The sequence below is a fragment of the Furipterus horrens genome, unplaced genomic scaffold (genome assembly GCF_987537825.1).
Source record: "Furipterus horrens unplaced genomic scaffold, mFurHor1.1.pri manual_scaffold_1, whole genome shotgun sequence".
In the NCBI taxonomy this organism is placed as follows: Eukaryota; Metazoa; Chordata; class Mammalia; order Chiroptera; family Furipteridae; genus Furipterus; species Furipterus horrens.
Window position 1 is genome coordinate 73,643,869 of NW_028327171.1, and position 288,358 is coordinate 73,932,226.

At 33.5% G+C, this 288,358-nt stretch overlaps 2 pseudogenes; one reads left to right on the forward strand and one right to left on the reverse strand.

The window, feature by feature from the left end:
• Positions 1–136,379: 136,379 nt before the first annotated feature.
• Positions 136,380–137,012, reverse strand: LOC150021288 (high mobility group protein B1 pseudogene; annotated as a pseudogene).
• A 14,769-nt stretch (positions 137,013–151,781) lies between these two features.
• LOC150021289 (keratin, type I cytoskeletal 18 pseudogene) lies at positions 151,782–153,072 on the forward strand (annotated as a pseudogene).
• The last annotated feature ends 135,286 nt before the right edge of the window (positions 153,073–288,358 follow it).

Genomic DNA, 288,358 nt, shown 5'->3' on the forward strand with positions numbered 1-288,358 from the left:
AGCAATTTGGAAGACTGACTAAAAGGTGGTTAAAACTGATGTCTGGGAAAAGGAAGATAATTTGATGAGTTAGTATGTCCAACTGAAAATGAAATATGGGCAGTTGAGTGCTCTGGTCTGAAGCTCAGAAAATGTGTCAGTCTAACGTCATGAGAAACAAAGTTCTGTATCAGTGGTAAGTTTATAGCCCCTAGAATAAATATTTGGGCTACTTTTATTTCCAGTGCCCTTGGTTATTAGAGATAGCAGAACTTCTGATTTGAGACCACTCTCTCAGATTCCAATATTCTGAAGAAGCAGGTGGCAAACATTTTCTTAAGGGATCTTTTAGTAAATATTTTAAGCTTCCTGGCCTTACTGTTTCTGTGGAAACTACTCAACATTGCTGCTGTAACCAGAAAGCAACCACTGACAAATATAAACAAATGGCTGTGGCTGTGTTCCAATAAAACTTTATTTACAAAAAAAAGGCAGCTGTGTTTCTGGCTGTAGTTTGTCTCATGGATCATGGCTAATGCAATTAAAACCACAATACCTTAGCTTCACTGCATTTAGTGGACAGGGTAGTCTTTTTATTTCACTACATACACTGCTTATTAAGATTTTTTCTTCTTAGTTCTCTTTTTTTGTATCATTAGTTTATACCACAGGTCACAGACAAAATGACTCAAGCATAGGGAAATAAATCAGGACAAGTTCACTAGCCAATTAGAATAACAGCATTTTATACATTCATGATATTGTCTGAGCAGCCTTGTCTGAGAATATGTAGTCCAGAGATGGCATAACAGAAGCTGTTTTGCCAAGAATCAGAATCAGATGATTCTAAGATCTAATAAAAACATGTCGGCTTTTGTTTTATATATAAATGGTACCCAGACATGTCATATGAAAAAGAGAGATATTTACTGAAGAAGATACAAGATACAAGAAACATTGTACATGGGACAATGATGCCTCAGCCCCCTTCAAAGTAGGCACCCTAGGTCTGCATACAGTTCTCCCAATCGCTATTAGCTGCCCCATCATATTTTTCCTGAATCTCATTGGTGGTCTGAAATCTCTTCCCTTTCCAAGGTGATTTTCATTTTGGGAAAAGACAGAAGTCACAGGGTACCAAATCTGGGCTGTAGGAGAGCTGACTCACCTGGATGGTTTGATATTTCTCCAAAAAACTCTGCTTGAGACATGATTCCTGAGCATGTGCATTGTTGTGATGAAGCTGCCCATCACCAGTTGCCCATAGATAGCTGCAGCCTTCTGAGTCATCTGAATAGTTTCTGTGAAGGAATGTTAAAGTTTATGCAAAATGTGATGCAGTTTCATTGCTCTACTTGCTCAGTCATTTTGAATGTGATGGCCACACAGTACACATGGTCACTCAATGTCATCTGCCACTGCTACTGACTAGTTCAGTGAAGTTGCCATTGTTCACGTATGCACATTCCAGTCCACTATCCTTGGCCACCATGTTACATTACTTTGATGTCATGCAAACTGTTCTCTGTATTAACAATGACTGAACTTTTTCTGGACAGACCTCATATAATCTCATCTTTTGCTATATTTCAAGGTCAGTGTTGAGGTTAGTATTGAAGTTTTATTTTTTAAAGGTCTGTTATAACAAGAAAATAAAAAGATAAATATATAAGCGAAATCACTCATGCTGATATTTTTATTTGCCTTCTTTGTTTAAATATGTATTTTCTCCATGTTTTTTAAAATTGGCAATCTATTTTGTCTTCATTTTGACATCACGCATCCCTGCATTGAATATTGAATATCTCTTAAGGTATTTTCCATCTGCCACTAGTCTAATGATTTTTTCTTAGATTTGAATGCTTAAACAACTTTATTGTTTTTACATACTTATTGTGTACATATTTATTGCTGACTGGAATTTTCAATGATAGTCTTTTCTATAGGTGAGAGGGGCAGATATAACATACTAAGAAATACAGGTAAAGCTCAAGAAAAATTCATTCATTCAATAACTATTTTTATTCCCGACTCAAATAGTTTGCAAGCTTATGGATACACAAAGGTGAATGAAACATAGTGTATCTTATTTATGAATTTCCAGTCTAGTGTAGAGGTCAACAGGCTCTTCTTATACAGGGACTATTTTTGGATTGTGGGCCATATATTCTCTGTAGCAGCTATTCATATTTTTCCATTGTGGCACAAAAGTAGCCACTAACAATTAGTAAACAAATGAATGTGACTGTGTTAATATAAAACTTTACAAAAACAGAGGGCCCATGCCCAAAGCTTCTCAACCTGGTAGAGGGGGCAATAGGGACACATGAAAAAACCATTACATTTAAATGTGATAGTACTAGAATAGAGATAGTCAAAGGATGTAGAGTATAAATATATCTGAGAAAATTCTTTACACAGAATTTGGTATTTTAAACAATCTAAAACAATGTGTAGAAAACAGAGAATAGCAAATGAAAACAGAATAGCAATGAAAAGTTCTGAACACAAACACAAAAAGGACCATTATGTGTTTGAACGGCTTTTAGGTATGTCATTGGAACATAGCATGTGTGCCTGTAGGTGAGGCTGGCAATATTGTTGGTGCCTCTCTGTGAAATCCCAATAAATTTGATGTTTACTGAGTAGCCATTAATGATCTTAGCACCAAGGGGATGAAATGGCATTTCTACGTTAGGACAGCACTCCGGTAAGGACTGGAAGTGGAAGGGCTTGGAGTCAGTCACTGGTCTAGCTAGTTGTGTCAGAAGAGCTGATGAAATGCAGAATATCTGAAAATTTGAGACTGAGGTTAAGTATTCCAGGAGATTTCAGAATGGCTGAATAATTCTGTATACCTGTCTAATAGGAGTAACTGACCCTGGCAATAATCCATGCCTCTGGGGTCAGCTGGTTCAGCTCCCTAAGATGCTGCCATTGTGCATATGAACTTTTTTCCTCAAAAATGCCAAGGAAAGTGGGCTTGGTACTTGGGGCTTGGGGTTCATGTTTTCTATCTCTGTATTTTTAGAATAGAGATGAGCCTGAATGAGGTATAACCAATGAAACCTTTAGTCTTCATTTTAGAAACAGGGTAATAGGAAAGAGAACAACAAAGGTAGTATAAGAAGGATCAGGGGGAAAATATAAAATTGGCAAAATTTGTTGTTGGAATACCCATGGTTCTGTTTTTCATTGCCTGAATAGCTGTTCCTAGACAATGAGCCTAGATGGCAGGAACATTTTAGGGCAGGGTTTTCAGATCTTTCTTACAAGCTTGCTGACACTTCTTTTCCCTTCCACCTGGGAGAGTTTGAGAAAGTGGGCCTAATTTTCCTCTCCCAACGTTTGGTGTTTCTTCCACTATATAAGGTTTCTCTTGTCTGATATTTTTATTCCCTCCCTACAGACTCAGACACCTAGAGATGGTAGTGGTTTCAATTGATTATTAGAGAACAATATATAAGAATTATCCATGAGTGATATGATCTGAGTGAAAGATAGGTTTCATTTGAATGGTGGACCTACTTAAGTCACAGCTCAAGAGTAATCAGAAGCCCTGGGTTTTAATTTCAGAACTTGCGATTACTTAAGTCTGTAGCTTTGATTAATTCACTGAAACTCTCTGATCTTCATGTGTAAAATAAGAGGATTGGACTAGATGATATTGATTTGAATCACTTTATTTCACTTTTGGTAATACCTGTATTTGGGCCTTAACAACAGCTAATTTTAATTTTGAAAATACAAAATATTAATTACTTCATACCGCCCCCCAAAAGTCATAGAGTGAGTAACCTGTTGACCATTAGTAAAAGAAAACTAACTTAGAATTACAGTGATCCCTCACTTATTGTGGGTATTACATTCTAGACCCCCCGCCCCCGCAATAGGTGAAAATCCACGACATAGGAACCTTACATTTATTTTAGTACTTATATATATTTTAAGGCTTTATAAACCCTTCCTTCACACTTATAAACCATTTCCAATCCCTTGTTCACCTTTCCCACTCCCTTATTAACCTTCTCCACACCTTTATAAACACTACTTATGTTCTTAAACATATTCTACACTCTGAAACCTACGTAGCTTTAACAACATACATATACAATACCACAAAATCCCATGATATAGCAAAAATCCATGATAAATAATTAAATATAATATTTTTAAAAATTCCATGATACAATGAGGCCATGATAAGTGAACCATGATATAGAGAGGGACTATTGTATAATTTTTTTTACAAGAACCCCTCATTATGTTGGTATACTGAAATGGTCTCACCAGGGGTTTTGAAGAAAGTAATGGAAAACTCTCTTTAAAATAAAATCTCTAAAGAATATTTAGATGTTTGGAAAAGTTGACTAAAGAGAGGGACTTTTATTAAAACAACCAAAAGTCCCAATATTTGACCACATTAGAGCTGTAATGATAACCCCTTCCCCCAAGAAAAAGAACCTAAGTTATAAAACTTATGAAAATAGCACAAAAACCAAGGTTAAACCAACCCAGTAAAATAACACAAGAGACTGAAAGAAAAAAGTTTTCAGTCAAGGAATATCAAAGGCCTGTATTTTATTTTACAGAGGTGCCAGCACTATAAAATGAATAAAATAATCACATTCAAACCTAAGAGTTCTACCTTTAATATTCTGTGATTCCATTACTGAAACTGAAGGTGAAATAAAATAATCCAGTAACTCCTGATTCCAATCACTTAGAACTCTATTAATTCTTGGCATTAAATATGCCCTTAGGATGAAAAGAAAGGGTTAAAAAAAAAAAAAAAAAACTTTACTATACCTGAAAGTCTCTTTGTCTTGGCTAACTAGACTGTGACCTGTCTTTGTTTCTCTCTTCCTATGGTAGATATTTAAAGATTGTCATATGTCTTAAACAGTTGATTATTTTTACTCCCTAAATATACTAGCTAATTAATATTATAATAGACATTTCAAAAACCTTTTTTCTTCCTCAATTTTCCAAAAACACTGTTTACATAACTTTGGCACTCATAGTCTGACCTGAAGTACAACTACTAATCTACATTATTTATCTCTCATTGTGGTTTATAAGGTGTATGCACCTACTTACCTCTCTGTTCCTTTACCATTTAGTAGCAGGGTGTTTTATTCAAATATATATAGTACACATTTTTAGGTAGCGTTTTCTGCTATAATTTGCTTATAGGTAGAAAATATTTACTGCACAAACTCCAGAATTATGACATAAGATTAAGCTTCTTGAATGTGAAATCATATATAGCATCTTAGAAATAATTGTCACCTTAAAAAATAATGAAAATGTGAATTCCATGTAGCCTGTTGTAGAATATGGTGATTTATTTCTGAAGCAATATATGCAACAAACAAACAAAAACAACCATTTTGTTTGCTTTCTAACAATTGATTAGAATTTAGGAATCTATCAAAAGTAGAGCACAGAGAATTTTAAATATATGGAAGTGTGATATATACTTGTTTTGAGTGGAAATACTATTTACACATAGAATATATTCAGCTATAATAGGTTAAAATCAATTCAACTCTTGATTTAAACTCTACTAAAGAGAAGAGTTTAGCCATTGAGATATAATGGCAAAGATCTGTTTCTTGATATTTTAAAGGGAGGAATAGAAAATTTTGCAGTCATGATTTAATTTTGCATGGTTTGAATGTAAAGCATGGAAACATTGTGATGCCAATCTTTGTTACAGTCAGCTTTCAAAAATGATGGTAAACAGTGGGTACTCTGGCTCCTACCACATCGGTGATATACCTCGTGTCGTAAACTTAGAGGCTTTTCCAGTTTTTCCATAGTGTTAATATCTTTGAAAAATAATTTTTCTTCCCTGATGGCCTAACATTTTTTCTAAAATGTTTACTTTATTATCATCAATTTATATTTTTAGCTCCCTGGCTGGTTTGGCTCAGTGGATTGAGCGTCGGCCTGCGAACTAAGTGTCGCTGGTTCGATCTTCCAGTCAGGGCACATCAGAGAAGGAAAACTCTGACTCCAAAAAACCTCCGCTGCCTTGCGGCATACCTCTTCAGGGGAAAGGCTAAGGGAGTAAACCCCGACAGAAAATCCGGAGCCGGAGTCCCTAAGGCAGTTTGACGTTGTAGTCAACACCGGCAACTCCTGCGGCACACCTGAAGCCAAGCTGTATTGACTCCGTCTTTCCCTTGGATCCTTCAGCTGCGAAGAGAGGGGGGGTCTGCCGCATGGGCAACAGCAGACCCTCCATATCACCCTGCCCAGGCTCTGTAGCTTCAGCTTCACTAGAGAGGACACTCCAGCGTCATCGCAAGATGTCGATTCAACATGGGAGGAGACAGATACCGTGTCACTCCGGAGTCGGACTGCACAACCATTCTCGTCGGTGCAGATAGACTCTTAAGAAGCTACACCATCGTCTCTCGAGACGGACGGCTGCCGACGACGACGATATTTTTAGCTGCTTAAGACACTAATTTCTTACAATACAAAATAGCATTTATGAAGTTAAATATATGTATTTCTTTCTAGTATTTTTATATTTACAACATGAAAGAGATTCTTGTTTAATTATTTCAAATAAATGTGCTGAAAATGTGAAACATTCTATAATATTTAAATAGTTTATTTTCTTCTTATTTTCAGTAGTAAGAAAATATACAACCATTTGAGTGTTTTATATGCATTTACATAAAATATAAAAATAATTTAAAAAGCCCAGCTTTCTTCTAATGGAGATATTATATATTTAAAAAATAAATAATATATAATGAATTCAGTTAAAATGTATTTCTATATTATACATATTGTAAATCATCTAATATTGACCTTGTTAATAAAATTCTAGTACCATAATATCATTTAGATTGATGGAGCCAATTATCAGCATTGCTGCAGGACAAAAAACTACCAAGATTTATTTCTTTGATATGTAATGTACATTTTTTTTCTGTTTTCCATTGGTTTTATAGCAAGAATATTTTAGAGATATCCAAAAAGTCAATATTAAAATTAAATTAAAGGTGAGTTTTATGTTTCTAAGCAATTTTTTAAAGGCTAAGCCTGGGTATAATGATGAATATATAATAATATTAATTATATATCTAATTTATTAATAACTCTTTTTTTTGCACTCCATGATCTAACCCACTCAGAATTTCTGAAACAGAAGTGGAAAATAAATAATAAGATTCATAGAATCATGAAGAAGAAAAACCTACAGTCTGTCTTTGGCCTGTAGCAAATTTAAAAACTGGGTTCAAGCAAACACAAGAAGAATATCTGGAAAAAGAATCTATTTTATCTTTTTGTCTGACCTGTGGCTCTCTCCTGCTACACCCAAGCTACTGTTGAAAATTCTTTATTTCTGATCTTCACCTAGACATTGAAACTTACCTGGAATCCTTATTTTGAGAACCACTAGAGCAAATAGATCCAAATCCCCAAAACATTTCATTTTAAAAGAAAAGTAAAATAACCCACAGTTGTTATGGTTGTATGAGACCTAAGAAGTCGAATCTTTAGAAGGGGTTGTAATTGCTTTTACTAAATAGAATCTAAATTCTTATAAAATAAATATTTTCATTAATGTCAATAAAAATGTAGTTAACAAAACTACCTAAAGATTACATTAGTAATTTCATTATAATTGGGCTTAATGGAAAAGTTTCTGTGTATCTGCATATTGTGTAGTTACATAACAAAGTATCCCAAAATATAACAGCGTAAAACAACCCCTTTCTTTTCTCAGTTTCTGAAGGTTAGTGTGGTGGGGGCAGGATTGCTGGCTGGCTTTGGATCAGTCTCTCACTAGGTTACAGAGAATACGGTTATCTCAAGGCTCCAGCAGCGCTTCCAAGCTCATTCACATGGATGATGGCAGGTTTCAGTTTGTCACGGGCCTCAGTTCCTCACTGGCTTTTGGCCAGAAGTTTAAATTCCTAGCCATGAAGCTTTTGCCCAAGACTGCTTACAACTAGCAGCTTGCTTCCCCCAGAATGAGAGGGGCAGAGAGAATGAGAGTGTCTAAGATGGAAGCCATCATCTTTTATAACTTAAGAAATGACACCTCATCACTTCTGCTATATGCTATTGGTCACATGGAGCAACTCAGTACAGTTTGGACAGGGGTGAATACCAGAGGGTGGGAAGCACTGGGGGTCGTTGTGGAGCCTGCCTAGGGTGCTGTTTCTTATGTTTATTTCTTAGAAACACAAAATAAACCATCATCTCACATAGTTCATAAAGAAAGGTTTACAATTTGAAAATATAATACTTTTTTTTTGAAAAGTCAAAACTGCCAACATGTTATCAGAGCATTACATTTTTTCTGTTTCATATACATATATAAATATACAGAGAGAACTATATGCAGTGTTATGTAGCTTTATATTATCTTAAATCAGAAAAAAATATTGAGTAGTTTCTATTGTTGTACTGTGCATTGGAAATCCATGGCACTGTTGAAATCCAATGTAATAAGTTATCGATCGATCGGCAGCCGTCCGTCTCGAGAGACGATGGTGTAGCTTCTTAAGAGTCTATCTGCACCGACGAGAATGGTTGTGCAGTCCGACTCCGGAGTGACACAATATCTGTCTCCTCCCGTGTTGAATCGACATCTTGCGATGATGCTGGAGTGTCCTCTCCAGTGAAGCTGAAGCTACAGAGCCTGGGCAGGGTGATATGGAGGGTCTGCTGTTGCCCATGCAGCAGACCCCACCCCCTCTCTTCACAGCTGAAGGGTCCAAGGGAAAGACGGAGTCAATACAGCTTGGCTTCAGGTGTGCCGCAGGAGTTGCCGGTGTTGACTACAACGTCAAACTGCCTTAGGGACTCCGGCTCCGGATTTTCTGTCGGGGTTTACTCCCTTAGCCTTTCCCCTGAAGAGGTATGCCGCAAGGCAGCGGAGGTTTTTTGGAGTCAGAGTTTTCCTTCTCTGATGTGCCCTGACTGGAAGATCGAACCAGCGACACTTAGCTCGCAGGCCGACGCTCAATCCACTGAGCCAAACCAGCCAGGAATAATAAGTTATAATTTACTGAAATTTATTTTCTTTCTTTTTTTTTTTTTCAGTAAATAAAAACTTACCATCGTATGCTACTTCCTCAGAAGGGATCTGCCTCATGATTATCTAGCTCTGTTTAAGTTCTACTGCATTCCAATCAACACTCCCCCCATAGACTTTGGCTTTTTAATTGTTTCTAAAAATAATACCTTACAATGAATGTTTTTCTGCATAAATGAACATTTTTTGAGAAAGTGCTATGTATAAGATATTATGTTAAGCACTTGTTAAACACAGAGATGGTTATTATAATGCCTGCCCACAAGAAACCTAGAAACTTCTCTGAGCAAAGTGCATTCACAGATTTTATTATTTGATTGAGGTAAGATACATACCGAGTAAAGTAAAAAGAAAACATTTTGAGGGTTCAGGGAAGAAGATTATCAAATGTACTTTGACAAGAGAGAGAGAAATCATTTTATGGAGTTAAGCTCCTCTGAGCTAGGTCTTAAATGATGATTAAGGTTTCCAAAGGGGTGGGCTGGAATGGAATTTCCCAGGTGGAAACAATAGAACTAGCATGAGTGGGGGTCTGCAGCATATGTATTTGGGGAATGTACAGTTGTCTTGGTTGGCTGAGACTTAATGAATAGTTGTGATATGGTTATAAAGGCATCTCTGAGGAGTATTAAGAATGCTTTTAAATGCTCATTTGAGGAGTGAATACTTAATTTAGGAGAAATGGAGCTCCATTTTGAGCAAGAGAGGAGCCATTTTGTGATTAAATTAATATAAGAACATATATCTGAATGAATTACAATTGAAAAGGTGTGTGAAAATTCATTAGGCAAAGAGAGACATCCCTATTGATACAAAGTAACTGTTAAACAGACCACATTTAGCCCTATACTGTAAGTCCAGTACCATGAGGGCCTAACTTTGAGTGTTCACAGTGAGAATAGGAAGAAGGAAGCTGAAGTGAGAAACATGTAAAAACACAAATTATATGAATAAATGTTTTTTAAAATAACAAAAAAATAATCCAAATAATTGGGACAATCAAAATAAAAGGGAATGAGGAGATAAGATGGTTTATGGGTTGTACAACATCTATGAGTCTGAATTTTAGTCCAAGAGATGTAGCATTCAACACACACACTCTTTTGCTCACTTTAAACACAAGTAAATACCTGTCAATCTGTATTTCATGAAAATCTAAGAGCTAGAGTTGAAGAGCACAGTATTGAAGGACGTAAAATGACGATAAGTAGGAATGGAAATGGTATACCTGAGTGAAACAACAGCCTCAGGGCTTTTTATATCATGAGGATGGTGGTCATAAAGAGACCCACCAAAGAGTGAAGTGGAGCATTTGGAGAAATAGGTTCTTTATGATATACCTAAGACTCAAAGCATTTGAAGGAGAAGGTAATCAGCAATTTGAGATGCTACAGACAATTTTAGAAGGTGGATAACAAAGAAGAAATAGCTAATTATTTGAAGCAGGGGGGAAGAAGTAATGGAAGGATAGCACGTATGGATTTAGGAGTGAACGGCAAATAAATGAAATTCCTGGAAATATACAATTATTTTTCAAGAAGTATAGGTGAAAGGAAGAGAGAATGTGATATTGTGGGGAGATATTAAAGTTGAAATTACTTTGGACTTCTTTTGAGGTTAATAACAGATTAAGTGTTAGAGGGAAAATAGAATATTTGAAAACATTTCCAGTGCCAGGTACTTTAGTATGAAGCTGAAACTGAGATTTGACCTAACAGTATATTGTAATGTTGTGTCTCTCTCACTTTTATCATCATGTGAAAGTAAATGTTTCCCCAGTTAAATTCTCATTTTAGCCATAGAAAAAAATTAATACTTATCCTGATGTAATTTTGCTAAATATTAATTTTTAAACTCTAGATTTAATTATATATATATCTATCTCCCTTTATTTCAACAAAACCCTACCAACCAAGTTTTCATATAGCTTTTCTCACTTTTCTGGACTTTAAGGTCTGTTATTGCTTCTATGGCTACTTTTTTTAAAGTTAAGAGTGTAAATAAATCTCTGTAAAATAAACTCTTAATGTCAAACACAATATTATTGTGTTTAAATTTCAGTCTTGTTTCCATGATTAGGAGAAAAATAATTTTTAGGTTATTTAACTGCAGGTTTTTATTTTGTTACAATTAGCTGAGTTAAATATTATTGAAATATAGAGGACTATCAAAACAACATAAAAACAAAACAAGACACCTCAATGTGTGGTCAATTCCCAGAATGGCCATATTTGAGTACATAAAAGACTTGTCAGAATCTGTTAGTTTTTGCAATTCCTCACAGTCTTCTATTCAGACAGTAATAGATATCTGTACTTGAAAAAAACACGTACATGTTTAAATTATAGTTACTGCCTTTCAGTGTGTGTTTGCTCATGTGTGTATATGTATTAAGTGTAATCAAAGAAACAGCTTAATGGAAGAACATGGAATTTGGTATCAGAAGTAAATTAGAAGAAAATAAGTCATGACTCGTAAGTCCCTATTTCAATCCTTTAAAATGGAAGAAATGATACTGCTTGCCCAATACGGCTACTGAAAGCAGTAAATAAACCCGTGGTTAATTTGAAGTTTCTAGGGGAACTTCGTTGAACAACATATTGTTAATAAACAATGGCTGGTTTGTAGCTGCTATGCGTGCCATTTCTTATGTCAAGAACAACTAACAAGTCACATTCACTTCTGATATTATTTAAAAATAAGTTATTTTAAAGGAGGATAAATGGTGATGGAAGAGATTTGATTTCGGGTGGTAAACACACAGTATAATATACAGGTGATGGATTACAGAACTATATATCAGAATCCTATATAATTTTTATTAACCAATGCCGTTCCAATAAATACAATCAAAATAATAAAAATAAGTTATTTCAATAGGGATGTGCTAACTGATGTAACAAACAACTCCAAAATAATAATGATTTAACACAATGAAGTTAATTTCTTACTCTCTTCACAGTTTGATGAGATTTGGGAAATCTTCTTTCACATTGTAACTCAAGATGCCAGATTGTCTTCATCTTGTTTTTTAGAGCGGTTTTAGGATCACCACGCTTTTGCCATCTGCCAGCAATAAAAAGAAAAGAGTTCTGGGAAGTTACATTTGTACTTTGATTAATACCTGGCTCAGAAGTGTACACTGGCTGAGACTAGTCACATGGACTAACTTAGATACAAGGTACTAGGAGATGTTGTCTTGGCTAAAATATATTGGGTTGGCCAAAAAGTCCATGTTTTTTTTTTTTTTTTTCCTGTAAAATAAAACACATTTTTCATCTTCACTGATAACTTTATTGATTTGATTATTTTGAATATATCAGCTATTTCTTACTTGGTATAACATTGATTATTCTCCATTAATGTCTGGATTTGATTGCTATCATCTTCAAATGATCTACCCAACCATGGAGCATGGTCCAATGAGAAATCTCCAGCACAAAACTTCGCAAACTACTTTGACATGTTCCATCAGTCAGAGAACGTTCTCCCTCACAACACAAATCTGTGTGTGTGTGTGTGTGTGTGTGTGTGTGTTTCAGTTGCATTTTTACCTTTATTGAAATAGTAAAAAGCATAATATGCCAAAAATGTTGTGGTGTATTTTCTTCCACCTTCAATACTAAAATGGCTACATAAAATTCACCAATTTTGGTAAGTTTTTAAAATGCATGCTGATATGACAGCTGTCACAATACAACCTAACAAAATTGTTTCAAATGAAATTAAAGACAACTAAGCACTACTAGAGCCATCGTACACAAGAAGAAAACAAACAAACGGATTTTCGGGCCAACCCATAGTTAAGAACAAGGAGGAGGACACTTAGGCGGTAACTGCAGTGTGACCAACCATTATAGTGTGCCAACGACTTTACCAGTTTCAGCATTGAAAGCTCTGCATCCTGGAAATCTTTTTAGTCCCTAGCAAAACAACACAGTTGGCTACTCTAGCATTGCCAACCATTCATACCACAGATTTGAATGAAAAGATTGTGAGTATATGTTTTACAAGAATAGCAATAAGAATTCCAAGATAATATCTATCCGGGCATTGCAATATAAACCTGAAACTAGCCCAGAATATAATCAGAGAATCCACTATTACCATAATATTTATTAATCTATAGCCTAAAATGTGCCAAGCAAATTGTGTTATCACTAGGAGAACAGACCTGTAAAGTAAATAAAATACTCCATTTACATTTATGGAACGTGAGGTTCAGAGGCATTAAATGGCCAGTCCAAAATCACACTCTATCTAGTAAGAGGTAGTCAGCATTTTAAAGAGCTGCAAATGCCATGTTCTTTTCTTCAGGTCACTGCTCTCAGCTGACAGCAACACACACACACACACACACACACACACACACACATTTAAAATGACATAAACTCTTAACTAACAATACTGTTTTAAGTGTGTAAAAATGTAATCATCTTCCACATAGAGCTACAATGATTGATTAACCATTGAGCTTTGAAATACAATTCCTTTTCTGGGACAGTTCATTTTTCTTCTCTTAATCATGGATTGGAATAGGGTGTATTATAAAGTAAAACCTGATACATCTAGGACTACTCCTAAACTAAGTAATTTAAATTTTAAAATATCAAGATTGTTATGGCAATAAGACACTACTTATGTTGCGTGGTGGTTTCAGTGAGAAACAGTTTGAATTCATATTGAAAGTATCAGAAGGGATGCTAACAGTATAGCTCTTTAAGGAAGTTAAGTATTTTTACTGGCACTTGCTATATAGGATTAAATAAGAAGTGCTTTGGCTGCTTAAATCAGAGTTTTTCAAGCCCATTGATCATGGAACAATTAAAAAATTAAGATAAGCATTCAATATCAGTGATAAGTCATGAGATGTAGTGAACACATCAAATCTGAAGTAAAAATGGTATTATGCATACATTCATATCTGTAATAACTTTATTTTATTCCTGATTTATATGTTACAAGTGAATGAAAAAGATACATAAATAACATCTGATTAAGATTGAAGAGTACAAAGTAGTCATGATAAATATAGTTTTTCATTTTACATTTTGGTTATATTCATTTTAAAATGAGAACACTTCTATGTCTCTCACATATCAGCTAAATCTTAGATATGAAAGAGGTAAATCAGATACAGCATCATACACATGCATGTTAAATATGTGCGCATATAATATATTCAAATACATTTTATCATCATTGCAATATAACATAAATATAATTTTCTGTAGTTATTTTGTAACAGAAAGAAAATTAAAGCTGTACATTTTTGACATTTCTCAAATAATTCAGGGATTCATTTTATATAGTTTTTTCTTCTTCAGAAACAAACCTGCTTAATCATCTTCACAGTAAAATAGTCCAAATTTTTGTCTTCTCTGTTTCTATCATAATTTGAAACTCACAGGATCCTCCTGGTTTTCATTTTCAACATACATTGCCCAATTTTTGAATGCTTCTGATACATCAATGAACAAAAGTAACACATTAGTGTATTAGGTGATTTTGCAGACAACATCTTGGAATTTATCAAGAATAAGAACCATTTCTGAAAGGGATAAACATTATGGTATAAGCCTTGCTATAAAAATATGCCTAGGCTTTTTTCATTTTCATACTTAAAAATAAACTAAATAGAAAAACAGTGCCAACATCGATTGGTGTCATGTTTGTGAAACACCCATTGTGATCTCACAGCCCTCAGTTTGGAAATTGCTAATGGGATTATGTTGTTCCAACAGAGGCAGAACACACCCGTCTCTCACCCCTTGTCTTCCCATACAGACACTGATGCACCCAAACATGCACACGGTTCGTTCCTCTAAACACAGTGTGTTTCCGTCAATGTCGCTAAATTAACAGACAGAACAAAAATGACATTAAGACAAAATGGCCAAAGAACCAGGGATGTATAGAATTTTCAGAACAGAAAGGAGAGGCAGGCTTGCGTAAGAGTCTCAGGACCAGCACCAGCGTGACACTGTCGTCTTCCTAATTTGTTCATAGCAATTCCCTCAACAACACCCTGTTTCCTGAATTATCATATGCAAATGTTCTTCATCACATATTTTTACCTTGATTATTTAGGTTTATACCCACAGCTTGGGTTCACTTTGTCCTTGTAACCTCAGGGCCTAGAGTGACAAAATAATCTTTCTTTATGAAGCAGCAGCATGGGAAATGGTCCTCTTTGGGTCTTTCTTATTTTCTCAGTAGTCTTGATTAAAGAGCAATGGTAGAGATTCTGCTCCCCAAGAGAAGTTTTTCAGTTAGTTATTTGGTTCTGAAACTCCACCATAAATTGTTTTTACTTGTCATCTGTACTAGATCCTTTGCCTAAAATGTTTTCCCTCCTTCTCCACTAGGAGAGCCTCCAAGTCACTCTCCTGTGTCCTATCATTGCATGATGTATGTACTACAATTATAACACATGCCACACAGCATTAAAACGTACTAATGTCCTCTGTCTCACTGTTCTTTGAACTCTCTTAAGGTAACCAGCATGTCTTATTCATCTATATATGTTCACTTGTGTCTACACCATTAAATAACCACTCAGTAAATAACTATAGAAAAAATGAGTATGCAAAGAAAATAATTCACTCCATCTACATTTATCTTAATTATAAACACCATGCATTCATTAAGACTCCTGAAGTGTTATATTAGACCCTCTGATTTCATCATATTCTATAGACCCTATTTGAACTTACAATTTTTTCAAACATCTGTTACAGAAATCATACTTGCAGTTATGTTTTAAACTTTCAATTGTTGAAATATTTTCAGATGAATTTAGAACAAAAGCAAAGTGAATATTCATAGTAAAAAAAAAAGTTTTAAATGCCATGAGAATGGAAGAGAATTGCAGAACTGTTTGATTTTTGAAGTGGAATTAGCTTGGATTCTAGAAAGAGACATACCTAAAATTTTAGTTAGCTTTTTGTTATTGCTGTTGTTATTTTGTTTGTTGGTGTTCCATGGGATTGGGTTGTGGGGCATTTTTTTTTTCCTTTTAATATGTCTTCTGTCTTCTCAAACATACTTTTCATTTGTGATTTTTTTAGGCATTTATCTCTTTCTTCTCTTCCTAACATGGGGTTGTATAGATTGCACCAATTTTATGTTTTCCTCCACCTTCCCTGTCAGTTTTCCTAGTAGGTTTATTAATAGTTATCTAGGTTGGACTCTTTCTTTCCCAAGTGTAGAGGAAAATGGTCTCAACTTCTCTCTGTTTACTTGAGTTAGAATATTTTTATCAATTCAGACCACCATTAGATTCAAACTGAGATATAATATATTCCTTACTATTAATGCAATAACTGTTTACAGCTTTAAACAATTAGTCAAAAGTTGTATAAATTGTTTTAACATGAAATAACCACCAGTCCCTTCTAAATAAAATACATATATGAATATTCCATGCCACTATAATTACCTATTTTTATTAGGCTTTTTTAAATTTAGTGTTCTATTTAAAAAAAAAACAAAACAAGATTTTTGAAATAGTGCTCTCTCTGTTTTATTATACTTATTTTTCTATATGCTTAAGAATATCATTATTATCCAGAACTGATAATTCATTATTAGTAGTTATAAGAGTTTGGGATTTGCTCCTCTGTCTTTGTAATACACATACAACATTTTCAGAAAATTTTCATACCATTTCCAAATAAAAAATTAACTTATATTTTGAGTATGTGGGCTAACTGCAAAGTTACCCAATATATATCCATTTTTACCAGTTATATTACTTTTAAACTTCAATGACTTGAAAGTGTAGAACTGGAGTGCTCTACTGACGCAGTGTGTAAAACCCATTTTTCTCTCTTCTGATATGGGAGTTACAAATAGCTTACAAATTACGTCATCAAAGGAATAATACAGATAACAGTAACTGCCATTTAATAGTGTACACTGAGAGTCCAACAATGTCTTGTCTTCTCTCCTTTCATCTTCAGGTAGATTCTTTGAGATGGATTGTATTAGTTTTCTAATTTTATAGGCAGCAAAGAGAAGCTTAGGGTATTTAAACTCAGTTGTTCAATATTACATAACTATTTAATGTAGAAGTCAGAATTCAAAATACAGATTTCTCTAATCCCAGAGCCTGTCTCTTTAACTGTTATCCTATATGGCAGATGCAATAATCATTACTAAATTATTAAAACTTCTGATTATGAATAGGATGATCACAGCTTTTATTAAAGCAGTCCACTTTACTATTTTATCAAAAATAAATTGATATGATACCCTTATTCACATAAAAACAAATTAACCAAATTATAAAACCACTTATGATATATATATGTAGATAGATAGATTTGTAGTTGGTTGTATTAAAGGGCATTGTGTTAGAGTATTATAGTTTTTTTTTCCCCTTGTTTAACTGTTTCTAATATATGGAGTTGCTAATGGGAAATAAAAAAATTGACTATTTAATCCATCATTTAAAAAAAAAACCTAAACACATTAAGTAAAACAAGTAAAGGAAGCAATTTCTGATATGAATGTACATACATTTATTTCATTCAGAAGGGAAATATTGGTTAATGTGCAATATGCAATAGACCTATTCAAAGCTCACATAAATATTCAAGGAAATATGAAATCCAGTAATTAGTTTAAGGCATGCATATGTTTTAGTTGAAGTTTTATTATTCTTATTTGTTTCATTAAGTAAAACCCTGTATAAATGTCATTCAAAATAAAAAAAACACAGTATTTAAGCCAGGTTTTACTATAGCTAATTAAAACTAACTTATTCTTTGTCAGCTGAGACTAAAAAAATAATTACTTAACTTTTTTATTCAGTTCATTATTTTCAAAGTACAGAAATTCAGTGATCTGTAAAACCATGAGGTAATTTTTGTTTAAGTGAAACAAGGTTTTTTCATTTCCAGTTGAATAAGTTAAAGTTATTTTCGGTTTATGTTTTTGGACTATAACTGCTGACTATATTCTTAAGGTTCTTGTCAGTTTAACTGAGGCAAAGTGGAAGTAGTTACAGTCAAGAAATTTGTTGATTCAAATGCTGAAATCTTGGAAAGTTTGGGCACACACTTTATTTAATTATGGTTTAGTACAAGTTCAAAGATGTCATATTCTTTACTCTCTGGAGTCATTTGTTCATTTTCCATGAATAAACTTTAGAAAATATTATTCTTATTTAACAAAATATAGCTGACAATTTGGCCTTCATAGATTTTGCCATAGTCTTTGACAGTTTGTACATCCTCTCCTGCTTGACAGTAAATGGTTATAAATATTAAATAGTGGATTAACAATATCTAAATTGTTGTAGTGCCATTGAGTTTATTAAGTATTATTACACATGTCAGTTCTCCTGGTTCTCAAAATATCCCTGTGGAGTAATCATTGTAGGTTCTTTCTCCTATGTTAGATGAATTGGTGAGATGGAGTTATTATTAAACCAGGTTACTGTTTCTTAATGTTTTCACTATGTCTTGTTTGTAAAATACATTACTTCTAGAATTTCAGAGATAGCAGAGAGCTTTTGGGTCATTGATCTAAACTTTTCTTAATGGATGAGAAAAATTAGGCCCATAACGGTGTAGTGACTTGCTCAAAGATATTAATGATTTCTGGCTTTCAACCTCATTTACCTTTTTCTCAACTTGCCAGCACATTATTCAAAGGTAAAGCTCAAGAACTTTATGGTCTCAGACTTGTAAAAATAAGTTTAGAATAAACGTTTTCTTTCAGAAGAATTTACATTATTGTCAAGTGTAAGTTTTCATAGCAAATTAATATTTCTTTGTGAATTTTTATTGATTTCCAAAAATGTTTATTATTTTAATATACTATTCATTATATTAGGTGAAGATCACATTTTGCTTCCCTTATAAGAACACATTGGTTACTTAGTCTAAGTGTAAGCCAGTTGCTAAATGAAACATAGAATAATGATTGTTCTAGTAAAAAAATTACTATGTTTTGCAAATATATTTATATGCAAATAATTGCAGTTTCCAATCTGATTCAGAAGTATTTCTTATAAAGCTGAATAAAGGATTTCTAATTATTTTATTTGATATTTAACTTTATAGGTTATGAAACATTGAGATTAATTCTTCTTGTAGTTTTGTATTTCTCCAAATTATGGTAATTTTCCTTTGTGTATGTACTCCCAATACTCATGATTTATTACACTAAATTGAATTATAAGAGAAACTGAAAACAAAATGCATCGGTGAAGCATATCTTCTATGTGTACCCCAAAAGGCAATGTAACAAAAATTGCAGCAGTTCTTGAAAATGTACTTAATTGAATAGAGAAGTTGCCTAGGGGGAACTGAGCAACAAGTCCCTTATTGTCACAGCTGGCAACACTTTTTTTAGAGAGCATTTTTTTTAATGTTCAGTTGGAATCATGATAAGAATACAAGTATATGTTCTGCATTAATATGCTTTTATATGAAATGGAAATACTTGGCTTTATTTTAAAGATGCTAGTATGAAAAGTCTATAATAAATTTATTGTAAGCAACTATTTTATGCTCTTTCCTAACTTATGGCAATGAGAGACTGAGGAAATTTGGACAGGATATCTGTCAATTTTTTTTTGCAGGATGTCTTTTTGCAGGATATCTTTCTCTTAGTTTAGCTTTTTCTGTTTCATGTTCTTGATATTTATTCATGTGATTTTTAGGACACTATCCTTAACCCTTTAAAAACTAAGAAGTTTCATTTGAGTAAATGTTTATGCTACAAATATGCAATTGTGTTTTAAAAATTAGGCTTTATACCTGACTTGTTTTTTTCTGTATTTCAGAGTATATTTTGTTTTTAGTATTTCTAAATTTTAAAATAAGCAAAAATATTTTTACAAAGTCATTTATTTGAATTTCAAAATCATAATGTCAGAATAATAAAGTCGTATGTTTTCAGACAACTTTACCTTAAGCTAGGCATTGTATAAAGAGCTCTACATTAAATGTTTTATTGAGTTCTCTAATTAAACTTTTGAGGTAGGAGTATTGTAGACATCAAATCAGAGAGATTAATGATATTTCCCATGATTGCCCAGTATGTTAGTAGCAAAGAGGTTTTGAGTCCAGGTCAGCTAACATGTTTTCCCAAACCAGTCTTAACTTTACCATCAATCTGTGTTTTAAAATTAGTTTCCTATAGTTTTATTAAAAATGCTGTTTTTAAATATGAACATATAGAATCCTTTCTTTTTTTCCATTCAAATAATTTTGCTATTGCATTATTAAATTATACAATTTTTAAAAAGAGACAGAGATGGAAAAAAAAAAAAGAGAAACCAAATACTTTGAATTCCTGGTATACGACTGTCACTACATTAGTTCTTTACAGATATTTTTCACTTAATGTACTGTAGGATATCAGTAGCTTTAAATACAAATTTATCTGATTTTAAGATCTCTATAGCCTTGATTTTGGGGTTCTTCTTAAATATAAAATAAGCAAATATATTTCAGTATATTCAAGGAAGAGAGTAGAAACTGGGGGTGTTTGGTTTCAGTGAACATGAGACTGATACACTTGGCTGTGTAAGAATTAAGAAGCCCATCTTTCTGTTAGAGACATCTGAGTTTTTCTAACAGAGTGAAAGGTCATGAAATCAGGAAGCAAGGTCAAGTGACTCTCCTGTCACCAATTTCTACATCAAGACTGTCATAAATTTGCCCTCTCGACCTAAAAAAAATTCAAAATTGTTCATATTCCTAGAAAATGTGTAGCTTATAATTGGATATTCAAATTTATTCTCATAGTTTTATTGAAACATAGTAATTTATATAGGTTTAAATAAGTTTCATAGCATTTATTTTCTTTCTCACAGACTTTAGACTAATACTTGGCTACTTATCAGCTATAGTTATTAAGTAGAGCTATACTCTAGAATTCTATTTCTGTTTTAAGAACTGCAATTATCTTAAAAGTGTTTTTAAAACATGGAAGAATAAATTGTGCTTTTGCTTTTTTGGTTTTAATTAAATTTGGTATTGAAAGGTTTTTCATTTTATGGGTGTTCTGTACATATAATAGAAATAAATTCACCACATTTTATTTAGGTATTATGGCCATTTATTAACTGAATTATTTATTAGGCTTGGCATTTCATCAATTCAAATAAAATGGTAAGTGTAACTGAGACACTGACTTTTTCTAGAGTTTTGTAGTAATTTCTTCAGGTAGGATAAGAGTCTCTTCTTGAGGCTCTGTCTCATAAATGATGTCCACTTGATAAATGTGGATGCTAATTGATTTCCATCAGTTGATTTACTTTGCCAAATTTCATGAAGCAAGAAAGGGTATATCCTGGGCATTAGGGATCCTGAAAGGAAAAGATATCAGCAGTGGCCACAGGCACTTTCTAGGGAGTCTGACTGTTAATATAGTGCACAGAGGATCCCTGTGATCTACTATTATTAATATAGTGCACAGTGATCTTCAAGTGGAAGATTCATTGCATGCTAAAATTTAGTGGGCTTTTATCTTCAGGACTGTCGTTCGCAGTCACTTCAGCCCTCACTTTTTAGTTCTGTTGTAAACCTGTTCATCTCCCTTTCATACTTTTGGTACTCTGCTCTCTGAAAACCTTCTAACTGAATCCTCACCTGGAATTTGACAAGTGACACCTGTCCTCTCTCATTCAAGACTTTCAACAGGACATTACCCATGTGCCTTCAAACTTAACATTTTATAAAGGTGGCAGAGGTGATGTTCTAATAGCACTTATCCATCTTACTCTCATCCTTCTAAATTCAAAACTGACCTCGTGCTGAAGTATTTCAGTCTTCTGCAGATGTCAAATTCTTACCTTTCACATGTTGGTTTTGTTGTCACTTCCTCTGCTCCAGTCTGCTTCAGTAACCCATTCTTTTGGTCCCAAGAAATTATCCTTCCCAGAGCTATATGATTTTACATGTAATATCTTAAATTCCAAAATCCACTCTCTGACTGTTTCTCTCTACCTTATTTTACCTCTTAAAACTTAGACCATTAACTGCTTCCTAGTATCCTAGTCATTCAACTTTAATTTCTTTTTTTTTATGTTACCAGAATTACATGGTGAAACAATTCAACTGCTCTCTCATCAGGGCTTTCCATTCCTTTGCTCTCTTGTTCTCATCTCTTAGCCAATCTCAGTGGATGGACCCTAACGTCACGTGTGAGACACTGCTGGAAAAGCTGGCAGGGTTCCACACACACCTGCACATTTACTCAGGGATGATTTCCAACCTCAGTTCATTATTATTCTTCATCATTGTCATTAATTGACTCCCTTTCTCACTGCTAATCAAAATCATTCTTATTCGTTTTAACTTCAGAACCTATCACCTGCTGCCTCAGTATGTAAGAAATTGCCATACCATCTACTTAAGAGAACAAATAAAACTTTTCAAACATGATGTTCCGTGATTTCCTGTGACCTTCCATTATATGCTTGTACAGAGTGGGGCAAAAGTAGATTTCCAGTTGTGAGTATGCAAAACAGAATTTAGTCTTGCATAATATTATTATTTATTAATTACTGTGTTATTTTCTATATGAACAACTGGAAACCTACTTTTGCCCCACCCTGTATATAGTATAGATATGAGATCTGTCTGGAAAAAGTCTAACCATTGTTAATAAAACGAGGACGGATTTCATGACATTGATGTAACCTGGCAGCCAAGGAGAGTGGGCTGGAATGCATGAAAAAATGTACTATTCAGTGGGGGCCGTAGACACCATTGAGTGAGCATTTGTACTGTGTGGTAATCGCATTCAAAATGACTGAGTAGAGCAATGAATCTGCATCACATTTTGCATTAAGCTTGAACATTCCTCCGTGGAAACTATTTGTATGATTCAGAAGGCTGCACCTGTGGGCAACTGGTGACTGGCAGCTTCAACATGACAATGCACCCACTCATCCATCACGTCTGGTGCAGAGTTTTTTGGTGAAACATCAAATCACCCAGGTGACTCAGCCCTGCTACAGACCAGATTTGGGGCCCTGTGATTTCTGTCTTTTCCCAAAACTAAAATCACCTTTGGAAGGGAAGAGATTCCAGACCATCAATGAAATCCAGGAAAATATGACAGGGCAGTGATGACGTTTGGGGGAACTGTGTGAGGTCCCAAGGTGCCTACTTGGAAGGGGACTGAAGAGTCATTGTCCTATGTACAATGTTTCTTGTATCTTGTATCTTCTTCAATAAACACCTCTATTTTTCCACATTCCATGGCTAGATACCTTCTGGACAGACCTCATATATTTCTTCTGGTCTCAGAGGAAGAGAACTCCATTTATAGCCCATACCGTTCTTTCCTGTCTTTAATCCTAGCTTGCTGACTCCTCCATAATCTTGGTTTGTCAGTTAATTACTCTTTTCTGAAAGTCTTTCTGTTACTCCCTATGACACTCCCACTCAAAAAAATCTAAATCTCTTCATCTTGTTTATCGGCCTGCATTGCACAGAAAATAGGTGGTATAATAAAACTAATTTGAGTAGAATTTTAGCAAGGCGCTTTTCACAGAGGTGTGTAGGAAAAGCATATGGGACAGTGAAGTACCAGGGACTAGTAACGGTGGGGCACTTGACCATCAAGGGCCTAAATATGTGAAGGGAGAATGTATAGTCTTGATTGGACCAGGATGCAAACCAAGGGCTGCTGGATAGTGGCTATCACCCTTGGTTGATGAATGTAGCCACTAAGAGATATAGATTTGGGGCAATAAATATCAAGAACACATAATCCTAATCTCTTTCCTTTCCTTCGTTTCCTACCAGTGTTCTTCCTTGACTTCACCCGACAGGCAGTGAGAGGACAAGGGAGCTGACTGAGTCATATGTCGGTCAACAGTGCATAGAGTAGGTTAGAGAAGGATGAAAGTTGAATCCAGATGGTGAAATGATAGATATTTACCATACTTTGATTTTCTTTACCAGTTCAGCTTTTTTGAACAACTAGTTGCTTCCAGAACATAGGATACTCTTTTGGGAGGCTGTCTGGGCAGCCGGCTTTACATGTCCCCAGCACAGACTAATTTTCCTTTTCTTCTCAAGCTGCTGAAATCTATCCCATTAGCCAATTCAAATGTTTATTTTCTAATATTATTTCCTCATTAGTACCAGGAAGTTAATCACCCCCCCTCCTATTTCTCCATGAAGTATTTACATATCTCCAGCATAGAAAAATTTCCATTTTATGATCTGTCAAGTAGCTTTATACCAAAGACTGTATGGCATTTATCATTCGTCTATACAAGGTCTGTACTCATTGTTTTTTGGTTCTTGTTAAATTCTTAAAAACTATGTGTTTTATTAATTTGCACGCCATCCGTCTTTCTACCAGTACTGAGACCTTTATTGATAATTGCTGTATTAGAGTTACCTATATGCTTAATACAGTTTGTTGTGGGTAATCTGTTTGGAAAATAAATAAATAATTGGCTATATTGAAATGAAAATCACTTTCTAAAAGGTTGAGTATTTCCAGTTACTATGTTTTCTCTTGAGTTATATAAGTTGGAAAAGATGACCTGGAAACAAGGTCACAAAGATACCATTGGCATCAAAGGCAATTCAAAGGAAGTAGTGGGCAGAGGACCACATTGCCTCTTTGAAAAAGAAGCCTTTCTTCTTTCAATGCTGTTATTGCAAAAGCACCGAGAGGGAATGTTATGTAGGGACACTCAGAATCAAAAGAAACAAATTTACCACTAAAGCCATATGCAGAATATACTAAATTTGTGGTGGTGTGTAGAAAATAATGTGAAATTATCTAGTGCAATATAATGGCTTTGAATTTAAATATATAAATGTAGTCTACTGTGTGTTTTTCTCTTTAATGTTACCTATCAATTATTTATGCTTTACAATGATATATTTAGCTTCTCCTTTTAATTACCTCAGAAGGAGTCTGCATTCTTGTCCTCAGAATTGTGCTCAAGTAGGTTTTGTCAAAGTGATCATGTGGAATATCATCCTTTGACTTTTAGAAATAGTGCTCTTAAATGATTTCATTGTTCATGTGCTATATGGGCATTCTGCATGACTTACCTTGACAGAGAATGAAATGGACTAAATGTGTGTGCTATGACCTCAGTGTCCTTCCTCACTGCCCAGTTAAGGAAAGATTCCACATTAACTTTGTCATGGTGATTTTGAAAAAAGAGCATTTTTTTTCCCCTTAAGAAGCCCTGTCTTGGCTTTTTCGCTTATACTAAGAGTTTTTTCAGTATATGTTCTCTCCATGTATTTCTTCTTACAACTACCAGTGTTTTGTATTTGGAAAGGATAAGAAAAAAAATATTTTTTAATTTAAATTTTCAGATAAAGAAATGTAGGTGTTATTTTGTTATTCTTTGAGCCAAATTGAACTCTATGTTTCTATTTTTGTGTGCTGTTGTTGTTGCTTTTCAAGGTAGTAAAGTCACATTTCAGAAAAAAAAAGTGAAATTAACTAGTTATGAGGACTCTGTTCTCTAGCCATCAACAGTAATTAAAATGTGGTTTTATTCCCCAATCACACATTACATTTCACACTTTCCTGATTGGATTTTACTCCCAAGGTGTTCATTGAATGGAAATTTAAAGTTTATTTTTAGGTATTTTAGGTAGTTTCTTTGTATTTATTGTTTACGTCCAAATTTTTGGAGACAGCTATAACTAAATGCCAATGTAAAGAATTTTCAGTACTCTCAATTAAGTTATTATGTATGTTGAAATATGTCCAAGACAAGCATTATCTATTTTCTCTACTCCACAAAAATGTTAATATAGAAGGTCTCTGTTGTTTTCTGTATTCTAGTCATATTCCCTTTATTTCATGATGGGGTTATGATACCAGGCAACAGAATTACCAGAGCATATAAAATGTGAAGAAAGAAATTGTCTTAAAAAGGGAAATTTTGTAGTGGAGAAATTAGCGAGATATAAGAAGAGGGAAAAGAATGACAGTTTGAGGTTTTACAAAAACATTTTGAGACCAGTTAAACATTTGTGAGTATGTGTGGCTTGTTTGTGGGGAAACAGAGAAAGGCAAATATAATAAATCTGTATCAAAATGGCCTACGTGGTTAGGAATCAAAAGCACCTGTAGATTAACCACACTCAGTGTGCCACAGGGCAGTTATAAAACCCACTATCAGCTTGATTTTCTTTGATTGTCTAACCAGGAGACATTGGATATATCATATCTTTATTTGTATGTGTCCAGTTAAAATATATTAATATTGGTTACCCAAAATTTCTGGTCATTATACTTATGTGTTCTATTTTTCAAATAGTTACTCTTCTGTAGCTTTCTGGTATTTTTCATGTAAGATGTTTTCCAGGAAAACATACATTAATTGTTTTAAGAAATCTGAAGTTATAAAATGAATAAAAATAACTACTAATTTTGTAATAAAGTCTGAATTATATTAGTATGCGTTATGGTATACAATAATTTTTATATTTTGCATTTGAAACAGCATTATAATCATTTTAACTTATTATATTGGTATATGCATTAACTATATCATAAATGTATAACAAATGCTATTTCTGTTCAACTTACATATTAGTAATATAAAGTTTGAGTCATTAAAATTCAAGCAGCATTTACAGTATATGAAGGATACGATATATAATTTCAAGCAGCAGTTACAGTATATGATTATATGTTTACTTTGTTTTTTAATTATTACTATAAATGTAAGCTTCCTTTTAGTCCTTTTATTTTTTTGAACTTAAACTTATTGAGGTAACACTGGTTAATAACAATATATAGGTTTCAGGTGTACAGCTTTATAATATATCTTCTGTATATTCCATTGTGTGCTCATTACCCAAATTCTAGGCTCCTTCTGTCACCATGTATTTGACCCCTTTTAACCTCTTATTTTTCTCCCACCGCCATTCTTCTTGATATGTATTATCTCTTAGATTAACTTTAATGGCCAGGTATTACTTAATTTACACATTCTGCAAAAAGAGAATGCCAAATCTGATTATCATGTATTGTTTATGTTTTGTTCTGTTGTCTTCTGTGGTTCAGAAGAACTGTTGATAGATCCAGCATAATGCATTAAAACAACCTGGAGAATAACGCTAGAATTTAAAATGGAGGTGCATATGGAAAAACTTATTGTTAAGAAGGTTGTTTGTAAATAAACAAGATAAAATTTAAATAACTAAGCAATTCGCTCAGGGGTAAAGAGGAAAAAATAAGGATTCTGAATTATTGGCAAGTATAATGGTTACAATTAACTTATCTACTCAATTGGGAAATAAAGATAATTGCTAAAAGTCTATTAGATCCTCTTAGTTTAGGTCTTTCTTCTAATATCAATATTTAAAAAGATTCTTTTAACTTAGGGGCAAAGGAAGTGAGAAAAACTATACACAGACTGTGGAATTTCTTGTTTCTGGTAAAACCACAATAGGGACTACTGTTAACATCCGATTTACTTTTATGACATTGTGCTGTTGGCTGTAGCCAAGATTAGTTAGGGCTATATGTATAAATGCCTTCTACCTCTATAGTAGCATGGAGGGTGAGATTCTCTCTCTGTCTCTTTAAAAGAATATTGTCCAGCCCTGGCCAGTGTGGCTCAGTTGGTTGGGTGTTTTCCCACAGACCAAAAGGCTATGGGTTCAATCCCCAGTCAAGGCACATACCTAGGTTGTGGGTTCCATCCCCAGTTAGGGTACATGTGAAAGGCAACCAAGAGATGTTTCTCTCTTACATTGATTTTTCTTTCCCTTTCTTTTTCCCTCCTGACTGTATGGCAGACCCTTTTTCCTTACTAAGAAGGCTTTATGTCTGTTTCCTTATCTTACTACTTTATATATAATACTTGGGACAGAGCCTGACTAAGAACTTTGCTACTTAATTTAAAACACAAGTCTGCTTGCAGTGTCTGCCTCTGAGAACATTGTCATCCTCTGGTCTAGAAGTGACTGTTGTTCACAGCCCCCTTTTTTATTACTCTCAGTTTCTTCCTTTCATCTTTCTTTTCTATCTCTCTTTCTTGTTTTATTTTTTCCTTCAATTTCATACTATTTTTTAATTACAAAGGTAATTACTGGGGCTAATATTAGCCTAATTGGGGTGACATGAAATCTAAACCATAAAAACTAAAAAAGATATATTTGGTTCTTTGAGGTCAAAGTTATGATGAAAGAAAGCTTCTTAAAATAGGCAAAATAAAAATATGAAGGCCTAGTATAATTCGTAATCTTTTCTCAGTACTTAGTACAGTTAAGTGATTTCATAATTTACTTAACTCCCTCTGAAATTTTGAAAAGTCAGCTCAATTTCAATATTCACAAATACTAAGCATGAGTTCTGAAGAGCAAAAAGAATAGTCTGATTACCATTTATAATTTGTGAGATCTTAGGCACATTCCTTCAGAGCAGTGTCTTTACATGCAAAGGATACTTGTGATACCAGAGTGTTAAGAGAAAATTAAATAAGAAAAGACATGACACATGTATAGTTCAGTTCATATTCTATAACTTAAGTACTCAAGACAAAGGCAGATTGGCTAACCTATTATATGTTATTAGTGTAAGTCATGTATCTCAGAGGATACATAATGTTAATAAAGAAATTAGGCTGTAATGAGAATAAAAAGCATTTATTTGAGCATAGGAGGGATTTCAATCAAGGGCGTAGATTCAGGTAGCAACCTAAATTGTGCTCTGAAGAAAACAAAGGCAGGGTTGATAAAGGGCAAAACCATGAGAGCTGTTCTCACTTAGGTCCTCCATGTAAAGGAAGGATTTTGGCTAGGTCATTTGGGACTGCTTAGTCCCATTCTGTAAATAAAGGATGCTTCTTGTCAAAATGGATTAATTCCTTTCAAGGTGAAGGAAGCAGATCGTCTGTTCACCATGACAAGGAGGAAGTTAAGTTCATATATATCTGTTTAGCAGTCATTGATCCAGAATGTTTGTTCTTCACCATTGAGTTGGATTTAGCAACAGGTCAGTAATTTCACAATAGTTCCAAAACTGAGACATGAGAGGTGGATAGGACCTATTTCCTCAATGACCTCCCAACACCATTTTACGTTACTCTCCTAGTAATGTTTATTCTATTTTATTTTCTTCATTGTCACTAGATACTACCATGTTTAGAAATTATTGAATGCATTTGTTACAAAGTACAAACATTCTATGCTTGATGTGGGATTCAAAACACACATTTTAAATCAATCCCAACAGGTGGTTCTGATACTGTTGCAAGACAAACCTCAGTGGTTAGGTTCTAAGACATGGTATATGCATCTTCTTGAGCCCAGTCCATCTTCGATACTTACTAACATGTTACCTTGATCTAATTACTGTGACACTTCAAGCTTATTTTAATGGGGATAAATGAGTTGCACACTTAACATAGTAAACACTCAGCGAATCACACAATTATAGTCTAGTGGCAAAATCTCTACCTAAAGAAATAATTTGATGACCTCTCCAGAGATGACTATTGACACCAAGATTAAAGAAGAAATACTTTTATGACCTGGGACTATCTATGCAAATGCAAATACAAGTTTTCCATCCCCTTAACATTATAAATCTATACTTGAGTGGAGGATTTTTTATCAAAGATGGCCTTCTAAATGTATTTTCAAAATGCTTTCCTCTGTCATTTTGTATTCACTATCTTTTTTCTCTGTTTTTCACAAAATAATAAAAGGTAACATACAGAGAGAGCAAGCGAGGGAGAAAGAGGGAGAGATGATCTTAAATAAATTAATGCATCGGGTATATTTGTGGTAAGATTGTTGATGTAAGAGAATATTAGAGAGATTTTGGCAAATTGTGCATTTTTTTGTAATTTCCAAAATAATGATATTCTTTAGATTTAAATTATAAGTAAAGAGAGGACAAAGTCTAAATACCTTAATTCTATTTTATCATCTACATCTCTGCCCTTATAATTCCAGTAATTATCTTTCAGCTTTTCTCAAATAACTCAATATATTCCGTAAGTTTTCTGAAAACTATGCTCAAAAATACAAATAAATATATTTTAGTAAATATATTTTAATGATATTTAAATGACTTTTTGGTACACAGGTTTTAGCTTTTACCTGTTTTCCTCTTAATCAGTATCTTTCTCTCTGAGTCTCATCAATACTATCCCTCTTGAAAGAAAATGAAGAAGCTAGTAGGAGAGTTTGTTCTATCATTAATGTTGCTAGCATCTAGTCAAATTAGATATTAAAGAAGAAATCAACTACCTTCTTCTACACTACCAGCATCAAGAAGCCCAGCGTTGTTCTGAAACTTGCTGACCCCTGTCTTAACTGGGTGGCCATCACAGTGAGGGAGCAAAAAAAAAAAAAAAAAAAAAATTGGCATCACTCAGCCATACTGACTGTACCTCCTTTAGACTAAATAAAAAACAAATGTTCAAAACCTTAGATTGATTTCAATAAGAACGAACCTTCAGGCAGTATAAATTAATGGAGTTCCAAGATTCTCAGTTCACTGGGGATAAAATTCCATGAGTTCTCAGGTAACAGGAAATATCAGCACGTAAGTATTGAATATTCAGGAGCCTAATAGTGAGCCTGAAAACAAAGGAACATTTCATGCAAAGATTTTGAAGAGTACAAAGAAAATGTGACCTCTTCATTGTTAAAATTACATTTTGGTTTTGTCCTTTTACTATGTTTTTAATCAAGTTATGAGAAACTGAAATTACTAACTGCATGAAGTATTTGAAGGAGTGAAAATTTCAGGCTCAGAAGCTAATCAGAGAATTATGTATTCCTTACTTGGAACATCCTTTAAATAGTTTACTTGTTTCTTGCTTTTGTTAGCTTGTTTGCTTGTTTGTTAATTTGGAAGAAGTCTATTCTTGTTCCACTGCTTCTGTTACCTGGAACAGAAGTGATAGAGTAGAGACTCATTAACGCAGATTAGTGTCTGAAAGTGAGCAAAACTTTTGATAGCAATTCTTGTTTTCCTTTCCAAATATTCCCTTGAGTGAAAAAAAGCCAAAGGGCTAGTTGCTGGAGGAGAATCCAGGCACCTCAAACAAACAAACAATAGGCCTAATCCTTTTCTACTCTGGTGTTTAAGAGGAGCAGACTCCCCTTCCCTGGAATAGATGGTCTGCTACTTTGCATTCCGATTATGCGAGCTGATGGCAGCAACACAGCATACTCTTGAAGTAAAATAATGATGCATATTTTCATTCTTTCAGAAACAAAAAGATAAACGTTCACTATATTTAGCACTTCAATCTCTGCTGAGGTGGCATGCTTTAGATTGAGCAGAAAGAATGTATGTATCAGAATCTATGTGCAGGGAGATTTTAGTAGATGAACATTTTATTCCATGATGTAAGCAGATATACTGCAAGAATTTAGCATAAAGTCCAAACTCATTGTACAAGATCAGGTTTAAATATAGTATCATGTTTTAATCTATTTTTGCCTTTGTCAAATTGACAATCATCTTTTGTCTTGTAATTAAATACTCAGTTTGGACCCTCAGGCCTTTGAGACAAATTGGTTGTATTTTTATATGTTAAACACTGACTTAATTCAGTTCAATCTTTTAATTCTTCTTCCTTTAATTACTTAGTAGCTCAAACTGATAACTGGTTTTGTTTCTTTAAACTTACTGTGTAGTCTTGCCAAAGCAAATTGCTATATCTAATTTCATGTGAATGCCAAGTTGCTTAGCAACTTAAATCTGCCTTATATTTCATCTTTTTGCATGCTCTTTAATCTTTAAATTTTTACCAGTGTTTAATTTTAGCCATATATCTATATTTATTCTTTTTTTTTTAATTCAGAGAGTCAGCAGTTTGTTTTCTGTTAACTTTGTAGGTGTGTGTTTGTGTGGGGCAGGGGGTGTAGGGGAGGGACAGAGAGAAACCGAGAGAAAGAATATAGAATAGAAGGGGGAGCCAGAGCACCAAGGCTCTTGTTCCTAACCTCAGGGAGAGGGGATTTAGTCATCTATAGTAGTCCCTGCACTATTTCATGCATAATTGGCATTCAGGCTCAGAAGGCTCTTAAAACAGATCCGATTCAGAGCCTTGTGTGGCTTTATCCCCAGAGAGAAATTATCCCTTTGGGAGGGTTGTCTTTTTTGGCAGGAAGAAAATGGTGTTACTCTTTTGTACTTTCATTGTGTCCTGGCAGACAGACAGTGACTTTTCAGCCAGGTCCATAGGCTAATTGTAGAAATGATGGAAAATGTCAGAATTTAAAAGGGAAAAAAAAATGTGTCTTCAAGTAAGTGACAGTTGTCACTTTGCTTATTTTCTGCTATTTGCTGTAATAGGCACCACACTATAAAGGTATGTTTGAAGGAGAATAAAGATTCGTTTCATACATACATAACATGGAAAGAAAATGAGCTTTAAATATCAGTGTACATTCCTTCAGAATGTAATTACCCTATATTATGCCATCAGTCACTCTTTTTTATCAGGGGCCAAGAATAATTTCTCCAGCATCACCAGATCCACCCTCATAAATGCATACTCAGAGGTGTGTTGCGTACAAATCAGGAAAACAAATGGCGACAGGGAGAGTGAGCTCCCATTAATTTTGTGCTTTCTTTTTGAGAACACATGCTTCAACCCAGCTATTATTTGTCTCAGGAATGAAAGCAGCTTTCAAGCTTAACACTGTAAATTGTTGGCTTCAACTTTATTTTCTTTATTTTTATTTTTTAGGTTGGGGCTCAAATTTAAATAAGGCAGTGACAATTCTTGTTTAATGTGCACTAAATTAATGTTAGCTTTTGTTTATGGAACTTTGAGGGTTTTTGACATGCTGATATTTTTCAACTCTGCTTTTTTAGAAGCTCTGCTATGTAGGATTAATCCTTATTTTATCAAGTTTCATTTCTTCTGCATCTGTACCATTTGCAAAATTTCAAAATTTCTATTAGTTTAAAAGTGAATGGCATATGAAAGTGTCCTTTTCTATGTGCATTAGAACAGAATGGTTTTGTCCAGCCCGAATGCCACCTAGCTTGATAGCAGTGTATGGATAGCAGTCTTAGTCCTCTGCAAAACTACCCTCTTGGTGATTTAAGTACTCTAAAGGGATATGTATGACCTTATTTTCCACAAAACACATCTGTCAACATCAGGTATCATGGGGTTTCTCCCCAACCCCTCATATGTATCTTCTTTGCTTGGTCATTTATACTTATCCTTTCTTCAAGCCACTTGTAGAAACATTATCTGACATGTCAAATCTAATACCCATTCTACAGCTGTATCTGGATGCTCCCCAACTTCTGATTCTTCAAGCACCAGAAAGGAGCTCTGTTATAAATGGGAATAGTACACTCTCTCCAACTTTATGCCATACCATATCCTTGAACCTCTAAATCTCCTTGAGCTAGAGATTCACAGTGTGAACACCCAGTGGCTCCTCAGTGTTTTCCTCAAAACACTGCGGCCTGTGTAGGGACAGGTGCCATTCCATCCACCACCTTCCTGTGCCATAGTTTATTGTAGACTGAAATTTCTCATTCCACCTGATACTACAAAGGCTCATGTGCCTGTGACTGGAGATGAATAAATTCTGGGCTTGTGTGTTCAGTAGGGGTGAGAGGAAGTATGTTACCTATTAGTAATAGCTGGCCAAACCATGCCCAGTATGGAGGCATATATATCTATTCAGTGGTAAATGGAATTAATCTCCAAACAAGAGCTAGGGAATGTGAGGTTTAAAATGTAATTCCCAAAGCAGTTTGGCTTTTCTGCTTGGTGATGATCCGTTATAGCACTGAGTGATGAAAGTTGCTTCTGGCAAAAGATTTCAGGTCCGTTGAAAGGGTCTGTCTTCTCTCCATTATAGGGGGATACATTCCAGAAGAAATTTGCTGGGGTTAGTATATCAACTTTCTAAAATTGCTTCCTCTCAGCAGTGAGGATATTCTTTGATGTAGGTTATATTTCTTTCTTATACTTTCTGCCAAGACTTTCTGGGCTAAGATATTATACACTGTTTTTACCTTTTAGGAAAGACTTACCAATCAGACATGGATAGTTTCAGGAAAAGCTGTTGCCAAGAAGAATCAGTGAAATTCTTGGGTGGATGTTTGGCACCTACACTAAGAACACTCCAGTTTTTAAAAAGTTTTAGTATCTTTATTTTTTTTTTGAAAGAATAAAACTGTGAGAGAGGCAGCTAGTAAATAGATATGGATTAGAGAAAACAATCCTTTAAACTGATATGTTTCCAACAGTCTTCAGAAGTGAATTCATATAAAAAATATCCTTTGGTTCATTACAGCTGGCACTATGAACAGAGCCTGGCACTCTCTGAAATGTCATCATGCCTTTATGTGGTGTGGTGTGCAGGGAATATTCTTTATAAAAACCACCCCATCCTTGAGGTTAGGCTGGACTGTGTACAATTGTTTGCCAGCAGTCCATTGCTTTATCACACTGTTTGAAGTTGCTGTTCAGTGTATCTTTCAAATATTTATTTGATACCTAGCTTCAATAGCCTTGCAGTAACTCTCTGAGTAATTGGGGAAATCCTGAACCTGGATATGATATTAATGTAGCACAGTAATTAATTCACTTGGTGTTCTTGTTTCCTTATAGACACTCATGTTAGAAAACCTGACCTGGCAATATCATGTTGGATATTAGTTACATAAAATACAAATTTAACAGTATTTAAGTGAACAGTATTTACTTAATCCTCCAATAAGACATCTAGTTTTTGGCCCAGCTTACTTACACATTGCACTCATTTGTTCTTGCTTCTTAATGCAGGTATGTTGTGTTTTACAATGTGGGCAAAGCAGAAGACAATCTAGCTCTACTGTGGGAAAAATATAAGGAATTTTATTTTTGTTATTTTCAACCCATTTTATTTTAAAATTGATTTCATTTATAATATCCATAATTAATAAGTAAGATAATATATGCGTATTTTATAAATAAAAGTATGCACAGGTGAAGAAGGTGTGCAGACTTTTTTGTTGTTGTTGTTGTAAATATGCAGTTGAATAATGGTAGGAAACAACATTAATGCCATCTTTCAAAACTGTTTTACAAAGGGAGTATAATGATAAATGCCCAGTACTCCCACAATGTAAGGAAGTATATGGTATCAGTTTTATGGATCATGACTTAGATCTTTTCTTTTAAAAAGTATGTATTGGGAAAAGGTTCATATAATTTCAGTAAAAATCACATTCTATAACCTCGTGTGTGTTTTTCAGCATCATTTCCTAAAAAGCCATCTTAGGAACACTGACAGTGTTTTTCCAGTTGAAAAAGTGTCCCAAATGATTAAAAAGTTGGAGGATAGGAGAAGCCAGGACATGTGGTTATGGTAATTAAAACTGTATTATCTGTGTTTTGATTATAAATAGTTGTTGATGCTTTAGGAAACTAGTAAACAACGTGCACAGATCCCGTTCCTGAGAGGTCTAATTATTTTTAAGGAAGTTTAATAATTCTGACTATTCTGTCAGTCATAAGCCATAATTGTTCAAAAACCTCTGGTAGTGATTTCTTTTTAAAAAGCCAAAAGACCTTATTATGTAACATTATTCCAAATATATACAATTCATTGAACCAAAACTTTGCTGCTCCTTCAGCTGCCATATTTCTAAGTCCATTATGAATTTCTTTTATTTTTGAGAGATGAATCCATTAATTCATTGCTACCCTAGGCACAAAATTTAACTACCACTTCTACAACCAACAGCATAAATCCATGAGGGTCAATTACAGTTATCGGTCTGTTTTGTTGATTGTATTTTCTTAAGTGTAAAGTTGCCAATATTCAGTTATAATTATGTTTCTTAGCATGTAAGCATCTACTAATTAGTAGAAAATGCAAATTTGCTTTATCTCTAAAAGAATAAGTCAAATCAAAGGATAAATTTACCAAAACTATAATTTAAGGGTAGCATCTTAAAATGTTCATGTATTAAAAAATGACAAAATAAAACTTAGAAAAATCATTAAATTAATGTAAGACTTATTTTTTGTAATTATATTATAGCTACAATTATTCTTATGGACAGACTAACATTATACATTTTTAAACAAGATTACCTAACATAGAATGAAATAATAAAACCATAACTTTAAAAATATAATTAATTACATGTAAAGGTTGTTATTACATTAGTTTAACTAATGATTAGGCTGTATATGTTATTTCAATGATCCAGTGCATTGCAAGTATAGGTGAGAATTTTTCCATGACCCTTGCCCACAAAATATCTTACCATTTCTCCAGATTAATGAACAAAATAAGAATAGAAGGCTTCTGTAGATGTCTCTGTTTAATTGACTCTGTATCTGTGTTATAAAAATGCATGCAATAGACTGCATGTTAAATAACACCAAAAGTATTTATATTCCATTCCCTTATCCCATAAATAATGTCTAATTTTCTGTCACCATGTACCTTGGCTCCAGCCCTTTTATTTTATTTCTGTCACCAGAGACACTGCATTCGCTTTTGTTGCAGATCAATGATGTCCTTGCTGGCCACTCTTTCACCATACTGCTGCCCGTCATGGCCTACTGATTTTTCATACACAGAGGGCACATGAAAATATAATTATTAAAAGATAATAAGTTTTGTACCTTACTACTATGGGTCCTATATGTATTAAAATGGAAATTGTAATACAAATCCTCATAGTGGGCTCTATGATTTTGGTCATAAGTAATAAAGCCTTTCTAATAATTGAAATTATAATAGGGGCATCCCCATGGCTATTTCAGTTTACCAATGATACTTCCAATAAGAGTCAACTTTCACACACATTTATAGATTACTCTATATCTTTAAAAGAAAATGAAGGAAAGTCAAAGAGCAAAAGGGTAGGTACTGTCTTGGGAAAAAGTCTTACATAAAGGAGTCAAATGTACTGAATATATACAGTATGCTAGCAAGAATGCTAATATTTTTACATAAATGATGTAGCCTTCAAAAATTATTACTTTTTACAAATAAAAAACCTGAGGCTAAGTTACTAAAGAATTTAAAATATTTTATCCAGTGTTTTATTTTGTTTCTTATATCCAATTCTTGTAAATCAAGTTGCATACAGTCATAACTCAGCCATGACCATCTTTGAATTATCAAGAAGACTATGACATACAAATTGAGTTTCTAGAAAAGTGAGAATTTAGAGTCTATTACCTATCTTTTAACTTATGTACATCTGTTATACACTATGGGACTCATATAATATGCTAAGAACTATGCTATGTACTTTCAGAAAAAGCTAAAAATCTAAAAACATTTTTTTCAAGAAGCTCTCAACTCATTAGAGGAATAGTTTAGATTCAATGTGTTCACTGGTAAAAGGGTACGTGGGGAAGAGGTTATTGGTTTACAAATGAAAAATTTATATCATGTTATAGGAGAGGAATTTAATTTGGTTTATATTACAGATGAATTTTGACATCGGTCTGGAAGGATGAATACAAGTTGGTGGACGAAGGGAATGGAGGAAGGTATTCTAGATGGAAGAAAACAGGTTCAGATTAATATCTACCTCTTTACTTGTTCATAATAAGGAGCAAGTGCAAAGGCAACATTCCCAAGACTTTGTACTCCATAGTGAGGAGTTTGAACTATGCAGGTGCAAAACGATTATAGTGGCAACTGAGAAGGACTATTCAGGAAGCAAATATAAAATATCATAGCAAAGGTCAAACTTGAGAAAAGGAAGTCAGTTTGATTGTTTCAATAATCAAGATAAGATATTCTTAGGATTTGAATTGGGACAGTGCAATAAAGATTGAGGAGCAGTAAACAAAAGTTCTCAAGATAAAGTTAAGTGATATAAATGAGAGGTCTTGGTGATCAATTACATATGATGTGAGGTAAAAACAATTGTTGATGGAGTTTGCCAGATTCCAGATAATTTTAAAGGAGAGGGTGATGGATTTCGTTTGTGGGTAACTGAGTTTGAGATTCTGTGAAACATAAAAATAAATAGCAGCGAGCTGTGTATGTGGTCTAAAATGTGGTCTAGATTGTAAAGAGGTAATTAAGAATCCATTATGACAGCTACATTTTAGGCATAAGGAAAATACACAGGGATGGATATCCCAAGGGAAACCTGAAGGAAAAGATAGCCGAGAACTGAAAATATGGAAATATAGCATTTAAGATACATTAGGAAACAAACAAAAAAAAGTACATAGTAGAAAGAGAATCACATGGCCTTAAAAAGAATAAAGGAATGAATGGAAAAAGTTATAGGAGAAAGGAAGTGGTTAATTGTGTCAAATTGTACAGTGGTTCATTGTAATCAAGATTATAATGAAGTTAATAGATAAGTGTTCATTGAGTTCAGCATTTAGATCTTTGGAGACCTTAGTGCAATCGTTTTAGTGAAGTTTTAAGAGCAAAACTCATCTTCTCTGGGTCTTAAGGATTGAAAGAGAAGCTGTAGAGCCATGAGTGTAATGCTCATCCAAAAACTTGACTGTGAAAAATGATAATTATTCTTATACTGGTTGGATGCTTAATGTTTTCTTTAATCAATTTAATTGTTTCCTTGCAATCTGAATGTATTATTAGTAATTCTGCATAAAATCAATATTTACCTTGAAGATATGACTTTAAAAAATAAACATTGACACCTAGATAATGTGGTGTTCAGTTGTCTCTGAAAACTAATGGATTGGGTGAACATTAGGTAGGGAATTAAATTCTCATCCAATTTTTTCAGTAATATAATTATCTGTGATTTATTATAAACTTCCCCAGATTATACACTTATATTTAAAAAATGGAATTTAGACAAATTTCTGTGATATAGTTTGGATACTTTGCCATTTTAAACTGTTACTTATCTTCCACTTAAAAATGTTTCCTTTAGTCTGAACAAAAAAATAAGTTTCTAATGTATGCAATTACGTTTATATATTGTAACATGTGTACAATGTTAATAGTTTAAGCTTTCTTCAATAGCTGAGGGTTGAAGATCACACAGCATACGAATCAGAAGGTCCAAGATTGGAATCCTTGTTATTTTAAGAACTAGCATCTAATCTTTATCAGGTTACTTAGTCTCGAAGTCCATGTATGAAAATAGGGAACTAATTTCAGATGTACTTGTGAAGATTGAATAAAATAATTTATGTAAAAATTTTGCATGGTTTTCGGAATAGAATACATGTTCAATAGGTTATTTGCTTTAAAATTTTTCTATCTCAGCAGAGTACCTAAATTCTAAAGAATTGTGCTCTCAGCAGAGTACCTGAATTCTAAAGAACTGTGCCTTGTTATCCCCTCTGCCCCCGAATAGAATAAAAACCTTTTCCTTTTAAGGGATTGGTTAAGGGTAACACTGCTTAAAGAGCCTTTGGGAAGCTTTCTTTTTTTTTTACACATTTGCAATTCTTGATAAGTGTACATTTCATAGTAAGATAAGCATTTTTTAAAATGATTTTGTAAAATTTTTTGTACAAGTTTATATGACAAAACACTTACATAATCATAAAGCAGTATCACGTATCTTTTCCGCATGAAAAAAAGGTTAGTAAATATGGATTTAAAAACAATTGTATGTGTACTGGTTAAAACTAGAGGGATATGGTCTTTCTATGAGTAAGTCTTGATGAAAAAGATTTACATTATCATGTTGCTTTAGTCCCTTGCTATATTGCAGCCTTACTGTATTGCGGGATTTATTATATTTAATTATTTATCACAGATTTTTCACTATGTCACGAGGTTTTGCAGTACTGTATACATATGTTGTTAAAGTTATGTAAGTTTAAGTGTGTAGAATAAATGTAAGGTTCCTACTTCACTGGGTGTGTGTGTGTCTGGAACGTAATACCCATGATAAGTGAGGGAATACTGTAAATATTATAATAAAAATAAAAAGCATTTGGGATGATAATATAGATTGAATAATATAATTTATTTGAAATTTTAAACGAAAGGTTTTTTTATTTTAAGATTTCAAGTTTCTAATCCAATGATAATCTAGTACCAAATATTTAGAATATTGATGAGTCTTTGATTTCCAGAATTTAAATGCAGTGTTAGAACTGTGATTCTGTGTTTCTCTTGGACACCACACCACACACACACACACACACACACACACACACAGCAGCAGCAGCAGCAGCAACAGCAGCACATGTAGAAAATTTCCTGATTTGTTTGAAGACAAAAATTCTGGGCAGCCAAGTTTAATTTAATAAGAGCCCCCCACTGACCTCTCCACCTGCCCAGTAGGCATACATTGTATTGGCCTCCGCCCTTTTTGACACTAAAAGAGTGATATTCTTCAGCAGTTCCATCAATCCTCTGAGAGATCAGTGTACACCGTAGAGGGCTTCTGAAGTGCATGCTGAAGAAATAGTATCTCCCAAACCACACTCAGTGTGGAGTAAAGAGCTCTGGATTACTGGACATGGCTCCTTGTGCTCCCTGATAGGACCCTGCTACCTAGAGTATGATTCACACTCATGGCAACCCAGAGGCTACTTAAGCCTGAATGCCCCAGGTAGGAAGCTAGAACTGGCTTTGCACCAAGGAGTCAGGGGATCAGTACTCTTAAAGATACTTCCACCCCACATGCAGAATTCTAGCTGGGCAGGTTTGATACAGAGTAAGTAGGAAATACAATACAAAAAAAAATATTTATCAAAAGAAATAAAACTCTGGAAAGTGACCAAAATTTTAAAACTTGACATGGCCTAAAATGGAATGTTATTTGAGCATTTTCCTGTGACTTATTACAATAAATCAATAATAATTTCAGAGAGTGCTACAGTCTTCTAAACATTTTTTTACCACATAAGATACTACAAACAAAGCCTATTAAGTAAGAAAGGAGGTATATAAGTATTCTACAGTTGAAGAAATCCAGTGAGAGATCTAAAAACAAAATGCCCCGCCCAATGTGCCTTGGTAGCAGACACTTTGCTAGACTTGAGTTAATATGAGTTATTCAAGCTAATTATGGGAAATCATGCTATGGATTATATCCATATATGATTCTATATTCTTGAAAATATAGTAATAACATAGTTAAATTATGGAAAGTATGTTAAATTCTTCTTTCTTTCTTCTCATCCTTTAAAAATGATTGCTGTAATTGTACAATTGCTGCTAAAGAGAAAAGACAAGAAACTGAGTTTTTCAAGTTACATATTCCAGGCACACATAACTCAGGAGGCAGGGATAAGCCCCTCTTTCATGTCAGTTTAGATTTGGCATGAGGGAGCATACATGGACTGTCGGAATTCACTCAACTGCCGCTGAAAAGCCTGCCAGCCTGCTTCATGTTCTTTTTAAAGGAATGAGCAAAAAAGCTCCAGGCCTTTCCAAAGCTTGTAGGGAGACGAGGCAGACTTCTGAGATTCAGAATGGCTTGATGACTTCCTCATCTGTCACTGGAGCCGCTCTGATATTCAGAAACTTTGTACAAGTCAGTCTAGATGTAAATATAAGGTCTTTAAGTGACTCTAAATATAATTTGAAATATTTAAGTCCTGCCTTATGTGACCACCCACAAAATTATGTATTATGACTAGAGGAATTATGAAGGCTATTTGACTTTATAGAACAGAGATCTTCACCATTTAAGTGTAGAATACTTTGTTATTTTTCTCTCCTCCTAAATACCTTGTAGTTTTGTTAAATATGGAAATCTTCAGCTATATGCATATAGGCACTTTAGTTGGAATAAAGAAGAGTATGGTTTAAATCATCACTAAAGATATTTCAGAAGTCTCTTTGTCAAGGTCAAAACTATTCTAATAGTATAGCTAACTGAGATGAACATCCAAAAGTTTATGTTTTGGGGGACTGGGTTGCTGGTGCTATGGCAGAATCTTAGGAGGATTGCAAATGGAGAGGTGAAGGTGTCACTACCAATCATATTTTTAAGTGTCAATATGCATCTAAAATACTCAGAAATAACTCCCGGAGTCCTGTGAAATCAAAGTGGGTGGACATGCCCTCCACATTTCCACACAAAACCACCAGGCTTTCACTAAGGAAAACTTGAGTCATTTCTTCAACTTGTTTCTCTTCATAAGTGTCCTTAATATTTAACTTAATTAAATCTTGTTATTGAAAAAAAAATAAGAAAAAGAAAAGAGATAGTGGGTCTGAGAAGTAAAACCAAGAAACTACTTTTCTGGAATGGCTGGGACACAAATTCCCCTTTGAGATACTATAGAAAAAGGGAATTTTTTTCTAACTACACCATCTGCTTTTCTGACCCCCAAATTGTCTAACTAGATAGTGGTGAGGATAAAGCTGAAGTTATATATGAATTGAGGATAATCTCTGATAACATGGATGAATGAGCCTATGGATAGTATCCAACTCTTCTACCACTGATATATCAAATATATTAGTGAATTAAATTGTTACTCTACCCCATAGAACCTAAAACAGGACTTTTTACAGGTGTTCCATAAATATTTGTTTGAAAATGTTTTCTTGAAATTCTGACTTATATAACTTGTCATTTTAAAACAATTCTACTTTTAAATTATTCATTTCAGTTTAGATTTATAAAATGTTTACATTAAGTATATACAATAATTTTTATATTACGAAACTATATAATTATATTTTTAGACATGAAAAGTAAATTAGTGCTGCATTATAAGTGGTCATAAATTTTCTTGTTTGTTCTAATTTATTTATTTTTAAAATAATTTATTTGTTTGTTTTTTTGCTTTTAGAGAGAGAGGAAAGGAGAAAGAGAGGGAGAGAAACATCACTGTGTGGTTGCCTCTCACTCACGCCCCTAACTGGGGACCTGATGTGCAACCGAGTCATGTGCCCTGACGGGGAATCGAACCAGTGACACTGGGTTCACAGTCCAACGCTCAATCCATTGAGCCGCAGCAGCCAGATTGTTATTTGTTCTAATTTAAATGAAAAGCTACACCAATCTTCCTTGGCAAAACTCAGAATAGCTCATTTGGCCCTGAATACAAAACTTCAGTTAGTGTGAAGAGACCCATACTGTACTAACCCTTTGAGTGCCAACGTCGCTGTGAGCGACACTGACAAATTTTCCCGAAAGTGCCAGCGTCGCTCCCAGTGACTTTTTTTGATGGCTATAAATGTAAATGATAATGGAATAACTCGCATTTTATGTTTTGTTCTCTTTTTTGTACCTCAGGTTATATATTGATATAATTTTTTCTCATATAGATCCAAATTTTGAATTACGCATGGCACTCAAAGAGCTAAGGAAATTATACCATGTTTTTAAGAACCTGGAAGACATATAATAGTATCAAGAATTTCCCAGTAGGGTATGTTCAAAATTACTAGTGTTAGGAAAAGTATTTGCCATGCTAGTAAAATGAATTAATTTATAAAATGAAGGCTAAAATTTTTAGAGCTAAAGCAAAAGTTTGGTGTTATTCTAAGCTCAGAAGTAGTTAACTACATAACAATACTATCAAAAATATTAATGAGGACTTTGGATGTATACAAGTATGATATCCGGTCACCCAAATGTGATAATACTATTTGTACTTTGCTCTCTTTGGCTTTTTCCTGCAGTCTGGAAACTGTATTAAAAATGGTATTGACAAATTGGATTGCACATACAAGCAAAGTTCCCAAGAAGTCAAAGGAAAACAAATCCTGACAAATTAAATGTAAGAACTGGGAATAAGTTAGGAGAAGACAGAATTTCTGAGTCCCAAAGTTATAGCTTTAAAACATTAGAGGGCTTTATTGTAAAAATGTGCATGAGTCTCATTTCAGAGGCTACTGTTCACATGAGGAAAAGCAATGTTTTAAAAAGAATATTCTGAAAATTAGAGTTATTTCATTCTTAAAATGAAAATATTATTCTAGAGGCAGTGAATTCCCATTTAGTGGAGGGGATAAGTACAATTTGGAATCAAAAATTTATAGAAGAAGTGATTCAGATATTGCTTTAAACTAGGTGAACTTAAATGCCCCTTCTTGCACTGAAGTTCCCTATGTAAAACTTTGTATAAATATGTCTTCACCATCTGGAATGGCTGCCACCCTCGTGTTTAATTGGGACAGCAAATTAAATTGTGAGGTCTTTTCAGAAGGAAATGTTTTTAGTTAATTGAATTTCTTATTTTAACAGAACAGATTCCTGTAGTCCTCGTGATTGCAATGAACCTTCTGTGATATTTCTTCTGTTAAAATAGCTAAGTAATTTCAAATGCTTATCTAATTATCACACTAATCATCTACTGTAAGAATTGTATAGTTAAATGTGTTGTCATTAGTAATGAGAGCCTATTGTGTATAAGGCAGATATAAAAAAGGTTCCTTGAAATAAGAACAGTATTATAAGAATGCGAGGAGAAAAGAAGAGAAGAAAAGGAAAGAATGAAAAATAAGGAAAATCTTATCTAATTGAAAATCAGGAAAGCCTCATGAGGAAAGATGGGGGAGATAATATTTAAAATAGGTGCGAGAGATGAAAATTATTTGAATTCGCAGAAACAAGTACCAGTCTAATTATAGTGAACAGCTGGAGGAATAGGAAAGGAGGAAGAATATAAGGCATAAAGTAAATTGTGACTTCCATAAACTAAGAAATAACTCTGGAGGCAGGATTGGAAGTTCTCAGGCATGACTTTGTAAAGGCTTAGACATTTTGTGCTTCCTTCCATAAGCACCAAGGGATGAGTAAGGGCTTTGAGTGGGTAAACCATAGGACTACCCGTTAGCAAGGTTAATGTTATGAATTATGTGGCACGGATTAGAAGGGGGAAAGCCTGAATTCAGAATAACCATTTATGAGGTTTTTAAAGTTGTTTGACTAAGATTAAAACCAAGGTGATGCTAATGAGAAAGGAAAAATGTGTACTTTGTCCCTAAGTCATGTTTAGAAACCCTCAGATGTTTTTGATAAGAAAAGATAAGGCCAGAATAGCTCTTATAACCATTTTGGTCACCAAATATATAGACACAGACTTTATCTTAGGAAAGATGTGCAAATATTCATGATGATAAACACCACTTGCTTGAGAACACTACATAAAAACATAAAACAATCACTTCTCTTTGTGATGCTTGATGTACTTGAGTAAATAACCCCAAGTCTATATGGATCTTGAGAGAGAAATATTTATTAAATATTTGAGAGGCTTCACTGGTGTGAAAAATGATTATGACTACCACAGCAAGCAGTGGTTGAGGCCTCATAAATAGGATGCTTAATGTACTTAATATCAAGTGCTGAAAGGGTTTTCATTTTGCCCTTAATGCACTGAAAGCATTTTAAATGACTGCATTTGATGGGTCCTGTCCCTGTAACTTCTGCCATGACCCCACGGGACTATTATTCTGTTCATTTCTCTCAGTGCATTCTTACTTATAATAATGAACAAAAAAACAAGCAGAGCCACCCAAGGATTAGACAAATGAAAAAGGACTATGTAGTCTTAAAGCTGAGAGTTCAATTGACTGTTCATATTCTAGAACTATTTAAAAACCAGTACGACAACATGTTCCTAGGGCTTAATCACAACATATGGATCAGGGACACAAAACTATTCACGTGGCATGCTTGTTATTCTAATGCAGTCCTTGGAAACTTTCTTTTCCAAGTCATGAAAAATCTGTTTTCAGACATATTATCAAGTTAATAAAATGAAATTGCATGCATGCCTTACTTTTCTCCCATCATCATCCACATTATTAGAAAGTGAGTGTCATCATCAAGTAGGATTTATTAAAAGCTCCCATGCACTAAGTGCTTTCGTTTTAAATTCAAGTGAGGATTCTCTTACATATTTTATATGCATATTTTGGCAGTATGTCTATTATTGAGCTTTTATGACAGTTTTTAGAGTCTGATGTAATTCCTGAATTATTGGCTCCTTATCACTGGGTGCCCACTGTAGCGGAGCGGCATAACTTCTTCCATGCAGACATATGCTTGTCTCCTGTTAGCTACACCTGCTTTCTTGTCTTGTATTAGCTTTTCTTTCTTTTTTTTTTTTAATTGTAAAAACAATTTTTAATAGAAGTTCAAGTTAAAGATGTTATAAGATGGTGCAATATGTTACTTGCTATTCAAAGTGCGATCCATTGGCATCACCTGGAAGCTTGTTTTAAATGCAGTATCTCAGGCCCCAGCCCAGAGCTACTGAATCCAAAGCTGCATATTAATTAGCTCCTCATATGATTCACATGCCCTGTAAGGTTTTAGAAGGACCACTATATTTAGTTTGCTTTGTAAACTAGCTTGAGATCAAATTATCATATTCATCTTTTGTAACAAGAGTTAAGTTAGGTGCTTTTCAGTTCTCTGTGAATATAAAATATATCGATGTTATATAAAAACATTAATGTTTTTATCCATATGATTGTTGAACTGCTCAGTTGAAAGTTATTATACAAATTAATTATTCCTTAAGTGATAGTTCCTGAGTACATGTCTAGCACTTTCTCTTCTTAATTTCCACAGATGCTTTCACCTTTTAAAGGTTTTTAAACGATATCATCTGTTATGGAAATGCAGTACTAATTCATCACAAATGACAGTGGACATAGTGGGACAGTAGAAAGAACACAGGATGGAAGGTGAAGAGAAATGGTTTGTAGTCTTAACTCCATTTTGCATTAGTGATGTGCTACTCTGAGGCAGATTTAACAATTTAAAGCTGTGGTTTCTTCAACTTTCTTCCTATTTAAGATGATTGAAAGAGTTTGAACTGGAATATATATAATGTCACTTCTAAAAATTTAAGAATATTAATAATTAGAATTATGTTTAATTTACGTGTACATATTGAAATCTTGATACTAATAGGGCTTCGTTGATATAAAAAAAGGGAGTTAAGGTTAAAGATATGTGCTTTGGATTCAGACACACCCTGCCATTTACAGAATGTTTTTTAATACAAAGCAATTGATTTTAGTTTTATACTTAATATCTCCACAGAGCTATTGTAAGAATTAATGAGGTATATATACAATATATCCCTTGTACAGTACCTTACATATATAAAGGTCATTTATTATTAGCTATTCTAATTACTTGTAACTAAAATAGCAAAATAACAAAAATGTATCTATTTACAATACTTTGAAGGACATTGCATTTAGACTTGAATACTCATTATTTTCTGTAGCATTGGCATCTGTAGTATATAAAGGGTTACTAACTTTTAAATATTTTCACAGCCTTGAGGAGTAGCCATCAGATAATCAAATATGCCTCTACTTACAAGATTTTTTTAACTGAGTATATTCATCTGATTTGTTCTTGATCCTAGAATAGCAGTTTATGATTCTATATTATTAATTGACTTCTAGTGGAAGCCGAGGGAAGGAAATATGTAAAATATACACATCTGTGGTTTTAAATACTGCCTGTTCAAAATAATCACTTGTGAATATTTTAAAAACACCCATGCCCCAGCCCTACTTGCATAGTTTCAGGATAAAATGGTCATGGTTAATTTTTAGGCACCAGGTTTTTTTAAGCTCACATATAATTCTAATGTGCAATGATAGTTGAGAATCTGATGCAGATATGCTGTTGAATTCATTGTTGGCAAATGCTATAAATGAACAGAATATATTGACAGATTTCTTAAACAGATGAAATTCAAGTCCTGTCAACAACTTGTATGTGAGTACACTTATTATGCACAAACACACTCACCCATAAAATCTAAGGAAATATTTGGCAAAATCAAAACAACATATTTGCAGTAAAAAAATATCTAAACAACAGCAGAAAAAGTCATTTAAGGTTAATTATTCATTAGAAACTCATCACTTTCAGAAATGCTTCATTGTTATAGGATCTTCCTATTGGTTAATGTGGCGTTACAGTCGCTTCATTAAAAAATGTTTTACACCATCGTCAGTTTTACACAAATTCAATATATACATCAGGGCAAGCATAAAAAATTATTAATTAAAATATTATATGAGGATATACTAATATTATGAATATTTGATTCTCCTATATTTGAATATAGAATCAGATTTTCAAGATATAATATTATTTATGATTTGGATATATTTTCTTCATTGTTAGCACATCTTACAATGTTTATAATTCTCCATACTTAAATGTTCCCAGTTGAGCAGGGTGTAGATGCTTGTTACAAATAAACATGACTCAGAAAATTTGCCATAATTTGATCAAAAGACATTAGTTTTAATATAGTAACTTGTAAATGAAGCCTTATAATACAAAAAAAAAAATTGAATCACCTCCTCTCTTTCATGATTCACATCTAGAAGACTGAATTAGCAGGTGTCTTGAATGTGGATCATTTTGTTGCAGAAGCCTTTTTCATAGTACACTTGAATTTTAGTGAAAAAACATTTTTTTTCTTAGTAGCATTTTTACTGGAGGATTTTTTTTTCCAAAGTAGGTATTAGACATTTTTCAAATGCCTTCTGACTCTTAAGATTTAAATAGATTCATCAGTCTTAAATGCAGTAAAAAATTCTTATAGAATCTTTGGAGAAAATTATCAGAGTCTGTCTCTCTGTGTGTCTCTTTTTCCTATATATGTGTGTATATACACATGTGTGTAAACTCAGGAAAGAATGATGATTGGACTGTAAATGTTATAAAGTACAAAATTGGTTTGTGCAGGTAAATAAATCAAATTATTATTATAGACTAAGCCGATGAGAACAAACAAAATAGTCACATAGATAATTTTTTAGACCAACATTAAGTAAAAAAAAAGCAGTAACTAATATATATGTGTACATGTAGATATATTAGTATGAATAGTTCTGTGAATATATGCATGTTTATATATGTATCTATTTATAAGTGCATACACTCACCCAATTTTGAAATCTTTTTATGTCCATAGTTACTAAATTTTCTTTTTTGTTAAAATGATTTTAAAAGTAATATCAGTTTTTCTATCTTATTATGGATGGGTTTAGAATAGACTCTTATTCCATTCTTATTTAAATTTTTATTAACTGGTAGTTTATGTAATTAATACATAAAAATAAGAATAAAATAAAAATAATTAAAAAACTGCATTTCTGAAAAGTCTTCTGAAGTTACCTTAGGAAAGAAAGTGAAGATAAATAGGTTTAGGATATCAGGTAACAATTCTTTTTCTGTGATTTTTTTTCTCTTTAACTATTGTAATTCATTGATAAAATGTGATAATAGACACTAGGGAGTAAACAAAATAAATCAAATAAAGGCTGTATTCCTGATGTCAATGAGAAGCAATTGGTTCAGCTCTTATTTTTGTAGGTTAATTATTGTCCAGAGAAAAGAAATTATAAACCCACAAATATATAGACAGTTAAAGGGAGAGCCAGAGATAAAAATCAGTCCTTTGCCTTCATATCTCTCAATGCTACTTTAATTTCAGTAACTCTATTTCAGTCATACTGATGTCCTTTGTCACATTCCTAGGGATTCTGATTCAATATGCATGATGCATTTTTGTACTCTGTTAGCTTTTATTGGTGCCAAAAAAAAAAATATTAGTTTATCCTTGCATACAACTTCCTGAAATATCTTTCAATCATAAAAAATAAGAAAAAAATTACTTTGTAATTATCTTGCAGTAAATGAAGTGTTTTGTTTAAAAAAAAACACATTTTTCTAAGATATATATTTTTATCCAAATCAATCATTGAAAACAACTCTCATTCCCATAATCCTATTTCACTGAAATTTCAAACCAAGAATAGAAATCTCAGCCTTTAGATATTACAATGTTCATTTAAAAAATTTTTTTTTATTATTGTTCTATTATAGTTGTCCCATTTTCCCCCTGTTGCTCGCCCCTGCCCCGCCCACCTCCCCCTCTCCCACCGTCAATCCCCACCCTGTTGTCCATGTCCATGGGCCATTTATACATGTTCTTTGACTGTACTCTTCCCCTTCTTTCTCCTCTCCTCACCTTTCCCCCTCCCCTCTGGTAACTGTCAGTATGTCCCTTGTTTCCATGCCTCTGGTTCTATTTTGCTCATTTGTTTGTTTTGTTCATTAGGTTCCTGTATTAGGTGAGATTGTATGGTATGGCTTATTTCACTAAGCATAATACTCTCCAGTTCCATCCATTCATTTTTATTTTAATGTAAAAAGTGTTTAATTAAAATAATTTTAAAAGTATTGATTAAACTAAGTTATTTCATTTCACACATTTAATAAATATTAAAATACCTGTTAACAATTTAGGAAAAATAATTTTATCAGATAAATAATATCCCTGAGAATACAACAGACAACATAAAATTAAATGTGAAATATAATGGAAATGACATTTCAACAACACAAGTGTTCTCTTACTGCTATCTTTGAACATTTATGGAGGATCAAGCTAATGCACAATTACATAAAAAGTATAAAGTTTTAGATATTAAAAAAAGAAGAAAAAGTGCTCATTATTTTCAGATGCTATGATAACATCAAAATTCCAAGAAAATCAATGAACAAGCTATTAGAATTAATAAGAGAATCCATTAAGATAGCTAGATATAAGCTTAACATCCTCAAATCAATACTGTTACTTTGTATCAACAATAACCAGTTAAAACATAATAGAAAAATAATTCCACCCAAAATAACAATACATGAGAATACATCTAACAAAGAGATGCATAAAAGTTTCCTGAGCCAATAACAGTAACAGAAGAATTAACTATTCATCTCTAGTCATATTAACAAAGACTCACTACCAGAAATGACAGATACTTGTTCCTAAAATGCTGTTTTAAAAATAAACATTTCTAAGTTAAATCATACTTTCTCACTGACACTCATAGCAATATAAGATGAGTGAGTAATTGCTCGAAAATATGTCCCACCAGCATTGTGTGTGTGTGTGTGTGTGTGTCTGTACAGAAGGTCTCCAGCCATGTAATATGAAAAACGGACATTTATTGAAGAAGATACAAAGTACAAGAGACATTGTACATAGGACAATGACACCTCAGTCCCCTTCAAAGTAAGCACCTTTGGGACCTTACTGTTCTCCCAGTCTCCATCAGCTGCCCTGTCAAATTTTCTGGAATCTCATTGACAGTCTGAAATCTCTTCCCTTTCAAAGGTGATTTCAGTTTTGGGAAAAGCCAGAAGTCACAGGGCACCAAAACTGGGCTGCAGGGGGGCTGAGTCACCTGGGTGATTTGATATTTTGCCAAAAAACTCTTCACAAGAAGTGATGCATGAGTGGGATGAGTGGGTGTGTTGTGATGGAGCTTCCAAATGCCAGTTGCCCATAGCTGCAGCCCTTCTGAATCATGCGAATAGTCTGCAGAGGAAAGTTCAAGCCTAATGCAAAATTTAATGAAGATTTGTTGCTCTACTCACTCAGTCATTTTGAATGTGACAGCCACACAGTACAAATGCTCACTCAATGGTGTCTACCATCCCCACTGACTAGTATAGTCAGGTTGTCATTCATTCATGTGCATCCCAGTCCACTATCCTTGCCTGTCAAGGTACAATGACATTGCACATATTGTTCTTCGTCGTCGGCAGCCGTCCGTCTTGAGAGACGATGGTGTAGCTTCTTAAGAGTCTATCTGCACCGCCGAGAATGGCTGTGCAGTCCGACTCAGGAGTGACACGGTATCTGTCTCCTCCCGTGTTGAATCGACATCTTGTGATGACGCTGGAGTGTCCTCTCCAGTGAAGCTGAAGCTACAGAGCCTGGGCAGGGTGATATGGAGGGTCTGCTGTTGCCCATGCAGCAGACCCCCCCTCTCTTCGCAGCTGAAGGGTCCAAGGGAAAGACGGAGTCAATACAGCTTGGCTTCAGGTGCGCCGCAGGAGTTGCCAGTGTTGACTACAACGTCAAACCGCCTTAGGGACTCCGGCTCCGGATTTTCTGTCGGGGTTTACTCCCTTAGCCTTTCCCCTGAAGAGGTATGCCGCAAGGCAGCGGAGGTTTTTTGGAGTCAGAGTTTTCCTTCTCTGATGTGCCCTGACTGGAAGATCGAACCAGCGACACTTAGCTCGCAGGCCGACGCTCAATCCACTGAGCCAAACCAGCCAGGGCTAATATTGTTCTTATTATGTTAACAATGGCTGGACTTTTCCTGGACAGACTATATGACAGACAGTCAATATTTATTTAATTATCAAAATAATGATGAGACATAGTTTATGTAACATTTAGTAAAAAAATAATTAAATTGTCATTAAAGATAATGAAGTACAGACATTTCACCAAGTTTGCTCTATTTTCTTTATGTCTATTCAAGGACATATCTGGGTAGCAGTAGCTTATAGCCTATGAATGATTCACAGTTGAAAGTCCTCCACATTCTAACAGAATAGGGAAGGGAGTTTTTATTATCCTCACTAGGGAGGGCTTCATTTACTAATTTACTACTTTTATTCTTTCAGTCCAAATGTTAATAGTACCTCCTACTGCATTTCAGGCACATTGCTCAAGCTATATGGTTTATTTGTATGTGCTATTGGAATGAAGTAGGTTTTTTGAATTATATTTTTATTGCTTATTTATTGATTTGCTTAGCTGCATTAGTTCCTTCCCCTCATACCATATATTTGATTGGAAGTGTTAAAAATCTTTGGGCATAACTTTTTCTGAGAACTTGTTATAAGAAAAAATAACTTTTCAAGGAGAAGTCACTAGAGAGCAGAAAGTACCAGTTCATAACTTATACACAGTTGTGTGTGGCTTACACAGGTACACATGTAGGTACATATGCGCACGTGCAGGCATGTAGACATATCCAGACCTCTGTTCCCAAAACACAACTGGTTTCCAAACTTCTAGTCAGTTGCTATTCTTACTAATTCTTAATATTTAAAAGAAAAATATATCTTGCATAATTGGCACTATTGTTTAACATTTTATAATTAAAAATTTTGGGACGAAAACTCACAAATACTATATTTGTAGAGCATGTAGACCTACACAAATGAAAACAAAACTAAATTTTAAAAATTACACTAAATTTTTCCATAATTCCTTTTGCTATTTCCAAATTGCACCAGTAATTAAGCATGTGTTTTAAAAATCATTTTACATGGACATGGACAATGGGGAGGGATATGATTGTGGGAGAAGGGGTGGGCTGTGTGGGGAGAGAAACGGGGGAAAAATGGGACAACCGTAATTGAAAAACCAAAAAAATAAATAAATAAATAAATCGTCGGCAGCCGTCCGTCTCGAGAGACGATGGTGTAGCTTCTCAAGAGTCTATCTGCACCGCCGAGAATGGCTGTGCAGTCCGACTCGGGAGTGACACGGTATCTGTCTCCTCCCGTGTTGAATCGACATCTTGCGATGACGCTGGAGTGTCCTCTCCAGTGAAGCTGAAGCTACAGAGCCTGGGCAGGGTGATATGGAGGGTCTGCTGTTGCCCATGCAGCAGACACCCCCTCTCTTCGCAGCTGAAGGGTCCAAGGGAAAGACGGAGTCAATACAGCTTGGCCTCAGGTGCGCCGTAGGAGTTGCCGGTGTTGACTACAACGTCAAACCGCCTTAGGGACTCCGGCTCCGGATTTTCTGTCGGGGTTTACTCCCTTAGCCTTTCCCCTGAAGAGGTATGCCGCAAGGCAGTGGAGGTTTTTTGGAATCAGAGTTTTCCTTCTCTGATGTGCCCTGACTGGAAGATCGAACCAGCGACACTTAGCTCGCAGGCCGACGCTCAATCCACTGAGCCAAACCAGCCAGGGCCAAATAAATAAATAAATAAATCATTTTATATATATTCTTAACAGACTTTAAATAAATTTGAAATATTTTTTATTTTTTATTTTTTTATTTTTTTTTCAGATTTAATGTGTTTTATTGATTAAAATATTACATTTGTGCCAATTTCCCTTCCCTCTGCTCCCCTCCACCCGGTGGCCCCCCTCCCTCCAGTTGTCCCCCACTTTTAGATTATGTCCATTAGTTGTGCATACAGTTCCTCCCAACCTCTCTCCGTCTATTCCATTCCCTCCTACCATGATCCCCAATTCCTATATCATCTCCCTCCCTCTCTCCACTCCCCCTCCCTGTTGACCTCCCCCCAATATGCTTCCCGTACCCACAGTTCCTTTTCCACTCTCGTTGCCTGTTTAGTTTGCCTTTGTTTCACTCCCTAGCTTCTGTTTTTTAAACCAGTCCCTTTAACATCTCATATAACAGTGGTTTGGATCTAATGAACTCTTTCAGTTTTATTTTGTCCTGGAAACACTTTCTCTGTCCTTCTATTCTGAATGACAATTTCGCTGGATAGAGTATTCGTGGTTGTAGGTTTTGGATTTTCATTACTTTGAATATTTCTTGCCAGTCCCTTCTTGCTTGTAGGGTCTCCCTTGAGAAGTCAGCTGATAGTCTAATCGGGACCCCTTTGTACATAATTCTTTTCTTCTCTCTTGCTGCTTTTAAGATTCTCTCTTTATCTTTAATTTTTGACATTTTGATTATAATGTGTCTTGGAGTGGTTCTCCCTGGGTCCAGTCTCTTGGGAACTCTCCTTGCTTCCTGGACCTGCAAGTCTATTCCCTTCCCCAAGTCTGGGAAGTTCTCCTTTATTATATTTTCACTCAATTTTTCAAGTTCTAGTTCATCTTCCTCACTCTCTGGCAAACCAATGATTCTTATGTTGGGCCTTTTATAGCTGTCCCAGAGGTTTCTGATCCTCTCATTGTTGCTTCCCATTTCCTCTCGCTGCATTGGTTGACTGCTTGTTCCTTCTCCATATTCCAGTTTGTTGAAATGAACTCTGGATTTTTTTTCCTCACCATCTGTCTCGTATGTGGTTTTGTTCCTTTCGTTATGAATGTTTTTCGCTTCTTTCTTATCTTTTTCCTGCTCTTTTGTGAATTCTGTAAGCCACCTGATAACAATGGCCCAGAACTGAGCCTCTGACAGGTTTCTTATCTGTTCGTCTGTCAGGTTCTCTATCTGTTGCCTGGTGAGTTGTGTCACCGGGATTTCTATAGTTGTCTGCCTCATTTTGACAGATGCGTTTTGTTTTCTTGGGCTGGCTATAGGGGGCAGTGTCTGCGTACGCGTCACAAATCAGCGACCGGCGCCTGTCTGCGACCTATTTCGCAGCCCTGTGGTGCTTTCTTTGGGGGCGGGGGTCCAAGATGGATTCACACAGTTATTCAGCTAGGAGACCGGGATCGTCCTCCCGCCCCCCTGGGCCTCACTGTTCAAGGCGATGCAGCGGCCGCTCTCCCCAGCGCCCGAGTCCCGCACCGCCAGGGGCTTGACTGCCGCCGGGCTTTTTCGCCTCCCCGCCGCTGACCGCAAACAGCGCTGCCCTCTTTAACTCTTACCTGCCCAAATGGCACCGCTGGTTTATAACTTCATATGTTGGGCTTCCGTGTAGTTTTATTTTCTGGAATTTCTAGTTATCCTTTGTTTTGAAGTAGTTGTATTCCTCTCTAGTTGTAGAGGGAGACCTAGCGTGTCCGTCTAAGCCTCCATCTTGGCCGGAAGTCCTGAAATATTTTTTAATTAAAGCAAAAAGAATTAAGGAACAGTAAATAAAAATAGAATATTAATTTGGAATTGTCATGTGATTTTTAAAACAATTTTTATTTAAAACTCAATTTTTCAAAAAGCTCTGAAGTGATATAGTAGGATAATTAACTTACTAATTAATATAATATAATATTTTAAGTTTTAAAAAGTATGTAAATACACTATCTTATTACTTTTCAGGTTTTGAAAACTCAGAAAATAAGTTTAAATGTCACAGTTGTGGAGGATTACATTAACTTGAAAATTCAGAAAATATTCACTCCATATAACAATTTTATGGAATTGTTTAAAAAATTAAATTTTAAAGTCGTTTAATTTGAAATCATAGCTACCAATCATATTGAAATATATCAAGTATTACTTTAGTACAATATTCATTTTTATTTTACTGTAAACAGGTTTACTATTGCATTATTGGTTACTATGGTCTATTTTGATTTAAATCAAGGAATCATTTAGGAATTGAGGTATCTAAAATTAAAAAATTTTAATCCTCTAATAAATGCATAAATAAGGTGAAGTTGAATAAGTAACACATTGTTAGAAATCTCTTGACCTGATTTTAATTCCTAATTATTTATAATCATAAACTACAAATAACTTTAATATTATACTAAATAATTTTCAATTTTCTAATATAACTGGAATATTAATAAAAACAATCTTTAAAATGTTTGTTACATAACTTCTAAAGTAAAATTAATTCATCTCTGAGTCATAGAGAATACATATATTTCTATCAAACAGCAATAAGCTTTTGATGGGCATTAAATTAAATGTTCTTGACTAATAATTTAAATAAATTTTAAATATCTTAATTTAAGTCAAGTTCACTCAAATTTAGGATATATGTTTCTTAACTTATCTACAGTGTTCCAATGGAACAAAATCAGAGTAAAGGATTTGGTATGATAATTAGCAAACAGAGCACATTTTACAAATACAGAACTAATGCAACCTACTAAATGTCATAATCACAGGCACATATGAAATGACATAAGTCTTATCGATTATCAAACTTGTATTTAAAACATCCAAGTATTTGGATTATAAGATAAGATAAAATTGTTAAATTTGAATCATATTAAAATGGAAGAAAAGAAATGTAATATGTTACAAACTTTCATTGGGTTCTCATTTTAGTTTGCTTTGAAAAGAAATTAATCAGGTGCCTTCGGGACAAAAAAAATGTATTTGAAGTGGACTACTTTATTAATATTTTGAAATGGAATAACGATTTTTAAAAAAATAGTCAATTACCTGAAAATGAGAACAGGAGTTGAGTTCCACCTTGACAAGCAGAATGTCTTAAAATAAATACTGGGGGTGTATTAAAACTCATTAGAAAATGCTTGAAAAAAATTTCTTGTTTCACTTGACAGGTCACTCGAACACATTAGCAGCTTCCTCCTGGGTGTTGGAATTAATTCTGCCACAAATATATTTAGTACCTTTCAGGCCTCCTTCTGAATAGGTTTCCACACTTCATTCTTCAGTTTATTGCTGCTTTTCGATGTCTTGTGCTGTGTCGAGAAATGATAAGATATTGAAGAAAAACCGTTAACTGGATAGTTGACATAATCTGTTCAATTGTATTTGGTACAGGTGCTTCTTTTCCCCAAGGAATTCTCAGATTTTCTTTGCCTCTGAGAACCTCGCTCCAGGAAGCACATTTGTATCAGTTACGCATTCTGTTTCCAGAATGAGATGGAGATGGACTGATATTGCTGCTGTCACTCATTCTCCAAGGACTACTTTGTTTTATACTACTAAAAATTATGATTTTGAGATATTTTTAATAGAGGAATATTGGAAGAGGGCATATTCCCTAAATGGACAAGTTACATGATTCTGACAGGCTTTCTTCCTTTTTGTTTGTTTTTGCTGAAGAATGAGCGAATGATTGACTTTGCCCTCGTTGTGATTTGTATACCGTTCCTTGATAGGATTTTTTGGCTTCTGTTTTAGAGAAGAGAAATGAAATCTCACATAAAAAATAAAAGACTTTCAGATGTTTAATCCTGAACTATACAATTTGTAGTTGCTAAATAGAGCTATATATTTTCGTAGGGTTTGGGATCATAGCCACCGTTTTTTCTATCTTGCCTTTTTTTGGTCTCACTTTGTTCATAAAGAAGAAAGGCCACTGTTCTTTAAGAACAGTTTCCTAACTAAGGAATCTTTAGAGAAATAAGATTTAGGTTGTATTTAGGCGTACTGTCCATAATGTATATTTGATTGCTCATCAATCAGACTAGACCACAGTAATAGTTTTATCTTTCTGTCTCCCTTGCTGACTGAGTATAGATGATGACTCCTCTCCTAGCAAGATAGAGTCCAAATTCAACCGGTTTAATTAAGATCTTCTTAACAGAATTTAACAGACAATAATACACAATTTCTCTTCACCAGCATGCCTCATATGTTGTATGTTACTAGCTAGATGTGTTTTCAAAACCATATTTATGTATCATGATATCTATAGCAGCAGTCCCTATCCTTTATGGCACCAGGGACTGGTTTCATGGAAGACTAGAGGAGGGTGGGGGTGGTGTGGGTGGGTAGATAGGATGTGGGGTTCAGGTGAGTTTCACTTGGGGGCAGGTTGCTAACAGGATATGAACCGGGGTTGGGGACCCCTGATCTATAGAATATAATAAAAGGGAGATTAGGAAAGTTAGCTTTATTTGTACAGATGTAGAAGTTAAAAATAATGTCACATTACACAACAGGAGTTGAAAGTTCTTTCCTAATAGCAGAATTGTTGAGTCTTTTTTCCTAAAGTAGTACTAGCTACTTTTGTATTACTTGTCTTTAGGATAACAGGCCTATAATTAACACTTAATTTTGCTCTACATTATTTTAACAGCACCATTTTGGCAACTAGTTCCATCAGTTCATTCTAAAAATCAACCTCATATGAAGTCCAGGGTTACATCCCAGGTTTCTCTCCTAATCCAGTTAATCTACATTTGATAAATATGTTTATTTATCTCAAGGTAAATCCCCTTTCCAAATACCATCACACCTTGGTACTCGTTGGCTTCAGAACTCATCAAATCTGGTACTAATTGGATTTTGATGAGAAAAAAATGCTTCGGCACCTGGTGCTTGCTTGCCACTTCTTGCACTTGCTAGAACTTGTATGGGTCATGACGCCACACCGCAAGAGAAAATGCTTCATCAGTTGTTGCTTGCTTGCCACTTGTTGGAGTGAATTAAGGATGAGTACCAAGGTTTACTGTATTCTGTAAACTTTCTTAACCTAGTTTCACTTTGAGCTATATATTATAGACTAAGCCATTTGTTCTTACATCATCTTATACTTGTTCTTTGTTGCATATCATGTTTTATTTCACTCATTTCCTTGAGATCTTGGTACTACAGGGAGATTTATTTTTCATATAATAGTGCTATATTAATATTATTTGGGTTTTTAAGGTAAAGTATTAATCAGTAAATGTAGGTTAGTATTTTAAAAAGCTTAGAAAATTGTTTATAAACTGTGTATTTCCCTTTTAATTGATGTACTGACATATTTTTTAAAGTTGTATTCATTGTTTGCACTTATTTGACTGAATTTTCTTAACAGCGGTTGCTATCTGAATTTTCATTAAATATTAATAAAACTATTGCTGCTTTTAGAAAAGTGCAACTAATGTTATTGTGGTTGCCTACAATATTTTTGAAGCAATGCACACCCAATTAAATCTGTGTATGCATGTATGTGTGTTTTTGTGTGTATATTAAATATTCTGAGTCCAAAGATATACTTCAAAAGGGACAAAAAGTGTTGCTTTTGATTATATTGTGAAGCATTGGTTTCTAATTAATTATTGTAAGAGTTTTAACAGCAACCTTTATTTCATTTATGTTTGGAAGTTTACAGATTATATTCATAATTCTTTTTTTTTTTTTTAATGAAAAACACGAGAAGAGAGAGAGAGAGAGTCCCCTAGTGGTTTTACCCAGAGAAGTAAGAGCAGTGTGACATCTGGCAGCACTGCAGGCCACTGTATTTTAGGTAGCTATTGTTATCTGTAGAGAAGCATTGTTAATACCCAATCACGAGAGGGTCTTCTTTCTTTTGTTTTTCTTTGACAGGCTTGTCAGTGTAGTTCCATTTTCATTTACCATTTCTTTCAGGTATTTGTGTCAAATAATTATTTTCCATCAAAGGGGACCATTTTCTGCATTGTTGAAAAATTTAGTCTAAGCTGCCTTTTATTTTTGAAATGCTTATTTACATTGTTTCTCTCTCAAAAAATTCAGTTACTGGAAATTTCAACAAAATGAGAAATAAATAAAATTAAGGTGGGCCATTTTGTTCATAGGACATTGGGATATTGTTAGTGACTATTTATTTAATAATTTTACTATCAGATGTCCTCCTGAGATGTGTATGTGTTTGTGTGTGTTTATTTATTTTCTTTTCCTTCCTTTTCTTTTATTTTTTGGGGCTGGGAGGGGGGGTGATAAGAAGGAGGGTTGATTCTGGTTAGCAAAGTACCAGAGGAAAAATAAATTATAGAAACTCAAGAAAAGAAAATATTTTCTTTGTTTTCCTACATATTATTTTTAAAGTATACTTTAGGGAATCATTCTCATGGATAGATAATGAGCAAGCCTCAATTATAATATTTTCCTGACAGCTTTAACTGTGGAGAAATTGTGGTGAGAATATCCAATTACACATCAATTCCTTTCTTAAACAAAACTAAGCTAGTGTTCATCACTCTCTATATTAGTTTATCTATCCTAGCACATACACATTTACCATCTCCCCCAACCAAGCGTCAGGAAATGCGCACTAACGAGCAGGAGGAACCAAATGACAGCAGCACTGGACTCCCACGCACAAAATTGAGGCTATATAAAAGTTACAGGATCAGTACATCTACTTTGGAGAGCTCCATATATTAAGTTAATACTGAAGGTTGAAATTTAAACTGGGAAACACAAAGTTAAGATTTAAACATTGAGGAAATAAGAAATAATCTCAATGGCCCATTGAGTCAGAAAAAACATTGAGAATAATACTAAAAGTTCCTCAGGCACTGCATGATCTAACTGGATCATGTCGACAATCTTCCACATAATCCCTGATGTAATGGCAGTTGGGCAACCATTTGTACAAATCATCAGAGTAAAATGATTTTCTAATCACAAATATCTGAAATATTTTGAGAACATCTGGAAGATGCAGGATATATGTTTTAAGGAAGTTTTCTTTAGTTTTTTGTTAATAGCATTTGTTGAAAGAAGTCTGCGGAGACTTTAACTTACTGTACTACATCATTTTTTGAAGATTGTCTTATGGTAATGAATTAGTCACTTACATGTATGCTAGACTCAAACCAGTGATTGGAGTAATAGAATCTTTGTCTCATCCGTCTCACAAACCATTTAGTCCCGGTTTCAAGAGCAGTTTTAAGTCTATTTCTAAATGTGTATTCTATTTTTATATTATGCCAATCAAATATGCTCTCAATGGAAAGGCACTGGCTCAATTATGACCATTGATGCCTTTCCCCTCAATTTCAGGACCAGTGCTTTTGAATTACTGTGGGTAAAACTTGAATGTTCCCCACAGGGAAGAATAATGGAAGAGAGAGAGAGAGGAAAAAAAAAAAAAAAAAAAAAGATTTGCTACTGTAGATTAAGAGTTCAGAATTTGAGTTTAAATCTTTGTTCCCTTGACTGTTATTATGTTATTTTAATATTCATATGTGATTTGCCTACAATTTTAGGACTTCACATTTGTTCATTTGTCTACTAAAATAATTGTCTCTGGAAAAAAATCTGTATTTTTGCCAAAATAAACACAGATAATTTTGCATAATTACATCTGTAATAATAGACATGTGATAAAGTAAATGAAAATAAGACACTCAAAAAAATTTAAGGGAGTCAAGACACTTTTAAGAATGATATAAACATGGAATATTTTCACTGTTAGTTGTTTTCAGCCTTCTAGTAACTACCAAAATTTTCCTTTAATGATGATTTTTAGTCCATAATTGGAAAGTCAATTGGGGACACAAACAACCCTGGAATTTACTTATAAAAAATGGTGTATTTATTCTCACATGTTTAAACTTCAGTCACCTTCAAAATACTCTCCATTTGATACAATACACCTATCCAGACATTTTTTTTCCACTGCTCAAAATAGTTTTTAAACTCATGAATTTTGATGCATCTTAGTGCTTCTTCCATTTTTTGTTTTACCTCTTCCAAATTGGCAAAACATTTCATTTTGAGGACTTTTTTCATCCCAGGGTGAGGCATGCCATCTTTTGGTCAAAAACTGCTGACAGTGTGTTGCGGGCAGATGTGCTCATAAATCACCCATATTGAAATGGGCAAACATGTTGAAAGAGCCCTCCAAAAAATTAACTGGGGCCTAACACAGCCTCTCACATCAACACCAGCTGGTACACTGATACAGATGGGTTCCTAGAACAGTCACCTAATGGGGGAAGCCTGTACTACAAGGGACCCACCCCTTCATACTTTGACTTTCTGTATGTACTATTTGTATTTTGCACTGTATTTACTGCCTATAAATAGAAATTATTCCAAAGAAATGGATTGTCAGTCATGCCTTTGACAAATGATAGCTCTGTGAAGCCTGGGAGTAAAAAAATATATGAATACGTAAGCTACATATCATTTTTGGTAATGACCAGACTTGACACAACCATCAGTAATTTTTTTTTTTTAAGAATGTGTCTGAATACACTGATGTGATAATCCTAAACATGAGGATTGGCAGCTATAATCTGGTATATGTGTTGCTACTTTTTGGGGGAACCAGACCTGAGTTTTTACATCATCTTTTTTGTGTGTGTCAAATTTAGTAATTACATACTTGTCTGATAACAGTATTCTAATACAATCAAATGGCAATCATTTTCTTTTCAGCTTTTAAAAATGATCAATTTTTCATTTTAGATATGCAGAACTTTTTTGAATAGTATTTATTGTACATAAATGTTCAAAGTGTATTAAATACTGATGTTTTACTGGATATATATTTTATTATACACTGTATATGATTTTATCTACTGGTACTATTATTTTCTTTCCCCAGCTATGCAGTGTCCTTTATCTCAAAATGTGGTGATTGTGTAAGCTAAAATTATTGATTTTTGTCAACTTATGCCCAAATGGTTTAATGTAAAATGTGAACAAACTGGAGAAAATCAGCATTGATTTCTCTTATATTCATTTAATACGACTTCCACGTGTGCAGCATGGCTGTTTCTATCAAATCATTCTTCTGGGAAGACTAGATTCTATTCCTCTAGGTTGTCTGGAACCATGTGACAGTGCATTAACTGGGAAAATTAGTTTTATCTGTTATTTAAATACTTCAAGCTAAGAAAAACTACATTTCTGATTTTCTTTTGAAGAGTTTTTGATTTCAAATTTAAAAAGTTATTTCTATACTAGTAAGAAACAAAGAAATGAAGTGCACTGCTTCTTGCAACTGTTAGTAAATGCCAAAATCTAGTACACCCACGATATGGGTTATAAAGGAAATGTAACTTAATACAAAATATTTTGAATAGATTTATAAACAACAGCATCCTAGATGGTTCTTAAAAGAAGTTGGACTAGAACAGTTCTCTAAAGCAAATATCAGGAATATAGCATTTTCTGGATGGACTAAATAAATGAGCATCTGACTTAATATGGTGATCTTATAATTGGACATTTTCCATACTATGAGTTTTCAGAAGGCTATATTTCCATTTTGTGTGGGGCTCTGAAATTTATGATAGTATCATAGTATAATAGATAATAACATGGATCTAAGTCATACCACCTTGATTCTAATTCTAACCCTTCCCCTAAATATTCTTGTAATCCTCAGCAACCTACTCAAAAACTCTGTGCCTCAGTATCCCCATGTGTTAAAATGGAGCTATTTTTGGTACCAGCTTCATAAGGTTTCTATTTAAGTGTCTTGTACAGTGATTAGCATAGAATAAGCTATCTAAAAGAATTTTAAATAATTAAACAAATATAAACATATTTCCTAAAAGTTTCTTCTTCTTTTTTTTTTTTTTTTGCTTACCAAATTGAAAACATGTATTTATACAAATCTTTAAGAGTAAAGTATATGTGGTCAGAGGAGAATGAAAGAAGGAATGCAATAGGAGGAAAGGATTGGAGGGAAGGGAGAGGAGAATAGGAGGGAGGGAAAGTCAGGAAGAGATTTGCCTCAAATACAGTGGCTGGGATGAGTTCTTATAAATTGTGGTGGAGAAGGCATGGTATTTTTTGTGTAACTAATTTCTTATAGAATAAATTTTGCTTATGATAAAAGAATGGGAAAACCTAAGTAGAAATTTCCAGTGATGTCCTCAAACTATATCCTGTCAATGTCAGGATCCCTGTGTTCAACTCTGTGTTCTTTTAAATATATATATATAAAACACCAATGATTCATTAAAATATTTTTAGGTGGTCTTGAGATTGTTTCATTGGTGTGAATATAATGTCTTATGCACATTTGTTTTTTAGATCTTTAACTGGGGAGAGTAAGATTTTTTTCTTAAAAAGGGATAGATAAGTAAAAATAACTGATAACATTTGTAAAAGTAAAGGTGAATTGAACCTAGACTGTATGTTTAACTCAAAATTAATAAAAGTAGAATAAAACTTTCTTTTGTTATGTACTGTGTATGATTTTTTTGTAAAAACTATTGAACTATTTTCTTTTAGAGCAAAGAGATATGTTAAGTTAGAAGGCATAACTGTTGTGAATAACTTCATTTTCTGGTGATTTTTTAATAGCCATAGTCAGGAAGCATGAGGTTAAATTTTCTTCTATACAATAACAATATTATATAAACATATAAAATAATATACTATAATAAAATTAGTTTTTATGGAATCATCTTCAAACAAAAATATATCACAATCTATAAGAGATAAATCATTTCCCAAATTAGTCTTTATTTTTACCTCTGATGATTATTTTCAATAATCTTAATTGTTATGTGAAAATTAAAGTACTGTTATCTCAGTTATTATTAAGAAATATTAAATGCAAATCTATCCTTTCACAACTGTCAGAGAGACTTTTTTTGTCCTGAAAACAGAACAATTTATAACTCCAAAAGGAAATATCTTTGAAAGATTAATCTATTTCGTGTCCTTTAGTTGACTAATAGCTTCCACTTATTAAATATTCCCTGATGAGAAATTATTGCTTTTACTATCCAGTCCCCGATTTGAAAAACCCTACTTCACAGGTATTTGGAGAGATGTAAGTGAAAAATAAGCCTAGTGAATGGTTGTTCAATTAGGGTGTAAAACCTCTTTAAGTGCCATTTCAAAAAGTCAGACTATATACTTGATAGAACTTAGAGGAGGTCATGTGCTGAAGAATTACTCATAATGATTTAATTCATTGATTTTAGAGATTACAGTTTCTGCTTTTCTATTGATGTACAATGGATTTATGTGTTTAACGCCCATTAACACTATGGTAGTTTTTTGTTTTTGTTTTTTTGCATGAAACAAATACGTTTAAAAGAAGCAGTCTCTCTTCCTGTTAACTATGTAACCCCTTTCCTTTCAAGAACGCTGTAAAAACTTGATTTTAGACAAAAATTTTAAATTCCATAATAATAAAATTTAAATTGACAGATTTACTTTGGAGGGATCGCTTTATCATTTAAATTCTTCTTAAAATGATTGCCTTAGAAATAATTTTTTTTCTGAATTCAGTTATTCGGGATTAATTTTTCATGCTTATCAAATGATTACAGGATATTGGAACTTTGAAATTGATAAGAATTGTATTGTAGTGGATAATTGAAAGCTTGAAATTTACCCTTTCCCTTGTTTGAACATTAAAAAAAAAAGACATTTCCCCTCATTTTTAAGCTATGTTTTGACTGCATCTAACTTCTTAACTCCAAGGTGGCTTTATTGTAGAAAATAATTAGTGTTGTGGCAATGTGTCCAAAATAACTTATATGACTCATGAATTACAAAAGCAAAATATATGGACATTTTTGGTGAGATACTGAATGTGTTACTTGGGAATTAGGATAAAGACCTGAAGGTACTCTGAGATTTGTCTCTGGGAAAAGTAGACACAACCTGCCAGTGTTCTCCAGACCTAAGGTGTTTGTGTGGGTGATGCTTCTCTGTCATGCTTGTATGAACTTATTAAAAATATAAGTAATATAATTGGAAACAGAGATCACTTATTTAGTTACCCAAATTATGACTTATTTGTTGCAATATACTTTACATATATTGCAAATATTAATTTACATAATGGGTATAAATGACAGCCATAATCAAATAATTGATTTAAATAATGCATTAAAATAGAACTAAAACACAGCTGTTATTACTCTTTTGCTGAAAACCTTCTAACAGATCACCATTTCATTCAAAGCAAAAGTCAGTTTCCTTACAATGGCCTATTGTGCTTCAAATGAAATATAATAAAAAATGTGTTAAGTGATTATACATCTTCTGGTGTTACACTAACGAAGAAAAAAAGAAATAGGTGAAATTACGCTTCATAATATATATTATTTAAACCAATATAGCCAGAGTATCATTACAATATAATCAATATTTAAAACTATTTATTAGTTATTTTACATTTTTATACACATCTTTGAAACACAGTGGATAATTTTACACTTACAGCTTCTCTAAATCTGTATGCGAAATTTTACACAAGAATACTGTTATTTATATTTCATAAAATTTACTGTTAAAAAAGTAGGTTCACTTATTCAAGATGTTTAAAATGCACTTTAAGATTTTCCAATTAACTGAATTGACTATGGGGGGAATAATCCTAATAATATCTGGATCCATTATGACAAGTGCTTCAGTTTTAAAATATAAATCAATGGAAATTATGTAAGATAAAAATTCAATCCCTCAGCTGCATTAGGCGCATTTAAAGTGCTCGGTGTGGCTACATGTTGCTGGTGCAGCGTTATTGACTGTAGCTTCAGTTATGCTATCAATCTGACCTAATTTCCTACTGCGCCCTTTCCTCCTTCTCTCCAGGCTCATTGGCTGTTTTCCTTTCCCTTAACACCCCCTCCCCAGCCCCACATTCTTTCCTGCCTTTGGGCCTGTGCACTGTCTGTTTCACACGCTTTTCCTCCAGATATCGACATGGCTAACTCCCACAACTCTTTTCAAATCTTTGCTCAAATCTCAAAATCTCAATGGGGCTTACCCGACCCTGCTGTGGAAAAATCACTCCTCAGCTCTTCACTAATCCCACGCTCATCTCTTTTCTCCTTGGAACTTATCTCTTGCCAACATCCTAAATGATTTACTCTTTTTTTTTCTCAGGTTGATTGTTTAATTTTTTTCTTCTTTAAATAGGATATAAGCTTTACAATGACACGGATTTTTATCACTTTTTCCACTGACATAAAGCAAGCAGCCAGACAAGTGTCTGGCACATATTTGATGTTCAGTAAGTTTTTGTTGAATTAATAATTAAATAGCGTTTTATCATTTGGATTTACAAACTGAGGAGTAGACTACGGACTCTGTAGATAGGAGCTATTTCATGATAGTTCTGTTGAAGTCAGCCAGCTGTGTCCTTCATTAAACACCCCTTGCAGAGAAAAGCGTTCAGGAGCATTGGAGAGAGAGCCGGGAGGCCTAATTTCTGCCGCCTGCTCCGTGGCTGTGCCCGCTCAGGTAAGCCGTGTCACAGTTCCACGATGGAGGTTTTTGATCTCTGTACTATAAGAAAAATGGAACAAGCATCACTGAGTTTTCTTCCATTTCTAAAAAATCCTACTCAGAGCTACTCCTCTCAAACAACACTTCCAAAAATTTGAATAAATACATCCTCTGGGAGCGAAATGCAATTTAGTGTAGCTCAGTGAGCAACCTGATGCTGTACCTATTTGCAGCCCTTTGCACTCCGGAGAGCACCGTACCCAGAGCCGGTAACAGGGAAACAATGAACAAATAAGTGAGAGGAAATTGGCATAGCCAATATTGAAGGCAACGACTAGGGAACTTACGATGGTGAGGAACTCCTATATTGAGACATGTGGATGTAAAACACATTAAAATACCTTTAATTTAGGGCTCATGTCCAAATAAATATTATTATATATTTATATAAGTATTTGAACGAATAGAAAGCCTGGAAATGATATAGCATGAAACAGTATAGGTTTTCTTCCATAAATAATTGAGTTTTGTAGGTCATGGAAAATGTGAAAATAAATAACTACCTACAATTAGAGATTTTTTAGTTCAGAAGGGAATATTTGAAATGGTAATGTAAGGCAAAATATCAAAACTTATATATGAAACATACACATTTAATAACATTCCTGGTGGGTAGGGGAAGTTGTTCATTACAGAAAACATAAACTTCATTTGAAGGATGTTGTCAGAACATTTTAACTTGTACCTGTGTTACATTAACTGAATGTTTCCAGTTTGCATTGTTATTGTTGTTTTACTATCTCCCTAATTTGGTAGTAAATGCTAGAATGTACAATACTTCCCGAGTAGGAAACTGAAACTAAGTCTGCTTTTATAATTATAGCACATAGTCTATCTAATATGTGTGCATATGTATATATACACACACACACATATAATTATGTTTTGCATGCATTTACTTATAATTTTAGTCATTATATAGTTATAAACTATGTAGTATAAACTAGTGAAAAGTGATTTTTCTTATATTTTAATAAGGTTGGCAAGAGTTCCATATTTGAAAAGAAAATGGAGAAAAATAGTGACGATGGATTAAATCAAAATCAGTAATGTGAAAAGTGCATATTGTTATAAAGCTGAAGTTGTTAGTTGAATTTAAAAAAATTTAAGAATGCAAAATTCTTACTAAAACAGTAACTTCCATTAATACTAGTGAGGACTAATCAAAAAATGAAGTACCCATTTAATAATTAATATTACTTATATTTGTAGGACTGTCCATTAGGTTAAGTCTATTTAAAATTGTTTTAGGTTGTGAGTACAGAATAGAAGTCAGGTTGATATTTCTTTTTTTTAATTTAATTTCATTTCATTTTTTAATTTTAATTTTTTAATATGTTTTATTGATTATGCTGTTACAGTTGTCCCAGTTTCCATTCCCTCTGCTTCCCTACACCCGATGGCCCCCCTTCCTCCAATTGTCCCCCACTTTTAGTCCATGTCCATTGGTTGTGCATATAGTTCTTCTCAACCTCTTCCTGTATATTCCATTTCCTCCTATTATGCTTCTTAATTACTGTACCATCTCCCTCCCTCTCCACCTTGCCCCTTCCTGCTGACCTCCCCCCAGTATGTTCCCCATGCCTATAATTCTTTTTCCACTCTCATTGCCTATTTAGTTTGCCTTTGTTTTGATTCTCTAACTTCTGTTGTTGGTTCTTGTGATGCAGTTTTCATTTTAATGTTCATAGTTTCAACCCTCCTTCTTCTAAACCAGTCCCTTTAACATCTCATATAATAGTGATTTGGATCTAATTAACTCCTTCAGTTTTATTTTGTCCTGGAAGCACTTTCTCTACCCTTCTATTCTGAATGACAGTTTCGCTGGATAGAGTATTTGTGGCTGTAGGTTTTTGATTTTCATTACTTTGAATATTTCTTGCCAGTCCCTTCTTGCCTGCAGGGTCTCCCTTGACAAGTCAGCTGATGGTCTAATTGGGACCCCTTTGGACATGATTCTTTTCTTCTCTCTTGCTGCATTTAAGATTCTCTCTTCATCTTTAATTTTTGACAATTTGATTATAATGTGTCTTGGAGTGGTTCTCCCTGGGTCCAGTTTTTCTGGAACTCTCTGTGCTTCCTGGACCTGTAAGTCTATTTCCTTCCCCAAGTTTGGGAAGTTCTGCTTCATTATTTTTTCACATAATTTTTCAATTTCTAGTTCTTCTTCTTCATCCTCTGGCAATCCTATAATCTGAATGTTCAATCTCTTATAGCTGTCCCAGATGTTTCTGATCCACTCCTCACTTTCCTTACTTTTTGTTTCCTCTTTTTTGCACTGGTTGACTGTTTGTTCCTTCTCTATGTTCCAGTTTGTTGATTTGACCTCTGGATTTTATTTCCTCACCACTTGTATCGTATGTGTTTTGATTCTTTTCAGTATGAGTGGCTTTCTTTTCTTCCCTGTCCTGTTCCTAATCTTTTGTTAATTCTGTAAGCCACCTTATAACAATAGCTCTGAACTGAGCCTCTGAAAGGTTTCTTATTTGTTCTTCAGGTTCTTCATCTGCTGCCTGGTGAGCTGCGTCACCGGGATTTCAATCATTGTCTCCTTCATTTTGACAGATTTGTGTTTTGCTTTGCTTCCTGGGCAGGCTGTGGGGGGCGGAGCCCTGTGTTCTCGTCACTACCCAACAACTGGTGGTGATCCCGACCTGTTTCACCACTCTGTGGTGCTTTGTGTGGGGGCAGGGGTCCAAGATGGATTCCTGCCGTCATTTTCCTCTGGGAGACCGGGATCTGTCCTCCCACCCTCTAGGCCTCACCATCCGATGCAATGGAGGGGCTTCCTTTCCCTGTGTTGGGGTCACGAGCTGCTGGGGCTCAACTGCAGCGGGATTGCTCCCCCTGCTGCTCTCTCCACTGCTACCGCAACAGCCCTGCCTGACCTTTCTGTTCTGGTTCCAATTTCGACCCTCCTACCCGTCCAGGTGAGCACCGCTGGTTTATAATTTCAAACGTTGGGCTTCCATGTAGTTTTATTTTCTGGAATTTCTGGTTATCTTTTGTTTTGAGGTAGTTGTATTCCTTTCTAGTTGTAGAGGGAGACCGAATGTGTCAGTCTAAGCCTCCATCTTGGCCGGAAGCCTCAATGTGTGGTTTCCTCTTGTGTGCCCCCAACCAGTGACTTGGCTTGCAAACCAAGCATGTTCCCTGACTAGAAATTGAACTGGTGACCCTTTAGTTTGCAGGCTGGCACTCAATCCACTGGTCCACACAAGCCAGGGCAGGTAGGTATTTCTTTTATATCAAGACTATTGGGTCCATTTTCTCTCTATAGTAAGCCTAGTTTAGGACTTGAGAAAAATATACTTCCAGGATATAGTAATTATACTCAGGGAAATTGTGTATTTTTTGCTATTATTGTTGTTGTTTTGTTTTATTTATTGATTTTTAGAGAGAGAGAGAGGGAGGAGGAGGGATAAAGAGAGAGGAAGGGGAGCAGAGAGAGAAAGATCAATTTATTATTTCACTTATTTATGCACTTATTGGTTACTCTTATTATTCTTTGTTCTGGGTTCTAATTTCTAAAATGAACTCAATTTTTAGCATATTAGTATTCACACTGAAATAAAAATTAGGTTTCTTTTAATGTACAGCAAAAATTACTTAGCTATTGTGGCTTTTCCACATACATAAGGCATATTTAGAATTAACTATTTAAAGCCAGGTTGGAAGTGAATCTCACTTAACAAAAGTGATCATTATTTATTTATGGGGAAATGTCACATTAGACCTTAGCAAATTAATTTCTCAAAATTCAACTCAACTATTGAATTAAAATTTGATAAATTTAATAAATTCTTAAGAGCTTATTGCATGCCAGCTGTATTTTTCCATATACCCCTCAGACAATGACACACAGAGGCATTGTTGGATGTAGTTGCAAAAGAAAGCAGGATAGAATTGATTTGAATTTGAATGATAATATTTGCAGTGCTTACCAGTAAAGAGGCAGAGTGTATTACTTAATTATTGTGGAAACATGTTTTAAAAAAGTGTTTCATGGTGTACCTTTTAGAAAAAAAAAGTCAAGATTTTCATCAATTGTACCACTCTGGTGCAGGAATGTTGATGATGGGGAAACTCTGCTTGTGTGGGTACAGGAAGTAAGTGGGAAATCTCTGTACCTTCACCTCCATTTTACTGTGAACGTCCAATTTGCTGGGAAACTGTCACACACTAGAGGAGCTTAAGGTTACATGATGACTAAATGTAATGTGATATCATAGAAGGGATCCTGGAACATAAAAAAAGACATGGGAAAAACTAATGAGGTCTGAATAGCCACTCAAGTTTAGCTAATAGTATATCGATATTGGTTTGCTGTACGTGACCATTCACTACAGTGACTTAAGAAGTTAGCAGTAAGGGAAACTGGGTGCAGAGTATGTGGGAACTCTGAAGATTCTTTAAAACATTCCTGTAAATCTAAATCTATGCTAGTATAAAATGTTATTTATATGAAAAAATTCAAGATTTTTTAGGTTTAAAAAATGTTAAGTAGTTACTATGGGGCAAGTAATTTTCCGATGCTCTCCTTTAATGATCTTTAATCATCACATAAATCCTATGGGGCAGGTTTTGTAAATTATCCTTCTAAATATGAGAAAATTAAGGCACTAAGATGTTAACTTATTCACATTAGTGATGCAGTCATAATTTAGTTGCTATCATTGTTCACACAATTACTTGTTTTCATGTTTGTTGAAGCAATAGATCAGACATTTGCCACAATAGTTTCTGTCAAAGTCGCTGTCAATAAAAACTTCACTTCACCTGAAGGGACATTCACAGTGAAGGTGACTGATTTTTCCGTTCTCATCCACTTTATAATATTTCAGAACAATCAGCTTAACCTTCTTCTCTTAAGCATATTCTTCTTGAGTGTGGTGTAAGTCTTCTTTCTTCTCTTAGCAGCCAGGATTTTAAATTAGGAAATTTGATTCTAGCCACTGAGATATTAGCTACCAAACTAAAAAAAAAAAAAAAAAAAAAAAAAAAAAAAAACATTGAAATATATATGAATTTTATAATATGTTGTATATGTTTCACTTAAAATGTACCAATCAAAGCTCCTTGGGAAATCAGATTTAAGACTTTCATTATTGCTTCTGTTTATGGAAGTTAGAGGACATCTCAGAATCAATAATAGATCCAAGAGTTCTTTACCTAGAGGTTATCATTGCCTCTGGCCATGGTCAAAAGTAATTAAAAATTGTTGCCATGTGTTCACTGATTACTAGTAGAGGTTCATTTATAATATTTCTGTGTCATGAGGTATTTTATTATAATAGAAACTTTTATTTGAAACAATGACTAAGGTTTTAGTAGTACGAGATACTTATGAGATAAACTTTCAGTTTTTCTCTGCTAAAAGTTTTATTTAGAGACCAAAGTTGTTTCCCGATATCTTTATTATTATTATTAAATTTTTTCCATATAACCCTATCATAAATCTTATGTTCAAGTACTAAATTGTTCAGTCCTTGTCATGTTCTGTGTCACCCTTACAATCATGAGTAATTCATTTTAAGATGATAATGACTACATATCAATATTTGTGAATTAAACTGTAAAATATTCACTGATTTACTTTATAAGTATACATTAATTATTATTTTTTAACTCACTCCTAGATCTCCAATATAAAATGATCTAATAATCTCTTATTAAATATTTTTAAAAATTTAAAACATATTAAAATGCATTCCTCACGTAAAAATGAAATTAAATATTTAATTCCGTTTTGAAACAAAATTGTGTATTTTTTGCCCATTGCTATGTTACAGTCGTGATAATATAAAATAAGTTTATTTTTAAATGAAAGTTCTTACTAAGCAAAATTACATAGGAAATGCCATTTTTTAGTAAAACACAATTAAGATATTTAATATCACATGATGTATATTTCATTATTTTGTAGAAGTAAAATCTAAATTTTATGTTTGCTATATACAAACACTACCAAGAAAAATAATTATCTTTACAACTTTTGCTCCTTTTACTGTTTAATTTTGAAGAGGATTTTATTTATCTATTTTTAGAGAGAGAGGAAGAAAGGGAGTAAGAGAGGAAGAGAAACCTCAATGTGTGGTTCTCTCTCTTGCGCCCCCAGCTGGAGACCTGGCCCACAGCCCAGGCATGTGCTCTGACCAGGAATTGAACTGGCGACCCCTTGCTTTGCAGGCTGGCACTCAATCCACTGATCCACACCAATCAAAGCCACTGTTTAATTTTTAAATACAGGTTTATTTACATAAATTTTTAAATGAAATATGTATGGAAATATGTTTTTTATTTAGGAAGGGATAAATGCTTGGTAGATATTCTCTAAGCATTTTTAGCTCTTTGTGTTGCTCCCTTTTAAAAAATGATCCTATTTTTAACAGTTGTCTTGTAGAAAAGGAAAAGAAAATTCATATTTAGTAGTGAACTAATAACAATTCCTTTGTGTTTTTTGATTATATCAGAAAACAAATCATATTGAACTACATGGCATTAATACAAAACAAACTGTTCCTGCCATAGCTAAAAGGTAATGGATGTGATACGGGATCACCCACCAGCTTTAGCAAAACAAAGATGCTAAATTTGGGGTTAACATAGCATCTTGCATAATACATTTGTATATAGTTATATATAAAGCTAGGGTAAGGAAATTTTATAGCAATGCATCATTAATGTAAAGCTTTACAGGAATCATTGAAACAAAGAGCATTCGTATGCAGATTTCTTATCTGCAGAAACCTCAGAAACTCTCCCAATTTTACATTCATAATTTTCATTCACCAGAACCCGGTGAATGATTTTCTCTGCAATGCTTCATTATTTTTACTTCTTCACAATCTATTAGGAAAGAGAGAGCCTTTTCCCCCCTTGGGCATGTTCAAATGCATGTAGGGTGTCATCTAATGCTATTTGCAACCTTGCTTTTCTTTCTGATCAAAGGGTATTCTTCATTTTTATTCTTGCTGTAGGGCTTTAAAAATAAACTTCAGGAACTCTGCAGTTCTAGGGAGTCAAACATAACACAGAAATGTTAACAAAGTATTTTGCATTATTGTGTCATAACCACCTATATAAAAAAAGTGAATGTTCTAAGTGATCCAACTTTGCCACAGTGGTTTCTGTTTAATGGTCATATTGTGTTATTGATAACTAAGAAAACAGTAAATCTCAATAGGTTCTGTGTAAATTAGATTTTTAGATATAATTTTTTATAGTCTTCAAAAAATATATAATCCTTAATTATAACTAATATTTTGTAAACCTAGATATTTCTATTAAATAGTAGAAGTATAAGTATATGAAAACACCTAATTTCAAAATGTAGTAAAATAAAGCAATTAAATGCATATACATATTATACTATTTTATGCATTTATCTATAAATGCTGGGATACTTTGTGGAAATGCGGCATCATCATTTATCTTTAGGACACATAATTTCATATTCTGCAGCCCCTTTTTTCTTATTTTTGTGCTACAAACACCAAAATAGTGTATTATACAGTCATAGCTTGGGGGATGATAGGATTATCACTTTATTTACATATCTGCAACATTTATTTATATATTTTTTAATATAAAGGCTTGCTTTCCCAAATAGTAACCTTTTAGAGAATATAGCAAGCCACAGGCTCAAAAAGACCATCATCATCATAACAGAAGCTGTTCAGACATATAAGTCCAAGAACCTTGATGAAGAATTCACATAAGTCATTTTGATTCTTTGATATACTGACGGCAGCAAAAATAAAAATTTTTAGAAAGATATTGCAAAAGAATGTAGGGGTAATTATAGCTATTGGAGAGTCAAGAAAGAAATTTTTTAAATAGCCCCCCAAAATATCATACTATATTTGTGAAACTGTGTAAGGATTTTTAAATGCCTGGAAAGGGAATGTGAAATCAAATGCATCAATGAACTTCCCCACTAGTCTTTCCCATAGCTGGTCAGACTGACTAATGGTTAAGATCTTATAAGATAGCTACCTTTAGAAGTTTTATTGGATGCCTTTTAACTACTATTTTATTTTATTTTATTTTTAAGTGTATTTTATTGATTATATTGTTACAATAGTTCCAATTTTTTCCCCTTTACTCCCCTCCACCCAGCAGCCCCCTCCCCCAGCAATCTCCCCACAAGTCCGTGCCCATGTTTCATACATACAAGCTCTCGCGCTTCACCCTTTCATATATTCTTCTTCTTCTTTTTAATAAATAAATTAACTAATTATTTTAACAATAAAAAATAACAGTCCCTCCCTCTCTTATAAAGGACAATGGCGAAGGTCTCGAGCTCCTCTAGCTGCTTCAAGCTGGGCATGGTCGTCATCCTACCTACCCTTGGGTCCAGAAATCCCTAATAAAGTTGGAGATGTGGAGGGTAGGGTGGTCTTCCCACATGGGGAAGGATCGTGCAGACTCCAGGTCAGTTGGCTGTCCCCAGACAACAGCGTGCTTGGTTTAACAGGCTGGCATCCTTGTTGTATTCTGGGGGCAACAGATTTGGCAAAAGGGTTAAAAGACATCATTCAATCCATAATCACTAAATGACAAAAGGCAGGGATTAATTTTTCAATGTCTCACATTAGGGAAAAAAAGGGGGGGCTCCTTTGGAGGAAGGTGTCCCAGGCACATCTCACCTGTCCAAAACCTTTGTGCCCATTATACTTAGTTTGGGCTGAGGGAAATACTTTAGGTTTCCCCCCTCTCAGATCTCTGGGCCCTTTCAGTCCAAGCCATTAGGATAGAAAAGAGAAACCAGTTTTAAAGGAAGCCCACAGACTACCCCCTTCTTCATCAACCCAGCCACTCAGTTCAGCCAAACCATTGAGTCTCAGGAGGCAGCGCTGCAGACAGGATTAAGTGAGGCCTATACGTATAATCACTCAGGTAATATGATCATAGCCTTATGCCCTTTGAAAATAGAAAACACATGTTAATTTATGTAGCATAACCCACAGACAGGTCTCTAAATCTGTAAGACTGTCTTATTGGGAAGACATCCAGTTGCAAGGCATTTGACATTCTTCTTGCCTGTAACTTAAATATCTTTGATGATACCACAGACATAGTTTAACTTTCAAGCGAAAACATATTTTAAATGAAAAGAAACTTTAAAGACTGTTAGACTACTTTATAGTCTACCACTGATCATTGTGATTTTCCTTGAATAATGACTTTTCTCCCTAAGATTACCCTCCTTGTCATTAAAGGGACTGCATTAAGTCCATTTTTAATTTATCCTGTTCATTTGCATAAATACAAGAGCAGAAAATGATCACTTATGATCTTTAGTTCTGCTTTGCTGGAACTTAGCAAGGGACATTTAGGGTGACCTTCAGTCTGCCATTCAGGGCACAGAAGCTGAGCCACATACCTGGCATTCAGCCTTGCCTGTACACACCTGTCTTTTCCAAATCCTTCTGGTTTTCCATTGTGCCTCAAGGTCCCTTCTAGCTATCTTTCAGGAAAACAACCTTCATTCCTTCCCTGGAAAGATTGCTGTGGACTGCACAACCAGTCATGGTACCAGGCCTTTTATCTCATGATCTCATGGGCTTTTATTACCTTCAAAAGTCATTCCTAATTCCTCAGGGCTTTTTGGTAACAACCAGAGCCCAAGCATGTCTCCTTTAGGCATGACATTCCGGTCAACATCTTGGTAAAAAAAAAAAAAACTCTATTAACAACTGGTCTTATTAGTTTTATGCAAATAAATTTATGTCATTACTTCTTTCGAATGCTAAACTCTGGAGGGATCAGATAGGGAGAAAAATATACAGTGTGAAGGAAAATGCTTGTCCTTCTAATATTCACTGAACTGGCATTTTCATTCTTCATATTTTCACTTTTCCCCCACTAAAAATTTTTAACTACTATTTCATATGTCTATTTCACTGTGTGGTCACTTGAGTAAACCATGAATTCATGCTTGGTCAAAACTAGCTAATGCATATCCTTTCTGTTTAGATGATGTGTCAAAAGTGATTTAAGCGGTTAAAGAGGAGTAGGACTTCAAAAATGCCAAATACTATCTTCAAGGCAGTCTATTCCAACATACTGTTTTCAATTATCATATAAATCAGCAAGATTTTACATCATGTAAACAGAGTAATGAACATCTTGTTTCATAATTGTCAGTGGAAATATTAACATGAAAATCATAATGGATTTAAAGTTACCTCAGTTTTCTTTCTCAATGATTATAACAAATACATGAAATATATGTATGTATAACATACATCATTATTAATGCTGTTTCTTTCATGCTGATGGCACATTCAAATGAAAAAGGGAGGCATTTTTATCGTATCTTTGAATTTAAAAATTCTCAGATGACTCCAGACTTGTTCACTCCTAAATGTAGCTACTTACATTTAGATAAACTTTTGATATACTATATACTACTTTGCCTAAGATATTTAGTCCTCTATTTTAAAATATCTTGAAGTAGTTAACTGTCCTAAGACAAATTACTATCATAAATCAATTTTTAAAATATTTGAAAATAATATTTATAGTTTTTAAAAATTATGCTGTATTTTTTCTTTATAGTAAAACTATTTAAATAAAATCATGGACTCTCTACTATGTGTATAAGATATAGAAATCAGAAATATTTCCTAATAATGAGGAAAAATGACACATTTCTGCATTTAAGTTTGATGTACTACCTACATTTTTACATTACAAGTGATATCAATATATCATAATTCTAGTAATTTAAAAAATATGATCGAAATTTTTATTATTTTCCCTCATCAAAGATTACAATGTAATGTGTATCATGATGGGTGAAACTATTCATAATGTTGATTAAATTGCATTTCATTTTATTTATTTATTTATTTATTTATTTATTTATTTATTTATTTTTAGGTATATTTTATTATGTTGTTATAGTAGTTCCAATTTTTCCCCTTTGCTCCCTTCTGCTCAATACCCCCTTTCCCCCAGCAATCCCACCCCCCTTATTTCATGTCCATGGGTCATGCATATAAGTTCCTTGGCTTCACACTTTACTATATTATTCCTTTTTTAAAATTAATTGATATTTTTAATAACAATAAAAAATAACAATACACCCTCTCAGACTTAAGACACTTCATAATCTTATAAAGGACAATGGGCGAAGATCTTGTGCTCCTCTAGCTGCTTCAAGCTGGACATGGTCGTCGTCCTACCTATCCTTGGGTCCAAAAATCCCTAATAAGAGTAGGGGTGTAGCGGGGAGGGTGGCCTTCCCACATGGGGGAGTTTCTTGCAGATTCTAGATCAGTTGGCTGTCCCTGGACAGCTGCATGCTTTGTTTAACAGGCTCACATCCTTGTTCTATTAGACAATCACTCAGGTAATGAGATGATAGGCTTATGCCTTCTGGTTCAATTTTGCTTGTTTGTTTGTGTTGTTCTTTAGTCTCCTATAATAGGTGATATCACATGGTATTTTTCTTTCATTGCCTGGCTTATTTCACTAAGCATAATTCTCTCTAGTTCCATTCATGTTATTGGTACTGGAAGAAGTTCCTTCTTTCTGCTACATAGTACTCTTTTGTGTAAATGTACCACCGTTTTTTGATCCACTCATCTACAGATGGACACATAGGTAGTTTCCAGCACTTGGCTATAGTAAATAGTACTGCTATAAACATATGGGTGCATAGTTTCTTTTAAATTGGTGTTTCAGAATTCTTCGGCTAAAATCCTAGCAATGAAATTGCTGGTTGAAAAGGCAGTTCCATTTTTAGTTTTTTGAGGAAATTCCATACTGTTTTCCATAGTGGCTGCACCATTCTGCATTCCCACCAACAGTGCAGTAGGGTTCCATTTTCTCCACATCCTTGCCAGCACTTGTTGTTTGTTGATCTGTTGATGATGGCCATTCTGACTGGTGTGAGGTGGTATCTCATTGTGGTTTTCATTTGCATCTCTCTGATGACTAGTGATGTTGGACCCTTTGTATGTCCTCTTTGGAGAAGTCTTTGTTCAGGTCCTTTGCCCCTTTTTTAATTGCATTGTCTGTCTTCTTGGTATTCAGTCATATAACTTCTTTATATATATTTTGGAGATCAGTGTCTTTTCTGAGTTATCATTGGCAAACATAATTTCCCATATGGTTGATTCCTTTTTCATCTTGCTGATGTTTTCTTTTGCTGAGCAGAAACTCTTTAGTTTGATGTAGTCCCATTTGTTTATTCTTTCCTTTATTTCCCTTGCCTTAGGAGATATATCAGTGAAAATATTGCTACATAGGATATCTGAAATTTTCCTACCTATGTTTTTCTCTATGACTTTTATGGTGTCACAGCTTACATTTAAGTCTTTGGTTCATCTTGTGTTTATTCTGGTTATGGTGTAAGCTGGTGGTCCAGTTTCATTTTTTTGCATGTCCCTGTCCAGTTCTCCCAACACCATTTGTTGAAGAGGTTCCTTTCACTCCATTTTATGTTCTTTCCCCCTTTTTCAAATATAAGTTTACCATATAGACCTGGGTTTATTTCTGGGCTCTATATTCTGTTCCGTTGATCTATATGTCTGTTCTTATTCCAGTACCAGACCGCTTTGATTACCATGGCCTTGTAGTATAGTTTGGTATCAGGTATTGTGATTCCTCCTACTGTGTTCTTCTTCCTCAAGATTGCTGTGGATATTCGGGGTCTTTTTTGGTTCCATATAAATTTTTGAAATATTTGTTTTAGATCTGTGAAATATGTCATTGGTATTTTAATAGGGATTGCATTGAATCTATAAATTGCTTTGGGTAGTATGGACATTTTAATGATGTTGATTCTTCCCATCTATGAACATGGTATATGTTTCCATTTGTTTGTATCTTTCTTGATTTCTTTCTTCAGTGTTATGTAGTTTTCTGAGTACAGATCTTTTACCTCCTTGGTTAAGTTCATTCCTAGGTACTTTATTTTTCTTGTTGCTATAGTAAATGTTTATTTATTTATTTATTTCTATTTTCTGTCTTTGATAGTTTATTGTTCTTTCACAGAAATGCCTTTGATTTCTGAATATTGAATTTGTACACTGCTATCTTGCCAAATTCACTTATTAGGTCAGGTAGCTTTTCCATGGAGTTTATAGGGTTTTCTATGTACACTATCATGTCTTCTGCAAATAATGACAGTTTTACTTCCTCTTTTCCAATTTGGATGTATTTTATTTCTCTTTTTTGTCTTATTGCTGTGGCTAGAACTTCCAAGACTATCTTAAATAGGAGTGGGAGAGTGGACATCCTTGTTTTGTTCCTGATCTCAGGTGAACTGCTTTCAGTTTTTGCCCATTGAGTATGATGTTGGCTTCAGGTTTCTTGTATATGGCCTTTATTATGTTGAGGTATGCTCCTTCTATTCCCATTTTGCTGAATGTTTTCATGATAAATGGGTGTGGTACTTTATCAGATGCTTTTTCAGCATCTATTAATATGATCATGTGGTTTTTGTCTTTCATTTCATTTATGTGGTGTATTACGTTTACTGATTTGTGAATATTAAACGATCCTTGCATCCCTGGGATGAATCTCACTTGATCATGCTGTATGATCTTTTTAATGTGTTGCTGGATCTGGTTTGCCAATATTTTGTTGATGATTTTAGCATTTATGTTCATCAGTGATATTGGCCTATAGTTTTTTGTTTGTTTGTTTGTTTTTGTCGTTGTGTCTTGACCTGGTTTTGGAATGAGAGTAACACTGGCATCATAGAAAGAGTTTGGGAGTTTTCCTCTTGTTGGATTTTTTGGAATAGTCTGACAAGAATAGGAGTTAGTTCTTTCCTAAATGTTTTGTAAAATTCACCTGTGAAGCCATCCAGTCTAGGGCTTTCGTGCACTGGGAGTTTTTTGATTACTGCTTCAGTTTCACTAGTTGTTATTCGCCCATGGAGGCTTTATGCTTCTTGATTCAGTTTTGGAAGATTATATGTTTCCAGAAATTTGCCCATTTCATCTAGGTTGTCAAATTAAAAAAAAAAAAAAAAAATATATATATATATATATATATATATATATTTATTTATTTGTTGCTTTGCTTATTTATTTATTTTTAGAGAGAGGAGAAAGGGAGAGAAACATCACTGTGTGGTTGCCTCTCACTTGCGCCCCCAACTTGGGACCTGACGTGCAACTGAGTTATGTGCCTTTACTGGGAATTGAACCAGTGACACTTGGCTTACAGGTCAAATTTCTTGTGATGCAGTTGTTCATAATGCTTTCTTATGATCCTTTTATTTCTGTGGCATCAGTTGTGATTTCTCCTTTTTCATTTCTGATTTTATTTATCTGGGTCCTCTCTCTCTTTTTCTTGATAAGCCTGGTTAAAGACTTGTCAATTTTGTTTATCTTTTCAAAGAACCAACTCCTACTTTTGTTGATCTTTTGAATTGTTTGTTTAGTCTCTACGTCATTTAATTCTGCTCTGATCCTGGTGATTTCCTTCCTTCTACTCACACTAGGCTTTGTTTGTTGTTGTTGTTCCAGTTCTTGTAGCTGTAGGGTTATATTTTTTTATTAGAGATTCTTCTATCCTTTTTAGGTGGGTCTGTATTGCTATAAACTTTCCGCTCAGGACAGCTTTCACTGTATCCCATAGGTTGTGGGTTGTTGTGTGTTCATTATCATTTGTTTCCAGAAATTTATTCGTTTCTTTCTTGATGTCATTGTTTACCCATTCATTATTTAATATCATGTTATTCATTCTCCATGGGTTTGAATGTTCCTGAGTTTTTTTCTGGAGGTTGATTTCCAGTTTTAAGCCACTATGATCTGAGAAGATGCTTGATATAATTTCAATGTCCTTGAATTTGTCGAGGCTTGGTTTGTGTCCTACCATGTGGTCTATCTTTTAAAATGTTCCATGTACACTTGAAAAGAATGTATATTTTGCTTCTTTCGGGTGAAAAGTTTTATATATATCAAGTAAGTCCATTTGATCTAGAGTGTTGATCAATGCCTCAACATCCTTGGTGTTTCTTTGCTTCAAAGATCTGTCCATTGTTGACAATGGGGTGTTAAGGTTCCCTACTATGACTGTGTTACTGTCTATAGCCTTCCTGAGGTCTTTCAAAAATTTCCCTACATATTTGGGTGCTCCTATGTTGGGTGCATATATGTTTACAAAGGTTATATCTTCTTGATCGATTTTTCTCTTAAGTATTATGAAATGTCCTTCTTTGTCTCTTTTTATGGCCTTTCCTGTGCAATCTGTTTTGTCGGATATAAGTATTGCTACCCCAGATTTTTTTTTTCATGTCCATTTACTTGAAACATGTTTTTCCATCCCTTCACTTTCAGTCTGTGTAGATCTTTTGTTCTAAGGTGTGTCTCTTATAGACAGCATATATGTGGTTTACGCTTTCTAATCCATTCAACTACTCTATGTCTTTTGATTGGTGCACTTAATCCATTTACATTTAATGTTTTTAATGATAGGTACTTATTCATTGTCATTTTTCCCTGTGGTCCTCTCTGTCTCTCTCTGTTTCTTCATATTCTTAAAGCAGACCTTTTAGCATCTCTTGCAATGCTGGTTTGGTGGAGATGTATTATTTTAGCCTTCTTTTGTCTTGGAAACTCCTTACTTCACCTTCCATTTTGAATGAAAGCCTTGCTAGGTAGAGTAGTCTTGGTTGTAAGCCTTTGTTTTTTATTGCTTGGAATATTTTTTTGCCATTCCCTTCTGGCTTGTGATGCTTCTTATTGAGAAATCTGATGATAGCCTATTTGGAACTCCCTTGTATGTTATTAGCTGTTTCTCCCTTGCTGCTTTTAGGATTCTCTCTTTGTTTTTCAATTTTGCCATTTTAATTATGATGTCTCTTGGGGTTCATCTTCATTGGGATCCTCTGTGCTTCCTGGACTTGCATGAATTTTTCTCTCATCAAGTTAGGGAAGTTTTGTGTCATTAGTTTTTCAAACAGATTTTCTATCCCTTGCTCCTCTTCTTCTCCTTATGGTATTTTTATGATACAGATATTATTACAGTTCATGTTGTCCTGCAGCTCTCTTAAAACCTCTTCATCTTTTTTAGAGTTTTTTTTTGTTGTTGTTGTTGTTGTTGTTGTACTTTCTGGGAATTTTTGTCTACATTGTCCTCCAGCTCGCTGATCTGATCTTCTGCTTCCTCTAGCCTGCTTTTAATTCCTTCTACTGTGTTCTTCAATTCAGAAATTGTATTATTCATTTTCTCCTGGCTCTTATTGATAGCTTCTATGTCCTTTTTCATGCTGGTGTAATTCTCAGTAAGTTCCTTGCGGTTTCCCTGGAGTTCTTTGTAGTTTTCTTTGAGCTCACTGAGATCATTAAGCTTTCTTATAATCCATTTTTTGAATTCTATGTCTGATAGCTTACTTTCCTCTCTTTCATTTAGCACTCTCTCTGGTGATCTCTCCTCTCCTTTCCTTTCAATGGGGGGTTGTTTCTCTTTCTCCCCATTTTTGTGACTCTTCTTCTTTCTTGCTGCTTCTTAGATTGATATTCACTTCCTGGGTCTGCCATTGGTGGCATAAGATTGTGTACCAGTTTGGGCCTAGGCAGCTATTGGAGACTACCAGAGATCTACTGCCTTTGTCTGTCTCCTTTAGCTTTTAATCTATTCAATCTGTGATCAACCATCAGACTTAAGCTGAGGGTGAGGCAAATTAATTCCTGCTGGTGGGGCTTTTGCTTCCCCTAAGGCTGACACCACTCAGAAGGGAATGGTCTGCCTGCAGTATGGGGAATGAGTCAGCACTAGGACCTGGTCAGCTGCTACCTCAGTTCTCTCCTCAAAGTCACCGCCCCAAATTCCCCCCAAGAGTCTCTAGTCCTCTCTGCCCTCTTTCTGTTTGAGCCCAGGGTAAATGGGTGCAAAAATATTTTTGTACATGGTCCACTTATGAGCTATTTTTCTTCAGTTGTTTCTTTCAGGTCAGCAAAAACACCCTGTGGCTTTTTGCTTTTCACAGCTGGATGCTATTTTACTTTCCGCTCGGTTGCTGTAGGCTGGGAAGCCCAGCTGGGGGCTGAGACCCTGCTCTTCTGAGAGGGAACTCCCGGCTGCTCAGCTGTTTCTCAGTCCTTTCAGCTGCCACCCGTGTGAGCTCAGCTAGCCCTTTCACATCTCCACACTTCCTAGTGGTCATGTTGTGTTGAAATGGCCTTTTTTTGTCTCTCCGTGGTTATAAGACTTCTCTCCAGCTAGTGTTCAGTTGGTTATTCCAGATGATTTCTCCACAACTAAGTTTTAAGTCCAGGTTGGTCCTGGGAGGAGGTTAGTGTAGCTTCCACTTACTCCTTCACCATCTTGGATCCTGCATTTCATTTTAGGTTCATTTTATATCTAATTGTTTACTTTTCTGTTAAGTTGGTAACTGTTGCATCAGACAGATAGTAGTGGAATCAGCCAGCTACTACTTACCTGCTGACTATAGGCAAGTTTCAGAATTTTTCTGAAACCAGTTAACTTATGATTAAAATTGCAATATTCCCACATGAAATGCCCTGTTCGTAGTGCATAACACCAGGTAGAGACATAGCATGTGGCAATCTCCTGCACTCAGTGACTATATTTTGAATGTGATTTACCAAATTCGAGCTAGTCACACACACACACACACACACACAACACACACACACACACACACACACACACACATATATAACATTTTGTAGATAATAGTTTTCTTTAATTTCCACTTAGAAAACAAGTGTGTGAAGTATTTTTTCAGGTTGAATCATCTCAATGATTCCTTTTGTGTTTGAGAAAGTGCTATGGTCTGAAGGTTTGTGTTCCCCCAATTTCATACCTTGAAGTCCTACCCCTCAAGGTGATGGTATTAGAAAGCGGGGCCTTAGGGTAGTGAGTAGGATAGGAGGGTAGAACCCTCATGAATGGGGTTAATGGATGCTCTGTTGAAAGGGCCTGAGAAAGTTTTCTTGCTCTCTCACCCTGTGAGTAGTTTTAGTGACTGCCAACTAGGAGTTGGTGTTATCACACTGTGAATCTGTCGCCATGGTGTTTTCTTTCCAGCCTCCAGAACCTCAGAAATAAATTTCTGTTATTTCTAAGGCACCCTGTTTATCAGTCCGAATGGACTAAGACGGGAAAATAAGTAATGCCCATTGTGGGTGCAGAGGGAAGGAAAGCCTCTTTCTGCCTGCCTTCACCTCCTCCACTTCCCTGTAACAGCTCCCGTCAGGGCCTCAGGAAGGCAGATCAGCATGTTCCCCTGTGCTTCCAAGGTGGTGCGTGGGATGATTCCAAAAGAGGGTGTCCTGGTTGACTGTGATGCAGGTCTGTCTGGATATAAACAAGGAGTACTTCAAATGTTTCAAAAAATAAGACAAAAGGGAGCTTCAGTACCCAGAGAAATATAATTCCTCTCCCTGTATGTCATTGCCAACTGTTTGTCAGCCTTATGCTAGAACAGTAGTGATAGGTTCCTGAGAATTAGCATCACACAAAAACATTCTTAAATAGAACCTGATGTTTTTCCTCATGATTCTGAAGTTTTATTGTGACATATATATTATCCACATTTAATAGAGGAGAAAAGGAGAAAAAGAAAAGTTAAATTATTTGTTCAAGTTTGCTCAATTAGTAAATGATGAATTCACATCGTAAGTACATCTCTTGTCACCTACATTTCTCTCATATATGCACGCTGTAAGCAGATTCCTCTCTTGAAAAACCAAGGCAAAGAAAAAGCATTGTAAGAAGTGAAGGGAAAATAGTAATATTTAATAGATGAATGCATATTTTGTGCAGGTCCTTATTAAGTATAATGTCATATTTTTGCAAGATAAATTAAACTGCATGCATGCTGTACAAAATAGTTGAGATTCTTACTATACCCCAATGCACAGGACATACTAGTTTTCAATACATGAACATAATGTGACTTTATGAAGGACAAAGTTAATTCACAGTTCTAAAAGGCCACACTCTTTCTTTAGAACAGTGACTACAGATTGAAAAATGCAAAGCCCTTTGATTTTCATAGTTATTTTTCCTCTCAGTTAATGGCATAAATCATTGAACTTTTCTGAAACTCAATGCATTTCTTGACCTGTGACATAGAAGTGACTTGATAACTAGGTGCCTGGTTGTCTGACTACACAACAGTGAAGATTTTCTTATAAATGTGTAGACATGAAAGGACACAGGTGGGAGTTTTTATACATGTGGAGTGGGTGATTTTCCAGTGAAAGCCTGAATAAGGGCATGTCACTTTACAGTCTGAAAAACATTATCTGAAATAACAAAGTCAGAAGTGTGTAGTAATGTTAGCAGCAAGCACAAAGTTTCCCTACCCGTTCCTTAAGCCCATGCTATTCAGTGGAATCCAACAAACTGCATATGTTTTAAATATTTTTTTAGAAAGATATTTATGCAAAATGTTTCCAATTATAATTTTCATGTTTAACATATTATTTTATAACTTTGAGAATACTATATTTGGTAGATTATAGCCATCTGTGTGTTTCCATATCTCTGAAAAAATATATACACTGTATGTATATTACATATCAACCAGATATGAAATCTTATTTGTCAAACAGTTGGGATATAAGTTTCAATTCTTGACCTTAATAAGACCAGGACAGATAATTTTAGGATGCAACAATGATGTTCAAAGAATGAAAAGGGAATTGACATCCTTCATCTTTCTTTTTGCCATCAGGGAATTTCTCATTCAATTTCAATTAGATATTAAGAATGAATGTATTCCATGTGATGAAACTTACCTTTAATTCATTTTTCTTTCACTAAACTTGGGTAAGGATTATGGACACTATAATTGCTTTTGAAATGCTGTTTTCTCCTCTTACATACAAGATCTTGAATATAAATGGATCATACTCATAGAAGAGACAGTTCTTAATCAAGTGCATTCTTTTCTTGTTCCTAAAGATCTAATTAAGGATTTCCCACTGTAAAATCTCCTACTGGGTGTCTTACAGTATTTAGTTTTGGGGAACTCAAGTCAACAATAAGAAAATAATCAAAATGTTTTTCCCTATAGTCATAGAAGCTACACTTTTTAAAAAAGTCCTTTCTTATTTTTTCCTTGTCTTTTTTGACCCATTTAATCCCAAATATCATGGCTAAGATATTGCACAAGCATAATAAAGGCATATAAACACAAACTTTCACAAATTTATGTGTTTCACTATCATAGAATGGCACAATATGTATTCCATAGGAACAGAATGGTGTTAGCATTGAATTTAGGCTCCTGTGGGAAGAAATAACCCATTAAAAATAAACCTATAATGATCGATCATATTTCTACCCACATTAAACAGTTTCACTGATATACTGAGTGAGTCATTAGCATGAAATGAAGTACACAATTATTATCTGCCCTGCTGTTCTCAACTCTTGCAGATTGTCAGTCCTCGGTTTGATGTAAGCTGCATGATGTGAAAAGCATCACTCTTTCTGTGAATGATCTGCTGAGCTGATATGCTTGCTGACTTCCTTACGCTTTTCTTAAGTTACAAGCCAATGCTAATAGAATGATCCATGCTTTTGATTTTAAAGCCATTTACATAATAAAGGAATTCTTATAATTTTTTCTTTGTGTTCCAGAGGTTATTTCTGTTTATTTTTCCCATAGAATATCTAAAATTTTACACTAAAATATGCCTTTAATTAAAGAAAATTTTGTTTTAGGTTTTTAAAGAGGGAACAATCTTTGTTCATGTCAACACGTGAAACTAGCATGTAACCTTAATTAAGGTACTACTGCCTAATTCAGGGCTACTAGCCACATGAGCAGTTCAGCTGTGGCTAGTCTGAAATTTTGAAACTTAGCATGTATGAAACAAAGAATGAAAAATATCTCATTCATAACTTTTATAGATTAAATGATATTATAATACTTTAATAGATTATGTTAAATATGTGTTAATTAAACATACATTTACCTGTTTCTTTTTCATTTTTTAAATGTAGCTACTAGAACATTAAAATTATATAGATAGCTCACATTCTACTTTAGTTGAACACCTCTTTTTTTGACAAGTGTATAATGATTCCATATTCTCTGTATATCTTTCAATATTAGGTTGATCTTGATTCATTATTAAGATTTTTAGAAACACTTTTGTGACTACTGTTAAGAAGACACACTATTTTGCTTCATATCATTTCTCAATTATTCCTTTCTTTACAAGTCTCTTTTCTTCCTTTAACTATTTCATCCTTCCTTATATTCTCAGAACTGTCTTCATATATATGTGTGGTAGTTTTAAACTACAATCTCACAAGACTGGTGTGATACATAACAAAATTGGGCCCCTGTGAATATTCAGTATACCAGAAGTTAATTCCCCAAACATCATTATGCCAGTTATCTCTTATACTTCTTGATTTTTTTTTTCTGTATCCCTCTAAGCAGCACACCACAATCACATGGGAACATTTAAAGTAAAATTGCTCCTGGATAAAGGGTCTGGCTAGGCATCGTGATTGCAAGCAAGGGTAAAACATGGCACATCATTACTGTAGGAAAAGTCAATATTAGAATTTTATTTTTTTGACAAATCACAAGGATGTCCAGGACAATAAATTTCCTTATGTCCACATAGAATGCTTAAAAAATTTGTCTACCTCTAACAACATTTTAATGTAAGTTTTAAAATAATGAGAAACATTCCAGCTCAGTACCAAGTAGGAAAAACAAGAGTGGGTACTACACATTGCTATTAAAGTGTCTTAAGAATGAGCCTCCTTGCCCAGAATTAGCTTATAAAGAAAAAAGAATAAGTTAAATGTCTTCTTATTTATATTATTTCCTCCAACAGGCAAACTTTATTTTATATTTTAGTATTGACTCTGGTGAAATGTCCAAAAAGAAAGCCAAAAGATACTTACAGAATGAATACATGCCTCCCAGCACCCCACTATCTCATGCCCACCCCCTACCCCTAGACCAAGTCTTTTCAGAAAACAATAGTAATCATTTCCTGTCTGGTGCAGTCAATTAAATAATATTTATTATTACAGAAAATGTGCATTTATTTCCCCTGATGGACTATTATGGCATAAAATAATATATTTATTAAAATATGTTGAATCTGCATTTTATCAGAGAATATCCAATGTCAAATATTCTTTAACATTTTTATCTTCTGCATTTGCTTTTTAAGAAACTTTAGTTTGCATTTCAGGGCACAAAATGTTTGTGTCCAGGTTTTTCCGAATCGCAAGAGTGCAAAATGTTACAAACGAGCGGAGAGATAATGCTTCAGTATAAGAAGAATAAAAAGGGAGTTTTGTGGCCTGTCCCCTAAAAATATAAAAATAAAATTGGAATTCTAGAGCAGTTTCTTGAGGAAAGAAACAGAAAGGTCAAAAACTTCCGTTGACAGCAGAAAAAGGTAATTCTTTTTGTAAGATCTAAAAGATGATCCTTGCGTCCATGAATCTCAGTTAACGGAAAGGTCAGTGAGTAATTTACTGACTCTCTCAAGGGTTTTGGCTACATGATGCCAGACATCCGCATGTTTCTAGATATTTATAGAGTTGTTACACAATAAAAAAATTATTAATTATAGTACATTTTACTCTTTCAACATATATATGTTTGGCATCACATTAACAAATCATATGTAACAGTCATTATAAATTATCCTACTCATATCTTGCAAGAAAATATAATTATTCACTTTAACAAAATAAAGTTAAGAAAGGTTTATAAAATTAGTTATTAATCTTATAGAATCACTGATGCACAGATTATAGTGTTGGAAATAGTAATTTATTTTTGCCTAAATTCAGTTCAATTTGGACTTTTATCACTTTTTATTTATTTGTTGCTATGTAAAGCAAATACTGATTAGAAAGTAGTCTTAATCTTGAAGACATTTCTCTGGTCCATGGCTGTTTAATTTGGAATAATTTTTAAAATACAAATAATATTTGTATTTCCCTGGCTAATTGAAAACTTTCACATATTATTATGACTATTGGTGAGTGCATGATTCCTGGTACATATAATTATTCATTAATTTCAGACGGAAATATTATTTCAGAGGGAGAATTCTATTCCTCTGCAGAGCATCACTTCCACATACATTAAGTATTCTATGAAGTCCAGGCACAGATAGCTCTTATGATCTCTAATTTTTATAATGTTTCCTTACCATTTTCTACATATTTCTCCCAAAACAGAAAATATATTATTTTAATTATTGTAAAAGTCTATTTGACTGTAGACACTGTCTTATTCCTCTTAATTTTTTTCTGCATGTCATGATGTTCAGTAAGTATTTGTTTATTGAATGATGATTATTTCATAACCAATCAAAAAGCCTGGATGGGTTAAAATAGACTTTTCTGTCTATTCCTGAGTGAAAGTTTTGTTACCCACTATTCCTTTCTGACGGGTCTGTCTGTAAATTTTGTATACTTTTCCAATTTGATTAACTGTGCTTGCTGGCCCCAGCATTGACTTCTTATTGGTTGCTGCCACTCTCCTCACATGCAATATAATGGCTCGATTCCTAAAACTAGCTGGGGCACATGAATCTAAGGAATAAAAATATTTGGAAATCTTTAATTATAAAATTTTTTAGAGAACAACTGCATAAAGTTTAAAACTGGATAAACACCAACTGCAATTTGGTGTGATAAACTCTTACACATAGTGTTTATGATTAGCAATATTAAATATGCAGGGCTTGCAAGAATCCAAGACTGCTTTTTTGACAGCATTAATAAGGTTTGTCTGAAATCATCATTTATTTGTATTGACACATTCAGTAATACCCTCAGAGTTAGAAGAGAAAAGAAAAATACAGTCCTACTTGGGAAATAAGATCCTGAAAAAAAAAAATGCACGGAAGTCTTTATTTGATTCAAATAAACAGAAAGAGGAAAAACAGATTTTAAGATTATAGTTAAGGCTTACATAGTCAGAATTGAATTACCTTATGAAGACATAGTATGCATTATTAAACATAACTATTACAACTGATTTGACATAAAAATCTCTTATAAAGACAGATGTCACTGCATTTATACTACACCTATTTATTTGTCCATTAAGAGATGAAGCTGACATCATTATTCTTTCTATTGACTATTTCATGATCAGGAAGTATTTTAATTGGTACTCCATTATCATTGAATATGTGCTTCCATAGCACTTTTATCCTAGAGTAGTATCATCAGATGTATTTAGTAAGCATGAGAGATGTACAAGACAACCAGAGAGGCTTGTTGACAGGTGGGAATTTGCTGTGACTTAAATAATGGCTTATAAAAGACAACTCCATACTATATAAAACATCAGCTGAATAATATCTGTATAATTATACTTGTTTGTTATTAATTGAAAGGGTATTCAGCAATACTAACAATCTGCTGCCTAAACTTAACTGTTGATCTCTAGGAGGTTGTCTATATTCTGAAGAAATCGTTTGATACAGAATCTTAGACTTTGAAAATGTAAATGTAGTTAGTTCTCCAAGAATTAATTTTTATGCGAAAAAATAAATTTTACTAAATTTTGATGTTAAACTCTCTCCCTTAAAAATACCAGTTTTTATTCCATAGAAAATCCTCCTATTTTTTCTCTTTTATATTTTGCAACTGAACTACAATGAAGTAATTTGTTTAAAAACTTAATACAATGCCTCATTACTCACATCCAGTCATTTAAATTCTTCTCTCAGTGCTGTTTTCCACCAGAATGTGTCCAAGTTCAGTTGTTTAGACCTAAAGTTCATTATCAACTGAACTTTTGACTCACATAAAAGATTTTCAATAAATTATAATTAAATTTATATCAGGATTAGCCCTGGTCATAGGGTTTCTATTTTGATTATTAGAAAAATTATATGTCAGGTCTATGGATTTAATGATAGTATTTCCATCCTTTAACTAGAACTTTTTTTGGTCTTAATTAGGGACATGTGTTTACTTTTAGGATTCCAGACTATCTGTATTGAAAACAAGCTTTAGGTTTGAAATTTTAATCCCCTAAAGAAAACAGAGTGAAATAGGGCAGTATGAGTAGCTCTTGCCCACAGTTCTTTTCTTTTGGTATTATGTTTACATCATATTCTGAAAAATGCTCCTTTTTCTTCATTGAAATGTCGATGTGCCAAACAAATTGAATTATCGTTCCTTCCACATCTCTCTTGGCTGGAACAGGAAGTTCCTCTGGATTTCACCATTACTTGTTTATCAGTACATTTTACTGGTTCAGTGTTGCTAAATGCTAACATTTAAACTTTTTAGTTTATCTCAGATTTTTTTCCAGATATATATCAAATTGATATTTAGATATAATAAGAGAGGAACTTGTATCTAGTAAATTTATATACTAGATACTAGCTGTCATATTTTGGGTATATGAGTTTATGAGAAAATTTTTGCTTGATTTAAATCTTAATTTTACTTTTTATTCTGCTTAATAACCTATATAAATATTAAGAATAGTCACAATACATTTTTCATTTTATGTGAGCTAATTATAGAATGCCTCTGTAATATAGCTGCATTTTCAAACTCATTTTCCAATCTGATAATACATGAAATATTAAATATGATAATTCTAATCAAGTATTACAGTTGACAATGATACTTTACAAAAGTGAGTTTTTGTGAAATATTCAGTTTCAATTTGTCCTTGTTTTTGCTTAATAAGGGAATATTAGTGTGATAAATTAATAGTGGACTTGTCTATGCATTAATGAAAACAGAAAAGGTACCAGTTGTTAGCCTATAAGCACATTTGATTTCAGTGGCAACTTCTGTGCTTTCCAACCAAAGAATACTGTTTTCCTTTTGCTCCAGACTCCTAGAATGCATGGTAAAGCAGTATTTCTAAAGTGTGGGTGAGGATCACCAGGAGTAATTAACCTGGGTTGCTTGTTAAAATACAGAATGCGTGGATACAATTCTGACCTGATTAAACAACAAATCCGATAAATCTATAGGTTATTCCTCTGCACATTAAATTTTGAAATGCCAGTCTAATTGACCTTTGTGACTCACCTCCTTGAAATCTGCAGTGCATCGAGCTTTATTTTCTAAATCCCTTCTTTTCCACACCAGCACCTAAAATTCTGTTCACATATAGCTACAGTATTTATCATTAATATCTACTTTCTCAATTTAAAATCTGTTATATTCCTGGATATGCCCAAATTTCAGAGGTTCATCATCTCTACTATGTAAATCATAGCAGTATACTTCTATCATAGTAATCAACTTCACCGGTGCTGACACAAAGCAGCATTGTATCCTTTCACAATAAGCCATATGACCAAGTAAAAACACATCCATACAAGGAAATATATTTTCACATGAACTGTTATGTTTGATGATGACTATTATAAATTTCATTTATAAAACCTAAAAGAGAGAATAAAGGAATTTTGTGAGGTTAGCAAGTTATTGGTGAAAAGAAAAATCAAATATCAAATTTAGAAGAAATTTATTTATATAAAATAATGTTTCCAAGCAGTAGTCCAAAACTATTGCTGTTAGGGCCATTACCAAACCTGTTAAATGAAAAATCCTGCATATCAAATATTTACACTAAGCCTTATATCCACTCTACCGTTATGAGAGTGAATATATTATTTTAAATTTAGACAGTTTTTTCAGAAAATGCTTTTGTCCACAGTCGTTGGGGAGATGAGTGTGCTGGGAGAGGCGATGATAAGGGGAGGATAGAAATGAGTCCTTTCTTGCATAAGGGCTAACATGTAAAATATTGAAGGTAAAGTAATTAGCAAAGCTAGGTGTGAGCATAGGTGCTTGTAGGGCAGTGCCTGAGATGAATCTGTAAATTATATCCCCATTTGTACACTGACATAGGTTTCCATTTAAAATGAAATTGAAGTATAATGAAGCAAATTTGATGACTGCCAAGTTTGCTAACATAGGGACCTACATATACTCACACATTTCAGATGAGCTGATACAATGTAGAAAAGTCAGAAGACTAGGGTGTACCCTTATAGATTTTATCTGGATTCCAACAGGCAACAAGCATATGTATGTGCATTTTAAATGTGTTTTATAAATAAATTCCTTCTAGGTACTTACCCAATCATTGTACCTATACAGTAATAATTACTTAAGAAGTAATATTTAATGAGTTCAAGACAATGAATGAAGTCTTATATCCAGCTGGTAATATTATTGTACTGAGAATAAATTATTCACTTTCTGATGGCCAACCATTATATAAATGTATATTCATAAATACACATATATTCACATAGTCATAAATATATACATGTATAGCCACATAGTTACATATATGAAATAGAAGAAGCAGAAGCAAGGAGTGGTAGAGATCCAAATTGCTGTGGTTTATTGCTGGGAAAATGTAAACAAACAAAACAATAAAAAAACACTTTAAAGCCATTTTATTCCTGAGCATGGGTCAATAGTTTCATTGTTTTCTTTAAAATGATGGTAGCAGAAAAATTTTTAAGAAGGACAAATAGTTCAACAAAAATTGATCAACAGCTAACTTTATTATGAAACTTACAGTTTGCATGCAATTACTGACTTTTCTTCTAGGGAATGTAGGGATGATAGGTTGACTTTCAGAACTTTGTATAGTTTTGCTCAAAGATACATTTAAGTGGTTAGACTATCCCTAGTGGTACAAGGTGAGGACACATAGATTTATCTTTTTTTAGTGGATTGTTTATAAAATATAGAAAGTGTTATATTAGTGCCCAGGAGAAGGGAGGAGTCTGGTGGACTAGTTTAAAGCCTTTATTGAAGGATGTTCGTGCAGGTGGGCTGAGTCCAAGCAGACTGCAGCCCCAAGGGAAGGAATAGAGGGATTGTTAAGGGCATGGAGCAGACTTTCAGGGCACTGAGTTACCCTGCTGGTCAGCTCCAGAGTCCAGGGTATAGGTGTTTGCGTAAGAGCAATGTTCTCTGATTGGCTTTCAGGAGACTTACAGTCCTTGTTTCTGGGAAATGATTAAGGGAGAGGGGAAGGGGCAATGGGGGTGTCATTAGCTCTTAGCAGGATGCCAGCAGCCATGCCTTAGTCACCTCTGTTAATAGGGAACCTTGTAACTGGGTGCATGGCTCACCAGATCCTCTTTGCTTCAACCCAGGTGGTGGCTCAGGTCCCATATGACTGCAGGCCACAGTTCCCAAGAACACAGTGACCACTGACAGCAGCCTGTTTTGCAAGGCCTGACACAGGTGGCAACATGTCAGTTTCCAGCCCTAACAGAAAGGCATACCCTACGATGGATATTAATATCTTTATTAACTACATGTGGTTTCAAAATAATTTTAAACAATATTTTACTTGAAAATAGAAAGACAGGAAAGATGAGTTTTACTCTTTCATATTCTTAACAATGTTCTGAAATGTGTAAACAAATAAAAATTTGGCCCCTGCCATCATTCAAAAAGCACATTAATGGAGCATCAGGATATTAAGGGAAAATAGTCTCAAGCACAGCTTCTCTTTCAGTTTGTATCCATGGTGTGGTCTAATTATATAGAGCTTGAGTGTTATATTCCTAGGTTCACTTGAAGAGGTCAATCTTATTTGTCTAGTAGTCTGACAAAGAAACTATGTGACATTTTCTTTTTCTTCTTCTTTTTTTTTTTTTTTTTTAACTTTTTAAGCATCTGGGCCTCTCTGTTTCATCCATATGATTAGATACATGCGTAATATGTAAATGTACCTTAAACACATTTCTGAAGCATATTACTAGGTTTTATAGGGAATAAATAGTACTCACTTAAAAGGAGCTTATTATGAACTAGAAAAAACAAACAAAAAAAGCCATTTTTTTCCCTCATACATACTAATGCATATCTATTGATTTAAAGCTTCCTTGGCCCAGCAAATATGCTTGAAATTTCTTGTGAAAAAAACTTCCTTAAATTTGTTTAATTCAGTTTTTGAAAATTATTCAGCCAGTGAGTGTGTTTGCTTTTTCCAATCTCCTTTTCCTATGCTGTACAACACTGGAGTGGCTTGAGCACATCTGGCAGACGAGTGGTAGACCTTAACTCAAGTACCAATTACAGAGTTCCACAAGTTATTTAAAGTCTTTCCCTTACTGTCTTCATTTGTCACATGTCAGATGGTTGCACTAGCTGCTCTCTAAAGACTCCTCTAGGTCCGAGTCTGGATGATTTCAATTACTCTATGCTGCTGTTAGTGTGACAGATCTGAGAGAGGAGAGATCAATGGGATTGATGCCTAAAAGATTTGTTTTATAATAAGACAGATTCTTAATAAATATTCTTAGATGTTCATTCTAGGATATCAGATAAAATTATTTTTCAAAAACAAAAAAGAATCACTGCATTAACACTTTAATAGATGCACTGATATTCTGACATGCTAAATATAAATTAATATTAAGCTAAACTTTATAAATCAAAAACTTATTTATGTACTTTTTTTTATACTAAGACAAGTATCATATTCCTGTCAAAGAGAGATGTGAACTATTCCTAAGCCTAGGTGAAGTGACTGGTGTAATTCTCAAAACATTTAAGTGAATTTATTCTTCCCAGTACTGTAGTTTAATCCATAGCAATTTATAATATGTACTAATCTATGACTTCTAGTTAGTCAGTGTCTTCTTTTTATATATCTCATTTTGCTTTACTGTCTTTCCTTGGCTTTCCTATTTATTTATTTATTTGCTTATTTGTTTACTTTTATTAGTTTTACCTTATGTATTTCCAGTGAGAGGAAAGATTTCGAAAATGCTAACAGTATGCCAAGTATCTTTGTATAGGGCACTATTTCAGTTTGAAAGAGTTTTTGGTTTGCATATTTTTGATCTTATGTAAAGCTACAATTGGCAAATTTCCTCCCATAATAATGGTTTCCTCTCACTTATTTTGATCTCTTCATTATCTGTATCATAAAATAAATATACCAATGAGGAGGATGATCTTCAAATTGAATGTTTTATTCCCATTGTCCTTTCATCTATGTTTTCTCTTTTCTTAACTCCATAACAACCCCTAAGTTAATCATTATCAAGTTTTATTTTTCATCAAAATCATTGTGTGAGCTTGTTTCAAGTACCTATTTCTGGGCCTCATTCATAAAACTTCCAATTTAGTAGGATCTAAATTATACCCTGGCGATCTGTAGTAAACTCCCTCTTAGCAAAACATAAATCGGGAAAATGGAAGATGTAAATAACTGGAGAATAATTTTGTACTGTAGAGAATGAGATTGATTTTTAGACTGTAAGGGTTGACTGGCAGGACCCCTCCCAATACCACTCACTGTGTGTGGCGTTAGCTTTTGTTTGCATGAGAGAAGCGTCTAAGCCTACTCCAGGGTGGGAGGGAAAGGAAGCACAGTCAGTTGCTAGCTAGAGCCAAATGACTTGCTGTCAAGAAAACAAATGTCCTGTTTTTCTTTAGAGTTTCACCCTACACTAAAAGCTACAGAATGTATATGAAAAAATAAAAGTAGGGAGAAAATATACCAGCCTAGGCCAAGGAATCTTAACTTTCTGTCTTAACCTACCGCTTACCAAATTATAAAACCTTGCATAAATCACTTTACCTTTTGGAACCTTAGTTTCAAGGTTGATTTCATGGATTAGATATCAAAATGCCTTTCAATTTTTATATACTGAATTTGGAAATAAAAGAGAGATCTGTCATTGTAATTTATTTTCTCCCTATTTTGTAGAATCAGGATGTCTACTTTTATAAGAATACTGATATGATGCTAGAAGAAAGCAAAGCTACAAATTGCTAGTTTTATAACAGTTTCCTACATACTCCTTATTAATATTTACATGATTTTCTTTTTGTACACACAGCTATTTTCATTTTGATAAGTTTTCATATTTCTAAAACTCTACTTATTTGAATGTTTCTTGAGTTTATCTGACCCCATAATATAATATGCAATGGCATTCGGTATTGAGGATATAATATTGAAATACTAAAGCTAGTGAAATATAGATCTATGCAACATTAATTTTGTTTTAATAAACAAGATGAGATTAGATAATAAAAGAGCAAAACTTAAAGAAGAGGAGATTTTAAGCTTCACAGAAATCTCAGTATTGATTATAGTCATGATTAAAGAATCATGGCTAATAGCAAAAATGTATAATCATCACAAGCCTAAATGTAGGCTTTTCCTTCTCTATTCATAAATGCCATTCAATAACTTTACATTTTTTTTTATCCTGGTAAGCATTTCAGACTTTATGATAATTTTTTTAATGGAGGAGGGGGAATCAGAACTTGACATTGTTGGTTTCTGATGAAGAAGAGTCTCTTCTAAAATACTTAGTATATCTCTATTTCTTCCAAGTGGTCATAAGCACAGGTGTTCCACAGAAACTGTGCTGTAATGGAAGAGAGTATATTAATGCTGTTTTTGTTCTGAGCTAGATAGATCTCCTCAAATATATAGACCGAACATCAAAATATGCATTTTCTATACAGACAACATAATGCATTTATTGCCAAGGAAAAGCCATCTATGAGATAGTATTCCTGCAAATTGCAGAGGAGGAACAAGAAGGTGCAAAGAAGAAATTATCTCCAAGCCCAAAAACCTGAAATGTCACAAGATGGTAAAGTGCATCCAGAATTGACTGTTTTGCCTGCATCTAAATGTTTCTCTGGAAGCACAATGTGAATAAAATAATCAAGGGAAATGCATAAGACACTAATTAAAATATCTTCCTTAGCTTCAATTACTTGGAGAACATGAACTGATTCTCTTAGTAAAACCCAATACATACTTAAAAGTATATGATGTTACATGGAATTAAAAAAAGAGGTTTTAATTCTCATCATAAATAAGAGGAAACATATAATTATAATAATATTTAAATTTAAAATAGATTATTGTTAACCAACCATATTTTATGGCCTCATGCAAATATGTATTTATATAGATTCCTCAATTAAAATATTTGAAGTTATATCTAAAGAGCAAGCATAAAATAATACTGAAATTGGTATAAGTTTAGATATATCCTCTAATGAGTGCTAACTTATCTTCAATAGTCAATAAAATTTTAATTTTAATTTTAAAATCCCTTATATTTCATGGTTACCTTGACTACCTTGCTCTATTAAGGATACCTGTTTATAATTTTAAAAACTATATATATGGAAAAATGAATTTTTCTGTAAACACATTAAATAATTAATATTCACCTAATAGAGTACATTTGAAATTACAAGTGACTGATACTCATTTACAGAGTAATAGAAATGACAGAAGTAAATGAGCATAATTTCTTGCACTTTGATTCATCTCTGATAAAAATTCATTGATTCATTTCTGACAAAAATTCATACACTGTTAAAATATATTTATATGCATTCATATGTGTTTTATGTAACTATGCCTATATAATTATTTATATATTATGACCAAATGTGTTTTATGTCTAATATTAGTATGGCATTTTTCACTTTTGATATTTTTACAGAGAAAGTTGATGCTCTTTCCATACAACTATGATGGCAAACATGTTATTCTTATGAAAATAAAAAGTTGTTTGAGTTTGTATATTAAGAAAACTTATGCTCAAATGGTAATTCTCAATGTATTTTATTAAATAAATGAAGAGATAAAATGTTATTAATCAAATTATAAAACCACACTGAAAATATTTTAGGTTAATCAAAATATTTAGAAAATATAAGCCAATTTATTTAATTGGTCATTCATTTAAATTTTTTCTATCATTATTTTAAGCATAGAATTCTGTCTTTCATTTATTTTTGACCAGACAAGTAAGCAAATGAGGCATATCTACTATCAAATTTCAATCTAATATGGCACCCAGCGAAAATCTTTTATGAAAATAATAAATTTATTAACCAGTTGGCAAAATAAATCTGTAATATACAATATATGAAATTAAAATTTTAACTTCTATAGATTTTAGGTAAAGTGTTTTTCAGAATAGCCTTTAAATCTATTTTTTATTTACTAATTTTAAAAATTCTCAAACAGTAAAACATTTTCAAATTCAGAACTTTAAAAAAATATACATTGTTGAATCACAAAGCATGTGGAGCAGCCTGGCTCTTTGATTCCAGATATTGAAGACTAACTTAACATTTCCAATTAAAATATAAGATTTACTTTTGAAAGATAAGGTTCATTTACATATTATTTTTCAAAAATTTCCTTCAACTTTCTCACATATGCTTGTTAATTAGCACATTAAAAAGGAAGTTTAAGAGCTGAGAGGTTTTTCATTGCTATTCTGTTGAATTGGAAGCCAATAATTTGGTCAAGTCCCACCTAGTTAATTATTTCATCTAGAACTTACTGATCATTTGCAAGGTAGATGAGGAGGCAAATATAAAGCCAACAATTTCAGTTTTTCATGTTTAGAGACTTCCAAATGTTAAAAACGTTTTGTATCAATTTAGATATATCTGACCATTGTTCCTAGTTTTGACCGTAATTTTCAAGCCAGTTTCATCTATAAATGAAAAGGTTCATTAACTCTTCTCTTGCGACTTTTTAAACTAAATTTTATGAGTATTTGATAGTCTTATGTACAGAATTTTTTAAATTCTTTATTTTCTAAGATCATTATCTGAAAATGAACTAATTTTTCAATATTATCAAATCAACAAATCGATTGTGTGAAACTGAACACAATACTCAGATATGGTCTATCAGAACTAAGTATAATAGAATTCTTTAACTTACCAAGATCCATAATAATTATTCATGTAGCCTGAACCTGTTTTATAATTTTCAAAACCTCCATCATATTGGTACACATTAATGAGAAATATACCAAGATTTCTTTATTTCCCATAAATGTTGCCAAATAATGCCACTTCTGCTTTTTAATTGTAAAGATCTTTAGATAGAAATAGAAATGTAAATAATAACATTATATACACTAAATGTCATCTTGTTCCACTGTGCCTAATAAGCCAATTTATATTTCTGTTTTGATTTTGTTTCATATTTTAAGTGCAGTCAATTCTACACCAGCTTAGTGTTATCAAAATTTTGACATACATGTTTTGTCTTCATTCCAATTAAAAAAAATATTTCTTAGTTTCATTTTTAACAAGTTTATACTTAATATTATTTTGTGTTAGTTTCATATACAGTATAGTGGTTAGACAATTATATACCTTATAATGTGGTTCCCAATATTTCAAGATCTCACCTGGCACCATACATAGTTATTGCAGTGTTATTGACTGCACAATTTATTGAATATTTCTTTTAACAAGTATCAAAGACTCCTTGTATTTTCTGCCCCACTGCTTCACTACCCATAGTTGGGCATTTATGCAACAGTTGTAGAACCCATGTACATGTGCCAAGCCAGCCTACATTCCTTCATCTCATCCACTATTGTGTATAGCTTTCTCCCTCTTTAAAGAATTTATAAGATAAATTTTGTTACTGACTACTAAAGAGAGTATTTTAGGCCAGTGCATTAAATCCCAGTTACACAGCCATTCTCCCATGTGATGTGATTCTTTTCTATTCAAATGCTGTACAGCCTAGGTTTTATATTCTTAAGCTTTCTTAGAAAGAAGGGAACTTGAGCAATAGGGAGTTTACATTAAAGTAAATCTATCATTGCTCATCTTGGGAGTTCAGAATTGAATTTTTATTTATTTCACATGGTTTTTCTTATTGTGGTGCTTCTCCTGCTTTGCTGCTGACTAAGGGAGCCTGAGCAATCTGCTTTCTAGTCTCGAGGAGCCTTAGTGACTGCTACGCATTCTCTCTGAGGGCTTCTGCTGCTCTTGGTTTTTTTCCAGGTAAAACACTGTTCTGCTATTAAAAAAAAAAAAAAAAAAAAAAAAGATCCCCTGTGATGGCTTCATGGTTTTCTTGTAGCACTTTTTTTCCACTCTAGGACCAAACACATTTCTGAAATAGCTGCAGAGCTGTGCATTTGTTGCTATTTTAACTCACATTATTTCTACATGTCTAATTAGGTTCTGCTTGTCTACATAACTGATCAGTCATAGGTTACCATGTTAAACAGGGCAGAGCACTCTTTCAAGCTTGCAGTAATTAGTAAGACTATATGCTCTTTTCTTATAACATTTTCACTTCCTAGATTATTTCAAGTATTCAAAATGTGCCTAATATGTTTTATTTTTGTAACCAGTTTTTTTAAAAAAAAAACTCTAACCTAAATTAGGATTTAGCTTTTTATGAATGTGGTAGATTTGAAAGTTGATGAGTAGGCCAAATCTCACTGAATCACATTTAGTTTTCTATTGGCCTTTTCTGTACATAGAATTACCAAAATATTCTTAACACATAAAAAAACATAGTCAAGAATAAAATAAATTTGTATTTGTAACTTGTAATTTTAAATTATCTTTCTTAAAAATGCCAAGATGCAGGAGACTTAAACATACTCTGGAATGGATCTCTTGCAGCTGCATAAATTTTATAAAGAAGAATTATCACAGATAAGAAGAAATGGAAAAACCCTCATCAACTGCATTTTCATAATCAGCATATTTTTATAGTATGCACATGCAATTCAAAAATTATTTTCACTGATATCATATGTAAATTAGATCCTCTATAAAATGGTCTTAAAATCAAATAGAGTTATATCTTTGTCATGTAAAATTAACTCTAACTGCTGAATATTAAAAAAAATCTTAAGCAAAGAATAAAATGTCATGCAGATTAACACACTAGTCAAATGTTATCTTATGTTGCTAGTATTCAGCAGTTGTTCTGTAATATAATATTATTCTATCAGGATATGGTATATAATATACACCCTTCAAAAGATAAGAAGTAAACCACTTAACTAACTTAAAATTAAGTTTGTAACAGTTTTAAAACTAAACTTACTTTATTATCATTCTAATATTATACATGAGTTTCATCTTACATGCATTATTCTATTAAAATCATTCAACATAATAAATAATAATGTAGCAAATGCATATGTCTGATACACTTTATTAAAATAACTTCTTAAAAATATCCAAATCTGTTTTCAAAATTGCACAACTAAAGCTTGGAAATGTTGTATTTCTAAAATTATATTTATAAATTAGTGAACACTATAACTTAATGGCATTCCCAGTATGATCTAATATTTAACTTTAGTTGGACAACTTCAAGCATACAATAGTTATGTGATGATTGAGTGAATTATATACAGACACTGGAGTCTATGCTTCAGAATGTCGATAATAGTCACAGTTGAAATCTCTGCAGGTTCTGACCAGTAAAGGGCTAGATAAAAAATATTTTACCCTTCCCTGCAGTGGTAAGATGCGGCCCACAGTGTCAATATATTAACCCTTTCAGGAGTCCGTTTTTCCATATTGGAACTCAGGCCTACCTAAATATTTGACTGATTGAGGAACGCCACTGCTTCCTAAATTCGCATAGATCTCAGGGTGATCGCAGGTGCCTAACTTTGTAAGGAAGTGTGATCTATGAATGAAGTTAACTTTGTTGAACAATGGGGACACAAGCAGATGGAGTCAGGAGCAAATTATTATAACCAGTAAATCACTGATTTATTTACTTAAGGATGTATAGTTTCTATAAACTTTTAGATGCCATATACAAACAGCATAAGATCTACTTTTCTCCTTTCTCTCCCTCGTATTTCAAAGGAAGAAAAACTGTCACGAGTTGCCTGAGATAAGATAGTTACTACAGTTACATAGGGTTACTTAATTAGTGGTAACTTACTTCAGTGGCTCTTTTCTTCCTGTTAGAAGGTCCTTAGTCTTGCAATGTCCTTGACAGGTTTTCTCAGGGGGTTCTTAGGAGCTGCATCACTTGAGCTGAAGAGAAATTTCTCTAGTTACCAGGTGCACCTAGGGTTTTTTGTCACCTTCTCACTCTTGCTTTCCTTGTATTGTCTGCTAATGTCTCCATTGTCTTTGTGGACTCTGTGCATGGGTGCTTGGTCCTGCCTTAGGTCTTGTGAAACTTTATTTAGTGAGACATCACTGCTGCCTATTGTAGGCATGATGAACAATGGTAAATATCACCCCCTTTATATCAGGAACTACTGTAATGAACTAATCAAAACTTTTCCATTTCCTAAGAAATGTTCTGCCATTAGGCACTCCAGTTGAATCTAAGCCCTTAGGGTGCAAGACAGAGTTGAGCTCTACAAGGATTCCTGGTATTATTTGTTATAACAAGTAATAATTATTATACCTTATGGATCAAAGTCTTCATTTTTTGGTAAAATTCACACTCTTTCTTAAGAAATAGCTTTTCTTTTTCCTAGGATAGACTAAGAAAATAATATGTGAGGAGGCAGTATATTGTATGCAGAATCTTAGTCCACATCCCAAACCAAAAATGTGTGTACTTTAATTGGGGCAGAAATAATTTAGATCTCAGGTTGATAGCAGATATGTATTTCCTTTCTTTGAATGTGTTCTTTTTGAGGAAGCCTCTGGGTCTCTAATGTAGACTGATTACTAGCTCTCTAGATACAGACATATCTGAATACCTATATTAGTGACAAACTACCCTAAAACTAGTAACCATTTCACTTTGAGGGCACATTTGTTCAGAGAGGTGAGGTGAAAGCTTAAAAAATGTTTTTGTCTATTCACTGGTTTTAATTGAGATATACTTTACATATAACATTGTATAAGTTTAAGATATAAAACATGATGATGTGATACATTCATATATTGCAGTATGATTACCACTATAGTGTTACCTGGCACCTCTCAATCCACATAATTATTTCTTTTTTGCAGTGAGCACATTTAAGATCTCTTCTCTTAGCACTTTGAAGTTTGTAAGACAGTATTAGGGACTATAATCACTGTGCAGTGCATTAGATCTCCAGAACTTACTCATCTTCTAACTGCAAGTTTTATCATTTAACATCTCCCCAATTCTCCCATTCCGCAGCCCCTGGCAACAAGCATTCTACTCTGTTTCTTTAAGCTCACCTTTTAAAAAGATTTAATATGTAAGTGAAATCATGCAGTATTTGTCTTTCTCAGTCTGACTTATCTCACTAATGCCCTCAGGGTCCATCCATGTTGTTACAAATGGCAGGATTTCCTTTTTTTCACATGGCTGAATACTATTCCACTATACAAGTGTACTTTATGTTCTTTATCCATTCATCACTGATGGACACTTAGATTGTTTCCATGTCTTGGCTGTTGTGAAGAATGCTGCAATCCACATGGGATGTTTCTTAATAAAAGAATGTAACATAAACCACTAATATTAATAATTAATATGTCCATTATGCTGTCTATTTAACATAGGCTTAAGTGGATCATTGGCAAGTGCTTATTTGCAATTTAATAAAGGATGATTTATCCAGAAGATTTCTGAAGTGTTGCTATTCTATGTGATTTCTTAGAAATGAGGGATATATCCTTTGATCACAAGAGGTGCTGATAATATGTTATAAGAATTTTGGAGCTTGATTTTCATTCTTGCTAAAGAATCAGAATAGCAGTTAGAATTCTGATATGTGTTTTAGCATTATAAGTGGCCTGTGCTGTTTTCTCATGATATAACCCTTAATTTAGCTTTGAGTTCCTATCCTTACTATTGCTATGCCATGGGCCTTATGTATAATCCTATGTACCTTTTTAAAAAAAAGATATAGTACTGTGACATTTCTGTTAGTTTCACATTTGCTTGGAATATAATTTGAGCAATAAATGTATGGGTTATGAGTTTAAAGTATCATTTTATAAAATTAAATTTATAAATATTGCTAGAGAAACAAAAATAATTGATAAGGCATTTTCATTATTAAAGTAGTTGATAACTTCAGATGTAAGCACAGACTTCATAAGAAAGTATTCTGATATTTAACATACATAATCATTATAAAAAAGAAATAACATTTTCCTTCTGTTTTCCATTTGATCTTTGCATCTCTCTTGTAGTGTGTAGTGGGGAAACAATGGGGAGCAACACCCCTTTCCAGTCTCAAGAAGCCCTCTCTCTGTAGGAACAAGTAAGAGCTCTAATATGTAGGGAAAAGTTCAGTAGTGAGAGAACATGCTGATTTCTCACTCTGACTTTTAGGTAGGAAGGACCAAGCTTCAAAAACTAGAACTGTCTTAGTAATTAATGTAGTAGTTAATGTTGTGGTTGTGGCAATTCTTGACCTGGAATTTGAGCTGCTGTGAGCTGAATTTCTCTTATTTCAGTGTATACAGTAAGTGGAGCTATCTAGGACTTCAGGTTGCTCCATGATTTTGACAGGGTTTCCTTGTATAATCTTGTGCACCAGTATATTTTACTTAAAAAGAAGAAAGAAAAAAGCACAAATAAATATTTTCACAAAGTAATAAAGACTGTCTTCATAGGCATTGTAAGTCAACACTAAAGTAACCTAAGACTCTTTTTTGAACAATTCAAATATAGAATTCAGCTTTGTGCATTCTACTACTGGGAAACCATGGATAGTCAGGCATTTCCTAGGCAACAGAATCTTAAATAAGAAGATTTAAGATTCTACCTTGGAGATTTTTTTTTTTTTAGTAAATAAAAAGCACAATGCATAAACTTGTGTGAGTTCATGGAATATTATATTCCCGATTGATCATTTTAATCATCTAATGGCTTAGAATGTTCATGTTGTAATGTAGAGGAACAGGGACAAAAGACCAGAGAAAATATTCAGAGACTTAGGGTGAGGCAATTTGTAAGAAAAGATTTAGGGAGACTCCAAAAATAAATTGTATATATATAAGAAAGGAAGGATTTTAGTGCAACCATAAATAAAATTTTATTCATTCGTTGATTCATTCATTCATTCACCTATATAAGATATGGTCATTTGAGCTTCTACAAAAATATAAAAAATTTAGTGTGCTAGCCTCATGTATAATTTACTGTGAGGGTACAAAAGATAAATAATCCTAGGACCCTGTCTACAAAGAATTTACAATAGGTGCAAGAAAATGGCACATTCAGAAATAAGAATACTTCAAACTGTAAGTTTTCAACTGTCATGCAAGGAAATATAACAGTTGTATGGGAGTTCAGTGGAAGGTATAATTAATTTCTTGCTTGCACTTGAATTAGAAACAGGGCAATTTTCTGGGAAAAGAAAATATTTGACTTTGGATTGAAAGGATGGGTAGACTTTGGACATCTGGCATAGGAAGAGACATCCCATTTGATGTAAGCAGAGGCACATAGATGGTAATATGTAGCCATATTGAGTACTTAAAAGTAAAGAGAACTTGAGTTAGATTAGTGGAACTTCAAGTTGAAAAAAAGAGTTTTAACCACATTGCATGGGGGGGAGGAAGCTAGGATGACATATTAAGAAGATTTTGTAATTTCCGAGGGGAAAAGTTTACCAGTGGTTTCTGGACAGGGAAAATTGTTTTGGAAGGACAGACATCTGAAGAGTCAGAGTCATGGGATATAAAAGAACAATTAGGAAATCATTTTATTAATCCAGAAAAAAATACGTGACCTATTGAAATAAAAGCAGAGACAATGGAGATGGCAAATTAAGGAACATTGTGACATTGATAAGACATAGGAAGTGATGACATGTAAATAGGGATTAGTAGATAAAAGTGATAAAAAGATGGGGATTTTTAACTTAAAATTCCAGGGAAATAAAACTAATACCAGAGAAGGCAATAGGTGAGGATGGACAAGTTTGGAAGAGAAGACATTTTCTTCTATTTGTAGCATCTCAGTTTGAGGTATTAGTGAACCATCCAGAATGAGCATGCCAACACATACCTATCAAACAGGGACAGAATTTGCACCCAGATCCCTTATTCACTTATTTCACATGTAAATATTGTGTTCTGTTATGTGATAGGTGCTGTGCTAAGATATGGGGAAATGATGATTAATGAAACACAAGTATCCTCTATCAGTGATCTAATCTAAACAGGCAATTATACTTAAGTATGTGTAGGCCAGGATTTGGAAATCCAGAGTTCAGTGAAAACAGGCATGGGGGAAGCTCAGTCTTGGACCGTCAAGGAACATGCTATAGCAGTAAGTTTTAGGCAGCTTAAGAACCCATAAAAGTTAACCAGGCAGAGTAGGAAGGGAAAAATGGAGAAAATAATGGGAAAAGAAAGGGCAAAAAGGGAGCGTAATATCTATATTCAGCATTCAACAAACAAATAACTTGGTAACGTTGAGGAAATCTTTGACCTGTCACAACAACTAGGTGTTTAAATAGATAAGTATTCAGTTTTGGTAATTTTAGGAAGGAAAAGAGTTACAGAAGATAGAAGAAATCTTAGGGTAGGTAAATCCTATGCGAATCTATACATAAGATACAAGGAATAGGAGAAGGGAAAGAAGTAAAGGCAAGGAGAGAGAAGTAGCCAAAGTGGTAAGTTACCAACTGATTTTTCCGAAAAAGATACTGTTTCACCCAGTTATCACTGTCTCATTTTATAAGGACATGCCATCACCTGAGGACTTTCACTGCCATAGTCACTTAATATTAACACTCTTAAATAAAATGTTGCTGGAACACGAGGTCTATCCGGAAAAAATCCATCCATTGTTAATAAAATGAGAATGGTTAGCATAATATCAATGTAACATCACAGCCAAAGAGAGTGGACTGGAATGTGCATGTGTGAACAATGATGACTTCACTGTACTAGTCAGTGGGGGCAGTAGAGGCCACTGAGTGAGCATGTGTACTGTGTGGCTGTCATATTCAAAATGACTGAGGGAATAGAGCAATGAATCTGTATCAAATTTTACATTAAGGTTGAACATTCCTCTGCAGGAACTATTTGGATGATTCAGAAGGCTGCAGTAATTGCAGCTTCATCACAACACACCCACTCATGCATCTCATCTCATGCAGAGTTTTTTGGTGAGACATTAAATTACCCAGGTGACTCAGCCCCCCTACAGCCCAGATTTGGTGCCCTGTGACTTGTGGCTTTTCCAAAACTAAAAACACCTTTGAAAGGGAAGTGATTTCAGACTGTTGATGACATTCAGGGAAATACAATGGGGCAACTTATGGTGACTGGGAGAACTGTGTGAGGTCCCAAGGTGTCTACTTTGAAGGGATTGAGGTGTCATTGTCCTATGTACAATGCTTTTATGGATCTTGTGTCTTCTTCAATAAGTGTCTCTATTTTTCATATTACATGGCTATATACTTTCTGAACAGATCTGTTATAGGAATGTGGACAGTGGGTGGGGGATAGAGTGGTTAAAAATGTTTTGCAATAAAAGATAACAGTGAGTGTACATTACTATTTTGCATGTTTGTTAATAAAATGAAGAATGAAAGATCTAAAAATGCTAATAATAAGTACATGAACAGATGCTCAACATCACTAATCAATATGAAACCAAAAACACAGTGATATAACTTCATATCCATTAGGATGACTATTTAATAAGCAAATTAAAGATAAAACAACAAGTATTCATGCATATGTGGTGAAATTGAAGTGTTTGTGCATTGGTGATAGGATTGTAAATTTTTTTCCACAGTTACTATGAAAATACTATGGCAATTTCTCAAAAAATTAAATTAAGAATTACCATATGATCCAACAATTCTACTTTTGAGGTATACATCAAAAATAATAAAAAGTAGGAACTCAAAAAATATTCGTACATCCATCTTCATAGGGGCCTTATTCACAATAGCCAAAAGCATTAGAAACAACTCAAATACCCAATAAAGGAAGATTATATATACATAAAACGGTATATTATTCAGTCTTTGAAAGAATGAAATTCGTTTACAATGTTAATAAAACTTGAAGATATTCTTCTGCTAAGCAGAATAAACCAGGACGAGTGTTATATTATTTCACTTATATGAGGTACCTAGAATAGTCAATTCATAGAACAGAAATCAGAATAGAGTTTGTGAGGGTTGGGAAGAAGAGTAAAGGGGCAATTACTGTTTAATGGGTACAGAGTTTCATTGTGAAATGATGAAAACCTAGAGATGAATGATGATAATGGTTGCACAGTAATTGAATGGATTGAATGCAACTGAACTGTATACTTTAAGTTGTTAAAATGGTAAATATTATATCATGTATATTTTACCACAGTAAACATTTTAGAAAAAATAAAAACCAGATTAAAGAGTGGCTTCAAGATATGCAAATTTAAGAAAAAATCATTATAGTAGTTTAAATCAGAAAGAACTAACCATATTTTTAAAATTGTAGAGTAGTTTTTTAAAAAAAAGAAAGTATGGAGATGTTTTCTTGAAAGAAATCAAATTAAAATCAAGAACACAATTCTTTAAACTTGCTTTTTATTAGGCTAATTAGGACATAACTAGATAGTTAATTAAGACCCTAAATAACAATCATGGGACTATTAAGTTTATTACACCAGCTGCAGCATCCAGTCAACCTTCTGTATCTGCTGGTTCTGCATCCATATATTGAAGCAATTGCAGATGAAAACTATTCAGAATTAAAATGCTACATGTAGCTGATCTGTGCTATGTAGTTAGGCCTGTGATGGTTGTGCCTGTACTGATCATGAACAAACTTTTTTCTTGTCTTTATTTTCTAAACCAGCAGTCCCCAACCTTTTTGGCAACAGGGACTGGTTTCATGGAAGACAATTTTTCCATGGACTGGAGGGGGAGGATGGCTTTGTAGCCTACCACCAGATGGAGCTTAATTGTCACTTGTCACTCACTGAAAGGGTTTTGATGTGAGTCTGCAAACAATTGAGATATTATGGTCTCTGTGCAGTCAAACCTCTCTGCTAACGATAATCTGTATTTGCAGCTGCTCTGCAGGGCTAGCATCACCTCCTCAGCTCCACCTCAGATTATCAGGCATTAGATTCTCATAAGGAGCGTTAAACCTGGATCCCTCGCATGTGCTATTCAAAGTAGGGTTCACCCTTCTGTGAGAATCTAAAGACTGATGATCTGACAGGAAGTGGTGCTCAGTGGGTAATGCCAGCGATGGGGAGTGGCTGTAAATACAGATGAAGCTTCACTCATCTCCTGTTGTATGGCCTGATTCCTAACAAACCACGGATTGGTACAGGTCCCTGGCCTGGGTTTTGGGCACCTCTGTCCTAAACAATAAAAATATTTACATAGCATTTACATTGTATTTAGATATTATTTATTTATTTATAATTTTTATTGCATTTTTTTACGTTATCTTTTAGTTCTCTTATACCCCCTTTACTCCAGCAATCACCACACTGTTGTTCATCTCCATGAGTCTTTGTTACATTCTTTAAAATATAATGGATCATGTAGGCAGGTTATATGTAAATACTTCATCATTTTATATAAAGGACTTGAGCATTTCTGGATTTCGGTATCTTCAGGGATCCTGGAACTAATCCCCATGCATACTATGGACCACTGTCATTTTAACAAGTTTTTTTATTTAGTTTGTCAACATGCTGGGCTTTAGGAAGGGTGAGGGAAGAGATTAGAGGAGGAGGAAGTGGCTCCAATCATGTTACTTAAAAAAAAAATCAAAGCAAACCAAAAATCCTATCGTGGATTGCAAACAATTAATATGCTACATTCATAAGTATAAAGTATCATAGCAAAAAGCTATCTATCCACCAAAGTTGACAAATATTGTATATATGTATTATTTTTCTCCATAACCACAATTTTTATTTACTTTATTCTCCAAATCAGGAATTGAGAGTAAAGGTGGATGATAAAGGTGCTATTAATATTTATATACAGTGAGACATCAGCATACCCTTGTCTAGTCCCTGAAGAGTGTGGTATGCTATTTAAAGCTAACTTTGAAAACTATAAAGGGTCAAAAGAAATTAAAGATTCAAGCTATCACTGCTTAAAACCCTGAGCTATGAACCTATTAAAAATGGCTTAATAATCAATAATGAGAAAGTATGGACAGAATAATCTCAATCGGACTGCTATTCTGAAAATAATAGCATTGCTTAAAATTCTCATTATAAGGGAAAAATGAAGCAGAAGAATAATATTATATTAGGCTCCAAACTTTTTGCTTTTTAAAGAAACAAGAAAAAAATGCTTAGTTAGCATGCTTTCTTCAAATAGATAACATTTTTGATACAAATAGACTGGTGATTTTACATACAATTTTTGGAATATTAATCACCATGTGTCTTAGTTGGGGTTGCTATAATGGTACCATAGAAAGTGGCTTATGAACAAGAGAAACTATTTCTCACAGTTTTAGAGGCTAGATATTTGAGATCAGGGTGCTGGTGGTGTTCTGGTGGAAACCATCTTCTAGATTTGAGACAGCTGTTTTACCCTTGAAAACTGACATGGAGGAAAGAGAGTTTGAGAGAGCTCTCTGGGGTCTCTTTTATATGAGTGCTTATCCCATTCGTGAGGGGTCCACCCTCATGACCTAATAACTTCCCAAAGGCCCTACCTTCTTTATCATCACACACTTGAGTTAGAATTTCAAGTGAATTTTTGGAAGATAAAAATGTTCAGTCTGTAACACTATGTATAATCATTATGCATAGGGAATGTGTGTTTATATAGAGCATTAATGTCAAATTTTATTTATTGTTTGTAAGATATTGCTTTTCATATCTGTGAAATATGTGATGCTAAATCTTTGATAAGAAGTGTATCAAAACACTTGGAATGAAAAAAGATAATACATTTTAAAACGATTTTTATTTACTAAATATTGCAATAAATGTGGGTGACTGCAGGCAATCAGTGTGTAAGAGGCATTGAGAAAGGGAGAAGTACTCCTTGTTGAGGATGTCTTAAGGTTGTTGTAAATAGTTTTATCTCAAGCAGGGCACCCTTCTGCTTTTGAGAAAAAAAAATGACATTGGCCAGAATAGCTTTATGAAGGGGAGAAAACATTTAGATGGGGCAGTGGTCAAATTATCTCTTATTCTGTTTTTACTAGGAAGTTTGCAAAGAGATAAGACTCCTCCCCAAAAAGGAGTAGTAAGAGCAGATTTCATTTCTACCAGATCCATTCTTTCTTTTTTTCCCTACTTTTTCCAGCTTTGATCTGAACAGAATCACAAGGGAGACACTTCTTAGCCTGTCACCTTCCAGTACCTTTGCAGTCACCTTTGCTGGAACACAGAGCTGAAAATAGAAAAAGAAGGGCAAACAAAGGAGGGAGTCCTTAGAATTAAAAATTATTGATTAAATACCTTATAGTGTAATGCAAAGGTATAAATTCACAAAATGTTTTCAAAAGATCAATGGTCATCCATTAAAAATTAGGTGCCACTGTTGAATTGTCAAGATAAAAATATATTTAAGGAAATTTGAAGGCTTTTCTATTGTCTTCAGTTTGTTGGTACACACTTATGCCTTTTCGGAAATATTACACTCATCCGCTTTGAGATATGAATGCCAGTTACTTATTTAACTTTCTTGGTGGAAACACAGGAGGAGCAGAAGAACGTAACAGGAGGGCAAAGGAGGAGGACAGATCTCAAAGTCTCTTATTCTTGAATGATTTTCCAAAATGTCCCATTAGTCACAATCTGTTTCTTTCAGTTCACACAGGAAGCCTGTAAACTGGGACTATTTGGTTTATATTTATAAATATTCAAAATTATTCTGTCCTAACATTCTAGGAGTTTCTAGAGGTATGTTTTTATTATTTAGGATATCAATTTGTCTTTTTTCTCCCTACATTTTTCTTTAACAACCTTTCTTATAGGTGGTAATGTAACATTGGAACTTCTTTGTGACATCAGACCACTTTGGCAGATAATATTAATTCCAATTCTCAGACCAACTTGGTTCTTAGAAGAGTTTGCCTTTCTTATGAGCATTTGAAATGACATAAGTATAAAATAATATTTTAAACATAAAATGTCTTTCTCATTATATCTCAAAGAGAATAGGACTCAAATCAGACAAAATTCAAATGTTTTAAATTGTTTTTAAGAAAACTAACATTTTCTTTCCAATTTTTTTAAATCAAAAGGCCACATGGTTTATAAGACATTAGTTTAAATTTATTTATAACTTTTAGCACAACAGTGATAACTAGGATTTATAGAATAATTTATAATGTATATATGATTATTATTCCCCTGCTTTATTGCATTTCGGTCTCCTGACTTTACAGTCAAGTTCCATGGTCTTAGAAAAGTTAACTTGTTCAAGATGATGCAGCCAGTTTGTATAGCCAGGGTTCAAATTAAAGCTCTTACATCCCAGATCTTACAAGCTTTAAATTATACCGACTTGCCTATTGTCTATATCTATATGATAATTCTGAAATATTTTGATGAGACTATGTATTGATGTTTCTTAAAAATGCCTCCAACTTTTAAATTTATTTTAGCATTCTTAAAATATATTAATAACAGCCAAGCTGTGGTTTTTACTTCCCATTTAGTATTCTGTGCTTCATTGATGCCTAAAATGAATTGCAATGGAACAAGATGGGGAAGAAATTCCATTAGAACAGGCTATCTAAAAAATAATGGCGAGTTATAGATTTCTGAACACAGAGTTTCCTATAAATTCCAAGTTCTTAATAATATTTACTGATTAAAAAGCATTCCTTTAAATCCCACTTCTATAATGTTTTGTTTCAAAATTATAGATAGGTTGACAAAAGGATTCTTAATGGCAACTCACAATATAGAATGATAACATACCTCTTATTTCTGAAGACGCTCAAATGCATAGACTCATTTTACATTTCTTATGATCATTCACTGAAGACCAGTGGCCATCTTTATACATGCTGCCTGATGTGTGTCATGTAGACAACAAAGTTGCCATATTTACACATAAAATTCCAGGATATTGCCTCTTACTGAAAATTCTGGGGACAGTATAAAATTCCTTTTTGACATTTAAAACCTATAAATGAATTGAAATCCATTGTGTAAGTAATATTTATGGCTAAAGACATAAAATTTTGAAGATTCTTCAGCATTTCAGAATTCTTCATGTCTTTTTGTGTGGCTTAATTACTAAAATGAAGTAGAAAAAGTGACTATCTTGCAATTTTTTTCCCTTTATGTAGAGTTGACCTATAATTCTTACATTCTTATAACATTTTATTATGTAAATTATTAAGAAAATTCTGCAATATTATGTTTGAAGTACTTTATTTCAAAAGGTTTCTACTGTAAAATATTAATATACTTTTTTTGCCAAGTGAGTTTTTCTATTAAAAACAATGTTAATAGCATTAGGCTCTCTTGAATAATTCATACATGTCAAATATTAATAGTATCTATTATATATATCTTCAGAAATTAAAAAGAATATAAATTAATATGTTATAATAGTTCACAGCTAAGAAAAATATATTGTTTTATATATCTGTATAATTTGTATTATATATTTAATTTAATGCCTTCTTAAATTACACATTTCTGAATTGAATTGCTCACCAACCCTTTTACATATAGATAAACCCAATACAAAATATCTGTGGCAGTCAGCGCTTACACTGTCTCCTCCAGCCCAGACTTCACTGTGTTTCTTAGTTTTCCGTGATCTTGATGTCTCCTGTATTTCCTTGAAAAATGTATGAATCTGTTCATTTCTTTACTAGGTGATTATTTTGCTTTGGGTATCATGCCAGTCGATCTTTTTTTCTTTTTATTTCTTTTTTATTTTTACTAAACGAGAAACAAGATGCCAAGAGATTGTCTCTCCTGCCCCAGTAAGTTATAAGACATAAAATCCTGGTTGAAGCAGGCTTATAACTAACTGATCTTGAGCAATTTAACTGAAAATGAGTTAATACCTTCCTTATGGGATTATTAATAGTACTAAATGAAAATATAGGTGTCTGAGGCCTAGTAGATGCTACTGTATTTTTCACTGGGTGTGGATGGGATAAGGTAGAGGAAAGAGGACCACCAAAGTAACATTCTAATGTTCTTTGAAGAGAACAAATCATTATTTCAAGAACGTCGGTTTAAAGAAAAATCAGTCAAAGCAAAATGATGCTATATAATCTTGATATTGAATATTCAAATTGCATTCTAAAACATATTGCATTATATATTTTTCAATATAATTGAAACAACATTTTCAACATTTACATTTATTTTTTTAGTACAGTTAGTATAAGTTATTGTACTTATCTAGAATTTAATGTGAAGGTAGCCTTTTTCCAGTCTGTACCACTGAGGAAATGACAATAGAGAGAGAGGAGGAAGTATATTTATCATTTTTAAATTAATGTTATACTGTAGCTTAATGCTTACTTCATTATTAGTTTCTCTCAAGTCATTGAGTTTCAACGGTTGTGGTAATCAGGGTGATGAAAGAGAAAAATAAGATTTAGCCTCACACACATAGGTAATTTCCTCTTCGCTTTAAAATAACTAAGCTTGATATTGAAAAATAAGTCTTGGTGGTATATTTTTGTGTTACTACTTTTGCTAGATAACCCTTGAGTGTGGGATTTATATGTAGTGGCTGTGGTTAGGATCTGCAAAGACTTTGGATATGAGCTCTGAGGAAAAAGTCCTGTCTCTGAAAAAATCCTTCCTCTATAGTTAGAGTTGCAAGTTACTTTCATCAGGGTATGGGTATGCGGGGAATGTGAGGATGGATAATGAATAAGCATGGAGAAACCCCATGACATGAATTGATCTGCTGAAAGTATGAGTTGTGGTGAAGTTTTATGTGGACAAAGAGAAGAGATAGGCATCCTCAGAGTAGGTGTGGGTAAATGAGGAGGGATTATGAGTTTAGCTCAACAACAAGTAGTAAGTACTCTGGTTCTCCTATCCTTACCTACTCAAGACACTGGAAAATTTGGCCTTGATTGTACATGATCTTCAAAGATAGATTCTGAACCTGGAAATTACTGGCAGTGCAATTAGTAGTTTTGTAAAGGACTTGGCTGCAGTATGATGAGTTAGCTCTTTACGTGTTAAATTCAGAAAAATCTTGGTGTAGTGCTTGTTGTCATTAATCGGCTTAGGTAGTTCCGTGAGCATCAGACTTGGTGTGAGAAAGTTTTGGGTTTAAATACTATTAACTGTGTGACCTTCAGCAAGTTACTTAACATCTCTGAGATAGTTCCTGGATATGTGAAATCAGAAAAATAATTTCTATGCTACTTAATAGACTACCTGACACTTAAAAAACACTCAGGACTTTTTCTGTAAGCATTCATTATGACAAAGGGAAAGGATTGAGGGAATCTGGATCTTAGTTCATATATAAGAATATTTTATACAGATCCTCTATTCTTAAACATGTTCCAAACTCTTAATGAAATCTTAAATATTATTTCATTTATATCCACCTGGAATGCTTAAAATTTCAAATGAGAGCACAGCCAATGATGATTTAATAGCCAATTTACTTCTGGTAAGTTTCTATTCCTTCTTTAATTACTTGAATGCTCTAAAAAATGTTCTACTTCCTGCTGCCCTAGAAGGTCTGATCTACCTTAACTTATTCCTGGAAATGACAGTCAACCTGAGAAGGGAAATGCTGTAAGTTAATAAGGAGAATTTAAAAATGACCCTCAAGAGCAGCAGATGAATTGCTAATTAGAATTATCACTGTTTCCTCAATAATGCTGTTCTAAGGTCTGAATTATGGCAGGACATAAAAGCAGAAAGTTCATTAATATTTTTAATGCATATCTATTATTTATAAAGCAAGACTGATCTGGAAGCATAAACTTGAGTATATTACCTCATCTTCAGTGCCTGTCCCTGGTTTGTTATTCCTCATTTCTGGGAGGAAAGCAGAATAGGCACGGCTCTGCCATCAAATAGAATTCAAGATAAACATGTAACAGTCATAAAACCTTGAACAGGTTATTTTATCTCTATAACCTTTACTTTCTCATTTGTAAAAATTTAGAATAATAGCTACCTCACAAATGTTTTATGCCAATTTAAAATGTTTTAAATGTACGACTTCAGTGTTTAGTAGCAGATTATCTGTGCCCGGTTATGACTGTATGCTTGTTATCTTCACGGTATCTGCTCTCTTCTTGATCATAATCATAAGGTGTTTCTTTCCGTTGTGAGATGATACTTGTGACCCATAGTTAAAGACCAGGAAGCTCATGGCAATGAACAGCGTGTGTTGCCTCAATCTGGTCTCTCTTGTACACATCTTCGAGTGAAATATTTTTTGATATGAGTGGAAGCGTAGATGATTCTATTAACTGAACTACATTGCTAACACATTTATGACTTTGTCTTCATTAGGAGTACCATCCAAGTAATTGACATCTCACAGACTTTGTAAAAACACGTGCACATGTTCTTACATAGAGGAATTCTTTTTTTTATTTGTAGCAATTGTTTAAATACAAGAAAATTAGAACAATAAACTTCCAGCTTTCAAGATATAAAAGCTAAGTTAGTGTTTATACATTTAACAATTACAGATAATTCATACTACTATGAATTAGAGAAATTAGTAAAAATTAGTGATTTGAGCAAATTTGATTGTGTCAAATGTCTCAAAAATAATAATCACAAAAATTATGTTTTGCCTTAGGAACTATTTTTTGGTGTATGGTGCAGTATGAATGCTTTTAGTAGCAAATAGCCAAAGATATATAAATTTTATCATTTTCTATTTAAATATGATGGCTGAAATTGATTCTAACTCTCTCGAAGATAGTTAAGAATGTTTTAAAAATAGATGTAGCTGAAAATATGTACATAAAAATAACCCTAGGAAATATCATCTATCTGTGAAAGAAAGCTAAAATATTCCGAGCTTGAATATGGCTGACTTAATTAAAACTCAATTAACATTGTTATTGTGTAACTAATGGCTTGAAAATGGCAATGTCATGAGCCATCAATTATGGATTAATTTTTAAAAAAGGTAGTTATAGGCTGGGAAATGGAATATCACAATAAGTCTTAGGTTTTTTTTTTTTTTTTAATCTGAAGCATATTTATCAGATTTTAAGATAGCATTTAAAATGACAAATACCATGTCATTAATGAATTGTTTTTCACTAAAAAAACAAACAAACAAACAAACAAACAAAAAACTTGTTTATAGGGTGTTGATAAGGATTAGGGTATTTTTATCAAGTAGTATATTTTTCCAGACCTAAACAATCAATTCCACCCTGTTACAAGAAAGCTTCCTGAACATTTTTATGGTTCTAGAAAATACTTTCTCCTCCCAACTTTGTTTCCTGTGCCTCCTATATTGAAATTTTTTTTGCCAAAGTATTCTCTTAAAACCCTCTTCCCTGAACAATTTCACCTTTTTCTTTAGAAATTTTTATATTTGCATGTATAGTTTTTTCTCTTTTCCTCAGTAGATTGTAAATTCTTTAAGCATTGTGATTTTAATCTATTCAACTGTTAATTTTCTCAACATTTTATATATGCTTATGCAAAAAAAAAATTTGATCTTTCATTGAAGGAGCTTAAACCCCTCGGAAAATTCATCACCCAGAATCCAGAGATACTTGGAAATGCAAATGATCTACCTGACACAGTCAACAAATACTCATTGGAGTATGTGTACAATATGAATTTAAAATTGATATATTAAAATATCACAGTATATTTTTGAGTTTATGATAAACCAATAAGCGTGTTGTTTTATAAGCGTGTTCAATATAACCAAGCTTTCTGTGGAAAGTTCAAATATGTTTAATAATGTCCATTTGTTTTTACAAATGAAAATAACTTTGCTTGTGTCTGCTAGGATCTATACTATTTTTAGTTCATTTTTATTGTTTAAAATCTGAAATTTGTTAGACTATCAAAGTAACAGGCTGTCATATAAGCAGACCACTTTTTTTCAATATCCTATTCCATTGTCTAAATTTTTGGACTTAACTTTCATTCTTTTAAAGGGTTAAATAATTGTTTCCTTCAGCATTATGCATTTGTGTTGAGAGGTCCCCTAGGACAGGCACATAGCTCTATAAGATAAATGGCCCTGCATAGCCATATATCTCAGCTGGGCACAATCAGTTGGAAAATCTTCATTGTAATAAAAGGCAATTCTAGTGAAACACAATGTGAAGCAAATTCCAAAATTGATCTTTCAAGGAAGGCGCTTAAACCCCTTGAAAAAGTCATCATCGAGAATCCAGATACTTGGAAATGCAAATGGCCCACTTGATAAAAGAGAGCACCTGTTGTTCTGCCTTGATTATGTCTTAAAGCTTCAATTTCAATGAATGAGAGAACAGAAGGAAGGCGTTCCTTTGATGAGCTTGTCCTTAAGGTAATATAAGTAGAAGGAAAAGTGCTAGGTGGTATTCTTTCAGAATGTCTCCCTGGCCATTGGTAATTACAAACAATTTAATATCATTCTGAGGTGTGTGTGTATAGGTATAACTTGTGTTATACGCTACCTGTTTTTCCAGTCCTTAGTAATGAAACTCAAAAATTTAAAGAGGACTCATTTACTGTCTCTGAATCAAACAAGGAAGTAAACACCAGGGAAGAAATTATCATATACTCATATGGGTCTTGAGTGAAACAGAATATCATAGAGTGGGTGGTGATGGCAACCAAGAGGCAGGAAGGAGAGAGGTCTGCCAAACATGAGGAGGAAGAAGTTGTGGGTTTCAGACCTGAGAACTAGTTTTCAGCTTTAGCATACAAAATATGCTTATGAGCTTTTTAACTCAAAGATGCCTGCAATGATCTAAGCTATGCATAGGACAAGAGAGGAATACATAAGTGATTTAGGTGTAATTTGTGTTCCTTAGTTTTCAATACCATTCATCAGTAGTTTTACCAACCTTTGGACAACTCTTGCATTTCCCTGTCTGACTATATCAGCCATTTACTTATCTTCTTAAATCATCTGTCCATGCATATTTTTCTTTCTCCCAGCATACCAGCAAATTCAAAAAATAATTAAAATTATTAAGTATAAATTAATCTAGTGTTCTTCTTCCTCTTTTCACATGCATTGACATCTTCATTAATCTCCAATTTTTATTCACTTTCTTATCTCATTCACAGGAGATGAGGTGCTCCTTCCCTTGATCACAGCCAATCTTTTCAAAATTATACTTGATGTCATCCCCTTTCTTGTCAACATGGACTTTACTCCACCAATATCTCCTTTCTTTCATTTATCTTTTACCTCTAACTCTTCCAGTCCTTTCTCTCTTTCTGTATTAAAAAAAATTCTCTTCTCTTTTTTCATACCCTTCTAAAAAATTAACTCTTTTATTAACTACATACACTCTAACTATATTCACAATCACTAATCTATCAAATTTAATTGATTCACTAACATACTGCAATAAGTTTTACTTCATAATTTCAATTAAACATGTGAAGTGAAGTTCAACAATGACTCAGTATGGCCAAATCCAGTGAGAGCATGAATTCAATTTACTGGACTACTCTGTTATATACTGTTTGCCAAATAGGACTTTCTGGAACTCATTGCTTTCTGGAATATGTTTTACTATTAACTCTATATACTTTTCATTTCTGGGTTCTTTCTGTACCTATCACTTAAATGTTACTGTTGACTACAGGGCACTCAAATTCAAAATGCTTGTCTTTCTCTGGGCTATATCATCTATTTTCAAGTTTTATGCATGAACCGTGGATCGCTTTGATGATTCCAAAATCTACATCTTCAATCCAGATCTGTTTCCTGTACTGTTTAAGATGGAAATACTGTACATTCTGCGAAGTTCATCCTTAGGCATTTCTGTTGTGTGGACATCATATATAGCATGTACTTACACAAATCCAGGTGGTAGAGCCTAGCTACACACCTAGGCTTTCTGGTATAGCTTATTGTTTCTAATCTACAAGCCTGTACAGTGTGTCACTGTACCAACAAAAACCAATGATTAAATCAAACAGAAGAGAAAATGCTGCATTTAAAAACATGCTAAACATAAGAGGTATGAAGCTGCTACCTATGTAATATAGCATACTGTTTTAAGGAAAAAAATTAAAGTTGAAAGTGTACACTCTAAAATAATGACAAAAATATAGTATAGTAAGTACATAAACCAGTAACATAGTTGTTCATTCTTACTGTCAAGTAGTATGTATTGTACATAACTGTATAGGCTATAGTTTTGTACAACTGGCAGTGCAATAGGATTGTTTACACCAGAATCACCACAAACACATGAGTAATGCATCATGCTTCCACTTTATGATGGCTACAAAGTCACTAGCAATAGTTATTGACAAAAAGTTATCATGTGGCGCATGAATGTATACATTTGCAAATTGACATATCCACATGGAGGTTCCACAGCCTTCTCAAACACATCAACTTCCACCTAATTTTTTTCCGGTCTTTGCCTGATCCTACTTGATAGCACCACCTAGTCACTCAAGAAAATACATTGCTGTCATGTTACAACTGTCTTCCACTTCATTGTTTGGCTAACTCATTCATTTTTTTATCCAGATTTAGGTCTGTTTGGGAATTATCCCTCTCAGAAAACTTTCTATGGAGTCTCAAAGCTAAGAGTTCTCCTCTGTTATCCCATGGATGTCTAACAATGGAAGTAGCACAATAAAGAAGCACAATATTCTTATGTGACTACCTCCCCAGAGAGGGTGTTTTTCAGGACAAAGAATGATGCTTTATCCATGCTATCTTGGCACCCAGTGTTAGCTGACACAGCTTTAATAATCAACAAATGTGTATAAAACTGATCTGAATGTAGTCTATCATTATTAAAATTCCCATGTCTTTTTCTCCTTAAATAGAAAAAGTAAAAAAAGAAAAATATATAAGTTCCTGGGCAATTTACATTGCATTGTTGAATCTGATTTGTTTGTCAATAGCTTCACAGTGATACTACTACTAGAATACAAGTAACAAATAGTATCCTTTTCTGTCTTTATAGTTTAAAAAGCAAAATAAGGATCTTTCTTGAATATTTTATAATTATTACTCATTGTTTTTTGACTCAGGATATTTTCCCGTATCTATGATTGGTTATAAAGTTTCCTTTAAAAATTTTATTACCTTTCTTTACATAGGTAGTATTGAATATTACAAACTTGAGTTAAAACCCCCAGCTTCCACATCTGAAGAGTACTCTGTGAGGAACAGTTATCAGATACTAATTGTTCAAAAATTGATGTGATTATTTTCTCAAAGAAATCTGGTGTGTTTAGGCATTTATCTAAATGTTAATAATCTTTTTTCCTAGGAAGTATATAACTGAAATGAGAAACAATAGCCTTATAAAGATATTCAGCAGTTTATGGTCACCAATAAGCAAGTTTTTGATATAAACTATGTGTGTGCATATGTATATAAATGTTTATGTATATATTCCTTTTTTAAATTTGATATTTTTTATGATATTTTGGGGTCTTGCTCCACAGATATTCTGTAATCACAGCATGCTACCAAAGTTACAGGGGATTATTATGTTTAGATATTACATTTCACATAGATTGTATAAAAGTAAAAATTAAACAAGACAAAGTTAGGTAAACAAAGATTTTTATTCAGGACTATTGAAGTAGGAGACAAAGGCCTTATATAAGTCTGAATTCAACTCTGCTGTAACAGTTGCTGGGAGGGTTTTTAAGGGTGGACTGGGATGAGCTAGTAGGAAAATACTGGAGGACAGTAGGGAGCAGGTTCATCAATGGGATGTGGTACAGAGGGAGTTACTTCCTCAGCCTGCCAATGTTTTTCTCTGGATTAGGCCGTCTGTGTTTCCTACCTGGTGCCTGTGAAAGTTAGGCTTCTACTGTCCACAAGAGATTTTGTAAAAGATTTACATATATCTCAGAGGGGCAGAGAAAGAAATTAAAACTACAAGTTTTCAAAAGAAAACCTCTGAAAAAAGGGAGGTCAGGACTAAAATCTAATCAAGTTGAGGGAAATGTTAATTCCATCTTGGTTAACAGGCATTTTAAGAATACCCAAATTCTATAGATACATGTCAAAAACAGGAGTATGCTTGAAATTTTATTTTGTTATGAAATCTTATTCAGAGAAAACTCAAGACATTAGTTAGGTAGAAAGCAATATAATGTACTAATTTACCTTAATGAAGAAATGACAGTCTAACATTTCACATGTTTTCATATTTAAAAAATGTTCATCCAGATGACACTATAATGGATGTGATAAAGTAAAAAACAAAACAAACAAAAAAGACATACGTAAAGAATTCCAGAGGAAAAGGAAGATGTGGCATGATATTAGATTCTTGGGATTTCTTAAGCACCTTAACACAGCTGTTTCTGTGCCTTTTTGGCTGCTTACTCAGGAGACTTAAATTTCAGTGAAAAAAACACTGTAATTGATTAATAAAGCAAAACACAACATTTAAAATGTGGTTTGCACTTTTAAAATTTCTCTAAAAGATAACTTTAAAAATCTATAAAAATTTTGAGAGGAAACATACCTTAGTCAAATAAAATGATCAGTTAAGGGTTAATATATACGTCCTTTAAAAAAATAGTTTTCTTGCTGAGATATGACATCACTCATTTATTTACATCATACAATGGGCAGGGGTATTTTTTTAAATAATAAGACAAAAATTAATTTATGAAAGTTTCAAAATAATGGAAAGTTGAAATATTCAGTTGATTATTTTTTGCATATGAGTTTGTTTACTTTTTTTTTTACCTACATCCTAATTTTGATCATTAGTTTGATATTTGCTTTTTATAGTAATAAAAAGTTATATAACAAATACATAAATATAAAATAAATATTTGAGATAAGACAATTAGTGAATTTGTTCAGTTTTTGAAACCAATTTATTTCCTGATTTGAGACATCATGAAAATAACTGATTATTTTCATAATTGAAAAATATTGCCCTATGTATCATATGCATCTTGGATCAAAATCATAACACACACAAATTTAGTGTATATTTGTTTAGCTCTAGTTGTAATAAGTAAAAAATGAATTTAAAATAAAATTATTTTATTTTATTTATTTTTTTGTAAGATTTATTTTATTTTATTTTATTTTTATACATGTTTTTTGACTTGACTCTTCCCCTTCTTACACCCTTCTCTCCCTCCCCCCTCCCCCCTTGTTACTGTTACTCTACTTCTTGTTTACATAGCTCTGGTTCAATTTTTCTCATTTGTTTGTGTTGTTCATTAGTTTCCTGTAATAGGTGACAGCATAAGGTATTTTTCTTTTGTTGCCTGGCTTATTTTGCTAAGCATAATTCTCTCTAGTTCTATCCATGTTGTTGCAAATGGTAGAAGTTCCTTCTTTCTTTCTGCTACATAGAACTCCATTGTGTAAATGTACCACAGTTTTTTGATCCACTCATCTACAGATGGGCATTTAGGTTGTTTCCAGCACTTGGCTATTGTAAATAGTGCTGCTATGAACATAGGAGGGCACAGGTTCTTTTGAATTGGTGTTTCAGGATTTTTCAGATATAATCCTAGCAATGGAATTGCTGGTTCAAAAGGCAGTTCCATTTTTAGTTTTTTTTGAGGAAATACCAAACTGTTTTTCCACAGTGGCTGCACCAGTCTGCATTCCCACCAGCAATGCACCAGGGTTCCCATTTCTCCGCATCCTCTCCAGCACAAGTTGTTTGTTGATTTGTTGATGATGGCCATTCTGACTGGTGTGAGGTGGTATCTCATTGTGGTTTTTATTTGCATCTCTGATGGCTAGTGATGTTGAGCATACTTTCATATGTCTATGGGCCCTCTGTATGTCTTCTTTGGAGAAGTGTTTGTTCAGGTCCTTTGCCCCTTTTTTAACTGGATTGTCTGTCTTCTTGGTGTTGAGTCGTATGAGTTCTTTATATATTTTGGAGATCAATCCCTTGTCTGAGATGTCATTGGCGAATATATTTTCCCATATGGTTGGTTTCCTTTTCATCTTGCTGATGTTTCCTTTAGCTGAGCAGAAACTTTTTAGTTTGATGTAGTCCCATTTGTTTATTCTTTCCTTTATTTCCCTTGCCTTAGGAGATATATCAGTGAAAATGTTGTTACGTGGGATATCTGAAATTTTCCTGCCTATTTTTTCCTCTAGGACTTTTATGGTATCACGGCTTACATTTAAGTCTTTGTGATCCATTTTGAGTTTATTCTGGTGTATGGTGTGAGCTGGTGGTCTAGTTTCATTTTTTTGCATGTCCCTGTCCAGTTCTCCCAACACCATTTGATGAAGAGGCTCTTTGCACTCCATTTGATGTTCTTTCCCCCTTTGTCAAATATTAGTTGGCCATATGAACCTGGGTTTATTTCTGGGCTCTCTATTCTGTTCCATTGATCTATATGTCTGTTTTTATGCCAGTACCAGACTGTTTTGATTACCGTGGCCTCGTAGTATAGTTTGATATCAGGTATTGTGATTCCTCCTACTGTGTTCTTCCTCAAAATTGCTGTGGCTATTCGGGCTCTTTTTTGGTTCCATATAAATTTTTGAAGTATTTGTTCTAGGTCTGTGAAATATGTTGCTGGTATTTTAATAGGGATTGCATTGAATCTATAAATTGCTTTGGGTAGTATGGACATTTTAATGATGTTGATTCTTCCCATCCATGAGCATGGTATATGCTTCCATTTATTTGTATCTTCTTTAATTTCTTTCTTCAGTGTTATGTAGTTTTCTGAGTACAGGTCTTTTACCTCCTTGGTTAAGTTTATTCCTAGGCATTTTATTTTTCTTGTTGCTATGGTAAATGGGATTTTTCTTTCAGTTTCTGTCTCTGAGTTTTTATTGTTGGTGTATACAAATGCCTTCAATTTCTTAATATTGACTTTGTATCCTGCTATTTTGCCGAATTCACTTACTAGGTTGAGTAGTTTTTTTGTGGAGTCTATAGGGTTTTCTATGTACACTGTCATGTCATCTGCAAATAATGACAGTTTTACTTCCTCTTTTCCAATTTGGATGCCTTTTGTTTCTCTTTCATGTCTGATTGCTGTCACTAGAACTTCCAAGACTATGTTGAATAGGAGTGGAGAGAGCGGACATCCTTGTCTTGTTCCTGATCTCAGGGGGAATGCTCTCAGTTTTCACCCATTGAGTATGATATTGGCTTCAGGTTTCTCATATATGGCCTTTATTATGTTGAGGTATGCTCCCTCTATTCCCATTTTGTTGAGTGTTTTCATCATAAATGGGTGTTGTACTTTATCAAATGCTTTTTCTGCATCTATTGATATGATCATGTGGTTTTTGTCTTTCATTTTGTTTATGTGGTGTATTACATTTATTGATTTGTGAATATTAAACCATCCTTGCATCCCTGGGATGAATCCTACTTGATCGTGGTGTATGATCTTTCTAATGTGTTGCTGGATCCGGTTTGCCAACATTTTGTTGAGTATTTTAGCATCTATGTTCATCAGTGATATTGGCCTGTAGTTTTCTTTCTTTGTTGTGTCTGATCTGGTTTTGGAATTAGGGTTATATTGGCTTCATAGAATGAGTTTGGGAATCCTCCCTCTTCTTGTATCTTTCGGAATAGTCTGAGGAGGATAGGAGATAGTTCTTTCCTAAATGTTTCGTAGAATTCACTTGTGAAGCCATCCAATCCAGGGCTTTTGTGTGCTGAGAGTTTTTTGATTACTGTTTCAATTTCACCAGCTGTTATTGGTCTATTCAGACTTTCTGCTTCTTCTTGATTCAGTTTGGGAAGGCTATAGGTTTCCAGGAATTTGTCCATTTCCTCTAGGTTGTCAAATTTCTTGCCATACAGTTGTTCGTAATAATTTCTTATAATCCTTTGTATTTCTGTGGTATCAGTTGTGATTTCTCCTCTTTCGTTTCTGATTTTATTTATTTGGGTCCTCTCTCTTTTTTTCTTGATGAGCCTGGTTAAAGGCTTGTCAATTTTGTTTATCTTTTCAAAGAACCAGCTCCTACTTTTGTTGATCTTTTGAACTGTTAGTTTAGACTCTATGTCATTTAATTTTGCTCTGATCTTGATGATTTCCTTCCTTCTACTTGATCTCGGCTTTGCTTGTTGTTCTTCCTCTAGTTCTTGTAGCTGTAGGGTTAAATTTTTTATTAGAGATTCTTCTAGCTTTTTAAGGTAGGCCTGTATTGCTATGAACTTTCCTCTTAGGACTGCTTTTGCTGTATCCCATGTTTTGGGTTGTTGTGTGTTCATTATTATTAGTTTCCAGAAACTTTTTGATTTCTTTCTTGATATCATTGTTAACCCATTCATTATTTAATAGCATGTTATTCATTCTCTATGGGCTTGAATGTTTTTGAGTTTTTTCCTTGAGGTTGATTTCCAATTTTAAGCCATTGTGATCTGAGAAGACGCTTGATATAATTTCAATGTTCTTGAATTTGTTGAGGCTTGTTTTGTGTCCTACCATGTGGTCTACCTTTGAAAATGCTCCATGTGCACTTGAGAAGTATGTATATTTTGCTTCTTTGGGGTGAAAACTTCTATATATATTGACTAAGTCCATTTGGTCTAGAGTGTTGTTCAGTGCCTCAATATCTTTGGTGTTTCTTTGCTTCGAAGATTTGTCCATTGTTGACAATGGGGTGTTAAAGTCCCCTACCATGAGTGTGTTGCTGTCTATATCTTTCTTGAAGTCTCTCAAAATTTTCCTTATATATTTGGGTGCTCCTAATTTGGGTGCATATATATTTATAAGGGTTATATCTTCTTGATGGATTTTTCCCTTAAGTATTATGAAATGCCCTTCTTTGTCTCTTTTTATGGCCTTTCCTGTGCAATCTGTTTTGTCTGATATAAGTATTGCTACCCTGGCTTTTTTTTCATGTCCTTTTGCTTGGAATACTTTTTTCCATCCCTTTACTTTCAGTCTGTGTAGATCTTTTGTTCTAAGGTGGATCTCTTGTACACAGCACATATGTGGGTCATTCTTTCTAATCCATTCAGCTACCCTATGTCTTTTAATTGGAGCATTTAATCCATTTACATTTAAGGTTATTACTGATAAGTACTTATTCATTGTCATTTTTCCCCTTTGTACTCGTGTTCTTCTTTGTCTCTCTCTGTTTCTTTATATTCTTAAAGCAGACCCTTTAGCATCTCTTGCATTGCTGGTTTGGTGGAGATGTATTCTTTTAGCCTTCTTTTGTCTTGGAAGCTCCTTATTTCACCCTCCATTTTGAATGAGAGCTTTGCTGGGTATAGTATTCTAAGTTGTAGGCCTTTGTTTTTCATTGCTTGGAATATTTTTTGCCATTCCCTTCTGGCTTGTAGTGCTTCTGCTGAGAAATCTGATGATAGCCTTATTGGAGCTCCCTTGTATGTTATTAGTTGTTTCTCTCTTGTTGCTTTTAGGATTCTCACTTTGTCTTTCACTGTTGCCATTTTAATTATGATGTGTCTTGAGGTGGGCCTGTTGGGGTTCATCTTCATTGGCACCCTCTGTGCTTCCTGGACTTGCGTGACTCTTTCCTCATGTGAGGGAAGTTTTCTGTCATTAGTTTTTCAAAGAGGTTTTCTATCCCTTGCTCTTCTTCTTCTCCTTCTGGAATTCCTATGATACGGATATTGTTACGTTTCATGTTGTCCTGCAGCTGTCTTAGAACCTCTTCAGTCTTGTTCAGTCTTTTTTCATTTTGTTGCATTGTATGGGAGTGTTTGTGTACGTTGTCCTCCAGCTCTCTGATCTGATCTTCTGCTTCCTCTAGCCTGCTTTTAATTCCTTCTACTGTGTTCTTCAATTCAGAGATTGTATTCTTCATTTCCTCCTGGCTCTTATTGATAGCTTCTATGTCCTTTTTCATGCTCGGGTAATTCTCTGTGAGTTCCTTGTAGTTTTTCTGGAGTTCCTTGTAGTTTCCCTGGAGTTCTTTGTAGTTTCCGCTGAGCTCATTCAGCTTCTCCATAATCCATGTTTTGAATTCCGTATCTGATATTTTGCTCCCCTCTATTTCATTTAGCACTCTCTCTGGGGATTCTACCTTTCCTTTTGATGGGGGGTTGTTTCTCTGTCTCCCCATTTTTATGATTCCTATTGTTTGTTGGTGCTTCTTAGAATGATCTGCTCTTCCTGGATATGCCTCTGGTAGCGTCAGATTATGTACCAGTCCTGGGCTTGAGCGGTGGGAAGACAGAGAGGACTTAAAATAAAATTATTTTAAATTGCTCAAAATATAACACTCTTTTTCTTCCTAAATATTAAACTAACTCATAGGTTATAATGTCATTATTTTCTTTTAAGAGAATTGTATAATATCTGCATTATCTTTCTATCTTTAGTTCCTTATTTTCTTAATAATTACAGAAGAAAAGTAATTAATTAATTTCAGAAATTGTAATAACATTTATATATTTCTATATAATATCATTTAAATATAAATAAAAACAGTGTGGATTCACTTTTGAGTATTTAATACTATAGATTTTATATGTATAGTCACTGCTTTTGGGTAGCTTCATTATAGATAAGTGTTTTAGGAATCTGTGTATAGGCAGTGTTTCTCCTTGACATTGTAAATGGTAGAATTAGAGTCAATAGTAATTATTTTTTATAATTCAAAAAAAGTATTTATTTTCCTTCTTATTTAGGAGCTGGGATTACAGAAATAAATGGTACATACAGATTTCTCATTCTTCATGGGTAGAGTCTGGGGAAAAATAATTTAAAAAAAACAATAGATATATTTTAAGGTTATATTTGCTATGGAAGACATTCATAAAGTAGGTAGTTCAGGAGTTGAAGTTAAAATTTTTAACATAAGGAAACATTTTTCTGCAAGATCGTATGTGTAGTTTTTAAAAAATATGCTGCCTTAAATTGTTTTTAGCTTTGGTCTTTTTTGTTATGCTAGAATTTATGCTACTATTTTCGTTCCCATTATTAAAGTATTTATTTTGTATTAACCATACCTGGCAAACATAGTTCAGAAAATTACAATGATTGTTCTTACCAGTCTGTATTTTTTCTTTAAATTTATAACTTCAAATATGATGAAACATTATGGTATATTATTATAAGTTTGCAGTATTCTAAGATAAACTCAACGAACACAAAAATGAGTAAATTTTATAGAGTTTTAAAATATATATGTTGCTTTATCTTTCCTAGTGGTTGTATTTTTAGGTGTAGGATTTTATTGCTGTCAGTTATTCCATTAATTAATTTATTTTTTTCTAGTATAGAGGAAAGGCACCTGGATCAAGAGTTTAAAAACTAATTTTATTATGCAAATAGCTGTATAGTATGAGCATGCATTGCATGTTATTTTGATCCTAATCATCTGTCAAGACTGTTATAATTTTATTATGCAATAAATAAAAGATTCAGGGACAATTTTAGATCCATGATGAAACTAAATTATATGAATTTTTAACCTTTACCTATTAAAAATATTAATATTATCATTTTGCATGGAAAATCCACTTTCTAAGCACAACCAAACAGGGAAAATCAACTTTTATTTATTTTTCTAATGTGTATAAAATATGTACTAAAATATATTTACATTTATTAAGCCTTATCTGAGAAACAGTATGCTTTAATGGAATAGACCTACTAAGGGATTTTCTTTTTTCAGTAGAACTAGGTTAATTTTGTTAAGAGTTGTGGTCTTTATAATAACCATATGAATTATAAAACTACATGTTTTTAGTAAAATAAGTTTTTAGAATCTATGGATTTTTTGAAAAGTGTGCTCTTAAAAATTGCCCACGGGTCATATTTCAACCCCAACTAAAGACTAATATAATATATTGGCTCCTCATCATATGATGCTGACTTCTAGCAGAGACACAGCCAGGAGGAAGGAGGCTTCTGAGACAGCTCAGTTTTAGAAATAATTATATATGCATTCAATGCGTTATAATTCTACCTGTAGAGAATTGAGCCATACCTTTAAAACTTCCTTTCATTTTACTTATATTTTCCTCTGAAAATTAATCCTTTATTCTGATTTTTCATTTAGCCTGGGACCCTTATACACTTAAGGATTAATTTAGGTCATACATATTTTCTGAGGACACTCCTAAGTAAGAAACATGTTAATTTTTAGAGACTTACTTATGAGTGCTACATTTATATAACTATCCATGATTATTTTGACTTTCTTATAGATGTGGTCAAATACCATCTGTATTTTCACTGCTATCTACTAGTTGCTTTTTACTATTTAAATCTATAATTAATTATTTAAAATATATTACATTACAAGTTAATTTTTCAAACACTCTAGCTCTATTTTAGGTCCTCAAGAACCACATGTGGCTATTGGTTACCATAAAGACACATAACATTTCTATCATTGCAGAAAGTTCTCTTGAACAGTGCTAATATATATTATTCTGTTGATTGATAATGCAAGTGAATTTTAAATTTAAAAAAATATATGCCTCAGTTCTTCACAGCTCTGTGAATAACAAAGCTAAAGCTAGACTCCAGAGCTCTAGATACCAAGTAAGATGCATTATGACAGTTCCGCTGCACCAGGAACAGGAACCATTTTCTATTTCATATGTCTTCTTCCTTAACCCTACAATGAAGGAGAAAGTTTGCAGTCAGGTTCATTTATACAAATAAGATAATTATTAGGAGTTTCAGAAATTATATTTAATTATTAGTTTAAAAATATTTGAATGATTTTAGATTCTTAATGGTGTTCCTTAAAATATCTGAATAGTTTAATATCTTTAACAGGCTTAGTAGTGAAAGATAGTAGGGTATGCAAGCAGGCTGTTTAATTTGTGTCTCAAAGGTTTTAGATTAGTCTGATAAACCTCATGACTAATCAGAGGTGAATGGTATTAAGATAGATCACATAGAAGTCAAAAATATATACCAGTGAATCACTCTTCATACCTTGTTGTGATTCAGGTCTGGGATTAGACCACCAAAGATGTGAACATTTATAAGCCTGATAAATGAACCTGGTAAGGCCAATCAGTGCTTCATCATGAGGATATAATAGAAACAACTTCTTATTGCTAAGAAATAAAAGCAAAATTATAGAGAAGACCATTTATAACTGTTTACTTAAAATTTACTGGTGGAACCAAAAGTGTCATCATCATTTTCTATGCAGTTCCTTTTCAAAAACCAATTATGATTTCTCAGAGAGTACATACCAGATAAAGAGGGTTAAAAATGAATTCACTTACTAGCACAAATGGTCTTCTTCATTTTACATGTGGTTCTAGTGCTAATCTACTTTTCCTTCTTAGGATATGTGATAATTTTATTATTGATAAGTAAAAATGTATGTATGCTCCAGTGATGTGTATTGCAATAATGGCACTTGACCAGAGCTCCATTTCAATATTTGCGCCCCCAAACAATTAAGTTAGGGTAGCTAAACACGTCATCTGGGAGACAGGGCCTCCTTCTATATTTTTCCTGAAAATGGTGGTCCTCTTTAGTATAGCCCAAGATCTTGCTTATTTAATAATCTTTAATTTTTTTTTTTTTGTATTTTCACTTAATGCTGATTGTCGGCCCTTCTTAACTGCATACCATTTGCATTTCATTTTATTTATTTTTGCCATTTCATTTCCTGTATTTAGGCAGTTGTACATTTTAAGAAAATGACTTTAATTTCTCCTTTGTTCTCTATAATTTACTAAATCCGTAAAAATGTTTAAAAACTCAGCTCCCATTTGAGTAATAGTTCAATTCATTGGAACCTACATTAGAAATCACCTATCAATGCTGAATGCATATGGCTTTTTATACAAGTGGTTCTTGACCATTATTTGCATTATTGTCAACTGAAGAGTGCTGAGAAAAATAATACTGCAAATTTCCCCTGGACCAAGTAAGAAATATATACACAAGATACAATAATGTATTTTTGCCAGCTCTTCACTATTTTTCTCAAATAACCTGTGATTCACACTTCATATAATTTTTCTAGGACATTGACAACAATGCACTTGTTTCAAAGCTGGTATGGCTGTATTATGTTACTCCAACTCTAATTTATAACTGGAGACATACCCATAACAATTATTCATTCTTTACCAGAAGCTTTATGGAGGAATATTTTGTTGATGTCTTCCAGTTATTTAATCCAGGTATCAGAATATAGCTTGGTTCGGTCTGGATAGGAAAGGAATAAGAATTAATATGCTAGCTTAAGTTAGCCATTAGGAAATACCTTTAAATTTAATTCATTTATTCTCATCTCTAAGATTATGTGAAATAAATAGCTGATTTATTCAGGGACTCACTCAGTGGGGACTAGGGTTTTATAATAATAGTTTTGTAAGTGTAGATGTCTTCAGACATAATCATTACTGTCTAAAGAAAAAATCAGTTAGGAGATAGCTGTAAAGGTAATGAAACAAAGATAGTGCATTATACTTGTATCAAGTCAATTTAGCACTGTAAAGTTATTAATATTTTAGTAAATTATGTATAGTTAAACTTGCCCCACTCTTACACTTTCTACTAACTTTTACTTAGTAACTAGTATTAGACATTGAATATGTCTTACTTTGGATAAAGATTGCATGTAGGAATGCAAATGCATTAAAATTATTATTTTTCATTGAAACGGCAATAGTATATTCAAGTCTGGAAAGAGTTTTAGAGGTTTTAAAACAATTATCCTTGGTTTTTAATGAATTTCATGAACAAATATAATTAAATTTGTCATTTAAAATTTATAGTTTTCTCAATCAAAATAATTTAATGATTAAAATGTAGGTAATTGTGACCTTCACAATGGCCTTATCTTTCATTGAGAAGATCCCCCCCCCCCCAAATCATAGCATCTTTGAGTCCATGAACTGAGGTAATCAGTCAATGACAAGTTTATGTTTATAGTTGACCAGTTGCCTTATTTCAGTTAACTAGTTTAGATAAGCAAAATATGATGTGCCTCTTAAGCAAATGATGCTCTTAAGACAAAAAGATAACACAGTGACTTACACACAAGTGATCATATATCTACTCCATAGTGATTTATAAAACAAATAAATCATTTGCTCATTCTTTCAAATATCATTTATTGGGAAAATATTAATATTCTTGTTCTATACCTATAGGGAATAGAATGCAAGTATACAAATTATAAAAGAAAAGAAATAATTTAAAGAAACATTAAAATATAAAATAAACAAATATAGTCAACTTAGATTTCCCTCACTATTTCCCAATAAATTTGAAAGTTTTCTAACATGCAATGTTAGAAACTTTCCATCTATGTTGCCCACTGAGTTTTTGCTTCCCTACTTGATAGTCTAGGCTACACATGTAAGGCTCCTAGTATGTTTTCTAATTATTTTTCAATTATCTCTATGATTAGCAAAAATCAGTTTTAGTGATTCTGGGTTTTCTCCTATTTGTAACTTCTAACCAAAGTTACTCTCAGATCTTTTATTTTGAAAAATGTGATAAACACACCTGTCTGCTTCTTACAAGAATTACATACATAGTTCCACAATAAGAACAAGACCTATGAACTTTGGTTTTTCTTTTCTTTTATATTGATCACCCAGTGAGAACAAGTTGAACAAAAAGATGAAAGAATGTTCAAACTTATACTAAACCTATTATATACCCATCTGAAAATAAGCCTGATCTATTTTATGACACCTTTATTCTACTTGTGCATTGATGACTCTCTTTATCATAATACAGAGATGATATTTTCCTAGAACTGTGCTTAGTGCCATGGTTAGGGTTATTTGTTGAATAGAAACCAGGTTGGCACTTACTTATATTGTAAAACGTTTAAACTTTGTATTTTCCTGATGTCATTTTTTTTAGATGAGAAGACATTTTATTATTGTTTTACTATATAACATAGTAGGGAATATACTTGATTTTCTCAAATGGCAAATGAGACACAGGAAGATATTTTTCTTTGATTACTGAAAACCTCAATATCATTTGTCTTTTGGAGGGTTCAATTTCTTTCTTTATTTTTTGTAATAAAAACATTATATTTACTTAGAAGCATTCAGAATGTCAACAAAACAGCTGCAACATTTTTTGCAATTACAGAGTGGTATTCAGTTAACAGAACAACAATTATTTCATATAAGCTGCATCAGACAACTGAAGATGAAAAAACTACCATCCCCATATATAACTAATTTGTGCTGTGCACCAACAAGAACCTGCTTTAAACTTCCGTGCCAATGTACAACCCCCTTACTGTACCAGGCAAGGTTAGTGGCTATTGAAAATACCACCAGGACAGGGCTATCTAAAGACACATTTGGTAGTTTGTTAACTATACAAAAAAAGACACTGTACAGTTTACAAACAAATCTTACACAGCCTTACATTTCAATTTTTTTTCTTTAAAAGGAGTGAGTTGTGTACAAGGGGGTTAAATGCTTTATAGACAAGAAAAATAAAACTGCGCTGGAACCAACTTATTCATCATCATCTTCTTCATCTTCATCTTCTTCATCTTCCTCCTCTTCCTCATCCTCCTCATCTTCCTCCTCTTCCTTCTTTTTCTTACTTTTTTCAGCCTTGACAACTCCATTTTTTGCAGTATCAGGCTTTCCTTTAGCTCAATATGCAGCAATATCCTTTTCATATTTCTCCTTCAGCTTAGCAGCCTTCTTTTCATAAGGCTGCTTGTCATCTGCAGCAGTGTTATTTCACATCTCTCCCAGCTTCTTTGCAACATCACCAATGGATAGGCCAGGATGCTGTCCTTTGCTTTTTGGGCGATACTCAGAACAAAACAAGAAAAAGGCCGAAGGAGGCCTCGTGGGTGCATTGGGATCCTTGAACTTCTTTTTTGTTTCCCCTTTAGGAGGAATATAAGTTTTCATTTCTCTTTCATAATGGGCCTTGTCCGCCTTTGCCATGTCTTCAAATTTTTCTTTCTCTTTAGCAGACATGGTCTTCCACCTCTCTGAACACTTCTTAGAAAACTCTGAGAAGTTGACTGAAGCATCTGGGTGCTTTTTCTTGTGCTCTTCCTATCAAGTTTGCACAGAGAAAGCATATGATGACATTTTGCCTCTTGGCTTCTTAGGATCTCCTTTGCCCATATTGGATTACTTTTCCTCAGTGAGCACAGTGTAGCCCGTCCAGCTCGCACTTGCCCCGACCCTGTCTCTATGGAGCTCAATGTACTGCAGTGGCTGTGAGAGCAGGAATCAGATGCCTCAATTGCTTATGATATCTATGGTACTGTCCATGAGGATACCAACGGTGCTTAGTAGTAAAGATCATTTTGCTAAGTGGTTCTATCATAGGTCCTGTTCAAAGTGTTCATCTTTTTCTTCAAATATGGTTTTCAGTACTTGATCCAGTGTTTCTTCATAATTGTGCACAAGATCTGGCCGAGGGATAGGTTTTGTGTGTTCATATGGACTGTCCACAAAAGGATGGTAGCAAACTATAGTCCTGCCATCAGATGTCAAAGCAAGCTCTACTTTGCAACTATAGTCATCTGGAAGAGAAGAATACGTGGATTTATGACAAACACAACATAAAGCTCCATTTTGACAGATCCTCACCAGGATCCACCATCTTGTCCCAATCCAGGTCCTACTGATGTCTTAAGATTCCCATGAACACACTATGAGCACCTACCCCATTCAGGTGAGGGGCACCAGTGTGAAAGACTTGCCCCTGTCAAAATGCCCCCTATTGCCCTCCCCTGACTGTGACCTATTGATATTCAAACACTAATGAAGTCCTCTCATGCATTTGCTTGACCTCTGACCACCCACTCCCATATACATACTTGGGGCTCCTCTGATTTGATCCCTCTTCTAGGATCTGTGAAGAAAATCAACCTTTTAATTTCATATGCCTCTCCAGGTAAAATTTCTGCAGCTGTGTTTTTGTGATCTTTAAGGACCCCAAAAAGACCATTTACTCCTCATTTATAACAATGCACTATTAGAAAAAAACACTTTTGATATAGTTCTCCTAACCCAGGATCTATTTAAAACAGTTTATTTTAAACTGCTAAATAGCATTGTTTTCTCTACACTTTTACTGTAGCCTTCTTATTGTTCAAAAGAAATCTAATTGTCACAAAGATAAATTGCCTAAGTCTGGCAAAATTTGCAAATATAGAACGAATGAAGTCTTCAACCAATGTTTTAGCAGAATCTCCAAAGTTTTAATTAAGGTCAGTTCCTAAGTAACATGTAAAATTATTCAATCTAAAATTGATGAAGTTAGATACAACATAGTGATTTATTGTGCAGTACTTCTACAAAGTTTTCAAGAGCAGGTGATTAAATGTCCCTGTATAAAATAATTGGTAATATGGAATAATGTGGATGAAAATAATTTATTTTTGTCCTAATATCACAGGGTGTTTCAAGTTAATTGTGAACTCTTGAAATCCATTGTTTTCATAAGCGGACTTATCTTCTCGGTTGCCTTGGATTATCAATAGAAAGTTAGAATTGTTAACTTTTTTTTTTGTAATTTGTCAGTCAATTTATGTGAAATCTTATGTGTAACATTTTAATGTATAAAATTAATGATTTTAACAAGCGGTGGTAAGAATTAAATTTAGATATTCAAATACTTGTTATAACATTAAAATGACAAGAAATAGTAATAACTACATTCAATGAATATTTTAAGATAAGTTGAAAATGACCTTTATGCTCAGAAATTATTGAGTTTTGAGGATGCAAGATAAATAGTTAGCTGGGAAAACAAAAATGATGTGAGAACACATAAATGTCCCTATTGGTAAAATTATGTCCAGACAAAACACATTTAAAAAAAATGCTCCCTGCATTCTCATCATTCACTGATCTGTATTAAACTACTTAGGAGAATAAATCTTAATAATTTGTGCAGTACTTTCCAGTTTTGAAACATCTTTCAAGTAGACTCATAACACCTCTATGAGGTGATAGCAGCAAATGTTTTCATAGATATTTTACAAATAAATAAATGGATTGACTACTACATATCTGGCTCCCTGTTAGTCATCTTACATATATTATCATTAATAGTCTCAATGTTTCAGAGAATGTAAGTAACTTACCAAAGCACGACACTTTTTTTTATACCATAAAAACCATTTGAAAAGTGGTGATTTTTTTCTAAATGATTTAATGAAAATGTTCATATTTATTCCATTATTTGTCAAATGGTATGCTTTTTTTCAATTCGTCGGCGGCGGCGGCAGCCGTCCGTCTTGAGAGACGATGGTGTAGCTTCTTAAGAGTCTATCTGCACCGCCGAGAATGGCTGTGCAGTCCGACTTGGGAGTGACACGGTATCTGTCTCCTCCCGTGTTGAATCGACATCTTGCGATGACACTGGAGTGTCCTCTCCAGTGAAGCTGAAGCTACAGAGCCTGGGCAGGGTGATATGGAGGGTCTGCTGTTGCCCATGCAGCAGACCCCCCCTCTCTTCGCAGCTGAAGGGCCCAAGGGAAAGACAGAGTCAATGCAGCTTGGCTTCAGGTGCGCCGCAGGAGTTGCCGGTGTTGACTACAACGTCAAACCGCCTTAGGGACTCCGGCTCCGGATTTTCTGTCGGGGTTTACTCCCTTAGCCTTTCCCCTCAAGAGGTATGCCGCAAGGCAGCGGAGGTTTTTTTGGAGTCAGAGTTTTCCTTCTCTGATGTGCCCTGACTGGAAGATCGAACCAGCGACACTTAGCTCGCAGGCCGACGCTCAATCCACTGAGCCAAACCAGCCAGGGTAAATGCTTTTTTTCAATTAATGTATTATAATTGAAAGATACATCCACAGATACTTCCATCTATTGAATCATATTAAAAACTAAAATATTAGTATTAACAATGAGCCTGATTGAGAAGCCCTAAGCAGTCAAAACATATGAAATAATTAGATAAATCAGGTTTAATAATACTAATAGATAGTTACTTTAGAACAGAGTTTGAAGTTAATATAAATTATATCATATGTAAATGAATACTTGAAATTTGATTTTATTGTGTCTTAGAAACATAAGGAGTATACACTTTTTTGAAATGACAATGGGCACATATAGGCTATTTTTTTTAATCTTTATTTTATAAACAATTTTTCAAGAACGTAATTGTAAATCACATCAGGTTGCATTTGTCTTTTAGTCAGGAAGGTTGATTTCCAGTTTCTAGCAACTTGACAGAACTTAATTTTTCCTTGCAGTTTGGCTTTGGACTACTAGCACCAAATCACTGACAATAAAAGCAAAGTGCTTCTATGACCACCAAGAAAACCTTTAACTCAGCTTGTTGAATCTGTTGCAAATGAACTTCCCAGGTTGTACCTGTGTATACAAGCAGTAGTTTAATGAGAACCAGTTTCTTGGAAGCATTGAGGAATTTGTTGAATATTTACTTTTATAAACAGAGATTTAATTAAGTGGCACCTGGTAGGAAAGAGCTGATCTGGGCTTGAGAGAACATATTCCATTTACAAAATTACCCCTCAGAGGGTATTCCTTGGATGAATTTAGCTCCGCAATTTACCTTTTAAGTACTTTTGCATATAAACAAGTAGTATGCATTGCACTTAGGAATTAGACTACTTTTATAATTATAAAGATCCAATAATAAATTATGCCTTGATTAAGGATGCGCCATCTAGATAACTTTTATCTGTAAATGCAAAATGCTCATATGTAACCACCCATAAAAAGAACTAAACTAGGAAATGTTTTTGAATGATTTTCAGTGTAGACTACATGGTTTAGCACATGAGGATGTTTGCCATGTAAAACAGCCTTAATCGTAATTGGTAAGAAGCTTTTATATGAGCTGCTTATTACTTACAACACATTTTTTTTTTGTGATTACTCCTGTTTAATACTGACTGTTCAATTTTTGTTATAACTTCAGTAAAACTTAAAATCTTATCAATATATCTCTTACTTGCTGAAAATGTAGTGAATATCCTTGTTCAATTCTTACTAAATGCAAGTAATAAATTGTCCTAAAAAGACAAGCTAGAATTTGACATATAATTTCAAAATAAATTTAAAATAAAATAAGAAAATTAATTTTAGTCATAATTATAACATTATTTAAAATAAAATATTTGCACTATTGAAAGATATCACTTATTTGTTATAACACTGTGTTTCCAGTCTCCATAACATGAGTTTACATGTTTTCAAATGAAGCAAACTACATTCGTTTAGTGCCTTCAATATTGCTTATGATGCTGCTACCTTATATTTGAAATTGTTATAAGAAACAATTCTTATTTCCCTGAACAGAATGAATGATTCTCGTGAATTAATTTAAGCAATTTTACCAATACAAACAATGATCGAGGAAACATTTTTATTCCTAAATAAATATAGATATGTATGTAGAGATACAAAATAACACATGGTTCATATGATTAAATATGTCAGCTCCATTCCTGTGAAACAAACTGAAAAAAGTTTATTATAAAACTTAATTTTAAAGGCAAAAATTATCAAATTCTTATTCTGCAAACTTTTTAAATGACAAGACAACATCAAACTAAAAAACCAGTAGCTACATTAAAAAATATATATTATTGATCATGTAAACTTTGAAAACAAGTACAATTTCAGAATCCTGTGGAATTTATTCCTTCTGTAATGCTTATTACAGTAAACTAGTTGCATTATTTAACAAGGACTATTTAGATTTGCTCATCTATTGGCATAATATAATTCTGTGATGCAAAAATAAATTTAGATGTGTTGAAAGATTGCTATCTTAAAAATGTGTATTACTATACAACTTTAAAATCCTTTTCTAATCAAAAGCACATATAGTATTGGTCAATGTAATCAGAAATTGATGAATACTACCACCCCGTTAAGAAGTTATAAAATCTAAGGTTAATAAGTTTAAATGACTAGACTTAGGATAAGAATTTATAAGACCTTTTTCTACCATTAGCTGCCTGCAAAAAACAGAGAAAGTGACTGGAAGTTAATCAGTTGTAGTAATTGTAGCTTTCATATTTCCTGATGAACTAGAGTCAGATAAGTGCTGAATATTGCATGTTTGCCTGCATGCGTATGTGTGTGTGTATGCACTTGTGTTTAAACAGAATTATGCATTTCTCTTGTTAGCACAAAGAGAGGAGCTTGACTGTTTACACATGCCACCTAAGATTCTTGATGTTACAAAGTCTGGAAATATAGGATTGCACTTCAAAACAATGTGTTCAATATGTTGTTATTCATAATATAGAAGCCTTTCTCGGTAAAATACATTTAAATTTAAAACAATGTTTCTGAAAGCAGTAAATACATTAGTTCTGCTTTTTCCCTACTGTTAGACCCACTGTAGTGTATTTTTTGCTTTTTTAAAATTTATAGCTGGACCAGATGCTTGAAATTTAGATACATTTCACCTCATAATGTGTCTTAAAGTTAAAGAAAACTTATTAAGCATATTATTTATGAATGCAACTAACTTTACGAAAATAAGTCAACTTACTTTTAACAAGCATTTGAATGAATAATTAGCATAAATATATAATTTTATATTTTTGCACTCTGAAGCCACTCTGTTTTAAACTCAATTTCATAAACATATAAAAACACATTCTGAATGGCCACATTTTGACATTTTTTATCATGTGTATGGTGAAGTTAAGTTTTTATTGTAGTAATATTAGCGATGTATTGCTATTGTAATAGGCCACATCTTTTATATTTAACAAGTTATGCAAATAAGATAATTTCCACAATTAATACAATTAATAAAAAGATATAAAACCTCAATCTCTTTCATAGCCCAACTGTGAATTATACTGGCATATGATAACATGGAAGTATAAATAATTAATCTAATCTACCCAGGATAGCTTTAGAATTGTTTTGATTCTTTTTTCCTGAGGGTATGACACATCATTAAGATACCAATTAAATCAATGAAGTGAATTTCTTTTAACCTATATGCTCAAAGAAATGAATAATTGAGAATTCTTAATTTTTAAAACAGAAAATTTAGTTTTATTTAAATCAAACGATTGTAAGAAAACTTTATCCTATGAGATTTGCATCTTTTCACTTTTAGGAATATTATTTTTTATTGTTGTCAAAAATGTTATTAAAATAATTATATATTATTATAATATTAAACCTTATAATAATTTTTAAGTTGGAAGACATTTTGCATGTTTTTAGAATATCAAAACCATTTGCCTGAATCTCTATTGTACATTTGTAAAAAGTTAATATATTAATGGATATATTGGAATAATGTACATATTAATTATTTTAATTTTTTGCTCAGTTTGTTAGAGTGTTCTGTACATCAAAAGGTTGTGGGTTTGATCCCTGGTTAGGCTGTGTACAGAAGGCAACCAATTGATGTTTCTCTCTCATATTGATATTTCTCCCTCTCTCTTTCCCTTCCCTTCTCTCTAAATCAATAAACTTATCCTCAGGAAAGGGTTAAAAAGTAAAATAAATCTTTTACTTTTTTTGTTATAAAATATTCAAATGCACAATTATTAATGTCTTTAATCCTGAAATATACTTCTAAAAGCTTTTACTTTAATATGAATATACATTTTTATAAATAGATTTAAACGGTGGAATGTTTTCTTTTTTTTTTTCAGATTTAATGTGTTTTATTGATTAAAATATTACATTTGTGCCAATTTCCCTTCCCTCTGCTCCCCTCCACCCGGTGGCCCCCCTCCCTCCAGTTGTCCCCCCCTTTTAGATTATGTCCATTAGTTGTGCATACAGTTCCTCCCAACCTCTCTCCGTCTATTCCATTCCCTCCTACCTTGATCCCCAATTCCTTTATCATCTCCCTCCCTTTCCCCATTCCCCCTCCCTGTTGACCTCCCCCCAATATGCTTCCCGTACCCACAGTTCCTTTTCCACTCTCGTTGCCTATTTAGTTTGCCTTTGTTTCATCTCCCTAGCTTCTGTTTTTTTAAACCAGTCCCTTTAACATCTCATATAACAGTGGTTTGGATCTAATGAACTCTTTCAGTTTTATTTTGTCCTGGAAACACTTTCTCTGTCCTTCTATTCTGAATGACAATTTCGCTGGATAGAGTATTCGTGGTTGTAGGTTTTGGATTTTCATTACTTTGAATATTTCTTGCCAGTCCCTTCTTGCTTGTAGGGTCTCCCTTGAGAAGTCAGCTGATAGTCTAATCGGGACCCCTTTGTACATAATTCTTTTCTTCTCTCTTGCTGCTTTTAAGATTCTCTCTTTATCTTTAATTTTTGACATTTTGATTATAATGTGTCTTGGAGTGGTTCTCCCTGGGTCCAGTCTCTTGGGAACTCTCCTTGCTTCCTGGACCTGCAAGTCTATTCCCTTCCCCAAGTCTGGGAAGTTCTCCTTTATTATATTTTCACTCAATTTTTCAAGTTCTAGTTCATCTTCTTCATTCTCAGGCAAACCAATGATTCTTATGTTGGGCCTTTTATAGCTGTCCCAGAGGTTTCTGATCCTCTCATTGTTGCTTCCCATTTCCTCTCGCTGCATTGGTTGACTGCTTGTTCCTTCTCCATATTCCAGTTTGTTGAAATGAACTCTGGATTTTTTCTCACCTTCTATCTCGTATGCGGTTTTGTTCCTTTCGTTATGAAATTTTTTCGCTTCTTTCTTATCTTTTTCCTGCTCTTTTGTGAATTCTGTAAGCCACCTGATAACAATGGCCCAGAACTGAGCCTCTGACAGGTTTCTTATCTGTTCATCTGTCAGGTTCTCTATCTGCTGTCTGGTGAGTTGTGTCACCGGGATTTCTATAGTTGTCTGCCTCATTTTGACAGATGCGTTTTGTTTTCTTGGGCCGGCTGTCCGGCGCAGTGCCTGTGTACTCGTAATGACCCAGCGACCGGCGCCGTTTGTCGTCACAAATCAGCGACCGGCGCCTGCCTGTCCGCGACCTATTTCGCAGCCCTGTGGTGCTTTCTTTGGGGGCGGGGGTCCAAGATGGATTCACACAGTTATTCAGCTAGGAGACCGGGATCCGTCCTCCCGCCCCCCTGGGCCTCACTGTTCAAGGCGATGAGGCGGCCGCTCTCCCCAGCGCCGGAGTCGCGCACCGCCAGGGGCTTGCGCAGCCGGGATTCCTCGCCGCCCGCCGCTGTCCAGGTGCGACTGCAAACAGCACTGCCCTCTTTAACTCTTACCTGCCCAAATGGCACCGCTGGTTTATAACTTCATATGTTGGACTTCCGTGTAGTTTTATTTTCTGGAATTTCTAGTTATCCTTTGTTTTGAAGTAGTTGTATTCCTCTCTAGTTGTAGAGGGAGACCTAGCGTGTCCGTCTAAGCCTCCATCTTGGCCGGAAGTCCGGAATGTTTTCAATGTTGTCCTCTACTTTATCAAGAAGAGCAGGTTGAATTAATTTTCATAATTCCTAAAATGAATTGGATTTTTGTTACTGGTAATTCAGCAGGTAGAGCCAGAATTCCTCAGTCATGACATGATTTTCAGCTGTTCTTTCCATTGCTTTCTGTCCCTGGCAGGAAAAACAACGCTAATACACTTTATTTGCAGTGGTATGAAATATATTTTTATACTTAATTCATTATGTATTCCCAGTAATGGGCTACAGAGACTGTTCTCCAGAGTGGGAAAGGTGCTGCTTTTGGAAACAACATAGAAGACTCAAAGTGGTAAGAAAATACAGGTGATACTCAATGATTCTCTAGAGGTTTCCTTTAGGGTTTTTGTTTGTTTGTTCAAGATATTATTGAATGGTTGACATTGTGTTTTTCAAAATAAGTTGGGCGTTTGTGTTTAGGGATTTGTAGTCCATAGATTATTAGGCAAATATATCAAGTGAAACTGAATTTTAACATCTAACAAGTTATTTTTATTTCTTTTCAATGCATTTTTAAATTATATGGAGTGCAATTTATGCTCGCAGTTATTGGTATATTTTACTATACCAATAATTTCAATCCTAAGCACAATAATTTGGGGTGTTAGTAGTAACTGGTAATATAATTTGTGAAAGTAAATGGTAAATATCAAAAACTAGTTTGTTTTTATAAGTGTATTATATGCTGGAATACCTAGTTAGATCACTTTGAATAATGCATTTATATTTTCTTGGCTTTAGTTGCTTTATCAAAGTAAAGAAAATAAATAGTAGCTATAGTTTTTAATGATTTTATAGTCTGGATAGGTGTGGTTTCAATAACATGCATTTAGAAGCTAAGGGGAAAATTGAAAAATGGCAGGGAATGTTAAAAGTAACAGGCCAAATCTGAGTTCCGCATGCTGAGCTCGGTACAAGCAAAGGTACCACATTCACTGCTGGTGTCCAGTTGTGCTGGGCCATTATTTGTGTGGTTCAAATTGCTGCTAGCCCTTCTGATATAATATTGGTGTTCTTATTGGTCTTTTAAATTTTTACTCTTTTAAGAATCCTCTAATAAAGTTAAATAACATTTAAAGCATCATTGTGAAGGAGTAATCAATGAAGTTACATTTTAATAATAAAAAAACTCAGACATTCACGCATACACCCCCTGTATATTTTCTTCTGTCGAGAGAATGAGATCTTTAGTGTTTTCTTTAATTATTCAAAGTCATAGCCTCCAGTGTAGCATTAGAGACAAGATAAGTCAACTTTATTTAAATGTCATATTATGGCTTTTGAGTTCTTTCTTTGTACTGGTCAATATTTATTTGTTCATAATTACATTATTTTATAGTTGGCACATGCTAACTTCTTATTTCAGTGTATTTGTGTTTTACCAGCTCATACAACTGATAAGCCTTTGATTTTTTGTCTTTAACACTGTAAGTTTTTCTTTGTAGTTCAGATCATATATGTTTTTATCATGTGTATATTTTATGTATAAGAACCATTGATTGCCATGTAGAAAAGCTACCAGAAACTTAGGGAGAACATGAGGAAAAGAAACCTCATTAGTGGTCAGTAAAATTAAAAATGTAAGTTGAGCTGTGATAATGTTAACACAAAAGAAATTGTGCCCATTTTCATGACACGTGGCAATTTTAGCAAAAATGAGAGATGACAAGTTGGGAGCTCAGGTTTTCCTCTTACATAAGAGGTATTTACTATGTATAAGGTTTTATTTTCAAGGCTAAATTACCTTATGAGGAGGGAGAAAAAGCTTAGTGTGGCGTGATGGAAGGAACATAGAGAATACAAGACAGCAGTGGGCAGGTATCTGGAGATGAAAGAGGACAGTGAACGGGACTACACAGAACAGATTCAATCTGGAGTTCAAAACCAGTGGCAAGGAAGGGCTATGACCATGTGGTCACAAATATGTAATTGTCCAATTATGAGATGCCATAAACCATGTGTAAAACTAAGATTCGGGAAATAGAACACCATCGGGTTAAAAACACAGGCTCAGTCTTCAGAAACCTACATATATTGTCTTAAAATTCCTCATTCTACCAGGTTTTGTGCAGTCATGCATACAATTACAAAATAGTTCCACAAGTTACATGCATAATGTTGTATATAAATAATTGTAAATATTTTCGTGCTGCAAATTAAGCACAATTATCCTTATCCAGTGCAACTGGAGTCCTCTACTCTTCTTTGAGATGTAAAAACTAGAAAGTTTGTAGTTGTTAATACAGGTCAATACAAATTAAATGCTATATTAGCAAACAGTAACTTTTTCTGTTAAGGTTCTAAGGGCAGGGCAGATATAATACTTCAACATGCATTCATTAAATTAAGAGAAAATTAAAAATGTATGGCAAGTAGAAGTTACAGGGCAAATAAAATGCATAAAGCAAACTAAATATATAAATGGTGCTATATATTAGAGTAAGCATTTAAAACACAGATGTATTCTCAAGTACTAGAAGAATGTTTGGAAATGTTCCAAGTTCTTTGAAAGAGTTATCACACTTAATTCTGCATTGATCCCAAGGTAGGATTGTTAGTATCTTGAAGTATTAGTGGCTTAACGGGGTTAAATAATTTGCTAAAATTCACACACCCAGCAAACAGAGTTATTTAAAGTTTGGATTTAGAGGCAAACAGTCCTTTTAAAGTGGCTGCTGTTTCCAGATGTTTGGCAGAATATCACAACTTGTTTTAAACCTGGCAGGAATCACAGTCTTGCTTTTAGTTAGCTAATTTTAAGCTTTGGTTACCTAAATTAGTTGTTCTCACTCCTTAGGGGTGTGGAACCCAGGACCTTGTCTGACTCTGTTCTTAAGAGCATCCTGGTTGCTGCTGAAACATCACATAAAACCGATGGTGTCTGATCCATGCCTGTCATGCTAACTTCTTGACAAATACAGGTAAATTCAGTCAGGAACTAGATAGATGGATTACATAGAATCCAGTCCGTCAGTCCCCTCTATCTACTTAATCTTCTGCAAAACCCTGGATTTCTTATAAGAACCGGTTATTTTATTTAATGCATTGAGAGAAATTAACTGCTAATCCTTACTGAGCAGCAGTAGATTATAGTTTTTAAAAACACTGACTGGAGCTAAAATGCTTGGGTTTAAATCTCAGTTCTGCCAATTACTACCTGTGTAACACTGGACGAACTACTTAACTTGTTTATGCCTCAGTTTCCTACAATTTCTTAAATTGGCATAACAATAGTAACCTACCTGTAGGATACCATCTGTTAGGATTAAATACTCAACACAGGTAAAGTGCTTAGAACAGGATGTCATATGTAAGAAGCATTGTAAAAAGATTTCTTCTGTAACTACTACTAGAGCTATAGTAGTATAGTAGTAGTTTCATGCTGGGAAAAATACTTTCTGGAAACTACTGATATACTTTGACAAAAACCTCTTACTTGTTTCTCAAGGGTAAACCCTATTACATATCATATTTCAAACATTAAAAAATATGCTTTTATCTATAAGACTTTAACAACAGCTGTAATTGACTTCCAACCGTTTCTTTTTTAATTCCAGCATTTTCTCTAGAAATATGGATAGAAGGAGATGTGCTAATAAATATAGTACAAACTTCTATCAGATAAAACCCACAATTATCTAGAACTCCCCTTGGCCTCATTGTGTCTTGTCTTTTGGGCAATTGAGCATATTTTCACATCTCCCTACAGCTACTTTCTCTAGTCCTGTTATTACCTGCTTCCTTTAGTGGATGATATGGTTACTTGCTGTGTCTGTACAGTTGTTACTGTACAACCACCAAATCTATTAACACCAACCCCCAAGCCAAATCTCAGTGGTGGTTTATTTGTTGCTCAACTCAGATTGATCAACATGGGTTGGAAGACAAATTAGTTTATTTTTGCCATTCAGTGATCCAGCTCCTGAGACCCCACTTCAGCATGTGTCTTCATGCTTCCTCCCTCATCCCATTAGAGGGGGCGTGTGCTGAAGCAGAAGTTCTTAAGCTACTAACAAGGAGAAACCCACATCATTCCTACCCATGTTTCATCAACCAAAGCAAAATCACATAGTTATACCTCACTCCAAAAGAAGAACTAGAGTGCAACTCTGGCTCTGTCAGACAGGCTTTTGCAACTAGCCCTCATGACCTTCATATCAGGATCAAGCTTATCTTTCCCTTTGCACTGTGGTCTTAGCTGCGTAGCAACTGGCTTTGAAATGTAGCTTTCTGATCAAATTAATGTATAATGTGAACCAGTTAAAAATAAATCAACTCTTGATTTGAATGCAAAATTTTTTCTTAACAGTCATTTGCTGTGTTAAGCATGCTTTATGTTCAGGGATATGAAAATATGAATGAAGAATGGAAATTATCCAAAAGGATTTGGTGCTGGCAGAGAGCCTCTTAGCACTGTGAATGCTTGTGGGAAAACTTGCCCCTGCCTCCATTGCTTACAATATGTGTATAATTGCCATGGATATATTTAGATTATTTTTATTGAAATAGTTTAAATGGTTATAGACTTACAGTTATTATGGAGAAGAAAATGAACTAATTATTTCCAGTGAGCTAAAGTGAGGATAAATTGCATCAAATTTAGGTGATGATCTACCTTTCATCCCTGTGAAATGAAGAATCATAAGCTATGCACCTTTTAACTGAATCTCTTCATGGAAAATGAATAGGGCAAGGCAGAGTCAATCTGTTAATTTTGGCTGTATTAACCAGCCATGAGAATTCCTGCACAGTCTCTCAGAGCCAATATAAATCAGGACGGTGACCTTAATGAACAGATTGTCCACCAGTTAGTAGGGTTCACTGAAGTGTACAGGCAAAGATTGTGTTTTGTGTGTTTAGAAAGTAATTATTTTTCCAATCTATCTCATTATATCATTTGATAATGTATTTAAAGACATATTAGAAATTATCTTAGCAAACATTGTAAGTTCTCTTAGGAAAGAGATTACAATTACAGGCCAAGAACTACTAGCTAATGGTGAGCAAAACAAAGGTATAAAAATGGATAAAGGTGGACAACTTAAATGCAAAGAAAACATTTTAGTTGTAAGCACATTATAAAATAATTGTAAGTAAAATTAAACGAGTAATTTCATTGTGAAAATGAATATATATATTTGAGAGATTTCTTTTCAAAGATTCTTTTTATCTAATTACTAAAAAGCATTGGTTATGGTAAATTTCTAATGGTGTATCACAAATACCGGTGTGAATGATAAGAATGTGGTGTTTCGAAAAGAAGTTACAGTGTGAGGCAAAAGTAGGTTTACAGTTGTTCTTAAGGAAAATAACACAAATAATAAATAACAATATAAGAATAAACTCTTCCATACACAACTGTAAACCTATTTTTGCCCCACCTTGTATTTCTCAAACTATTATTTATGTTTCAAGAAAAGTCTAAGAACCAACCTCTAACTTCTAACTCTGTAGTCTAACTTGTAAATTATCATCACTATCCTGGAGTATTTCCTTAACATTGTAAGCAGTCATCCTATTTCAACCGTTTCCTCTCTTCAGCTTATTTTCAACATTGCAGCCAGCATTTTCTGATAAAATGTAAGTCAAGACATGTAATGTCATGATTCCAGCTCTCCAAAGTTTTCCATTTCACTCAAAAAAAAAAAAACAAAAACAAAAACTAAACAAAACAGAGTCTTTCAATGGCCTGTCAGGCAATGCACCAGCTGACTATTTCTGACCTTGTCTCCAGTTAGGCCTCCTGCCACCTCCTTGTGCACAGCTCACACTGGTCTCTTTGCTGTGCCAGGAGCATAAGTCAGGTATTTGTTCATTAGTCACTTTATACTTGCTGTTTGTTCCCTTAATATTTTGTTATCCATTTGGATTTCTACTGCACCAAATGTTTCAGAGCCTTATTCAAAATATACTCTCAACTCTTTCCAGATCACCCCCTGCCACATTTTAACATTGCCTGTTCTCCTTACCAGCTTTATATTCTATTGCACTTATGACCATCTAACAAATTTTATGTTTCACACACACACACACACGGGTGCACGCGCACACACAAGGACTTTCTCATTTCTCTAAAAAATAAGCTTCACAAGAGCAAGATTTGAAAATAGGTATCAATACAAATTGTGTAACTATAATTGGAGAGCAAGCTTTTTACCACTGATAAAAGAATTTCTCAAATTAAGGTACATGTAATGTGGAGCATACAAAGTCATGTCCCAAGTATATGTCAATCATAAGGATAAAATGGGCACGTCTTTCAGTAGAAGTGAATTTGGCCCCCAAATATAGGTTTTTGCCTAAAACAGGCCACTAAGAGCCTAATTCCAATTCCTATAGAATGTTTACTGTTCTGTGGTAAGGAGAAAATGTTGTGGAGATTATTCAAAAGCATTGCTTTAATATACCATATATTTTTTGAGTTTGAATTCATTTTACATCAATAAATGCTTATTTTGTCACCTACTATGAAAAAGAAAATCAGACTGCAGCTTCAACCTGAGTCTCGGCTTCTCGCCTTTCTCTGTGAGCAACATGAGCTTCAGCACATGCTCCAGCTTCTCCACAAACTACCGGAGCCCGGGCTCCATGCAGTCTCCCAGCCACTGGGTCCGGCCGGCCACCAGCGCAGCCAGCGTCTGTGCAGGTGCCCGGGGCTCGGGCTCCCGGATCTCGGTGTCCCACTCCACCAGCGTGCGGGGCAACTGGGGGTCCGGGGGCCTGGCTGCAGGGATGGCCGGGGGTTTGGCAGGCATAGGGGGCATCCAGAGAGAGGAGACTATGCAATGCCTGAATGACTGCCTGGCCTCCTACCTGGAGAGGGTGAGAAGCCTGGAGGCTGAGAATCGGACACTGGAGAGCAAAATCTGGGAACACCTAGAGAGGAAGGGACCCCAGGTCAGAGACTGGGCGCATTATTTCAAGATCATCGAGGACCTGAAGGCTCAGATCTTTGCAAATTCTGTGGACAATGCCCGCATCATTCTGCAGATTGACAATGCCCGTCTTGCTGCTGATGACTTCAGAGTCAAGTATGAGACGGAGCTGGCCATGCGCCAGTCTGTGGAGAATGACATCAATGGGCTCCGAAAGGTCATCACTCAGACACCAACATCACTGGGCTGCAGCTGGAGACGGAGATCGAGACTCTCAAGGAGGAGCTGCTCTTCATGAAGAAGAACCATGAGGAGGAAGTAAATGGTCTACAAAACCAAATTGCCAACTCTGGGCTGACTGTGGAGTTGGATGCCCCCAAATCTCAGGACCTCAGCAAAATCATGGAGGACATCCGGGCCCAGTATGACGATCCGGCTCCAAAGAACCGAGAGGAGCTAGACAAGTACTGGTCCCATCAGATGAGGAGAGCACCACAGTGGTCAGCTCGCAGACCGCTGAGATAGGAGCTGCTGAGATGACACTCGCGGAGCTGAGACATACGGTCCAGTCTTTTGAGACTGACCTGGACTCAATGAGAAATCTGAAGGCCAGTTTGGAGCACAACCTGAGGGAGGTGGAGACGCGCTATGCCATGCAGATGGAGCAGCTCAATGGGATTCTGCTGCACCTGGAGTCAGAGCTGGCCCAGACCCGGACAGAGGGGCGGCGCCAGGCCCAGGAGTATGAGGCCCTGCTGAACATCAAGGTCAAGCTGGAGGCTGAAATTGCCACCTACCACCAACTACTGGAAGAAGGGGAGGACTTCGATCTTGTTGACATCCTGGACAACAGCCACTCCTTACAAACAATCCAAAAGACCACCACCCACAGGATTGTGGACGGCAAAGCGGTGTCTGAGGTCAATGACACCAAAGTTTTGAGGCGTTAAAGGCAGCAGAAGTGTGGGATGTTTTTGCGGGGCAGGAGGCCAATAAAAAGTTAAGAGTTAAAAAAAATAAGTGAAAAAGAGAAAGAAAATCAGTACTACAATTAACAGATTTCTTTTATTACTTTACCTCCTTGTATAATTTCTTTAAAAATATTGGACTGACTTTGGTCAAGTTCTTAATACAATGCCATGTGCATGTTAGTCACTATGTCTCATCTACCCATTGGTCCATCTAGATACCAAATTTTCTGTGTTTTACATAAAGAAGATTTTTCTTTTCTTGGTATTCTACATCCCTAGTGTCCATATATAGAATGGTAGCAATCTTGTATTATTTTCAATAATATATGGTGGAGTATAGGAACTTTGACAAATACAATAGCTTTCATGATTATCATAAAATTAAAAAAAATAAAGGTACAAGAGAATATTGAATAAAAGCTAAAGACTATAATTTTTATATTAGTATAGTCTATCAGCCTTTGGATTGATAGGCAAGAGAATTATTTCTGTCATGTTTAGTAATGTAGGCAAGTTGAGATAATGGAATGATATAATTTAAATTGGTTTATAGTCATTTAAATCTATTTATAATAATTAGAATCTTTTGATTGTGTACACATATGTGGAAATAAAGAAATGTAGAATGTTTCACAGTATATGACCTTTTGGATAAATTTAATTTCCACGGAACAATTAAATTTTTTTTTACCTTACCTAACTAACATATTGAATAGGTGTTATTGATATGACAATAGAAATTTTGCACTTAGGAGATTACCTGGACAAATATTGAACAATAAAGTTATTTCAGTTTGGCATAAAAGTTTAAGTATAGACAATGAAGATAAATTATCTGGGTTTGATTTCCAGCTTTGTTATTCAGTAGCTATATAACTTTGGGCAAGTTCTAAACCTTTGTGCCTTGGTTTCCTCATCTGAAAGTGAATATTATATTAACATTTCTTAGGACTTCTGTGAGTTGATACCTATAAACACTTAGAACAGTGGCTGGAATGTACTATAGACTTGGAATCCACAGTTTCTTAAGCAACACACAAACAACCAGATAAGTTTCTTGTTGGTCTTTGTTATATTAACAGTAACTGTACTGTAGTATCTCTATGATTTATATCAAGGTATCAGTTAACATATTTTGTGGTGACTTTTGTTGATGAATACCTCATTAAGGCATCAGCATTCTTTTTTTGATTTTTAATCAGGCCTTTGATTTATGAATGGCAAATAGAGTATACAAACCCAAGCAAATTGGTATCTAATAAATATTTTAAATCTATTGACTCTCTTTGGCTTTATTCATGTATTAAGACAATTAAATTTTAAAAGTTATTTTAGGAATAATTAATGTTAGGTATGTTTTATCAAAATAACCATTGATTTATAGAAGCACTCCTTGCATTGTAACATTATGTGTGATTGTATTTGGAATTTCATTTATTTCAAATAATATCTAAATAAAATTCAGACATGAATTGTTAAGTTTCTAAATATTGCTTCTGTGGAAACACAGATAGCTTGTATTGGATTTTCTCTCTGAAAGACATACAATATAAATGAGTTGTTTTGAAGGTATTATTTCACCAAGGTTGGAGACCAATTGTATTATGTGACACTCCAGAATTTACTTCACAAGGATTTGATTTGTGAGTTGTTATTCCTTTTATGCCACCATGAAAGCATGGAACACATAAAGACATTGAAAAGGCAGAATTGCACTTGAATAAAATAATGGCTTGAGGGGAAAAAAGCATTAAGTACTAGGTGAAGTACCACATTAATTGGGAGTCAGGAATTTCATTAGGGGGTGAATGGGTTGTTTAGGCAGTGTTCAAAAGGCCCAGATTGGAACAAAGAAAATAAGCCATTTTCATGAGAGAGCACTAGAGATAGATCTTTTTAAACTTTTCTGTAAAGATACATGTACATGGATACCATTTTAAACTACAGGGTGGTATGAGTAATGAGTATTAGTCTAACAATTATCAATAGTAAATTTCTCTTTATTTAATACTATTTATTTATCTATGTTGATTTTTTCATACATTTTGCTGTTTTCTTTATTCTGCAGTTTGAACTGTTCCCATCCTTCAGAAATAATTTTTTATTTGCCTAAGTATGGAAACAACATAAATCAATTGAATGTACATTAGTATGGCATCAACATATCTATTTATCTATCTACAATTTTTTCAGGATGTTAAACGACTAAGAATTTAATTAGTGTTGACCAATTTATGCTATTTCCATTTATATACTTAACAAGTTACAAATATGCAATATGTATATGGAAATGGCTTACATATATATGAAATTTGGAAATAGAAAGGCTGTTTTGAATTTTTAATCATTACTAATCACTAAGTAAAAGATGAATATTATTATAAATGGCTTGTTACTAATTCACATAATTGAAAATTATTCTAGAAATATAGTCACCCCAAGTGACTATTGTTTGAGTGATGTTCATACTTAAAGTTATAAACTTTACTAGTCAGATTTTGTAATATTCACATTTTTATTGTTAGATATAATATTGACCCAACTTTACCTAGACAGGTCATTTAATGAATATCATAGCATGTAAATAGACATGTTTGGTTCAAAGAGAGCATGAGCCTAAGATGAGGTCAAGGTAGATGGGTTCAACTATATGGGAGCAAAGCCCTCTCTGAGTTCCAAAGCTAAGCCCTGCAGATAGCAGAGCTTCCCAGGCTTCTAAAAAGGGAGCAGCTGCAGCAAGTAACTGGACCATTTCGCCTGTCAGCACCACCTGAGGACAGATGAGGCACATGGCTTATCTCAGGAAGCTCTGAAAAATACGGCTAAACAAATTGAAAATGTCACTTTTAAATGTTCAACTTTCAGAGTATATTCCATATTTGATTTACTAATTTATTCTTGGTGTGGCACACAGAAATAATAATTATTGGTCACAACTGCATAATGTTTAAAAGGATATAGTAATTTTAGTTTTATTAACAGCATATATAATAGGAATTTTTAACATACTGAATAAGAAATTCCACAAAACAATTATATGACCAGTATTTTCTCTGAATTTGTAGCTGTCTTTTCAATTTCTTTATGGTTTCTTGTGATGAGCATACACTCTTGATTTTAATATAGTCACATTTATGGGGAGCATTAAATGGTTTGTCCTATTTTGTGTCTTGATAAAGAAATTTCAGTTGTTAAAAAGATATTTTTCTCTAACATTCTTTTAACATTTTGCTTTTCAAAATTAAGATTTTAATCCTCCTTTAATTGATAGTTGGTATGCAGTGGAAGGTAATACTGTAATTTTAGTCTTAATGCATGGGTAACCACTCATCCCAGACTCAATTTGTGAATAGTTCCCCTTTGCCCACATAACTGCTGTGCAAATTCTGTCATACATTCCAGTTGCACTCATGGATTTATTTCTCTGTGGGCTCTATTCTGCTCTGTTGGTCAGTAGAATTATATCCTCCCAAATACCATGAGCTGTAATTACCACAGATTCATAGGAAGTCTTGATACCTTACAGGGGCACATCTTGGCAAGAATAAAAATAATTCCTTTGTGGATTGAGGAGCACTTCTTCTTCAGGAGTGTCTTGGGCATTCTTTGGGAAGGCCATGTTGCATTTCTCAGCCACTCTATCCAGCTTGCTCTGTGGGAAAGGGGAGTAGAGAGAGGATGACTGTATTCTCAGAGAACCTTCCCTATCCTTTAAGACCAGCAGTGCCTCAAAACATGTGCCATTCAGTTTTTATGTAATTGGACATAGTAAGCATCATGTTGAAAATGGATGTCCATATTTCAAATAGTGTGATTTTTAAAAGTATATTTTTAAACAAGGCATCTAAAGAATTAATATATAAGACATTATATATGGGGAGAACCCCCCCCCCTCCAAAATGGAATTATCTTCTGGAGGATGAACACCTTGTAGTACAGGCTTCCCCTGCTAGATGTGAGTGTTCTAGGAATCCAGCTGTAACAGTGTACCCGCTGGTGTTGTTGTGAGAGGCTGCATTAAGCCTTAGTGAATTTTTTTGAAGACTCTTTTAATGCATTTACTCAGTTCATGATGGGTGATTTATGAACACACCTACCCACATCATACTGAGTGTTCAGTAGTTTTTGACCCAAAATGGCATGGCCCCCATTCCTCACCCTCTCTATTCACCCAGTCTTTCCCAAAGTGATTTGTTGTTTTCTGGATGAAAAAAAAAAATTCTCAAAAGGAAAAATTTTGGTGATGTGGACGAGGTGAAACGAAAAATGACCGAAGCACAAAAAGACATCAAAATCGATGAGTTCAGAAACTGTTTTGAGCAGCGGAAGAAGCATCTCGATAGTTGTATTGTATCAAATGAGAGCACTTTGAACGTGACTGAAGTTTAAACATGTAAGAATAAATATACATTTTTATAATTAATTCCAGGTTTTTTGGGTCCCCCTTCTTTAATATGTTTACCATTAATATTTAAAAAAATCTCCATTAGGTGCACCTCTTTTAAATCAGCTGCATGTGATTATTTATAATTAGTCTGAATATGTTAAATAGCAAATCAATGCATATCCACAGTATCATAGGATCACAATTCTCTTAAACACAAACTATTTTCCTGTCTGTTTTCACAATGTCTTAACAATGGATATTGGTATACTGAGTTTTTTGATAACTAGAAAGAAGCTACGTGGTCTTTTCTGGTACACCAATGTGTATATCTGAGTGAAGGTTAAGGTTAACTTAATTTCTCACTTCAGTTGAAAATCAATTCTTCCACCCTTTTGTCATAATCCTACAACTATATAGAGAAACTATTCTATTATTGAGTTATATTTGAATTTTCACAGGGAATTAAATTTTAGCTTTCAGTAACTGAAAGATTTTATAGGATGACAGTACCTTTTTGTCTGTATTTACCTTAATAGGTAGTGACCCTGGAGTACTACAGGGGTTTTCATAGGTGTTCTTTGCTAAGAATAAAGGACAGTCAGGAGAGGAAGGGGGGAATATGTGGTCTTTATGCTGGTGGACAATGGTGAACAAAAGACATTGCTACACTCACAGATAGGAATTCTGTACTTTTAAGGAACATTTAAAATGTAGGCGTTAGTAATAAAACAGCCACTTGTATTTTTATCTGATAGTTTTTTTTTTTGTGAGTTGTCAGAGATTTTTCTGTTGAAAAGCAAATAATTTCCTTATTAAGTTATAAAATAGTTAGCATATAGGTCTGATAATTGCTCTTATCAGTTTCCTGAGATAGGATTTTAAATTAGTTTATTAGCTAAAATTCAGTTCATTAAGAAAATTAATCAAGTGGCAAGGAAACTTCAGAGAATGCAATGTATATACCTATCTGATATATGAGAGGCCAAAGTTCTCCTTTGTTTATTGAGGCTAAACTAACATCTTGGAATATGCCTTCTTTAAGTTTAATGAGCAGAGTCATATTAGATTAGAGTACAAGAATATAACAGAGAACAAATGAGTATAGATATGAACTTATAGACTAGCCCCAGTTTCTTCTCCAGGTCAGTGTCCCTGTTTTGGAGAACAATCTAGATGCTGATAAGTTAGCTCTATACAAATTATTCTCTTACATCATTTAATTTTGAGATTTTATACAAAACAGTTTACATTCCATGTATATATTTTATACTTTTTTTAAAATTTAATCATTTGTATTGTTAATGTCTCTTCATGTCAGTAGACTTCAAAAATAATTTTGTTGTGATTGCATCATAACTTATCATAACAATAAGACTTGTTATGAACTATTCTAAGTATTATTTATAGTTCATAATATACATTTTATATACATAATTAGAATCTCAAGTGTCATTCCAGAAAGGGAATTTATAACAAAAATATATTCATTAAGAAAAAATACACCATTTTCATAATGTTGACCAAATTGCTTTCCAGAAAGTCTTATAATTTGAAATTATTTTCAGTAGTTTAACATTTTAAAAATAGTCATTAACATGACTAAATACAGATATATATATATATATGTAGATATGTATATCTATACACATACATGCATATGTACACACAACACACACACATATATATGTATATATATATATATACACATATATATACACACACACACACACACATATATATATATATATATATATAGAGAGAGAGAGAGAGAGAGAGAGAATTGATAGGTACAAAAGGCATTAAAATAGTGTTTATTAATATTGAGGTACAAAGTAACCTATACTTTTATTTCTTTATTTTGAATGAGGGTTTTTAGTACTTTCAGTATTTTGAATCAGGGTTTTTCATGTTGCTGGCCAATAAATTAATCCAGGAATTTCTTCTTTACTTTTACGCTAATTAAGTTCTTTCTTATCTTAAGACTAGTTATCTACATCTTTTTTTTCTTTAAATATTTTATATACTTATTTCTAGAGAGAAGGGAGGGGAGAGAAAAAGAAAGGGAGAGAAACACCAATGTGTGGTTGCCTCTTCCATGTCCCCAACTGGGGACTTGGCTTACAACCCTGGCATATGCCCTGACTGGGGATCGAACCCATGAACCTTTAGTTCACAGGCTGGCATTGCGTTCAATCCACCATGCCACACCAGCCAGGGCTTACATCTTTTTCTTGTGGTTTCATTTCTGTGGCTTTAATTTTCTCATTTAACTCTTCATAATACATCTGGAATTCATTATAATATAAAACGAGGATCTCATTTCATTTTTAAATGAAGGTAATTTTCTCATGAAAATCAAAACTTTGTTTTTTGCATTGGTTTGCAAGTTTCCCTAATCTGCAAACACACACACATGCATGACTACATACACATCTGGGATGTTCTCTAAGATTATCTACTTGTTGTCCATATTTGTAGATCAAAAAAAAAAGAAAATATACAATATGGAATCCTTCCAATTCATGATCCTTCTCAAAATTTTTCTTGGGTATTTTCTCCTGTTTATTCTTTTAGATAAATTTAAAAGCATTACTTCAAATTTAAAATACTCAATTGTTAATTTGTCTAAGCTTGCACAAATGTTAGAAATTTGTTCTCAAAGAATTGACATTTATGCAATAATTAGCCTTCCCATGAAGGAATAAGGCTCTGAGGAATTACATAACTAGCGAAGGAATTCAATAATTGAAAGAACTTACATCTAATGGGAGATAGAGGGAATAAATATTACTTTTGTCCTGAATGTAAAGTGAAAATGATTGAATAATTTGTACCATATTTTTGATACGAAACCTAAATTATTAGCCAGTTGCCTCTTTCTGTGGACTAAGTCTGTCTCAGAGATAAAGTGAGCTTGTAAATCTACAGGACAGATACACGTCTCAGTAAAGCCATTTTTGTCATGGTCCCATTAAATATAATACAGATGAAATATTAATTCTGTTTGTTCCATTTTGTTATAGAAACTATGCTCTTCTGATTTCTAACATTGATCAATTTAGCTGAACCAGAAAACATTTCATATCACAGCATTTATTGATTGGTTTTGCTGAAATGAATTTCAGTATATTCAAGATTTAAACATTAACTTTAAAGCTGTGGGGAAAAAGAACTTGAATGCAACTTTTCAAGGATTTAGCTAGGAAGATGGTGAGGCAGGTGTCAAGTAGGTCACTTTGCCAGATAGAATGCTTCTCTGTGGAGTCTGAAAGGAGGTCACAAGTGGTCCTCCCTGCTGTTACAAAGGGATGTCCTGGCTTCTTCATTTTCTCTGGGGTCTCTATAAGGCCTGGAATCTGAGTCATATTGTTGATATGACAGGTATGGATATACAGGATTAACGCAAGATGTTGAATAAAACTGAAACAAAAAACTAAGTAGTTTTATTTTTATCCTCATTTGACAACATTTTTCATTGCTTTTTCTAGAGAGAGTGGAAGGGAGAGAAAGAAACATTGATGTGAGAGAGAAACATTGATCAGTTGCCTCCTATATGCACCCAAACCAGGGATGGGACCCACAATCTAGGCATGTGCCCTGACTGGAAATTGAACCCACGACTTTTTGCTTATGGGACGATGCTCCCACTAACTGAGCCACACTGGCCAGGGTAGTAACTTTATTTTTAATCAGCACTATTTGTTGCACAAATATTTAATGAGCTCATTATATGAACAATTAATGTTTAACCAATAGGCATCTAGTAGTTAACATAACAAGCAAGTTCCTGCTTACATTATGTGGTGTGGGTTGGATCTTCCAGTTTAATCTTTAGTAGATCTTAAAATCTGTGTTATTATGAGGATGAGAAGAATAAATATGTGATCAAAGAAATGCTCCTCCAGTAGAATATGTATATTGTAAAGCTTAAGTTGGGCCTTGTACAAATAATACCAATTACAAGGATTTATGTAGAGTGCTTACCCATTGTTTCTAAACATCTTGGAGTAAATTACTTATTTATTTTTACAAACATGTCAAAATTTATGTATGTTTGTATATATTTACACTTCTAAGTATTATTTTAGCTTTTAAATTAATGATTCAGGTAGTAAAGTATTGGACTTAACTAGAAATAATATTATTTTGAGGTTTTAAAAGTCTAATGGAAATCACTTAATAGATAGATACCTTCTATTTAATTAAAGTTGTGGTTAAGATTTGTATTTCTAGGTTTTATTTAAAAAAGGCTTCTATATAGATTATATAAATTCCCAAGAGATTTATACATAGTATTTTTAAATAGTATTATTTCTGCACTTTACATAGTATTATATTGCTACTTGTAGTTTAATCTCAGAATACAGCTTTTACTTATAGATTTAAATTACACAGCAAAAATATTTTCAAAAAGTTACCAATGTTTATTTTTATGTCAATCATATATATTTACAGTATTTCTGAAAACATTATATTTACAAGTGTAAATGAGGCCACAAAGTCAAATAGCAGTGTATATTATGTAACTAGAGGAAGAGATGTTATAAAGAACATATACATATATGGGACACTTGAAAAACATGAATTATACAATTTAGTTATCTTTCCAATACACAAATGGAAATTCAAGTAACCTCAATCTCAAACTTACCATATAAATTTGAAATAGCTATACATGATTGTAATTCAATTGTCATTCTCTATGAAGCATAGTCATTCATGTTATTGTGTATCATATTCAATTATAACATTATAAAATTTATAATTAGTATTATCATGTTACTAACAAAAACCAATAATACATTATTAGATTTTTGTGAGTAGCAAATCTCGAATCCATACTAAAAAGACTGTAAAAAACTTTTAAAGACTTTGCAGGTTGAACGCTTCAAGAGCAGTTTATTGTTAGCACCCATAGCAGATTAAGGATTTGCCAGATGACATTTGAGATAGATCTTAAAACTCTGGTAAAAGAAAACAAAACTTTTTTATAGAGAAAGTTGTGAAATGGGGCAAAAAGCATCTTGGACATAAGGAACCACATTAAATGAAGTGCAGAAGCAGGAAAAAGTTCAGTGAACATCGTGTACTACCCCTTAGCTATACTGAAGATAGATCAATATGTCAGTGGTTGTCAGGTTATCGACAGACTGAATGATATAGAATTTGTAATTTATTTGAAGAACAAAAAGTAGCCTCAGGACTTTATACATTCAGAACATAAAGCTGTGTATTTAAAATATAAAAATGAAACCCAACTATATGTTGCCTTCAGGTGACACATCTAGGCTGAAAAGGCAAAGGTAGGCACAAAGTGAAAGGGTGGAAAATGATTACCCAAGCAAATAGCATTCACAGAAAAGCAGGTGTAGCCATACTTACACATGACAACATATACCTCAAGGTCACAAAGGTAACAAGAGAAAAATATGAACATTTATAATAATAAAGGGAACAGTAAATCAAAACTGTATAACATTTCTCTCTGTCTCTTTCTTTCTCAGAGAGCACAAAAATATATAAATCAACTACTAACAGAACTAAAGGAAAAATGACAAAAACATAATCATAGATTACAGTTGGGGAAATTAATACTCCACTGACAGCTCTCAATAATTTATCCAAACAAAATCAATAAAGAAATATTGATCTTAATTGACACATGTAACCAAATAGATATAATTGACATTTACAGAGCCTTTCACCCCAGAACAATAAATTATACAATCTTCTCCAGTGCATACAGAACATTCTCAAAGATAAAGAAAGTATGTTGGCTCACAAAACTAACCTCAACAAATTCAAGAAGTTTGAAATTATAACAAGCATATTCTCTGACAACAATGCTTTGAAATGAGAAATCAGCTACAAAAAGTAAGTTAAAAAAACCAAAAATATAGAGATTAAACAGCATACTATTAAAAAATGACTGGGTCAAAGAAGAAATAAAAGGTGAGATCAAAGAATATATAGAGACAAATATGAATGACAATATGACATATCAATGCTTGTGGGATGCAACCAAAGTGGTAATAAGAGGCAAGTTCATTATCATTACAGACCTATCTCAAGAAACAATATAATTCTAAGCAAACAACCTAACATCACATCTTAAAGAACTAGAATAGAGGAACAAAAGCAACCAAAGTCAGAGGAAAGGAAACAATAAAAATTGGAGCAGAATTGAATGAAATGTATAACAAGAAGACTACACAAAAATTCATCCAATGAAGAGCCACGTCTTTGAAAATATTAATAAAATTGACAAACCTTTGTCTAGACTCATGAAAAAAAGAACTAAGACTTATAAACAAAATAATAAATGAAAGAAGTTACCATGGATATCACAGATATACAAAGGATCATCCTAGAATACTAGAAAAGTATGCTAAGCCAAATAGATGGTGATGGAAGGAGATTTGACACAATGCAGTATACAGATCATGTATCATAGAAATGTGTACTTGAAACCTATGTAATCTTATTAACTAATGTCACTTAATAAATAAGTAAAAGAAAGATATAAAAATAAACATATAGTATATCCACATACTCCTGTTTCTCCAAAATGAAGACTTTTATGTTCAAACATAAAGACTATACAAACACTTATTTGTTTGCCCCTTCACTTTTGTTTTACTTAATTTTAAGTATATTTTATTATCTTGTTACAATAGCCCCAATGTTTTTTCCCTTTGCTCCTCTCCACCCAGTAGCCCCCTTCCCTCCAGCAATCCCACCACACTTTAGTTCATGTCCATGGGTTGTGCATATAACTTCTTTTGCTTCACCCTTTCCTATATTATTCTTAACTTCCCTCTCTCTACTTTGTACCAATTGATTATTTTTCTTAATCTCTACACCATTTCCCCTTTTTTACCCCTTCTCCATCCCTAGCTGATAACCCTGCAAATGATCCCCATACCTATGATTCTTTTCCTATTCTGGTTTGCTTAGTTGGATTTTGTTTATATTTTTTTAGATTCAGTTGTTGATAGTTGTGAGTTTGTTGTCATTTTAATGTTCATAGTTTTGACCTTCTTTTTCTTAAGTAAGTCCTTTTGACATTTCATAAAATAATGGTTTGGTGATGATGAACTTCTTTAGCTTCACCTTGTCTGGGAAGCACTTTATCTGCCCTTCCATTCTAAATGATAGCTTTGCTGGATAGAGTAATCTTGGTTGTAGCTCCTTGCTTTTCATCACCTTGAATACTTCTTGCCAGTCTCTTCTTGCCTGCAAAGTTTCATTTGAGAAATCAGCTACTAGTCTTATAGGCACCTCTTTGTTTGTAACTCTCTTCTTTTCTCTTGCTGCTTTTAAGATTCTCTCTTTATCTTGAACTTTTGGCATTTTAATTATGATGTGTCTTGGTGTGGTCCTCCTTTGGTCTAGCTTGTTTGGGACTCTCTGTGCTTCCTGGCCTTGTATGTCTATTTCCTTCACCAAATTTGGAGAGTTTTCCTTCATTGTTTTTTATTTAGGCTTTTAATTTCTTGCTCTTCCTCTTCTCCTTCTGGCACCCCTATGATTTGGATGTTGGTACATTTAAATTTGTCCCAGAGCTCTCTAAGCTTCTCCTTGGTTTATTCAAGTCTTGTTTCCTCATTCTGCACTGGTTGACTGTTTTTTTCTTCCTTATGTTCCAAATCATTGATATGAACTCTGATTTTCTTCCCTTCACCATTGGTTTTGTGTGGATTTTCCTTTGTTTCATTTAGCATAGCCTTTAATTCTTCCCTTATGTGTCTGCCATATGTAAGCATATCTGTCAAACCTGTGAGCATCTTTATCACCAATGTTTTGAGCTCTACATCTTTTAAGTTGGCTATCTCCTCATCTGTTAGGTTGACTATCTCCTTGTTGCTCAGATCTCGCACTGGAACCTTGATCTGTTCCCTCTTCTGGGCCATACCTCTCTGTCTCCTCATCTTGACAGGCTCTTGTGTTTGTTTGCCTCTGTGTCTTCAGTAGAGCTGTTGCACTTGTTATGTTGTAAGGGGCTGAGCCTTAAGGATTCTTCAGTACAGGTGACCTGTTTTACCATGTTGTGGTGCTTTGTGTGGTAGAGGGGTCTGAGAGGAAACAATGCCGCTTGCTCAGCACTCGCCCCTGCTCCAGGCACTTCTCCCACTTTGTATGGGACTGGTGCCTCTCTACGTCTTGTCCTTGCTGTCGTTCCCAGAGTGGGTGGGTCTGCAGATGTTCTAAGCCATAAGGGCTCTTTAAAAAAGTGGACTCTGCTGAGAGACTGGCAGTTTCTTCCTCCACCGAAATCCCTACTGGTTTTCATAGTCAGAACCAATGAGGTTTTATTTTCCCTAGCGCAGGGACTGTGGGTTGCATGGTGTGGTCAGGAGCTGGGAATGCTCCGCAGGTGCCCCTCTTGACTTTTTTAAATGTTTGACTGTGCTTCCACTGGCCTGCCACTGCCACACCTGCCACCACCACAACACCGCGTCTTATCTTCCCTGGCTCCTCCCCTCCTACCTGTCTGGATGAGTATTTCTTCTTTATGTTTTTGTTTGTTGGACATCCACGCAGCTCAATTTTCTGGAACTTCTGATTGTCTCTAGTTTCGAGGTGGTTGTATTCCTTCTTAGTTGTGGAGGGAGATGCAGTGTGTCTGCCTAGATCTCCATCTTGGCTGGAAGTTCCTCACTTGATTTTTATGGCAAACTCTATTTATGTAATAGCTTAGAAGTAATTTGTTTGTTTTATCAAAATCTTTGGCATGTATTCTAGTATTTAAAAAGTTATGCTGATCATTGTGCATGCATTTTATTTGAAGAAATTGCTACTGTTAAATGAATAGACACAGGATTCATTTTGTCTCTGGGTTTATTTTATTTTTTTTACATACTTTACACATATCATCTTGATATAGCTATGTGAAGGAGAGCTGGCTTATGCTGAAAAACAAGATAACTGGTAGACACGGGCAAGTATCATAAAATACTTAGTTACTTTCTGGTGCTTTTTCAAATATATTAAGGAGATGTTGTTACAGACAACATCAAGATAGAGTTCATAATTTCTGCCTTCAACAGAGAGGAGATATAAGGAATATTGAGAAATGTCTGCATAAATTTTGCTCCTGCTTGAGTCCATTTCTGTCTCTAGCCCCTGTTTCCAATCAATTGTCAGGCACAGATTATATCTTCAAAATCCTAAATAGCCCACTTCAGCCCATCAGGGGAATGCCTGGCCTCACTGAGTTCCAGTATTTAAAGTTTCCTCCTTTCCCGATAGGAGTGGTGTAGGAATACGTCTCCTGAGGCTTGTTCAGAATGTAATAAGGCATGTCTTGATTTGTAAAGGCAAGTCTCTGCAATTGCTTTATTATTTCTTTTAAAATGATAATCTGCCCCAAATGAATAGATACATTAAGTTGGGAACTTATCTTTCACATGTTTGAACATTATATTTATATGTTATTGTTTATATATTATTATTATTATTGAAGAATGCATTTGACATGAAGTATGCATTTCCATATTTAATGACTACTTTGCCTTTAAACTTGATAAGAGCATATGAGGTTTTTTCAACAAAATATTTTATAAAAGTAGTTGTGAGACTTCTGGCCAAGATGGAGGCCTAGACTGACACACTACATCTCCCTCCGCAACTAAGAAGGGATATAACTACCGCAAAACCAGAAATAACCAGAAGTTCCAGAAAATAAATGGAAGTCCAACGTATGAAGTTATAAAGAAGTAGTGCTCGTCCGAGTGGGTAGGAGGGGCGAAGCTGGGGTGGAGAGGTCAAGCTGTGCTGTTGGTGGCAGCAATGGCGATGGCGATGGGACAGTGGTGAGCACAGACACCTGTATTTAAGAGGAGATGGGAAGTGCCTGGGGAGCCCCCTCCACCCCCCCAGGTACAGACCAGACCCATTAGCTTGCAATTTCAAAGCCGGGGAAGGCAGACCTCCATTGCCTTGAACTGAGGGGGTGGGGATGGGGGAGAAGGCTCCCAGTCTCTCAGCAGAGAGAGAATGGCAGGAGCCCATCTTGGACCCCCACTCCTGCAGAAAACACCACAGTGTGGTGAGAAAGGTCGCCTGGTTGTGAAGAGTGCACGGAGTTCCACCCCCTATGGCATAGGAAGTGTGACAGCCCTGCCCAGGAAGCAAAGGTAAACAAAACTGTCATGATTGCACAGATCAGGATACAGATCCCGGTAGTGCAGCTGACCAGACAGCAAAGATCTAATCTAATGGACCAGCAGATAGAAAATCTTTCTGAGGCTCAGTTCAGAGCCTCAGACATAACAGCAGATCTTAAATAAGATGGGGAAGAAATGAAGGCTAGTCCTGCTGAAATGAATGAAAACACATATGAAACTAGTGGTGAGGGAAAGAAAACCAGGCATCAAATCAACAAATAAGATCATAGGGAAGGAACAAACAGTCAACCAGTGCAGAAAGAGGAAACGAAAAATGAGGAAAATGAGGAGAGGTTCAGAAACTTGTTGGACAGCTATAAGCAGGCCAACTTCCGAATCATAGGGTTGCCAGAAGGTGAAGAAGAACTAGAAATTGAAAAATTATGTGAAAAAATAATGAAGCAGAACTTTCCTAACTTGGGGAAGGAAATAGACTTACAGGTCCAGGGAGCACAGAGGGTTAAAAAAAACCGGACCCAGGGAGAACCACACTAAGATACATTATAGTCAAAATGGCAAAAATTAAGGATAAAGACAGAATCTTAAAAGCAGCAAGAGAGAAGATAATTACATACAAAGGGGTCCCAATAAGACTATCAGCTGATTTCTCAAAAGAGACTCTGCAGACAAGAAGGGACTGGCAAGAAACATTCAAAGTAATGAAAAGCAAAAACCTACAACCACAATTACTCTCTCCAGAATAGCTGTCATTCAGAATAGAAGGGCAGAGAAAGTGCTTCCAGGACAAAGTAAAACTGAAGGAGTTTATCAGATCCAAACCACTGTTACATGAAATGTTAAAGGGACTTGTTTAGGAGAAAGAGAATCAAAACTATGAACATTAAAATGAAAACTGCATCACAACAACCAACAACAGAAGCTAGGGAACTGAAACAAAGGCAAACTAAGTAGGCAACACGACTGGGAAAAGAATTATAGGTATGGGGAACATATTGGGGGAGGTCAGGAGGGAGGGGGTAAGGGGGAAAGAGGGGGATTGTACAGGAATTAAGAAGCATAGTAGGAGGGAGTGGAGTAGACAGGAAGATGTTGAGAAGAATTATATGCACAACCAATGGGCATGGACTGGGGCAGGAAATTGGAGGAAGGGATGTCACTGGGTGAAGGGGAACAAAGGGAAAATAAATTGGCAAAACTGTAACAGCATAATTAATAAAGCATATTTTTAAAAAAAGAAGTAGTCATGAGCAATCTTGAATATTAAATGTGTTTCTTCTCTCTATCTTTCTCTTTCTCTGTCTCTCTCTCTCTCTTTCATACACGCACATGCCAGAACAAAACAAAATTAAACAAAACAACCCAAATACACATTTAATATGAGTCTGGGACATCACATGGAATGGTAGATGTTGAAAAGTACCTAAAAGTCCAAAGGTCAAGAGCTACATGATAAAAAGTACTAGAATATAAGGAAACTTTTTTTTTTTTTTTTTTTTTGGTGTTTAATCTGTTAACTGGTGAATGTAATAAGCTCTCTTACCAATTTTAAAAGTTTATTTCTAGCTCTCGAATTACATTTATATTTGCACATACGCAAAACATGTCACAAAGGACAGATGTTAAAATACTATATCACTTTCATGAGATGATACTGCTCTGTCAGGCATATTTATTCAATAAAGCTAAATATAGTCACAAATCTTTAAAGAGAAGTACTTAACTAAGTATTTTTAAAATGGTCACAAAAATTTGAGAACTTAAGCATGCACTTAAAAAAGAAGGCCCAAGCTATTTTAAAAATTATTCCTAATGCTTACTTATATTGCTTTAGCTGCCATGTAAGAAATCTGCGAGAGGAAATAAGTGCTTTTTATATTGACGTAATGTATACTTAAGGTTATACAATTTTAATGTGTTTCTTCCTAGTGACATATACTTCTAATAGCAAAAAACAAACCAACAAAAATCCTTCTAAATACTGAAGGATCCCTCTGCTTTTGCGCATCTTAGGTAATTAATAAAGTGATGTATGTGTAATATATATTCCCCTTTAAGATATAGAGTTCATACTAAGGAATTTGCATTGTTTAAAAATGGAGGCAACAATCTTTAAAATGTCCCAGTTTCACTTAAAATCAGTAACTATTTTTCTCAGGTAGTGACTGATAGAGTTTTTGCCTCTTAGAAAGTTAAATTACTAACCAGTAATTATAGTTCTCTGAATGTAATATTCTCAGTGGATTTGTATCAACTCTCTTGGGGCATTTTGGCATATTAGATGTGTCGTGTAGCTACAATGTAAAATAAAGAAAATTAAGTTCTGAAAGACTGTATCTTAAATTTGTCTAGTATCTTTCTATAAAGGCCTCTTTTATTTTTCCTTCCCAACAGGCTCCTGTAGTAGATAACCCTGATATATGTCTGTAAGGCACAGACTGTTTGAAATTTTGAAATATATGTCCGAGATCTTAATGTCATTTATAGAACTAGAATTAAAAGCAGCTCTACTCTTAGTGAAGCTTTACTCTGTTAATATCGAGTCTGCCTTTCTATTGCTAAATTATGTAGCAAAGCAACATAAATGGAATGTGCTCATCTTTAGAAGACAAAACACCCCTAACTCACACTATCCTATGTGCTGTAAATTTTTGAACATTTAATTCACTGAGACATGCAATATATTAAATTGTGGATTACTTATTAAAATACATTTTAAAATTTAGATATAGCATAGAAATTCAATTATTCTGTAATGAGACAGAAAACACAATATATGAGAATCTCTAAATTCTATAGTAAAAATATTGAAACCTAATTGCTCTATTCGCAGTTATAAGAACAATAATAAATACTTAAAACTTTGAGGAATATGAAATGAGAATGAATTCTCCTACATTAGAAAATGGTTGCTTTCTGTTGCAAAATGTTTTTTCTTTCATTTTGTTCCAATCAGTGAGTTTATATATTACTGGTGAATTGACTCACCAATAAAGAGATAGGATTACTGAAGAATGCTATTATGTTAGATACTAGAAGGTAAAAATGCTAATCATGCCATGAAATTTTATCCCCATTTATTTCAGAGCAGAACTCAATGTTTTTTTACATCATATAGAATAAAATTAAAATTAATTTATACTCACATGATAATCTGGAAACAAAAGTTCAGCTAAGAGAAAATAGTAACTAAATATTGAAAAGCAGATTTTAATACCATTGAAGCATGCTTTCATTTTTATAGAAGTAGAAATTGCATGATAAAAATAATTATTTCCTAAAACCTTTGTCAATACCTTTATTTCAAATGAAAATTTTAAGGAATAGATGGTTTCAGAAAGTTCTATTCTACTGTAAAGTGACTTCCAGTTAAAAGTTTTAAAGCTCACATGGGAGTTAGATTACTTTTCCTTCCAATAATTAATTATTAAGTAAAAAAGACGGTATGAATTTGAGTGATTATGCCCAGAACTAAGTTCCGTTTAAAATGTAAGAAATATTTTATGATATAATCACCAAAGGTGACTATTTTTGCAGTATTTTTTTACCTTATTGGAAATCAGTAGATGGGAAAATGGGTATGAATTTAAGTGTAGGAAGTCTAATATTTAATATGACATTTTAAAACAAAGAAAGCAGCCAGCCCTTGAATGCTATGATGAGGAGGGCCACTCTGTAGGTATTGTTTCGCTTCAGGTTTCCAGCAGCTTTCTGCATGGAGGGGTAAGTCATCCTAAACTAGAAGTGAGCAGAACTGTAATCAAACCCAAATCAGCGTAAGTCTAAAATGCATACCCTCCACCAGTGTCTTGCACTTCTCTCATTTATTTCATAATCAAAATATTTAAATCCATTTCTAAATTTGTATTTATCAAAGTTATTTTATTTTACATTCAACGCTTCTCAATATCTTTCTTTGAAATAACAATTTTCTCTTATTACAAAAGTAGCATGTTTATTATAAAGTATACAAAAATGAAAATTAAATCAATGAATTTTTAAATACCTATACTCATATTACCCCAAACTCATTAACCACAAATTCCTTGGCCTCTCTCCATATGTTAAGTGCAGATAGATCTATTTAGATTCATATAACCACAGGTAAGGGGTTAGCTCCCTCCATCCAGCAGCTTGGAGCTGAACAGTGAAAATTACTAAAATTGAAAAAAACTTTCTGTTATCACATTCAGAGTGATAATATTAACTGTCATGTTTATAAGTTTATGTCTCCAAAGTGTTATAGTGTGCATCGTTTTTCATACTGTCAATTTTACATTATTGGTAATACCTATATGATACTTCAGTAAATATACCTATTATAATTATTTTAACCTTTAGTTTCCCTAATTTTGTCATCATTTATATAGTTTTTAAGAAACATAATTCTGACAACATTTAAAAACAATTTTATTGTGTAAAACAAGACAAATTTATACTGATTGCATTTGGTATTCTTTAAAACAAAATCTTTTGCCTGAATTGTATCTAATCTGTAAATTTCTCTTGCTGGTACTGATGCCCAAGCCATCATTTTCTTTCTTTCCTATCTCAGTCCTATTTGGGAGCTCCCAGTAAATAATCTATAGTTTCTGAAGTAAGACTAAATGAATATATATCACACTGACATTCAATGCAACCTGGGTTTTCCTTTTGCAAAAGCCATCACATTAGTCATTGCCTGTGTTCCTTACTGGAATATTAGCTACACAAAGACAAGTTCTATGTCTGTGCAATTCTCTGTCCTGTAACAGGCACTTCATCCATATATAAATGTAATTGAACAAATATAATAATTTTAGAATGTATTCCTTAACTGTTGAATCTTATTAAAATTTTATTATGTTTTGTTTCTTTTAAAGTTGGGTTCATAAATCTATGCTTATTTACATGATTGACATTTTAAGAGTTCCCCTTTTCTAGTTCAAACTCCATAGTAAATTAAATATATTACATATTAAGTAATTTTATATAGACAAAAAATAACATAAGAACAGTAACCAACCTCTATCACTCTTCATAAAGATTATATTGTAAGATGATGAAAGATGATTTCCCCATAGGAAATAAAATGTCTCAGAATTTATATTTTTTCTATAAAAACCATCAAAGGAAACTTGAAATAATATTGCTAAAAACATATAATGACTTTTAGTATATTGAGAAAGTAGTTAATCAAGTAAGACTATGATACTAACACTATTTTATTGTTGAAACTTTTTTGTCAGAACTGTTAATTCAAAGAAAGTGTTAAGCAAATTATATTTCTTTGTTGTAGAGAATTCAAAAGATGTGTTTTCTCCTGTGCTGATATGGCATTATTGCCATAAACTAAAGAACCCTCAACAGAAAAATAGCCTTACTATAGGAAAAATATTGTGAGTTTAAGTACTTCAAAATTAAAACAACAGTTTTTAAAGCTCTTTCTGCTTTTTAATTGGTATCCAACATCTATGTACATGGGCCAAATTATTTATTTACCTAGGAATACATTTTACAATCAATTTACCCTAAAACCTTTCAGAGAAAGTTGCACTGCAAAAAAAAAAAAAAAAAAAATTAGTTGTATTCTGGCTAAAATACTTATTCAGTGAATATGGTGGTAGATTGGTAACATCTGTTTTTGAAATTTTCCAAGGGAAATTCTCTGTGCCCTTTCTCCACAGTGCTGATCTTTGAGGCTTTGTATATTTTGTATATTTATTTGTCCTTATGTTGGATGGAGCTGACCCAGATCTGCTTTTAGAGGGAGAAATTTCTTGGCTCAGACAGTTCTCACTAAGCCAATTTACCTGAATAAGTTGAGTATTCGATCACAAGTTTTGGTCAAAGTACTTTATATAACAGAGTTGAATTTTAATGCTATCTTTAGCTACCAAGACCACAAAATAATATAAACCTGCTATGATTTGGTAAATAACATGACTCTTTTATTAATTATTAAAAGCCTGGAACTTTTGTGTAGTATATTTATTTCCCCAGCTCATCAAAAATTTATGCTTAGACAAAGTAGAGCATTGGAGCAGTGACTTTAGATGAAAAATTTTGGTCCCTGAAAGAATTGTTACATACACACACACATGCACACACACGCACACACACTAGTTATATTAAAAAATAAAAGTAAGATCTTCTAACGTTAATAACCTGAAGTTAAAACTGTTTACACTCAAATGAAATTGTGATTGTCATTTTCTACTGTATCACTAATGTCTTGTTCGAGTCTATAGGAACACATTAAGTGATTTACATCCAATAAATCTTAACTTGAATAGCTGCTATTAAATAGCATTCAAAAATAAACCAGCCAATATCACTGATATATACCAAGTCTAAAAATAGATTTCAGAGTGACTGCTGGCATCATGATAAATAGTTAAAAGTATGTTGAGATTTTTCCATTAAAATAAGAAAGGCATTGTTTTTCATATATATTGTATATTTAAGGGTTTCTTTTTTAGCTAGTAAATGTTAAAATTACATTATTCTTAGAAATGTAATATTGAATATACTTACATATATATGCAAGTAAAATAGCTTGTTCCTTTTAAAAATGCATTATGCTTACTAATTAATCCTTATGACCTTCCACTGAAGTAATCCTTATTATAGAGATAAGGCACAGAGTGCCTTATCTACCTGCTTATTGACACATAAATGAGGAAACAAAGCTCAGTTTTATCATCTATATTTGGTTCTTACTTATTCTTAAGCAATCCCATATAAGTAACCATTCTTATGAAAATATTTAAGAATCAAAGAACACTATATGTATGGTTAGACCTTTTTTATTTTAGCAAAAATTTAACAACAAAATGGATATGTTACTTGTTTGTTGAAAATAATTTTAAATAAAACAAACAATATAAGACAACCTCATGGTGTGATGTTGAGTCTCAAGCAGCAACTGCATATAAACATTATGTATATAGCACCTGACTGACTTTTGTGTCTCTGAAACCTTGTGATTTGTCTGAATTTACATTCCAATAAAAATATATAATTAAGCTGATATTGCATAATAACTTCAATCTTAAACTAGAACTATTTTTACTTTTGTGCAATGTATAGAACTATATAAAAACTATAGTTAAATGCATTGTTCTAATAAATTAGTCTCGTATTAGTGTGCCTTTAAGTAATTATTTTTATACTACAGTTGTGGAGGATTGCCTACTGTCAAAAAAAATTAGGTTACCTGGGGATGAGTATTCTCTAATGGCAAGATCACCAGACTGCAGTCATGGGTGAGCCCCAGATTCTATTCTTAGAATCACCCAATAATGCCCAGCCTAATCTTCTGCAAGACTTTTTAACAGTCTTCACTTTTGTTTCTTCAGTTGTAAAAAGAGAGTTCAATTAAACACATTTTTTTTTTTGATCTCTTACTGGCAAAGTAATGTAAGCAAAATAAGGGGGGCATAAAAACTAATATAAGGTGTAACTCCCCCTTAAGAGACTAAGCACCCACTGGGAATGCATTATAAAAACAAATATTCTATTGAAATCATAGAATTTATAGAATTTAAAGAGCAAGGATAACTTTCATTTGGTGAGCTTAGACATAATGTACCTAAGTGGAAATGATTAGGTCACACTTAGAAGATTTTGAAAGTGATGGGACATTGATTGACAAATGATAAGGGGAGGAGTGTGGGTGGAGCAGACAATGTCAGGGAAGGCTCGGAACCTGAAAACTGTGATGGTGGTGGCAGCGATATCTGGGGGGAAGAAAAATACTCTGGAACTAATTGTGAAAATCTTTGAAGACCAGGCTAAGAAGTTTGAATATTATTTTCCAGGCAATGGCTAAAAATTCAATGTTTTGTTTTTTTATTTTTCTTTTGATTTTATAGACAGAATGAGATTGTTCCATTTATTTAGAGATTGAAAATGTATATTATATATATATATACATGTGTGTGTGTGTAGGTTTTAAAAGATGAATGTAGGTAATCATCTGATTTAGGGTTGCTGCTATTGGAAGATACCGTAAGATTGAAGGATCTGGACTAGGACAGTAGCAGTAAGAAATAAAATTTTATATACATATATATATATATATATATATATATATAAAATTTTCAACCTCTGCACCTTGAAACCTCAGATATTCATATATATATGAGTATAATTATATATACACACAATTTTCATATTGATTCAAAACTTTTACATTTTTAATGTAACTATAAATTATAAATGATTTTAACTCATTCATATAACAGTATGAAAAATTTTATTTTTGAGCAAGTTTTTTCCTCTGATCTAAGTGTTACTCATTGAATTCAATCTTTCTATTAATGATTCTTGAGTTTTCTCTTGACCAAATATAATATGTCTTTCTGATATTTTAGGATGCTGAGTATGTTTTCATTGAGTGAGTGATAATTTGATAGATTTCTAGACTATATATTTGGCAGTACACAAATAAAAAAAGATAAGATATTTCAAAGAGTGTGGAATTTTATATTACTTAAGGAAAGTCTATTGAAGCCTAAGTGAATGAGTCATTTGAGCCCCGCAGTAATAAGAACAACTCCATTTTTAAGACTGCAGCTGCAAGGAAAATCTGTTCTTAAATTCATTTTATTTCAGATAGTGCCTGATTTTTTGTATGTAGCAGTTATACCTACAGATTTTGTGTTGCTGTTAGCAATCATTATGTTTATATCTGACTTAGACTATTTGTTCCTTAGGGTAAAATCTTTGTCTTTTTATTATTCTGCACAATATTTTGGATAGCCTTAAAATCAGAGAAACACGTAAATAAAACTTTCTGTCATGTTCCTGGCTTCTGATTCTTTTGTTTACCCTTGAAAATGCTCAATGAGCCCACGCCATTCCAAAGCAGCCCATCTCATAACAGTGCAGTTCTCAGGATTAGAAAGTTCATTATTAAATTGATCTGGAAATTGTCTAATGTTAACTTCTAAACATTGGCTCTTTGCTCTCTTGAGAAACACAGTTTAATTCTTCTTTGATATAATAGACTTTCAAACAGTTGAGTACTGCTTTCTGTGCCCTGGAAGGAAGTGAAATCTACAGTTCAGTGGGTAAATTGTCACGTTTGTTGTTTTCTTTTGTTTATTTAATTTGTTTTCCAGCTAGAAATCCTCAGAGACATAGGATTCACTGTTGGAAAACTGTTATTGTTTCCCACTGCCCTAATGTGGGTTTGTTTTTCCTCATAAAAAACATTTCTGCTGAAGTTTCTTGTCACCAGCTGACTCATTTCTTATTAAAAAAAATGTTTAAGTGGTCAAAAATGGCATAACAGTGAACTTAAGAGAACCAAATAACTGAATTGATTTCAACTAATATTCAGTATGTTGCCCTTCAATTACCCTTTATTTAGCATAAAAATAAATTTACTACAAAAATTACCTACTCTCTTAAGTTTACTAAATTTTAGTACTGACATTATGAGATTTGGAGAAATATTTCATGTCAACATGTAATATGAAGGAACAGAAAAGACAAAAGTAGACTTCATCTAATAAAATGATGCATCAGTATCAGAAAGAGGAGACAATAGTGTGTCAGTTATACCACGTGTGTTAGTGTGCTTTGTGATTCTGTACTCAAGAGATTGTTGTTACAACTTAGAAGAACAAGAACTACAAAACAAAACAAAATGAAAAATTTGATTAATGAGTGAGCAAAGGAATTGAATAGACCTTTCTCTAAAGAAAATATACAAATGGCCAGTGAGCACATTTAAAGATATTCAACATCACTAGTCATTAGGTAAATCCAAATAAAATCACAATGAGATAAAGCTTCACAACACTTAGGATGGATATTATAAAAAAGCATGCAAACAAATCAGCAATTGCCAGAACACAACAGTATTGATGAGTTGATGAGGATACAGAGAAATTGGAACCCTTGTGCATTGCTGGTCAGGGTGTGAAATGGAAAATATTTTCCACACTTACCACTGTCATAAACTGGTATCACAATACCTCAAGAAATTCAACATAGAACTTTTTGTTTCAAAAGAGACAAAAACAGTTAGTCAAGAGGTTATTTGTACACCCATGTTTATAGCAGCATTATTTACAATCCACATAAGGTAGAAGCAACAAGTGCCCATCAACAGAAGAATTTCTAATCAAATGTGGTGTATAAATCAACAAAATATTATTAAACCTTAAAAAGAAAATTCTGGCACATGCTCCTATGTATGTAAACCTTAAAGGTATATGCTAAACCAAATAAGCCAGACCAAAAAGAAAAAAGAAAAAGACAAATATTTATGTAATTCCTTTTATGCAAGTTTCTAGAGTAGTCAAAGTAGAATGGTGGTTGCCAAGGACTAGGGGAAGGAGAAACTTTAAAAAATTACTGTTTATCATAGCAGCACTGTTTACAATAGCTAAGTGCTGGAAACAGCCTAAGTGCCCATCTGTAGATGAGTGGATCAAAAAACGGGTACATTTACACAATGGAATACTCGTCGTCGTCGGCAGCCGTCCGTCTCGAGAGACGATGGTGTAGCTTCTTAAGTGTCTATCTGCACCGCCGAGAATGGCTGTGCAGTCCGACTCGGGAGTGACACGGCATCTGTCTCCTCCCGTGTTGAATCGACATCTTGCGATGACGCTGGAGTGTCCTCTCCAGTGGAGCTGAAGCTACAGAGCCTGGGCAGGGTGATATGGAGGGTCTGCTGTTGCCCATGCAGCAGACCCCCCCTCTCTTCGCAGCTGAAGGGTCCAAGGGAAAGACGGAGTCGATACAGCTTGGCTTCAGGTGCGCCGCAGGAGTTGCCGGTGTTGACTACAACGTCAAACCGCCTTAGGGACTCCGGCTCCGGATTTTCTGTCGGGGTTTACTCCCTTAGCCTTTCCCCAGAAGAGGTATGCCGCAAGGCAGCGGAGGTTTTTTGGAGTCAGAGTTTTCCTTCTCTGATGTACCCTGACTGGAAGATCGAACCAGCGACACTTAGCTCGCAGGCCGACGCTCAATCCACTGAGCTAAACCAGCCAGGGCTAATGGAATACTATGCAGCAGAGATAAAGAAGGAACTCCTGCTTTTGCAACAACATGGATGGAACTAGAGAGAATTATGCTTAGTGAAATAAGCCAGGCAAAGAAAGAAAAATACCATATGATATCACCTAATACAGGAAACTAAAGAACAACATAAACAAATGAACTAAATAGGATAAGGAGCAGAATAGCAGACAATAGGGGGAGGGGGGAGAGAAAGAAGGGGGATAGTGAAGGGAAGGGTTTAGTCAAGGAATGTGTATAAATGACTCATGGACATGGACAGCGGGGAGGGATATGATTGTGGAAGAAGGGGTGGGCTGGGTGGGGGAAAAATGAGACAACTGTAATTGAAAAACCAAAAAATAAAAGAGGAAAAAAAATAATAAAGTAGTCCCAGAGGTTAAAAAAAAAACAAAAAAAGAAAGAAAGAAATTAGTGTTTACACCCTGGCTGCTGTGGCTCAGTGGATTGAGCATCGGCCTGAAAGCCAAGTGTCGCTGGTTCGATTCCCAGTCAGGGCACATTACTAGGTTCGATTCCCAGTCAGGGCCCATTACTAGGTTGCACGTCAGGTCCCCAACTGGGGGCACGAGTGAGGGACAACCACACAGTGATGTTTCTCTCCCTCTCTTTCTCCTTTCCCTTCTCTCTAAAAATAAACAAACAAACAAATAAGTAAATACATTAAAAAAAAGGAATTAGTGAGACTTCCGGCCAAGATGGAGGCTTAGACGGACACGCTAGGTCTCCCTCAACAACTATAGAGGAATACAACTACTTCAAAACAAAGGATAACTAGAAATTCCAGAAAATAAAACTACACGGAAGCCCAACATATGAAGTTATAAACCAGCAGTGCCATTTGGGCAGGTAAGAGTTAAAGAATGCAAAGCTGTTTGCGGAGCAGCGGGCGGGGCGGCGAAAAATCCCGGAGGCAATCAAGCCCCTGGCCTGCGCGACTCCAATCAAGCCCCTGCCGGTGCGCGACTCCGGCGCTGGGGAGAGCAGCCGCAGCATCGCCTTGAACAGTGAGGTCCAGGGGGGCGGGAGGACGGATCCCGGTCTCCTAGCTGAATAACTGTGTGAATCCATCTTGGACCCCCGCCCCCACAGAAAGCACCACAGGGCTGCAAAATAGGTCGCAGACAGGCACTGGTCGCTAATTTGTGACGCGTACACAGGCACCGCCCCGGACAGCCAGCCCAGGAAAACAAAACGCATCTGTCAAAATGTGGCAGACAAATATAGAGATCCCGGTGGCACAACTCACCAGACAGCAGATAGAGAACCTGACAGATGAACAGATAAGAAACCTGTCAGAGGCTCAGTTCTGGGCCATTGTTATCAGGTGGCTTACAGAATTCACAAAAGAGCAGGAAAAAGATATGAAAGAAGCGAAAAACTTTCATAACGAAAGGAACAAAACCACATACGAGACAGATGGTGAGGAATCCAGAGTTCATTTCAACAAACTGGAATATGGAGAAGGAACAAGCAGTCAACCAATGCAGCGAGAGGAAATAGGAAGCAACAATGAGAGGATCAGAAACCTCTGGGACAGCTATAAAAGGCCCAACATAAGAATCATTGGTTTGCCAGAGAATGAGGAAGATGAACTAGAACTTGAAAAATTGAGTGAAAATATAATAAAGGAGAACTTCCCAGACTTGGGGAAGGGAATAGACATGCAGGTCCAGGAAGCAAGGAGAGTTCCCAAGAGACTGGACCCAGGGAGAACCACTCCAAGACACATTATAATCAAAATGTCAAAAATTAAGGATAAAGAGAGAATCTTAAAAGCAGCAAGAGAGAAGAAAAGAATTATGTACAAAGGGGTCCCAATTAGACTATCAGCTGACTTCTCAAGGGAAACACTACAGGCAAGAAGGGACTGGCAAGAAATATTCAAAGTAATGAAAATCCAAAACCTACAACCACGAATACTCTATCCAGCGAAATTGTCATTCAGAATAGAAGGACAGAGAAAGTGTTTCCAGGACAAAATAAAACTGAAAGAGTTCATTAGATCCAAACCACTGTTATATGAGATGTTAAAGGGACTGGTTTAAAAAACAGAAGCTAGGGAGATGAAACAAAGGCAAACGAAACAGGCAACGAGAGTGGAAAAGGAACTGTGGGTAAGGGAAGCATAGTGGGGGGAGGTCAACAGGGAGGGGGAGTGGGGAGAGGGAGGGAGATGATATAGGAATTGGGGATCATGGTAGGAGGGAATGGAATAGACGGAGAGAGATTGGGAGGAACTGTATGCACAACTAATGGACATAATCTAAAAGGGGGGGACAACTGGAGGGAGGGGGGCCACCGGGTGGAGGGGAGCAGAGGGAAGGGAAATTGGCACAAATGTAATATTTTAATCAATAAAACACATTAAATCTGAAAAAAAAAAAAGGAATTAGTGTTTAATGGATACAGACTTTCAGTTGGGAGTCTGAAAGATGGATAGTGGTGATTGTTATACAATAACATAAATTTACTTAATGCAACAGGACTGTACAATTAAAATGATTAAAACAGTAAATTTTATGTTATTATATCTTAACCACTATTAAAAAATAGATAATTATTTATTACAATGAAAGATGAAATAATACAAAAAGTGGAGTAGTGAGAGTGAAGGAACATTTGATAAGAGTATGCATGTGTGTATGTTATCCAACAATTTATTTAAATGATAACTAGAGTTGATCTGAGTCATACCCTAATCTTACGACACATGGAGCATTAGAAAAATGAAATAGACAAGAAGACAAATCAATAAAGTTTCAAACTGTGGATTTGCCATATACAATCTTGATAGATTCATTTGAAAGTTGTCTTGAGCATTCTAAGAAAGACTTGTCTTTATGATTCAATAGTCTGCTTTGTCAATTTGCAACACTACATGTACTTTTATGAGCCTTGGCAACTCATAAGGATTATCTGTAGACTTATACCTATGCCTCTTTATATATATTTTTGTCATGCAGGTATTGCTTTATTCTTGGATTGTATATGCTAAAGCAAAATTAGGTCAATCTATTAGGAATAATTTTTGAAGTGATAGCTTTGAGAGTTTTATTCAATGAGATACTCTTAGATTAATGTCAGAAACCTCACTTTTCTTTTTTCTATCAGTGATGTGTAATTTGCTGTAGGGTTTTATAATTTTCTGAAACTGAGGACTTGATTGCTTTAGGGAAATTCACATGTAGATTTTACCTTGAAGAGTCAAAAGGCATTGCTAAATGATGGATCAAGTGTAATGGAATTAAGGATTTTTTCCTTTCTTTTTATATTAATTAACCATCTACAAAGACAGAAACTAATCACCCTGTCCCTGACTAATGCTCTAAAGACTTTTGATATCTGCATGATGAAACTATCACAAAAGATAAAACTGGAAAAATTATTTTCTTTTTAGATACGCATATAAGACTATAGAGTTGGCAAGATTTGAGTTTCAGAGAATATGAAGTGATGAGATGCCACAGTGAATAGAGAAGCAAAACTTAACAGCTATCTTTGATGTTAAAAATGTATGATGTATGTTTCTAAAACCAAAGGCATATGGCCCATTAATCAGACTGCAGTCATAAATCTGCAGTGACTTGAACTTTGGCTAAGGGAGGACATGTGCATACAAGACTGTATGTGCTCATTATCAATCCACAGCATCATTTGTCTATAATGCTTAGGCCTAAAAGTCCTGGGAAATAAGAACCATCTGAGTTTCTAAAGTAGCAGGAATATCTGTTCATCTCTTGTGAATCACTTTTATGTAGAGATATGATCATTTCCCTTTTTTTTCAGTTATTCCATGTACAAATTGTACACTAAAAACTAGTGGTGGAGAAAGATCGACTTCATCAGCCCCTCCTGGTGTAGGGGAATTAAGTTCTTCTCTTATATATGAGGAGTGGCCATTTACTTTCAAGATATTTTGTTTATAATGTGCTCTTGATTAGAGATTTAATATTAGACATGGAAATAAGTTGTCCATACTAATGTTCAAATATGGTTATAATCCCATATCCCATATCTAGTTTGCTGCACTCTGGGAATGATTACAAATTTATGTGACACTAGGAAATACAGTATAGAAATAGAGGATGGTTGTTTCTCTCCATATATTTTGATTGAAAAAAATATATAGTACTTTGTCTAATGTGTGTTTCAATAACTTAAATTAAAACTACTTACCTAAAAAGCCTGATCAAATATAACCTGAAGAAAATTTTTAAAACTTTTTCACATCTCCATAATTGCTTGATATTATATATGAGATTTATGAATACTAAAGAATTTAAATATTTACATATAGAATATTACTTGAAATAAAATCCACTGGCCTTTCTTTAATGGAATGTTATTAAAATAAATGAATGTAAAAATTTAAGCCATCTGCAAACTAGGAAGTGAGCCCTTACCAGACAGCAGGTCTGCTGGCATCTTGATCTTGAACCTGCCAACCTCCATAACTATGAGAAATAAATGCTTGTTGTTTAAGCCACACACACAAAATCAAATCAAATAAAATCAAACAAAAATAAAATAAAATGAAGTAATGTTAGCCTTATTTTTGAATATTTAAATGGATCCTATATGTCCATATTTAAACATTTTTAAGACAAAAAAACTATAAAAATTCATGAGTCTACTTAATTGCAGATAACTAATTTAGTTCTGAATGTTTTCTTGTGAATGACAAAAACTGAGATTCTGTGCCAACTTCCACAAAAGAAACATAGCATATATTTTATCATTCATACTTGAAATGCTATACTTGAATTTTTTAAAAAAGCTTAAAATTATACTTTTGATTATAAAATATACTAATTTTTACACTAATCAGTCAAAATGTACTATATGTTTCCATGACTAATGAATGAAACTGATATAATCTTACTTTTCCTGATAATTCAGCTATTACTAATCTGTAAGTAAGCTCTTTGAAAGTGCTGTGATACATTATCTTCTCATGAAAGTGTCTGGATGTCTTCTCCATATATTATACAAATATTTGCATATACTTTTGTTTTTCGGTTTTCTCCTTAAACTTTCTGATCACCTTTCAATGGACACTATAAGCTGCTGTAAATGAAATATCTAAGGATCTTATCCTTTATAGATGTTGCTTCTAATCAGCAGATAGGAAACACACATGTCCAAACTTGTGTGACTTTAGACAAATTAAGGAAAGAAATATGTGTGTAAGACTGTGGCTCCCTTAGTATATACAATTTAGTAAATGGCTTTTATAAGAAACTTGCTATTTTAAGGGGTTTTTATTTGTTGCTTTTTTTGTGTGTTGTTTTCCTTCCTTAAATTTGTGATATATCAACATCAAGAAAACAAACAACCCAATTAAAAAATGGGCAAAGGACCTGAACAAACACTTCTCCAAAGAGGACATGCAGAAGGTCCATAGACACATGAAAAAATGCTCAACGTCACTAGCCATCAGAGAGATGCAAATAAAAACCACAATGAGATACCACTTTACACCAGTCAGAATGGCCATCATCAACAAATCAACAAGCAACAAGTGCTGGTGAGGAGGTGGAGAAACGGGAACCCTACTGCACTGTTGGTGGGAATGCAGACTGGTGCAGCCACTATGGAAAACAGTATGGAATTACCTCCAAAAACTAAAAATGAAACTGCCTTTTGAACCAGTGATTTCACTGCTAGGATTATACCTGAAAAATCCTAAAACCCTAATTCAAAAGAACCTATGCACCCCTATGTTCATAGCAGCACTGTTTACAATAGCTAAGTGCTGGTAACAGCCTAAGTGCCCATCTGTGGATGAGTGGATCAAAAAACTGTGGTACATTTACACAATGGAATACTATGCAGCAGAGAGAAAGAAGGAGCTCCTGCCATTTGCGACAACATGGATGGAACTAGAGAGAATTATGCTAGTGAAATAAGCCAGGCAAAGAAAGAAACATACCATATGATATCATCTAATACAGGAAACTAAAGAACAACACAAACAAACGAACTAAATAGGACAAGGAGCAGAATAACAGTCAATAGGGGGTAGGGGGTAGGGAGAGAATGGGAATAAGTAAGGGAAGGGTTTAGTCGAGGAACATGTATAAATGACTCATGGACATGGACAATGGGGAGGGATATGATTGTGGGATAAGGGGTGGGTTGGGTGGTGGGGAGCAATGGGGAAAAAATGTGACAACTGTAATTAAACCCCCCCCCAAATTTGTGGTATAAAAACAAAAACAAAACAGTTTACTTTTTAAACATAAATGCATTGTCAGTGCAAAAAATAATCTCCACATAATCTTTTTTCACTAATTTTTTCTGACCATATAGGTTCTACGATCTTGTTATTCCGATAGTATTTTTTCTTAATACATTAAGTGTAGTACTATATGTTTAGAAGGTGTTACTACCTATTTCAAGTTCATATACTAGGGTCTTTAAAAGATAGTTTTTGGATAGATTCTTTCCATATATGCTTACAAATTTACACCAAATAGTCAAATATATGTAATACAACCTGAAACCCATAACTAAATTTTGTTTATGTTTTGAATATATAACTCTAAACTAGACATCTTAGTGTTATGTTGAGATTATCATTTTCACTTAATAGGATATACCAATTCAGCTTCAATAGTTTGAAAGAATTACCTTAGTAATTTATTCACATTTATAGTCCCACAAATATACATTGAGCACCTACAATATGCAAAATAATACTATAAGCACTGAGACAATAGATATGTACACTTACAGTCCTGGAAACATAGAAATGTATGTTTTTTAAAAATATTATATTACAGTACATGATAAAATAACAACTCTTATTTTACATTGTATTTAGCTAGACAGACAAATACATATAATAAATATACATAATAATAGTAGATTATATAAGGTTCAGTACCTCATTGGCAAGATTACCTTTGGTATCTGAAAGAAATATGGAATTGGAAAATATCTTTCCAGGCTGAAAAACAAAAGGGTAAAAAATCATTGCCTTACTCTTTTCTCCGTTGTCCAGTTCTAGACACTTAACTGTCATTTTCCCCTTAATTCAAATATTTATATTTTATTATTATTGCAATTTGTAATTCACAGAGTTCTACAGGATTTATAATATACTATTAAAAACACCCCCCAGGATGTAATATTTTAGAAGGTCAACATTAGACTAAGTTTCTGTATCAAAATTTTAGGAATATATATATATATATATATATATATAGTTTGGTTGAAGCGTTAAGAATGGGAATATAATTTAGACTTTACTTATATAGTGCTATTTTTTTTGCAATTCAGATTTTATTAATTACCTCATTTAAAATATAATTCTGTGGAAGGTTTTTGCTGAAATAGAGATAAATCCTTAGGGAATTTGTGAAACTGTTGCATCCAAGGTATAGAAGATTACCCCTTAGAAGAAAATATGACAGAAAAACTTTGTGCAATTATGTATAGGAAAAATAGAGGGTTTATATGTATATCTGAGAAAGTTGTACATAAAATAATGCACAGTAACTGAACAAAAAAATACCCAAAATTTCCTTGTAGGGCTAAAATGATTGTAGCAATTCTGAATAGCAAAAGTGATTGGTAATATAAGAAATAATTGAATGACAATTTTATGAGTGCAAAATAGAGTATGCAAGTAAATAATCATGCCATATCCACTTATAAATTTAGATAGGTTGACTTATTAAAATATTTTATTTTATTTTTCAACCACAGTTTACATTCAATATCATTCCACACCAGTTTCATATGTATAGCAAAGTGGCCTGAAAACTTCACTCTACAGAGTGGTACTCCTGCTGTCCCAATATCTGGCCCCATACCTAGTATCTCAACATGATTGACTGCATTCTCCAAGCTGCAAACCACATCTCTATGGATGTTCTGTAACTACCCATTTGTGCTGCTTATTCCCTTCACCTTTTTCACTGAGCTGCCCAACCAACCACTATGGAAAACACTGTGGAGGTTTTTTTAAAAAATGAAAATGTAATTGTCTTTTGACCCAGTAATTCCTCCTGTGAGATTATATCCAAAGAAACCCAAAACACTAATTCACAAGAATATATGCAACCCTATGTTCATTGCAGCAATATTTACAAGATGTGGAAGGCCCAAGTGTCCATCAGTAGATGAGTGGATAAAAAGCTGTTGTACATTTACACAATGGGTTACCACTCAGATGTAAAAATGAAGGAAATCTTACCTTCTGCAATAGCATGATGGACACAGAGACCATTTTGTTAAGTGAAATAAACCTGTCAGGAAGAAACAAATACTGTGTTCTCACTTATATGCAGAGTCTAATAAACAAAATAAACTAACAAAGTAGAAATGAACTCATAGATTTAGAGAACAGGCAGACAGCTGTCAGAGGGGAGACAGGCTAATTTTTGTAAGATGAAAATGCAACCATAAATTTTACAAAATTTATTTCCAAGATACCCATTTCATGGTTCTTTAACTCATTCAATTAGTCAATATATGGCTTTTATTATGTTAAGGCATGTACTTTCCTTTTATACCCATTTTATTGAGTGTTTTAGTCAAAATATATTGGAAGACAACTAAGTAGCAGACACTGGCTCCATTTTGAGAGATGAAGTAAAAAAGAAAAAATTGTAGAACATCCATGTTTTCTGGAGTATCTCTTCCATAGAGATGAGAAAAATAAACAATAATAATATTTGCTAGAAAATAGAATAAAATAAGAGAAAGCGACTTAGGGAGCTAATATATTGAACAGTTAATGATTTTTTTTGAGGAATTAAAAATTTAATGTAAAGGTATAGCTCCTATAAAAATCTTGGGATAAAACCTATTTATTGATAAATAAATATTTAGTGTAAATTTAGTCAAGGCTAGCTAAAGTTCTTCCATGAGCAAATTTGCATTTACTTTAGTCACCATTTTCTTAAACTTTCATACAGATATCAAAAAGTCTATAAAAAGATATTAGTGCATTGATTTCCTTTTTATTATTTATTTATTTTAAAGCATATTTCATTGATTATGTTATTATAGCTGTTCCCAATTTTTTCCCTTTGTCTTACTCCTTTAGGTATCTCCCTTCCATCTAGCAATAACACTACCTCCCTTAGTTCATGTTAATGGGTCATGCATGTAAGTTCTTTGGCTTCACCTTTTCCTATACTATTATTTATAACCCCTGTCTATTTTGTCCCTACCAATTATGCTTCTTGATACCTGCACCATTTCCCCCTCTCTCTCCCTTATCCTCCCAGCTGATAATCCCCCAAATGATCCCCATGCCTGTGATTCTCTTCCTGTTCTGGTTGTTTCCTAAATTTTTGTTTGTTTGTTTGTTTTTATTTTTTAGATTCAGTTGTTGATAGTTTTGAGTTTGTTGTCATTTTAAATGTTCATAGCTTGATCTGCTTTTTCTTAAATAATTCTGTTTAACATTTCATGTAATAATGGTTTGGTAATGATGAACTCCTTTAGCTTTACATTGGGAAGCACATTATCTGCCTTTCCATTATAAATGATAGCTTTGCTGGATAGACTAATCTTGGTTGTAGGCCCCTGCTTTTCATCACTTTGAATACTTCTTAATAGCCTCTTCTTGCCTACAAAGTGTCTTTTGAGAAATCAGCTGATAACCCTTTGTAAGTAACTCTCTGCTTTTCTCTTGCTGCTTTTAAAATTCTCTATTTTGAACTTTTGGCATTTTAATTATGATGTATCTTGGTGTAGTCCTGTTTGGGTCTAGCTTGTTTGGGACCCTCTGCTTTCTGGATTTGTCTGTCTATTTCCTTCACCAAATTTGGGAAATTTTCCTTCATTATTTTTTTAATAAGCTTTCAATTTTTTGCTCTTCCTCTTCTCCTTCTGGCACTCCTATGATTTGGAGGTTGGCACTTTTGGAGATGCCCCAGAGACTTCTTATTCTCTCCTCGTTAGTTTGAATTCTTATTACTTTATTTTGTTCTGGATGAATGTTTATTTCTTCCTTATATTCCAAATAATTTACTTGAATCCTGGCTTCCTCCCCATCACTTTTGGTTTCCTTTATATTTTTTCTTTATCTCACTTTTTATAACCTTCACCTCTTCCTTTATATTGTCGCCATACTTAATCAATTCTTTAAACATCCCGTTCACCAGTGTTTTGAACTCTGCATATAATAGGTTGGTTATCTCCATTTCATTTAGTTCTCAATCTGGGGTTTTGTTCTGTTCTTTCATTTGGCCCATATTTCTTTGCCTCTTCAATTTGGCAGCCTCCTTGTGTTTGTTTCTCTGTATTAGGTAGAGTTGCTTTGACTCCGTGTCTTGGTAGTGTGGTCTAATGTAGTAGGTGTCCTTAGGGTCCAGTGGCACATCCTCTTCTTTCACCCAAGCTGGGTTCTCGAGGTGCACCCTTTGTGTGGACTGAATACACCCTCCTCTTGTTGTTGAGCCAAGGTTGTTGTTGGCAGATCAATGGGAGGAATTTACTTAGGCCAGTCAGCTGCAAGGACTGGCTTTGACAACTCACCACCAACCTCTGCCCTCCATGGAGGATCACCTGTGCAGGGGCAGGGTGTGGTGATCTGACATGGTCTGGCGCTGTCCGCTGGGTGTGCTGGCCCTTGGCTTTCCTTGGAGGTTCAGGCCAAGGTTAGTCCCTACCTGTGTTGTGCCCGGGCTACCCTGCCTGAGCTCTAAAGCAATGAGGTGGCTGCTACTTGTGCTGGGTTTGGAGATTCCCAGGTGAAGCCAAGCTGTGAATCTAGGCTGGCTGCTGGTAGTGCAGAACCTGGAGCTCACTGAGGCCAGCTGTTGCTTGTTTGAGAGGATTTAGGAAGTTGTGAAGCATGAGCCAAGGCCAGCCATTCATGTGGAAAAGCAGCTTGGGTGGGCCTGTAATTTGGGTGGGGTGGAGTGTCTGGGGATCTTCAAGGTGGGTCAAACACTGTTGGCCGGGTTGGCAAAGTTCAGATATGGCACCAGCTTGCTGGCTCTGTACAGGAGGGCTCAGAAAAGAGACAACGGCCTCTTCTGGCCTTGATGCCAGACACTTCAGTTTCTCCCTGTATACCACTGGTGCCTTTCAAGCTGCTACTCCAGCGCTGGAGGTCAGAGGAAGTGAGTCTGAGTAGGTAAGTCTGTGTGTGGGTTCTTTAAAATGAACTGCTTGGAGCTCCAGCAGTTTCTTCCACCAACTCAATCCCTGCTGGGATTTTGCAGCGGGAATTTGTGGGGACTTATTTTCTTGACACTGGAACCATGTGTTAGGGGTCTGGTGCAGGGCTGGGACTCCTTGCTCCTGAGATGTCCCTCTCATATTTTTTCCACACGTGGGTGAGAGACCAGCCCATTCCATGATTCCACATCTGTGCCCCTCCAACCTGTTTCATGGATGTGGTTTCTTTAATTTCGTAGTTGTCAGACCTCCATTCACCTTGATTTCTAATGCTTCTGTCTGATAATTCTTCTATATTTTAGTTGTAATTTTGGTATGGTTGTATGAAGAGGTAAGCCATGTCTGTCTATGCTGCCATCTTGACCAGATCTCCATTAATTTCTTTAATGATATTTTATTTGTTCTTATGTATAGAACATCGCTTTCAACTTACCACATACAAATTCCATAGGAGATATGAAGATAAGATGCCATATATCAAATGACTAAGAGAAGAATTAAAAGAATATATATTCTTTATATAAAATATTCAATATATGTCACTATATTAAATAATGTATATTAAATAATGCATCATAATGCATATACACTCACATATATGTTGATATTCTTAAGAACTAAATGTAGGTTGAGTCCTAAATCATAGCAAATCTATAAGAAAAAACAGTTTATATGTATCTTTCCCAAAATAGTTATTAATGATTGTGGTGCCTTTACATGTGTCCACAATTCTTTTATACTACTGGCTCCAAGAAGACAAGCTTAATTTTTCTCCTCTTAAGTAAGGGATGGATTTAGTGACTGCTAATAGAGTCTGGAAAGAAAAAAAAACAGTAACCTTATACTGGAGACACTTGATAGATACTACCTAACCAAGACATCCAAGTAAACTGGTAATGTCACATTGCTCTTTGTACCCATAATATATTATGATAGGGAAAAAATTACACCTTTGTAGTATTCTTCCTTAAAATCCATAACCCAATCTATTGTGAGAAAATATTAGGCAATCCAAAATTGATGGACTTTCTATGAAATAGTTGAATCACTAACTCTTCAAAAGTGTCAATTCTATGGACTCCCTGATTGAAAGAGACTAAGGAGATATGACAAATAACTAATGTGGTATATCAATTTGGACCCAAGAACATCAAATTTAATTTTGATAACTGTACTATTATAAGATACTAAAATTATTTCAAAATAAAACTTTAAAAAAATACCAATGTTTATGGTTAAGTACTTTAAAACTATAATTATGTATATATTTTTCTGATAAAGTTCTCATTTTTAATTTGGAATATTTTCCTGATAACTTTACAAGCATTGTATTACTGTTTATAGGACAAGTTATATTAATCTCAGTGACTAGTGTTTCAACTTTACCATTCATTCCCTTTTAAAGAAAATCAAGTGAATACAATTCAATTATGTGAAGTGTTATATAAAAGTAGCTTTAAAATGTATGCTATCTATAATTGCAATTTACAGAGGATCCACTCTGAATCCTCCTTTCCAAATGATGTAAACAAAAATGATACTCTCAAATTAATACTCAGCTTTTTAGAAATTATATCAGTGATGCTGGGAAGGGTTAAGGCCTTAGAGGTTAAAACCTGTCAAGTGTGGTTATGCAGCTGAGATTCATTTACTGAATCATAAACATATTTTTATTATTTTCCATAAAAAGTTCACTTTTATAAATGAATGTTGCAAATGATTTTTAATACCAACAAAGATAAAAACAGAGCATGTTTGTACAAAATGTTTTGCTGTTCTTATTTGTAATTGCAGTCCTGAAATACTATCCTATGAGAAAGCATGATAAAATAACATATTTCCCAAATGTATTTAAAGATTTCACAAAGATAAAAAGAACAAGCAATATATTACATTTCAATATATATAGGACCAGGTGTTGGAGATGCCAGATGTACAGTAATTTCCATGCTTGAGATAATTTCTAACTTGTTGAGGATTAGCACAATCCCATCCGATCCCTCAGAAAGCTTTCTGCTGAGACAGCTATTTGAATTAATGACTATTTTGTGTATTTTTAGATTTGAAGGTAATAAACCAATCTCTTCATAAATCTTACTATTTCATAAAAGTAAAGGTATACAATGCCTTATGAAATAAGCAATATTTACCTATTAGATATTAATCCTATTTAAACCCTGAATATTGCAAAGTATGTAATGTGAGACCTGATTTGCAGAACACAGTTCTAAGTAAGAAATGGGGGTATTTTTTTTATGATAGTAACAAAAACGATACACTAATAAGTTTATGCATTCAATAGGTAATTTAACAAATATTTGCTTAGTGGGACTTTAATTTTAGAAAAAATGAAGGCTGTGCCTTTTTTATATAAAGTAAAAATAAGTTAAAATATTGTAGAAAATATATGAGAAAATTATTAAAATAGATGGTTAGATGTTTAGATGACAGAGTATGAATAAAACAATAAGTAGGTGATCAGAGTTGAGGAGTGATTTGAGAAGGTAAGAAATGAAAGTGGTTTAATATCTATGTGTAAGAGGCAAACACATCAAGGACATTGACAGAGGGAAGAAATGAGAAAGATATTTGGATTTTTGATTGAGAGATTATGTGACCTTTTTCTTTAAGAGTTTCAATATATTTTTAAGCATGTTTTCTAATAGTTAAGAAGCCAGTAGTTTGCAAAGAAATGTAGGTGTAAGCATACATTTTGGTAAAGGGGATAATGCAGAAAAGGATGGTTGTCCTAATGCCAGTATTCCTGTAACAACTCATTACTTTTTAAATCTGAGAAATGACCCAATATTTTATTTAATTTTTTTTGTGTGTGTGACTAAAATATACCAGTGTGTTTTGTTTCATTTCACTTACTATTTCTAGTTCTCCAAACATTTGCTACAATTCTACTGTGTACAAATATAGTCTTAGGTACTGTGGATGTGTTCAAAAGAACAAGACATGCTCCCTCTCCTTAGGGAAATAATATATTTTATAAAAGGTATTTCAGCCACAGTGGCAAAGAGTATAGTGTCAAGAAGATCATGGGGGGGGGTGAAAGAAAGAAAGAAAGGAAGGAAGGAAGGAAGGAAGGAAGGAAGGAAGGAAGGAAGGAAGGAAGGAAGGAAGGAAGAAAAAAAAGAAAAAAACAAAATAAAACAAGGAAAAAACCCCAGAACATAAAAGAATTCCTTATATGCACCCAAGAGGGAAAAACAGAAAAAATGGTTGAAAAGCTAAGAGCTTTCATTGCCATGCAACAGCATGTGAAGCTTATTGTTTAGGCAATAATTGCATAATTTTATTTTAATAAACCTTTTATTTTTATGTTTGTGGAACCAAGAAGATTGAAATGGTCAAGATAACCATTCTAGAACTCTGCCCTTTTCTAGCAGGAGAATGAACTCTGTTCAGAACTTTGAGCTGTCCAGTAAGGCAATTGCTTAACCTAGGGGAAAACACTTGCCTTTTGTGGTATCCTTAGTAGAACTTTGTGACAGACTTGGCATTTTGAATTTGAAAGAACCTTACAAAGTGCTAAAGTGTTAATCTTCCTATTAGAAAGAGAATTGTAACCTTGGATCCAAGACACCTGACAGGGTATTATTTTAGACTTTCTATAGAGAATGTACTGGAGCACTCTTTGAAATTCCAAGGTGGGAAACACAGACCCCACAAGGGCTCTCTAGAGAAGATGCTCTGTCATATTTTGGCTGGCATAAATCTGGAAACAGTTCCCAGCAATACTATGACTGAGGTTCTTGGAAGCAATCATCTATATATTGATTTAAATAAAGAATATTTATTTTAAGATCGGCATCTACTACTATTTCTTCTCCTCAGGAGAAAAAATTTTAAATGTGTGGTCCTTATTGGGAATAGGAGCCTATGGTTCCTAAACTGTAGCAGGATTTTGTATGGTCTAAACAAAATATGTTCATTTTTATATATTACACAGTACAAAACCTTAACATATATAGCATTTTAAAAGGTAAATTTACATTACTTATTATCTTAACATGAGTGCATACATATGCTTATTTATAGTAGTAATATATAATGACATATTTAGACACATAGTATTTACTCTGCATGCCCCTCCCCTAGTTATAGGAGTGATATTTTCTTGACAAAATGAAAAAGGAACACATTACTCTTGTTTCTGTATAATGGAACATGAATTTCTTCCACAATGAAGCCTCTGGGGATTGGTAAGAACAATTGAAGAGCTATGAACTGCACTTAAGCATCTTAAAAATAAAAGTCTTTAATAAATGTAAGTCATCTTCTTCTCAACTGCTCTTAAGGATAGCAGCCCACAAGGGGAGAAAATAGAAGAATGAGTGAATGCTTAATAAATATTTGTTGATTTGAATTGAGTAAGTAATTGATTATTTTTTCAACCACCAAAAAACATCCTGGAGCTTTTAAAAAGGAAGGGCCTGTGGCAATTTAGCTCAATCTGTGTAACATTCAGTAGACTGCCTGCTAGGTGGAGGTCCTGCATGGTAAGGCAGCATGCCTCAGCATGGAATTAGGTATGACACAGGCATTTGAATGTAGTGGCAGGGGCATAGTTGCTGGGAATATGGGAGATTATATATATATATATATATATATATATCTATGTTTAAACAAAAAACAAAGCAGATGGCAGTTCCTAACATATTTCCTTAGGTTATTATAAGTGTTATTTTTCTCTCTTTACTTTCAAAGTGGGAAATGGGACCGATGCCACTGAATTTATCAAGTCCTTAGCATCTAGGAAAGAGTTTATTTGAATGGCCTTCCAGAAGAATAGTGAAACAGTGTTACTGGTCACAAAGTTGATTCTGAAAATAATATAGAAACGAGAATACCTCAGATTCTAAAACACAACAATTAATGAGCAAATGACATAATGACACTAACAAACCCCTTTTAAAAAACCTTGTTTTTTAAAAATGTGTTTCCTAATTAAAAGAAAACCATGCAGATCATTTTTACCTTTTCAGACATATTTCTGTCATTATATTCATTATAGTTCATTTATTTGCATGGTGTAATAACTTCCTACAGAAACGCCTAGGCAATGCATCTCAACTACAACACAATCAAGGGGCTAAATATTCCGTCTTTTGAGGACACTCTTGTGCATTTTAGGTTGTTTAGTAGCATCTCTGGTGTATACAGTGCACACTAGATCCCAGCAGTAGACATTCCCTAGTCCTGACTATCAAAAATGTCTCCAGACATTACCAAATGGCCCCTAAAACTGATAAATTACATGTATGTCATTCTATTTAGTTGTGTGTTTATCTATGAACCTAAAAGGGACAGATAATTTTATGAAACTATATAAAAGGGAGGTGAACTTTCCTTGTTTTAATGTACTTGGAAAAATTCAATTGCTATTGCATTAGTATTTATTGGGTGATCACTACATGAGGTTCTTTTTATGTTCTTTTGAAATAATGCCAGTTCTTTTTACAATGAATAGCAGTTAAACTTCAGACACTGAAATAGAGTCTTTACATATATTATTTAATCCTAAAGAAGCAAGTGTGTATGGCATGTACATCTTACAATTAAGGAAGTTGATGTCTGTAGGACTTATATTGTCCAAGGTCATACAGCTAGAGCCCAGAGTCAGCTCTTCTTATTAAAACAGGTAGCCTTTCTTTGACGATATAGCAACACTGCATGGTTTAGGAAGCTGAGGAAAATATTCTGTCATATATATTTTTGTAGGTCTCCAAAATAATATTTAATCATCTATTATTTTAAAGATTTCTCAATTGTTTGAGACCTTCTAGTCATTGAAATTTAAAACAATTTAATATTGATTTTTTCCAAATTTTTGGAAGGTTTTTGTTAGTTGTCTTTCCAAGAATGTAATACTAAAACTATGTTAAATTTATTATTTGTGGGAAAATATTGGGTTTATTACTTATTTATTGTTATGTTTCTTTATTATTTTCTAAATGTTCAACTTGCTAATTTATGAACTCTTTCTTGCCTGAAAGTGCCAAGGTAAATTGCTATTGGCAGTTTTGAAAAGGAGTCTAAATTATTTTCTTTCATGAGTAATATGAAAAATTGAAGTGTAATTGATGTTCATTAAAAATCAGTGTAGATTTTTACTAGTACATAAATAGAAGCTCTTGTCTTAAAAAAGATAGTTGGAAAATGTGATTTTAGTGGTTTTTTTTTTAAAGAATCAACATATTCTTTTATCAAATCTCTGCAGACCTTGAGGCTTTTTGCAGTATTTTGTATAGATATATAAAGTAATTATTATATTTCATTGAAACAACATACACATTATTTTTCTAATTTTAACTATCTGAATTTATGAAACACCCTAAAATCTCTATGTGTCAGAGATTAATTAGTGGTATTATTCTCTTATATGTACCTAAAAATAAGAATGCAAGTCACAATTTATATTAGATTCAATAACTTATAAAATTTAATGAGACATATCAAAACATGTCAATGCTTAAAATTTTGATTGTAGAAATACTAACTCATATGTTAAATAATTTGAATAATCATATTAATTGCTGATTGTAATTTCCATTATACATTATGTCTTTCCTGGGCAGAAGCTCATGAATGACATATATTGATAGAATATTTTCAGTATAACTTTTTTATGCTGCCATATTTTGACAAGTTATATGCTCTTTGTATTTGTTGTAATGTAATGTATATACATAACCTTTTCAAGAATGCATTTAAGTGACCACAGACATTCTATATATTTATCAAATATGTTTATCAATTATAAATTGGTATTTGGTCCATAGTACATTCTCAAAATTTATTTGACTAAAAAAAGATAATGATAATATACATAGTTATGATTATGTTTGTATTTTATTAGGATATTTTTGTCCTATTGTTTTTATCACATTGATATAAGGATTTACTATGTTGATGTGTAGTTTGCATAGCCACACATTTTATTTTTCAGAATATGTGGTATTCAATGAGTATTTTTCTTTTCTTCATATTTGTATATCCATTAAAATGTCCTATACATTTTAGTATAACCTAATTTGAACAGGATTATTGTAAAATTACATTTGGTTATCTGTCCTTCTCTAAGCATGAAAAGCCCTTGTTATAGCTTTTAATCAAGCATTTTAAAAATAAAGAGCAAATTGACATAGGTTTTGAAGTTTGCATCTGTTGATGCAGAAAGTAAGCTATTAATATTACATATATTCAAACTAATCACGATTTATGGAATTAACTGTAAGTGAAACCATGTAGAATGACATTTCATGCATTTGATTTTTGTGATTAGAAAGGGGGATGTTTTTCTCTGACAGACTACAGAGGATTGTTGTCATCTTTCTCAAGTTTAGGGTGTTATATTTTTAAATGACAAATATGAGAGACTTGAACCATGATAAATAATTTTTCATACCTGATAATCCAAAGCTAAAGTGAACTAGGGATTTGAAACAATTATTTAAGTAATGGAAGTTGAAATCAATAGTTAATTTTGAAAGAAAATCCTATTATGTTCATCGAGAGGACACATTCAATAATTGATATGCATTTATTCTCTGAAATAAACCAAGTACAAAACTTACAAGTGACTTGGCCTGTCCTCTAGAAGCTTACTGTTTTAACAGACAATGCATGGATGTGTGCTAGAATAAATAAGTATGATTAAATGAAGTAAATAACAGTGTTCAAGAGACAACAAATATTATCTCATAGTTTTTGTGAGTCAGCAATCTAGGCAAGTCTTGGCTATGACATCTGACACAGAAACTCTCACCAAGTCACAATCATTGCAGTCACGGTGCAGACTGGGACTACAACCATTTTGCGGCTCAACCTCAGTCCGCACCCAAGCTCTTGGCATGTATCAGGTCATCGTGGACATTGTCCAGAACATTCAGTTCTTCAGTTCTCCATTGGGCAGCTCACATGCAGCTGCTGGTTTCCCTCAGGAGGAGAGAGAGAGAGCCAGAAAGGGTGAGCAAGACAAAAGCCAGAGTCTTTTGTATCCTAATCTTGGAAGTGACATCCCATTACTTTAGCTGTATTGTATTCTTTAAAAATGAGTCCCTAGGTCCAGTCCACAATCAAAGGAGAGGATTACAAAAAGGTATGAATATTCAGAGGCAAGGATCACTGGGGGTCGTTTTAAAGGCTGTCTGTCATGGCCCTAACAGTTCTTAATAGGATGCCTGTTCTCTTTGAAAGCTAACTTTTTGTTTCTTTTTTGTAGTTACGTTCTTTTATCCCCTTCACCACTTTTTTCCATATTCTGCAAAGTATCATAAACACATTGTGTCAATCATCTTAAATGTGAGACTAAGCAGACACATTCATTTGTTAAAATTGATACTCTCTGCCTTATGCAGTGTTGTAACCTGAACACAACGGCTATATTGCTGTTGGACTTAAAAGAAATGAAGAAAAGTAATAAATGAAATTTGCCCATTACATTATACTACTCCCCAAACTCACACAAAATCAACACCTGCAGAAATTTAAAGGAAAGGCAATAATTTTGAGCAATACATTGTTAAAGATGGCAGAGAGCAAGAAATGGTAGGAGGGTATTGAGCAAATTAATGTACGTTGACTTTTATTCACTGAATGTAACAAGGGACTGTGTCCTCCTATGAGCTGCCATCCTCAACTTGTAGCATTCAGGGATTATTACTTTGAACCAACTTTCATAAGTTTTAATTTCCCTTGGTGAACTAGGATTTACTGTTCTCATAAAATTTTCTTAATAAATGCAATGAAATTGATAACTGCTCCAATTAATTAGTCAAGTACATACAAAGTCCCTAGTGTTCATTTAACTTGATCTTTAAAAAAGAGTCAAAACATAGATATGTAAAGAACTAAGATGTGTATTAACTATATTTATTTCAAATATCAGTTTTTTACAGAAAGAAATGTATAGTTTATTATGCTTTGTAATCAATATAGAGGAATGACATTTTATGGGCAGAACATGTATATACAAGTAGAAGTCCTTAGAGTAAATGTAAAACAGGAAGCTAAAAGGTATCTTTTTAAAATTAATAGCTTTGTGGCTCAGTTGGTTGGAGTGTCGTCCCACAACCAGAAGTCTGTAAGTTTGATTCCCAGTCAGGGCGCACACTTTCATTGCAAGTTTGATCCCCAATCTGTGCACATATGGGAGGCAACCAACTGATGCTACTCTCTTGCATCAATGTTTCTCTCTCTCCCTTCCACTCTCTCTAAAAGCAATAGAAAATGTCCTCAGGTGCAGATAAAAAATAAAAAATAATGAAATAAAGTTAAATTAATTGTTATGTAAAGTTACATTCTTCGAGAATTGCCTACTATCTTTTTATATAACCTAATCCAAAGTCTTACTCCTTATATTTTTCTTTATTCAAATATTTTTATATAGATAACACCTTAGATTTCATCAACTGTAAGCAATTTACTTTTGCAATGAGTATGCATGCTTATAATAATTTTATAATATATTAAATGTTACTGTAGTAAACATTTATTTACTATTTACTTTGCAATGGAACTTTTCTTAGTGCTTTAGTAATATTAATCTACTTAATTTCCAATAAGTGTTTTGATAAAAATACTGTTATAATTCCTACATTTTAGGTGAGAAAACTAAGATTCAAATAATTTTGGTAACTTAATCATGACTGGGATTGTCAATCTATACAGTTTGGCTTCACGCTTTTGCTCTAAGTAGATCGTGATTTATTACAAAGTTGTAGTGACTGGTATAAATCAACAGCTCTGTATAAGAACACCATAAGGACTGAAATTTTGTCTGTTTTATGCTCCAAATACATTTATACAAATCATGAGTGAATGAATGAATGAATGTATGAATATGTTATGTGACTAGCTGGAGTATAGACCATTACTGAATTCAGAAAGCCTCAATGATGGCAGTTTTTCCAAATGTCAGTCATCAAAGAAATAGTTTTGTTAATTTCCAGAGGTGTTTATGTTGAACTAGCTCAATATCCTGCAGTCTGTGGAAGGCTACCATATAAAGGGTCATCAAATTTATCTTATGGGAGAGTAGATTCTAAATGGAGAATACGATGAGGCAGCTGTTTTTTATTAACTACATAAAGCTCAATCAAACTTCTTTTCACAATGTCTCATAAACTCAATTGTTAGTACGAAATGGAATTTTTCTTGTAAAATTATATATTTATTGACAACTTATAATAAGTAATTTATAATAATAAAAATATATCACATTGTTGAGAAATACAGGCATAAATTTGAGGCCCATCAAATAAACTTTAGGATGTCAAAAATGGTACAGTTATGATACACAAAATAGGATTTTCAAGATCTTAAGTAGTTCTTTGCTGGGAAATTCTAATGCTTCTTCATGAACTTTTAAAACAAAAATCTTAGGATTCAGTTATTTGGTAAAAAGAGCACTCTTGTCTTTCTGTTTTGTTCAATAGTGGATTTTTTTAATTTAATTTTTCTTTGTTCTTTTTAATTGAATTTATTTGAGTGACATTAGTTAATAAAATTATAAAGATTTCAGGTGTACAATTCCAAATATATCACCTGTATAATATATTATGTGTTTAATACCCCAAGTTAAGTCTCCTTTCATCACCATTTACCCCTTTACCTCTTCTACCTCCCATACCAAGTTTTCCCTTCTGGCAGTCACCATACTGTCATCTGTGTCTATGGGGGTTTTATTGTTTTCTTTTTTGGCCTAATTCCTTCACCTCTTCCACCTGGACCTCAACCCCTTCCTCTGTGACAGCTATGAGTCTGTTTACAATCTATGAAATAATGGGTTTCTATGTGTCATGTTGACATTAAACTAAAATAATTCGGCAAACCCTGATGTTTTCATTATTTTCCTGAGTGTCATTGTTTTATGAAAGCTTACCTTCCCTCGGCCATGACAGAGAGAGCATTCAGAGTGCCCAGAAAGCTCTGAATGCCTTGCTCCATGCCCTTTGGGGTGCCAAAATGTGAAGGAGTAGGAAGGGCCCCTGAAGTGAACTGTATGCCAAAAGCTTCAAAATTAATGTGTGCTATGGAAAGTGAAAAAGTAGTAATTAATGTGAAATAGGAAGAGCTTGAAGTATTTGTGGAGGAGATGGGAAGTATGAAATTTTATCGTGCATTTAACGTGCTGACCTAACTGACACGAAGCAGGCAGGGTACGAGGAGGAGAGAAAGTGGCCAGCATGGAACCACAACATTAACCTAACCAGCGTGCTGGTGGAAAACAAAGGGCTAAGACAAGTGTCTTTTCTGATGGCCTTAAAAAGGCCAAATTTGACTTAGATGTGCAAGACAATACAACCATTGTTAAGTTCTTTTCAGATGAAAGCATTTTAAGGGGATGGATTAAAGAAGTAGAGAAGCTATCTAGAAAGGGGGGTACTTCAGCCTTTCATGGACAAAGTAAGAAACTTTAACGTTTCCAGAAATTATATTAGTGTAAATTTAAAAATATGGCTATATATCTAAGAAATTCTATATGGAGAACAAGTATTAAAAGCATCATGTATATATCAGATAAGACTCTGTAGCATTCACAGGACTTTGGACATTAACTGTATGAATACATTTTTTGAACTGTATATTTAGGAGAAGGATGATAACAAGGTTATAATAGCTCATTTTCCTTGTTTTACTATCTACCTTTACACGAATGATGCTAGAGTTTGAGCGGCAGACCTAGCTGTAATAATTTTGAAAGCTTATTGTGGACAACTCAGTGTTTCAACCATGAAGTTGGCCTTTCTTCCAAAATCTGCTTCTCTTTACATAATAGTTTCCTCATATCTCACATTTGAATTAATCTGAGAATTACATGTTTGTTTGTTTTTTTGCATCAAGTGTAAAAATATCTCACGAATAGGGGCAGAACCCACATTCTGCATTTTTAATAAGTCATAGTAGTCTTCTTGATGGAATCTAAACTTTGAGAAATAGTGGAAAAAGTTTCGTTTTAGCTCATGATAAAAGCTATGTGAAAAAGTGTGGGTTTCATGTCAAAAGTTTAAAGTGTAGCACATATCAAAAATTGTGCATGCTCAAAATGTTGGAGAACCTTTGCTTTTACAGATTTTCAATTCAGGTCATAATTGCATAGCTTCTTTGGGTGGCATTTGTAAGTTATTGAATTATTGTGGAGTTCAATCAAGAAATTTATGTATTGATTTTTTCAAGTCTCCTGCCTCTCTTTAGTCAAAAGTAAGTTTCCTGCCATTCTTTGTTTTTGTACGCACATCAGTGAGAAACTTTGGGAAACCCAGTGTCTCTGAGTCCCATCAGATCAGATCAAGGTACTGTGACACCTTTGTGTCTCCCTACTAGGCTTCTACCTAATTCATGGGAGGCTAGACACTAGGGCCTTCTGCACTCTTTTAGCAAAATGCCAGTCTGTAATGTGGAACTACCTAAACTAGAGTTGGTGCATAAAGCCTGATGAATAAAGAGATTCTGTTCCTCTAGTCTACTGACATTTCAAGTTTTGTAATTGGTTCATTCCCACCCAGATGTTCTTAATCACTTTTAAATAAAGAGGTAACGTATTTTTTACAGTATAAATAAACCATGAAACACAATAAAACACATACACATACACACATTTTGTAATTGATTCCAAACTCAGTAGAGTTAAAATTATCTAGTCATTGTAAGAATCCTCTTTGCCGTTCTGTACTAAAGCAGGCTATAAATTTACGTATATATGCTAAGAAAACTGAGTGACATGCATATGACTACTTACATTTCTTAGGTTTATACCAAGTCATTTTCTTTTCTGCTTGCCTTAATAAATGTTCAAAAACTTTAAAACTATAAATATTATTTCATCACATATAATAGACAACTATTTAATAATTATTAAACACTTATTGGACTATAAAATGATTTTCATTTTAAATAAGATTCTTTTTTAAAATATATATTATTGATTATGTTGTTACAGTAGTCCTAATTTTTTCCCCTTTGTTCCCCTCTGCCCAGTAACCCCCTTCCCTCCAACAATCCCACCCCACTTGGTTCATGTCCATGGGTTGTGCATATAAGTTCTTCTGCTTCACCGTTTCCTATATTATTCATAACTTCCCTCTGTCTATTTTGTTCCAACCGATTATGCATCATAGTCCCTGCACCATTTCCCCATTTCTCCCCCCTTTCCCCTCCCAGCTGATAACCCTCCAAATGATCCCCATACCTATGATTCTGTTCCTATTCTGATTAGCTCAGTAGGATTTTGTTTTTGTTTTTTAGATTCAGTTGTTGATAGTTGTGAGTTGTTGTCATTTTAGTGTTCATAATTTTGATCTTCTTTTTCTTAAGTCCCTTTGACATTTCATATAATAATAGCTTGGTGATAATGAGCTCCTTTAGCTTTATCTTGTCTGGGAAGCACTTCTATCTGCCCTTCCATTCTAATGATAGCTTTGCTGGGTAGAGTAATCTTGGTTGTAAGTCTTTGCTTTTCATCACCTTGAATATTTCTTGCCAGTCCCTTCTTGCTTGCAAAGTTTCTTTTGAGAAATCAGCTGACAGTCTTATAGGCACTCCTTTGTAGGTAACTCTCTGCTTTTCTCTTGCTGCTTTTAAGAGTCTCCCTTCATCTTGAAACTCTGGCATTTTAATTATGATGTGTCTTGGTGTGGTCCTATTTCGGTCTAGCTTGTTTGGGACTCTCTGTGCCTTCTGGACTTGTAAATCTATTTCCTTCCCCAAATTTGGGGAGTTTTCCTTTATTATTTTATCACATAAGTTTTTAATTTATTACTCTTCAACTACTCCTTCTAGCACTCCTATTGTTTGGATGTTGGCACATTTAAAGTTGTCCCAGAGGTTCCTAAGCCTCTCCTTTTTTTTTTTTTTTTTAAATTATTGTTTCCTCATTCTGTATTGGTTGACTGTTTTTTTCTTCCTTATGTTCCAAATCATTGATTTGAACCCTGGTTTCCTTCCCTTCACCATTGGTTTTGTGAGGATTTTCCTTCGTTTCATTTAGAATAGGTTTCACTTCTTCCCTTATGAGTTTGCCATACTTAAGCATCTCTATCAAGCCTGTGAGCATCTTTATCACCACTGTTTTGGACTATTCATCTGTTAGATTGGCTCTCTTCTTGTTTATTAAGTTGGCTATCTCCTCGTCGCTTAGTTCTCCCACTGGAACCTTGATTCATTTCCCTTTTGGGGCCATACTTCTCTCTCTCCTCATCTTGACAGGCTCCTGTGTTTGTTTGCCTCTGTGTCTTGGGTGGAGCTTTCGCTTCTATTACATTGTAAGGGGCGGAGCCTTAGGTATTCATCAGTATAGGGTGATCTTTTTCACTATGTTGTGGTGCTGTATGTGGGGGAGGGGTCTGAGAGGGAACAATTCCACTTGCTCAGCACTTGCTGCTTTTCCAGGCACTTCTCCCACTTTGTATGGGACTGGCGCCTCTCTAGCTGTTGCCCTGGCTGTTGTTCTAAGAGCTATTGGATCTGCACTTGTTCTAGGACTGTGGGAGCCCTTTAAACAAATGGACTCTACTGAAAGACTGGCATTTTCTTCCTCCACCCCAACCCCCATTTTTTTTCCTGGCACTGGGACCGTGAGCTGCATGGTCTGGTCTGATGCTGGGAGCACTCCCCAGGTGTCCCTCCTGACTTTTTAAAACATGTGACTGCACTTTCCATCGGCCTGCCACTGCCACTGCTGCTGCCACAACCACATTGTGTCCTCTCTGCCCCAGTTCCGTCCCTCCTACCTGTCTGGATGAGTATTTCTTCTTTATATCTTTGTTGGACTTCCATGTAGCTTGATTTTCTGGAACTTCTGGTTGTCTCTAGTTTTGAAGTAGTTTTATTCCTCCTTAGTTGTTGAAGGAGATGCAGCTTGTCTGGCTAGGCCTCCATCGTGGCCGGAAATCCTTAGATAAGATTCTTGCAATATTTGAAACACACTGAAGAATACAATTATTTTTATTTTTAAAATTAATAAAAGTTTCAGCCATGTCATCTTGAATACTATTGTTCCTGGAAAGTTTCCATTTGAAACTGACAACTATGCACATGGCAAATCTTTATGCTGGGTTAGAGTGTCCCCAGCAGGTGGTTTAATTATGATTAATGTTTTACCAATCTTGTATATTCAGATTGGTAAATGTGCTGGAGCTTTTTAATCACCAAGGTCTTTTACCCTAGCTTGCTTTAAGACAGCTAGCCTTCATTTTAAACATGTCGTTATTGAACATGCTTTAAAATGAGTGAGAGAAGTATGAGGTGGCTTCATGAATTGACTGTTATGCCCTTATAAGCTTTTCTTCTGTGTTATCAAAAATCAAAATGTTGCAATATTTGATAGCTTGCTCAATATATTTAGGTTTTTAAGAAAGGTAGTGACTGATGGTTTTTCAGATCTCTTCTAACATAGCTTGTCATGAGTTACAACTAAAATGTAATCAAATACCCATTTTATTGTAATCAATAAGATGCCTATATTTTAAAATTATAGCTCATCAGGAGAGTAGTTCAACTTTAATGATATTGGTGAAGGTGAAAGGGTATAGAAAAGTTATAAAGAGTTTTACAGGTTTAAACTTGTTTATCCTAAAAAAAAGAAAAGATAAAATAAAGCAGTGTATTGATTTCTGTTTTGAAGTACATGAAAGCTTGTTTTGGTTGATGACAGCTGAGAAAAATACACAGAAAAACTCAATGTGTAGCAATAATCCTATTCTTAGAAGATCTTGACACCTATTAATTATCATCTGGGAAAAGTCATTTATACATTTCTATGATTTTGTTCACAAATCTGTTTTGAAACTAAAAATAGCTGTCCTAATTATATCACAAGTTCTTTGAGAATCAAATGACTCAATTTCCTATGAAACTGTGGGCATGATGTGGGCAAGAACTGTCTTGCTTCAATTCCCTGTTAGATAATAGATACTTCAGTGTTTCTTAATGAATGAATGACTCACATTAGAATTTATATGTGAAAATGAAGTACTAATGCTAAAATATTATGCTTTGAGCTTTAGTGAAGAAAGAAATTTTAATTGACCTAGGGAAAACCTCTTCTATGTTTTAGGACAATAATTGGGAGTTATCAATAACACAAACACTTATGCCTCTAATAGCCTTGTAAGAATTTTTTTGCTTGTTTTTTTTTTAATCTTGAAAAAAGTATCAAAGATACTGAGTGTCTGTCTTATACTTCTGCATATATTTATTGAGTTGCTGAAAAAATGGACATGGATCTTAGTCTGATGGACTCAGTCTAGTTAAAAGTAGAAGGAAAATTATATATAAATAGTTTTATAATCACATTTGTGATTAATACAAATGTGCAATAGAAGTTTCACAAGGTACCCTAACTCCATACACTACAAAGTGGATAACAATGTATCCACATTATACAATGTATCAGAAATGTCATAACCATTTTTATGCAGAAAACATTCATTTAGTGCATACTTTGTACCACTGTTTGACACTGGGTATCTATGAGTAAGAGAGGTAAACAGGATGAAGCAACATTATACCTATATATTGCCTCCATTTCACAGTCACAGAAATGAGAACTTCAAGAGGTTAGGTTTCTTGTCTAAACCATACAGAAACCATACAGATAACTAAGTAACTGAGACTCTAATCCAAGTATGCTGCTTCCTCTAATTTGGATGGATACTGAAATTGGACAGGAATTATTTAGGGATGCCTCTATTTAGGGAATTCTGTGTTCACACAGGTCAGCACAAGAGGGGTTTTCTAACACTGGTTTTATGTTTTCCAAATGCCACAATGTTAATGTATTTTTTATCATGGCCCTGTCCTTTATTTTACCATTTTTTTTTTTTTTTTAGGAATGTCTCCTACAAGTGCATATAATGTGTTTATATGGATAAAAGTGTAATCAGCCCCAGTGATTGTTCTCAATTTTTGAAGGGCCTATTCCCGCTAGAAACAAGTCTTATATTCATCATCTGTATAAAGTCTTTTGTCTCAGGAGAGGTTGTATTGCTGACTACAATGGCGTTTTCATAAATTCTCACACTGCTTACTCCCGTAACTCGTCGTAGTCGTCGTCGTCGTCGTCGTCGTCGTCGTCGGCAGCCGTCCGTCTCAAGAGACGATGGTGTAGCTTCTTAAGAGTCTATCTGCACCGCCGAGAATGGTTGTGCAGTCCGACTCGGGAGTGACAGGGTATCTGTCTCCTCCCGTGTTGAATCGATGTCTTGCGATGATGCTGGAGTGTCCTCTCCAGTGAAGCTGAAGCTACAGAGCCTGGGCAGGGTGATATGGAGGGTCTGCTGTTGCTCGTGCAGCAGACCCCCCCCTCTCTTCGCAGCTGAAGGGTCCAAGGGTAAGACGGAGTCAATACAGCTTGGCTTCAGGTGCGCCGCAGGAGTTGCCGGTGTTGACTACAACGTCAAACCGCCTTAGGGACTCCGGCTCCGGATTTTCCGTAACTATTTCCCTGATATCTTCACTTGCCCCATTTAGTTACCCCAGTGCAATTTCTGGTATGACTTACTTAGATCTGCTCCACTTATACTGTTTAGTGTTTAGCACAATCCCTCGTACATAGTAGTGCTCAAAGCACATATACTGAAGCACATTGGCCTAATTCATACAACTTCTAATTTTATAATTATCATTCTCTTCCACTATTTAGAGAAGCCATGATATTCTAAAATATCCTAGGATTGTTAAAAACACTTATAATCTATTTATTAGTATAATTTTTCAAAATAATTGTCAGTTAAAAAATTTTAGCTGTGTTAAAATGCCCATTGGTATTCATTGTAGGAGAGATTTCTTCTAATTATAATCACTTACATGGTTATGAGAAGTCTGTCTGGAAGAAGTCCAGCCATTGTTAATATAACAAGAAAGATTTGTGCAACAATGATGTAACCTGGCAGCCAAGGAGAGTGAGGTGGAACGCACATGTATGAACAGTGACGACTTCCACTATACTAGTCAGTGGGGCAGTAGATGCTGTTGAGTGAACAAGTGTACTGTGTGGTCATTGCATTCAAAATGACTGCGGAAGGAGAACGATGAGTCTGCATGCAATTTTGTTTTAAGCTTGAAAATTCCTCTGCAGAAACTATTTGGATGATTCAGAAGGCTGCAGCTCTGGGCAACTGGTGATTGGCAGCTTCATCACTACAACATACCCGCTCATGCATGCATCACATCTCATGAAGTATTTTGTGTGTGTGTGTGTGTGTGTGTGTGTGTGTGTGTGTGTGTGAAACATCGAATCACCCAGGTGACTTAGTCCCACTGCAGCCCTGATTTGGCACCCTGTGACTTCTGGATTTTCCAAAAATTAAAATCACCTTTGAAATGGAAGAAATTTCAGACCATTGATGAGATTCAGGAAAATAGAATGGGACAGCTGATGGCAATTAAGAGAACTCTGTGAGGTCCCAAAGTGCCTACTTTGAAGGGGACTGAGGCATATTGTCCTATGAACAATGTTTCTTGTATCTCGAATCTTCTTCAATAAATGTCTCTACTTTTCACATTACCTGGCTGGATACCTTCTGGACAGACCTTATATACCTCCTTTCTTTACCTGTTCACAACCTAATTGACTTCTAGTATGTGCTCACAATGCTAATAACATTATTTTCTTTCTTTCTTTCTTTTTTTTACATTGCAGTAGTACCACTCAATAAATAGTGTACCCTAATTTAGGCCCAAATCATACTAGCATTATCTCTTGGCTAACTTCATATGCCAAACTACAAGTAGATCATTTAATTTTTACATATGACTTTATAGTTTTATTTAAAAAAGTAAAAGTTATTGATTTATTTTATATTTTAATTTTAACTGGCTATTTCTTAAATATATCTATACCTAAGTATATCTCACAATAGCAGATATTAATCACTTCTATAATCTGTGAACAACAAAATCTATTGATTCTCTTATTGTTCTTGACTGCATTGAGATAAGTTCACTTATTTCTTCTCGTGTGAATTAAATGTTGTCTCCACTTTTCTTTAATGCTATGTGTTAATTTTTCTTCACTGTAGGAGGCCTGCTATTTATAGGTTTAGCTTCTATTAGATTTTTTCATCATTTGTTATTAACTGATCCATTACAGTGCATTGTCCTTTTTGTGGTCCATGTTGTCTTACATTTATTGCTACCAAACTACATGTTTTTTAATTGACAATTTTAATATGAACTTCAGTGTGTGCATAAAATAGTGAGTTATTTACAATGAGCAGTTAGTGAGACTACTTATATTCATGTTATAATATGTGAGGTATTATTTCTGTAATTTTATGATTATGGTTATCAGCGTGAGAGGGAGAGGGGGCCAGAAACTGCTTCTGAATTAATTCTGTGTGTGTGTGAGAGAGAGAGAGAGAGAGAGAGAGAGACTCAGAGAGAGACAGAGAGAGAAGCAAGGAGGCAGAGAAAACCAAATCAAAAAAGGAGGAGAAATTGACAAACTTAAAGAGAGAAGATAACTATTTCATTAGTTAGTTATTTAAAAAAATATTTTAAAAATGATATTTACAAAGTTACAAGTAAATATATTTTTTATGTTTATGTGTTCCTCAGTATCTAGCATTGTACATGTTCATGGCAAATGTTTTATTGAATACAAGTGAATTAAATTCATAAACCTCTAGCATATGGATGGAATAACTTAACCATATATATTTTCTGATAAGTACAGCTAAACACAGATTTAGTAGTTAATGGATAAAATAAGAAGAAGCTACATAAGATTCCTAAGATCAAACCTATCATGATCAAGTGAGGAAAACAAATCTAGAATCAAGTAATTTTAATTAATCTTCAAAGGTCCAAATCTGAGATATGTAAATATTGAAAATGTTCTCTAGAGGGAGATATGACCAACTACAAAGATTCAGTGATATTTTACAGATGAAGTGACCCTTCCCCTACTTCTTGAAAAACAGGTGTTTTTTAAAAAAATTATGATCTCTGATCTATCAACTCATGGTGTCTTCTGCAGACAAAATTACACTATGCATGCATCAGTACTTAGTAAACTCTAAAAAATACATGCAAATAAATTATGTTGTGATTAGAAACATTTATATTTATTTCTTAATTACTCTTCTTAGGATTAATTGAGAATAATGTAAGAGATCAATGTGGAGTCCTTAGCTAAAATATGTGGTTTTAGGCAAGTCTTTAAATTCTTGGAAACTCATATTTCTTATCTATAAAATAGAAGGTAATAAGGATCACCTGGCAGGTTTTTTGAGAGAAGTTTCTAAGATTATGGGTATAAACGGGACAATACTGACAGTGGTATGTAAAATCATTACTTTCTCATGATTTGTCATTAAGGTCATTGAGCAATTCATCCTGAGAAAACATGTTCACTCATTCATCGAGCATCTCGAGTACCTGTTATTTACCAGATACTGGCAACCTAGGGCATGGAACTAAAGATAATTGGAGTTCACATTTTGGTTAGAAGATTAAGAAGGCTGATTCAATGAAAAATACTTAGTAGTAAGGACAGGGTGTGCACCTCACTTGTACCAAATACCATAGTACAGTGGTCCTGAAAATCATTCTAGATGAGATAAGTCAACCAAATAATTTAGGTCTTTATTATGTCATGAAGTAAAATTGTGACAGAGTCAAACCAAGGTAAAAAGAAAAGTATGAGGTTGATATGAAGTGTTGACTAAAAGTGACTTTTGTAATCTATTGAAAACTTTTCTTTTTCATTCAGTAGCAGATGTAATAGATAATAAGTGGCAATGTGCTTATAAAATTAGAAATACTTATAAGAAGTTTTGATATTAGAATTCTTAAATAATTTGGTTATTTTAAAATGAAAAGTGATGGTTTCAGTAGAGCTAAAATGAACTAAAACTTTGTCTTTCATGGTTATATCATGGGATGTTTAACAATGATTTTAAGAGGTCCCCAATAATTTTATTCTTTTAAAAATTATTTCATAAAATTATGATTATTTAATGTTATTGACATTCACTGTAAATAGTTTGTACATATATTAGTATAGGTATAAGAAAATTGACTTAATTTATTGCGTTTTCTTTTTTAACTCATTTTTATTATATTTTATTGATTTAATGCCAAATTACTACAAAATTAAAACAAATCCCTGTTTAATTACTTGTCACTCTAATAGTTTACATTCCAGTAATATGGAACCACCTTTAATAATTTTCTTCCCAATATTTTGAAAGTAATGTCCTATTTGGGCTTTAATACTTTAAACTTCCATCTCCTCCATGAAGCTCACTTTTACCAATATAGAGGGAGAAATTACTCATTCATCTCTATTATTTAAGCACTTTATGTCACTTACAAAAGTGCATTATGCTCTAATTAATTTACTTTGTTTTTACTCTCTGACCCCCTGCTAGACTACAACATCTTTTTCTTTTTTCTTGTTTTACTCTGCAAAATCTAGCATGATGCTCAAAAATTATCCATGGCATGAAATTGAATTGGTAATCAAGAATTTAACAAACTAAGTGAGCAACAATGCTAAACACTGTGCTAGGGGTTTTGATTATATGCATATACATGCATATAAAATCTTATTCTGATATTTTGAGAGTTTAATAAAAATTTGGAGGTGTCATGAAACTTTGGACCATAAAACCTCTCCTCTGGCAGAAGAAAGTTATAGGGGCATTTAAATTCAGAAATAAAACAAGTTTAAAGTAAATGACAGAAAATAACTTTTTAAAAATAAAATGAAACATTTTAATAAATGATTTTGCAATTATAACTTAACAGTGATTAAATACATGGATATACTAGGTCACATAAACATCTTTGAGCACTTCATTTTAATCATACTTTTGAAAGTCTGTTAAATACACATGTGTATTTATAAAAGTATATATAAAATGCAAATATATGTATTCATTTTATATCTATCTATTTATGTATCTGTCCATATACCTTCCTAAATTTTGAATCAGAATTTCCACCTAGGTCCACACATAAACATTATTTTAAAACTTTATATAATGCTGTTTCTGTTAATTTTTCTTCAGAAATTTTCTGTATATTTATGTGGTATCTGTGTAGAAATTTACATGAAATTTTTCCATTGAGATCTGGAGGTTTTAAATTATGTAAAGAAAAATATACTAATATTACAATGTCATTATTTTAGAACTAGAAATCGAATTATGTTTAAAAAGAAAAAATAGTAATCTTGAATATCGTAGTAAATGGAATAGATTACTTATAAAAGTAACTCAATTCCAGTAAAATATTATTAAAAAATTTTCTGTTTTCCAATGAATATATTTGTATTGCTCTCCACACATGAAAACAATGGTGTGAGACTGAACAACAAATTACATTAATATTTAATTTTGAACTCAAATCAAGATCACGTCTAATTATTGATGTTCCCTTCACATGTATATATAGCTCTATCTGTGATTCTTGTGATTTTTAATCTCCATTATATATCATTTCCTTTGAGAAATACCTCAAGCTAATCAAAAACAAAAGCCTAAAACAAACAAAACAAATAAACAAAAATTTTCTGAAGACCGGCAAAACCAAACAAAACACTGAAATTCCAATAAGGTATAGTCTAAGAGTTCTGGAATTTTACTTCAATAATCTATTTTTCAGTTCTGACATTTACTTTCAGTCCAGATTTATTTGTTTTGGTTTTGTTATTGATATATTACTTAATTTTTCTTAACCTCATTTTTCTCATCTGTCAAAACAGACACAGGACTATTTGATTATTGTAGTCATTATTTTATTATAAGTGAGATCTTAACTTCTCAATTCATACAATCAAATCATAGTAGAATATGTCATTTTATAAACTAATTTAACTGACTTTTCTCCAGCCTGTCATAATAAATGTTAAATTTTTTCAATAGTTAAGCTTTCCTATTGTTGTTTTTCTAGTTATAGATTCTCAATTTTATTTATCCTCAACTATTTTATATTTCTTATACATTATATAAAACACATTTTTATATTATTATGTCTTATGAACAAACTATGAAGATTATAAATAATATTACGTTAAGAAAAAGAAAAACTTTGGATCGGAAGTATTTTTAAATGAACATCACAATCATAATATTTGAAATGGAATTTTGTCACTGTCTTAAATTCCTCTAGAAAAATAATATTTAAGACTCTACAGAGAAAAGACATTAAAGAGTAGGGGCTACTAAGCAGAACTGGTCACTTAGAAAAACACGCACAGATATATAATGATTACAAATAATCACTTCATTATTAAACAACATCATGCTATCTTAAAATTGAGGGTTTATGTCATATGTTTAAATATTTTCATGTGATATTTAAGTGCAAACACATAACCTTTTGTTAAAATGATAAATGTTAAATTTTATTGCCTTTGTAAAATATAATCCTTTTTATCCCCAATGATATTAATCCAAATTTTTCCAGATCTCTCAGGATATGGATGAATGAATGGGACACCTTTGGTTATTTGCTTCATCTTATGAATATTTATTTTCATTTTTAGAGGCACTTCTGCTTTATATACCAAGTAACTGACATTTCCTTTTATGAGAACTATAGTTTATTAAAGTAAAACATATGTTGGTTATACATGTATGATATCTAGAAAGTCTCCTTATGTCTTTGAGTTTTATTTCATATCAGCTGTGTGGTACAAATATTTTTTCCAAGAAAATCCCCAAATTCATTACTATTATTTGAGCAGCCATCAGTTCTAAAATTCAAAATTATAATTCAAAGTTATAACGTATACTCAGACATTCCTCCTGATGAGTCACTGTATCTTACTGGTTTAATAGTGACTGAAAAGGAACAATGAATATAATTTAAAGTACATGAAAAAGAAATATAAAGGCATTTAAGTTCAGTTAAGGGCAGGAATAACAGAAAAAGTCACTTCAAAGTAAGAAAAACAATTGGCACAATTTAAATTTAAATTAAATTAAAATTGACAAACATTTGGTATATTTATTATAAGCACAACTTGAGAAGTTAATAAACTATCTCTTGGTAGGACATTTTTTAAAAATCTGGGCATAAGAAAACTCAATTTTTCCTCTTTTGTTCAAGGATTTCTGGTACTATTATTATTACTATTATTACTAGCCTTTATTATAGTTAGATACCTGTGTATTCTTCTACTAAATTGTAGTTTCCTTATGAGAGTAAAGACATTTTTTTTTATCCTTGCTACTCCAACAATGCCCAACACACAATGCCTTCTATATAGGCTATGTTCTAAACACTGTATGATGACTCAGATGTCATCCAAAGGTATTAACATTTAAAAAAAAGAGTCATTTGCCTTGTAGTTTTCACATTATTGATATGTTCAAGTTTTGAGCTTTCCTTCTATATATGACCTAATTTTTCAGCCTCTAAGTCAATTCACAGATATACAAAACTCAAATTTAATTTTATGATTTAGACATGCTTTGTTGTAACACCCTTTTATATGATGTTAACAGAAATGTTTTAATAAAAGTACAATAGTCAGATGACAATAAAAGGACAGCAGTACTGAAAGGTGTATGGCTTAGTCAGATAAGGCTTGCCATAAGGAAAGCAGAGTAGCTTTAAATTACACACAGTTGGAAAGGAAACCAACAGTGAATTGAAAAATGCAAAGTTTTGCTCACAAGGTAACCTGGGAGAAAGGCAGCCAGTGGGGGTGAAAACTTTACTGGTGTAATAATAAGTATACATAAATAATTAGTTTGTGACAGTTTTAATGACAACCCAGCCATGGGAGAAGACAAATCTACATAATGAAAAAAGCAGTTAAAATGTTGACTTGCAAAATGACAGAGGTAAAGAGGATACATTTAAGTGGAGACAGGCAGCTTGTCTAAATATGGCTAATATTAAATACAGGTGATTACAGCATTTGAAATTGAAATTTAAAATAATCTCTGATTCACTTATTTTAAAATATCCAAGTCCTCCCAGCTGCATATTTCACCAGGTGCTGGTGCAGTTGGAACAACAAGCATATCCAATGATTTAAAAATAACATTCACGGGTGTCACCTGATGTCACTCCAGATAAGAAATGCTGTTCCCAATTAGAGAACACTCTCTGGTATTCATCCTAAATGCCTCCCAAACCTATGCTACATATTTATGTCATGCATTTTTAAAGAATATTATGGATTGTGAACATATTAAAGAGATTAAGCTTCCCGGATGTTTTAAACATAGAAAAGAAGTGGTACACATTGGTTTTAGGAAGACTGTGCATGTACAGAGAGCTCTTATTTCATGGTCCGTTTTAAAGAAAGTACAGGTGTTCTGATTTTTTCCTCCAAATACTACAAAGTGAGTAAATTATTAGTGTATTATTCAGGATATCTTGTTCCTCACAAAGATATTTAAAGCCTACAATTTCCAGCTGTTCAAGCATTAACCTCCTAAATATATTTGTTCAGATTTGGAGAAGTAAGCAAACATCTAGCAATGTACTCAGGCAAGGGATGTGTTAAGTACTTTGAGTTCATTTGTTTCCCAATGATGTAAGTCCTATGTGGAAGATATTTTATCTATTTTATAGATAAAGTCCTGAAGTCCTAAAAGGTTAACTTGATTTCCCAAGATCAGAAAAGAAACTCAGCAACAAAGACAGGATTGACTCTTAGAATTCTCTAGAAAGCACAGCTTTTCTATTTATGTACCTAAATATCTTTGTAAGGGTTGTTTCTCAAACTTATGGAGAAAAAAGTGTTATAATTCTTAAAACACATTAATGTTACCTCTTACCACTCCTCACAACGGAGTTGATTTTATAGTCTGAAAAGAAAGCATCAAGAATCACAAATACATTTATTCCTATTGCTCGAATAACAGATTGGGTTTCTCTAGCCATGTGTAAAAAAATCGCTTCCTATGAAACATGTTGTTGGATATTATATTCACTTTCCATTATTCTAAAAATGAACAAACTTGACTTGATTTAGAATACTACCAGCTTTGTACTGTTTAAAATTAGGGACAGAAACTCCCTAATCTGACCAAGAAATTCTGGTTGAAAAATATAATTGAGAGGCTCATAGAATATAAACCACAAATGAAAGAAAATAAATAAACATAAAGTATCCAGTAACAATAATTTTTGTCGTGGTTAAACAATTTAAAAATGTTTATTTATTTTTTTCATCACCTCCTACCCTTGAAGGATATGAAAATATAGATGAGAAATAAAATTTGAAGTCAAATATCAGATGGATAATGTCTAATACTTCCATGTGCTACTTAGAAGTTTTTAAAAGAAATTAGAGACTTTGATATAAATAACACATAAGAAGCACTAATCACTTAGTTTTTATTTATTTCAACAACCATGTTAATCTGTAGAGACCTCTGTGCAGCCAGACACTTGGCATTTTGACAATCACCGCTAACGTCATTTTCCATCAAATGCCATAACGAATAGTGTTATTTTTCCTCGTTAACTAGTTTATAAATTAAAGAAGACAAATAATTATTAATTAATATATTAAAGGAGGAAAACATTTTCAGAAGTCTTTTAGCTACTCCCACCACCAATTTGACATTGGCAGTGTCCCTTAATTAGACTGTTTTTCTGTTTGCATTAAGCCCATCAATCCAGCCAGTTCTCCTCACTTCCAGGCTGTATTTCTTCATCTTGCACACAAGGTTTTCTGAGAGATGTTGCCGACTTCCTGCTGAGTTAATATACATCAAGGTGACTGCATTTTCCTAAAACTAAAAATGTCAAAATAGCAAATAAGGCATCATGACATGATATAATAAAGTGAATTCATATTACCTTCTTTGACTGGGAAAGATAAGAGATACCTTTCCTGCTAAAGAGATGGAGAGAAAAACAAAAGAAATGAAATGCGAAAGAAAACTAGAGAATTATGCAAGCCTGTTTTAATTTATATTGTGTTAGACACTAGGGAGAATTCTTATTATGAATCTTTGAAACTGAAATGATCCCTTTTCTCATTTGATTTCTTACATTTAGAAACTCTGGGTGAGGAGGGAGTCTGGGGTCTGTGGAGGGGTTGAGAAAAAGAAAAAAAAAAAGAGAAAAAGCTCATGGATATGGAGAATGGTATGGTGATGGCCAGGGGGAGGGGGTAGATGGAGGTGGAGGCACGTATGGGGGGATAAACGGTGATAGATGGAGACTTGTGGTGGTGAGCACACCATGCAGTGCGCAGATGATGTGTTGTAGAATTGTGCGCCTGAAACCTGTATAATTTTGTTGACCAGTGTTATCCCAATAAATTCAACAAAAAAGAACAAAAAATTTATAACTACCTTTCTGTAATATTGTTTTAATGGAAAATATTCCTCCAAATTATAAAGAATATATTTGTAAATTGCTTTTGAAACCATAGCTTATTATTTTAAAACAATTTATATAAACATTTTATTTCCAAATGAGTTTTCAGCCACTCACACATAATTGGAGACTTGCCTTTATAAGCATTAACTTGTAATGACTGATTATATTCTTCATTCCATATTCAGAGATCATAGATAAGATGCCCCAGAAGATCAAATCCTTTAATATGATAAATCTAGAATTTCAGACTGACAAAAAGCTACAAAATGTCAGCTTCGTGACACTGACATTAGATAAACATATAACTGCTCTGGTTCTTGTCTCAGTCAACATCTTGGGAACAAAAGTTTATAAAGCAAAGTTTACAAATATGCCATTCCAGAAAGACTGATTAATTGACACTATCTTACTCTATTGATTTTTTAAATAATTATTTATAGAATTTTAACTATTGGTGTCATTTTTAAATGCAAATATAATTTTAATGGGGTGGCCAGCTATAATAAATAAATTCTCTTATAAAAGGGAAGAAAATAGAACAAAAATGTAATAACAATATGGATGAAAAGTTTATTATAATAAGACTTTTCCTGCCATTTTAAAAAATATTATACTTATATGTCAATGACTTGTGTGATCTAATTTCAGTTTTCCCTGGAAGAAATATAGTACATAATTTAATCAAATGACAATATATTTTTCCTTGTTAACTATGCATTGTATAATAATAAGTAAACTGGATGAAAATAAAGTATACTATTCATTTTAAATATTAAGTGATTATTTGCAAAAGATCAAAGTTCTTAGAGACTAGTAAAGAAAACAGCTCATATGGAAGAGTGTCCATTTACCTGACATATATCTTTATTTTACACTTATAGCTTTAACATAAATTATTTTAAAAATTTCCTGATGTTTATCTGTTAAAGCCATAAAATAAACATAGCCAATTTCAGTAATGCAAGGATAAAATTGATATTAAGATAGAAAAGCATCAGAAAATGTACGTCATTGTAGATTCATATGAACACACTAAGAGAGGAAGGGCATGAGCATGTCAGCATGTATAAATAGCTTAATCCAAACAGATAAAATCAAGTTAAGTAGAATCTATTTAGAAATCAAAACACATTTTATTGTCATTTGCAATTGAAAGTTGAATAGTTTTATTTTTTCTTTTTATTGAATTTATTGGGGTCACACTGGTTAACAAAATTATACAAGTTTCAGGTACACAAATCCACAACACATCATCTGTGCACTGAATTGTGTGTTCACCACCCCAAGTCAAGTCTCCTTCCATCACCATTTATCCCCCTAAAGTGAAATTGTTTTTGACAATATTAATGCCAATTTGCCTATATTTACATATTAAATATGTGAGACTTTGGATTTAAATAAAAGCAAATAGTCCTTCCCTGCAGGAAAATGCTATAACAATTGATGCCACCATGCTAGCAATTGTTAAAAACAAATTAAAACAAAGAAATCAGGCATTTGAGTAATCATTTGTAGCTATTTAGTGTCATCTTTGGTCTTGTAGACATAACACTTGAAATTACTTTCAAATTATAGTAGATTGTATCGATCTGAATTTTTATGAAAACAAGAAATAGGGTTTTAGTTGAGGACAAGTATAAGGGGGAAATAAATGAAAAGAAATAATTTAAATGTAATGATAATAGAATATTATTCCATTTTCAGAAGACTGTTTCAATTAATGATGAGAAACTATACTTACTTAAACATTTATGTAATTTTGAAATGTTGGTCAAGTTTTTTCTTTTTTCTCCTAGAGAACCTTTTCATCTATTTGGAAATTAGGCATTCAGATGTTTATCTGTAAATCAAATATTTACAGATGTTTCCATCAAAACCAAATGCATTTTGCAATTAATTGCCTCTCTGGTGCTTTTGATCATTTGATAATAAAATATTTTATTTATAATATAATAATTGGCTTATGAAATAAAGAAATAATTTATGCAAACACAATGTTTTATTTTCAAAAATAAACATAAAAATGAAAATTGTATGGTAGATTGATGTAAATGAGAGATAACTTGAAAGTGAGTCATTTTCCAGACTTAGCCAAATCTACCATTAGAACAATATAAGAATAAATTAGAGAAGGAAAATAAATGTTATCCTAAAATTTCCAATTGCTTAAGTGGTTATAAAAGATCTCTAGCATGCATGACTAAGGAACCAAACTATAATGAGGCAAATTTCTGATTTGGCTTGCTCTTCTATTTTCAGAACTGCATTTCCAGTGCAGAGCTCATCAGCTGGGTTTTTTAATATTTATTTCTCAAATATTAGAAAATTTGTTTTGAAAATATTTTTCCATTATTACTCTCTATCTGTGAGAAATGGAATTTTGTTATTATGCTTTAAGCAGAACAAAATAGCGATATATTTGATTCAACATCAAAATAAAATTTATCTTCCTGTACAACTCCTCTTAATATTGAACAGATAATAAACACAAAAACTATATATAAATAATAGATGTTAACATTTGTTTTATAATGTATAAAAAGATAAAATGTAAATGTTTACTTGTATCTTGCATTTAATCTCACTTCAAAATGTATTTTAATTATTCTTTATATATTGGGGGTGTAAAGTAGAAGTATCATATATAAATCAAATATTGATAATTTAGTGAAAAAAATTTCCCTTGAAACTTTTTATTGCTTTGTTTACATTAATCCAGATATGCATTCTATTTATGGCTCCTATTTGTATTCTGTGACCACACTGTTATAAATGTGTCCCCAGGGCCAAATATTTTGATATTAATTGACTCTAGTCCCAATTTTTACAGAAATTTCTTGGAAGATAACATCTTTGAGTTTAAATAAAAACAATGCAGTTAAAGAGCCTTTTCTCTTATTTTCCTTTTTAAATTCTGAGTGTCTTAGTTTAAATGATGTAATCACAACATAACTTCTGTTTTTTTCCAGGCAGCCCTCCAGAGATAATCAAGAACCATATACAGTTGGCCCTCCATATCCATAGGTGTGAAACTCATGAATGTGGAGGGCCAATTAAGGAACTTGAGAATCTCAGTGCATTCTGGTATTTACAGGGGGCCCGGGAACAAATCCTGTGAGGATACTCAGGGACAACTGCATTGATATCCCGATGAGGTATCTGATGGCATAGAGAGTTAAAGTGTGTAAGAAAAAACTTACATATTTTGTACAAAAGTATGTGCAATTATGCACTGATGGATATTTTCATTATCATAAATATTTTAAATTAGTTTTGATAACTCAAGAGTATAATCTAGTTACCCTGTTGTCTATGCAAGTTAGTTGGTCTAACCTTCTAGCTCATACTTATTAAAAATAAGATTAAAAACAATGATTAACTCAAATATTATAGAGATAATTGTATAAAATATAAAATTATTTTATATACCTTAAAGACTTATTCGAACAGCTATTTGAAAGAGAACATCAAATGCATAGGGAGTGTCACTGTGGAAGTTTCAAATTACAGATAAAGAGAATAATTTAACATTGTGATACTCCAGATGTAAACTGTGTATGTTACTTATATCAGATAGAAATATTACTTTCTAACCAGAGACCTCTGTTGTATTGCTTTGTTTTGGTTCTTATTTTTATTTATTTTGTAAAATTTAATGGATTGAGATACTCCTGGCTGTAATGCCCTAGTAAACAGACTCCAAAAAATATGCTGACCTTTTTATAATCTAAAATGTTCACTTCAAGACGGTTGAGTTCAAAACAGAACTGAACTTGCTATGTCACAGTGCTACCAATAGTAATTTTATGGTAACTGTCACTTTAAAAGTAGCCATCAACCCTGCCTAAATATACATTATTTTTATATAGAAACCCTGGTATCTTCTTTCAACATGTGTTTCAAAGAGAGCTAATATAGTGAATAAGCCTTAAAAGCAACTGCATTTCTCAGTTATGCTACTGTGAAAGAAAATTGCAGTCATTAGTCAAAAAAGTGAATAAAATTGGTTATACTATGCTACATAGTGACCTTCATATTGATTTTTTTAAAATATTCGTCTAACTGCATGATGCCAAAACAACTGCTGTTCACAACCTCACCTATGTAAAGAACTACTTTTCTTTTGAAAACCATTATCTGCTTATCAGTTAAAAAAATAACACATGGGCAAAAAACATTTAGTGGCTGGGATTCTAATGAAGGTAGGAACAAGATGTTATTATAATAAAATACATAAATTTTGAGGCAAATTAGTTCTTTTAAATTTACTTTAAGTTTCATGGAGTTTTGAATAAGTATAGGGATAGATATTAAATAGAATTTCAGCTTGAAATGTTAACAGTTATAACAGAGACTGGTAAAATGGACATTGCCTTATATTTATTTGTTTATAAGTTGTCCCAAATTTTGATTAATAGGTTTTTAGTGTTAGCTTTTGTTTTACACAAGTCTAGTGAAACATGGGAAATCCATATTCTAACAAAATATCAGAAAATTTTATAAAAACAATTGTCTATGAGCCTCAGGCAGTCTCTAGGTTTTTTGTAGTTCCTAAGATTTCAACTGAGAAAAGTGCCAATTAGTTCCAGTTTTGCTGATGGTATTCATGATGTGGTCTCTAATGTAACAGCTTTGAGCGGGAAATTTAGTGACATGTTTTCTCAGGCTATAGACAAAGACCACTTTACTCAGCCTATTATACCACTCTTTTAACTTGACATAGTATGTCAATGCCTACACATTTAAATAAAATGTGAAAAAAATCTATCTTTTTATCATCGTCTCTAATGTCAAACATATTGCTTTGTTTCATGGAATCATCCCAAGTGTCTGACTAGTTAAACATTTAGGGTATATTTGTAATCTGATGATAACATTTTTTGGCTATTCTGTCCATGTTAAGGAAAGTCATAGTCATATTAAATTTAAATCTCCTCAGGTAAAATTATATCTGAAATAGTATGCTCAGTCATTAGACCTATATATTTTTAGAAAGACATTGATAAACCAGGACACAGCTACAGGATAATGACAATAATGGTTAAATAACACTTTAGCAAGATTAATCATGGTTATTGAGAAGTTTATATTTAAGAAAAGAATGGTTGTTTCAGAAAAATGTAGTTTTTGATTTCAAAAATATTGAACATATTGTTCTACGAGTGGTACTTTAACCTGACTCTATAAGACATAAAAAATAGCTAAGATCAGTGGGTACTGTCACTAGGAAATTCAATATGAGATAGAATTCCCTGAAAATTATAGCTTTCTAAAATTAGAATACCTTTTCATTGTTAGCTGTCTTCAAAGATGAGATGATTCAACCTGCCTGAGATATTGTAGGAAAATTCATGACTGGAATGAAAAATTGGATGAGAAATCTTCTATTGATTCATATGATTTTGATGTTCTGTGAATTTAATACCTGAAATATTTCCTTTTAATAAATATTTTTCAAATGTTTAATGTTCCAGATGTTCAAGAAAGAAACCTATTATGTGGAAACATAGGAAATTGCCAGGGTTGTATGTCCAAAGTTGTTGAACACAGCAATTTATGTAGTTTTTCTACATTCATAGTTCTCTAAGAAGATTTCTTAAGATAGAAATGAACAGGTCAAAAAATGCTGTTATTAATCTCCATCTTTATAGTATTTGCTCTGTGAGTACTGTTGAAACCAAATTCAGGAGATGGCATGAGTTTCATTAAGTAGTTGGATTGGCAAAAAGAAAGAAAGAAAGAAAGCTAATTGTCAACATTTCAAGCTTTTACCTAATTTAATTTCTCAGTTTAATTGTTGATCTAATATGGAAGTGAACAGTAGCTAAACCAGAAAACATGAAAATCATATGATCTGGTACTTGTGAAAACTCTGAAAACCGAAGCCTTATGGAAGTTATGTTGTAAATTTTTGCTGCTGTTTGTTATATAAGAGTAAGCAGAGTATGACAAATGAAGTTATAAACATATAATGATGGAAATAATTCCATATAAGGAAAGTCAGATAAAATGAGAAATGAGAGAAAAATGTGATGGTAAGTGGAGATAATGGGAGTCAGGACATCTGCACTCAATTCCAACTGTCACTAATTCTTTAATGATTCTGAGCAAGGCATGAAATCTCTCATGGCCTGAATTAGCTCATCATTATCATGAGTGGATTGGACTAATTGACCTCTAGATATCTTTTGAAACCTAAATCCTGTTACTATATGAAAATATTCAAAAATCAAAAATCTAGAGTCCTAGTAAAGGCAATCTAAGAAGAAGAAAAATGAACAGGACATCAATATTTTATCATGGATAGTTGATGGTGAAATAATACATAGAAGCTAAATTTATTATTGAAGAACTTAGACCATGAGCAAAAAATGTACACATAATCATGTTGGGTTTTTTGTCTTTGTTTTTATATTTTCATAAATTCATTGCATAGACTTTGTTGGAATACCAGTTCAGAACCTTGTTGAGTCTGTTACTGCGGTGGATGGACATCAGAATGGTCCTTTCAGATGTATGCAGGAGCTAAGTGACCTATGATCCGAGGTTCTGGGCTCTAAAGTTCAGTCTGTGACTGAACATGGCAGGGATATTAAGGATAGCCAAATCTGGGAAGATATATGACTCCTCTGATGGTGATTCTAGATTGAAGAATACCAAATGACCTTGCCAAAATTGTCTTGGTACAGCACTGCATTTAAAAATGATTCCATTCAACATTCCCTCCTTATCTCTTCACTTTACTTAGAGGCAGACCTACTGTACAATCTTATAGTGCCTGCCTCCAGTGGCTTCCACCTTGTTAACTAAGACAGGTGTTCCCCTTCATAAATATCTTGCATGTGTAGTCCACTCTTTGAATTTATTTCTTTGATGATTTGGAATAATAGGTTACTTAAATCCTTTGTATTTACTCAATTGACCCATCTGTAAATTAGAGATACTATATATTTTTTGGTTATTATGTAAACTTGATAATATTATCTTACAGTATATTGCATAATGTAATGGTAGTATTTATTATTATGCTCTAGCCAAACTACACAACTCATTATTCACATATTTTTTTCTTATCACTTTTGTTCAAATTATGCCCTCAACCTAAAATGTCCTCTCCATCTACTTATACCTAATTCTTACATCACATATTTTAATCCTTATCAAGGCCATCTTTTATAGAACCTACAAATAGATGTAATTTCTCCCTTTTAAGACTGTTAGTACTCTTAAAATACTTTCTCTTGAATGACCATTATTTCTTTATTTTTCATATGCCCCATTCTGGACAGAAAGTGTTATGTTGTTAGGGGCTCTATCTCATCCATATTGTTATTCCTTGAAATCTGGCACCTAGGAAATCAGTAAATGTTCGTTACATTTTAAGAAGTGTTTATTTACTGGCATTTAGGGGTCATATCAAATAGAAACTAGTCATAGAAAAGGTTTGGCTTTTCTGTTAGGTGCAGTACGAAGCTGTTTATAGATTCTAAACATGGATTGACAAAACAGGATATGCATTTTATATTGGTTGCAATGGATACTCTGTGGATAAGGTATTGGGGTTGGGATTTAAGTTCTGTTCTAAAATTGAATATTGCATTTGTTAAGTCAAAGCTGTACAGTTGCCCTGTACCGATTACCAATGTAACTTACTAATCATGTGCCCTATCTCCTTAGAAACAGTCACTCCATCATTTTCAGCGTTAATAACTCATCTGTAATCTAACCTGTGCTATGAAACTGATGATAAAGACATCTGGGTCTCAGGAAATAATGACCTTTCCCAATTTAACCCAGATCAGTAACTGTGATGCTGGGAAATCAATTCAGACTGGCAGTAGCAGGAGTTAAGCAATGGAAATTTAATGGGAGAACCCCTCTCAGACCCTGGCCTGGCCTGATAAATGGCATCTTTTCAAAACTTACAGGATTTATTTTCTTTTTCTAGAATCTACAGGATTTATTTTTTTGCTTCCTCAGCAAGAGTACACTACAAAGAAACCTTAGGCACAGATATATGGTAGTAGGCTTCAGATATTCTGGTATTTGTTTTAAATACTGTAACTTCATTATTTCCATGGATGTGAATCCCTAGACTATCAAACATGAAGGAACAAGAATACAAAACATATTCCAAAGCTAAGCCTAAATGACACTGTCTCAGATTATCTATGGTTCTTATCCCCTCCATTAGTGCAAGTAATCGAGTGTTTGAATTTCAAAGTGCAAGTTTATCTCATTGTTCCATTATAGGTAATAAAAGTGACCTAATGTGAGGATATTAGATTAGTGCTTTTACTTAGTATTCACCTTATGCTTAGAAGGTGTGAAATTGTTAACTCATTCAAATTAAGTCATTATCCAGTTATGTAACAAATAGACTTGTGCTTAAATAGCTTAACTAAGCAGGTGCACAGAGAAAGGAGCAGCTCCATCAAATGCTTCAGGAGACCCTTTCTACTGCTGTTCTCTATTTTTACGTCTCATTAACAATAGCATTAACTATCACCTACTGCTCAGAGGGAAAATTGAGAGAAATTAAGTATCCTGCATAATCCTCTCAATACCATTTTAAATGCAAGGAAGAGTAAGCTTTTGTTTGTGTCTTTGTTGTTAATAATCTACAGCCTCACATCACTTTGAACCTGAACATTGGTAGACTAGTTTCTAGGGCTACCATGTACAAAATACCATGAACTGGGTGTCTTCAAAAACAGAAATTTATTTTCTCACAGTCACGGTTATAATATGTCCAAGACTGACAGTATTGCTTCCTTCTGACACCTCCATCCCTGTCTTGCAGATGGCCACACTCTCACTGTGTCCTCACATAATTTCCCTTCTGTCTGTGTTTTATTCCTGTCTTAATCTTTTCACATAATAAGAACACCAATCTCCTTGGATTAGGGCCCACCCATCTGACATAGTTGTACTGTAATTACCTCTTCAAAGTCTCTATCTCCAAGTGCAGTCACATTTTGAGTTACTGGGGACTAGGAATTCAAAATAAAAATTTTGGGTTGAGAAAATTCAGCTAATAAGAACTGGGAAAAATTTCCATTCATTCAATGAATATTTTTTAATTGGAAAAAATACTAATTCACATGAAGGAGAGGTTCTATAGTAGAATCAGCTATGACAATGTATCTCTCATCTATTTCAATTCCCATAGCTACATACTGTTCTAAATTTCAGAGAGCTTGGCGGAGTATATTAAAACATGGAGGTAATCAAGAGGAGACCAAGTGGTAAGTAAATAAGTAGATAAATATAAGAAAAGGAAGGAAAATGAGCTAGGAATGGGCAAACACATGTCAAGACCTTTAAGATACTGTAGTCAGTATTTCTCTTCCTGTGTCCCGTAAAGAACACAAAGATAACATATTACTTTCTGGATCTTTACTGACTAGTTATTAAAATGAGATAAACATGAGTAACTTTTGCTATTCTTTGAGCCAAGGCTTCTAAAAAACAAGAGAAAAACTATATAATTTTGTCTTTTTCTAAAGGTGGTTATCACCAAGGGGTTTGTTCTTTAAACTGAAGCATATCAACATATCAGTTTCTCGAGTCTATTCACTTGCATCTTTTTTATAAATTATACTCTATTAGTCAACATACTGCAAAGCCACTATTAAATGTTACAATGAATTATTTTTAAGACTATCAGGAAAAGGCACATAGGAACAACATGATCTCAGACAGCTTAGAGAAATGCCTAAACTATAACAAAGCAAGACCTGATGTGGAAGATTATGTGCTTCATGCAAACATGCCTACCTCACTTTTTTTCTGAATAATATGGTTATTTAATCAAAAGTTATTGAACAGTGTTGCAAGTCTATCTAGAAATAATAGGGGATAAAAATAAAAATAATTATTTATTCATTTATTTATTATATTTTATTGATTATGTTGTTACAATAGTTCCAATTTTTCCCCCTTTGCTCCTCTCTGCCCAGCATTCCCCCTCCCCCAGCAATCCCACCCCCTCTAGTTCATATCCATGGATTGTGCATACAAGTTCCTTGACTTTATCCTTTCCTATATTCTTCTTTTAAAAAATTAATTAAATTTTTATAACAATAAAAATAACAATTTCCCCCTCTCAGACTTAAGACCCTTTATAATCTTATAAAGGACAATGGGCGAAGGTCTCGTGATCCTCCAGCTGCTTCAAGCTGGACATGGTCATCATCCTACCTACCCTTGGGTCCAGAAATCCCTTGTAAGACTGGGGGTGTAGAGGAGAGGGTGGCCTTCCCACATGGGGAAGGATCGTGCAGACTCCAGGTCAGCTGGCTGTTCCCAGACAATGGCGTGCTTGGTTTAAAAGGCTGGCATCCTTGTTGTATTCCGGGGGCAACAGATTTGGCAACAGGGTTTAAAGGCATCATTCAATCCATAACCACTAGACGACAAAAGGCAGGTATTAATTTTTCAGTGTTCCATATTGGGGGGGGGGCTCTTTTGAGGAAGGTGTGCAAGGCACGTCACACCTGTCCAAAACCCTTTTGCCCACTATACTTAGTTTGGGCTGAGGGGAATATTTTAGGTTCCCCCTCTCTCAGACTTCTGGACCCTTTCTGTCCAAGCCATTAGGATAGAAAAGAGAAACCAATTTTAAAGTGAAGCCCACAGACCACCCCATGTTTCACCAACCCAGCCTCTTATTTCAGCCAAACTGTTGAGTCTCAGGAGGCAGCAATGCAGACAGAATCAAGTGAGGCCTCTATGTATATACAATCACTCAGGTAATGAGATCATTTGCTTATGCCCTATGAAAACAGAACACACATGTTAATTTATGCAACATAACCCACAAACCAGTTTCTATATCTACAAGACTCTCTTATTGGAAAGACATCAGGTTGCAAGGCATTTGACATTCTTCTTGGCTGTAAATTAGGCATCTTTGATGATACCACAGACATAGTTTAACTTTCAAATGAAAACAAATTTTAATATAAAATAAACTTGTAAGACAGTTAGCTGCACTAGTTTATAGTCTACCACTGAGCATTGTGGTTTTTCTTAAATTGTGATTTTTCTCCTTAAGATTATCCTCCTTGTCATTAAAGGGACTGCATTAAGTCCAGTTTTAATTTATCCTGTTCATTTGCATAAACAGAACAAGGGCAGCAAATAATCACATGTGATCTTTATGTCAGCTTTGCTGGAACTTACACAAGGAACATTTAGGTGACCTTCAGTCTGCCCTTTAGGGCCCAGGAGCTGAGCCACATACCTGGCATTCATCCTTGCCTGTAAACACATGTCTTTTCCAAGTCCTTTGGGTTTTCAGTTGTGCTTTAAGGTCCCTTCTAGCCATATTTCAGGAAAGCAACCTTCGTTCCTTCCCTGGAAAAATTACCATGGACTGCACAACTAACTAAGGTACCACGCCTTTTTTCTTGTGGGCTATTATTACCTTTGAAAGTCAATCCCAGTTCCTCAAGGCTTTTTGGTAACAGCCAGAGCCCAAGCATGTCTCCTTTAGTAATGACATTCCAGTCAAAGTCACGGTCAACAAAACCTCTATTAACAACTGGTCTTATTAGTTCTGTTCAAAGAACCTTATGTCATTACTTACTTCTTCAGAATGCCAAATTCTGGAGGGATCAGGTAGGGAGAAAAATATACAATGTGAAGGAAAATACTTATCCTTCTAATACTCACTAAAAGTGCATTTCCATACTTTACATTTTCTTTTGTTCACTGTCCTACACGTGCAGTTTTTTTGGGGGGGTGTGGGTGGGGGGGTGTTTGCTGGCTCATTTATTAATTTATTTTGCTTTCATTTTTTTCCCCACTAAAAATTTTTGTTTGTTTGTTTTTCTACCACAGTTGTCCCATATTTTTCCCTATTGCTTCCTCACACCCTGCCCACCCCTTCTCCAACAGTCAGTCCCCACCCAGTTGTCTATGTCCATGGGTCTTTAAGGAAGGTTTTTTTCTGGGCTTATATTTGTTCCTGATGTTTAACATGTATAATCAAGTTTATTGTACAGTGCCTTTTTTTTGTAATCCTTTACTTAAAAAATATGAACACAAGAAGCTACAAATTTGAAGGAAATAATTGCAAAACACATATTTGATGATGGACTTGTATCCAAAATATAAAAAGAACTCTTAAAATTCAACTATCATAAAAACAAATAACCCAATCAAAAAAATGGCAAGAGAGCTTAACAGACATACTATCAAAGAAGGTACAGATAGCAAATAAGCTTGTGGGAAGATGCTTAATACCATATTCTTTCACAAAATTGCAAATAATATGACACTACTACATACTCCTAAGAATGTTAAAATCCACACCAAGTGCAACAGAAACTCTCATTAATTGTTGCTGGGAATCCAAAATGGTATAGCTACTTTGGAAGACAGTTTGTCTCTTACAAAGCAAAACACAGACTTAGTCATATAATACAGAGATTCTACTTCTAAGTATTTACCCACATAAGTTGAATATTTATCTGTGCACAAAGCCTATGAATCAGTGTTTATAACAGCTTTATTTATAATTGCCAAATATTAGAAGAAACTAAGGTGTCCTTCAAAAGTTAGATTATAAACAAACTATGATATATCTTTATAATGGATTACTATTCAGTGAAAAAAAGATATGAGTTATCAAGCCACAAAAACATGTGAAGGAAATTAAATACAGATTGCTAAGTAAAAGAAACCAGTTTGAAAAGGCAACTCATTGTCCATTCCAACTATATGACATTCTGAAAAAGACAAAACTATAGAGATTGTAACAAGATCAGTAGTTTTCAGAGGTCCAGTGGAAGGGATGAAGGGAAGGAATCGCTGGGCTACAGGGAATGTATAGGCCATTGAAACTATTCTACATGATTCCCAATGGTGGTGACATGATATTACACCTTTTTTATAATCCAGAGACCTTTACAATGTGAAGAGTGAAGCCTAATGTAAACTATAGACTCTAGCTAAATACTGTCTTAATATTGGTTCATTCATTGTAACAAATGTAAGACAATAATGCAAAATGTTAATAATAGGAGAAACTGTAAGCATAGAGGTGTAATATAGAAACTTTAGTTTCTGTAAATCTAAAACTACTTCAAAAATACAGCCTTTTAAAAATATGTATGAAATAACAATCTATGTTGATATAATCTCCTTTAAAATCAATCATTGTATATTTTTCTATCCAATGATGAAATTTGCTCATTGCCTTTATGTGTGAGATTTGATTAATTTATTGACTATAATAACACATTTTTTTTATTTTGAATTGATAATGGTCCTTATAAAACAAACACTTGAAACTAAATTTGCAGTGGCTTAAGAACATTATTTCTGGAAAATAATATGGATGGTATGGCTAATTCAGACCTGTTTTACAAAATATATTATTAGCCAAATCAGGGATTGTGAATATACTACTAATAACATCTCTAAAAATAGTTATTGCATCAATAGTAAGGATATTTCTTCATAAAACATCAATTTTACAAATATGGTATCCACTATTTCCACTCTTGTCAAATGATATTCAATTATTATTAACTTATTTATTGAACACTTAACTATGCCTAGCATAGTTCTAAAGTTCTGTATGAACTATCTCAGTTAATCCAAAAAATGTACTACTATTACTATTCCTATCTAACAGATATCTGACTAATAGAGAAATGAGTAATTTTTCCAGGGTTCCACAGATAAGTGGTGGAGCAAGGATTTGAACTTTGATTATAGAGTCTGTACACTTAACATTTAACCCAGTATACATGCTATCCTCCACCATCCATGGTTGCAAGCTCTCTTGGAGCAATGGAGGCCACATTTCTAAACTAGAAAAAATAGACACATCCTACTTTGAAATTAACTATGGGATCCTTCATGTGGATTACTCTTTGATATTTGCACTGCACGAAAGCAGAACATTTTCTGGTCACAGTCATTTCAGTTATTTGCTATGTTGCTTTTTTCTTCTTTTATTGTATTATTTTATTTTTCCCATCATTTATTCCCCTTATATTCCTCTTCCACCTCCACTCACCCCCTTACTTCCTCCCCCATAATCACCACACTGTTGTCTTTGTGGGTGAAGGGATTGAACAAACAAGCAAAAGTATGGAGAGAGAGAGAGAGAGAGAACTCAGAATTCATTAACATAGACAATTATATTGCTTTTTGATCAGCTGTTGCTTGCCGTCATGGAAATTTGAGGGACATTTAGCCTCCTGGGATGTCTGTGCCTTGAAATTTTTGAGTTATGTAAAGCTTGTATCTCACCCATAAAGTATCATTGCTTATGAATGCTGTTGAATTGGAATATAAGAACCATCCACATGATGTCCTCCAAAAATGAGCAGAAGTGTCCATGCTGTATTTTTGTGAAAGAATTATCAATTGCTAGGATGATAAGTTGCAAAACACAACATTGATACACTATTGAAAGCACTGCCTTTAATTCTACTTGCTCTTCTTTCTATAATTGACAGATATTTATAAACTTTATAGTCTAATATTCATTTTATAAGAACGTTATTAACTTCCTCAAAACAAGTATTAAAACTTTCATGGTAAGTTTATTACAAACATATTATTTGGGGGTGTCATCCATGACTAAATCTTTCTCTAAGTTTATTTCCTGATATCCTTTCATAACTTTTTCCCTACCCCCTCCTTTTTTTTTTTTTTGTCTCTGTAATGCTATCTCAAGTTATATTTTTATTGTATTTTCTGGTAGGTAATTTGTGGTGTAAAATAATAGAGTAGGTTTTTAAAAGTTGACCCTATATACAACCACGCTGAAAGCTTTTATTTTTCCTCCATACATTCTGTTGGATTGTGCCTGTAAATACTAAGGTAACTTGCCCTGCATCTGTTATTGATATCAGCTCTCTAGCCACATCAGGTTTTATTGCTACCCTGTTGTTACCCAATTGAAACCTAGCCCACATAGGGAGGTTTCTGTTTTTATTCAGCCTCACAATTGTTTTTCAGGATGGATTATACATCCAGGGCATTGTGGGAGAGAAAAATATATATAACTCAGAGTTGCTCTAGCTCCCTTCTGACCTCCCTACTGCTGCTCCCCACAAAGGATCACATAACTCTTTCACCTCAGGTGTTCTTACATGTGTTAATATTAATTACTGGGATTATTAGTCTTCTTTAACATCTGTAGCATCTCTTAGATGTCCATTCCAGGCATCATTACAAAGTGAGTTGAATAACTTAATAAAATCTAAGAAGTGAATAGAATAACTGAATATAATTAAATGATCTTTGCTGGAGAGAGTTTTTTGATATGAAAGTCTTATTGAAATATTTCACTTGCATATTTTTCTAAATTTACTTTTAAAGAATATGAGGACTTGTGAAATTAACTGCCAAATATGAAGATAAATGGAGCTTTTACCATTTAAGTACACTTTCAAATTCCTTTAGAGTTGGAGGATGAGATTGTGGTTTAAATATTTTTTTAATAATATAATTTCTATAGTTTCCATAACTTGGGGATGTGTGAATAGTACCCTTCTATACACAATAAGCTATGCTACAAATAGATATTCCCTGCTAACTGTCATTGGCTCTTTTTCTACACATTAAAGTATTTCAAGGTATTGGTGGATTTTGTGTGAGAAAAGTCACTTTTCAATGTCAAACTTTGTAATTTCCATCCCAGCCCCTTCTCATCATTTTAATGTTTATCTATGACAGAGGGAAAAAGTGGTATAAAAAATAATCTGGAAAGAAAACAATGAAGAATAATCAACTTCTGATGGTTCAGCTCCTGGAGGTTAGAGACATGAAATTAAAGATTTGAAGTTATAGCTTCCCTTGCGATAACCTGTCTTTCCTCTGAGCTCTTGGAGTGTAAAGAATAGCCCAAAGGGGAAAGTCAACTAGTCAGATCAACATTTTAGATGACTTTAAACAAATATTTGACTAGAACATTTGTTTTAATGAATTAACTTAATAAAAAAGTTGTCCAAGGTAATGCACTTGGTATATTAAGATGCTTTGTTCAGGTTGCTAAGTTTATTTTCTTCCAGACATATTTTTTTTTCAAGTAAGTTTACATAGAAAATAAAGACCTTCCTAAAATCTTAACAATATAAAACCCTCAAATATAATTTATTTGCAGAATTGTCACATAAATATACATATCAAAGCATAAGGCAATAAGCAAAGGTTTGTTTATATTATGATGCTGAGTATAACATAAAATATTAAGTATTTTAATACTAACCATTATCTATTTCTTTTCTCTCTCTCATAGGTGAGTAACTGGAGGTTAAAATCAGAATTCCTGCATATGAAGTATTATATTCTATTTTTATTATGTCCTGTGGGTAAGTAAAGAAACAGACTTAGCTTAAGCACCAGCTTGGATGTTGAATCATGCAAAGATATAAATTAGTGAGATGGAGTACTCTATCTAAAAGCTATTAGAAGTCAGAGGAGTACTGAACAGGAAATATTTTCTTATTCTTTAGTTTTGTAATTGTGCTATTCAAAACTAACACATAAGTAAATTAAGGTGTTTTATACTTAAACACCAACGACTTGCTTTGACATAGCTATTGTAAATAAATATTAGATGTAAGATAGTTTGAAAACATAAATGGGTAAATTATTTTGGCTATTTTAGCTATTAACACTTAATAGTCAATAAAACTGTAAAAAATAATATACATTAAAGTCAGAAATAAAGACTTTTTACTGATTGTTTTCTTAACCTTAAAATTTAGATATTTCTCCTTGGGAATATGATGGACCTCATTTTTATCTAATATAATATTTAATATAGATCAGGTGAAATACATTTGATTATGGCTTAATGTTAAAAAGATTTAAAGAGATGATGAATTAATTATTCTATTCTTAAAATTCTAATTGAAAAATTTTTGTATTTATCTTTATTAATAGAGCTTTTGTAGAATTAGAAAACTGTTTTCTAAATCACTTTTTAAACAAATGCTCATTTGTTCTAAGATATTAAAAGTATTTTTAAAAGTAATTCTTCAAAAATTATTTCAAAAGCTATAACAGCTCTTATAGTATAATCCAAATGTCAGGAAAGTCTTTTCATTAAATATTAATTATATTCATGGAGGTTATTAGTGCACATTGAAATTTATGAGTTGGAAATCTAGTTAAAAAATTTAAGTATTAGTTCCCTTAAGATTTGATTATAGCATTAATAAATTATATTATTTAAAGAATATATTTCAGAGAATGTAGGATGAATGATATTTCTGACATAATTGTATGATGCCATTTTGTAAGAAATTTGTTCTTCTCTTTTTCTCTATCTCTCTCTGGTTTATTAGCATTCATAAAGTGTGATAGTGGTTTTGCTGCCAAATTTAAGTGCAGTATGATGAAAAATATTTTAGATAAAAGTTTAAATAACGTTTTTATATTGTTACTTTATTGAATATATTATTATACATGAAAGTGGATGGAGGGAAAATACTCTTTTTTTCTTGGTTTTCATTTGCAACATACTCTTTCTTGTTATGATAAGTAGTTTTTAAATTGAAAAAAACAAAACAAAACAGGGCCTGGACTGGTAGCTCCTCTGATTAGAAGATCATCCCAATTCTCCAAGGTTGTGGGTTTAATTCTCTTGGTTAGGGCACATATAAACACCTACCAGTGAATGCCTGTGAAAATTATTTGTAAAGGTCATAGAAATTACTTGAACAAAAATGTGTATTAGTGCTATTATATCTCAACTTCTGACATATGATTTGTGTCCATAAAATATTTAATTAGAACAACATCAACAACGTATCCCATCTCATCAGCCTAGGTTAATGATGCTTATTTTGGAAGCAATTAACATAAAATGAATAACCTGGGATACAGTCTAACAGGGAATTAGTCTCTGAATTTTGCATAGCATTCTCTCTCTTTAAAAAGAAAAAGTATTGTTTATGCTATTTCAGTTGTTCCTGGTTTTTCTCCCTTTCCCCCTCCACCCATTCTCAATGGGGCAAAGTTTTCAGGTTACATTGTGAGTTTAAGCTGTTTCAAAAGCCTGTTTGTTTGCTATGTCTGCTAACATACCTAGTAACAATAAAAATAATCTGGGTGATACATATACCTATTATTTTGAAATTATAATAATTTTAATATTATCACAATATTTACTCATAAATGTGATAAAAGTATCAATATTGGTTGAATTAGCATAACTTTTGAGTATATAGTTAAAAAACTAAGTGTTGACATTGAATATATTTTATTATTTGAGAATGAGTTCCTGGGCATTATTGTGTTTAATTATACATGTGTAAATTTAATTTACTCTTGAGATTTACAGAAAAGCAGCAATAAAATTTTATTAAGCACCATAAAACCTAAGAGTGTGACCACTGTGTAACATCAACAAAAGTACAGTGCTTGATATATAACAGAATAGTAAAAAGGAAATTATCTTATGTGATGAGAGGATATTCCTTGTTGAGGAAACACAACATAAGGCTTTGACTTCAGAGAACATTCTGGCTTTAAGAAAAAAATACATTGGATAATTTAAATTCCTAAAATACTTCTCATTTATTGAAAATTCAATTTTCATTTCAAAGGGACTTGGTTTATCAGATGGACTCTTAGGATAATATCAACCAATTTAATGTTCTTTATGGTTTAAGAATGGATAATACTCGTAGTGTAAATGTTCAATTGGTCAGTAAACTATAGTTGATAAAATAATTTAGATTGATTATATCATTAGATAATATCACTAAAATTAGCATTTATTTTTGTAGTGATACATAATCAAAATCCAATTTATATTATTTTCAAATTTGAAATAAGTGAAATAATGTCCTCATCACTTTCAAGCATATAGTTTAATTTATAAAAAGTTTACATTCTTGAGAATTTAATTCTTTGAAGAAAAAGCTAGAGGAGTCTGCTGTACATGGGGGGGTGCTAAAGAAGAAAATTTATTTATTAAAAATTGTGTATTTGTTCTTACATGTTTAAACTTCAGTCACCATCAATGTACTCTCCATTTGATGCAATACACCTATCGAGACTATTTTCCACTGCTCAAAATACTTTTTGAACTCATTGATTTTGATGCCTTTTAGTGCTTCTGCCGTTTTTTTGTTTCACCTCTTCCACTTTGGCAACCCGTTTCCCTTTGAGGGTGTTTCTCATTAGGGAAACAAAAAAAAAATTGTTTTGGACAAGATAAAATGAATAAGGAAGGTGGGGCACAAGAATCATGCTGTTTTGGTCAAAAACTGCATAACACTCAGTGTGGTGTGGGCAGGTGCACTTGTAAATCACCCATCATGAAATGGACAAGTGCATTGAAAGAGCGCAACCTCTCACAATGCCGGCTGGTAGGTACACTGACACGGGCAAGTTCCTAGAAAGCTCACCCAATCAGGGAAGCCTGTACTACAAGGGGACTTCCCTCCACAAAATAATCCTGTTTTGGAGGGGAGGTCCTCACGCATATCTAGAGGTAACATTTTAGAGATGTTTCTTGAAAATACTGCCAATTCAGTCTCCGTCCCTAAATCTTTGCTTTGAATGTCTTGTGAAAGGTGCCTCAGCTAATTATCATAGAGCAGCTGCATACTCCAGATAATATTTCCTAGTCAAGTATCTTAGTTCTTATATAGTTAAAAAAATCAGAATTTTATTTTAAATATTTCTTATCTAAAATCTGGGCATCAAACAGTCTTTATATAAACTTTTCCTATGCATTCTCATGAAGTAGTATAAACCTTTGAGTACAAAACACTTCTACATAGACCTTTTAAGTACTTATATATCAGTAAAATAAGTAAGATTAAAATAAATAAGATTACTATTAAAAAGGAAATATACCCAGTTAGAAAGAATATGCTTGCTTTCTCTCACAAATTCACAAATGAATGTATAGAGATTTATTTTTATTAAAATAAAAAGTAAATTGGATTAAAATAGAAGTTTTTAAAAACATTTATATTATTTCTACTACTTTTCAATAGCATGCATATTTTGTTATTAACAAATATTTTCAAAGATTCATTTAATAAATGATATTTTCTTGAGTTCTAGGTATTGTTCAATGAAAAATACTAGGTGCTATGTATTTAGAGCTTTGCGTATCTGATTCTTAGAAGATTCCTAAATTATCATCAGGAAAATAGAATAATGTAACAGAAATTATAAATTATACTACTTATCACAAAGATATGTGACCAAATGATTATAAGGTCATATCCAAAGAGCCATCATCCATATATTAATATTGTCAAGTGGGGACTTCTTCATTACAAAATACAGTAATTACTTGTCTGAAAGTAATAATACTTTTCATGTGTAAAGTACTTTATGCTCTCAAAGTAATTTTGCATGCATTATCTCATCTGGTCTTGGAAGAGGGAGGCTGCATGTCAAATTGTTCATTAGAATGAGGAAAGAGAGTATTCAGCCAGAACTGCTGCCCCCTCAAACAAAAGTGAATACATACTTGGTAGAGACCTGTTTATAATAAAAGTAGAAAAAAACAAAATCTCCAGTTATATTAAGATCAAGCTTTCTGAGTATATGCCCATTCTACTCTTCATGAACTTTCAATAATTCTTCTCAAGTTAGTTACTGTCAGACAAAATTCAGGCCCTGGTCTGTTTGCTCAGTTGGTTAGAGCATCATCCAGATACACCAAGGTTGTGGGTTTGATATCCTGTTAGGGCATGTACAAGCAGCAACCAATGAATACATAAATAAATGAAACAACAATTCTATGTTTCTCCTTCTCTCTCTCTAAAAAAAGAACAATAAATAAATTCTAAAAAAATAAAATTTAGATAATATATTCTGATAGATCAAACTCAATCATTTTTTCATTGTCATTTAAGTATTTAGTAGAGAGTATTTATATGAAAAACATTATAGGATTGATTATTTGTATATCCCTTCATCCAAAATCTAAAATAAAGGAATGTAGTAACTGAATATTCTTAAAGATCAGAAGCTACATTTTGGAATATTTTCTATATTGCGTAGTAATAAACTAAGTCTTTTATGTTGCTAAGAAAAACACTCCTACCCTAAATATGGATTTCATTTTAAATATGTATAAAAGTCATTTTATCTATGAAAAGGTTGGGTATATGGTTAATGATGCTGACTAATTTTAAGTTTCTAGTTTATTATAAGAAATAGTGTGGCAGGAAATTTCAGAAACATGGAAGGGCTGTGCACTTGACTGAAGGATAATGTCTCTCTTGGGTCCTTTTGAATAAAGAGAGGTGAAACCTCAGCCAAAAACCTCAAGTAGTAAAAGGTTTTAAAATCAGCATCAATTGGACTTTCTCTGGCTCAACTGTTTAAAACAAAATATTCAAATTATTTTATGTATCTATTTTTGACAGCTTCAGATTAAATAACATTAGATAAAATTTTAATGTTTTATTTCAATTGTTTTATTGACCTTGCAAAAAGCAAAACTATTGTGAAAACAGTTTCTAGATCAATACTTTGGGTTAAGTGTGTAACCATTTAACTGTTATTTCTCGTTTTCTAAGCTGTGATGTAGAACAAGAGCATAAGTATAAAACTTCAGATACAATTTTGTTTCTTTTCACAGCAGGCTGCCATCACTAAGCAACTCCTTTCATAGGACCCTAGGGATGTTAGAGGTTTCTGCCATTTATTACATTCTATTTACTTGTTGAATAAATCCTCCCTCCCCAGCTCACCACCATCCTGCTATAAGCATTCATTTGCTAAACTTCAGAAACTATAGAAGAAACATTAATAGGCTTTGATAGTTCTTTACAAAGTCTAGCCAAGTGTTAGAGTTTGGAGGATAACTTGAAATAATGAGTAAATAAATAAATTAGAGTGGATAAATCCCTATTATTGTATCTCCTTTACCAAAGACAAAAAATAATACCTGAAAAGCAGTATTTGTCTCAAGTCATACAATGGTTATAACAAGCAGGAATCTTGCCAGGAAAACCAGACAAGCCTCCACAGAACTAGGGAAATCCAGGCAACGATAATGAAGTTGCCATGTGAACCATTAAAGAAAAATGCTCCTGGAGTGCTTTTCATAAGTCTGGTTCAGAGCTTTGTGAATTCAAGAACATGCAATAAAACTGTAAAATATTTGGAGAATCAAGCACTGACTAAATGAGAATTCAGAGGCTTTCCTTCTATTCTCTGCATTTCCACACAAGTGTGTGCCTCTCTAGGTCTCCCTTGGAGTCGACCGTTTGGTCAACATTTAATAGTAAATTATTCTTTGCTATTCTAGTCACTTCATAAACGTTCATCTACCTTTCTTCCTCAAATATAATGGCATATAAGTCATTTGCAAATAAAAATGACCAGAAATATATTAACAGTAATATTATATTAACTACCATGGGCCATTGTGCTACATGTTTTGACTATATTATATGCATCCTCCCAGGAGCCAAACAAGAGAGGTAATAATAGTGGATAATAGCAGTTAATCAAAAGCCAGAAGTCATCTAACTAGTTGATGTAAAAGAAATTAAAATCCAGATTTGTCTCATTCCAAAGCCCATGCTTTTTCCTACATTTGCATTACATAACCTAGAAGCTTAAAGATTGTTCATTGTTAATGTGAATAGGTTTGGTTAGTGTGTGTATTGTGTTTTATAGACACAAGTTTTCAATTTTTCAAAAGTTGTCATTGGAATTGAGGTATACTAAATAAAATCAATAGTATTAAATGACATGTAAGTTAAAATTAGGGGTCATTTAACACTTGTTATTTGAAATCAAAAAGAATCTCCAGAAGAGTTGAAAAATATAAACTTATCTGATACAAGGGAAATTTCTTTAATAGTAAATAAATCAGAATTTGTAAGAAGTTAACCAGATTAATAGTAAACATACATCAAAAATACAGTTATATGTTTGAATAGACTATACATCTGATAATTAGAACATAATGTGAAAGAAATGCAATATTGAACTGTTTACTCACAGAGGGTAAGGGATTCAGGAAAGATAATTTTGGACAAAGGTTACTCCACTTCACATTGCCTTTAGAATTCTAAAATTTGTTTGCTATTTATATTTTTTATTGGTGTTTGCATGTGAGAAAAAAACTGTCACTACAGCTCTTTGGATTTTTATTGATATTTTGTTTTATACATACATAGATTTGTTACAGAATTAATTTAACTTATATTTTAAATCACTTCATGATATATTGATATTTAATAAGATCTGAATTTTTATTACCTGACATGCAGAAATTTAAATTGTTAAGTTATATAATAATTTATAATGAGTAGCCCATTATTGCAGTAAGTATAGCATATGATACTAAATATGGTAAAGCAAATGGCATGTCTAAAAAACATGATTAACTTATAAAAAGATCTGAGTATAGAGATGTAAAAGGATTAACTAATTAATTTCAGTGTAATTCACCTATAAAAATATCTACAACAAAACAGGTATGGTATTGTTAAGATTTCTCATATATTGCTAATGAAAAACCAAATAAGGAATTTACACGTTCAAAGTATAAAACAAGACATTTGAACAATAATTTTTTTCTATTTATACTAGATATAATGAAAGTGTATTGTAAACAGTTTTAACTACAAGAAACTACAATAAGGCTACAATTCACAGGGATTTCAAGAGAATTTGAGTTTGATTCTATATTGAACAAATATTTAGAATTATAAAATAATCCCAAATACTTTATCTTTCTCTGAAAAACACTTAAACATAATTATATTTTGTACTTGATATAATTATATATTTCTATAAATTACTATAAATTAGTTTAGTAATTCTTATCTTAAATATGTTTTTCTAAGCATCTAGAAATTTACTATTCACTTTAAATTGTGTGAATTGCTTATATTTTTTTATCCTGCTTTTGACCAAGTCAGGTTTCTGGAATGTTTGCTAATGCTGATTTAACAAATTTATTTTCTTCCTTTATCATGATGGATAATTGACAATGACTAGAAATGTATTCCTAATTAATTTTAATTCAACAAATACTTACAAGCAGGTATTAATAAACTATTGTAGATACAATAGAGATGCTAGTTCAGTGTCATTGAAGCTTCTTGATATACATGAATAATTTTACTTTGGTTTTATTTATTAGAATTATTAAATTTAACCAAAATGCATATTTCTATAACATTATAAAAATAAATCTTCTTATTTCAACATTTGAAAAATCCTCATTTACAATCACCTATCATATAGCATAACTATTATTTATTCATAGATTTTTCTATTTTTTTCTGGCAAAATTATAAACTATCACAATATTTTAAATATATTAAAATTAATCACAGCATTATGTTTAAACTGAATATAAATAATATTTTTGCATTGCATAGAGCCTCATTGCTTTCTGAATTTTCTCTCATATATCCCCAAGATCTCCCACACAATTCACATTCATATTTATTAACTTAAATATCTATTGATTTATTAACTGCCCTTTGACCATACCAGTGTGCTAGGCCAGAGGTTTGGTATTCACTGTCTTCACATAAGGCTAAGAGACAGACAAACAAAATTTTAAACCAGAAGTACATAAAAGATATAACAAATAATAACCAGATTAAAATTATTTATAGTCTAAAATTTGGTGATAAACAAAATGTTTCATGGAAACATGGTCCATTGGTTTAGATGAAAACATCAGATGTCATTTTTTGGTGTACCTAGCAAATCAACCTTCTCATCATGAGTGTGTTCAATATAGGAAAAGTTGAATTTAATTTGGATGAATAAATAATAAAAATTAGGCAACCTGATTTTTGAACAGTAGCTATTGTAGAATTAGTAAAATTATGAAAATGTCTTTAATTTGTAGATTGATTATTTAGCATAAAAATGTTTTTAGTATTCTCATTTAATCTTTGCTACTATATACTATAATTGCACATTTGCTATATTATATTGTGGGACAAAATAAACTACTTATATCAAATTATTTCCATATATTATTTTTATAGAATTTTGTACTTATCATTGATTTAATTTTATTACCTCAGATGTTTATATGATAATATACAAACACAGCTATGCTATGGTTTATATTTAGATCAGGTTCTGAATTTTTAGCAGTTTTTTCAAACTTACTAATTCTAGTTTACTGAAATTTTAGATATTTAAGATAAAGTAGGTTAGTAATAATATGAAAGAAATTTATTTGGTAGACCCATTCAGAATATTCCTAGGTTTTTGGTTCTTTATCCTTTTTCTATAGTAGCTGGTTAAATGAAATAATATGTTTGTAAAGCAGTCCTCAGACTTTTTTAAAGCATATTTTATTGATTATATTGTTACAATAGTTCCAATTTTTCCCACTTTGCTCCCCTCTGCCCAGCACCCTCCCTCCCCCAGGAATACCCCCCAAGTCCATGCCCATGGGTCATACATACAAGCTCTCCCGCTTCACCCTTTCATATATACTTCTTCTTTAAAAAAATAATCAATTAATTAATTATTTTAACAATAAAAAATAACAATCTCTCCCTCTCAGACTTAAGATCCTTTATATAATCTTATAAAAAACAATGGGCGAAGGTCTCAAGCTCCTCTAGCTGCTTCAAGTGGGACATGGTCATCGTCCTACCTACTCTTGGGTCCAGAAATTTCAAATGAGTAGGAGTGTAGAGGGGAGGGTGGCCTTCCCACATGGGGAAGGATTGTGCAGACTCCAGGTCAGGTGGCTGTCTCCTGACAATGGCATGCTTGGTTTAAAAGGCTGGCATCCTTGTTGCATTTTGGGGGCAACAGATTTGGCAACAGGGTTTAAAGGCATCATTCAATCCATAACCACTAGATGACAAAAGGCAGGTATTAATTTTTCAGTGTTCCATATTGGGGGTTGGGGGGGCTCTTTTGAGGAAGGTGTGCAAGGCACGTCACACCTGTCCAAAACCCTTTTGCCCACTATACTTAGTTTGGGCTGAGGGGAATATTTTAGGTTCCCCCTCTCTCAGACTTCTGGACCCTTTCTGTCCAAGCCATTAGGATAGAAAAGAGAAACCAATTTTAAAGTGAAGCCCACAGACCACCCCATGTTTCACCAACCCAGCTTCTTATTTCAGCCAAACTGTTGAGTCTCAGGAGGCAGCAATGCAGACAGGATCAAGTGAGGCCTATACGTATAGACAATCATTCAGGTAATGAGATCATTTGCTTATGCCCTATGAAAACAGAACACACATGTTAATTTATGCAATATAACCCACAAACCAATTTCTATATCTGCAAGACTCTCTTATTGGAAAGACATCAGGTTGCAAGGCATTTGACATTCTTCTTGCCTATAAATTAGGCATCTTTGATGATACCACAGACATAGTTTAACTTTCAAATGAAAACAAATTTTAAATGAAAAGAAACTTTAAAGACAGTTAGCTGCACTAGTTTATAGTCTACCACTGAGCATTGTGATTTTCCTTGAATCATGATTTTTCTCCCTAAAGGGACTGCATTAGTCCAGTTTTAATTTATCCTGTTCATGTGCATAAACACAACAAGAGCACCAAATGAACACTTATGATCTTTAGTTCTGCTTTGCAGAAACTTATGCAAGGAACATTTAGGGTGACCTTCAGTCTGCCCTTCAGGGCACAGAAGCTAAGCCACATATCTGGCAATCAGCTTTGCCTGTACACACCTGTCTTTTCCAAGTCCTTCTGGTTTTCCATTGTTCCTTAAGTCCTCAGACTTTAAAACAACTGAAAAAATACTATAATTTACAATACATAGGGAACATGATGGTTTTAGTAGCTAGTTAGGTCATCATTGAATTGATATTTACATTGTCCGTATTAATTTACCCAACATTGCTTAAATCAATATTTTTTTCACATTGCCAGAATATCTTCCTTTTCACCTTAGGAAAAAAGTTTTTTTCACTCATTTAAAACCAAAATACAGTATTCCCTCACTTATTGTGGGTATTACATTCCAGACCCTCCCACGAAGTAGGAACCTTACATTTATTCTACTCTTAAACCTACGTAACTTCAACAACATACATATACAGTACCGCAAAATCCCATGATGTAGCAAAAAATTCATGATAAATAATTAAGTATAATTTTTTAAAAATCCTGTGATACAGTGAGACCATGATAAGTGAACCGCTGTATAGAGAGGGACTACTGTAATATATTATAGGTCTACTTTCATATCAAATAAAATACAGAAAGAATACCACATAATTTTTTAAAAATTGTAACATTAAAATTTTTATCTGGTGTAATTTTTTTTCTAAGGTCAGTTGCTCAGTCCCTTTGAAAGTGTACAAGAAGATAATTGAAAAATTTTAATGGATTAAACCAATATTAGTGATTAACATATTCAAAGTTATTAGCTGTAATTCTCATTCAGGTTATTTACCATAGAACAGAAGATGTAACTTGAAATAAAAGAGAGAGAGAGAGAGAGAACACACCTTTATAAAAAACTTCATTAAGTGTCTAATGAATTCCGTGATGATCATACTGACAATCACATAAAATTACACAAATGATGTAAACTTACTATATGTGAATATTTAAAATTCACAAGTATTTTGTTAATAGGTCAGCAAATTAATTTGAAAATCCAAAAACTTGTATTATACATTATACTATGTATTTCTTCACAATAGTTGCCTCTTCTTTTTATTAACTAATTCTACAAAATATTCTATTACTCAACAACTTACTTAGTAAAATTATTTCACTAGCTCATTCTAAGCCCCCGATAGTAAAGTCAATCTAACTCCTGCCCTTCACAGTTAAGAAGAAATGGAACTTATTCGGACTATTAGACATTTTTATTCAATATATAAGTATGCAGTTGTAATGAACTAGGTTATGCTTTAGGTATACTAGTCTCTATATTTAAGCCAGCAGTACTAAGCAGCCAGAAAAATAAATCATACTAATATTTTTCAAGAAAACTAGAAAGGATTTTATTTTTCTCTATATAGACAATAAAAGTATTATTGTTTTTAAATTAATGTTTTTAAAGAAACTTCAAAATAAATGTAACAGTCTGTAAATGATAATATATAACTACAGTAATATATAACTACATAAGTTTGGCAAATATATACTAAATATAGTAGGTAAAGTCATATGACATTGCCAATCTTTAACCATTTTTTAAGTACAAAAACGTTATTTTCAGATGGTTTAATGTAACATATTTTGTCAGTGAAAGAAATTTTCTAAAAATAATAGTTAGGTATCAAGGTGAATGCATAGTGATATGTATAAATTATGGGTATTTATGAAATTGGGTAAGAACACTAATTTAAATATAAATAATAAAACTGGAATGATGTTACTGATCAAAACTTAAGATCTCTATGTTCATCATTTTATTTTATTTTACTTTATTTTTTAAAATTCTCACCCAAGAATATGTTTATTGATTTGAGAGGGAGAGAAAGAGAGGAACACTGAAGGGAGATAGAAATATTGACCATTTACTTCCCACAATCACCCAGCTGAGGCTGGAACCCACATCATAGTTATGTGCTGTGTATAGAACAATGCTCCAACCAAGTGAGACACCCAGCGAGATCTAAGATCTCAATTTTTATAGATGGACAATTATTTTGCATGTATAATACTAAATACATAAGGAATCTCTGGCAAGTCTTATTTATGAGTACTCCCAATTTTAGTAACCATGTGGGAAATTGTTTATTAAGTATATTGAGTTCATTCAAATGAATAAAAATAACATATTTGGTGGTGAATTTTCTAATGTGCTAGGGAAATATGTATTTGTGTGAGTGGGTGTTTATGTTGCTCTTTTTATTCTATAGGGTTATTAGAATGTATCAGTGATATAGTACATGTAAAGGCTATTTGTTGTATTATCTTCTACTTTTTTATGATTGGATTTTGACATTTAATTCCTTTCTTTTTTAGGAATTTATTTTGGCCTATACTGTTCAATTAGGTTCTAATTTTTATAACTTTTGTGTTTAGAACATAGCTATTATTAAATAATTTTTTATTTACCAATTATTTGTGTCATCTACTTTGCCTGCTTCTTAGCCAACATGGTGCTTTAATTCCTTCACTTAATAAGTATTCCCAGAGCTTTTATTCTCTAAACTTTTAAGACATTTTTCCCTGAAAAAACCCAAAATAGATTATAAAATAATCCGTGGTCTCCACATATAACTTGTAAATTACAGAAACAAAATTACAGAGAGAGAGACAAAAATCCCTTTTTAAATATATTTGATTGATTATGCTGTTACAGTTATTCCTTTTTTTTCTTCTTTTTTTTTTTTGCTTTGCTCCCCTCCACCCAGCACCCCCTTCCAGCAATTCCCCTCTCCCTTACTTCATGTTCATGCATCATTCATATAACTTCTTTGGCTTCTCAATTTTATATACTATTCTCAACATCCCACTGTCTGTTGTATCTACTAATTATGCTTCTTAATCCTTGAATCTTTTCCCCCATTTACACCTTGCTCTCCCAGATGATAATCCTCCAAATGATTTCCAGGTCTGTGATTCTGTTCCTGTTCTTGTTGTTTGCTTCCTTTGTTTGTTTGCTTGTTTTTTTAGATTCAGTTGTTGATAGTTGTGAATTTGTTGCCATTTTAATGTTTGTAGTTTTCATCTCTTTTTTCTTAAGTAAGCTCTTTTAACATTTCATGTAATAATGACTTGGTGATGATGAACTCCTTTAGCTTCATCTTGTCTAGGAAACACTTTATCTACCTTTCCATTCTAAATGGTAGCTTTTCTGGATAGAGTAATCTAGGTTGTAGGTCCTTGCTTTTCATCACGTTGAAAACTTCTTGCAGTTTCTTTTGAGAAATAAGCTGACAGTCTTGTGGGAACCTCTTTGTAGGTAACTTTCTGCTTTTCTTTTGCTGCTTTTAAGATTCTCTCTTTACTCTAATCTTTGACATTTTAATTACGATGTGTCTTCATCTGGTGCTCTTCAGTTCCAACTTGTTTGGGACTCTCTGTGCTTCCTAGACTTCTATGTCTATTAACTTTGCCAAATTAGGAAATTTTTCTTTCATTATTTTTTTCAAATAAGTTTTCAATGTCTTGCTCTTCTCTTATCCTTCTGGCATCCCTATGATTCAGATGTTGTACATTTGGAAATGTCCCAGAGTCTCCTTATACTAGCCCCAATTTTTGAATTATTGTTTTTACTTGGTGTTCTGGTTGAATGCTTATTCTTCCTTATGTTCTAAAGTGTTTATTTGAATACTAGTTTCCTCCTCTCTACTCTTGGTTTCCTGTAGATTATTCTTTATTTCACTTAGTGCAAACTTCATTTCTTCCTTTATGTTATTGCTGTACTCAGTGAGTTCTTTGAGCATCCTAATCACCAGTGTTTTGAACTCTTCATCTGATAGGTTGGCTATCGCCATTTCATTTAGTTCTTTTTCTGGGGTTTTGTTCTGTTCTTTCATTTGGGCCATATTTCTTTGTGTCCTCAAATTGGCAGCATCCCTGTGTTTGTTTCTGCATATTAGGTAAAGCTGATTTGATTCCCTGTCTTAGTAGCATGGCCTATTGTAGAAAAGGCACCAATAAATTGTGTGGGGTAGAACCTTAGGTTATCGCCTGAGTGGGGCAACCCACTTCATCACTTTGTGGTTCTTTTAAGGGAGAGTGCTCTGAGAGGGGATAATGTTGCTTCTCGGCTTCTGCACTTGCCCCATTTCCAGTCACTTCACCCATTCCCCCCATGTGTGACTGGTGCCCTTCCAGCCATTACCATGGTGCTGAACCCCAGAGTGGATATGTTTTCATATGTTCTAAGTCCATGTCAGTGCTTTAAGCAGAGTCTCCTGAAAATCTGGCACTTTCTTCTGCTACCCCAACCACCACTCGTTTTTATACCCAGAAGTTATGGGAGTTTATCTATCTGGCACTGGAACCCTGGGCCATTGGGTCTGACCTGGGACTGGAATTGTTCACTATGAAGGTATCCCTCCCTATTTTTATCCCCCACATGTGAATGTGGGGCCACCTGTTCCATGACTACTACCACCTCTGCCCCACACCATCCTCCACACCTCTCTGCACATGTCCACATCTTTGCCCCTTCTACCCTTCTGGATGAATGTGACTTTTTAAATTCTTGGTTGCTGGACTTCTATACAGCTTGATTTTCTGATGATTCTAGGTGTTATTTGTTTTGAGGTCTAGTTGTAATTCTTTCTGTGGTTGTATGAGGAGATGAAGCATGTCTTCTTAACACCTCCATTTTGACTGGTAGTCCATCTTGAGACAAAATTCTTGATTTAAATTGGTCATTAGGCAGAAATGATATAAAATGAGAGCAGATTTTAATCAATTATTTTACAAATATTGCAAACTTGCTTGCTCTTTTTTATAAGATTATTCTTAAATTACTAAACTGAATGTGGAAGTGTAACTATAAGAGATTTGAAACAATTAATCCCATAGACAAAACTCAAAACTTTGTGCTATTTATATATATATATATATATATATATATATATATATATATATATATATATAATCTCAACTTACAAATCCTCCTTTGGCCTAATGCTCATTGTGGAAATATAAAAAACAAAACCAGTTGCAAAACAATATCCCTTATGGGGTTAGAGAATAAGTACCTCTAATCATAAAAAGGCAGAGAAACTATATTTTGTCAGCACCAGAGCAGTTTTACTTATCTGATATTTTAAAATAATTATCAGTTATTTTACACAGAGGGAACTCAAAGTCTAGAAGTAATCGTGAGAACTTGGGAGCATCTTTAAAAAAAGCATTCTCTAAGTATATAGTTGGAAGGATTATTAGGTCAATATAAATGACATTCTCTTTTCCTGGTAATTTATGGCTGTTTCTTAAAATGGTCAATATCTCACACTACTATATCAGGAATTCATCATGTTAGCATTCTCAATCCCTTTGTCAGGAGGTCAGCATTTTCCATCAACTCTCACAAGATTTGGGGAATAAGGTAATCAAAGACTAGCCCATAATGAGCAAAGTCAGCGAGTATTGCTCTGATCATGGCATTTGGCATCTTGAGTGTTTTTTTTTTTCCCCACCTCATAAAGACAGCTACAGCTTATACAATTTATCTTGAATGCTTCAAACTGATTTAAATTGCTTATGTCAACATATGACACCAATTATTTTGAGTTATATTCAAGGAAAAGTGGAAATCTTTAGGTCACCTTTAAAATCCCCAAGTCTCAAAATAATCACTTGACACCACTAAGTAATTCTGTAATAATGAAGAAGGAATGGATAAGTGAGAATGAGCTGGATGTGGGATTTTATTCAAATATTGATTGTGATGTGTTCTGGGGTTAGCTAGCATCATGTTTTGCTTCTAAGTAGGGATTTAAATAATTATTAAAAATATGAGAGCTAATGTACTAATTATAAACGTGCATGGTGATCACAGTCCATCAGCTATTATTCTTAGTGTTTAATATATATTACTTCAGTCAATCCTCATGTATACTGAAGTAGGGGCTGTTATCATTGTCATCTTTTGCATAAGGAAACAGACACAGAGGGTTAAACTTTTATCTCAAGGAATCTAACTACAGTACCTATCCTCTTCATGTCTGTCATTGAAGCTAATTTTAACTCTTTGGTAATTAGCTCATCTATTTTCTGCATTATCTGCTCTATTTTCTGTCCCTTCTGCTGACTATGGGGTAGTTCTCAAAATCAGACTGCTATCAAAGACAACAATATCACTTAATTAATGACCCTGACATTATGTAAAATATTATCAAACTCAGGGGAAAAAAGTTCATATTCTGAAATTTCATACAAGCCCATATGTTAAGATAATATTTTATTTTTCCTAATAAATTCACAAAATTTAACTTCCATTAAATATTACAGTAGATTTAAAAAATAACAAAAATACCAAAACAGACAAAAATAAAACAAAAATATTTTGTAAAGAATATCACTTTGTACTTACAATTTGACCACTAACATTCAAAGTATTTGGACATTAGATATTGCTCACAGAATATTTAGTTTTACTTAACACAGAGATTAGTAAACTTGTACTGTAAGCCTATCAATATGTATACAATAGATGAAGGATTGCAGAGGAAATGTATGTAAATATGTGCACACATATTACCATCTTTAAAATCAAAGTTATTATGTGACTGTGATGAGCCTCTGAGAAATCAGTTAGATTTTCAACCTACTCAGGCTTATGTTCCTGGTAAAATCCTAGTTTTTTTTCTTGATGACCTTCACTTTTCCCCTATTCTCTAGTCTCCTGGATACCTTTCCAAGTTCACATTCTACCATTCCTGTTTTCCTGCAAGGCAGCATCAAATATCTATTTGTAGTTCCCTTAATCTTATTTTATCTTTTACTCTTCCCTGCTTTTGCACAGGATGCTGTTTGCCTATAATGTCTCTTCTGTTTGTTGAACTGATGAGATTCTAGAGCTTTAGGATCTTGTATAAAACTTTTTTCTCATGTCCTTTATTTTCTGCTTTTTATTCTTTGTTGCTTAGCATAATGCACTTCTTAAACTGAACTTAATTTACTAGCTTTGTGAACTAGAGGTTTTTTTTAAATATGTAAATTGGAAATTAAGATACTACATAGGCCAGAGTTCTATCATGAAACAGATTGGAAAATGTGAGTAATTAAATTGTGTTTGGGGAGAATTTAATAAAGGGTTCATTCATAAAACTGGGAAGGATGTTGTGATACAAAAATAGTGCAGTATGATGTTAGTAACAGTGGGAGGTTCTGATCATACCTTCACCCGAAAGGGTTAGGAGAAGAAACATTCATGGAAAGGAATAAAAAAAGAGAGGGGGTTGTGTGGGAAAGGCTGTTTGGGAGAAACTCCGCTTTTTGGTTGAGGACTTAGTGTATTTAGCATGGCATTTAAAATAGCTCTCCTGTCAGACTGCCTGGGTCCTAATCCTGCAGAGTTGTTATTAGCCTGGGTGATATCTTTGAGCACATCAGAAGAAACTCATTCATTTAAGTGGCAGATGCACTATGACTTGATGAGTGGTGTGAGCTGGATTTCAGCCCCAATGAAACTGCTGCCAGAGCTCCTTGTGGAATGAATGGCCAACCCAGTCATACAGCAAAGCCCAGAAATCAGAGCTTCCTCCCTTCATAGCTGGGTGACATAGCTTAACTCCTCTACAGACCCATTTTATTTTCTGGAAAATAGGGGTAATAGTCGTTGTCGGTGGCAGCGGCAGCCGTCCATCTCGAGAGACGATGGTGTAGCTTCTTAAGAATCTATCTGCACCACCGAGAATGGCTGTGCAGTCTGACTCGGGAGTGAAACGGTATCTGTCTTCTCCCGTGTTAAATCGACATCTTGCGATGACGCTGGAGTGTCCTCTCCAGTGAAGCTGAAGCTACAGAGCCTGGGCAGGGTGATATGGAGGGTCTGCTGTTGCCCATGCAGCAGACTCCCCCCCCTCTCTTCGCAGCTGAAGGGTCCAAGGGAAAGACGGAGTCAATACAGCTTGGCTTCAGGTGCGCCGCAGGAGTTGCCGGTGTTGACTACAATGTCAAACCACCTTAGGGACTCTGGCTCCGGATTTTCTGTCGGGGTTTACTCCCTTAGCCTTTCCCCTGAAGAGGTATGCCGCAAGGCAGCGGAGGTTTTTTGGAGTCAGAGTTTTCCTTCTCTGGGGGGTAATAGTAGTAACTACTTATTGGATACTTGTGAAAAGTGAATGAAGGAATATGTATAATGCTCAGGCAAGGGCTGGCTAGATACGTTACTTCATGTTCAAAATATATCTCAATTTTTTGCTACACCTCCACTGCCAGCACTCATTTTAGGCTTTATTCTAAACCTGAATTGTAAAAATAAGTGCTTATCTCAGCACTTCTTTGAGTCTTTCCCTACTTTTAACCTTAATTCCCCACACAAAGAAATAATATACCTGATATATCTATTTATTAGTATTTATTATTATGTCTGTGTTTCTAAAATTTTCTACTTCTAATGTATTAGATATTTGGAAAATTCCCACAAGCTTTAAAAAAATTGAATTCATTAGCTTGATATGTAAAAGTACCTATAGAGTGTCCTGAGAACAAATACACATTATTTTAAGTTAACCCAAGTATACAGCACATCCTAGCAGCTTGTTGCCTTCCCACTTGATCCACTATTCCATTTGCACAGTCCTGCTTTCTCATGCGGCAGCACTCACTCCTCCGGGATCTCAGTGTGAAGCTCTCCTCCCCTGCAGATCCCAGTTAGCAGCTCTGTTCTCCCTGTGGACTTCAACTTCACAGTCCCTCTCCAGCCCTTTTATCAAGATCACTCTCTTCCATTTTTATACCACTGCTCTGTCATTCATAGTAGAATCTCCCAACAATGATATGCCATTTTCATCAGCCTGAAAGATAAAATAAAACTTCCAGATCAGCAGTACCTGTAGGATTGAAAGTCTGCATTTATGAGCTATATTAAGCTTTATGAGGCATATAAATCTGCCAGAGGAAATGCACCTGTGGAAATTAAGCAAGAGCTCCTATTCAAAAAGCTGTGACTTGGAAGCCAAAGGCTTAAGACAAACAAATAGAAATTGAATTTTTGAATATTGACTTTCTACAAAATACTATAAAATATTTCTACTCCTCAAAAGTAAATTGTTGAACTCCAGAGATTATTCAATTATTATCTTCACTCTTCGAAATCTCATTATTTACATCCCTTTATTGCTTACAAAGTCTAATTTTGATAAACACCAAAGTTTGAAGATCATAAAGGCTCATTACAAATATATTAAAAGCTTAACTGTGTATTTAGCACATGCCTTCCATTTTGTAACTGTTTTTGGTTATTCTTATCTCCTGATATTGAACTGATATAAGCAGTATTTTACCATATTAAAAATGGCTTTGATTTTCTTCTGCCACTTCTTGGGAAAAAGTAGACATGTTCGTGTCAGACTTCATTATAAAATAATCTTCTGTAAACATATTTTACTTTACCAACATTTATAGAGATTTCACTATATACCTGGCATTGTTTGGACTGTTTCACATGTATTAATCCTTTTTACTTTTTTTCTAATATCTCTAAGTGGTAGGCACAATTACTTAGTCAATTTTCAAATAAGGAAATTGAGAAACAGAGAGATTAAGTAACTTACAAAGGTCATGTAGCCAGATGGAGGCCCACAAGGTTTTGAAAGTAGAACTAGCTAGGACCCTACTCTTTACCTCCCATTTTGTCGTGTTAAGTCATATTTTAGCTGGAAGGTATGTACAAAGCACTAATGTAGCAGAATGATTGTACTGGTATGAGGGGACAAAAACATCAAAATACTGCTGTCTGAAGATCTTATCTTTAAGACAGATTATTTTACATGCATTAATAACTGTACCTATGCACTGTATTCCACTTTTTCTTTAAAAATTCTATATAATGTTAGTAATTAAGACAGCACAAGTATACATGTAACCAAGGAAGAGAGAGAAAAATGGTCATAGGCAAAGACTGATTTATTCCCTCCACTAGAGTCTCTGTATTTTCTTTTGCTTATTTGTCAAGTTTTAAAGGTACTTAAAGCTATTACCTTTAGTGTCTGAAAATATACTTTTGAGTTGTTTTTCTTCATTGTCAGAAGAGAAAACTCACACTTAGAGCATTCCATGGACTGATTATGTCCCATCCCAGGGTTAGTGTATGGGGATCATGGTCTCTGCCTGGTGTTGTGGTACCTTTGGCTGTTTCTTCATCAGTGTTAGGTGGAGGATGCAGAGTTAAGTGATTTGTTATATTTGCTCTTTTTATAACTGTTTTTCCTCAAAATACTAAAAAAATAATTTGTAGAACTACAAACCACTGCAAAATGAAATTATAGACAACTGATACTATACTATAGAAATATATAATCAAATATATATTCTAGATTATAATTCAGAGAGTTTGCTATCATATAAATATAATGTTTTTTCCCCTAAATTATGACTTACTCCTTCCATTTCAAAAAAGTCTTTATAATACAGGTACAACTATCAGAAATATACATGGAAACATACAAGGTTCACAAAAGGGTAGGGAAGGAAAAATTCCCTTTCTTTGTGGTGTGAGTTCGGATTCCCCCAAGGTATTATCCATGCATGAGGTAGCGTGGCCAAGCTGAATGGCCAACCTTTCGTGCATGGCTGATTAATCAGAATATTTAGAAAATGGACTTCATCCCTGAAAAGAATATGCTCTCTGTACACTAGAAGACTGTCTTTGCAGCATTAAGAAAAGTTCTGGCAGAGAATAAATGTTGTAAATTGCCATTTCTAGTAATTAATGCCCAAGCTATTTCCATGGTTTTTCCCATTTTTTGTTCCAAAAAGTTTCTTTCTGACATCTTCTGCTGTTACCTTGGATGCTTTTCTTCAAAAGCCTACTGACCAGCTGCCAAGGAGAGGCCAGTTCACACCTTGCCGTTTTTCCAGCGTGCTCTTCTGCTCCATAGAGATAGACAATACTCACAAAAGGAAGGGGAAAAAAAAAAAAAAAAAAAAACCTCACACAGTCCCAAAATGTGCATATTAGGTGACTTTCTAAGCAGCCAGGTTGCCAGAACAAAGCCACAGGGGGAAGTCAAGATGATGTCCAGTTCTTGAAAAGTGAACAAAAGTGCCATATCCATTAGGATCAAAAAGAGTACAGAAGATAATGCTTTTTCTTGTTCATTTTGAACAAGTAAAACTTGATTTATTTTGTCTAACACATAAGAAACTGAGCTTTATAGGCTATGAATTTTATTCTGCCACTCTTTCTTAAATGACTATGTTCCAGGCAAAAGTGAACGACAATTAAAAGAAAGATGGCATTTATATGTGTGCAAACAAAAGTTTTCTCCAGACTTTATTTTTATTTATTTTTATTTTTTTTCATATTAGAAACAGAGAGATAAGTAGACTACTATTCCAAAGTGAAAGCAGTGAAGTGTGGAACTGCCTGCCCCTGTCAAATTGATAGAGTGAAGATGTTGAATGAGATAATGGAAACTTTCTATTCAGTGAGGACTGGAATAAAGAAACCATTTCTAGTCATTCATCAGCATTGATTGCCTTAGTGCTTGAGGCACAGATCAGAACTTAGCCTTTACAAAGGGGAGCTAAAACAAGCACAATGATGCACTTTAGGAAGTGTAGTTGGCTTCCGCTTATCATTTAGTACATAGCAATCATCATACATGACAACAGAAACAGAGTTAAGCCATAGGCAAGGTGAATGGCAACAAGTAGGTGAGTATTTCTTCACTACCCTAGTTCTGCAACTTATGAATATTTTACTCCAATAACTGGGGACACCAAGTGAATACATATTTTGTTTTAAATCATGTTTAATTTAGAAGGTTTTTATTGGTTTCTTTCATCATTGTGGTGATCAAAATTTAAGACTTGTTTAATTTGCAGAAATAGTTTAGTGATAAATAGCTACACTGAAATGCAATTTAGTGAACATGCATGAGCCTGCATGCTGTAATTTATTTTCTGTAAAGGAAGTATTGAAAATATGTAAATGGTACCTTCAGCAGTTTTCAGTTTTATTTTCCTATAAACATATACAAACTTTATATGCCAAAAATGTCTACATATTTTCACTGTACTAAATGAATATGGTAGCTCATACATTTGGTAAGATGAAGTGGAGAACTGAAACAATTATGCAAATCATTCTAAGAAAAGGTGCACTCTAACCTTAATCATTTAGATAAATAATTTCAAATCAAACTGTTTCTTTGACTTGAATGATATGGACAATTTTCTCTGTGCTCCATTATTGCTGACGATAGATTTCCAATCTGATTATGGGTCTAACATAAGATGGAAAAATAATAACATATAATTGTGTTTTGAGGACTTAGATCATTCCAAAATCATTGTGTCAGGGTTTCCTAGTGTAGACACAATTGAAAAGTTCAGTCATCTCCTAAAGATGAGTGAACTCTTAAAGCCACTTGAATATTATTTACAACAGAGAAATAGAAACTCCTTCCTCATTTAGTTTGCCTCTTCAAAAATCCATTTTGTTTTAATGTATTTTAAGTATATTCTTTTTGATATGAATAATGTTCCTCAATTCAGTGTAACAATTCAACAATCCATGTAATCATTACAATGAGTGTGAGAAATGATTAATTAGTTTGTCATAAATATATTGGGTTATAATAGGTCAGTCATTTTAATTAGATTTAATAATTTGTATATGATAATAAACCAAAGCCAAACTGTTCAAGCAATGATAATTGTTATATTGATTATGAACACAAACAGAAGAAATACTTTCCAAACCAAATCCAGTTTAATTGCTATTTTTGTACTGTCTTTATCTTTTGAAAATTTTCAGAAAAGATCTGTATTCACCTGGAAAAAAAATGAACTGTTGATGGTTTCTCTGTGTTTAGGACATTTCTTTTTTCACAATAATAAAATGGACAAATCCTCCATATAGCTAAGCAAATTTCTGATGTGCTAATGTCTTTCTTTTTGCCCTGGCTGGTTTAGCTCAGTGGATTGAGCGTCGGCCTGCGAGCTAAGTGTCGCTGGTTCGATCTTCCAGTCAGGGTACATCAGAGAAGGAAAACTCTGACTCCAAAAAACCTCCGCTGCCTTACGGCATACCTCTTCAGGGGAAAGGCTAAGGGAGTAAACCCCGACAGAAAATCCGGAGCCGGAGTCCCTAAGGCGGTTCGACGTTGTAGTCAACACCGGCAACTCCTGCGGCGCACCTGAACCCAAGCTGTATTGACTCCGTCTTTCCCTTGGATCCTTCAGCTGCGAAGAGAGGGGGGGTCTGCTGCATGGGCAACAGCTGGCCCTCCATATCACCCTGCCCAGGCTCTGTAGCTTCAGCGTCATCGCAAGATGTCGATTCAACATGGGAGGAGACAGATACCATGTCACTCCCGAGTCGGACTGCACAGCCATTCTCGGCCGTGCAGATAGACTCTTAAGAAGCTACACCATCGTCTCTCGAGACGGACAGCTGCCGACGAATGTCTTTCTTTGCATTTATAAGTAATTGTCAGTATTGTAGTGTCATGTCTAATGCATTGATCACATTAGAGCTCACAAGTAATGGATGGTGATTGTAATGTTTCTCAGTCTATTTCCCACCCTGGACAGATGTCATTCACATTTGAACCATACTACAATGAACTGCACCCAGTATAAACCATCACAGATCATGTGCAATTTTCATTGATCTCTTTTCTTTTTAACGTTCCTCTCCTACTCAAGCAACCCAGTAAATACAGTGACAAATATAATGTTTAATTTATCCTAAATAATTCCGAAAGTAAACCATTCACAAATTGTAGTTTTTCAGCTCTTGTTAGTGACAAACACTTTACTAGAACTGGTGACATCATGACTATGGATCACGGGTCCTCTGATGAATCCAAGGGGTTATGGCTACCCAGTGGAGTATGCAGTAGGTTCTCAGAAATTTGGCAAGTTAATGATGAGTGACCCATGGACTCCAGTTAGAATAACATTCAAGAAAATTGTTTTGACGTTTTTTCATGTCTGATGAGGAAAAATGTTTTATATCTTTGTTTTGTCTTTTATATTCCCCTTCTCTATTATCCCTTATGTTCTCTGCTTTTCTCTCTCAATAGACATTTCTGATCAGTGTTAATCATATTTATACCTATTTCATACTCAACTTAAACATTATATCTCTTTTGCGAATCACTACTCAAATCACTTCCTATTCTTTTTCCACTTCTTATTAATAACTCTTATGAATAGTTTTCTGTGGCCTTCAGTGAGTGTTCTAATTATTTCCTATAAAATAATAAGTTGATGTTCATTGAATGTTTACATATTAAATCTAATGTTTCATTTGTTTTGCAGTCTTTAATCTTTTAAATAATCCTGAGCTGGTATTTATATGTCCATTTTAAAGAGGGGATTTCTGAAGGTTTACATTAAATTTTTTAAAATACAGAGGATCATACAGGTATTTACGGCAATTTTGGTACTTACAATTTTTTAAAAACCCAACAACTAACTTTCAATAAAAACTCTTTTATTAGAACATTGTTAAATCTGTGTTTCTGATCATTAGTCCTCACTCAAATCTCTGACTCTTCATTGCATCATGTAAGATTTTGGAGACAGTATCAAGTTACTCTGGGAGATTTTTGTTTCCCTTTAGGTCAAACACCTCAAAATCCTTAAAAAATATAACATAGATTTCATGTACCTTAACCTTGTCTCTATTTTCATCAGGAAATATTACATCTAAAATGTCCATAATCACATCAATAAAACCTAAGCATGTATTTGCTGTTAAAGCTACAATATTAAACCATATTGTATTTGGGTGAAATCAAACTACAGAGATTGAAACTAGACCCAATTTTTCTTAACAGAAATGACATATTAGGCATATTAATTTTAAAATTCCAACTTAATTCATGTTATATATTATAATTCTCTATCAATACTTGGGATAGTTTTGTACCTTAATTCTGGCATCCAGCAGTCTAAGCTCTTAATGACTATATTTTTTATGACCTTAGTCAAATATTTGATTAAATACACAAAGACAACAAAACCTAGGACTGATCAAACAATATTGATATGGGTTTTTTTTTCTTCAGTGATATTAGAGTTTGTTTATGCAGTGAAGCTGAACGTATCATGGTTTCTTGAAAAAAATATGTTAAAAGCCCAAGATTAAGTATATATATTCTATTTGAGTAGTTTCAGTGTACTGCTTTTGTATAAAGATCTAAATTTATCTTCACAAACCCTGTGAACTAAGCTATATGGTTCTCCTTTAACTGTGTGGAAATTGAAACTCAGAGAGTTAAATAAATTATTTAAAATCATCCTTTGCAAAGGCAGAACTGGGAATGAAACATCCTAATGCCCAAAGAATTTTCTAGTATACAAGTCCACCTCCCACATTGCTCCTCCATGAGTTGCTACAATCTATTTAAAAAGGAAAAAAAAACATAAGAAAAAAGTCTAAACCTATATTAGCACAAAGTGAGGATAAAATAAAAACACATGTGTTTGTTGAATGACTTTAAAAATTATGTATATGTGTAATGTATTATTTCAGAAGATTATTAGTATTTTATTCATTGTTATAGTTACTTGATTCCAAAATCTTGCATATGAGGATATATACACACATATATTTGAGTACATGTGTACTTATTTCTATTATATATACAAATGTGTATATATATATATATATGTGTGTGTGTGTGTGTGGTATATATATATATAAAACATACACACATATATGTGTGATTTTATATGTATATTATATATACATACAAATAATATATATGACTCAGATGAATAATGAAATTTAGTCTTTTAACTATTTACTATAATACCATACCAAGTGTTTTACATATAATATTTTACTTAATTTTCTCATCTATGTTATATTATTTAACTTCTTAATATCCATAATCTTTGTATTGGAACTGAAGAAAGTAAGATTTAGAGAAGTAATTCTATTTGGAAGTCATATAGCTAATAAATGGCAGGGCAAAATTTAAATATGGTTCTTGCCTGACCAATTTCAATGCTTCTACAAATTAACATATTAGTGAAGTAAATAGTGTCCAAAAATAATGTATATTTAAAAATCCAATTAGAATTTTTCCCAATAATGACATCAAGGTCACTGTGTTCTAATGTGTAATAGTCACCACTGTCCATTTTGCTATTTGGAAACTTTAATATCTTTGGTCATTTGAAACTTTTCCATTTTTTAGAATTTTCTAAACAACTGAAAATAAGTCTCTCTGTTAATACCTGCAACTATTCTTAAAAAAAAAAAAAAAAAAAAAAAACTGAACTGTAACTTTCTGTATCCTTAAATGTATCCAAAATGCCTATTTGTTTTATTAGTATCTTCTGTCTCTCATAGTGCCCCTCAGTTTTAATTTCAACTTAACCTGGGGTGAAATATTGAAAGAAATTGAAAGTTAAGGCATTCTGGAGGTATTTAAAGTATATGCCTATCATCCTCAGAGGGTTTTTTTTTTTTCTTACTTATTTTAACCATTTTAGGGGAAAATTATAATAAGTGGATTTTGTTTTATTTTGTTTTAAAACATAACACAGACTTTCTCTCAGAAATCTCACAGCATATTCATTTTCCAGGCTTATCTTCTAAGCTTCAAACCCGTGTTCTGAGTATTAGTAATCAACACTAAACCTAAAACTGATATTTAAGCTACATGAAACATTTTCCCCAATCCAAACATGATGACTATAGAGAAAGGACTATTGAAGTGACTTGTCTTTATCTTAAGTCCATTTCTCCCATATGCTAATGCCCTCTAAATGCTTTATGCCCTGTGACAGATAAAACACTGCTTCTTCATAGAATCCAATTCAGTTACATGGGAAAAATTCTATACCTGTTATAACATCAGTGATAAAATTATTTCTTTCCTTTTTCCTTTGGGACACATTCTTTCACACCCCTAGTTTTGGACAGTGGTTTTGCTTCACCATTCTTTCCTCAGATTCTTCTTCTTTGGGCTTTCTTCCTAAATTATGTTTATTTGTTTTGTTTTGTTTTGTTTTCAGCTAGTCTAGGAACTGTTTATTCTCTGCAATTAACTTAAAAAATATTAATTTGTGCTAGCAGATCTCTGTACCTTCAGAGCTGACTGAAGTGCACATGCTAATGCCCAACATATCTCATTCTCTTAAGTTCACGCTTAGACTACAGCTGAATAGGCTGGAGCATGTCCAGAGTATGACAAAATTGTACTTCTTTGCATCCAGCCTCAGAGCTTCACAACCACTTCTGATATGCTGATGCCAAAGATGAATAAATGAACATTTGCTTTTGATTTACAAGAACAGCTTAAAATTCTAGTCTGTGTTTCTCAGTACCATTCATATTAGGTGGGTCTCATTGTACTATATTAATTTTGAAGCAGGAAACTATAGCAGTGTATAAAACACCATCTTTGAGGGAGAACCAGTGATTTTTTAACAGTTGGCTTTCTAGAAAAAATATATCTGTGTATCACTATTACCAATTTACTTGAGAAGGATACTTAGCATACACTTTTCAGATAATGAAAAATACAATATTATTAATTGTTCAATATATATAGTCAATTATTTTCTCAAATATTTTTCCCAATTCCTGTGCCAGAGCCACAACATGGTGGCAGTTCATGAAAAAGTGTACTTCTAATGAGAACATTGGCTGATAATTTTATTTATGTAAATGGATAAACCATTACCAAAGCAAGGAAGATATGTGTTGGAACTAAAATCACTAGTCAATGACATGAGTAACTTGTTGTTAAATTAATTAATGTTTTTTGAATACTCTAAGAACATATTCTCAATGTTTTGTGTTATTCACTATGTGATATCTACACATAGTATTTCTGCCATACAGATAATAATAGTGATTTAAAAACCTCAAGAATATAGGTTATAGTTAAATAATTAGGAAGTGATGTATTTTCATTATGTACTACCTTTTAAAATATAACTTAAATTTTACTTTTAATCAAATTTAGCTTTAATAGTGCCTATGTTTGACAACAAACTAATGAAAAATTTTAACAAATGGTTCTCAGAAACCAATACAAGATGTTTCAAGGACCCCACTGGAATAAGATAAAACCTGTTACTGAATATTTTACCGCTATTTTATTTAGCCTCTCTAAGCTATGAGTTTCTTCATCAGAAAAATTGGATTTAAAACACATTTAAAACCTTTTGAAAACATTCAGAATATGGTAAATACTAACTAGTAGATATTGTTTGGCTCCTAATTTTAAAAATATATTTATCTAGATTACACCAAGAAAGACCAGAATCCATATTAATTTTAAATATGGCATATTATAATTATAGTGACAACATTTACAATTTGTTGTATTAATTCTAAAATTGCATAAAATATTGTTTTTATTTATCTTAACATGAGTTTAGCTATAAATGTACTGTCAAGCAATAATTTTTCTTAAGAATAGCATTCATTACGTTTTCCTAAGATGCATATCATACTATAATGCTTAAAAAGAAGATTCTAAATTATAGTGTATTATGTGCAATAGTTTGCAATTTTAAGTGGAAAGAACAATTCCCGTTCATAGCTTTCAGTTTTGCCAAGCTATTTACTTTGTGTCATATAATAAATATATGTTTTGCCAACCCTTTTCTCTACCCTCCAGTATTAAGTCTGAAGAGACTTTATTATTAATTCACATGTTTGAAGGTAGATGTCTCTACCTTAACGGAGCCAAAATTGTCAACTTTTCAAACAGTTACTTGTTTTCTATGCCCTAAGGTTTAAAAGAAAATAGTCTCATAATGGAAAATAGTAAGCTGACTTTCTGAATGCATTACTGGCTCTATTCTTTATCAGGCTATGCTGTGTTACCTGTCTGGAAGTGGTGAGATGGTGTTCTAGTAACAGGGAATGGAGTTTATGAATAAATATGCAATAAATAACAATATTTGCTATTTTCCATGGGTTTTTGCAGTCTCCTAATTCAACTCTTCAAATTTGTAAATGCTGCTCTAAACTGGAATTATTTTAAATTACAAGTAAATGTTATGGATTAAAGTAGGATTCAAGGAAGAGAAAAATGATGTTAAAACTATTTAATTAAAATATTTGAGCCATTTCCAACTAAATATATAACTTATAGTATAGATAATACATAGATTCAGACTGTGAGAGAAGTATGACAGGAAAACATGTTTGTCTTTAATAATTAGTCCTCATATTGTTAACCATAGACTACTACTATTAATTGAAAATAATACTAGGTCAATACTAGTTACAAATAATGTATTTTCTCAATGATTTATTCACATAGGCTAAAGATAAAGAAAAATTAAGAATCATTTATTTAAAGGTTATAACTAAGCAAAGTCAAAACTATAAAGTTTAAAATGCTTCTGTATATCTCTTAAAATTACTATTTTATAAAGGTAGAAATATAGGAACAAATACTGGGTATAGCATATTGAACTCTGCTTAATGTTCTATTTTTGTGACATTCCTTTGGGTAATTAGAAATTTTATTGCTTTAATATTGTAGAAGTTCTATATTAATTCTGAAGGGGAAATAGAGGAGAAGACCAACACTGGATCAATGGCTCGACATTGCTAGTCATCCCAGAGCATGAAAATATCCATTTAAAAATCTAACTAGCATCTCTTCATCGGTAATCAACAGCAGTACTCTAATTATGTACAGAAATCTCTCAATGTATTAGAGAGTTTCTTTTCATGTAGTAATGTATGCAGGATTTAACATTATAACCTAGACAAAAGTCAAACAAGGAAAATAAACATAAAGAAAATTATAAGCAGTTTTCTTTTTGAAAATGTTTTGAACAAATTACAAATGTTTCTCTTTATTCTAAAACCTTTTTTCAATTTTAAGAAATTTAAGTATAGTTGGTATATAATCTTATACTGGTTTAGTAGTTTCAGGTGTACAATATAGTGAATTTCAATCTAGGGCATAGTTGAAAGATTAGTGACTTTAGGCGAAGTCAAATTTATCTACAGAGTAGCATTCTTACTTGTCCTCTCATCTCTCAGTACAACTTGTATGAGAAATGTTAAGGAAAATTTGGAACTTTCCTTGTCTTGTCATAGTTATTAAGGATTTCTCTGCATCCCTGCTCTTTTGCAAACATGCAGGGAACAGAAAACTCTTCCTTTTTTTATACTAGCTCTTCTTTCTGCCATAACACTCTCCCTTGGATCTGTCCATGTTTCACTTACTGACAACCTTCAGGTCATTAATTAGATGCCATCTACCCAGAGAAGCCTTCTTTGTTTACCATATTTAAACTTGCCAACTTTAGTTATGTGTTTTTGTTCACTTCTCATATGCAACATAGTTTACTTATTTTATTTGTTATGTGACCCCCACCCCAAGTGGAAAAATAGCTTTCTAATGGTAGGGAATTTTATTGTATCCCCTGTCACTAGAGCAGTGTCTGGTATATGCTAAATGAAATAAAGCAGTCAGAGAAAGACAAATACCATATGATTTCACTCATGTGGAATCTAATGAACAAACTGACCTAATGAGCAAAATAGAGACTGAGTCATAGAGAACAAGCTGATACCTCCGGGAAGGATATTGTTAGGGGGTAGAGGGATCCAGCAAAAAGGAAAAAAAGTCTCATGGACATGGACAATAACTTGGTAATTGCAGGAAGAAGGAGGCTATAAGGGGATAAGTGGTAATGAAAAAAATACAATACAAAATAAATTTTAAAAATGGATACTCAAATAAACTAATAATATGTGTAATGTAAACAGAGGAGGCCAATATTGGGAATAGACAAGTACTGATCCTGAGTAAACTATTAGCCATAGAAGTAACCAATTTGAAATTCATAAATATATATATGTGTATACTCATACGTGTGTGTGTGTGTGTGTGTATCTCAATGGTTTAAAATTCTTTTTGGAAATAGGCAAAATATATTCATTTCATAGTTTAAATGTCCTAACTTTTATTAATAATGTACTTCATTCATTCACGTGTGCATTGATTTATTTGAAGTGTTATGGTGAAGAGCCTACAATGTACAAGTATTAGACACTATGTAGATGACATGGATCCAATGAAGCTTATGAACAGTAAGGAAAAAAGGTTTCAGAAAAATATGCAGAAAAACAACAATGTTAGCAAATTTTATGAAATCTACAACAGGATGATCTGACTTAGTTTGGAATATCAAGGAAGGTTCCCTGAGGAAGTGATGATTAAACTGGTATGTGAGGATGAACTCATCACTAAGTAAAAAAGAAGAACGGGTAAGGGTGTGCAACAGTCAGAAGAAAAATATGTGCAAATACTTATGACAGGTTGCAGCAACCTGATGTACTGCATTGAATCCCATGAATACAAACAATTTTATTTGTTTTGAAATTACTTTCAGATTCAGATGATTTTCAATAGCATATACCTGTGTGGCACATTTGTAATATTTATTACACCAAATTGAACACAGTTTGAGCCCTTCCTTCAAAAATGAAAAGTTGAAATACTGAAAGTTTTAGAAAGTCAATAATTTCTATTAAGAGGGAGAAAGACACTCACAAACTTATATTTCAATAGTCACCTTCTTCAATTTTATAAATTCCTATCTGCTTTGATGTTTCTTTGAATACAAGAACACAAACATCCCATCTAAGCACAACATGCCACAAATTTATAAATCATTTATGAATTTTAATGCACGTGTACATATATAGTCTTATTTGGTACTCACAAAAATAAAGGAACTAATTGAATCCCATATTGCTAATTAGAAACCAGAAGCTAACTAAGCTCACATATTCAGATTTTATGACCCGAAGCTTTGTGATATGTCTGCCATGATGCCAGAATTCCTTAACATTAAAAAGAAAATCAAGATTAAGGACAGTGAATAAAGCTAAGTTTTATGAGGGGAAATTATTTTTCAGATAATGAAATAGAATATAACATATAAAATAAAATATTTTTATTACTGTATAATGCTCTGACTTCTGATTATATTAAGAAAATTTCCTTAAATTACTTCATAGTGACATTGTTAATCACTATTTTGTAAAAATAATTCTCCATACCACTAAATGAATCAAATTTTATTTTATGCCATCTAATTGGTCATTAAAAAAAAATCAAAGAAAAGATATGGAGGAATTCAAACTTAATAAATAAAATAGAATGAAACAAATTGTTACTTTCACTAGAAATTATCAACTAAAAATACTTAAAAATATTATTATTCAAGTAAATAGAAAAAAGCAAATGCTCAGGAAAAAAATTAAAAACACAAAACATTAAAAATAGAACTATAATAATAACTATCTTAAATATTTATCTCTAAAAAACCTAAGAATATCTGACAGAATACTGACATACAAAATTATCTATAATTATTTACTTATACTTGTAACCTTTTTGTATAATAAACATTGTCATTAGATTTAGCTTTTAACTTTTACTTGAACTAAAATTAAAACTAGATACTTTATTTTTTCAATGGTAAATATGGAAAATTATATCAAAATGCAAGATAATCCCTCTTGGTCTCAAATGTTGAAGAAATGATATCATTATAAAAGTATTAACATAGATCATGGTATGTGAGAAAAAAGTCTGTTTAAATATGTTGTATAAGTTCTAACCTATCACCACTTGGACCTCTTGGTTAATTTTATAAATAGATATAGTCTGTTTTGAATAGCTAATTTTGAATTTTTCTATGTCTTGTGCACTGAGTCAGATATCATTCCACTAGTCTCTAGAACTTTCCTCTTAGGATCACTATGTTCCATGTGACAGAAAGACAGAAAAAAAACATATGGCCCTAAGAACCTCAATTTCACTTTCTTTTGCTTTTGAGGCTGAATCAATGCAAACCATCTGTTTCAAGAAGAAAAAAGAATATTTTTAATTTTATTTTTCCCCTGATACTTCTATTTATATTTTTCTTTTGAGTTTTATCTTTGTTCTTATTTTTTTAAATTTTCAGTCACACTAAAATATATTATTTGCCATGTTGTCTTTCTCATCATGTTATGATCAATAATATTATTTTCTGGCAAAAGAATAGTTTTTCATGAGAGAAACACCAGTTTTGGGGGAAAAGGGGAGCATAATCTTTATTTATCAATAATAAAAATTTTTCACCCTGGCCAGGTATCTCGGTTAGAGTGTTGTCTTGATATGTTAAGGTTGCAGGTTCCATTCCCAGTCAGAGCACATACAAGAATCAAAATGCACTGATAAGTGGAACAACAGATCGATGTTTCTCTCTTTCTCTCTCTTCCTCTCTCTCTCTTAAAAAAATCAACAGTAATAATAATAATAATAATAATAATAATAATAATAATTGTCATGTACCACAGAACTTGGATTAATCTGTTGTGCCTAATATATTGTAAAATTTGACTTGCATTTTGCAATTACCTCAAAATTTCACTACTAAATCACTGACTAAATTTATTGGCTTGAGATAAAATATTTTAAAAGATTTTCAGTCCTATTGACACCTTTAGTAATGAGAACCACCGTTAAGTATTTTATACAATGGCTATTTTCCGATAATTTCTAAAATATTTAGTTATATGAAAAATCAAGGAAATTTTTTATTTTAAGTAAACTTTCTAAGCTCTGGTTTATCACCATATTCATCTGAGAAGAAAACCAAACTGTGTGTGAGTGCATGTCTGCACCGGTGTATGTGATACATTCTAGATATTTTATATGTGGGATGTAGATAAATTAATATTGTGTCTCAGCCTTAGCCACCTTGTTTAAAATTTTCTTTTAGGAAACTAGTTTTATTTTATTTAAGTATCCTTCTAAACTTCACGGCTAACATGTGTGTGATTATGCTGTCTTGCTATATGTTTCATTTAGGCTTTGTCGTTAACATTTCAAATCTAGGGCTGGTCATGATGTGGTGAAAAAGTCTGAGTGATTTTCAGCCTTCCACCAATTTTTCTGTAAACTCAGTAAACAAAAAGAATTCATATAGTGGGTCTCCAGTGTTTCATCGGGCAAAAAGCTCACTTTTAATCAAAACAAATTAACCTTCCAGTAGCAACTTATTCCATAGCTATCTATAAACATGTCTAAAGCAGAAGAAAGTAAAGTTCTGTCAATGAGGCTGAACATGAAAAAAATAATGGAATGATCATTGCCATGTCTGGTTTACGGCTTCAAACTTTTTAGTTTGTTTTCAGTTTTCCCTTTTAAACTGGGGAAGGTTCATTGCTGTTACTCTTTCATGTTTTTGTTACACAATCCCTCTGATTAGAATACTATATGAAAGCTTTATAGAACCTCACAGAGCATAGTTAAAAGTCAATGTCATCTGAAAATTTGGTCTTGATAAAAATAGCTTTCTGAATGATAAATAGCTCCGAGTGACTTTATCCTTTGATTTGAATACTGGTCTATGGTATAGCAATGTTTAAGTTTGTTTTTGGCTTTACAATACTAATAGATGCCACAAAACTTTTATAAAGGGATTTATTATCAAAATCCCTTATTATCTTTTTAGATGCAGAAGTATGACTCAAAGATTTGTTAGAAGTTGGAAATGTCAAGACAGAAAGTACTATAATATGATTTAGTTGTAGGTTTTGAACCAGGAGGAATTTCCAAGTTCTTTCCATCTATTTCCTTTATTTCACAGAAACAGCACTAGAGACATAGAAGGCAGAAGTGAGTTGCCCCAGGTCACAATGTTTTGTAAAGGTTGAGACAGAAGAATAACCATCTCTCCTGCCTCTACCTCTTACTTGTCAGGCACAGGTGTCAAAATTTGAATAGTACTACATTGACTTAGTCATTCCCAGACTTGAGAGAATATCTAACTTTTAAATTAAAAATAAATAAAATCAGGGATTGACATAGGGCTGTCAGAATTTTATTTCACTAAAGACAAAATCCAAAACTAAAATTAAACAATAATAAAAAGAAAGGACAAAAAAGCCATCTGCTATTGATCATTCTATAACAGAAGATGCTTTACTACTAAAAAAATATTAGAAAATAATAGAATATAAAAGAATATCACTTTAATTAATTTTATTCTATACACCCTATCATTCATCCTTATTTTTCCTAATCCCTAGAACAAAGAATGTTTCAACATTGGCCAGCATAGTTAATTCAGCATTTGATTGAAGACTGCAGTTATAAGTAATCTGACCTTCTAACCACCCATTGAGGAAGGCTGGTCAGGTGTTCACATTTTACAGATGAAAAGGAAAAAAGTTTCCTGTGAATAACTTAACATCATAGGACTTAAAATGACAGAGCCAGGCAAACAAATGATATATTCCAAGACAAAATCAAATGGTATTTCCCCTATACCTCAAAAAAGAGAAAATTATCTTACTCACCTTAAGAATAATTTTTTTTGGTAAAAATATAACATGAAAAAACAAGCATACATAAAACAATAATGCTAGTAAAAAGCTTATACAACTTGAGCTACATTTTTCTTGAAGGGAAAAAAGTATGTTATGACATATCATATAAAATCACATTTATTTCTTTTATACCTGAAAAGGAAAACATTTAAAATCAAGTTATTGTCAAGAAAAAAATAAAAGTAGTTCTATTCAAACAACTTTCTATAAAAATGCTTCTCTTTCTAAATGAAATGAATAAAAAGATGAAAACAAATAGAGAATTTTAAATGTACTTAAGATTAATAATTATGTAGTGATACAAATGGCATTTTATCTCTTCAGAGCCTCAGCACTAGAATGAAACAACTGAAAGACAGTACCAATTGTCATATGCTTTACTCTCCACGTTTATGTTTGCAGTGGACTGAGTTGTGTCACTTTAATCATTGTGAAGAGTTTCCTTCCAATTAAACTAACATTTTCTCATGTGCTTATTCATCCATTCAGTCAAGAAATACTTATCAATCCCCTACCATTTAAGCATTGGAGATATAGCCATGAATAAACCAGACAAAAACCCTTGCCTTAATGAAAGTTTTAGAGACTGAGCAAAATAAATAAGTGGAATGTATTTCATGGAGCACAGTAAGTAGTATGGTGAACAACAACAGCAACAAAATCAGTAAAGAAGTCAAAGGAAGTGCCAGAGGGATGGGATGGGGTAAGATAGAATTCAAAAAAGTCTTCACTGATGTGATTTTTGAATAAAATTCTGAAGGAAGGGGTGGGGGTGTCACATGTGGATGCTTGGAGGAAGAGGATACGGTCAGAACAGAAATGGCAAAGATGTCATGGCAAGATTGTTTTTAGCATGTTTAAGGAAAGGACAAATAGGCCTGTGTGAACAAGGGAGAGATTAGTGAGAGTCAACAAGGTAAAAGTGAATGATAGTCTAATCTGATAAATTCACATAAACACTGAACAATTTTTATGAATGAAATTGAAAGACATTGAAGAATTTTGAGTAGATGAACTTGACTTACAATTTAGTAAAATCACTCTGGCAGCTGTGTTGAAAATAAACTGAAAAGTTATCACAATTAAAAAACTACTGCAGTAATTTCACAGAAAGATGATAGGAGCTTGCATAAGCTCATTTGTAGTAGATGTGTTGAAAAGTGGATTCTGGACATATTTTGTAAATGTTGTCAACAGGATTTGTTGATTGAATAAAGAATATGAATAAAACTAGGAAAGCTAGAATGACTCCATGACTTGGATCATAGCTCCTACATGTATTACGATGCTGTATGTTAAGATAGAGGAAACTGTGAGTGAAATTATTGGGGAAGGGGAGCTCAGAATTTTGACTTTAGACATATTAGTTGGTGATAGCTAGTATGCATACATTTAAATAAAAATATTGAATAAACCCTTAAATGTGTGGGCTTAGAGAAGAGTCCCATATAGGAGATAAAATTTATGATTTGTTATCATATGAATGGCAGTTACAGCCTAATATGATACTGGGTGATATCACCAAAAGAGAAATGTTCATCAGAAGAGGTTTTGTCCAAAGTCTGTGCTCTGGGATATTCTAATGTTTAGAGGCGAGAAAGATAAGGCAGAAACATCAAGGGTAAAGTAAGAAGGAGTCACTAGTAAAACAAACCAAACCAAACAAAAAGAAGCAGAAAAGTGAGATGTCATAGAAGCCAACTAGAGAAAATGTTTCAAGATGGAGCAACATCACATCTGAGTCAAATGCTCTTGACAGGTCACATACAATGAACACTGACAACTGAAAATAGTGATTATCAATCTGAAGACCACAGATGAGAGTGACAAAAGCAATTCCAGTGGTGTTTTGAGTTAATGACAAAATGGGAGAAGAGGAATTAAAGATAGTGGGTACACTCTTTTTATGAGTCTTGCTGAGAAGGTACCAATATTTGGAGTGTGAAGTGAATTTAATAGAGATAGATAGGAAAAAGACATTATGTCTATAGCTGTTGGAAAAATATACTACAGAAACAAATTTTTGATGTACGAAAGATGAGCAGATTGGTGAAGTGATAATGCCCTACAGTAGATGGGATTCCTTGAGCAGATTTGAAGGGATGGATCCTGAGACACATATATCAGGCGGCACAGGCCTGGAGTTTGGAGCACAAATCATTCATTCACTGAGAGGAAAGGTATCTAAATACATAAGCATGGATTCAGGATGGTGGGGGATGAGGTGATCATGTCTTATGCATGTTCCTTATGATTCTCTTTATAGTCTGAGGGCTTTGGAAGCAATGTCATCAGGAAAATGTTAGGATGGTGTAGGAGTTTTGAAGTAATAGGAAAAGTTAAAAATATTTCACTTAAAGAAGGGGAGAGAAAGTTAACTTTGGAAATGCAATATCTTTACTTGAAGCATTAAAGGCACAATTGAGGTGTATGATCATGAACTTATTAAGAGGAGAGTATTTCTATATGTGCTTTTCTGTAGCTCCATTTAGCTGCGTGGATGCAGGCATGAAATGGGTTTAGTTGGCTTTAACTGTGGTTAGGATTTGACTGAATAAGTATAATAACAGAGAGACAGGAGCAAGGAGGTTGAGCACACATGCAAGGCCATGATAAAAATCATGGCCTTGTAATTGAAGTGAATAATGAGGACGCTAAGAACATGTGGATATAAGTATCAATGGAAAGGTGGTAGGTTCAATGAGATGTAGGTCTACATGCAATTAAATAAACTTGTTCATGTCAGATTATTGGGCAAATTGAAATGGAGGGAAAGGAACTGCAAGAATGAGATGCTTGAAATTGAGATGGTGAAGAGTTTGCTCTGAAAGATAGGTAAAGCAAGCTCTATGGCATGAATATTTGAGTGAGTGTCCAAGGTAGGAGGAAAGGGACAAGATTATAGTGAAGAAGTGGCCCAGGGACTAATAATCTTTGTAAAGTTTTAAACAACCAAGGGGCTTACAAAAATGGAGTTAGAGGAAGTAACAGTGAGCCACGTGCTAAAATAGTTTTACAAAAATAAGACCAAGAAATGTAACTAGTGTTTTAGTCACTTTTTCATTTAATATCAGCTGTAAGTATAACTACCTCTATTTTATTGTAAGAAAACAATCTGATTGAGACTAAGTTACTTATCCAGATCACACAACTTGTAAATGGTAGGATTGGGACATAAACCCAGCTCCTGTATACAGTATTTCAATCAAGATATATTTTTAAACTTGTTTTTCAATTACAGTTTATATTCAATATTATTTTGTTTTAGTTTCAGGTTTACAGCATAGTGATGAGCCAATCATATATTTTTCAAAGTGATCCCTTGATATTTCAAATACCAAACTGGCAACATACAGAGTTATTTCACTATTATTGACTATATTCTGTATGCTGTACTTTACATCCCCATGACTATTTTCTAATCGCCAATGTGGTGAAAGTTTCAGGACATTCTAGCTTGGGTAGGGGGATTGACAATGCTTCCTGAGGAAGCAACACTGAAGGGGCAACTGTAAAAGTGCGTGGGTTTGTGGGCTATCAATAGAGGGGACTCCAGATAGAGAATGTGTGAGAACTTTGAGAATGGAAAGATCTTGAAGTCAAAGAGAAAGACAAAGAAGCCCAGCTACAGGATCTGATCAGCAAAGGGGAGGTGGCCGGAGACTTGGCTAAAGAAGAAATGAAAGGATTCTGTAAGGCCATTTCAAACATTCTGTTCTTTCTCAAAGTTCTAGCAAAAGGTTTGAAATAGAAGAGATCTTCAAGTACTCTCTATTAAGCAACTGCCTTGTTGAAATACTTCTTAAAAATTGTGAAAATATGCAACTTGGTATTCAGTGATAATGTTACATGCTTTTGTTCTGTGTTTTTCACACTTAAAAACCCAATGGTTACTTTGCATGTCCCTAAGATAATTTCTAAAGTACTTTAACATAATGCATACATATAATAGTCATCAACAATTGAATGTAAAATTGACCTGAATTTCATAGTTTCAAAGGTATTTTTCTTTTTGAATTTTATATGTACAACAGATTAATAATTTTTGACAAATAACTTATTATAAAGAACCTTAGAATCATTATGTGTGAGCTATTATATAAAAATGACTATTATTGGTATTTCTAAGTAATTTAAAAATTTTTTGTCAAGCAGTGACCCAGGTACTAAGATTTCTGCCAGTTAATCAAAGAAGATCACTAGTTTCAAGAGAAAAAAATTTAAGATGATAGTTATGCAATGTTATCTCAATCAAACAGTGTTAATGTTATACAATTAACTATTAAGATATAGGATCATTCTTCCCAGTGTCTCCTACAAAGCAAAAAACAAACAAACAAAAAACCCAATCAAACATACAGGAGCATTCATGTGCACACCCACAATTTCTTTGATTTTAGTGTTCAATTAAGCTTGGATTTTTTTCCTCTTAATCTTAGTACCTGACTTCAGCAGTCCTTGCTGCCGAAACTATGTACTTCAAGGTAATTGAAAATGAAAACTGGAACATTAAAAATGTTCTTTGCATCAGCCACACACTGCGGGTTTAATAACTTCTATTATATCCCTGCCAATTGGTCATTCAGCTGCTGTTTCAGAATTCTTAATCTCTCAAGGTATTTTATCTTTGACTCCTCTCATTTATGTTGAGCAGAAATGTGTCTTCTTATACCTTCTCTCCTTTAGTTCTAGTTTTCCCACTTGACCAACATAATAGTTTGTTTTTAGTTCTCATCCACTTTGAACTGCACTTTAGAATGACAATACTGTTAAACTGTTTTGTGAAATTCTATATGAGTAAATGCTGAGAGTTTGTACAGTATCCTAATTCAAGATGATTTATGGAAAAAGAGTTAGACAATTATAAATATAAATGGATGGAGTATATTTTAAGAAGAAAAAGTAACATGCAGAGAAGAATGTAGATAGAATAGTTGTTATTAGGTACAGGTGAACAGTCCAATCTGACTCAAATGTTGACAATGTGTAGGAGAGTGATAGAGGATTAGACTGCAAATGGGAGTTAAGGGAATATTCTGGAAGACTTTGAATATCTGACCAAGATTTTTAATTTTGTTTAGTACAAGGTATACATTTTTAGGAAATATTGAATATGGTATTTAAATCTTTAAGTAATCTTTATGCATAATAATGTTGAATCAACAGAGAAATGAGTATGAAATAAATACTAGTAATACATGTTATTAGTCCGTGATGAAATAATGTTGGAATTGGGATGGTTACAAGAGGAATGAATAGGAAATGATGATTATATTTTAAAAATAAGCACTACGTGACAAGTATTCTGTATCCCTTTACCTTCATGCTCTCCAACTATCTCATGATAGAGGAACTCTGAGTATCCCCATTATATATGAGAAAATTGAATCTTTTAAAGCTCAAGGCTATACGAGTATGCAAGAGTACTATACAATGAAGAGTGAATCAGGGCTAATTCCACTATCTAAATAGGCACACACAGGCTCATTCTTTAGTTCTCTCATTTTCTATTTTTGTTCTTTTTTTAAATTTAATCTTCATTCTGTGACTAGAGTCAACTACTTAGTTTTTTACATTTATAGCATTTTTGCCTTTACAATTCTATCTTAAATGATCCTTGATAAATGATAGAAGTGGAGGAATTGGATGAGTTTATAAATGCCTCTCCATACTCTTTCTTGCTCCTTAAATGAGTAACTCTGTATCTAAACTTTTTTTTCTAGAATTCTATTATTTTTCCACTATCTTAGGCTCAAATATTGATAGCTGTGGATGCCTGTTTTCTGCCCACATGCAGGAGGCAGTCCAGGTGATTTTTCAGTCATCCCCTGAATCTCTTTCTGTTTTCATAAAAAACACCTCTTTTTCTTTAGACTCCACAACTTCCTTTTTATTTCATTAATTCTAATCTGTTTTCTATGTTATACATTTGTCCTAAAATTTTAATTAACATATTTAATATATTAAGGTAAAAAAAGTAATAGGTATATAATGCCTAATGATGAATTTTATTATTTTTAGGTTGATTTTTTTTTTCCAACAGTGTCACCTAAATATTCTCTTTCACAGTAAATGCAATCTGGACATTTTTCCTAAATATTCTTTCATTTCCATTCCCACCTCCATTGCTTTGTTTAACTGCTCATTATGTATATTGCTATCTTGTTTATCTCTCTACCTACAGAAACTTTACATTCATTAAAGTATAATTCAGCCCACTTTCCAAGATCTTGAATGTGTTTCCTTTAAAGTTTTTAAGCAAAATAGGATTCACCTCACTTATTTGGAATGTAGTATTTCATCAGTTGTATTGATGTTTTTAATTTTATACTTGTTCCTTTCTTCCAAAATATACCACAGTCCTCTGAGGTAACTCACATTGTTTTATTCTCTGTCTTTTCTATGCCTAACATTGTGTCTTACGGAACATACTAAGTTGTTTTAGTTTATCCAAGGCCTCAGGCTCTCTTCTAAATCAGATAGATTTCCAGGGATCTATGGATGGAATGTGTTGTTATTATTATTGTGCATGTGTGTATTTTAAGAAAGGTAGCAATGTTTTAAGAAATGTAGCAAAATGTTTTATAGACAGATAAAAGTATATATTTTTTATATATTGGAAATGTTTCTACCTTAATTGGAGCAGGTTTATAATCCCAGTTATGGAATAATATCATATGGCTATACTGATCTGTGGTTTTGACTTTTCTACTATTTAGAAAATTGTTCTACATATTTTCGGAGGAGATCAAATTTTGCAAAATCATATAGCTTTTATTTATTTATAAAAAATTTTAAATATTGTATTTCTTTCTTTCTTAGAGAGAGGAGGAGGGAGGGAGAGAGAGAGGGAGAGAAACATCAATGTGTGGTTGCCTCTCTCATGCCCCGAATGGGGGACCTGGCCAACAACACAGGCATGTGCCTTGACTTGAAATTGAATTGGTCACCTTTTGGTTTGCAGGCTGATGCTCAATCCACTGAGCCACACCAGCCAGGGTATAAATTTATATAGCTTTTAGATAATTATAGGACAGTTATTCAATAAACACAAAAGGTGTTAACATACTGCTTATTTTGAGGTCTCAAGAGTAAGAAATATATTTTCATTTAATTTAATAAGAATCCAGGGTAATTTTACAGAACAGTATAATTGCAACATGTACTTTTCAGTAGTACAAAAATCCCAGTTTCTAATTACTTCAATAAATTTGTTATGAGACTCTGGAAGTCAGGGTAATCTTGTATTGTTGGTAACCTTTCTATAACAATAAATGAATTGCTCTGAAACACTTTAATAATGAATCAGTTACTCTGTGCAAACATGCCAGGACATTTTCACTCACTTTGAGTCTTTAATGAGTGAAAATATAATAACTGATATTTATACTTATTATCAAAATATTATGATAGATGACATAACCATCTCTCGAAAGTAGATTCAATGTGTACGTGTTGATCTTTCTATTAATGAGAATGTTTAGAGATTTATTGTGAAAATAACATTTGAATTATGTTGGATTCAATTTCATATATTCTCCTGAAGAACTATTTCTTTATTTCTCCATGTTTATGAATTGTTAGCTTTTCATTCAGATGATATTTTTATATGTTTATTGAGTCAATAATACTCTTTAATATTTTCTCATTACCAACTTTTATCAGTTATCTAAGGTTCTCATTAAGAGATCTGTTTTAAGAGGGTGAATTTCAGTGGTATTGAAACAAATATCTGAATAGTTTCACTTTGTAACTAAGTGAAAAGTGATGAGGCATAAAAATGAGTGTTTTTTTTTAAACATATGTAGCTGTAGTACACTAAAGGATAAATACACAATGACAATAGAAGACAAAATATTTGCACTGCTGAAGTTAAAAATATGCAGTTCTGTTTTAAGTATTTGGTGACTAAAACTACTTCAGCCAAAGATATTTCTGCAATGTTAGAAAAGATTATTTCTAAAATGAACAAAAATCATAACTTGACTAGAATGTATGACAATGTACTCATGCTATAGAAAATTCTTGAGTAGGAAAAGCACCAAACATGGAAATGAAGAAGAAAAGAGTCCATGAAAACAATAATGTAAAGCACTGTAATGTAAATGAAAATCACAGTGCAAATTACTGTTATTAGAGTAGTATGTTTCAAGGAAATACTCAAGAAATTTCAAACACAGAAACCAGAAATTCAGAGCACCCGTAGGTCCCTCGTGACCACATATGCACACTCGCTAAGTCAATACTATTCATTTCCTGACCACAGATTCCTAAGAGGTGATTTGCTTGTGAAGATTCTAAGTATGGAACTTGGGGTATCAACTATAGCACATACGCGAGAAAAGATAGAATAATAAATCAGGGACCAAGATGAACAAAGAACTTCCCTGATCACAGATAAAGTAAAACTAATTTAGAAAATGGAATTTCACAGTTTCTACAATGCATCCTCAGAGTCTGTAAAACAACAAAAAACAAAACTACAACCAAACCAGGAATATGCTGATAGAAAAAGAAGGATAAAAGAAGAAATACTTCTTGAAAATTATACATATTGGGTTGGTTGAAAAGTCCATTTAGTTTTTTCTGTAAAATAGAAGACACATTTCTTATTTTCACCAGTAACTATTGATTTGGGTATTTTGAGCATGTCAGCTCTCTCCTACATTATATAATGTTCATTGTTCTCAATTAATGTCTCAATTTGATCTCTATCAGTTTCAGCTGGTCTACCTGACCATCGAGTATCATCCAGTGGGAAATCTCATTAGCATGAAACTTTGCAAACCACTTTTGACATGTTTGATCAGACAATGCACCTTAATCATATACTGAACAATTATTTTTTGCTTCAGTTGTATTTTTACCTTTTTGAAAAAATGAAGCATAATATGCTGAAAATGTTGCACGTTTTCTTCCATCTTCAGTATTAAAATGGCTACACAAAAATCCACCAATTTTGGTACTTTTTTATTTAAGTGCATGTTGATATGACAGCTGTCACAATACAATCTAACAAAATTGTTTCAAATGAACTTAAAGAGAACTAAGTGCTTCTAGAACTCTCTTACACACACACACACACACACACACACACATACACACACACACATACACACAAAGCTTTTTGGCCAAACATAATTGTCAAAATTAAAATATAGTTAAATTCCAGTGGAATGAACAGTATTTGAGACCAAGCTAATAATCTCTTAGCTAGGGTTCAATACCTTCTAGAAATAGAACAATAAGACCACAGCAATGAAAAAAACCCTGGCTGCTGTGGCTAAGTGGATTGAGCGTCGGCCTGAGAGCCAAGTGTCACTGGTTCGATTTCCAGTCAGGGCACATGACCAGGTTGTACCTCAGGTCCCCAGTTGGGGGCGCCAGTGAGAGGCAACCACACAGTGATGTTTCTCTCCTCTATCTCCTTTCCTTTCTCTCTAAAAATAAATAAATAAAACAAACAAATAAATTATTAAAAAAAGAAAATATTAAAAAAGAAATACAAATAACATAAATCTTGTGACTATGTCATTGCTATAGTTATATCTGCTTATCAAATTAATCTCTGTGAGTTATATATTTCAAAGCCTAATTTACAAATTATATTTGTGAATAGAATATTATTTAAATTTTGTTTTTTAATAATGAATAAAGGTGAAAAATCTAATTGAGTAAAATATTTTATCCCTTAGAGAAGGAATGACAAACAGTGTGTTAATTGCTTGTTTAAACACATTTTAACAAGTATGAGAATAGCCTTATGTAGACAATGATGGAGCAAAATATTCTAAGATGTTTTATTTTTTCAAAGATCTCACTAAATAGGTTCAACATTTTGATCATGTTGCATCAAATTATTATTTGACTGCTAAATCTACCTAAAAAAAAATCAATAAGAATTCTCAGAATGGTTGAGTGACTGCAGATTTTGTATGTCATACTTCACATGTACAAAAGCTTTCTCTCATTATGCAAAAAGTCATGAATAATCAGGTCAAGGCAATGTGCAAAGAAAATTATCAGACTGTGAAACTAAGGGAAGGCCTATTAGGCACAAGCTGTACACCTGTTTACTCATATCTCACTTTAAATGGTTTGTCATTTTGTTTATAAAATCTCATTACACTGAGAGTTCTATGAGTGAAGAAGAACATCTATTCTACACAAGGCAAATTATATTTTTCTGAACATAACGTGTGTTTGAAATGTTATATGTATATATGTACATATGTGTGTGTAGGACATGTGAAATATATTAAACATTTTATGTATCTGTTTTAACATATACAGGATAAAACTTTTACTATAAAATATTAACAATTCTAACAATTCTTTTTACTATAAAATATTAACAATTCTAACAAGCTAAATCTGTCAATTTTTAAAGCATGCTAGATATACTTTATAAATGAGTTCATTCTTACCTAACTATCCACATCATGTGTGTATGTGTGTGTGTGTATACATATATATAAAATTTTACCTTAAGCTGAAACCAATACAGATTTTAGCATAATTAAAAGTAAACTTATTTTACTTAGTTGTTTTACATATTGTTGTTATAGATATGTATTTTTCCTGAGTCTGTATCTCAAAATAGTAACATTTCTTTTTCCATTCATTCTGCATATTTTAGCTTATTAAAAAAATAAGAATTAAATGCCAAAAATGTACAAGGTTATTCTATAATCCCTTAAAATAACATGTCAGGTTAATATTTACATAAGACACCTTTATATTAGAGATTTATATTTACTCATATAGCTAGTTAAATTTTATATGGATGGAAGAAATATTCTCTTTGATATGTTTGTTAAGTTGTTATATTTTCTATTTAAAATTTTTATTTAAGCCCAATTTTTTCAACTGAAAAAAATTAAATTTACAATGCAATTTTTCCTTTTGTTTGTTTCATATTATTTTTCTGGAATTATTATTAGTAGCAGTAATGCTATTTTAGAAATTTAAAAACAAATGTTATTTTCCTAAAATTTTACATTCTCATAAATATGCTTTTCTAATCCTAACATATATAAATTTATTCTATGTATTTAATCCACTATCATTTAATTCTGTAAATGTAAGGATTATCATGTATTATGAACATGTACTGAAAAAGTTATTTTTAAGATATAACAGTACTCTTAGATTCACTTAATTTAAAAGCAAAAAAAAAAAAAAAAGATTCATTACATACCAAATGGCTGGTATTATATATTTTATATACTTTATATTTATATTATATAATGTTATAGTTCTTGAATATGCAAACAGATGTATCAGATGAACATTATACTTTGGTTGTTCTTTTATTGTGGTTTTCATAAATGCTTTGTGACTATATTTAAGTGTGAGATACTGTATAAAGGAAGCTTATAACAAATGAATGTTATAATTTGCCTCAAAGCTATTTAGAACTTATTTGCAATGCACATTATACTTTTAGAGTGTGAAATTGAACCAATTCAATCTGATGTAGAACAAGGTTTAGTGGGAAATTTGAGGACAACCAAGTAATAATTTGGAAACCAATCATAACCAACAGTGTGGAGAATAGCATATCAAAGCCTCTAAATAAGTAGTCTAGAAATGTCAGTAAAAGTCCCAAAGCAAACTTTTGAAGTCGTAACAATAATTTACTATGGTGTTGAGTCTATGAACATGAAGAAGTGGATAGTGTAATAGCTTAGTAAGAAATGGCCAAAGGATTAATAATATTGTCCTCAGTAGCCTAAGAAAGGATATAACCAATGAATAATTTTAAAGTTTAAAATCAAATTATTATACTCTATAGAATGGAATGTGTAACTAACAGTTAACAATATTTCCTATATTTCCTTTCTTGAGAACATGGTCAAATTGTGTTCCATTGAGGATGTAGTGAGTTACATGGATAGATTGCTGAGGGTAGAACACTCTAGGTAGTGGGAACAACAAATGATAGTATGTTGAGACAAAAATCTGCCTGCCATATTCAATTGTTTAGAGGATTCCAATTCTTGCTCTCTTGCACTGAGCTGGTGAATAGGAGATTGATATTGATAAAACGGGTGATATACTGGGGGAAGGAGGTAGCAGGGAATGAGTGTAGGAGCAGTGGATAGCAGATCATCACAGACTTTGTAGAACCTTGTAAGATAATTTTTACTCTTGGTGAGATGGCAGTGATTTTGTAGGTTTAGAACAGAGGCATGACATATTTCACTTAAATATCTGGCTGCTGTGCCATAAATCCACTGTAGGTAGAGGAATAAGGAGAAGGCACTGGAGGAAGCAAGCAGATCAGTCTGTAGTCTACTGAAATAATTCAGGAGAAAAATGAAGGTGTCTTGGACCAGAAAGTAACCCCGAATGGGATAGCAGTGATGGATAATATATTCTGAAGGTGGTCAGTCGGCAGCCGTCCGTCTCGAGAGACGATGGTGTAGCTTCTTAAGAGTCTATCTGCACCGCCGAGAATGGTTGTGCAGTCCGACTCGGGAGTGACACGGTATCTGTCTCCTCCCGTGTTGAATCGACATCTTGCGATGATGCTGGAGTGTCTTCCCCAGTGAAGCTGAAGCTACAGAGCCTGGGCAGGGTGATATGGAGGGTCTGCTGTTGCCCATGCAGCAGACCCCCCCTCTCTTCGCAGCTGAAGGATCCAAGGGAAAGACAGAGTCAATACAGCTTGGCTTCAGGTGCGCCGCAGGAGTTGCCGATATTGACTACAACGTCAAACCGCCTTAGGGACTCCGGCTCCGGATTTTCTGTCGGGGTTTACTCCCTTAGCCTTTCCCCTGAAGAGGTATGCCTCAAGGCAGCGGAGGTTTTTTGGAATCAGAGTTTTCCTTCTCTGATGTGCCCTGACTGGAAGATCGAACCAGCGACACTTAGCTCACAGGCCGACGCTCAATCCACTGAGCCAAACCAGCCAGGGCTCTCTGAAGGTGGTACAGATTGGATTTGCTGATGCCTTAATGCGGGGTGTGAGAGGTAATGAAGGGATGATAGTGTGAGGGTGATTGGAGAAAACAGCAATGGGACGCACAGAGTTGTTGCTATTTATTGTCAGTGGTATGATCAAGATTTGAGGTTTGGACAAACATGATTCGAAAAGTCTATTTGACCCAAATAGAGATATTGGATACATGAGTTTGGAGTTCAGAGGTGAGTTTTTTCTCCTGCAGATACTTCTTTTCAATTTTCAGCACATATATGCATAAAAGTCAGGCAATTGAAATACATGACTGAAATAGCAGTGAGTGAGTGAAGGAAGACGGAGAAGCGGTCTGAAGACCAAGGCCTAGGCGTATAAAGAGAGATATATTGTGACAGGAAGGTGGGAAACTATTTAAATTATGGAGAATATTATGTGGATTATATCCAGGATTTAGTTAAAAAGTAAAGATAAAAATTTTAATTAAAACTTAATGGTTACAGGTAATTTAATTTAAGATAGAGAAGTAATGGAAAGTACTGAAATATGAATAGCAATTTATCACAAATGCAAAAATAAAATTATGCTTGCAAAATATATATGAATAAGGTCTTTCCTGCAACTACTCCAAACCAAAAGGGACAGGATCTTAGTAGCAAGTAAGATAGAGACCACTACACTGATATTTTACTAATTTCATCTCAAGAATAGACTGTCTTGTCATTTTTGACATCCAGAGTAAGGAGTAATGTAATATTAAATGTATTCATACTTTAATCTTCTACTATTTCTGAAATATTAAAAGAAGATTGCTGAAATTTGGAGAACTATATAAAGTGACTTATATGAATTTAAAAAAAAAAAGAAAGATTTGATTTGAAAGTCTAGCTCATGTGCATTTGTTGTGGAATAAAAATCAAAACCTGAAAACAGAAGTGCCCTTCCCTAAACTTAGATATTATAAAATGAAATATACAAATGAATTTTCACTCTATTCTGAAGATAGAGTTTGAGATGAAACAAACTGCAAAAATCCTGAGCTTCGAATAAACTGGCTGACTGGGCATTACTGGATAATATTAAACTACCTAATCATGACACAGCTGAATCTCCACAAATTTAAATGTGCAAGGATCCATGGGTCCATGAGATCTAAAACTGTAGCCCATCTTGTTGAGAATATTATAAACTTGTACAAGCATTTCTAACCACGCTGAGGCACAGCATTCATAGGAGGAGGAGGTCCCTAACAAAACAATACTTTGTTTTTTTCCCAAGTCGGAGAAATCAACATACTGGGGTGCTAGGTTATAATTAGGAAAGTATAGCTGAAAGGAGTGACAAGAACAAAATAGTAGTGCTATTTACAAGAGCCAAGTGCTGGAAACAGCCTAAGTGCTGATGAGTGGATCAAAAAACGGTGATACATTTACACAATGGAATACTATGCATCAGAAAGAAAGAAGGAACTCCTGCCATTTGCAACAGCATGGATGGAACTAGAGAGAATTATGCTTAGTGAAATAAGCCAGTCAAAGAAAGAAAAATACCATATATTATCACCTAATAAAGGAAACTAATGAACAACACAAACAAATGAGCAAAATTGAACCAGAGGCAAGTAAACAAGGAGCAGGCTAACAGTGACAAAGGGGTAAGGGAGAGAGAGAGAAGGGGGGTAAGTAGGGGGAGGGTCTAGTCAAGGAACTAGAGCAAATGACCCATGGACATGTACAACGACGTAGGGATTGACTGTGGGAGAAGGAGTGGTCTGGGTTGGGGGGAGCAATGGGGGAAAAAGTGGGACAACTATAATAGAAAAAACAGTAAATCAAAAAAAATTTAAAAAAGAACAAAATAGGGAATAAAATACCTTGATTCAAATTTGGTAAGTGACATTGGAATTTGAGTAAATAATTGGGAGTTTAAAGAACTGCACACTCAAAGTTATCTAATTCCATTGAAGTAACTTCTTATTCAGAAAGTCACTCAGAAACATGAAATAGAATTCCAGTTATTGCTCTCATTTAACTTGTAGCTTGGGAGCTAGAAAGTGCTTTAGCTATATCTTCCAATCTATCATTTTATGACAAAAGCCCAAACAAGTTAATTAATTACTATTAATTGGCCTTGTCTTGAATTTTATTTTTCTGAGCATAAATTACATGTTTTCTTTATTGTGATGTATTGCAAGCTAAGAATATGGGGTATTGTTTATGCTGATCTATAATAAAGATAAAATTTTCATTATTTGAGATGTATTTCACAGTTATTGTTTAATATTTGTAATTTGAACTCCTGGAAATTCACACTTAAAAGCCAAACCAGGATGATCAACTTCTTAGAGGTACTCTTAAAATTCACTCTATGATTTATATCTTTGGAGTAGAGCACATATAGAATTTAATTGGATGAATAGCTTCAGACTTACTGTTATCATACTCTCAATTGAATTGGTGACACCTTGAATAAGAAGTCAAAAGAAAATGTAATCAAACCAACAAGTGGCTAATTAAATACTTTGTTAATATCATCCTTGCATTGTTTCCCATCTAATCCTTTGGCAGATTTCAAACTGTCAGCTATTAGGGCATTATTCTCTATGACCAGACTCTTCTTTTTCAAGTTAGTAATGACTGTTCCACAAAGTAATACATTTTTCATGAAAAAAATAATGTGCAAACTGATTTGTAATCATGAAAAAATTTCACGTCATTTTTTCTCTTGATAGTCTTACAAACCAGAGTTGTTTTTATTTTATCTTTATTGTATTTTTTTCTATTACATTTTGGTCCCCTTATACTCCCTCCCCCCAGCAATCACCACACTGATGTCCATGTCCATGGGTCCATTTTGCTCAACCCCGCTATGCCCTAACTTGCCCCCACCCAGCTATCACCCTGCTCTCCATCTGTTACAGAGCAAAAAGGGGTTCTTTCATGAGGTGCCTTGGGGTAAAACCCAAAAAATGGTGTTGAGGAAGACAGGTCTTTATTTACAATATTCTGACCTGGGGAGGACACTGAGCACTTCAGCTCAGAGCCCTGTTCTCCCACGGGACCCAGCATTTCCCTTGCTCTCCAAAAAGCTAGAGCTAAAAACTGGTCAGAAGTTCCACATCCCTTATCTGTCAGCTGTCTCCTTCAGGATCTGGGGTATGATGTCATCAGCCTCCTTATAACAGTCCAGGAAAACATGTGCCGTGTTGCACTGGATCACACATGGTTCTCTGCCGTTTCAAAGCCGCATGGTGCTCTCTCTGCCTCCTTGGAAACCCTGTGGATCTCTCTCTCCAAAACACTTGCCACCTTAATTTTAAAAACCTGACAGTAGGCTGTGACACAGTGGGCAAGGTTACCAGTTCTGACCATTCACAGGACCTTGCCCAGGCCTCATTTGCTCTTTCCTCACCATTATGTGGTCAAAACCCCTCCCATATCCTTTGCGCCTTTGAAGAACCAAAACCATTTCCATAATTCAGACACTAGCTATCAGCCATAGATATGCAAAGGCATCTTGAAAGCTGTCCCCTTCCCTCATCCTTCAACCACAGGCTCTGGGAAATTTTGGGGGACCGTACTCTGTAACACATCTGTAAGTTTTATATGCTGTATTGCTCAATTTGTATCTTAATGGAGAAATGAGGTTGTTTGGTTTGCTAATTAGAGTAATAATAATTGAAGGCTCAGGAGATTTTTTTATTCCCTTATCAGAATCAATTTTCTAAAAAAAATAGGTTATTCATTTATATTTATCAGCCCAGTGGCATCAAAACAATAACAAAGTCATTCTTGTTATTGTTTATTACAAATACTCATGGATTTCATTCTTTTGGATATTTGCCAACATTTAATACTAGGGAGATGTGAACTAGGTATTTCACCTTAATGATTCTAGAATATGGTGCATGAAATGTTTAAATTATTATTTCCTGTACATTTTCTAAAGAAATTAAATTCATATAATATGAAGGAACTAGCACTGGCGAATAACTTAGTCAGTCCAAGTTTCTGAATCTCATAATAGGTTCTTGCTGGTTGTGGGACCTTGAGAAAACACATCAAGTTTCTGAACTTCTGTTTCCTCACCCCTGAAAAGATACAATATTCCACCTTAAAAAATCACGGTGAAAACTTGAAATGGTGCAAGGAGAGTAGTTACCTGACTTAAAGGCATATACTGAATTACAAGTAGAGGAAAATTTCAGAAATATAATTTTTTCCTATATATTTCCATGCATGATTTGAATGAGATGGTTTTGTTATTATTGTTGTTTTAAATGTTTATATACATTCTTTTTACATTCTTTTATTTGCAGATACATACACACACACACACATACACATATTCTTAAAAATAGTGTAAAATAAATAAGCCCTTTTAAATGCATTAAATAATTATTGCTAAATAAATTGATATGATAAAATTAGGGAAATGCAGTATTCATACTGGAATGTAAGTTGTATCTGCTGGATTTGTAATACATTCAATTACATGCATATTTCAACTATAAACAATTGTGTGGTGAAATGTAAAGTTAGCTAGGCTATACTTGATCTGTACACACACATACAAAATTCAAAGATAAGGTTCAGATACAGACTTTCCTACTGCAGTTTAGGTGTATATGCATTTGAAGATACCTCAATCAGAGCCAGTTTTATTTCCTCCAGTATTCTGCTTTAGCAGTATATTATTTTTCCATCATGACTAATCAGAAGGTATAGATTAAAATGACAACCTTGACTGTTATTGTTTTTTTGATTATTTCTTGGTTTCTTCCTAGACAGAACATTCACTATTTTCGTAGCTTCCTTGATCACCAACATTTCAGGGGATGAATAAAAATCATACATTTTTATGGCTGAAATCATTAGCTTGCTCTGTAAATCTCTATTGCTTCCTACAATGTATCATCCATTTTTAGAAGAACCAAGGATCCTAAAACAGAGTGCTTACCTATGAAATTTACTTGCCAAGTACCTCTTCTGTTACCATCCGTCCAACTTCCCTCTTACAAATGAAAAGAAAAGGTGCACTTAAGTGATTTGCTTTAATTTATACATCGTTAGTTACAGAGCAATGAAGACATTGAGTGTATCCTGACTTCCATTCAAATTGTAATATTCTGTCTCCACATTCCTAATTATGAAGGGGTGAAGTACATAGGCTGCATTCTCTTTTAACTCTACAAAATATGAAATATTTTAAAATAACGTTTGCATAGTAATGTCAGTGGGTTAATGAAAAGGAAAATTACTGCACTTTTTATTTCAGATCCACATTAAGCTTGAAATACTTCATGGCATTTAGTCTAGGACTTGCCTATATGCTTACAATATACCATTAAGAAAAGAAATGCCAATAATCTGGTTAATTTGTCAATGTAGACAGCCAGTCAAGCCCCGACAAGAACCTCCTTTAGTGTATATAATCAGAGTTAACTGTAGACATAGTCCAAATTGATTTGTTAATTGCTAACTTTTTCTTCAGTTTGTTTCCTAGAGACTTCAGTTGAAAAAAAGCAATGTATGGCTTGTCTTCCTCCTTCTCAAAATCAGTTGCTGAAATATTAAGACTTCCTTACAAAATAAAATTGTCCTTTAAGAAAAATGTCTAGTATATAAAAAATACTATTTTTTTAAACAACCATTTAGTGCTAAAACTGTTTAAAGAGTTTTACTTTTATTAACCCACTTAATCCTATCAGTTAGGTACTGAAATTATCCCATTGTAAAGATCGGGACACTACAGACGTTAAATTAATCAACCAAGGTTATATGTCAGGGAAGTAGTAAACTCGGTTTGTATATTCTCTCACAAAGAATGTCAAATGTCTTTATTTAAAATATATGATGGAAGTTCAATATGAAAAGTTGGATAATTAATCAATGATATTTTTACTTTTATTCACTATAATTAATATCCATGATATACAAAAGATGATTAACCTTTTTGAAAACCATGAAATATGTAAAATATGGTATCAAATTAGCCAAACTCTTTATGCAGTTATAAATAGAGCATTATTCCAGAAAGACAAACAATATCTTTAAGAAAGTGTAGCTTGAGTTCATGGGATATAGCTAAGTATTATATGTACATAAGTATCGTAAGTACAGTTAAGTATTCGGTAGTAATATTATAAATAGAAATAATATTAGAATTAGTAGATACTACATACTGTTTGTAGACCATAGTACATCTCTCAAATTGAATAACTTTTAAAATTCTAAATAAAGATGTTTACTATTATGAAACTGTGCTAATAAGTTGTAATAAACATGACTAAAAATAACAGAGGAAAAAAAACACTTTAAACCACACAGTTTCAAATCTAGAACCAGAACAATGAATTTAATATAAACACATCAACTGTGGTCTTTAAATTTTTTCCAAAGCAGGGTAACACACCTAGAC